Source organism: Loxodonta africana, chromosome 16, assembly GCF_030014295.1.
Source record: "Loxodonta africana isolate mLoxAfr1 chromosome 16, mLoxAfr1.hap2, whole genome shotgun sequence".
Lineage (NCBI taxonomy): Eukaryota > Metazoa > Chordata > Mammalia > Proboscidea > Elephantidae > Loxodonta > Loxodonta africana.
The window spans coordinates 45,207,712-45,496,069 of NC_087357.1; the positions used below are offsets into that span (position 1 = coordinate 45,207,712).

The window sequence follows — 288,358 nt, forward strand, 5'->3', positions numbered from 1 at the left end:
AGACACACACACACACACACACAAATGCCTGTTACACCATTTTCTGCTGTGTGAACTTGGACAAGTTCATGATCTACTTTAAGCTTTAGTTCCCTGTTATGGAATATGAGGTTAATAATAGTATTCAACTCACAGGGCTGCTGTGGTGATCAAAAATGATGACATTCATAGTGTGCTTCGTATGGTGTAGGGCACATGAGGACTAAGTAAATATTAGATAATGTGACTATTATCATTTTGCTGAACACAGCTCCATTCATGAAATTATGCCCAGTACTTGGGGTCACTGTAAATATAGCCTATCAAATTTTTAGGCAGTCACACCCTATACCCCTTCACCAAAGCAGAATTAGTAGGTGTTCAAAAAATATTAGTGATAGACAGGAAGTTTGTTCATGTGGGATGTGTTTCACTCCTGAACACAGTTATTACTGGTAGTGGCAGCTGCTGATGCTTTTTTTTTTTTTTCCATTTATGCTGACAAAAAAACTTAAATAGGCAACATGAGTATCTTGGGTAATAGTGTCTGAAGAAACTACTCCATTACCAGGGAGAAAAGCAACCAAAACAGAAGCATTAAAGAGAATGAGGTTATTGTCTTCTGATCAATTATTGTGAAAGACTCATTACCAGAGGAACTGGACTCTAACCCTCTCTAATAGTTCATTCTGGAGCCCTGGTGATGCAGTTATTAAGAGCTCGGCTGCTAACCAAAAGGTTGGCATTCAAATCCACCAGCCACTCCTTGGAAACCCTATAGGGCAGTTCTACTCTGTCCTATAGGGTCACCATGAATTGGGATCGACTTGTGGGGAATGGATTTTGTTTTCGCAGTTCGTTCCAGTGAACAATTTTTCTCTCATTTGATTTGCGCTATGAAGAGGGACAGTTTCAACTCATTCAACACTTAATTTAGCAAGTATTTATTGAGAGTCTACCATATTTATGAAATGGGGTAGCCAAAGGATACTCCCTCCACATTCACGCCAACAGTAGTTGACTTCCATTCAATTTTCAGAATTCAGTTGAAATAATCACTTCTCTACTCAAGTCTAAGACTAGGCCTGGCCACCTTGGTATGGACCCCCTACAGCCCTTAGAGTCTTGCCTTTTTTTTTTTTAGAGTAGTTTTAGGTTTACAGAAAAGTTGTGCAGAAAGTACAGAGTTCTTATATACCCCCTCCTACCCACAGTTGCTCGTATTATTAAAATCGTGTGTTTGTGTGGTACATTTATTACAACTGATGAACCAATGTTGACACATTATTGTTAACTAAAGTAAAAAAAACAAAAACTGTTAATATTAGGGTTCGCTCTTTGTGTTGAACAGTCCTACGCATTTTCACAAACGTTATGTGTCCACCACCATTACAGTATCACACAGAATAATTTCACTGCCCTAAAAATGCCCTGTGCTCTACCTATTCATCCCTCCCTCTTCCCCCTGGCTCCTGGCTACCGATGATCTTTTCACTATTTGTATGGTTTTGCCTAGGAGCCGTCATGGCACAATGGTTAAGCCTTCAGCTGCTAACGGAAATGTTGGCAGATTGAATCCACACAGCTGCTCCAAGGGAGAAAGACCTGGAGATCTGCTCCCATAAGATTAAAAGAAAACAAATCAAACTCGTTGCCGCCAAGTCAATTCTGACTCATAGCAACCCTATAAGACAGGGTGGAACTGTTCCATAGGATTTCCAAGGGGCAGCTAGTGGATTTGAACTGCCAACCTTTAGGTCAGCAGCCGAACTCTTAACCACTATGCCACCAGGGCTCCCCGGTAAGATTAAAAAAAAAAAAACACAGCCTAGAAAATCCTATGGGGAAGTTCTTCTCTGTCACATGTAGTCACTATCAGTTGAAAATCGACTCAATTGCATCCAACAACATGGTTTTGCCTTTTCCTCAATGTCCTATAGTTTGAATCATAGAGTATGTAGCTTTGTCAGACTGGCTTCTTCCACTTAGCAGTATGCCTATGAGGTTCCTCCATGTCTTTGTGTAGCTTGATAGCTCATTTGTTTATCACTGAATAATTTGTTTTTATTACTGAAGAATACTCCATTGTATAGATGTACCACAGTTTGTTTATCTATTCATCTACTGAAGGACATCTTGGTTGTTTCCAATTTTTGGCAATTATGAATAAAGCTGCTATAAGCATTTCTGTGCAGATTTTTATGTGGACATACATTTTCATCTCACTTGGGTAAGTATCTAGGAGCATGCCTTCTGGATCGAACGGTCAGTCTATGTTTAGCTTTGTAAGAGACTGTCTTCCAAAGCGACTGTACCATTTTGTATTCCCACCAGCAATGAATGAGAGTTCCTGTTGCTCTGTATCCTTGCCAGGGTTCAGTAGTGTTAGTATTTTGGATTTGAGCCATTCTAATTTTTTTTTTTAATAGGTATGTAGTGTTATGTTATCATTGTTTTGATTTGCAATTCCCTAAAGGCATTTTTTTTTAATATGCAAGCATTTTTTCATATGCTTATTTGCAATGCATATACCTTCTTTTGTGAGGTTTCTGTTTAGATCTTTTGCCCATTTTGAAATTGGGGTGTAGTTGCTATAGTTGTAATTGTTGAGTTCTAAGAGTTCTTTGTATATCATGGTGTCTTAGGCTGGGTTCTCTAGAGAAGCAAAACCAGAAAAGGGTATAAATATGTATACATTGAGATTTATATCAAGGAAATGGCTCATGCAGTTGTAGAGGCTGGAATGTCCCAGGTCCGTGGGTCGGGACGTAGGGATCTCCTGATTCATGTAGCCAAGGACTGGAGAATCCAAGATTGGCAGGTCAGAGAGAAGCGCTCTTGCTCACTGGCTACAAAAATTGACAAATCCCAAGATTGGCAGGCAAGAGTGAAGGTAAGCTACTAGCTCGAGTCCTGGAAACTGGAGGTCAGATGAGTAGGAGCTAGCCGGAGGATCCAGAGTGAACAAAAACCCATGAGCCTTGCCAGAATGTCCACTTACATTTGATGCAGGCCACACACCTAAGGAAATTCCCTTTCAACTCATTGGCTACTCACAGCAGATCCCATCATGAACTTGATCACATTATATCAAATCTCATCATGGAAATGATCACAGCATCATATGACTGCCAAACCACTGAGAATCATGGCCTACCCAAGTTGACACACAACCTTTACCATTACACATGCATTCAAGTCTTTTATCAGATATGTGTTTTGCATGTATTTTCTCACAGTCCATGGCTTGTCTTTTCATTCTCTTCACAGTGTCTTTTGCAAAGCAGAAGTTTTTAATTTTAATGAAATCCAACTCGTCAATTTCTTCTTTTATGGATCATGCTTTTGGTGCTATAATTAAAAAGTCACCAAACCCAAGGTCACTTAGATTCCCCCTATTTTATATTCTGGAAGTTCTATAGTTCTGTGTCTTATGTTTAGGTCTGTGATCCATTTTGAGTTGATTTTTTAAAAGGTGTAAAGTCTGTATGTAGATTCTTCTCATTATTTTTGCACATGGGTGTCCAGTTGTTCCAGTAGAAAGACTACACTTTTTCCATTGAATTGCCTTTGCTCCTTTGTCAAAGGATAGTAGTGTGATCCTCTAACTCTGTTCTCCTTTAGTACTGGGTTGGGTATTCTGGGTCTTTTGCTTTTTCATATAATCTTCAGAATTAGTTTGCTGATATCCACAAAATAACCTGCTGGAATTTTTATTTGGATTGTGTTGAATCTATAGATTAAGTTGAAGAACTGACATCATAATAATATTAAGCACTCCTATCTATGGATACGGAGCCCTGGTAGCACAGTGGTTAAGAGCTTCGTTGCTAACCAAAAGTTTAGCAGTTTGAATCCATCAGCTGCTCCTTGGAAACCCTATGGGGCAGTTCTACTCTGTCCTACAAGGTTGCTATCAGTCGAATCGACGACAACAGGTTTGATTTGGTTTATCTGTGAATATGGAATGTCTCTCCATTTATTTAAATCTTCCCTGATTTATTCATGGGCTTTATTGTTTTCATCATATAGATAGTGTACGTATTTTTTTAGATTTATACCTAAGTATTTTATTTTTTTGTACTAATATAATTGTGTGTTTTTTTTTTTTTATTTCAAATTCCAGTTGTTCATTGCTTCTATACAGGAAAGCAGTTGACTTTTGTATATTATCCTTGCATCCTGCTACCTTGCTATAACTGCTTATTAGTTCCAAGAATTTTTTAAACTTTTTATTCTCTGGGATTTTCTGCATAGACAATCATATCATCTGTGAACAAAGACAGTTTTACTCCTTCCTTCTCAACCTATATACCCTCTATTTCTTTTACTTGTCTAATTGCATTAGCTAGAACTTCCAGGAGGAGTGGTGAGAGGGGACATCCTTATCTTATTCCTGATCTTAGAAAACAGCTAGTTTCTCGCCACTGAGATGCATTCAGATGCAGGTGGCCAAAAAGAACACATCTTGACAGGGAGGGGAGATTTGGTATCCTGTTTGATGGTCTTTGAAGAGACAAAAAAAAAAAAATTACAATAAAATGTGATAAATGTTTAATTAAACCAAGATAGACATAGAGTGATATGGCATACACCAGCGAAGAGTGGCGATCTGCTCAGAGGTTTTGCACCGAGTACTTAAGTTGAGCCTTGAACAATAAGCAGGTGATAATCAGGCTGGGGACATGGAAGTTCCTAGAAGCAAAATAGCACAGTACGTTTGAGGAACTGCATAGAGTATAGCTTCACGGGAGCATCGGGTATGAATTGGGAGAGGTAGGACATAAAGGCTGAGGCAGATAAGGCCAAGGACATGAAGGACCTGCTAAAGGGTTTAGATTTGCTGTGAATTATGGCACAAGCAGTTTGCGATCAGTTACTAACCTGAAAAAGGTTGGCAGTTTGAACCCACCCAGTGGCTCTGCAGAAGAAAGGCCTGACAAACCGCTTTCCTAAAGATTACAGCTAAGAAAACTCTAGGGAGCAGTTCTACTTTGTAATACATAGTCTCCACGACTCAATAGCAATGGGTTTTTGGTTCTGGTGGAACATCAATAAAGGAATTTAGGTACAGAATGTCATGATAAGATCTGCATTTTTAATGGATTATTCTTTTTAAAATGTGAGTCGCAGGGAGAATATAGTTAGAAGGTTTGACTTTTTCTGTATTCTTTGTGTTGCATATGGATACCACTGCATCCCCAGTTGCCCAAATTGGAAACAAATCATTCTAGTCTTAGCTTTTTCTCACCCTCCAGTTGGCCACCAAGTCATATAGATTCTACCTTTAAATAACTCTTGAATCTACCCAAAGTTCTTATTCTGACTGTTATGTCCTTTACTCAATCTGTTATTACCTTTTATCTGGTTTCATCCAATACTCTACTATCTGGTCTTCGACTCTGGGCTTCCTCCTCCAATCTATTCTCCACACCGCTCCTGGGAATCCTCTCAGAATGCAAATCCAGTCCTTTTTTCACTGCTTAAACCTCTTCTCTTCTGGGGGCAGTGTTGGTTCAGTGGTAGAATTCTTGCTTCTAATGGAGACCTGGGTTTGATTCCCAGCCAATATACCTTAAGCACAGCCACCCCCCGTCTGGCAGTGGGGGACTGTGTGTTGCTATGATGCTGAACAGCTTTCAGCAGAGCTTCCAGACTAAGGAGAAAGGCCTCTAATCTACTTCTGAAAATCAGCCAATGAAAACCCCATGGACCACATGACGTTGTGCGTGGGGTTGCCACGAGTCAGGAGCAACTCACAGCAACTAACAACAACAACAAAGCTCTTCTAAGGTTTCCCTTGGCTCTCAGTATAAAGTCCAAACTCTCTCCCGTGGCATAGAAAGTTATCTGGGGATTCGGGCCCCACATAACCTTTTCAGCTTTATCTCCTCCCTTCCTAGGTAGTCGATCAGCCTTGATGAACTGGCAATTTCTCAAACATGCCAGGCCGTTTGAATTCCCTCCAGCTTTCCCTCACTATTCACCTGGAGAAAACCCATTTTTATTCAAAGATCAGTTTAAGGGTCACTTCCTTACTGAAACTCTTCTCAACAACCAGCTCCACACAGTCTCCTCTGGTCTCCCCTCCCTTACTCCATCATCGCTCATTCTGGAGTCTATTGGGGTTACTTCCCACCACACAGGTGATATACTTCGCACATTTGCTTCTCCAAGCAAAGAACATATGCATCACAACCTTTTTAAAAAAACTCATTTTGTTTTTGAATTTATTTATATACTTATTATCACTATGCAGATTCCTGTGCTCCAAATCTACTGAATCAATCGCTGGACCGAGGCCTGGAATCTGCCTTTAAAAAATTTCCTAGGTTACTGATAATGCTCTGTTTCCTGACCAGGTGCTGGTTACATGAGTTGTTCATTTGCACAAAATGCACTGAAATGTGCCTTTAGGATATGTGTGCTTTCCTTCATGTATGTTATTTTTCGGTAAAAAGTTAAGATGTAAAGACTCCCTAGGTTATTCTTAACCTGAGAATGGTACCTGAGAACCACTGACTTATCTCTCTACTGGCTTGTAAACCACTTGGAGGCAGTTAAGCCATCTACAACATAGCACATACTTAATAAGGAATTGTTAAATAAGTGAATGAACGGAAGGAGGGAGAGGAGTGCCTTGTGGATACCTTTCGCCCTCACTCCCTTCCAAACATTTGTTTCACGTTCCCACTGGAGCACATGATATCTCATGCTTCAAAGTTATACCCCCAACACTCCCCCTGAATAAACCTGCGCAATGGCACCTGGCTTCTTCCCCACCATGCCCAGGGCGTAACTGATCCAGCGTGCCAGTCTGACAAGAGGGGAAAAAGGCAGCAGGTGGAGGACGTTCTGTCCCCAGAACCAGCTACTTCTGCCCTGCCTGGGTCTGAGCCACCTGGCTCAGGACTCCTCACCACACGTGGGAATCAAGCTGGACAGAATATGTCCCTGGAGATACTGCAATGCCAAGCTTCTATTTGCATCTCTAGTGTGATTTTTAGCAAATTTTGTGAGTTCTGGTGAAATATCACCTAAATTGTTCATTTAGTCATAAGTACCAAGAACTTCCTAGGCTCACAGTGATGAACCAAAGACAGACATACCCTGCCTTAGTGGAGCTGGCAGTCTAGCGGGGGAGACAGCCAATCAAATAACATCTAATCTTTTTTTTTTTTTTTTTTAAATAGTACTTAGGATATGCTGGGCACTGGTTTTTTACATTTATTCATTCATTTATTCTTTACATCCATTAATCCATTACATCATTGTAACAACTCAGTCATGTCCTATTATTATTATTCCCATTTTACAAATGAGAGGACTGATGCGTTGTATAGTTACATCATGATAAGAGTCATGAAGGTAAAGCATAGGGAGGTGGAATAGGGTTTACCAGGAAGACCTAATCTAGTCCTAAGGATCAGGGAAGTTCCTTAGATATGTGAGGCTGAAGAGAAGATCTGAAGGGTAAGGTGGAATCTAGTAGGCAAAGAGTCCTGGGTGAAGGATTTCAGGCAACAGAAACAGCTGATAGAAAAGGCTAATCATTTGTCTCAGGAACTGGAAGGCGGCAGCCAGTGTAGTGGCAGCACAGGGAGCCTGAGATGGGGCAGAAGAGGTGGGCACGGTCCAGATCACTCAGGGTTTTTTCCTCTACGTCTTCAAATAGCATGATAAGGTCAAAGAGGCAGAGAGGAAGTTAGGAGATTCAGGATTTAGTTCTAGCTTTCCTCCAAACAACCCCAACCACCTCTCCATGTCTCATTTTCCTCATCTGAAAAATAAGCGGCTCCTGTCATTCTAAAGCTCTAAGCTCTGTTGTAAGGAATTGACAAGCAATCAAATCCTGGATGCTGCCAGATGCATCAAGGCCCAACTCCTTTGAAGATGCAGTAAATACAAATTACAGAAAACAATAAATATGGCTCTAAAAAAAAAAAATATGGCTCTGAGCATGGTTTATTCCCTTTTCTTGAAGTCTGAACCGCTAATAGTGTTGTAAGAGTAGCGATCTCTTTTGAGCATGTACTGTGTGCCAGGATTATGCTGGGTACTTTTAGATAAATTTCCTCACAACACCCCTGTTAACAGGTAAGAAAGCTGAAGCCTCAAGGATTACACAACTTCGGGAAGGTCTTCACCACCCAAATTTACCCTGCGACTGAGCATGCCCAGTCCTGTTTCGTAGGGCCAGGTGTGTTAACTTGAGCAAGGGCATTCTCTTGTTTTGCTCACTGGCTGAGTTGAACTTTGAACCTAGCTCTGACTTCAAAGCTCATCCTCTTGACCAGGCCATGCCGCCTTCCCTTATAAAACATAGGCAACTCTTTATAAATAACGTGACATTGTCTCTTGAAGTCCTTTCTGGGTGAGGAAAGTGCTTTTTATAGCTAGGGGTTGCTTTCTGTTTACTTGGTCTCTTCCAGCACTGCTTAATCCTGCCTACAGCTGTGTCCTTCACTGTCCTTACACTGTACTCCTAGGTTTCCTCCCTGCAAGACAACTCCACCAGACCACATGGTGTGTGTGTGCCAGCAAATTTCACTCCACTTCCTAGGCCTCTGAGCGATTTGGTCACCTAACACAGACACACACAGACACACACGGGGGGAGAGGGAGCAACGTGAGTGACCTTGGTCACCTCACGCACACACACACGCAGCGGGGGCGGGGGGAGAAGAAGCAAGGAGAGTGACCTTGCAAAGGTATCTAGCCACAGAGGACAGGATTAGCAAACCTGAAACTTCTGTAAATATTTATTCGGTTTTCCTCCCGCATTTCTACCGAAGCTGCACGCTCCTCGCGCCTGCCTTGCCCAGTCCCCTCTCGGCTTTCTCCGCCACACAAAGTCCAACCCGTCCATCTCCTCTTTGCAAACCTAGAGAACTTCAGTCCCCATGTTGAAACTCGTCGGTGGAGGTGGCGGGCAGGACTGGGCATGCTCAGTAGCAGGGACAGGTCTGGAAGGCGAGGAAGCCGCGTTTGAAGTCGCGCGGCCGTGAATCGGGGGGACACAGGCCGTGGGGACCCCGGCCGGGGGTGCGCGGGGACCGGGTTCCACGCCAGGGGTGGGCAGGCTGAAGGCGGGAGCCGCGGGGCCGACGGGTGGGGGGCAGGGCGTGAAGGAGGGGAGGGAGCCGGTGGGAGAAGGGGAGGAGCGCCCGGCTCGCCATCCCCGGCGTCGGCTCTGCGGCTGCTGAATCGGAAGCCGCAGGGAGGATCCGGGGAAATAAGGACGCCCGAGAATGACCTCCAGCGAGGCTGCCTGAGCCGGTGCCCGCGCGCTGCCCCGCCAGCCCCCAGCATGGACGACGGCGGCGGGCAGCCGGAGCGCTCGGCCCCGCACGCCCCCGGGGCCCCCGCCGGCACCGCTGCCGTGAACGGGCTGCTGCACAACGGCTTCCACCCGCCGCCAGTCCAGCCGCCGCGCCTCTGCAGCCGGGGCCCCGCCGGCGGCGGCGACGCGGCGCCCCCGCGCCTCCCGCTTCTGCCCGAGCTCCAGCCGCAGCCACCGCCCCCTCAGCACGACTCCCCGGCCAAGAAATGCCGGCTGCGGAGGAGGATGGACTCGGGGAGGAAGAACAGGCCGCGTAAGTCCGGCCGAGAGGGGAGCGCGGGCGCGAGGCGGGCTCCGCGCGCTGGGTCCGGGGAGCCGCGGGGGCGGGGTTCGCAGCGCGCCCCGTGCGCCTTAGCGGCCGCCGTCTGGGGCTGCATGGAGGGGGTGCCTGGGACCGAGTCTTTCTCCGGGGCGCCAAACAGGATCGCAGCCTGACCCCGACCATGCTCGCTTCCATCCGTAGAATAGACCGATTGGAGATGCAGCCGCAGCTGGTTCTGGGTCACGGCTCTATAAAAGGAGAACGCACTGCCGGCCCTTATTTGTAGCTGGGAAAATAAATGCGAGTGTGTGAACATATGATGGGGTCCGGGAGTGGGGGTAAAGCGGGTGCGCACAGTCGGAGCTGCTCTCTGCATTCTCCTCGCCCTTCTCCCGTCTCAGAGCTCGCCTTTCTAGGGTTGGCGCTCAGGCGACTAGCTTGTCCGTTGAATCGCAGAGTAGCGGTCAGCACCTCGGGTCTATTGGCGAGCGCAAAGTCCGGAGGCGTGGAGTTTGACAACCCCCCAAATCACAGCCTATTAAAAGCTGTTTCTTAGCAGCCAATGAGAGGGCTTGTTGGGCGGGACACACCCACTGATACCATGTGGGCTGGAACTGTGTGGACCAATGAGGATTGGAGGTGTATCTTTGGAGGAGGGGGATGTAAAGTTGTAGGTTTGTAATTGTAATGTTCAGCGCAGAAAACTGAAATGAGTTATTTCACAATCTAAAGCGCGTATATATAATGTTAGTTTATAAAGAGTACCTTCCCGGCAGAACGTTCTGGAATGTAAATTTGTAGATCGTGTTTCAAACAGTTGTTTTGTTTTATCTGAGCCGAACCTCATTCAACTGGTTACCTCTTTCTGGGTTTCTTTAATGAAGCTCATAAATGGAAAAAAGCAAAGTAAGTAGAATGCATGTTATAAGCGATTGCGTTCAAACATGCACCTTTTGTATATAGATGATTCTGATAGGAAAATTGCTAGGTAGAGTTTTGATTTGTAAAAGCTTCATCTTGTTTCTGTTTTGACTTTTAGTTTTTCTGCACGGAATCAAACGTTTTAAAGACTTTGGAAAGCACTTTAACTTGACAGTAGGTTCATGGTGGCTCTGAACTTGTGTTTTGTAGGTTTAAAATGTTAAGTTTGAAAGGAAAGGTTTTGTGTGGCCCTTTGAAGCCACACTACAGTTTTGGCTATGGCTCTAAATAAGGCATCTAGCGCCCGAATTTTTATTTTACTTTTATTTTCCATACATGTCAGAGAATGACTTTCTTTATGAACGCGATATTGGTTATTTAAAATATACCAATCCGTTTTGCTTCTTTTGAAACCACCTTTTAGGTACTTCTCTGCTCTGCAGTAACAGGTAGCACGAGAGTTTGCAGTGTAAATAGCCTGTGCTGAAATACAATGAAAGAAAATTGTATGAATTTTTTGTTTAGAATTGCCACTTTGAATAGTCTATGCTCAATTCAGGGCATAAGACCTCTCAAAATAATTTTCGAGGAATTGAAAATACACTAACAGTGTCTTCCAGGCAGAGAAAAACTAACTTGGAGCCTTAACGTGTGCTTACAAATTCATAGGAATTACTGTTTTAAAGTACAAGAAAATATCACCTTCTGTCTGTCTGCTGCGTGTTAGAAATTAAAGTGGTATTTCTTTCAAAAGTTAATATCTTAAGTGCTTTGTAAATTAAAAAAAAAATTAATCAAAATTGGCGTTTCCTTATCCTGCTGTGTTTTCTCAGATTTGAACGTTTCTAAAATAAATTTTACATGTTCCCAGTCACATCTGTTGTGTTCGCCATCAAAATTTCTTAGTTAGAATTTAATATCTTTATGCCTTGCCTATTAACATTCATGATTTTTTAAGAAAAAGAAATATTGTTCAATCATTTGATATTTAGTTTCTGTAAGAGAAATCTACTCACAGTTAAACATCTCCCTATTTTCTGATGACTGATAGATGTGACATGAGCAGTTATTACAGTGAATATTGGGGTGTTTAAAATGTGAAATTTAAGAGTATGTTGGTGGTGGAGACAAGTAATTCCTGCTTACCAGCTTACAGCGTCAGGCTCCTGCCTCTGACTAAACCAGAGGCGGGTTAGGACAGGCAGTGTATCACTTCCATCAGATAAGCACCTGGAACGCATATGTAGGCAGGCGTGTTTGCTATTTGGTGATATTTTGGAAAGAGTGCAATACATACTAAAATACTTTATGTATGAAAATGATGAACGGAATGAAAGAAAGTTCATTCCATTTTTAGACTATTTGAAAATTGTAAATCTGACCCCTCAGTGTGGGGACCATTCACGATTTTATCTATAAATCAGATCAGTGGCAGGTTGATTTCCCTAAGCAGGAGAAGGGAAAATTGCCCACTGTTTTTATTCAACGTGCCATCACCTCACTCTGTTCATCCTTGGAGGGCTTTTCCAAGTCTGACTGCTTCACCAAGCTTCCTTGCTTACTTCACATGCCTCTGCTACTTAACAGCTGTGTGACCTCAACCAAGTTACTCTCCTTGACAGGATGGAGTTGGACTAGGTGATTTCTACGCGCTGTTTCTCGTACCTTTGAAATTCTATGTTTGAGAGCTCACAGATACTGTTCCTACGTGACTTCTATGCTGGTTATCCACTTTGTCACGTAACTTAGCATCTAATGATGTGCAGTTTTTTTTTTTTTTTCTTGTGCTGATTCTTTTATGTGTGTCATCTCCTCAGTAAATTGAAAATCTTTGATGAGACAAAATTTTTCCTGTATGCCTTGCACCTTGGTTGGGTTCATGGATGTGTGATTGATGTCACAGAATAAAGCTGATGTCATCACCGTTTCGTTGTTTGAGGTAGACATTTCCACCCCTACAAGGGACTTTGGCAAAAGTTCTTCAAAGGTATTTGTGGATTCCATAAGGTATCAGTAGGGAGATTCGTGTAGTCTGCTCCTTGGTGCTCTGCATTCTTTGAAGGATATACAAATAGCAGCACCTCATGGGGTCAGCTCAGTTCCCAAATATTTTGAAACGAATGATAATCCTGACTTAGATTCTGTGAATGCGTAACGTGTTGTAAGTGGTTTAGTCAGTCATTCAAACCTTAGAGCTTGGGTTTGAACCTTAACTGGGTGAACTGGGGCCAGTTACTTACTCTGTATGGTTCAGTTTCAGTGGAAGTCAAATAGATACAATCATACTAACACATCAAGGGGCCCTTGTGACACAGCACCTAAAATGCTTGGCTGCTAACAGAAAGGTCGGCAGTTCAAACCCACCAGCCTCTCTGCAGGAGAAAGATGTGGCAGTTTGCTTCCATAAAAGATTTACATCCTTGGAAACCCTATGAGGCAGTTCTTCTCTGCCCTAAAAGGTCACTGTGTCAAAATTGACTCAACGGCAGTGGGTTTGGTTTATACTAACTTATCAGGCTGATGTGAAGATTAAATGAGATAGCATATTTAGAGCACTTGAATTCCTCTTGGATATATAGCAGTTATTCAGTAAATGCCAGCTGTCATCGTCACCACTGTGTGGAATGCCCTTAATCCACAGGACAAAACAGGTTAGCTGGCAGAATCAACCTTAGACTGATTTTCATAATTTAAAAAAATATTCACGCCTAGAATAAGAAAAACTGGTTTTTAAAAAGGTTTTATTTGATTAGCTAAATACTCCTAGCCCTACATTTACTTTTTTTTTTTTTTCCTTTTCCTCCTGGGTATTGGTAAAAATATTTGATGGTACAAAAATGTAGAAAAAAAGGCTTATGGTATATCACTCCGAGACAACCCTCGTGCCATATTTTAAAGTTAATTTTGGATCATACTAAGATAAGGTTTTGATAACTTTTTTATTGAAAAATTTTAGTATAAGTATTTTTTATGGTATTAAAACAAACATCATTTTTAATGGTTGTATAATATTCCCAATATTCCATTATAGGGATATACTATAATTTAACCACTCTCTCAGAGGTTTAGGCTATGGTCAGACTTTCTATACCATAAACAGTGTTGCAGCAACTTTGCGCATAACTTTTTCTACCCAATTAGTTATTCTCGATGAAATTGGTGAATGTACACTTTTAGGGGAAGGAACAGAAATGACACGACATAGCGTGTGGGTGTTGCCTTGAGATTCTGTACATTTTAGACATCAAGAACGCTGGTTTAGATGAGCCACAACATTAGCAGAGACAGGAGAAAAATGAAAAAATCATCGACTCACAAATCATTACACTGCAGAAAGGCAAACATTTGAGCATCATCTGAAAGGCTCACGGCGGTCTGCTACCCTCTTCTTACAGGTGTGTGGCCACATTCGGGAATAATGGCTGGATGGTACTGGCAGCCTTCTAGGGGCAAAGTTCTGACTTCTCAGATTATCTTGATAGAACACTAGCAGAAAATGGTGAGAGTTCATTGTGTCCATGACATACTCTTGGTAGAAACTGAAGAATCCCAAATCTTTTACCACCATTATGAAAGTACGAGGCTCCGGTTTTCTAAATAGTAGAATATTTAGGTTTGACACTTGGACTTTCCATTACCCCTGAATCAGGCTAATTAGAAAAACCAGGATAAATAGATATTTTAAGATAGTTGGAATTTTCTGGTTGTATCTGCATAAAAACATAGAGAGTGGATATATATGCTTTCTTTTTTTTTTTTTTGGTGTAATTAATACTGTTAGAGGGGAAGCACTTCAAATTTGAGAACAGAAGACTAAAGTGGAAAGCAGGGGCATATTCTAGTATGGCTACTTCCTGGGACATGGTCAAATTCTCAAGTTTTCAAGCCTTTATTTTTTATTTCTAATCTAAAAAGCCATAAATTGTCATCCACTACTTATTTTACTAAGATACCAGATGTAATGATACTTTGTCTTTGATAGATTTGAATGACCCAGTCTCTGTGTTGTCTGTTAAGACTTGTACCATACACATTGAAGCTGAGGATTAAGAATTTATAGCCCAAGTGTTCAGCATCTAAGTGGTTAAATCAGGTATCAGGATTCTGTTAGACATATGAACGCCGCTTTTCCCCCTTTTCAATGTTAGTCTGAAGCACGTATATATATATATATATATATATATATATATATATATATTCTTTTTTTGGCCTAGTAACCAAAGATGGAAACAGTGCTATTAATTCTTAACGTGGGATATTTAACAAGTGAATAAAAGAAAACTCAACTTGGTTTTAGAGAAAGAATTAGTAGGGAAACAAAGGAGTGCTGTTTTTTTTTTTTTTAATTTTTATTGTGCTTTAAGTGAAATTTTACAAATCAAGTCAGTCTCTCACACAAAAACTTACATACACCTTGCTACATACTCCCAATTACTCTCCCCCTAATGAGACAGCCCGCTCCCTCCCTCCACTCTTTCTTTTCAGGTCCATTTCGTCAGCTTCTAACCCCCTCTACCCTCTGATCTCCCCTCCAGGGAGGAGATGCCAACATAGTCTCAAGTGTCCACCTGATCCAAGAAGCTCAAGGAGTGCTGGTTTTAAATGGCAGGCTTGTTTGTTTTAAGATAGCCTTTCTTTTTCTTTTTTTTTTTTTTGGCTTTTGTGCGTTGTTATTAATTTTTTAAATATAAGCCGTATTAAAGCCTTAGCTGTCAGCTCGTATTCACCTTGGGATGACAATATTTAGAATCAGATATGGAAAGTATTCAGTGCGTACCCAGCACAGTGAACAGAATTTCTAAGTAGACCTTTCCTCTAGATAGTGCAGCTGTCAAGCTTGGTATCTCATTACTTAATTTAAGACATCTCTTAGATGCTTAGAGTTGGCTAAATCGTGCTTGTGTATGTGCGTGTGTGTTTTCTCCGTGGGAATGTATTTGAAAGCAGCAGATGATTTGAAGGGACTAGGGAATGCTATTTTTAGAGGCAGTTACATCAAAATAATGTTCTGGGCCTCTAACAGATTTCTCTGTAGTTTAGAGAGAGGGTGGAAAAACTCACGATGGTAGTTGGTACCTACAGTAATTACTTTGATATACTGAGTAATTAGAGTAGCTGTTATTGAACAAGGAGTCCCTGGGTGGTGCAGTTAATTACTTGATTACTAGCCAGAAGGTTGGCAGTTCATATCCATTCAGAGGCATCTCGGAAGACAGGCCTGGCAATCTGCTTCTGAAAGGTCACAGCCTTGAAAACCCTAGGGAGCAGTTCTACTCTGCACACATGGGACCACCTAGAGTCGGAATTGACTTAACTGCAACTAACAACAACAACATTATTGAGCATCAGCTATACACCTGTTGTGCTGTATGTGTTTTTACTGGTCTTTTCAAAATCGTATGATTATGCTCCCACTCTCTGTTTTACAGACAAGGAGAAAGAGGCTCAGAGAAGTCAAGCAACCTACCTAAAGACCTATAGTCAGTGAATGGCAGGACCAATATTCAAGCCCAAGCCTAACTCCGTTACCAGCAGGCTTTCTTATCTACCACATATACTTATTACTTAAATTGAGAAAAGGAAGTGTGTTCTATAAAACTTCCAGAAAAGATGGATGTGTGTAGTCTGTACCTTTGGCAAAAAGTTCATCTGTGCAAATGTTTGTGTGTGTGTAAGTAGCGGTAACCAAATTTTAATGAGTGCTTACTATGTGCCAGGCACTAAGCTAAACACTTTACGTGGCTTATATCATCAAACACTTCCCCCACCCCCTGAGACTGGTGCTATTGCTATCCTCCTTCTATAGATGAAGCAACGGAAGTTTCATGACTCAGAGAATAAAATTATCTGAGTTCAGATTTTGAATCTACTGGGCCAGGGTACCAGACGCAGGACGCTAGGGGTTCCCCAAGGAAATGTGGGTACTGCTACCTTGCAGAGCAGGGTTCTGTTTTGGAAAGAGCTTTGCAACTCCCAGACCTCCATTTAGGTAGATGCTCATTCTGCTACTTATTAGCAGTGTAGCATTAGGTCAGATTCTTAACTCTTTGAGGCTCACTTTGTCTCATGGAGATAATGATGCCCATCTTACCCATTTTGGGGAGGACCAAATGTGAAAAGTATATGTAAAGTTTATACTAGAATGCCTGGAGCCTGGTAGGTGCATAGTTCAAGCTAGTTTAATATTAATATTATTGCTATTATTTAGTCACAGAGGCTTTAAAACTTTCCGAAGTCTCAGGATTTCCTTGAGCTCATCTTGCTGTTTTGGGGACTGAGTGTCAGAGTATCCTCCAGTCTGATCTGACATCATCATCTGGAAACCTCCCTAATTCCCTCTGACATTTCTAGAAGCAGGGCCTGCGTCACAAGTCTTGACCTCTTTGTCACTTTCATAGATTGCCCCACTGGAACTCCTGAGACCAAGTATAGTGTGACCTGCCTGAAAGTAATGTTGGTAACTTGGTAAGAAGACAGTAATTTATTATACTGCTAATATAGTGTCAGGACAAAGTTATTTTTTTAAAAAGGAAGTCTCCTCCTTTGATCTTTAGTGTTTGATATCTCAGCCCTTGAGTGAAGCAGATATGCCCAAAAGAGATGAGAAGGATCAAAAGTGAGCACTTTTCCTTTATAAAAGCCACATGAACTGAACAAGCCTTCAGAATTTAAAACAGCTGTATTCAGTCCATGGTTCATTCCCCCTCCCCGTGCCGTGGTTCATTTTTCAATCCATTCTCTCGCAAACAGCCTAACAAACTTTATTCTGGCAGATGATGAGATGGATATTTCTGGGTGCTTGGTGCTTTCAGGACCAGCACGTGGCCTTTCTGGTGTGCCTGGCCTTGACCCTACACTGAGAGTGAGATCACAAGGATTTTAGATAGAGGCGTGGGACAGACTGGACCTGCATGAACCTCTGTGAACTCTGGCCAGCCTGGGCAGTGCCAGTTACTTGGAGCCTTCTGGGGCTTCTGGACAAACAACTGCTTTGCAGCCTGAGGTGGTTGGTCCTGGGGTGAAAGAAGCAAGGGTCGACTTAGTTGACTGTAAGCTTGATATGAGCCAGCAGTGTAGTGAGGCTTCTAGTAAAACTTCAAAAAACCACCAAACCCAGTGCTGTCGAGTCAATTCCGACTCATAGTGACCCTATACTTAAGTACCCAGTAAATGTTAGCTATTATTATTGGTGGTGGTGTTACATGTTCTTTATCCTAAGTCAAAATCTGCCTCTCAATAACTTCTACCAGTAAAGCATGTCTAATCCAGCTTCTGTGTGACAGCTCATTAGATATTTAAAGACAGCTATTGTATCCCAAAGGAGTCCCAGTGGCACTGGTTAGGCACTTGGCTGCTAACCAGAAGGTCTGCATTTGAACCCACCAGCTGCTCCTAGGGAGAAAGATTTGGCAGTCTGCTTCCATAAAGATTTACATCCATGGAAACCCTATGGGGCAATCAGAATCAAGTCCTTGGCAATGGGTTTTAGTGTTTTCTTTTCTTTTTAATTGTATCCCAAATATCCCTTTGGTTGTAGACTCGGAAGAACCAAGACCCACATTCTGGACTGCCAGACTCTATCACCCATGTGATCCAGTATGTGGAATGGCTGGAAAGTATTAAAGCTTAGACTGAAAGATGGCCTCTTGAGGTTGTCATAGAGGGGTTCATGTAACTATTGACCTAGGTGGTCTCGAATGCCACCAGTATTTATTCCTTTGGCCCAGGCATTGTGCTAGACTCTAGAGGTGATATTTGATTTCGTGTGGCTCCAAGCTGGAGTGTAGCCTGAGGCCAGTCACTTGGCTTGATCTTACCTAGTTGCTGTGGTAGTTCCGGTCCAGACCAGTCCAGTTACCATTGAGTCAGTTCTGACTCCCAGCAACCCCATGTGTATTCAGTGTAGAATTGTGCTCCACAGTGTTTTCAGTGGCTGATTTTTTGGAAGTAGATGGTCAGGACTTTCTTCCAAAGTATCTCTGGGTGGACTCGAACCCCAGTCTTTCAGTTAGCAACTAAGCACGTTAACCATTTGCACCACCCAGGGATGTTGTGGCAGTTTCAGAAGTCACTGAACTTTGTGTGAGTTAGGAAGTTCTGAACGTTAGTTGAGGCTCTTAATTATTCATATGTCCCCAACTAGCAATGTTTGATGAAAAAAAATTCAAAGGATAGTCTGTATGTTGGGGTGGGGGTAATATAAATTTGGACAAGGGGATATCATATCTTCTTACTTTTTATAGAAGGACTAAGATTAAATGTCCTTACTGTGAGAAAGTGGCCCAGATATGATTACTCTTTGGGGTGATGACATAACATTTCAACATGTTTGAAAGGTGGTAGGGGGTACCGTTAATAATTATACCAGGACCTGGTATTGGTACAACAACAGACACATAGACCAATGGAACAGAATTGAGAACCCAGACATAGATCCATCCACGTATGAGCAGCTGATATTTGACAAAGGACCAGTGTCAATTAACTGGGGAAAAGATAGCCTTTTTAACAAATGGTGCTGGCATAACTGGATATCCATTTGCAAAAAAATGAAACAGGACCCATACCTCACACCATGCACAAAAACTAACTCCAAGTGGATCAAAGACCTAAACATAAAGACTAAAACGATAAAGATCATGGAAGAAAAAATTGGGACAACCCTAGGAGCCCTAATACAAGGTATAAACAGAATACAAAACATTACCAAAAATGATGAAGAGAAACCCGATAACTGGGAGCTCCTAAAAATCAAACACCTATGCTCATCTAAAGACTTCACCAAAAGAGTAAAAAGACCACCTACAGATTGGGAAAGAATTTTCAGCTATGACATCTCCGACCAGCACCTGATCTCGAAAATCTACATGATTCTGTCAAAACTCAACCACAAAAAGACAAACAACCCAATCAAGAAGTGGGCAAAGGATATGAACACACATTTCTCTAAAGAAGATATTCAGGCAGCCAACAGATACATGAGAAAATGCTCTCGATCATTAGCCATTAGAGAAATGCAAATTAAAACTACGATGAGATTCCATCTCACACCAGCAAGGCTGGCATTAATCCAAAAAACACAAAATAATAAATGTTGGAGAGGCTGCGGAGAGATTGGAACTCTCATACACTGCTGGTGGGAATGTAAAATGGTACAACCACTTTGGAAATCTATCTGGCGTTATCTTAAACAGTTAGAAATAGAACTACCATACAACCCAGAAATCCCACTCCTAGGAATATACCCTAGAGATACACGAGCCTTCATACAAACAGATATATGCACACCCATGTTTATTGCAGCTCTGTTTACAATAGCAAAAAGTTGGAAGCAACCAAGGTGTCCATCAACGGATGAATGGGTAAATAAATTGTGGTATATTCACACAATGGAATACTACGCATCGATAAAGAACAGTGACGAATCTCTGAAACATTTCATAACATGGAGGAACCTGGAAGGCATTATGCTGAGCGAAATGAGTCAGAGGCAAAAGGACAAATATTGTATAAGACCACTATTATAAGATCTTGAGAAATAGTAAACCTGAGAAGAACACATACTTTTGTGGTTACGAGGGGGGGAGGGAGGGAGGATGGGAGAGGGTTTTTTATTGATTAATCAGTAGATAAGAACTGCTTTAGGTGAAGGGAAAGACAACACTCAATACATGGAAGGTCAGCTCAATTGGACTGGACCAAAAGCAAAGAAGTTTCCGGGATAAAATGAATGCTTCAAAGGTCAGCGGAGCAAGCGCGGGGGTCTGGGGAACATGGTTTGCGGGGACTTCTAAGTCAATTGGCAAAATAATTCTATTATGAAATCATTCTGCATCCCACTTTGAAATGTGGCGTCTGGGGTCTTAAATGCTAACAAGCAGCCATCTAAGATGCAGCAATTGGTCTCAACCCACCTGGAGCAAAGGAAAATGAAGAACACCAAGCCCACATGACAACTAAGAGCCCAAGAGACAGAAAGGGCCACATGAACCAGAGACCTACATCATCCTGAGACCAGAAGAACTAGTTGGTGCCCGGCCACAATCGATGACTGCCCTGACAGGGAGCTCAGCAGAGGACCCCTGAGGGAGCAGGAGATCAGTGGGATGCAGACCCCAAATTCTCATAAGAAGACCAAACTTAATGGTCTGACTGAGACTGGAGGAATCCCGGCGGCCATGCTCCCCAGACCTTCAGTTGACACAGGACAGGAACCATCCCAGAAGACAACTCATCAGAAATGAAAGGGACTGGTCAGCGGGTGGGAGAGAGATGCTGATGAAGAGTGAGCTAATTATATCAGGTGGACACTTGAGATTGTGTTGGCAACTCTAGCCTGGAGGGGGGATGGGAGGATAGAGAGAGAGGGAAGCCGGCAAAATTGTCAAGAAAGGAGAGACTGAAAGGGCTGACTCAAGACGGAGAGAGTAAGTGGGAGTAGGGAGTGAGATGTATGTAAACTTATATGTGACAGACTGATTGGATTTGTAAACATTCACTTGAAGCTTAATAAAAGTTATTATAAAAAAAAAAAAATTATACCAGGACCACAGGCATAAACGGATTATTTTAGGCAAACTCAGAGTCCCAGTGGTGTGCTGAAGGCAGCTCATACAGGCTCTAGGAGCTAATTATACATGTCATTCCCAGTTCTGTAATCATTGTCCTTGTGTTGGTAGCTTGAAATTGGCCGTGGTGGGTATGTTTATACTACGGAAATTGGCAAACATTGCAAATCCAGGGCTTTATTTTCAGAGAGCCAGTGTTGAGCATTTGACAGGGATACAGGTCACAGAAGAGGCTAAAAGTCCCAGAAGACATCAGTAATCTCAATTGAATTATTGAATTATTTGAGGCATATAACGAGTGACGTAGTAGTTAAGAGCTATGGCTGCTAACCAAAAGGTCGGTGCTCTTTGGAAACCCAATGGGGCAGTTCTACTCTGTCCTATAGAGTCGCTATGAGTTGGAATTGCTTGATGGCAACAAGTAATGGGTAGAAAAGACAAGTCCTTCACTAAGGAGAACAATGTCAGAAGATGAGAAGTTAGATGAGGGAGCCTTATCCTTGGGAAAGAAAGTATTCTACAGATATTAATCAGTGGTCCACTTTGGTACAAGGATAGAATTTCTTAGCATCATGTTGTTATCTGCCTCTCTTTCTCCTTCTTCGATTCCTGCCATTAATATATTGGGCCCCATGCTGGATTACCTAATAGATAGACCGAACAGATATACCAGCAAAGCAGCAAGGGGACCCAGGAAAGAAGATGAAAATTACACACGTATATGTCTTTAGGAAACCCTGGTGGCCTAGTGGTTAAGTGCTACGGTTGCTAACCAAAAGGTCCGCAGTTCAAATCCGCCAGGCGCTCCTTGGAAACTCTGTGGGGCAGTTCTACTCTGTCCTATAGGGTCACTATGAGTTGGAATAGACTTGACGGCAGTGGGTATATGTCTTTATGTATACAGTATGGATATATACCCCTGCACACACCAAAGTATTAATCACAGGAAAGTCATAACTCTGGATTCATTTACATTTATTTCTTGATTTAGTATTTTTATTTTGAATGACTTGAAGTATTTTAAATTATTTACCCATTACTTATGTGCTGGAGAGCACTGTAATCTTTTCAGTACTTTAAAGCCTTTTTAATAGGTGTAAATCTGGCCCCGGTTTGGGTCTCACACCTTTTTAGTGTGATTTATAGTTTATTTATCGCTGCTTGAATGGCAGGGTGGACTTGCCAAAAAAATCTTCATTTCATGTTTCTGCTTGGACGGGCAGGTTGAAATTGGTCACAGGCAAGAGAGACAGAAGCTTGGTATGTTTGTCTCCCCAAGCAGGATCTGCGAGATAAAACAGGGACTTCCTCAGTTCCTACGGATTTGAATTATTCAGAGATAACTCACTGTTTTCCACTTATCCTCTTCTTGTTGTGTGCCGTGGAGTCAATTGTCACTCACAGCGACCCCATGTGACAGAGTGGAACTGCCCCATAGGGTTTTCTAGGTTGTAATGTTTACGGGGGAGCAGGTCTTTTTCCCACAGAGCCGCTAGTGGGTTGGAACCACCAGCCTTTCACTTGGCAGCTGAGTGCTTAACCATTGTACCACCAGGGCTCCTTATCTTCTAGCTGACCTGAATGAGAACTGGAAGAGTATGAGGATTTAAAAAATCTTTTTATTTAGGAAAATTTCAAACATTATACTAGATAGTGTAGTATAATGACCTGCCAGGTAACTGGTATTCATCACTCAGCTTCTGTAATTATCGACCCATGTCCAATCTTATTTTATTTATTATATGCCTCCCCCCAAAATAGATGGATTGTATTGAAGCAAATCTCAGATACATATCATTTCAACTGAAAATGTTTTCATGTTTTTCTGAAAAATAAGAACTCTTTAAAAAACATAAACACAATTCTATTACACTGAAAAAAAAAAAACCCACTGTGTTGATGTAATCAGATATCCAGTAGAGATTATAGTGTTTTATGATATCATATTAGATCAATACTTTCAGTTATCTAACCACAGTCAAAATTGTTACATCCTGTTTGTAGGTAGATAGATGAAAATCTGATATTGTGTTGTATCTGGACATTTATTTGCCATTATCTGTTATTTCTTTGTTTATGATTTAATTTTATGTGGACAGATATGCAGATAAATTTTTTAAAAGACTTCAGGGTTACAAAGTTGCCAATTACTGGTCTATTTATAAGAATTCCGAAGAAGCTTATTCCAAGGTCTTTAAAAAAGTTAGTTACCTCAGCATCAGCATTGTTCCAGCTAACATTAAGGGTTTATTACATGCCAGTCACTGTGATAAGATCTCTACATACACACTGAAGTAGGCACTGTTAGTATGCCCATTTTACAGATGATGAAACTGAGACTTGGAGAGGTTAAGGAACTTGCCCAAATGTTAGTTAGGCAGTCTCCAGTATGCTGGAATATGGTATAAAACACATACATGCTTTTTAATTACAGCTTTTAAATGGACAGAAATATTTTTAAAGAAGAATTTGGAATGAAACACTTGGACCCCCTGAAAGTTATGCCCAGCATATAGCAGCTACGTAACAAATATCCACTGAATGGATGAATAAATAAACAAAAAAAACAAACCCAGATAGTTTGCAAAAATTACCTAAGACTTCCCTGTATTACAGCCCAGTATAAAATCTGATATTAACGATGTCCCTAAATTATCGGGAAAATATTAAACGGTACTCAGTATGCTGGCAAGGAAGGCAGGAATATATGAAATGCATTTTCAGGGCAGTATTCATAAAACTGGTAAAAGTAAGATAAATTCTTGCAGTTACACAGGTAAGAATTCACTTAGGTGTAACTGGCTTGATCCAGGACTGTTTGATAAACAGTGACACTAATCAGGTTCAGGATCCTGTTCATTGTCCTTGTGGCTAACTTGAAATATAGGCTTATGGTCTAAAGATTGCCTAGAATCTCTGATTTCCCAAATTTCAGCGGTACCACTCCTGCAAACCCCAGGTTCAGCCCTGAATCCAGCACCTCCAGATTCCCAAGCCTGAGCTCAGCCCTCTATACCTTACGTGTCTTCAGGATGAGTGCTGGCTTGCCTGTCCCCACCAGCCCCACCTTAATGACTTCAGAGAAAAGAAGCATGGAATCCTTTTAATGCTGTTCCTAATCTCCTAATTTGTGTTACAAGACAAAAACTATATAGGAGATACTAGTCAAAAAAAAAAAAAAAAGTTTTTTTTTTTTCAAGTCACTTCTAGTCCAGTGATTTTGGGGGTGATCCCAAAGTACCATTTTTTGCACAGGACTGTTTTCCAAGAATAAGGTTTCACATCTCAGACCATGAAGAAATGGTTTGTAGCTCTGATGTCTTTTATCTACCTATATATACAAGGCAAGACACCAGTACAGCACACATGTACCACATTTGGTTAAAACTTAGGCAAGGTTTCTGCATACCTGCTTGGCGTGTGCTCTTTCTCTAGGTTATGTAACAACGAGTAAATTGGTAACCTGTCAAGTCCTGATTAATACTGTCTTAGAGTTTTAGCATGTATTATAAGGTTTGGATGCTTTTTGTTTGACTTATATCTATTGTAAGAAAAAAGCAAAAACCAAACCCAGTGTCATCGAGTTGATTCCGGTAAGAAAAATGAGTTTTTTTTTCGTATTCAGCTTTTCTTGTGAAACATTTTCAGTGAATCTTTCAAGCTTCTGAATCAGTTTTGATTTAAGAAATCGATGAGACTGCAGGAAAAGCTGTTAAAAAAAAGGGGGGGTTATGATTACCTCAGGGCAATAGTTTCAGGGGTTCATCCAATCTTCATGGCTCTAAGAAGCCTGGAGTCCACGAGACTTTGAAATTCTGTTCTGCATTATTCCCCTTTTGATCAGGATTCTTCTATGGACTCTTTGACCAAAATGTTCAGTAGTGGTAGCCGGGCACCATCCAGTTCTTCTGGTTTCATGGCACAGGAGGCAGTTGTTCATTGAGGCAATTAGCCATACATTCCATATCCTGAAACTATTGCCCTGAGATAATCTTTAAACCTTAAACCAAAAATATCCCCTGAAGTCTTCTTTAAAACCAAAGGATAGTTTAGCTTAACTAGTAAAACATAAAATAATATATTATTTTTTTAGTAAAAAATGTCTGCCTTGAGCACTATGTTCTTTTAGCAGCTATCTGGATGGGATCAAATTGACAACAGCAACTCGAAAGATTAGATAGGAACCTTAGGGTGCAATGAATTTATATTAATGGAGGAGGAACAACTCAGAAAAGCAGGGTGAGAATGGTTATACAAATTGGAGAATGAAATCAGTGTCACTAAATGGTACACGTAGAAACTGTTGAATTGATGAAATCATATATTTTTATAAAAAGAGCTATGATTTGCAGCTGCTCTCCTTGAATAAAACTTTATCTAGAAAAATTAGAGAAACAAATTGTATGCCGAAGCTCCTGAGAGTCTCTAGCTATCCTCCATAAATGACATTTCCAGCTTTTATGTTCATCAAAACAGCATCATTAACTTTAAGTGTGTGATATATATATATATATTTTTTTATCACTTTCATATGTTGGGCCCAGAATTAAGATTAAAAAAAAAAGGAGTCCAAGGCTAGAAAGTTTGAAAATCTATCCCTAATGGTATAGAAGGACATAGAAAAAACAAACCCATTGCAATTGAGCTGATTCAGACTGATAGCGACCCTGTAGAACAGGGTAGAACTGCCCCATACAGTTTCCAAGGAGCGCCTGGTTGATTCAAACTGCCGACGTTTTGGTTAGCAGCCATAGCTCTTAACCACTATGCCACCGGGGTTTCCACAGTGCCCTAAAACTCAGTAGCCCCAGACCAAAATATTATTTTTTTACTAATAAAATATTTTTGACTGCTCATATTTACTCTTTAAGAGTGTTAATCTTTTTTCCCAATCATGTATTACTTCTAGGTATGCCTTTCTTAAAAATTGTTATAGTAGAAAACACTACTCATTACAATGACTATTACGTCTCTGGCAACTAGCCATCGATAACCTAGAAGGCAGCTGAGAGCCTGGAAATAAGCAAGCACTAACGAGCAACCAAGATCCACGTTGGAAAGAAGGTAAAGACCCTCCTGTGCCTTACGCTTAAGAGAATTCTCTGGTGGTGTAGTGGTTAAGTGTTAAGGCTGCTAACCTAAAGGGTCGGTAGTTCGAATCCGTCAGGCGCTTTTTGGAAACTATGGGGCAGTTCTACTGTGCCCTATAGGGTTTCTATGAGTAGGAATCAACTTGACGGCGCTGGGTTTGGTTTTTTTTTTTTTTACACCAAAGCCACAGTTTTAACAGACTTGATCTTCTGGTTTCTCTGCATTCATGCATAGCAGGCGGAGTAGATACACTGTAGTAACACTGACAGCATCAGCCAAAACACAAAACACAGAAAGTTATAATAAGACAAAAGGATACTTAAACCATAGTCTGGGAGGCAGAGGCTTCGGTAGTTCCTGAGAGCGCTCCTGGGCACAATAATTGATTCTCATATGATGACCCTCAGTCATCAGAAAAGAGCTAAAATTCTCTTTAGTCTATTTTGTTTAAGAATATGCAAAAGGGGGTCATGCATTTTTAGCAAGATTTCCTTTATGAAGTATTATACTTTATCGTTTGTATTTTAAAGTGTGAGTTACCTATAAAATGAGGGGCTTTGAAAATACCATTATGGAGATGTAATTCACATATTATACAATTCACCCATTTAAAGTGTACAATTCAATAGTTTTTGGTGTATTCACGGAAGTGTGCAAGCAACGCCACAATCAATTTTAGAACATTTCTATCATTCCTCCCCCCCCCCAAAAAAACCGCTTTAGTAGACGCTGCCCTTTTCCTCGCACACCCACCAGCCCTAGGCAGCCATTTTCTGTCTCTATAGATTTGCCTGTTCTGGACATTTCATATAAATGGAGTTATACAATATGTGATCTTTTGTGATTGGCTTCCTTTACTTAGCGTGATTTCAAGGTTCATCCTCGTGATAGCATATATCAAAACTTCTTTCTTTTATGGCTAAATAATATCGCATTGTATGTATATACTACGTTTTGTCTCCTCGTTCATCTGTTGATGGACACTGGCACTGTTTCTATGTTTTGGCTATTGTGGATAATGCCACTGTGAACGTTGGTGTACAGATATCTCTTTGAGTCCCCCTTCTCAAGTCTTTGGGATATGTAACTAGGAGTGGAATTGCTGGGTTGTATGGTAATTCTATGTTTAACATTTCGAGGAACTTCCAGACCCTTTTCAAAAGTGACTACACTATTTTACATTCCCACCAGCAATATGTGAGGGTTCCAATTTCTCCACATCCTGGCCAACACTTGTTATTATCTGTCTCTTTGATGGTAGCCATTCTAGTGAGAGTAAAGTGGTATCTCATTGTGGTTTTGAGTCACGTTTCCCTAATGGCTAATTGGAACCCTGGTGGAGCGGTGGTTAAAAGCTGTGGTGAGCTACGGCTGCTAACCAAAATGTTGGCGGTGTGAATCCACCAGCTGCTGTTTGGAAACCCTATGGGGCAGTTCTACTCTAGGGTCACTATGAGTCAGAATCTATGCGGTGGGAACGGGTTTGGTTGGTTGGTCGCTCAATGGTTAAGGTCACGGCCGCTAACCAAAAGATTGGCCATTCAAACCCACAGTCACTCCTCAGGAGAAAAGACCTGGCGATCTGCTCCTGTAAGGATTACAGCCTAGGGAACCCTATGGGGCAATTCTACTCTGTCCTGTAGCTTTGCTATGAGTCAGAATCGACTCCATGGCACACAGCAACAATGGCTAATCGGTGGCACAAACTGTTAACTTGCTCAGCTGCTGACCAAAAGTCGGAGGTTCAAGGCCACCCAGAGGCACTTCGGAGGAAAGGCCTGGTGATCTACTTCTGAAAAATCAGTTATTGAAAACCCTATGGAGCACAGTTCAACTCTGAGGTACATGAGGTCACCATGAGTCGATGGCAACTAGTTAATGGCTAATTATGTTGAGCATCTTTTCATGTGTGAATTGTAGGCCAGAGCTCTTAAATCCTTCCAAGACTAACATGCTATGATTTTAAGCTTTTTATAAATTTGAGTCTTGTTTCCACCTTAATTACAATTTTCTTCAATGGCTAGAAAAAAGTGTCAGGCTTTCCATTGGGACAATTACTTTGCTAAAGAGAGTGCTCTATTACTTTGCAGAAGAGAGCTGCCATTAGTAAACATTAAAGGATTGTTTGTTAAGTAGTTCCTGGTTTTAGGACAATGTGGATTTCACTCAGAGCAGTGTTTTCATGCCTTCTTTCCAGACTATTCTTCTTGACTAATGATCAGTCTGTGAGGACTAGAATGTAAGTGCCAACAGGGCAGGTTCACCAACGCATCCTAATACTGTCTGTCACAGTACCTCACACTGTCTAGAAACAAAATAAATAACTAATGAATTCGTGAATAAGCATGCAGTCGGTCTCAAATTATTTGAGGAAATCACTTGGAATCTTGTTTGTATTTCAAGTGTGCCATGCAAGCGGCTGGCACATCTTTTCTTCAGTCCCCACCCATCCTGACTTTAAAGATTTGCCAGACTTTCATAACCCAGGCTAAAATAAATGAACAAAGGTGGTTTCTGGTAGACGTGTTCTTCTTCCTGGCAGTACAGCCTAGCAATGCTGTTCTCCCTGAAGCCTCTTTAATTAACCACTCACTGGAGTGTCAGCAGCATCCCTGGAGTTAAGTAAGCATGCTCTGGTGGCTAGTCAAGACAGATAGCTAAACCTCTTGATGGTTTAAACCGGGATTTGTTTAAGCAGGTAATGAGATTACCATCTTGAGCCTTCGCACTGGGCATTAGGTAGTGCTGGAAGAACCGTTCCCAGGTAGATGCTGTGATCAGCTTGGGTTGTTTAAAGGATCACATTGGAGGTATTCAGACAAATAAAATGTAGTTATGTAGTCAGGCCCATCTATTTAGTCAAAAGTATGAAATTACTTTTTAGTTCAGACCCTATTTTTCTGATGAAGAAGGTGGTGTAATTAAAACTGAAGGCCATGTGGAAGGTTGGTGTTCCATCTTCCATCTCTTCTGGATTGAGCAGAGCAGATAGCTTCTTGTGAGGGTAGGGGTGACATAGCTTTCTGTAATTGTATTTTCCTCCTATCTTCTCCCAGACAACTTGAGAACGTTACTGTGGAAAGGGAATCAAATTTCAGTTGCCCACCATTTCACATCCTTTAGACCCTGAAGTACAGGGCTTGACTGTGGGGATAATGGAAGGAAGGCCATCATGGTAGTCACTGGAGTCACACTCCTCTTTCTACTCTGATTTCTCATGTAAGGGTGGCATGGAGAGGCTCCAGTGACATTGGAAAAGAAACTGTACCTCACTGAGCTACTCAGAGACTTTAGGAAGAGACTGAAGGATAAATGTTTTTTAACCTCGTGGGTTTGACATTTTTGGGTCCCCTCATCTCTAGCTCCATCTCGCCTCTACTTCTGCCTGGCCCAGATCCAAGCTAAAAATACATGTACTTGTGTCACCAGAATGGTGCCTCAGTACGTGACTTCCTGTGCTTCTGAGTTTTTTTTTCCAAATCTCAACCTTAAAAAAAAAAAGCTGCATAGCTTTTACATTGGTGTGTCTGTTCTGATTTTATGTGGTTGTCTTGTATCAAGGTCAGCCACATGGATTGCAAACCGAAGAACGTCTGCCTGCATGGCCTAAATACATGAGTACTGTTGTCAGCTTCTTTATGGAGGATTGCTTGCTTACCTTTACAGTTTGGTCGTCGGGAGAGAGGATCCCATTTATGAAATTTAATTGTATGTTTTCTAAACCAATAACCGTAGGGTTAGTCCTGGCTGGCTAACACCTGGAACTTCAAAACCTGTATTTAAAATTTGAACATCACCTGTGGTACTCATCTTATAAATTGCCATAAACAATTTCATTAAGAAGCAATTAGATGTGTTCAAGCTCCTCCTGGGAGTGGGAACAGTGTACAGTGTCATTACAGTGTATTGCCATCAGCTGTCAGCCTCACAATTACAGGCAAGGGCAGCCCATTCAAACTCGGATTTCTCAGACAGCTTTCTAGCACTTTTAATATGCGGTCCAGCTACTAAAAGCATTTATTTTGATTCCACTAGAATAGTAGTTCTGAACTTGACTAATGAGAATTTCAGGGGCTCCTTTTTGGAAACGCTTTCTGGGGCACCACTCCAGTGCCATAGAACCAGAAACTCCAGGTGAGTTCTTGGCCTGGCAATCTGTGTCTTTAACAAGTGTCTTAGGTGATTTTTATGATTAGGCAAATTTGGGAAAAATATAGTTGCATATGTACAGTATTTTAAAAAATAAATATAATTAAACCTTTGACTTCAAAATTTAGTTGCACCAAACACTAAAATTGAAGTTGCTTTAAGGAAATGCAGTTATAAATGATACAGATTCAGTAAAAATTGCAAATGCAAAGCAGACTCTGATATGGTAGAGCCTCAATTCTAACCTGAGGTTGGATGTGGAGCAAAATGTCAACAAAGACTCCAAAGAAAACATGTCAGAAGGACTGCATTATGATTTTCATGGGTCCTGGACACACTTGAGGAGCCCTGGTGGCACAGTGGTTAAGAGCTTGGCTGCTAACCAGAAGGTCAGCAGCTCGAATCCACCAGCTGCTCCTTGGAAGCTCTATGGGGGCAGTTCTGCTTTATTGTATAGGGTTGCTATAAGTTGAAATTGACTCAGCAGCATCAGGCTTTGGGTTTTTTTGTTTGTTTTTGGGCACTTCTGCCTTCATGGACAGTGCCGGGGTGGATTACCCAGTAAACAAAGCATGCACTGGGCTTAATTGTATTTACTTATTTACTTAGTGCTCAGTATTATACCCCCCACATGTCTGTCAGTTTGTCATACTGTGGGGGCTTGTGTGTTGCTGTGATGCTGAAAGCTATGCCACCAGTATTCAGATACCAGCAGGGTCACCCAGGGAGGACAGGTTTCAGCTGAGTTTCCAGATTAAGACAGACTAGGAAGAAGGACCCGGCAGTCTACTTCTGAAAAGCATTAGCCAGTGAAATCCTTAAGAATAGCAGCGGAACATTGTCTGATATAGTGCTGGAAGATGAGCACCCCAGGTTGGAAGGCACTCAAAAGACGACTGGGGAAGAGCTGCCTCCTCAAAGTAGAGTCAACCTTAATGATGTGGATGGAGTTAAGCTTTCGGGACCTTCATTTGCTGATGTGGCATGACTCAAAATGAGAAGAAACAGCTGCAAGCATCCATTAATAATTAGAACCTGGAATGTACAAAGTATGAATCTAGGAAAATTGGAAATGGTCAAAAATGAAATGGAATGCATAAACACCGATATCCTAGGCATTAGTGAGCTGAAACAGACTGGTATCGGCCATTTTGAATCAGACAATCATATAGTCTACTATGCTGGGAATGACAACTTAAAGAGGAATGGTGTTGAATTCATCATCAAAAAGAAAGTTTTAAGGTCTATCCTGAAGTACAACGCTGTCAGTGATAGGATAATATCCATACGCCTGCAAGGAAGACCAGTTAATATGACTATTATTCAAATTTACACACCAACCACTAGGGCCAAAGATGAAGAAACAGAAGATTTTTATCAGCTGCTGCAGTCTGAAATTGATCGAACGTGCAATCAAGATGCATTGATAATTACTGGCAATTGGAATGCAAAAGTTGGAAACAAAGAAGAATCAGTAGTTGGAATATATGGCCTTGGTGATAGAAACAATGCTGGAGATCGGATGATAGAATTTTGCAAGACCAATGACTTCTTCATTGCAAATACCTTCTTTCACCAAAATAAACGCTGACCATAATTTTTTTTTATACACATGGACCTTACCAGATGGAACATACGGAGATCAAACTGACTACATCCGTGGAAAGAAACAATGGAAAAGCTCGATATCATCAGTCAGAACAAGGACAGGGGCCGATTATGGAACAGACCATCAATTGCTCATATGCAAGTTCAAGCTGAAACTGAAGAAAATCAGAGCAAGTCCACGAGAGCCAAAATATGACCTTGAGTATATCCCACCTGAATTTAGAGACCATCTCAAGAATAGATTTGACGCATCGAACACTAGTGACCGAAGACCAGACTAGTTGTGGAATGACATCAAGGACATCATCCATGAAGAAAGCAAGAGGTCACTGAAAAGACAGGAAAGAAAGAAAAGACCAACCTGGATGTCAGAGGAGACCCTGAAACTTGCTCTTGAGCATCAAGCAGCTAAAGCAAAAAGAAGAATTGATGAAGTAAAAGAACTGAACAGAAGATTTCAAAGGGCCTCTAGACATATGCAAAGAGCTGGAGATGGAAAACCAAAAAGGAAGAACACACTCAGCGTTTCTCAAGCTGAAAGAACTGAAGAAAAAATTCAAGCCTCGAGTTGCAATAGTGAAGGATTCCATGGGGAAAATATTAAACGACGCAGGAAGCATCAAAAGAAGATGGAAGGAATACACAGAGTCATTATACCAAAAAGAATTAGTCAATATTCAACCATTTCAAGAGGTGGCATATGATCAGGAACCGATGGTGCTGAAGGAAGAAGTCCAAGCTGGTCTGAAGGCACTGGCAAAAAACAAGGCTCCAGGAATTGATGGAATATTAATTGAGATGTTTCAACAAACAGATGCAGCGCTGGAGGTGCTCTCACTCATCTATGCCAAAAAATATAGAAGACAACTTCCTGGCCAACTGACTGCAAGAGATCCATATTTATGCCTATTCCCAAGAAAGGTGATCGAAATGAATGTGGAAATTGTAGAACAATATCATTAATATCACACACAAGCAAAATTTTGGTGAAGATCATTCAAAAACGGCTGCAGCAGTGTATCGACAGGGAACTGCCAGAAATTCAGGCTGGTTTCAGGAGAGGACATGGAACCAGGGATATCATTGCTGATGTCAGATGGATCCTGGCTGAAAGCAGAGACTACCAGAAGGATGTTTACCCGTTTTATTGACCATGCAAAAGCATTCAACTGTGTGGATCATAACAAACTATTGATAACACTGCGAAGAATGGGAATTCCAGAACGCTTAATTGTGCTCACGAGGAGCCTTTACATAGATCAAAAGGCAGTTGTTTGGACAGAACAAGGGGATACTGATTGGTTTAAAGTCAGGAAAGGTGTGTGTCAGGGCTGTATTCTTTGACCACACCTATTTAATCTGTATACTGAACAAATAATACAAGAAGCTGGACTATATGAAGAGCAGGGCATCAGGATTGGAGGAAGACTCATTAACAACCTGCACTATGCAGACGGCACAACCTTGCTTGCTGAAAGTGAAGAGGACTTGAAGCACTTACTAATGAAGATCAAAGACCACAGCCTTCAGTATGGATTACACCTCAACATAAAGAAAACAAAAATCCTCACAACTGGACTGATGAGCAACATCATGATAAGCGGAGAAAAGATTGAAGTTGTCAAGGATTTCATTTTACTTGGATCCACAGTCAACAGCCATGGAAGCAGCAGACAAGAAATCAAAAGACGCATAGCATTGGGCAAATCTGCTGCAAAGGACCTCTTCAAAGTGTTGAAGAGCAAAGATGTCACCCTGAAGACCAAGGTGCGCCTGACCCAAGCCATGGTATTTTCAATCACATGATATGCATGTGAAAGCTGGACAATGAATAAGGAAGACCGAAGAAGAGTTGACACCGTTGAATTGTGGTGTTGGCGAAGAATATTGAATATACCATGGACTGCCAAAAGAACGAACAAATCTCTTGGAAGAAGTGCGGCCAGAATGCTCCTTAGAGGCAAGAATGGTGAGACTGTGTCTTACATACCTTGGACATGTTGTCAGGAGGTATCGGTCCCTGGAGAAGGCCATCATGCTTGTCAGAGTACAGGGTCAGAGGAAAAGAGGAAGACCCTCAACAAGGTGGATTGACACAGTGGCTGCAACAATGAGCTCAAGCATAACAACGATTGTAAGGATGGCGCAGGATCAGGCAGTGTTTCATTCTGTCGTGCATAGGGTTGCTATGAGTAGGAATCAACTCAACGGCAACTAACAACAACAATAACAACAACAACAGTAGTATACAGTTTCACCTGGGTTTCACTATATATTTGTTCACACAGGCTTAATTGTGAAATCCAGGTGAAATTGTATACTACAGATTAGTAAGTAAACACACTTAAGCCCTGGCATAACTTGCTTACTGTAAGCCGGTACATACCATGCTTACTGGTTAATCTGTCTGTGCAGTGAACCCTCTTCTCCATAAAAACATTAAAAATTACGCTTTATGACTGTGTTTGGTATAAAGATGAATATATTAATATACATTAAAACATTTTCTTTGGCCTAGAAGTTCATGTTTTTTGTCTCCTGATTTTCGAAAGAAATCAAAATATTTTCTTGAATGCCTAAGAATATTACAGGCTCTAGGCATTATGCCTAATGGATGTCAGGCCTGCATGGCTGAAGCGGTGAGATGCAGACTGTCGCTGGCTGTGTGTCTAAGCTGATAATAATTCTCCCTGCCTTAGAAGTTCCAGAAAGAATTCTCGCTGTTCTCTTTTATGTCTCACGTATGGGAATATGATCAGCCCTTTTGTTCTCACCCTTGTCCAGGTGAGAGGGAGAAAACCAGTCGGAACCTGGGGCTGTGCCAGTGGGGAAGGATTATTCTCACAGGAACGTGGCCTTTCCCACAGTGATCCTTTCCTGCAAACCTGTCTGTGCCCCCTTAGGTGTGTTTTGAATTGCCAAGTTTTTGCCCTGACAAAATAGTAGGTGGGTGAATTAACCTTAGGCCTCTTCTCACCCCAGGAGCCCTTGTGGTATCGAGAATGTAACTGGCTGAACAACTCTGCTCTTGGATGTCAGGCTTTCCCTGTGGTTCTTCATGGCTTGTGTCTGACAGGCTTTGATAATAGGCTTGGTATGGGTAAGGGTATTGCATAAGAAGGGGAGAAAGTGTTGAGTTGGGGAATGAAGTCATACTGTTGCCTTGGGCAGGACCACAGATCTTCTCTCTGCTTGTTGAAGCGAAGTTAAAACAACTTCTTGTTCTTCGCATCGTTACAAAGAAGTAACTTTTTTTTTTCCTGATTATAAGGATAAAACGTGTTGATTACAATCAAAAACCTTCATCAGAAAAGCCAGAAGAAAAAAATCATCCTAATCCACGATCCAGAGATAATTGCGGTTAATATTTTGGCTTGAAGTTTCTGGTCTTGATTTTTGTGTCCAAATTGCCATTTCATTTTTAGACAAAATTGTAGTCATATGAAACGTACCATTTAATCTCCTGCCCTTTTCACCTGGTGATATATAATAAACATACTCCTCACATCAGCTAACTGCTGTCCTACAAAATTATTTTGATAGCGATGTATTTTTCCTTGTGTCACTGGTCCGTGAGCAATCATTTCAGACCACTCTTGTTGGGCAATGTGTTTTTTTTTTTTCATTATTATAAATAAAACTTCAATGATTTAAAAAAATTTTAGTTAAAATTTTGGATGCATGCCTAATTATTTCTTTAGGGTAATCTGGAACTAATATATCGAAGAGCATAGAAATGTGGAGCTTTTTAGTATATATTTCCAAATAACCCTATGGAAAGATTGTACCGGTTTACATTCCAATCAGTAGTGTGAGTGCTTGTGTACTTGTGCTCTTGCCAACACTGGGTATTATCATGTGACTAAAACTCAAACTAAAGAAATCTGGTATGCGTTAATTTGAAAGAAACCCTAACTCAAATTTCTTTTCATACTTAATGGTTAGCAGATTGCTCTGTGTGTAATAATTATGGGTTACTTTACAGTGTGTGTAATAATTATGGGTTACTTTTTTTTTTTTGGTTTTACAGTGTAACAGAAAGCCTTTTACTAAATTTTTACATTTACCACTTTCTTCAAGGCTTTCAATGCTTACGTTTTATGCTGCTAAAATTATGGCTTTAGGAGGCTGTGTAGGTACGGGTGTGTATATGTGTTTAGGATCATAGACTATCAGAACTAGGCAGAATTTCAGTGATCAGTTAGTCTTCCTTCATGTTAAAAATTAGTAAATGGTTCAAGTAAGAAACATGCCCATAATCACTCTATCTGTTGGGACTTTTTTGGTTGCAAGTGACAGAAAACTCAATGTAGACTGGCCCAACAAAAATGGGGAATTTATTGGTTTATGAAACTTAAAGGACGTGATTAGACTGACTTCAGGCAAGGCTTAAATTAAGGGGCATAAACAAAGTTCCTTCTCCATCTGGTGATATTGCTTTCCTCCACATTAGCTTTATTCTTAGGTGGCACATGTTGGCAAAATGGCTGCCAGCAGCGCCACTTTTGCATCTTGCCAGGTTCAAATCCTGTAGGAAAGAGTGTGCTTTTCTTCCCACAGTCCCACATTCTAGGTAGTTCCTATATCCACCTCTGAACCATTCACTGTGGCTGAAAAGAATGCAGTCCTCTTCTGATTGGCCAGGTCTAGAAGTAGCACCAGCTCCACTCAAAGTACATGGGGTGAGAGTAGATGGGATGCTTTCCAGAGGGGGACTGTATTTTTATAAATGAAGAGAATTGATTTTTGGTAGTCAAAGAACATGAAATATCTCTATATTCATAAATCTAGTGACCTTGAAAAGACTAAAAAGCCTGGGTATCCCATCGCTCACCCAGGCCTGTGCTGTTTCTACCATAGCATTGTTCCTGCATATGAAACAGTAAAGCAAACATTATGTGTGTAATAATAGGGAATTCGTTTGCTTGTAAATGTACTGTGTAGTTATGTAGTTTAGTGGCAACAGAAGAGCCATGATAATGGTATCTTGTAACTCTCCCATCTCTGGACCCATGTCCACCTGAGTTCTCTGTATTGCCTGCAGATAGAGGAGAAGCCACAGTAAAATACATTTAAGCACTCAGTCTTCCTTCACCCCCACCCCCTATACACATGCACACTCCTATACCTGCATGGTGGTTATAAACATTTTACCTAATGAGACAAAAATGTAAAAAATTACAACTTGGTAGAACCTTGAGAGTCGTTACTGACTGTGGCTGAGACAGATTCATGCCCACAGGAGCTAAGAACACTCGATGCCCAATTTACATTCAGGAGGAAATATTCGCCTGAGGGAAACTTGCCTCACCTGGCACACATCTTAGAACTCTGGCTGGTTGTTGTAAAACTCAGATTTTACATTTAGTTCCCTACACTGTCAAATCAGCAGTAGGTGGATTATCTCATGTCAGTATCCCTTAACTCTTTAAAATAGTTTCTTCAGCTGGTAGGACACATTTTCTATTTTGTTTTTTCATTTTTGTGTTTGTTCATTATGGTATTTGAAGTTCACTGTGTACCCCTGAAATTTACTGAAGGAAATATGAGTTCCCTCAGATTATTCTAGTGCTAAAAAGGTCTTTAAGAAACAGTCGGTGTTTCAAAGTCATTGAGTACTAATACAAATTTTAAATATTTTCTCAATATATTCAGAATACAGATTTACTGCATGGTTACTACCAGATTGACAATCTTGATTTGTATTGAGAGTAATTTTTAGACAGAAATAAATATAACAGGACCTACATATCTTTTTATTAAGACTCAGCTACCACATGTTTGGACTCCCAGCATGTAACAGGTGGTTAAGGGCCCAACTACTAACTGAAAATTCAGTGGTTTGAATTCACCCAGAGAGACCTTGCAAGAAAGACTTGCTGATCTGCTTCCGAAAGGTCACAGCCATGAAAACCATATGGAGCACAGTTCTACTCTGCAACACATAGGGCCGCCATGAGTTGATCAGCCATGGTGGCCGGTTTATGACATGTTTATCAGTAATAATGGTAGTCCCCAACAGAGGGGGCCAAGATGGCTGACTAGGTAGATGCTACCTCTGATCCCTCTTGCAACAAAGACTCGGAAAAACAAGTGAATTGATCATATACATGACAATCTACGAACCCTGATCAACAAACACAGATTTAAAGAGTTGACCTGAGTGACAGAGACCGAGAACAAACAACTATGGGGAAGCAGCGACTGTTTTCGGAGCCTGGAGCCAGCGTCCCAGTCAGGAAACCTTGGCGACGGGCTTTGGACTGAGTGCAGGGGAGCTGAGCATGGCATACTGTGACGGCACAAACACGGGGCGCAGCCCTACCCCTCTGAACTGACCTTGGGAGGGGGCCCAGCCGGTCCGCACGGGCGGCGCGGCGACGCGGCTGGCAGGAGGAGAAGTTGCCGGGAGGCAGCGACTGTTTTTGGAGCCGGGAGTGCAGCGTCCCAGCCGGGAAACCTTGACGCTGGGCTTTGGGCTGGCAGCGGAGGAACTGACCGCGGCTTCTGAGACACCTCAAGCATGGGACGTGGGCCTGACCCTCGGGGGCAATCTCTACCCAGCCAGCGCACACAGGCAATGCCCCCTCGGGAATCTCAGGTAAAACAGTCATCCCAAGCAAGATAAGTAACTTTATCTATATTCCGGGGTGCTACTCTCTCCTGTTTTTCTGAACCCTCCCCTCCCCTTCCCAGTCGGCTTCATTAACATTGGAATTTCCTGAGCCAGAGGGAGAATTGCTCCGCGGTTTTTCTTTTCCTTTTTTTTTTGGTCTTTTCCTAACCCATTCTCCTGGCCTGAGAGAAACAACCACAAAAAACCCAGGGACCAAAAATCCTTCCCTAATTGAACTAAAAACACAGAACCAGCTCCAGCCAAGCATATGTGATCCACAGTCTCCGGCTTTCATCCCTACAGGGAACAAGGTGGCTATCATAATGCAAAGGCATTTCTGATAGGGATCTGACTGCAATTGTTTTAGCGGATTTACTGCAAAGACAAGTTTCCCAGGTCTGATATCTCTGCGTATTCAACAGAGTCCTCACTGACCCACAACAGGGAACTGAGGGCTGAAGCTCCCCCCAGACCACCTAGCCTCCTGCCTTAAGGGTCTAAGGAGGGTGACATCTACCAATCTGTAGAGGTGCTTGCATTGGGGGCCTAAGGTACAGCTGCAGAGCCCTCCCACCAAGGTGCTTTAGGAATAGAGACACACCTACCTCACTGACACTTGGGGGAAGCCTGTCAGCATCCTGCCCCCCCTGAAGTGTGAACCCCAGCTGCTACTAGAATCTGGTGCACACAACTATCACCACTACTTCTCAAGGCGGATAGGTGACAGTCTGCATGACAGACTTGATGACCCAAAATCAGATTCTACTCAAGAAGCGAATGGACTCTTAGGCTTATATATCTGGTAACAGCCCAAACCAGCTGGTAATAGGTAGTAAGTGAGTCAAGGGCTAAAACACTCAAGACAACGCAATCTAGTAGCCCATCTATGTATATTGAAAGAAAACAAAACAAGATAAGACTCAGTGAGCAAATATAGAATAAATCACTACAATATCTTAGTGATGGCTCGGAGACAGCAGTCGACATCAAACCACATAAAGAAGCAGACCATGACTGCTTCTACAACCCCCCAAACTAAAGAATCAAAATCTTTCCCAAATGAAGATACAATCCTGGAATTACCAGATACAGAATATAAAAAACTAATTTACAGAATGCTTCAAGACATCAGGGATGACCTCAGAAATGAAATAAGGCAAGCTACAGAAAAAGCCAAGGAACACACTGATAAAGCAGTTGAAGAACTAAAAAAGATTATTCAAGAACATAGTGGAAAAATTAATAAGTTACAAGAATCCATAGAGAGACAGCATTCAGAAATCCAGAAGATTAACAATAAAATTACAGAATTAGACAACGCAATAGGGAGTCAGAGGAGCATACTCGAGCAATTAGAATGCAGACTGGGAAATCTGGAGGACCAGGGAATTAACACCAATATAGCTGAAAAAACAATCAGATAAAAGAATTAAAAAAAATGAAGAAACCCTAAGAATCATGTGGCACTCTATCAAGAAGGATAACTTGTGTGTGATTGAAGTCCCAGAACAGGGAGGGATAACAGAAAACACAGTTGAAGATCTGCTGGCAGAAAACTTCCCTGACATGAAAGACGAAGGGATATCTATCCAAGATGCTCATCAAACCCCACTTAAGATTGATCCAAAACGAAAAACACCAAGACATATTATCATCAAACTTGCCAAAACCAAAGATAAAGAGAAAATTTTAAAAGCAGCCAGGGATAAAAGAAAGGTCTCCTACAAGGGAAAATCAGTAAGTCCAGACTACTCAGCAGAAACCATGCAGGCAAGAAGGGAATGGGATGACATATACAGAGCACTGAAGGAGAAAAACTGCCAGCCAAGGATCATTTATCCAGCAAAACTCTCTCTAAAATATGAAGGCAAAATTAAGATGTTTACAGATAAACACAAGCTTAGAGAATTTGCAAAAACCAAACCAAAGCTACAAGAAATACTAAAGGAAATTGTTTGGTCAGAAAACCAATAATATCAGATACCAACACAACACAAAGTCACAGAACAGAGCATCCTGATATCAACTCAAATAGGGAAATCACAAAAACAAATTAAGATTAATTAAAAAAATAAACAAAACACTCAAAACAGGGAATCATTGAAGTCAATATGTAAAAGATCCCAATAATCAAAAAGAGGGACTAAATACAGATGGCATAGAACTGCCATATGGAGAGGGATACAAGGCGATATAGGACAATACAAGTTAGGTTTTTACTTAGAAAAATAGGGGTAAATATTAAGGTAACCACAAAGAGGTATAACAACTCCATAACTCAAAATAAAAACCAAGAAAAACATAACGACTCAGCAAACATAAAGTCAAATACTATGAAAATGAGGAACACACAATTTACAAATAATGGTAGTCCCTGTACCTGGCTCTCTAGGGTCGCTGTAAATAAGAATCCACAAGATGGCAGCGGGTTTGGGGTTTTTTTTTTGATACCTGGCCCTATAGGAGAAGGAGGGCTCCATGGAAAAAAAAAAAAGCAGCCAAGGAATTTGATGGAGGGTTATTAGCTTAGGCAAGGTTATCCTGCAATAATAGATAACACTCAAATCTCAGTGGCTTAAAACAGCAAAGGTTTATTTCTCATTCCTTCTACATGCCATTGAGGGCTGGCTGGGAGCTCTGTTTTGCCGCATCTTCACTCGAAGATCCAGTTGATAGGGCAATCATTATCTTGAATTTTACTGGTCAGGGTAATGGAGGGAAAAAGAGGTATGGAGGGTGTCACACCAGCCATAAGTGCTTTTACCTAGAAGTGACATATACCGTTTCCATTCACAACTCACTGGCCCTATTAGTCACCTGGTCCAGCCCAATTATAAAATGGCCAGTAGTTACAGTCCAACCCCACAGGCCTGGAAGGAAGAGAACCAGAAATATTTGGCCAGCAGCATTAATGAGTATTACAGCCTGCCCTCCTGATGACCAGATATTTGGCTCACTCCCCAACTCCATTCCTCATAGGCAAATACACTCATCCCTTCCCCAAGGGAGACAACCCCCAAAGGAGACCACCCAAAAGTTCTATCCAGTCACAGCATCTGGGCGGTGCACAGCAGTCTCTAAATTAGGGGGTGATACAAAGCAGATTCTATGTCAACTCTAAGTGATTCCTCTTGACCTACTTCTGGGTTAAAGAAGACAAGTTATCTGTTGTTCAGTGCCCCCCACCCCCACAGTCACATAGTATATTAATATACAATGGTAAAACAAAGATTGGAAAACTGTACATACATTTCCATTTGGAAAGAGAGTGAATGAGACACACCCAGCAGTCTCTGGTCAGAAGCCATTTTAAATTGCTAAAGCAATTCTGAAATCCTTCTGGGCTCCTTGCCTGTAGGTGGAAAATGTTCCTTTGGGCCCTTGGTTCTTCCCCCTGGGAGGGGCTCCCCAACCTGGGAGGCCTCCTTTTCTAATAGCCTCCTTGATCACCTCTGAAGTAATCACTGAAGAATATGCCCTCCTTAGGGACTGACCGAAGCCCTGGGTGGCGCAGACAGCTAACATGCTCAGCTACTACCTGAAAGGTTGGAAGTTTAAGTCCACCTGGAGGCACCTTGGAAAAAGGAACTGTCAACATCTGAAAAATCAGCTATAGAAAACCCTGTGGAGCACGGGTCTACTCAGACACACATGGGGTAGCACAACTGGTTTTTTTTTGGCTTAGGAGCTGACAAGCTTTCTCAGTGGCTTCCTGTCTGTAGAAGGTTGCGGGCTCAAGAGTTCTTTTAGGTCTTGAACAGTTTTCCCAGACTTTTTGGATTCATGTTCATGGTTTCCTTGATAGTACAATTCTCTTAAAAACTCAACAGATTTCTTATCTATTTGATCTCAGTTTATTTTCATATGTCAGTAGTCAAGCCCTCAGTTCTTTTCTAGACCTTGTTCTTTATTTGCTGGATGTCTTTGTATTTTTGCTTCCATGCTTTTCTTTATTGACTTAATTGATGATACTTTGAGCTTGTCAGGCTTTGGTAGGGGAGCTACACCTTAGTCTCATTTTCCATGAGCCATTCTAATTGAAAGAATTAACTGAGAGGCCACAATTTTAACTGTAGCTGTGTTTGAAGACATCTGAAACTTTCATTGTTAACAGTGGGTGCAATAGTCATTCTCTTGGTTTGAACCTCACCACAAAGCTGAGTGCTAATTGACCTTTTTTCACTGAAGGGGTTTCTCAGTTTTATTGTTTATCTCTTGGGGAAGAGAAGCAGCTGCTTCTTCCAGCCCTGCAAGTCCATTACCTTGTGGACTCTAGTTTTTTTTCCTGTTTGTAAACCAGTCAATATTTTCTGGGCTCATCTCTCTCTCTCTTTTTTTCTTCCTTTTTTTTTTTTTTATTGTATTTTAGATGAAGGTTTACAGAGCAAATTAGTTTCTCATTAAACAATTAATACACATATTGTTTTTGACGTTGGTTGCCAACCCCACGACATGTCAACACTCTCCCTTTCTTGACCTTGGGTTCCCTGTTACCAGCTTCCTGTCCTCTCCTGCCTTCTTGTCCTTGCCCCTGGGCTGGTGTGTGTGCCCATTTAGTCTCGTTTTGTTTTATAGGCCTGTTCTCTCTCTCTTTTTGATTGTACTTTTTAATTGTAGGCAGTAGTAACCAACACGTTACTAACCTTTGGCTTTCAGTCTCTTCCACTAGATCTACTAATTCTTTAGGTATATTATCTGTCTTCCCAGTTATACATAATACCCAAAACACCAAACAAACTTGTTCCTGTCAAGTCGATTCCAACTCATGGCGACCCCATATGTTACAGAGTAGAACTGAGCTCCGTAGGGTTTCATTGACTGTAATATTTATGAAAGCAGATCACCAAGCATTTCTGCTGTAGTGCCTCTGGGTGGGTTCAAACAGCCAACCTTTAAGTTAGTAGTGGAGTGCTTAACTGTTTTGGAACTTATGTTTGATATCCGTTGCTGTGGAGTCAATTCCCACTCATAGCGACCCTATAGGACAGGGTAGAACTGCCCCTTGGGGTTTCCAAGGAGCAATTGGTGGATTCGAACCGCCGACCTTTTGGTTAGCAGCCGGGCTCTTAACTGCTGCACCATGTTCATGCATGATAGTTTTACCAAATGCTTTACCAGTCTCCAAAATCCTATTTGCCTGCCGCCTGGCCTGTAAGCCACATTTTTTTGTTGTCAAAGCAGCGTTCCACTTTTGGTGTTGGTCAGAATAGTCCATGCTCCATTGCAGTAACAGTTAACACCCAAATCTCAGTGACTTAAAAGAACAAAGGCATATTTTGTGCTCATGCTGTATGTCCATCTGTTGAGGATTGGCTACATCCTCATCTGTCATCCTGTAGGCTGACAGATCAGTCACTGGCTGAATGTTTCTTGTGTCTGTGTCAGAGGGAAAGCTCTGGAGGGTCTCTTGCCTGGATGTGACCCACACATTATTTCTGCTCATGCTTAAAAATTATTTCCTTCAGCATTGTTTTTGAGCTATACATGTGTTGAGACACAGATCTAGTTGATTCTCTTGACTGTATATAGTACTCCCTCATATTGATACATCACATTTGACTTACATATTTCCATGTTGATAGACTCTAGGTGGTTACCATTTTTCCATTGTCACAAATTGCTGCAGTGAACATCTTTGTATGTGTTTCCTAATGCATATGTGCAAGTGTTTCTCTAGGAAATCGTTCCTTTTATTTTTTACAATATGCTAAGAGAAAAAATGGACCTAAAGTCAGCCATTTATCTGTAGCACCTAGTTTTCTAAAATGTTAGCGTCTAATTTATGTACACCTCACCGTGATAGAAACCATTTTGAAGGAGTAGATCTGTCTCCTTGTTTGTGGAAGTCTTCTTGGGTGGTTTGGACCTGGACTCTTACTGAGCATCTTTGATGAATATCCTAGAAGCTTTTAAAGAATGACATCTGGTTTAAGAAGGAATAAGGAGTACATGTAAACATTCAGTATCTAGAACTGCTTCTCCTGAAAACACAGGACAGGCTCTTCTTATCAGTGATTCAGCTGAATTTATCAAAACATCTGGATTTCTTGGATTAAAAAAATGAGTCATGGTTGACAGCTGCATTAAGATACTCTTCTTTCCCCTTCTCTTTTAACTTTACCCACAGCTTGTGTAGGAGAAGTTTAGGTTAGATAGACATTGAGAATCCCACCCATCCACTGCTGTCGAGTCGAGTCTGACTCATAGCGACCCTATAGGACAGAGGAGAACTGCCCCATAGAGTTTCCAAGGAGCACCTGGCGGATTCAAACTGCTGACCTTTTGGTTAGCAGCCATAGCACTTAACCACTATGCCACCAGGGTTCCCAGACATTGAGATCAAGAAGATGAATAAAGCCTTACATTTAGAATACAACAGTGTCCTGGGAAAGCATTCAAATGTAAATATAGGAGCATTACATTTTCCGTGAACGTAAGAAATGAACATAGATAAGTGAAAGCAATTTCTATTGTCATTTAAACTAATACAGTATTTTCAATTTTGATTCCCTGTTTACTTTAATCAAAGCTGCTGAGAAAATATTTAACTGGTTAAATTTTCTAAATGCTACACTTTTTTCCACGGTTTTGAGTTGCCAGCTAAAGCTTTGAAATGGCTCAAAAATGAGTAGAAGAAACAGGAAGAAACCAGGTTTTAAAATAACTTATGAAATGTTTCAGCATTCCCTGCAGTGTTTTTAAAGTGAGACCTCTTTTCAGTTTTCTGTGTTTACCAATATCCAACCAAATAAAAACAATGTGTGGGGGTTGTTCCTCTCAGAGGTAGCAGCTGTGGCTCGGGGAAATGCTAGATTTCTGGTACAGAACTAGGTTATTTTTTGTGTTTCACACAGTTTGTTCCTTCCGTTCTCTGCTGAGATGTTGCCTATCTTAGGACACATTACTGCTGAATTCTTATCTTTTCACTTTTGCATGTATAGAAAAAATATAGAAAGCTCTGTCTAAATATAGTATTTTCTCCATCCCCTCTGCCTGGTTCTCCAGCTTCTACAACTGCTCATCCTACCACCCTCTATAAATATTAACAACCTGGGGGCTGTCCTTGCATACTTTTCTGTAGAACATATAATCATAAGCATATATGGGCCTGCCTGTCTTCCTTTCTTTGTCACTTTCTTCTCTCCTTCCCTCCCTCACCTCTTTTTTTTTTTTTCTTTTTCTCAAACTAAATAGGGTTTAGGCATTTCTGTCTTACTTTTCTCATTAACAGAAGATTGCAGGAATCTCTCCAGTCAACTGGTATAGATCTCACTCGTTCTTTGTCATGGCTACATAATATTCCATGGGGTCGCCATGAGTCAGAATCGACTTCATGGCAACTGGTAGTGGTGGTAGAATATTCCATGGTTTGGAAGTCACACACCTTATTTCACTTTCCCTATTGAAGGGCATGTACTTTGTTTCCAGTTATTTTTGTTTTTAATTTAGACTCCAGAGGGTACTGCAGTGAACTCCAAAGGGTATTGCAATGAACCTACCCTTAAATACTGGTACTTTTATTTATATGGTCCAGGAGAGGGCTTAGCTGTGTTAAAAATGTATGTGTACTTTTAATTTTAATAGATGTTGCCAGAATCTTTCCAAAATATTTATACCAGCAGTATCCTTAATACCGGTCTCCCATTCTGTCCAGGGTAGGTATCTTTTCTATTTTGATAAGAATGGAGTATGTGTAACATTGGTTACCTAGCACAGGTGACCACTAACATGCCACAGAGCGTTTCCAGGGAGTTTAATACTAGGGATCTGGTTAGCCTATGTGATTGAGGGTCATTGTGATTTTTCTTTTGTATTTCTTGAAGAATTCAGAGGAAGCTTATAACTGGGAGGAAACTGGAGACCATTCTAATGCCCTCTGCTCTTTTCACAGGTGAGGAAATTGAGATAGAGAGGTGGTGGGACTCAGAGTGAGCTAGTTACTGGCCACTGCTACAGGAAAGGAGTTGTTCTGAATCCTAATTTGGGGCTTTACCTATTACGTGGTGCTGATCCTACACTGTGGGCCATGCTGACAGTGAGCGTTAAAGAATGGGCCAAGAAATATTATCTGTGAGCTGAATTGACTTTTAGGGATGAACTGTTTGCAGTTTTCTATTATCTTCTGCCAGGACAAGCAAACTTCCCAGCCTGTACTGGGCTGTGTGGGATTTGCCTTGCAAACTTCTGCAAAGATAACGGGACATTCATTATCTTAGTTTTGTCAGTGGAATTTATTGGTCTTAATCTTTTGGGAGCTTGGGATTTTATTTTTCTATAATGTTATAGTTTACTGTTTACCAAGTGTGGGACAGCTGATTTGGATCACAACTAAAATGATAACAGCGAGGCACAGGGGAGAAATTTTTGTTTCAGGGATGATTCTCTGCCATATATCCCTCCCTCCACTCTCCCCAACTTACTGATAAAGTGAGCTAAGTAGTAAAATCAAACCAAACCAAACCAAGCCAGTTGCCATCGAATCAATTTTGACTCGTAGTGACCCTGTAGGACAGACTGGAACTGCCCCATAAGTTTTCTTAAAAAAAAAAACAAACCCCAAACCCATTGCTGTCCAGTCGAATCTGACTCATAGCAACCTGTTATCTTTACGAGAGCAGATGGCCAGATCTTTTCTCCTGAGGGCTTGTTGGGTAACAACCCAGCGGCACCTGAACCCAAGGTCAGCTGCATATCCAAGAGACCGAAGACAGACTCCGGAGCCAGAGATCATGACATATGGTTTATTTGGGAAGCTTACTTAAAGGTCCATGGCCCAAGGCGGTGGCTGGACCAGTTTAGCACTCCGCAACCATCTAGCAAGGGACACAAGCGTATATACCATTCCAGCTGGGACCAAGCCTTGTTGTTTTTCTCCCACATCCATGGGCAGTCAGTGTTCCCAGGGACTTCACATCCAGGCCGAGATGTTTTCCTTCCTGTCACTAAGGCATTCCTCGGCCTTGGCCGCTCGCCCAATCCTGCTACTCCCAGCATTGTACCTTAGCCTGAGTCCATCCCGAATTCATTCCCAGCATACTTCAGGGAAGAGCACAGCTGATTCCATTAGGAGGGTATGCGTATAGCTGAATGGCGTCACACAATAGTAGAGGTACCTAAAAAAAAAAAAATTTCTGTAGGGTCTAGTAGTGTTCTGGTAATATAATCTCTAGGTGTAATATGCACAGTTTGACAAGGGCTCATTTGTTTTCTGTGCTTTAGATAAAGGTTTACAGAGCAAATTACCTTCTCATTAAACAGTTAATACACATATTATTTTGTGACGTTGATTGCCAACCCCATGACGACATGTCAACACTTCTCCCCTTCTTGACTTTGGGTTCCCTGTTACCAGCTTTCCTGTCCTCTCCTGCCTTCTCGTCCTTGCCCCTGGGCTGGTGTGCTCATTTAGTGTCATTTTGTTTTATGGGCCTGTCTAATCTTTGGCTGAAAGCTGAACCTCAGGAGTGACTTCTGTACTAAGTTAAAAGGGTGTCCGGGGATCATACTCTGGGTTTCTCCAGTCAAGACCAGTAAGTCTGGTCTTTTTTTGTGAGTTAGAATTTTGTTCTACATTTATCTCCAGCTCTGTCTGGGGCTCTCTATTGTGATTCCCGTCAGAGTGGTCGGAGGTGGTAGCTGGGCAGCATCTAGTTGTGCTGGACTCAGTCTGGTGGAGGCTGTGATAGCTGTGGTCCATTAGGCCTTTGAACTAATCTTTCCCTTGTGTCTTTGGTTTTCTTCATTCTCCCTTGCTCCAGATGGGATGGGGCCAGTGGAGTATCTTAGATGGCTACTCACAAGCTTTTAGACCCCAGACACTATTCAGCAAAGTAGGATATAGAACATTTTCTTTATGAACTATGTCATGCCAATTGAGCTATATGTCCCCAAGACTATGGTTCTCAGCCTTCAGCCCAGTAATTTGGTCCCTCAGCAAGTTCGGATATATCTGTGGAACTTCCATGACCTTGACAAGGACTCATTTGGATGGTCTTTCTCCAAAACAGAAACCAAACCAGTTGTCGTTAAGTCGATTCCAACTTGTGGTGACTTCATATGTGTCAGAGTAGAACTGAACTCCATAGAGTTTTCAGTGGCTGATTTTTTTGGAAGTAGATCACCAGGTCTTTCTTCTAAGGCACTTCTGGGAGGGCTAGAACTGCCAACCTTTCAGTTAGCAGCTGAGTATGTTAACCATTTGCACCACCCAGAGATGGATAGTTTTTAGGGTTAAATTAAACAGAAACTTTTTTTTTAAATAATTTTTATTGTGCTTTAAGTGAAAGTTTGCAAATCAAGTCAGCCTCTCACACAAAAACCCATATACACCTAGCTACACACTCCCAATTACTCTCCCCTTAATGAAACAGCCCGCTCTCTCCCTCCACTTTCTCTTTTCGTGTCCATTTCACCAGCTTCTAACCCCCTCTACCCTCTCATCCCCCCTCCAGGCAGGTGATGCCAACATAGTCTCAAGTGTCCACCTGATCCAAGAAGCTCACTCTTCACCAGCATCCCTCTCCAACACGTTGTCCAGTCCAATCCATGTCTGAAGAGTTGACTTCGGGAATGGTTCCTGACCTGGGCCAACAGAAGGTCTAGGGGCCATGACCACCAGGGTCCTTCTAGTCTCAGTCAGACCATTAAGCCTGGTCTTATGAGAATTTGGGGTCTGCATCCCACTGTTCTCCTGCTCCCTCAGGGGTTCTCTGTTGTGTTCCCTGTCAGGGCAGTCATCAGTTGTAGCCAGGCACCATCTAGTTCTTCTGGTCTCAGGATGATGTAGTCTCTGGTTCATGTGGCCTTTTCTGTCTCTTGGGCTCGTAATTGTCTTGTGTCCTTGGTGTTCTTCATTCTCCTTTGATCCAGGTGGATTGAGACTAATTGATGCATCTTAGATGGCCATTTGCTAGTGTTTAAGACCCCAGACGCCACTCTTCAAAGTGGGATGCAGAACGTTTTCTTAATAGATTTTATTATGCCAATTGACTTAGATGTCCCCTGAAACCATGGTCCCCAGACCCCTGCCCCTGCTACGCTGGCCTTCAAAGCATTCCGTTTATTCAGGAAACTTCTTTGCTTTTGGTTTAGTCCAGTTGTGCTGACCTCCCCTGTATTGTGTGCTGTCTTTCCCTTCACCTAAAGTAGGTCTTATCTACTATCTAATTAGTGAATGCCCCTCTTTCACCCTCCCTCCCTCCCCACTGTCGTAACCACAAAAAAATGTTTTCTTCTCAGTTTAAACTATTTCTCAGGTTCTTCTAATAGTGGTCTTATACAATATTTGTCCTTTTGCCTCTGACTAATTTCACTCAGCATAATGCCTTCCAGGTTCCTCCATGTTATGAAATGTTTCACAGATTCCTCACTGTTCTTTATTGATGCGTAGTATTCCATTGTGTGAATATACCATAATTTATTTATCCATTCATCCGTTGATGGACACCTTGGTGGGTTCCATCTTTTTGCTATTGTAAACAGTGAACACATGGGTGTGCATGTATCGGTTTGTGTAAAGGCTCTTATTTCTCTAGGATATATTCCAAGGCCTGGGATTGCTGGATCGTATGGTAGTTCTATTTCTAGCTTTTTAAGGAAGCACCAAATTGATTTCCAAAGTGGTTGTACCATTTTACATTTCCACCAGCAGTGTATAAGTGTTCGAATCTCTCCACAGCCTCTCCAACATTTATTATTTTGTGTTTTTTGGATTAATGCCAGCCTTGTTGGAGTGAGATGAAATCTCATTGTAGTTTTGATCTGCATTTCTCTAATGGCTAATGATCGTGAACATTTCTTCATATATCTGTTAGCTACCTGAATGTCTTCTTTAGTGAAGTGTCTATTCATATCTTTTCCCATTTTGTAATTGGGTTATTTGTCTTTTTGCGGTTGAGTTTTTGCAGTATCATGTAGATTTTAGAGATCAGGCGCTGATCAGAAATGTCATAGCTAAAAACTTTTTCCCAGTCTGTAGGTAATCTTTTTACTCTTTTGGTGAAGTCTTTGGATGAGCATAGGTGTTTGATTTTTAGGAGCTCCCAGTTATCTAGTTTTTCTTCTACATTCGTTATGTTTTGTATACTGTTTATGCCATGTATTAGGGCTCCTAACATTGTCACTATTTTTTCTTCCATGATCTTTACCGTTTTAGATTTTATATTTAGGTCTTTCATCCATTTTGAGTTAGTTTTTGTGCATGGAGTGAGGTATGGGTCTTGTTTCATTTTTTTGCAGATGGATATCCAGTTATGCCAGCACCATTTGTTAAAAAGACTGTCTTGAATAAAGCCTAGAGAAATAAGAGCCTTCACATTAACAGATATATGCACACCCATGTTTATTGCAACTCTGTTTACAATAGCAAAAAGCTGGAAGCAACCAAGGTGTCCATCAATGGATGAATGGTTAAATAAATTGTGGTATATTCACACAATGGAATACTACGCATTGATAAAGAACAGTGAGGAATCTGTGAAACATTTCATAACATGGAGGAACCTGGAAGGCATTATGCTGAGCGAAATTAGTCAGAGGCAAAAGAACAAATATTGTATAACACCACTATGATAAGATCTTGAGACATAGTATAAACTGAGAACACATACTTTTGTGGTTACGAGCGGGGGAGGGAGGGAGGGTGGAAGAGGGCTATTTACTGATTAGTTAGTAGATAAGAACCACTTTAGGTGAAGGGAAGAACAATACTCAATACACGGAAGGTCATCTCAACTGGACTGGCCCAAAAGCAAAGAAGTTTCTGGGATAAACTGAATGCTTCAAGGGTCAGCGGAGCCAGGGCAGGGGTTTGGGGACTATGGCTTAAGGGGACTTCTAAGTCAATTGGCAAAATAATTCTGTTATGAAAACATTCTGCATCCCACTTTGAAATGTGGCGTCTGGGGTCTTAAATGCTAACAAGCGGCCATCTAAGATGCATCAATCGGTCTCAACCCACCTGGATCAAAGGAGAATGAAGAACACCAAGGTCACATGATAACTATGAGCCCAAGAGACAGAAAGGGCCACAGGAACCAGAGACTTACATCATCCTAAGACCAGAAGAGCTAGATGGTGCCCGGCCACAACCGATGACTGCCCTGACAGGGAGCACAACAGAGAACCCCTGAGGGAGCAGGAGAACAGTGGGATGCAGACCCCAAATTCTCATAGAAAGACCAGACTTAATGGTCTGACTGAGACTAGAGGAATCCCGGCGGCCATGGTCCCCAAAACCTTCTGTTGGCTCAGGACAGGAACCATTCCCGAAGACAACTCATCAGACATGGAAGGGACTGGACAATGGGTAGGAGAGAGATGCTGATGAAGAGTGAGCTACTTGTATCAGGTGGATCCTTGAGACTGTGTTGTTATCTCCTGTCTGGAGGGGAGATAGGAGGGTAGAGAGGGTTAGAAACTGGCAAAATTGTCACGAAAGGAGAGACTGGAAGGAGGGAGCGGGCAGACTCATTAGAGGGAGAGTAAGTGGGAGTATGGAGTAAGGTGTATATAAGCTTATATGTAACAGACTGACTTGATTCGTAAACGTTCACTTAAAGCTCAATAAAAATTATTAAAAAAAAAAAAAAAAAGAGTTGCCATTGAGTCGATTCCAACTCATAGTGATCCTATGGGACAAAGTAGAACTGTCTACTCTGGTGGATTTAAACTGCTGAACCTTTGGTTAGCAGCCAAGCTCTTATTAAAATTAAAAAAAAAAATTTTTTAAACACAAAAAAGTATTAACCCACCGCCAAACCAAAAAAGTATTAAGGTAAGAAAATTGCAAACAATGAGGATAACGTGGGAAAACATAAACGTTTTAAATAGACTTGTATCATGGTAAAGAAAGGAGAGGAGGGGGCTAAAAAAGTAGATTATAGCCAGGTTCTAGAAGCCTTTATATTTCAGACTCACAGATTTGGATATTATACTGAAATCATAAATAAAATGTTTTTGTCTAGGAAATAGAAACAAATAATCAGTTATAACCCTGTCTGAAAAGTACTCTACTAGCGATATCAGAATCTCTGTTTCTTTTTCCCAAGGAGGCAGCTCTCAGGACATTTGACATGGACTTTACAGAACTATTTTTGCTTACAAGTGGATCAATATAATCTAGTTAATTCAATGATGACAATAAATATTTTAATGAATGATTAAAAAAAAAAAAGACTGTCTTTTCCCCATTTAACTGTTTTGGGGCCTTTAAACAGAAACTTTTTAAAGAAGGGACTTGAGCTCTGAGTTTTAAACTCTAGTTTTAATATTATGGTTTCAGACTTAGCAAATGGATTCTACTGTGGGAAACAAAAAAGGGAGACTCCACCATTTGGGTTCACTCTGTTCATTGCAGAGGATTTGACAGCTCAGCCTGTTGCTATAATAATAAAAGTAATTACTATGGAGATTCATTATATCATAGAAAATCATCTCAAGCTGATTAAATGTATGTTTTTCACCTAACTAGAGGCTTACCATCCAGTTTCAGACTTGATCAGGAACTGGTGGTTATTTGTCGGCTTGCCGGTCAGTGGCCATGGTTCTTCTGGTTTATGGTTCCCAGGCCTGCAGATTGGAATCACTAGGGAACTTTAAAAAAAAATACTAATGCCTGGCTCCTATCCCTGACGAAGTCAGAAACTCTGAGAAAGGGAACCAGAAATTGGAATGTCAGCTTCCCAGCTAAAGCACAGCTAGGGTGAAACTCCTGGATGGCCGTTTGAGATGGAGAGAGAGTCTCTGCTTAGTGTTGAAAGAAATAAGAGGTAACATGAGCTGTTCTTTTTACAGTTCCTGCCACCCTGGGGATCATCGTCTGCCCATTGTCTCTGGAATTGTACTTTCTCTCCTTCACCTTCCTATTTAGTCTGTGGATTAAAACAGTGGTGGTACATCTTCGATAGCACTATTTTTTTGTGTGTGTACCTTATAAAGTCCGTTCATGAAGCAAAAACTGAATGCTGTAAAAATGATCATTGAGAGTCTCCTAGAAAGGCACTGTGTGTTTTGGAAGCCAACATGCCATCTCTCAGTACACACACAGCATAGCCAATTTTTCCTCTGGCATTTGGAACGGATCACTGTTTCTTTGGCTGATACCCTGATAAAATAGTTAGCATTTGAGAGGCATTTTGAATGCAAAATATCTTTAGATATTGGAATTGTACTCAGCTTGGGGAGCTACTCAGCTGTGCGAAGCACATGGGAGTTGAGAGTGGCTTAGGGAACTGCAGAATCATTTTTTATCTCACTCAATTCTGGGGCAGACTTGTATTGAGTAGAGTGTGGGCAGAGTCATGGGCACCATTTAAATCATGACTTGCTTTCTGCCTGTGTCTTCTTTTAGGAGCGTATAGTTTAATTCAAGCAAATTGAATGTTAAATGTGCGTATAGATATGACACTGCATTATTTAATGTTCAAGAATTGAACATTTTGGGGGGGTCAAATTGCCCCTTTTTGGGAATGTGTAGAATTGAATAGCACTTTCTTTCTGCCCTCTAGCATTCCCATGGTTTGGCATGGATATCGGTGGAACACTCGTTAAGTTGGTCTACTTTGAACCGAAGGATATTACAGCCGAAGAGGAACAAGAGGAAGTAGAGAACCTGAAGAGCATCAGGAAGTATTTGACTTCTAATACGGCTTATGGGAAAACTGGGATCCGAGATGTCCACCTGGAACTGAAAAACCTGACCATGTGTGGGCGCAAAGGGAACCTGCACTTCATCCGCTTTCCCAGCTGTGCTATGCATAGGTTCATTCAGATGGGCAGTGAGAAGAACTTTTCCAGCCTTCACACCACTCTCTGTGCCACTGGAGGTGGGGCTTTCAAGTTCGAAGAGGACTTCAGAATGGTATGTCGGCTTTGTCCTTATTAAAACAACAAAACCACCTCTGAGGGAAAAAAAGAAAACCTCTCACCTGTCCATAATCTCCACAACTCATGCCTAAAAACTAGGCTACTGTCCTTGGGACTTTGGACAAGTTTACTTCACCTTCAGCTTCCTCAACTGTGTGAAAATAAAAGTAGCTCCTACCTCATAGGGTTTTTGCAGTAAAGGCTAAATGAGATAATATGTGCCAGGCACTTAGTAAGTGCTCAATAAATATTAGCTAACATCATCATCATTTTTGTCCCAGTTACTACTGTGTAATATACTAAAGACTACCCTGTTGCTGCTGAGTTGACTCTGACTAATAACGACTCTATAGGACAGAGTAGAACTGCCCCACAGGGTTTCCAAGGTTGTAAATCTTTATGGAAGCAGACTGTCACATCTTTCTTCCATAGAGAGTGGCTGGTAGATTCGAACTGCCCATTTTTGGGTTAGCAGCCAAGTGCTTAATCACTGTGCTACCAGGGCTCCTTCACTAGAGACTAGATGGTATAAACCCCCTTCTGAGGTAGTTTAGTTAGAATTTTTCAGACTCTTACTACCCATAAACCCATTGCCATCACTCACAGCGACCCTACAGGACAGGGTAGAACTGTCCAAGGAGCAGCTGGTGGATTTGGACTGCCAACCTTTTGATTAGCAGCCAAACTCTTAACCACTGTGCCACCAGGTCTCCAACTCTTACTACAGTTTCGTGGAAAGCATAACCATTACACCAGTATTATGTATATATACAGACTGAGGCCCACGGGAAGGTTTTCCACGACTTCTAAAAATCACTACTTCTGTCTACCCATTTGCTCTCATAAAAATCCTTTTTGATTATGTCATTTAGAAGTTTCACTCAGAAAAAATGAAGTCTTTGCTGCCATTTGTAGGTGAATTCCTTTATTAATGAATACCATTTAGGAAGTATGGTTCTATAGCATGAGAATAATGCTGTATCGAGACTGGCAGTACATACGTCTACGTTGCTCATTTAGATTCCACAAATTTGGCTAAACAGAGGTTATGGATGAGTGATATACAGTCCAGAGCTTCTCTTTATATAGCAATCCCTTAGCATCTGTGTGTTCCAATTTCACCATCTTTTCCAGTTAAGATAACAACCTTTGTAATGTCATACCTCATTTCATAGGACCTTGTAAGAATACAGTAAAATAATACATGTAGATGTAGTTTGGAAAATAAAGAGAGCTAGATAAACGTAAAAGGTGGCTGGGTGGCGCAAACGGTTAAGAGCTGAACTACTAGGTGAAAGGTTGGTGGTTTGAATACACACAGAGGCAACCTTGAAAGACAGGCCTGGTGATCTGCTTCTGAAAGGTCTCAGCCTTGAAAACCCCATGGAGCAGTTCTACTCTGCATACATGTGTTGCCATGAGTCAGAATCTTCTCAGTGGCAACTAACGATAACAACACATAAACAGAAGTGATGGAACATAGGAGAAGGATGGATTAGAAGTTTTAGAATTAGTCTTGCCCACTCCCAGTGCTGTAAGAGTTACCTGGGTCTTTCAAAGACTCACCCATGGGGTTCTGTTTTGTCATGGGACTAATGTAATACAGTCTTGTTATAAAGCCTATCATTAATTTTATTTCTGGAATGTATTATTCCTGGTATTTAATAAATCTGTAAATGCATGGAAACCCTGGTGGCGTAATGGTTAAGTGCTACAGCTGCTAACCAAAGGGTTGGCAGTTCAAATCCACCAAGTTCTTCTTGGAAACTCTATCGGGCAGTTCTACTCTGTCCTATAGGGTCGCTATGAGTCGGAATTGACTCAACGGCACTGGATTTTTTTGTAAATGCATACCATTTTATTTGTATCATCTAAAGTGGCACCATTTATCTCATTGATTGTAGTGAGTAGTTTCTTCAAAGCTGGCAACAGAGTACTAGAGCAGTGTCCTAGGTGGGGCCGCTCATGTTCAGGTTTTGTCTTTTTTCTTCTGTGGCCCCTTTCCATACCCAGCAGTAGAGTTTTATGCTGTTGCTTACTCCAGTGACCAGTGGGGACTTTTGTCCCACCAAAGAGGTCTAAGGGTCAAAGAGTTTTGAAGCTGAGAAAGTTGAGATCCATAGGAATTAAAATCAAATACATCATGGAAAATCATTGAACCTGAATTCTAGTCCTGCCTCTGTGTTTAACCAGCTGGGCGACTTTGGGTAAGACATGTCCCTCCTGTGGGCCTCAGTTTCATCATCTGCAAAACAATGGCGGTGGGTGGGAAGAGGACAGAGGATTTTTAGATGTCAGAATGTCAGAACTAGATGTCATCTTTGGAGATCAGAAAGTATGGCATTTATATGCCACAGGGATGAGGAAACTAAAGTTTAAAGAGATTAAGAGATTCCCAGAGTACTTCTTGGGTAGGAGCTGGGACATCGGCTCAATTCTGAGTCAGAAGAAAATGCTGACCCCCCAGTGCTTGTGAGCCCCCTCAGTCCCTCAAGGACACCTCACCTGGTCCATCTCCGCAAGGGAGCCTGAACTGAACCCAGGTGAACAGGAGGATTTATGCAACCTCTCTGGTGCCCTATAGGGCAGTTCTACTCTGTCCTATAGGGTTGCTATGAGTTGGAATTGACTCAATAGCAGGAGGTTTGGTTTGGTGGTGCCCATCCCTCCCCTGAGGTAATGTATATTCTGGGAGAAAGTTACTAAATATATGTTGGCCATAAGCAAGCAGTGTTACTCAATACTCAAGGTTCTGAACTGAGAAGGATCATATCCTATTACAACTAAAATAAGGAAGTCTATGCTTCTTCAGGCAGGCTAAGCTGTTGGAACCTAGTGAATAGACTGGAGCCAAGAGCCAGTGCAGAGTGTTTGCCAAACGGCCTAGCCAGGCCAGCATACATCTGCAAAAGAAAAGTACATGAGATGCCGTCTGTTTCCACGCTCAGTCTTGGCCAAAGTAGAGACAGAATTGAAGACAAACCTTTTCCTGCAGCCTGTTTGTCGGTGATGTGCCCTTATCCTTCCAGAGTTTGTGAGGCTTTTAGAATTTGGATAGGTTTTATTGTCCTCTTTCCTAAGCATTCATTTACTCACACAACAAATATTTATTGAGCTTCTACTGTGTGCCAAGTCCTGTTATGAACAAAACAAACCCCTGTCCACCTTGAGCTTAGATTCTAGTGGAGGAAAGGCAGTCAATAATTGAAAAAGCAAGTGAATATAGAATATATCAAATGATAAGAAATGTTATAGAGGGAAAAAGAGCAGGGCAAGGGGGGTAGGGAGTGTGGGGATGGACTAAGTGTGATGAATTAACATTGAAGCAGAGACAGAAGTAACAGAGCAAACCATGAAGGTGTCTGAGGAAGAGTATTTTAGGCAGAGGGAACAGTGCTGAGGCCCATAGGTGTCCTATAACCAAGCTCTCTCTTCCCAGAATAGAAAATTGGAGGTGCTTACTTAGTAGTAAAGGATCAATATATTCTACTATATGTATTGAACAAGTAGACAAATAATAAAGCAGTGCATATGCATGCCTGTAAATTCCTGCTGTTATTGTATAAAATCACTGTTTTTGCTCTAGTGCCACTTTGCACTATATGAGTTTTAACAATCTGTCTGCATGAGTAGGGCTAAATAAAAGCTGTTCGGCAGACCCTGAATAATTAGCAACTGTTATGTTTGATAACTATATCCTTTCATATATGAAAAAATATACTTAAATCCTTAGATAATGATAACTAGTCTTCATACAATTTAGAATGTACATAAAAGAACTATAAATCATGAGATAAGCGTTAAATTAAACCCCTGTTAGAATACTTTCAGTTGAACAAAAGCTTCATTCCTTTCTCCCTTACACCCTCCCTCCATCCATCCATTTTATGCTTTTAAATATTTTAGGATCACTATCACAATCAGATTTCTGACTGGTTAAAATTAGCCTTCAAAATCAATGATTTACCAAAATGGAACAAAGAAGAAAAATGTAATCTAAGTACAAAAGATCTAAGAAATTGATAAGGCAATGAAGAATCCCATCATTTTTTTAAAAAGTGGTACTCCTAGCTATAGTATTCTTCTCTTCGAGAGGGTACTGGCGTTTGGCTGTGCACCAAGCACCTAGCACTATAGGTTTCAGTTAACTTTATGTTTATCCCCACTGTCTGTATTCTGTGGGTTTTGTTTAAAGAATTTATCAGAATATTTAGTTTACCAAATGTATATTTCTCTACAACCACACTTCTTAACTTCAACAAGAGTATTCTTAACAGTGGAAATTTTGTAGAAAAAGTCATTCTTTCTGTCCATTTAGCTCTTCATTACAACAGATAATTTCTCCATGTGAGTTTTATTCAGCCCAAGGCTAAAACTAATTAGAAATTAAAAATGATTCTTTCAATTACTTAAAAAAAGACCCACTGAGCAAACAGGGTATAATGGCAATCTTTTTTGGTTGGTTTGAGATTTAGGGCAGAGGAAAGAATTTTCTGATTGTTATCATCATGTTTTTCAGGGTATGAGGACCTAGGGACTGGCTGTCCTTATGCCAGAAATCTCCAAGGGAACAGCCTCAAAAGTTAATAATGGTAGAAAAAATCATCAGGAGGGATAGGGTAATCGTGGATATGTGAAATCTCTGAATCTAAGTGGACCATTCAAGAAGATTCATTAGTTTGGTTATTTTTGTTAATGTAGGGACTGATTTGTACAGAGACATAAGTGTGGTAGACACTGACATTCTCCACTTTGTTCTGGCGTGACACTTTTGATCTGTGTCCCTCATGTATGGCCCCTTTCTTCAATGGTTAGGGAAGGAAGAAGCCATCTCTGAGGTTTTGATGTATTTCTCAGTCACCAAACATGTTTGAAATTCATTTTTCTCTCAGGTCTCTGTAAGGTCTCTTTCGTGAAAAGAGTCCTGAGTATAATTTGTAATTCAGAAGCAAACATTTTATCTATGCAAGTTGTTCTTGGTTTAGTAGGATAACATTTTTTGCCACTTAAAGTTTGGTTTATGGAGCTAGTGTCTGGCAAAAGCATCCTGGCAAGGGTAAGGCAGTGTACAAATGTGTGTTTTATTCATGTCTGAAATGACTCTTTTCTGAGCTCCAGTTGAGTGATATAACTGGTTTGGGGTAGGTCCACTGAATCCTCTCAGGTAGGAGGTACGGAACCTCTTGGAATCATTTCTAACAGATTTGTTTAGTTATTTAACTATTTTGTTATTTTTGATAGAATGAGCTGAAGTACGTAATAATTTTACAATGTTTCCAGAGCATGCCTTGTGCTTAAGACTCATATTTTTTCTAAATTAACATATAGGGAATCATTGAATTTCCTCTAAAAATTAGAGTCTTCAGTTTGGAAATGGAGTTTCCAAATGCATTTCAACATAAGATAAGAAGACCTGAATTATTTTACTTCTCTCATAATTATAACTCAGGAGTATAGCACTTTATACTTTTTAAAAGCATTTTAATCTCATTTGAGTCTTGAAAACAGCCCTTTGAGTTATTTAGGGCAGATATTATTAGGGAGATTATAACTTTATCAAACCCTGGTTATTGCTTCACTGGGGATATGGTAGTGGACTCCATCTCAGCTCCTCAGCTCCAGGCACTGTACAGCTCTTGGTACATCAGTTCGCAAAGTGTGGTCCCAGGACCAGCAGAACCAGCATTAGCATCACCTGGGATATTGTTAGACACACAATCAGAAACTCTGGGAGTGGGACCCAGCAGCCTGTGCCTCAACAAGCCCTCCAGGTGATTCTGATGCACCTACAGTTTGAGAACCTCATGTACCCATACTTGCTTCGGTGACTTTAGTACAAGGCAAAATAATGTTATCATAATTGTAGTTTGAAAGTTTTTCTAATTTTACCACTTCCTCCACTTGCTAACCTTGGGATCCTGAGTAGGTCACTTAACCTGCTGACCCTCTGTGACGTATTTCATCTGCAAAATGGGGAAAATAATAGCTTCCTTATCTAAAGACCTGCAGATGGAATCCATACACCTACTCTCTACTTACCAGCTATCTTGCTGTCTGATATTTCACATTTACGACAATAGTAAAAAAATCTACTATCCGACTGTTTTGTACGTTGACGTACATCTGGCAATAACGAAAGCCGATGTGTCAGGCGAGAGTAACGCTGGTTGTGATGGTTAAGGCTATATGTTAACTTGGCTGGGCCATGATTCTCAGTAGTTTGGCAGTTATGTAATGATATAATTTGGCAGTTATATAATGATGTAATTTGGTCATTATGTAATGATGTAGTCATCCTCCATTTTGTGATCTGATGTGGTCATCCTCTATTTTTGCATAATACCAACCTGCTCTTTGGAACCTAACCATGTCGATAAGTGAGGAGTGGGTGTGCAATTTTTTATTTGAGAACTTCCACTATTTACAGAGGGTTTGATTCTTAAGGCAATCACAGGCTTGTTTTTAAGTTTTATGAGTAGTTGATTTAGGAATTGGAAGAACTTATACTCTCCAAAAGTTTGCTAGGGAGAGTTCCAAGCACTGGTGTGCATGAGCCAGTTCCTATTAACTTAAAAGGGCCCATTATGTGCATCTCTTCCCAAATCTGTGTTTAGTGACATCGTTTTGATAGCTTGAAATTGGCCATGGTGGGAGAGATTCCTGCCTGCCCCCACTCATTGCCCTCAGGTTGACTCTGATTCATGGCAACTCCATGTATTATAGAGTAGAGCTGAGCTACACTGAGTTTTGTTGGCTGTAATCTTTACAGAAGCAGATGGCCAGGCCTTCCTTCCACAGAGCTGCTGGATGGGTTCAAGTCTTCAACCTTTTGTTAGCAGCTGAGGTAAACAGTTTGCAGCAGGGGTAATTACACCATGGAGGCTGGCAAATGCTACAAGCCAAGGCTGTTGCTCCCAAAGAGCTGGTTGTTTACCAGCAAACCTTGGTTACAAGGTTAGGTTCAAATTAACTGAAGCTTCATCTGCACATTGACTGGATCTGATATTTCAAATTTGTCATCACTTACACCCCATTATAAACATCAACACTAGAACATACATACAGTTGACAGCCCGACAGCTAGGTTCAGTCTACAGATGTGATTTGTGTGGCCTGTAATATTTATTTAAAAAAAAATTTTTTTTCTATTAGCTTAAAATGGGAAGATTTCACGTAAAAATCTGGATTTCTTGAAAAATTGGCTCATTTGGCAACACTGGGCTCCGTTACCACATGGCAACAGTAGGCTGGAGGTGAATCATAACCGTCTTTCTAAATAGGAGTGGGTTGTCTTGTTACTTTACATCTAGTCAGGGGCTTCACTGATTTATGTTTTCTTACTGTCTCCCCTAGAGATTTGAGTTTGTTGCCCCTGACAGAAAACTAAGCCCAGAGAGAGAGAGAGTTTCTCAACAGCTGACATCTTAACATGCTGTTTTAATAAGCTTTCTACAAGTTAACCCAATTGTACTCATGAACTACAAAGTCTGTTGAGTGGATTAATTTCCAACTTGTTCTGAACTTCAGCTAGCCTTGTTTCAAAACCCAAGTAGCTACCTGGAACATTGCTTACATTTGGGGGCCTGTCTTTTTCCTGGATGGTGAAGACTTTTGAGGAAGTCTTCTGGAGGTCTCTGTGAAAGTGACTAATATCTTTGACTCTCGGTCTGTAGATTTGTAACCTCAGGCTTCAGAAATAAACATCCCTCAGGAAAATGTGCAGAGATGTTTGTTCCTAGCGCTCTATTTGAAGATGATTTTGAGGGGAAAGTTGAGCTAACAGTGTTTCCTTTCAGATCTGTGTTGTACGTGCTTAGTTTATTTGCCTCGACAGATTTTTCTTCATCCCTAGTGTAGTTTCAGGATGTCCAGCTGGACAAACTGTCTTTGTCCATGTTTATAGTGTTGGTTCTGGACATGACTGTCAATATTGTTGATTGACCTGTGATTAATTTTTAAGCAGACTAACCTATGGTCCCAAGACTCACTGATGAAATTGCTACCTTTCAGTTCAGAATGATTGGGGGGAGGCAATAACTCTTTCACTGTCCCATTTAACAACTGTTTATTAAGCAAGTATTACTGAGAGGCCTTTGAGCATGGTGCTGAAGGGCACCCAATGAACCAGAAAACAAACAAGCCAGAATGTGGTGAATGCTGTAAGTGCCATGGAAGAGGTTAATAGGGCTGAGAATCAGGAGGGACAGAGGATATAGCATTTATACTGCTACAACCCACTGTAGTCTCTTTTAGGTTTCCAGATAGCTTTGTACCTATAATATTGGGGGGAAAAAAAAAAAAACGAACAGTAGCTGTTGAGTTGATTCTGACTCATGGTGACCCCATGGGTGTCAGAGTAGAACTGTGATCCATAGGGTTTTCAATGACTGATTTTTCAGAAGTAGATCACCAGGCCTTTCTTATGAAGCTCCACTGGGTGGACTCGAACCTCCAACATTTTGGTAACAGCTAAGTGCATTAATTGTTCACACCACCCAGGGACTCCTACTATACAGTATTAACAGCCCTTAAAATATTTATAATTACATACATTTCATCCAAAGTGAAATGGAACCTTTTATGGGATAGGTTTACTTATCGTCAAGTCTCATTTAGAATGTTTGTTTCTGTGTATCAAGAATAATTCCACCTCCTGGCTGGTAATTTATTCTAACTAACTCTGCTCTATGGGGGTAAATTCCTTGGATTTTGTTGACTAGGAAATTCAAGCAAGTGATACAAAGTCAGAAGTTTCTCCTACAATCAACTTTTGTAGTAAAGATGATGTCTTTTTGGCAGAACATCTAAGCATAGTACTTGTATAGGTTGTTTCCAGACCCCAGAAGCAGGACCCATTATGACAACAAACTATAGAACAGTGGATACTTGCTAGTTATATGACTTAGGGAAAGTTCTTTAATCTCTGTGAGCCTTAGCCATAAAATAAGGATAACAGTGCCTACTTAGAAGATTTTTTCTGTGATAATTAAATGAGCTGATACAAGTAAAATGCCTATGTAGTAAAAAGAAAAAAAAAGTAAGCACTCAATAAGTATTAGCTATTGTTTTCTAAAGAGATTTTTTTAAATCTAGGTTTTGAACTGCTGATCTTTTGGTTAGCAGCTGAGCACTTTAACCACTGTGCCACCAGGGCTTCTAAAATCTAAAAAAAAAAAACCCATTACTCTCCAGTCGATTCTGACTCATAGTGACCCTATAGGGACAGAGCAGAACTGCCCCACAGGTTTTCCAAGGAGTGCCTGGTGGATTCAAACTGCCGACCTTTTAGTTAGCAGCCGTAGCGCTTAACCAGTACACCACCAGCATTTCCAAAATCTAGGTTAGACCTTATAAATTAATTTTGGATCGTTGGCTTAATTTCATTGGCTTAGTTTCTTGTTGATAATTGTTAGGTTTTTTTTTTTTTTTTTTAATTCATGGAAAATAATCATCAACCTGTGAAAGCCAGGACTACCTTGTTTTTCTGGGTCTTGCAAGTTTTCTGCCTTTAACTTAAAGGGGCAATCTTCCCACTTCTCAGTTGTTCTCTATTAGTGGAAAATATTTGAGTTTTCCTTCTCTGACAGATTTTCACCTTATACAGGTTCTGGCTTTTGCAGGTTTTACTGTACCGTTTGTGAAGATTACAGAGTAAATTCTTGTGGGTACAAAGTGGCCACTAGCTCCTAAGGGTAGCCTACAGCCAATTCATTCCCCGTTTTTGTCCTGTCCCTAGGAGGGTGGCACTTCTTGTCTCATAGAAATGGGGGACTGTGGGGCCGCTCAGCTAGTAACAAAAAAGCCATCATTTTTGAGCCCTTCGTATGTGCCAAGCCCTGTTTTAAGCATTTTACATATATTATTATCATGTGATCTTCACAACACTGTACAGCGGGCATTGTTATTATCCCTATTTTATAAATGAGTAAGCTGAGGTTTGGGAAGTTAAATAACTCGCCCCACAATCTTCAGTTAGGTAAGTGTTGGAGTTAGAATTCAAAGCCAGGTCTGACTACTTCAGAGCCTGTACCTGGGAAGGGTAGTTGAGCTTTGTGACCTCAAAGGAGATTCTTCCCAGCTCCCAGGTTCCTTTGGGACCTCATGAACCCCTGTGGGAGGAAAGTGTAGGATTCTTGCTGCTTTCCAAACAGTCTCACCCTCCTGGGGAGCCCCCTTTGCATGGCACGTTTTAGTCATTTCCTGTGGCTGCTGTAACAAATTACTGCAAACTTGATTGCTTAAAACAACAGAGAGATTTTGCCCAGAAGTCCAAAATCAAGGTGTCAGCTGGGCTGTACTCCCTCTGGAGGCTCTAGGGGGATTCCTTTCCTTGCCTCTTCCAGCTTCTGGTGACTGTCCTGATTTCTTGACTTGTGACTGCATCACTGCAGTCTCTGCCTCTGTCATCACATGGCTTTTTCCTCTGTGTCAATCTGATCCCCCTTGTGTGTCTCTGATAAGGGCGCTTGTCAGTGGATGTGGGGTCCACCTGGATAATTCAGGATGATCTCTTCATCTCAAGAGCCTTAACTTAATTACACCTGCAAAACCTTTGTTCCAAATAAGGTTACCGTCACAGGTTCTGGGAATTAAGACCTGTGGGAAGCCACCTTTAACTACGACAGACACATGCCACGAGTGCCTTTCCAGTAAGCTCCCCTCCTTTAGCTCGCTGGTGGGCGGTGTGGTGTCTGGTGAACGCTACTTTTCCTGTGGGGTGACTAATTATCACCACGATTTCACCACTTGGTATTTCAAGGGTGTTTCCATGCTTTCAGTGTTAATGACCCAGTCTTAAATCCTGCTACAACCTCTCAGGCTTTCCCTGCGGTGCTGGTAGCCTCTCTCACAAAGTCTTGTTCTCTTTCAGATTGCCGATCTGCAGCTCCATAAACTGGATGAACTGGACTGTCTGGTTCAGGGCCTGCTTTACGTCGATTCTGTGGGCTTCAATGGCAAGCCGGAGTGTTACTATTTTGAAAATCCCACAAATCCAGAATTGTGTCAAAAAAAGCCGTATTGCCTTGACAATCCATACCCTATGTTGCTGGTTAACATGGGCTCAGGTGTCAGCATTCTCGCAGTGTACTCCAAGGACAACTATAAAAGAGTGACAGGGACCAGGTAAACATGTTTTACACTAGGAGAACCTTTTTGTGCTTACACCCAGGCCTTTTCCTTGATAACCAGTTTATAGTGGAAGGCTATTTGCATTAAATACATCTTTTTCAAAGGTCTTTTCCTCCTCCGAAAACCTGGTGGCATAGTGGTTAAGTGCTATGGCTGCTAACCAAAATGTCAGCAGTTCGAATCCAGCAGGCACTCCTTGGAAACCCTATGGCGTGGTTCTACTCTGTCCTATAGGGTCGCAATGAGTCAGAATCAACTCGAAGGCAATGGGTTTGGTTTTTGGTTTGGTCCTCCTCAGCCAGCCAAAAAGGACTAATTGAGTGATATGTTAAAGGAGTAAGAGGGTAATTTATCTAAAGATGTGTAAAACATAGTTCTTGCCCTGGTGGCAAGGTGGTTAAGCGCTTGGCTGCTAACCAAAAGGTCAGCAGTTCGAATCCACCAGCCACCCCGTGGGAGAAAGATGTGGCAGTCTGCTCCTGTAAAGATTTCAGCTTTGTAAACCTTATGAGGCAGTTCTAATCTGTCCTATAGGGTCATTCGTTATGAGTCAAAATCAAGTCGACAGCAACAGATTTGGTTTGGTTTTTTGGTTTTGCCCCACTGGAGAAAGGAGATTGTGGTCAGGTTGAGGAAAGAAGGGTCACTCACATCAAAAGAAGCCACACACACCAATAAGGCAGTACATATTAAGTGCCAAATGAATGGCAAGGACAACTAGTACAGTAGAATCCAGATGGAAGAATCACTGGGATGGTCAGAGAGGACTTCAGAAGAAGCCTTCTTTTGGAACCACCTTGGCGCCTGGCACAATGCTGGTACATACAAGGTACTCACTAAGGATAAACTGATGGACATAACATGCCATTCCAACAGCAAACCAAATGGTTTACAGAGAATATTTCTTCCCCTCAGGCCAATGCTCCAGCTGAAAACTGGAATGGCACACCTCAGGGAATTTCGGAATGCAGTGGACAGGAAAACAGCCTTGTGACTGTAGTTGAGCAGAGCTGTCTTGTTTCTCACCCACACTTACCAGGGCAAATGGGCTCAGCTTTCTGTTTTTGGGGATTCAACATAGAAAAAGGGTCTGGGGTGAGAAATTTTTGAGAAATTCTAGTGTAAACAAAATTAAACAGGTTTTCCTTACTGTAGAACTTTTTAAAGCCTTTACAATGTGCACATGATTTGTCAATTTCTAAGAGGAAGATTTGGTAGGAAGCATTTCTCTAACTTTTTGGACCACAGAACCCATTTTTTGAGGAACAACTTAAGGAACTAGTGCCTTGGGACATGTTGAAGCCCTTGTCTTTTATAGATGAAGATATCATGTAACTTCTCTGGGTGTCAGTGTCCTCTTTTGTGCCACGAGGGAGCTGTTTCTTAGGCTGTTTTTATGGGCTTTTCCAGCACTGAAATTCTGCTGTACTGCTCACCCATTAGGAGGCGAGCACTGCTTTTCCAGTGTATTTCCATGACTGGTGATGGATCTGCACAAATCAGTGGTCTCCACTGGGAAGGGGGAAGCCTTAGCTCCTCAAGAGATGTTTGGCAATGTCTGGAGATTGTCACAACTGGGGCTGAGATGCTCCTGGCATCTAGTGAGCAGAAGCCAGGGATACTGTTAAGCATCCACAATACACAGCCCAGCCCCTCACAGCAAAAAGTTATTGAGCCTCAAATGTCGATGGTGCCATTGCTGAGAAACTGGCCTAGATGCTCATGCAAGTGTGCATGTATGCGTACACACCTGTGTACTTGTGCACACACACACATTCTGATTGAATCCTGCTTGTGTCCAGAGTACAGGCTTTGGTAAGTTAATTGCCACTAGGTGTACATTTTCTTACTGGGAATACAGAACTAAAGCTTGCTTGCTCACATGGGAATCAAAACTGTGACTCCATGGTCTCATTTGGACTGTGAGGAGTATCAGAGATAAATAAGCATTTCAGCTGAGCTAGTTTTACTTTAGAGAATAATCTGATACAGGAACAATTTTTTAGATACTGTAGACTTCTTCCCAGGAATCACTTGAATTGGGGCTAATTCCAAGGTAACAACAAGCTAAACATTTTTCCACAATTAGAAATATTTATGATTGTGTCGATTAACATTTAACGTATTCATGAATTGCATTAAAGGTACACTTTCTCAGACTTGGAAATTCCTAGAATCTGGGTCGTCTTCACGAATAATGGCTAATGAACTAATTGCAGTTTTTGGCTTCGGTTACGTATGGGATACAAAAAAACAAACCAAACTCGTTGCTGTCAAGTCAGTTCTGACTCATAGCAACCCTATAGGACAGAGTAGAACTGCCCAATAGAGTTTCCAAGGAGCGCCTGGTGAGTTTGAACTGCCGACCTTTTGGTTAGTGGCCATAGCACTTAACTACTACACCACCAGGGTTTCCAACACATGTAATAATGCCTATAAATTCCAGCTATTGGTAATTGCTCATTAATGACCAATGCTTTGCCATCATCAACAAATCCTGTCTGGATATCCAAGCTTCCCTATAAGCTCTGTCTTTAATCAGTAGTTCTGGAAATGTACTATAGTATTCTGAAGGTTAATAAAGAGCTCTTTCAGGGACTGCCACATGCCAGGGGCAGGGGAAGTGAGACATCAAACCTGTGGGGCTCTAGGTCCTCCATGTCCAACTAGAACACTTATTCCAAAGATACCTTTAGATCCAAGTTAAAAAAAAAAAAAAAAAAAACACTGACATATACTGTTAGGGTCAGCAGTGAATAGCGTATGGAACATACTTTCGGAATCACTGATTTAAGCAAATTGCTTAATCTTTAAGCTTTGCTACTCCTATTATGAGACTGATAAGGAGCCCTGGTAGCACAGTGGTTACAGCACTTGGCTACTAACCAAAATTTACTAGCCGCTCCATGGGAGAAAGATGTAGCACTCTGCTTCCATAAAGATGACAGCCTTGGAAACCATATGGGGTCAACTTGACGGCAGTGAGTTTGGCTTGGTTTAGTTTTATTACGAGACTGATAGCTGTCACTCCATTAAGCATTTTTAGTTTTAGGAAACCACATCATTACATGATATCAATTTTGTTTTATAAATGTATGTTTTTTAAATGGTTTGTTTTAGTCTTATGTGTAATTTTATTGCATCCCAGATTGGTAGGAACATTTTTTTCCTAGTAACATAACTCTGATTTTATAATAGAAGTCAGTGAAAAAATAGGACTTTGCAGCTGACATTGTTAGAATGTATAGCCTAGTAAAAGAAACGTAGAGAATTTGTCATCTCATCATTTTGGAATCTATTTTAAAGGCACCAGCACTCAGTAATTGAAGGTTTCTTCTGTTCCCTAAAATCCCTTACTACAAGATTATTGGTTTTTTTTGAATAATGATAATATTCAGCAGCTGTTTCCAGCTATATGTTTTTCTCTCTGATTTAGCGAGGATCTTATTGTTTATCTGCCGAAGTGAACAGTTGTATCTGATTTTGAGTGAGGGAATCAGTTAATTAAATAATGGTTAGCAGGTTGAGGATATTAATAAAGTGCTGGGAGACGTTTTGACTTTCCTCCTATCTGTGGTGTACCAGTTGTGCAGACGCATGCTCGCTTCCCCCATTCAGCACAGATTGCTTTGTCTGGAATCACCTGTCATTTTCCAGTCATACAAAACACTTGTCCTTTTTCACCCATACCAACGCATCAGCTGATGAGGTGCCTTCTTTCTAAGTCAGCCAGTGTTCCTGTTGCCTGTGCTTGGAGTAGGTTGCCCCACGCTTTAATTAATATGAATACCTGACATTCAAAGAGAGGTTATTAGTCGAGGGAGGAGGGTAAAAGCCATTTAGAAGCTAGAACATGAAGAAAGCCTTCCTGTTTAAAAAATACACACACAGAAAACAAAACATTCAGATGACACACAAACTAAAAAGCGTTCCCATTAAAACACACTAGCTTTGTAGTTTCATTTGAAACTGACAAGCAGTATGAAATGTCCTGTTAAATGTAAATAAAAAGCTTCTTAGAGGAAAGCCAAACTTTCTACTCTGCCTGATTTGACAAGGTGATGAAGTACGTGGAGTTCTTATTTTCCTCATGGGGAAAACAGTGGAAAGCTTTTACAAACATGGTTCCAAGCATTGGAACCATTTTATGACCTTTGTTACTATTTTATGACTATTGTGTGGCAAATAAAATATTAACAACTTTTCCCAAAGTCTACTAGAAAAAAATTTTTATATCACATGGATGAATAGGTTTCCTCCCCTACCAAAAAAAAAAAAAAAAAAATCTCCAAGGAGGGTAAATGGGGTTACCTCTGCTAGAGAAGAGGTCAAGTGAAAGATACAGCTTTCGTTCAGGTTGACTAGACCTGGTAGAGTCCTGGGTCAGTTTTGTCGTCTGAGGGTTTGGCTCCATAGTTGTGAACATATTTCATGTACACACAGTTTCTTTTTCTGGGTGCTTATATTCAGCTGCAGGTGTGTTTTGTTTTATAGTAATCATTTCTCTGGTTAATTGCTGCTTATAAGGCACCCAAATAGGAGAGATTACATTGGTCCATCTTATAGGTGGGAAGACTGAAGCATTTAGGGTAGTGGCTAGTTGAAGGTCTCACAACGGAAATCAGTGAGAGTCTTTCTCTGGTTTTGGGTTTAAATTTAGGGGCAGGTTTTTCCTGATGTTTCTTTTTAATCTCTGCCCTCTTTCTTAGGTAATCTACCCTAAAGCTCTTTGGCACTCTAGCACTTCAATTCAAGTGCCCTTTGTTTTTCTTCACCTGTTTTTATTAACCCATATTAATGGCGTTGATGTAGTTGGGGACTCGGATGGGCATATCTTAAAGTAAAATTTAAAAATAAACCTTATTGTTCCTTCAGTCTTGGAGGTGGAACATTCCTAGGCCTATGTTGCTTGCTGACTGGTTGTGAGACCTTCGAAGAAGCTCTGGAAATGGCAGCTAAAGGCGACAGCACCAATGTTGATAAGCTGGTGAAGGACATTTACGGAGGAGACTATGAACGATTTGGCCTTCAAGGATCTGCTGTAGCATCAAGGTAGAGGCTAAGTAGCTAGGGGCAGTAGTGATTAAACACAAGGCAACCTCTCCACCCTGGCCATTCATTCAATTGTTTTTTTAAATGTCAACTTACCAGCCTGGTGCAAATATCTATCAGAATGGAACTCAGACTTCATCCTCTGCCCTTAATGAAGCACTAAGATGTATAGCTCCTGATGCTTATGCTTAAAATAGAGCAACTTTGAAAGAAGGTTCTGGAAAACTGCAACAGTTTCCTCTGTTCAGTTCTTATCCAGATATCTAGAGGCATTAAAAATTCTATGTCCCCATCAATAGCCATGCTATGTTGTCCCTATTAAGAAAAGGGCAGCCAACCATTCATATCATAATTCTGCTTATGAATCATGGTAGCCAAATCTGGTCATTTGAGTTTGAACAGGGTTATTCATAGAGCTTTCCACATTTCTTTAGTGGAAGCATAGACCTGTCTGAAGATCATTTGAACATTCTCACTAATATTTCCAACATAGCTTTGGCAACATGATGAGTAAAGAAAAGCGAGAGTCCATCAGCAAGGAAGACCTCGCCCGGGCCACATTGGTCACCATCACCAACAACATTGGCTCCATTGCTCGGATGTGTGCCTTGAATGAGGTAAGGCTCCAAGCCAAGGAAAGCCATGTGTCATCTGCACGCATCACCTTTGGCAGTGCAGTAACTGTTGACCCTTAAAAAACTATAGATTTTGGGAAACCTGCCTTTTTGTTTCAGACACACAGTGTAGAATGTGAGGGAGATGGCAGAGAAGTGGGAAGGAATAAGTGTTTTAAGCAGGTACTGGATGATAACAGATGATAAAACATCCAACCATGAAATGTGGTAAAATTATAACTCATGTCACATCCTCTCTAACCATCATTATTGCCATGTGCCTACCAAAAAGTGTGAGGGAAGTCTCCTGCACATAGTTGGCCCCTTTGTATCCTTGCAAATAATTTCACATAACGTGCAGTTCCTACAGATGGACCCATTTTATTATCAGAAACACTGTGGGAAAATCCACTTGCTCAACTTGAGACAGTCGATATTCTCTCTGCTTTCAGCTTCTTTACAGTGTTGCCTTGTGGCATGGAGTTCAAGCAGCATTGTACAGGGCTATCAAAGCATAGAGAGCTTGCTGCAGCCGAGGTCATCCAGAGCCCCAGGCACCAGAAGGGGTGGAGCTGGTGATAGACAAAGTGGGTTTTGAAACATGGCAAAATTCCTCTGAAAAAAAATGGAACCCTTTTCTGAAATATAAATTAGATAGAACAGCTCTCTTCTTGCTGAGAAGTGTTAGGAAGATAGGAGAGAGGAGTTAGGGCATGGAACAGGTAATAGGAGAAGTGTTAAAGAACCACAGTGGCATCAGTAACGGTTTTTTTTTCTTTAATATAATTTTTAATAGAAATATACATACAGATGCGGGCTTAAATCCTAGGTGTATGACTCAATGAACTTTCACATTCCTGTATGGCCACCACTTAGATCAAGACATGCAGCACTGCAGGAGCACCTTTGTGTCCCCTCCCAGTTGAGCAGTGGAGTGTTAAACAGTATGAGACAGTCCTTATGATAGGTATGTGCTAGCCTTGCCTCTGAGCTCTGGGGTTACAAAAGGGACACCCTATTTTTATGGCATTTGATAGAGTGTATTACTGGCCAGTAAATCAGGGTCCTAACTTTTTAAAGTTTAGAAGTCCCCATTTCAGATAGAATTTAAATGCAAAATGGAAGAATGTATTCTAGAGATGTGCCTTTTCAAAGTCCACTTCTGTCATGGGACTCACTGCAACAGAGGGTTTATTTCTTGACATTGACTTTTAATGTCCAAGTGGCCAAACAAGCCCTCAGACTAATATGTGTGTACTTGGCTGTACCCATGGGCTCTCAAAGGTGAATTAGATGGGAACATCCTTACCCGAGAGAGCAATAGGTGCCCTTTTCCTGGCTTTCCACAGAGCTGGCTTCTGGCTTGTACATTTGGCTTCAATGAGCCAGCAGGTCTTTTTACAGGTATTGTAATCACTTTAAGGGCAGGGCAGATGACTTTCTTTTCACTTTTGACCTCAATTTCAATACCACTTACTGTTGGAGTCTAGCAAAAGTGGCTATTTAAAAGCGTTGCCACGTTGTACACTACACTGGTTTGAGTAGTTATTTTAGATGGTTTTGTGGAGTTGAATAAATGAGGGGAATCACTGGATTGCCTTGGGGCAGAGGCTCTTTTAAATAAGGGTTGGAGTCCCCATAGTCCCATGTCAGTGCAGACTGCCTATGGGCACACCAGTGAGAGCGGTGACTCAAGTTCGTTGGTCATTGTTTTGCCCTCTGGAGTCACTGATTTGAAAATCTTTGATTTCAGCCATATGATAGATGGACACCACATTTACTGCCTCTAACATAGTGGAATGCTGTGAAATGTTCTTTATCAACTTTAAATTTTTTTTTTTTTAAATAGATAATACAATCACAGTACAGAGTTCAAAAGATATCAGAAGCATATACAGGAAGGTGAATCATCATTTCCACCTCTAGCCCTTGATATTAACCTCACTAGAGGTGGCCATTGTTTTTAGTTTTTATCCTATATTGTATGCAGTTTAAGATACACACATACATATACAGGGGTGTGTGTGTGTGTGTGTGTGTATATACACACACATATATATAATATATTCTTTCAAAGGTAGCAAACTCTACAAACTATTATTTAATAATAGCTTTGTTAAGATGTAATTCATATACCATACAGTTCACCCTCTACATACTATTCTACATCTTGGTGTGTTTATTTGACTGTTTGTTTATAAACTTTTAATTATAAGAATTGACAAACATACGTGAGAGAGAGAATAGTATAGAGAACCTCCATACATTCATCAACCCTGATTCAGCAGTTTTCCAGACTTTGCCACTCATGTTTATCTGTTTTCTTCTTCCTCCTCCCTCTGCTCTTTTCTCTTCCTCATCTCTATTTCACTAAAGTATTAGAAAGCAAATCCCAGATATTGTATCAGTCTACCCTACATGTTTCAGTATGTACCTCTGAAAATATCACCTCTTGCTTTTCTACATAATAATACATCTTGAGATTGTTCATAGCAGTACATTTAGAACTCCTTCATTTTTTAATGGCCATAGAGTATCCTATCATATAAGTAAGCTATTCTTGATTTGATCAATTTCCTAATCATGTTTCAGTTTTTCTAGTCTTTTGCTATTATTAAAAAATAGCAAAATGTTTTATATATAATACAGGCAGTCCTCAGGTTATGAACAAGGTCAGTTCCCACCTGTGTCTTTAAGTCTTGAGGTTGAGTTTGTAGGAAAATCAGAACAGGTGCCTACGGTTCTTATTTGGCCGTACTTCAGTGCAAGAAAAGGCTCAAAGGCTTTTCTATGATTTAAAAACTGCACATGCAGCAAGTAAAGGTGACTGTGATCAAGAATTTGTTGGGAGCAGGGGGTGGTTCAGTCATTCCAAAGTGAGGGCAAATTTATGTAACGTTAAAGGGCAAGTGTGAGTTTTCCGTAAGTCAGATGTTCATGGCCCAGGGACTGCCTATATATATATATATACATATGCGCATACCATTTTGCACACACACATCGTTATGCATTATGCGAGTATATCTGCAGTATAAATTCCTAGGAGGGAAATTGCTGAGTCAAAAGATATGTCAATTGACAGATATTACAAAATTCCCTGGTGGTGCTAATTTATATTCCCACTAGCAGAGTACAGGCTAAGAGTCCAAGTTTCTCCACAGAGGGTTAGCAGACATTTTGTTCTTTTCTAATCTAAGAGATAAGAAATGGTGTCTTGTTTTGTTTTCATTTGCATTTTTCTTATTATAAATGAAGTTAAACCTTTTTCATGTACTTAACAGCCTTCAGTGTTCCCCCTCTTGTGTGTGTGAACTGTTAATACTGTTTACCTATTTTTCAGTTGGATTGTTGTCTTTTTTTTTTCTTATCGATCTGTAGGAACTCATTAACTAGGTAATTAACTCATTTTGTATGATATATACTGAAAGTACTTTCTCTTTATTGCTTTCCATTTAGATTTGTTTATGGTGACGTTTTCCTGTGAATAAATGTTTGAATTTTAAGTAAATATATCAATCCTTTTTTAAATCTACATATTATTCCTTTTCTATTTTAATATTTTTTAAAAGAATTCTCCCATGTTTTCCTCTAATATCTTTTTCATTTCTTTTTTTAACATTTACGTCTTTGACCCACCTGGAGTTCGTTTGAAGTAAGAAATACACATCAGCTTTTAAACAAATGTAATGTGTTTGATGATTATTGTTGTTGTGTGCCGTCCGAGTCAACTCATAGCAGCCTCCCATCAGCTTTTAAGGCCACTTCTATTCTTCTGTCTTTCTACCAGGGTAATGCAGGACTGGGGTTTTGAGCAAATCCTACCTTAGGTTCCTTCGTTTTGGGAGAAAGGTTCAGAGCTCCTACATTTAATTAAATTCCTCTTTAATCTGAGTTTCTTACTTTGAGTGTTTCTTACCACCTCTCAGCCTGGGTCATTTGGGCTGTGTCTGTTTTTGTTGTGTAGAAACTTGCTAAACTAAAATCACTCCCACCCCTTTACCCATGGAAAATTTTCAGAGTGGCTAATGGGCTGATGAATGTGTATTGTTAAAACTTGAGACAGTTAAAAGGTGATGTTCTCAGACCCTGATTACTTTTGATAGACTGAGCAGAAAATAATGCCAGCTTCAAAGATTCTCCTTCCTTTTGATATGAGTGACCATAGCAACTGGCCTTTTCAGTGGTGAGCAGCCTCTGCGTGGTAGACAGGCCGAGCTCAGTTTTAAGCTTCTGAAACATCTGAGGGAGTAGGGAGTGCCATGAGCACACTGGAGCTTGAAGCTTATGGGATTTTAAATTATGTCTGCAGGGACAGGATAGGAGAGAAAAGTGTGCGATCAGAATGCAAAGCTATATCCATGCCTTGACAGAAATATAAATATATATCTTAAGCCTTATGTTGACCAAACAGGATATTCCACCGTATTTTCTGAGGGCAGAGACTGGGTATTGTTTCTTTTTGTATTCCCGGTGTTTGGCACAGAGTAACCCCTGAGCAAACTGATTAGATGAATAAACCACACCATGATTAGCCTTATTAGCGTGAATATTTATGAGTTGGGTATAGTAATATTCTATAGTTGGAAGTTTGGAGGATTTGTGAAATGAACAAGCACATTTAGCTAAACTCCAGTTACAATTTTATGTATGTGTGTTGGGAAGTGAATTTTTCATATCAGGCCTTAAGGCTACCAAACATAATACCTGCAAACAGGCTCAATATCAGTCTCTGCCTCACCTATCAAAAATCTCACCCTCCTAGAGAATGAGATCTCTTGTGGAATGTACTACAAAGTTTGCTTGACTTCATCTTGGAAATGCTGAAATAGTTCCATTAAAAACAAGAAAATTCACTCTGCAAGGCCCTAGGTGGAGGACAATGGCCTACGGAACATTGGGTCCTTGCTAAATGCTATTTTGATGCCATGCTTCAATTGTTTTCCTTTAATCTTCTTTTTCAGAATATTGACAGAGTTGTGTTTGTTGGGAATTTTCTCAGAATCAATATGGTGTCCATGAAGCTGCTAGCATATGCCATGGATTTTTGGTCCAAAGGACAGCTAAAAGCTCTCTTCTTGGAACATGAGGTAGGTTGAGGTTACATGGATTGAATTGCCCTATATGGAGTATATTTTGGGTTGTCTCATTTTTGGAGCCCTGGTGGCACCGTGATTAAGAGCTTAGCTACCAACCCAAAGATCAGTAGTTCGAATTCACCAGCCACACCTTGAAAACCCTATGGAGCAGTTCTAATCTGTTCTGTTGGGTTGCTGTGATTTGGAATTGACTTGACAGCAACAGGGTTTTTTCGTTAATTTTTGAGTGGATGTTCTTAGTTTGAAAATTAGTCAAATAGGAAAAGTTGTCATTTATACTGCATTTCTGCAAAGGATAAGGAGAAACTGTATGTAAAATGAAGCCCTTTTATCCAACAATCAGGACTGGTTGTCAGCTAATCAAAAAAAGCCAGTTAAAATATCTCCCTACTTCAACCATTTTATTTTAATTTTAAATGTATAAATATATATTCATTCAGCAATCTTTTGATGTAGGGCCAAGGCCTATTTTTGAGCATGGATTCTGCTGATTAGAATTCTGTAGGTGTCTAAAGCACAAGTATTATACACTCTCCTTGATTTCGACTGTTTCTTTACGTTGAATCTAGAAACTAAAGACACTTGTGAAGCAATCTGGGTGTAGAATCCTTCTAGATTTTTCTCTCAATTTTTTATGCTGTGTCATTCACACCTAAGCAGAGAGCAGGGTTTTGTGACTACCTTTTTTGAATCTTTCTCAAGCATTTAATTGAGTTTTCATAGCTGTAACCATTCTTTTTGCATCGAGTTTTCATTGGCTTATGCAATATGTAATTAAATTGCATTATTACATTGACAATAAAACTGTCATAAATGAATTCAAGGGTAAACACAGCTGATTGTTAGTAAGTACACAACTCAGCTGGGCAGAGCAGAGAGGTTCCTGGGCTACTGAGAATAGCCTACCACTGTGAGAGACGAGTGTACCTGGGCATCACTCAGTCTGTTTACAGAGTAAAATGGAGAGCATTTGCCAACCGAGAGAGCCCTTTATATAGAGTTCCTACAGTAATATAAATAACAGGTTCCCAAAAGTCTCCCTACCCTTTCTGCCACCCCTTCAGAATCAGCTCTACAGAAAGCCACTATTTATCATGGACAGTATCTAACTCCTTGGGTATAAATTCCCTGGGTGGTGCAAATGGTTAACATGCTCAGCTGCTAACTGAAAGGTTGGAGGTTCATGTTCACCCAGAGGTGCCTTGGAAGAAAGACCTGGTGATCCACTTTTGAAAAATCCGTCATCGAAAACCCTATAGAGCACAGTTCTACTCTGACACACATGATGTCACCATGAATGACAGTTGACTCAATGGCGAGTGATTGGTTGGTTAGGTAGTTAGGTATGTTGCAGCAAAAAAAAAAAAAAATTGAGAGAACTATTACTGTAAAATTGCACTTCAATTTTCTCATCTCCAATGGAATTATTTATTTGAAAAGTCACTGATGCATTTATAAGTTAATTAGAACTGACTATGCCTATATTTTGTTTTATGCACATATTTTGTTTTAGTATAAAACCCACTACCATTGATGTTTTAGTATAAAAGCATATAAAACAAGGACTTACTAAACTATCAAGGCCCTATGATAGAAATTAATACTTTAAAAAGTCTGTTTGATTTTTTAAAAAATTTTTTAATGCAGGCTTAAGGAAGCAATAGCTTTTTTTTTTTTTTTTTCCTTACATTTGGGGATAGAGTCCCAGAACTTCATTCCATCTCCCCAAGCTAGAGAAGCTCTTTTTTTTATCTTCTTCACTGAGTTTCCATGTAAGAGTTTGCTTGTTTAAAAAACAAAACACTTCAGCCTTAAGAAAAGTAAATAGAAAAAAGAAAGAAAATCACTGGTCTAACCCACATAGAGTTGCCACATTTAGCAATAACAGTATAGGACATCCAGTTATTGTATTTGTGTTGTATCTGGCAACCCTAAATCCGGATCCTCTTGGACTAATGCAGACAACAAAGCCTGGAAACAGCCAGGGATTAAAAACCATCTACAGGATCACAAAGGTAGTTAGTTGGTGGAAAAGTAGGGAATAAGATTCAACATTTTGGGAAAATTCACCTCTTTAGGTAAAAATGTAGTCATCTGTGTCACTTTGTACAGTCCTAGGCTACTGTGGAATATAGGTTTGATTTATTACTAAGTATCATAACTCAGCCTCTATGGCCAGTAAAAGAGGAACATTCTTATAATCCCTTGAAGGTGGCCCTCAGAAAATTCTCTACAGTCCTAATTTCATTCTGGCTTAGATAGACTTTACCAGATGACACCATGGAGAGAGAACTTTTGGAAGGAGTTGGTGTGGTGGCTTTCTAGTGCACTGACCTGGCCTTAGGAGTCCTCACTCAGTCTCTCATTCATTCAGCTAGAACAGTTGAGCATCTATGAGCAGTAGGTTAGCAAAGCAGTTAAGAGCACAGCCTCTTACTGACTCTGAGAACCTACAGACAACAATTGTACCTCTCTGTCTCCATTTTAGCATCTGTAAAATGGGATAATAGTATTTGTCTCACAGAGTTATCATGAAATTAAATGGATAAATCCATGTAAAGCACTTAGAACAATTCCTGGCATATAGCGAGGCCTCAGGTGGCACAGTGGTTAAGCGTTCAGCTGCTAACCAAAAGGTCAGCAGTTTGAACCCACTAGCCACTCCACGGGAGAAAGATGTGGCAGTCTGCTTCGTAAAGATTACAGCCTTGGAAATCCTATGGGGCATCTCCTCTGTCCTGTAGGGTCACTATGAGTCAGAACTGACCTGACAGCAACGGTTTTGGTTTGTTTTTGGTAGTGAGGCCTAAAATTTTAGCTGTTGTCATCAGCAATGGCAGCAAAGATCCTGCCGTCTAGTGTCCTGACACATTCCCACCTGTTCCCATTGTGACTGTTGAGTCAGGCACATACCAGCATAGCAGAGCCTCCTGCCTTTTGGAAACCAAAACCAAACCAGACACACTGCTGTTAAGTCAATTCCGACTCATAGCGACCCCACAGGGTTTCCAAGGCTATAAATCTCTACAGAAACAGACTGCCACGTCATTCTCCTGGGGAACCACTGGTAGATTGGAAACCAGGTTCTCTAAAAATTTCTATCTTTCGTTTTCCCAGAAACGTGGGCTTTTATTTTACAGATGAGCAAAGGGAGTCTCTGCTGATTTAGGTGCCTTCCAAGGTCTATGGAGGGAATGTTAGACTTCTTTTCAGTGAGATACAGCTTGGAAGTCAGACAGATTTAGGGCTGAGTTCTGGCACAAGCCGTGTGATCTTGAAAAGGTAATTTATTAGTTTCCATTTCTCATCTGGAAAATCAGATTTTACCATTGAATTTTGAAATGGTATTTTACCATTGCAAAGATTAAGATGAAATAATGCCGATTTCACCATGGCAAAGATTAAGATGAAATAATAATAAACAATACCCACCACTTGTAGAGCACACACCATGTGCTGGACGTTGTTCTAAGCACTTTACATATACTGACTCATTTAATCTGTATAAATTAGTAGGTGTTCAATAAACTGTATTGTTATTAATACTGCTACTACTCCTTCACCCTCCTTCATGGTGAAGAAGTCAGGTTTTAAATTTTTCTTATCTATAACATTAGCCAGCATCATTCTTAGCATGGAAACCAAAAGTATCTGGCTAATGGTCAAAGATAATCATACAGAAGTTTTCCCATTGTTTTTGTAGGGTTATTTTGGAGCTGTTGGGGCACTGCTGGAACTGTTCAAAATGTCTGCTGACCAGTAAAGATGAGCAGCAGAGGAATAGGCTCCTGTGAGAACTGCTGCTCGAGAAGGTGAAAGCCACTGTGGGGATGGAAGCCAAGCCATTATGGCAGTTAAACCTGCTGGATTTGTAAATAATTTAAAATCCTTCTAGCTGATCTTTCACTCTTGGGTTTTGAGCTTAGGATTCAAAATGGGGAATACAAGAGTTTTTCTGTATACTGTATTGAAAAAACAAACAAACAAACAAAAATTGTGCAGCGTGGCCAAACCTACCAATTTTGTGCATTAACTTTGTAAAGTTGAATGATGTTTCAGGAGGACCTGAAATTTAAGAGCTGTTTATTTTTCTTCTGGGGTTTGTGGTAATTTTAACTTCATTTAGTAATGACTCTAGGAGATTTTACCTTTACTTATATTTTTCATGACGTTTCATGATTTGCTGTTGGTTTCAAATGAAACTACAAATCTGGCATGTTTTACTGTGAACATTGTTTGTTTGTTTACCTTTTTTTTGGTCTTGTTTTTCTGTTTGAATGTCTTATGAAAAAAGAGAGTCCTTCACCCCCACTTCTGTTCTTGGGCGATCTCCCTCACCCCACTGGCCCAAATGATAACCTTCCTTTAACATAATCGTTCGTATTAATCAAGGTGCTGACCAACTCAATACAAGATCTAAAGCTCTCAGAAGTGCCCAGGAAGAGAAGACTCTGAATATGTTATTAAATTTAATGAGTCTGGCAGACATTGAAAATCATATGCAATTCTGTCTTATCCTTTATAAATATAACAGAGTTTTGTTGGATTTATGTTAGGTTATATTAAATTGAAATGCTCTGTGATGAAATGTCCTTATCCACGCATAGCATAGAATGGCAGCAGGAAATAATTTTTCACATCGGGAGACTTAGGGGAAATCATGGATACAGCTGTCAGGTTAGCAATAGCTATTTTTTGTGTACATGTATGTACCTGGGAGCTTTGTGAAAAGGCATCTTATAAATAATAATGTTAAAGTTTTTCATTTTTTAATAATTTAAATTTAAAACTGTATTTCAATCCCAGTTTCTAAAATTAAAAAAAAAAAGTTACAATACTGATCTTTTTTTTTTCCCTTCCTTGAAGACTCCATGGGGACTGATGGGTAACATTCAGATGAGGGTCTTGTACAAATACTGGAGCACATAAGAGCTAGTGACTTAAAACAAACTGATCTTTTGGGATTGAACGTATTGTCGAGAGGGATTTTTGAAAGGCAGTACAGTTGTTCAATGATGAATCTTTTCTTTCTGCCTTCTGAGCACCATCTTTAACTTCCGTGTCTTTAAGTCTTGAAGAAGTTGATGCTAATTGAAGTATTCACTTGTCTGGTTGAAATAAAGCCCGTTTTTGTTGTGATGTGTTTAGTGCGTATGTTATTTCTATTTCTTAACCCTTTTTTCATATGATCTGCTTTGTACCACAGAATTCATGTATGTTGTGTTTTTGCTACTCTGCATCTCCTAGTGTGAGGCTTTCATACAGGTGGGGTTAAGGTCCAAAACACTGTGCCTTCAGTGGAAGCTGTAGCCCTATGTAGGGATTTTTTAATAGCTTTATTGTTCTTATATAACTAACTCCTTCATGCCAAAATGTCAATGCTCTATTCAGTAATTCTGAAGGGGAGTGTATTATGTTTCATGTGGTCATCACAAATAAATTTTATCAACTATTGCCTGGCTTAAAAAAATCCAAGCAACCAAGGTATCCTTGAAAATGATATGTGTAAAAACCTACATGTTATCTTTAATGAGTGCCTTTTTGATTGGTGTCCTCTGCCATCTCTAAGCCTGTCTGTCAGAGAAGTGCAGACCTTGAATCATGTTCTGCAGAAAAAATCAGGGCAAGTTAATGTGACTATGTATGTTTTTAATTATCTGAAATCACTTGATCTCTTGTTATAAATATTTAAAACACTGGTTGAGCTAAGAAAATAAATTATTCCGTTATACAAATATGAGTTAAATTTTGGCTGTGTATAGTAGCCAGCCCCGCCTCCCCGGCCTTTTTTTTCTGAAAAGGAACTTGTAGCATAAGGATTTTTATATTCAGTTGAATTACAGAAACTTTCTTTAGACTCAGCATCAGAAAGAAACTCAGAAACACTAAAAAAATTTATCTTGTATTACATGAAGTCAGAATGGTCAGGTAGTTCAGAGCATGGCTTTTTTTCCTGTGAGATAACTTGGGTTTGGATCCCAGCTCAGCCATTTACTAACTGTGTGGGCAAATTGCTAGCCCTTTCTTTAAACCCTAGTTTCTTCATATGTAAAATGGGGCAAATAATTTTTAATGCCATATTTAAAGGGCTTAGCACAGGGGCTGACACATTGTAAATGGCTCATTTATGTTAGCTGTAATGGAAAAAAGAAATGTTTTTAACTTATGTCTTAGGTCAGTGCTTCCCAACCTGCTGGAGTGTGGGAAACCCTTTTTAGCATGGAAATATTTCACAGATTGCCACATAGCTAGTACATGTCCACAGTCCTTCATCCACAATTCCAAAATCCCAAACCTTTAACATTTGTCTTGATAACATGCATGGCTGCAAAACCTGACTTGAACTTTATTTATTATACTTAACAGAACTCTTCACATATTCTGTTGCAAAGCTATTTATATATTTGGTTACAGGATACTTTCACAGACCCTGCTAGGGGTATAAGTAGTGAACAATTTTGGATTCTGAAACATCTGGCCCTAAGAGTTTCAGATAAAGGGATTGTGGAAGTATGTTTTCTTCAGCTTATACAGTATACATGGATTCCCTTTGTTGGGAACCATTGTTGTATGTAATTTATACTCAATGCCATTCAGTCTACAAAGAATTTTAAAATGCTATCTTATGCCAGGAGGGAGCTGAGGAGACTAAGAGGAATAGAATACAACCCGAACAGTCCAGTGGGGGAAGACAGACACATTTCAAACCAACACATATGATAAAGCATCACAGGTATCCTTCATTTCATTCATTTGTTTATTGACAAATATTTTCATCAGTGAACAAACCAGGACCTCACCCTATTAGCATTTACATTATAGAAGGGAAGACAGATACATTTCTAAATATATAATGTTAAATCCTTATCAGCACTACAAAGAAAAATTAAGGCAGGGTTAGAAGTTAGAGAAGGGATAGTTGCATTTATAAAAAATGAGAAGGGTAGAACCTTCTTACTTTAGCATAGTCAAATATAACCCCTCATAAGAGATGACCTTTGAGCAGAGAGTCAAATGAGGTTCAGACCACACCATGCAAATGCCTGGGAGGAAATTCTTCATTCCTAGAGAATGGTGGTTTTGAGGAACTGCAAAGAGGCCAGTGTATCTGGAGTGAATGAAGGGAAGAGTGGTGGGAAGTGCAGTTTCAGGAGTAGCTGTGGGCCAGGTCCTTTAGGAAATCTGTAAGTAGGGGATAAAGGCTGCACTTGAAGGAGGGATTGGTCAGTCTTGCCAGGGAGGGGTGCTAGAAAAGGCTTCATAGAGTCTTAATCAATAAGTAGTGACCCACCAAATGGACCAGGAGGGAAGAGCCTCTCAAGCAGAGGGAGCAGGGTGAGCAGAAGCACCCAGGGAAGAAACAACCTGGCTTCTTCAGGGAGCTGGTTGTTTGCTTCAATTGGTACATGGTTAGTGAGAGAGAAACTAGATACTGTGAGAGAAGAAACCAGGCAGATTATCAAAGGATTGATATTCCATGCTAAATATTTTCTGTGATCAGTATAGAGCCATTAAAGAGTTTCAAGTAAAGTAAAAGTAGAGTTAATCTGGCTTCAAAGTGATAGAGTGAAATGTCCTGTTGAAGTAAGAAATGAACAAACCAGTTATCGTGCTTTTGAATACTTAATACCATTCCATTATCATGTTTATTTTATTTCCTCTATTGTGCCAGAACTCATGAAGTAGCTGCTTAGTGGACCGTGTTTCTCTGTAAAACTAAGATGGTTATATAAACTCTTGAGAATTTTCCCAGAGGACAAAGGCTACTAATAGCTACAACCAGTTCTGTTCATTGAGCAGGAAGGTTTCAACACCCGTGATCACCATAAACTCCATTTACTCCGGAGAATTGTTTGTAGAGAAGGTGTTTTTCCTCCCAGTGAACAGATGCCCCCACATTTGTGAGAAAGATTTAATTAGTCAGCATTGTCTACTGGTCTATCAGATGCTCATTCATTTACTCTTCATTTATTTACTTTTTGCTATAAATGCCTATGATCTGAGAGGGATTGAGCAGCATTCAGAATACATCTGTGAATACGACAGCAAGGCCCCTGCTGTCATTGGGCTTATATTCTAGTGAGGGAGCTAGACTTCAAGCATATAAACCAACAAATAAACAAGGAAATATCAGTTTGCGGTTAAGTTCTATGAAGGAAAGGACCAGGTGATATGAAGAGAGAAAGGAGGTGGTAATGAGATGCAAGTATGAATAAGTCATGGCTTTAACTTTTAAGTAATGACAGTCATGTTCACCATCTTTTCATTCCTATTGCCTCTTTAATGAAAAGGAAAGACTTTTTTGAGAAACTGATAGGTAAATCATTTTCTTTTTATTTGACTTATAATATTTAATTTACTGTTCATGTGTATTTCAAATTAAATATTACATAAAATAATATATTAATTTAGACATATGGCTTTTTTTCCTACTCATTCATTTCATGAAACAATATTATTTGCTGTTCACTTGGATTTTCAATGTCAATGGCTTTGTCATCACCGGAGTAATTTAATCATTTCCAGAGTACATAAAATTTGAGACATAGCACTTTATGAATCTGTATATGGTGTTGACACTGGATTTTTTTTTTTTTTTTTTAATCCAAGCCACAATCACCTATTTCTATAATAAGGTTGGTTGTTTATTTCATTTTCCAGATGGTATATACTAGTGATTGCCACAATGTGACCATTTATATAGAGACTTTTAAAGTCAACTTAAAAGGCTAGTTTATAAGTATTCATCAATATTACAATATAAAAATAAAAAGAAAATTTGTGTTAAAAGTTCTTTGCCTCCTTTTTTTCTTTTTATTTGTTTTATCAGATGAACACTGAGCATTCTAAACTAGAATTAATTGATGTGCTTTCAGTTAATGTCTTCATATAATTCTCAGCCAGTAGCAGTTTTATCTTCTTTTTGTATTTAAGTATTTTTTTTTTAATTTTCAACAAGTATTATAAGTAGACAGAGTCCTGGTGGTGCAGTGGTTAAAAGCTCGGCTGCTAACCAAAAGGTCGGTAGTTCAAATCCACCAGCTGCTCCTTGGAAACACTATGGGGCAGTTCTACTCTGTCCTATAAGGGTTGCTATGGGTTGGAACTGACTTGACAGCAGCAACAGCAACAATTATATGCACATAATTGAAAGAGTCAAATAGTTCTACAAGACTAACTCTGAAAAGTAGCAGTACCCAAGTTTTATTTTTCTTGTTTAACTGTTTCGTCGTTTTGAACACAGTAGCTCCCCAAGAAAAGGGTGGGGTGATAGGAAAAAAATTTTCGAGTACTTGGATTATAAAAATAATTTTATTTGACTCTTATATCTGACTCATAGTATGGCAGGGTATAGGATTTTAGGTTAGAATGTCATTTTCTCTCAGAATTCTCAAAGCATAGCCCTATTAGGGCCAAGCTTCCAGAGTCACTATGAAAAAGCCTGACACTGTTGTGGCTCCTGATCTCTGACGTGACTGTTTTTCTCCTTTTTGGAAGATTTTAGAAACTTCTCAACTTCCGGTTTCAGTTGTGACATATAAAGAACTTAAAAGCCATTACATCCTTACAACAAGAAAAAAAGCTGTGCAAACTGATAATCCACAACTTGCTCAGACTCATGAGAGAATTGAGGTTGCAGGGCAAACTGTCACCCTGAAATTTGGAGGTCAGGCAAATGCAGAGAATCACAGATAAGATCAGCTTACCTGGAGCAGTAGCCATTGGGAGCCATAAACGGGTAGGAACAAATGATAATTCTGACAAATTGCTAGAGGAAGAGTATGTTGTAGCATAAGAGTGAGAAAATTCTGAGGGCTACAGACTTGGGGGGGTCCCCACAATTTTGTGGGTTTCACTTCCAGAAACCCCACCAGGTTCTCATGGTAAAGAGCCTAGAAAAATCCATTTGTGTTTCTGCCAGGGATAGGGAAAAACTAACCCTTATGAAATACATCCAGATAGAAGTTATCCTAACAGCTCTCAATTCTTTCTGAGCCCTCATAAGAATCACCCTCATAGTTCATAATTCTGCCAATGGTCTCTTCAAGACAATCCAAGCTCAAGCACATCAAAATTTCTTCAGTCTATCTATACCCATTACCCAACTCCAAAACCACTTCCACGTTTTAGGTATGTTAGAGTAGCACGCAACTTCCCAGTACCAAGTTCTGTCCTAGGGTTTTCTAGAGAAATAGAGCCAGTGATATATATATATACATATATATGTATAAAAAATACACGTATATATATATATATATATACGTATATTACTGAGTTTATATGTATGTGTATATATATACACACAGATATATATATCACTGATTTATATATAGAGAGAGAAGAGAGATATTTACTTGAGAGATTTACTTCAGAGTATTGGCTCATATAATTGTGTGGAGGCTGGCAAGTCCAAAATCCATAGGTCAGGCAACAGGCTAGAGACTCCTCAGGCCTGCATTCCAAAATCCATATGTCAGGCAACGGGAATAGTGAAGAGAGAGTTTTGCCAAAACATCTATTTATAGTTTGGAGGCAGTACACACCTTAGGGAAACTCCTGTTTTGCTCTTAAAGCCTTCAACTGATTGATTGAGGCCTACCCACATTATGGAAGCTAACCTGCTTTACTTAAGGCCAACTGGTTCAATCAGTGCAACAACTCCATAACAGCAACTAGCCTAGTGTTTGGCCAAACAACTGGGCACCATAACCTAGCCAAGTTGACACAAAATTAACCATCACACCACTTCTATTCAACATTGCACTAGAGATTCTAGTCTGGACAATTAGGCAAGAAAATGAAATAAAAGACCTCTAGGTTACAAAGGAAGGAGTAAAAGTATCTGTATTTGCAGATGACATGATCTTGTATATAGAAGTCTAAGGAATTCTCTAAAAAACAACTAGAATTAATAAGGTTGCAGGGTACAAGAATCAAGTGTATTTCTATACGCTAGCAATGAACAATCCCAAAAGGAAAATAAGTGGACAATTCCTTTTACAATAGCATCAAAAAGAATAAAATTCTTAGGAATAAATGTAATAAAAGAAATGTAAAGTTTTACACTGAAAACTAAAAAACATTGTTGAAACAAATTAAAGACCTAAATAAATGGAAAGATTCCATGTTCCTGGATCAGAAGACTAAATACTGTTAAGATGGCAATACTTTCAAAATTAATTTACAAATTCAATGTAATTCCTATAAAAATCTCAGCTGGCTTTTTTTCTTTTTTGCTGACATTGAGAGACTGATCTTAAAATTAATATGGAAATGAAAGGGATTCAGACTAGCCAAAATAATCTTGGAAAAGGAGAATAAAGTTGAAGGACTCACACTTCATTATTTCAAAACTTATTACAAAGTTACAGTAATCAAAGAAGTGTGGCCTGGTATAAGGATAGAGATATAGATCAGGGAGAGTCCAGAAATAAACCCTTACAATTACGATCAGTAATTACATAATTATAATTACAATTATAATCAATAATGGGTGCCAAAACATTCAATGGAGGAAAGAATAGTCTTCAACAAATTGTGCAAGCACACCTGCATATCCATACAAAAAATAAGGAAGTTGGACCCCTTCCTCACACTATACAAAAAAATTAACTGAAAATGGATCATAGACATAAATGTAAGAAGTAAAACTAAAAAACTCTCGGAAAGAAATATGCTCAAATCTTCATGATCTTGTGTTAAACAAAGCCTTCTCAGATATGACACTAAAAGCACAAACAACAAAAGAAAAAATAAATTGGACTTCCTCAGAGTTATGAACTTTTATGCTTCAAAGGATACCATCAAGAAAATAAAAAGACAACCCACAGAATGGGAGAACATACCGTATTTTCAGGAAAATAACTTACCCCTGTGTTTGCTGGCTGTGCGCTCCCCTCATGTATTTTCGTAAGTATGCTATATTAATTTTTTTTTACAGCAACATGTGAAAGAGGATTGGCACGGCAGTGCTTGCGAGGGTGCCTAGCAGGAGGAGGGCGCGGACAGCAAACAAACGCAGAAGGCGTGTGTTTGCGTAAAAATACAGTATTTGCACATCATATATCTGATGTTGTTGTTAGGTTCTGACTCATAGTGACCCTATATACAAAAGAACGAAGCACTGCTTGGTCCTGCACTATCCTCACAATCATTGTGATGCTTGAGCCCATTGGTGCAGCCACCGTGTCAATCCATCCCATTGAGGGTGTTCCTCTTTTTCGATGACTTTCTACTTTACAGAGCATGATGTGATTCTCCAGGGACTGATCCCTCCTGATAGTATGTCCAAAGTATGTGAGAAGTAGTATCGCCACCCTTGCTTCTAAGGAACATTCTGATCACACTTCTTCCAAGACAGATTTGTTCGTTCTTTTGGCAGTCCATGGTACATTCAACATTCTTTGACAATATCGCAATTCAAATGTGTCAGTTCTTCTTTCGTCTTCTTTATCACCCAGCTTTCACATGCATATGAGGCAATTTAAAACACCATGGCTTGGCTCAGACTTGCCTTAGTCTTCAAGATGACTTCTTTACTTTTCAACACCTTAAAGAGGTCTTTTGCAGCAGATTTGCCCAATGCAATGCATCTTTTGATTTCTTGGCTGCTGTTCCATGGGTGTTGATTGTGGATTCAAGTAAAATGAAATCCTTGACAACTTCAATCTTTTCTCCGTTTATCATGATGTTGCTTATTGGTTCGGTTGTGAGGATTTCTGTTTTCTTTATCTTGAGATGTAATCCACACTGAAGGCTGTGGCCTTTGATCCTCATCAGTAAGTGCTTCAAGTCCTCTTCACTTTCAGCAAGCAAGGTTGCGTCGTCTGCATAATGCAAGTTGTTAATGAGTCTCCCTCTAATCTTGATGCCCCGTTCTTCTTCATATAGTCTAGCTTTTTGGGTTATTTGCTCAGCATATAGATTGAATAGGTATGGTAAAAGGATACAACTCTGACGCATACCTTTCCTGACTTTAAACCACGAAGTCAGTATCCCCTTGTTCTGTTTGAACAACTGCCTCTTGATCTATGTACAGGTTCCGCATGAGCACAATTAAGTGTTCTTGAATTCCCGTTCTTCACAATGTTATCCCTAATTTGTTATGATTCACACAGTGGAATGCCTTTGCATAGTCAATAAAACACAGGTAAACATCTTTCTGGCATTCTCTGATTTTAGCCAGGATCCATGTGACATCAGCAATGGTATCCTTGGTTCCACATCTTCTTCTGAATCCAGCTTGAATTTCTGCCAGAAATTCATATATCTGATAAGGGACTTGAATCTAGAATCTATAAAAACACTTAAAACTCATAATAAAAAGACAATCCAATTAAAAGGATTTGAATTGACATTAATCCAAAGAAGGCTGACAAAGGGCCAATAAGCACATGAAAGGAAAAGAAGATCAACATCATAGTCATTAGGGAAATACAAATTAAAACCACAATGAGGTATCATTTCACATTTACTAGGATGGGTAAGGAGCCCTGGTGGCACTGTGATTAGGCATTTGGCATTGACTCAATGGCAATGTTTTGTTTTCAGGATGGGTAAAATAAAAAAGATAGGTAATGGCAAGCATTGACAAGGATATGGAGGATTTGTGACCTTCATCCGTTGCTGGTGGAAATGTAAAATGGTGCAACCATTTTGGAAAACAGTCTGGCATTTCCAAAAAGGTTAAACACAGAATTACATATGAACCAGCAATTCTACTCCTAGGTGTATGCTCAGGGAAATGGATACATATGTCCACACAAAAACTCGTACACAAATATTCTTGGCAACATTATTCATAATAACCAAAAAGTGAAAACAACCCAAATGCCCACCAACTGATGAATGGATAAATAAAATATGCATATCCATACAAAGAAATGTTATTTGGCCATAAATAGGATGAAGTACTAGTACATGTTACAACATGGATAAATCTTGAAAATAGTATGTCAAGTGAAAGAATTCAGTCACAAAAGACCACACATAGTATGGTTCCATTTATATGAACTGTCTAAAATAGGTAAATATATTTAAAAAATATATTTACAAAAAACAGTTACCATTCAGTTACCACTCACAGCAACCCCATGCGTGGTGGTGCAAATGGTTAAGTGCGGATCTACTAACTGAAAACTTGGTGGTTCAAATCCACCCAAGAGGTGTTTCAGAAGAAAAGTCCTGGTGATGTACATCTAGAAGATCTCATAGCCACTGAAAACCCTACACAGTGCAGTTCTACTCTGAAACACAAGTAGTCAACATGAGGTAAATCCATAGAGACAGAAAATAGATTAGGGGTTTTCTAGAGCTGGGAGTGTGAGGGAAATGGGGATTGACTGCTAATGGGTACAAGGTTTCTTTTGAGGGTGATGAAAATGCTCTGAAATTGTGGTGATGGCTGCACAACTCAACATTGAATTTTATACTTTGAATGGATTAATTAGATAGTATGTGAATTAAATATGCATAAAGTTGTCTTGTAATAGCAATCTAAATTTGAAGACGGAAAAAAATTAGTTGAACATAGCACAAAGTGAAATGACATATAACTGGATGTTCATTTTTTAAAAAAGTGACTGGTAACATTTTCAATTTTGTAAGATATTCTACTTATTGCTCTTGCTTTTCTGCCTTCTTTTCCTCATCCGTTCCCTAAATTATTGCAACGTTTTTAGCCACAACCAAGTGCATTTAGTCAAATGTGTGTGTTCCAAAGTTGATGTCAGGCTGCATTAGGAGCATTGTGACATAAAGGCAAACAGCCTCAGCCTCGGTTGCCTAAGTGTTTTCTTTTTTTTTTAATTGAATTGATTTCCTTTTTAATTTTGAAGTTATAGCTTAAGGAGAGTTTTAAATTTACTTTTAGGTTGTAAGGCAACTAAAAAAAATTAAACCCTATTTCTATTAGACTTTCTCTTCATTCTCCTTGTCTCTTTCACTCAGTTCATGAAATTTGCTATTGCTATTTTAACTGGATTTGGTATCTGAAGAATTTATGCCATTTGGCTGCCATGACATGCCTATGAATTATGTCTATTTTACCATGGTCTATAAATGAGGCAGGTGGCGTATGTAACATTCTTGTGTTAAGAGGCATTAAATTTTAAAATAGTTTTCCATTAACTACTCAAGCTTATATACCTTAACATATTAAATATTTCTTTCACAGTATGCTTTCAAACTATATTTCTAGCATTTGTGTTGTGTGTGTGTGTGTACAGGTGTATGTGATGTATTGGGGAAGGGGTAGACTGCTACAAGTAATGGATCTAGAGTGTATATTAAAACTTTATACTTCTGGTACAGTACATTTTGAAATTCAACACTTGCATAATTTGTCAAATGTCACATTATTTTAAATGTAGGTCAAGAGTGTTTTTGTATTAAGTCCTGTAAGTATGTGGGTTGGAACTAGGTAAATGCCATCATGAATTTTAAACAGAAGAATTTTTCAACATTCTCCTTTGGTGTTTGATTGTTATCTATATTAAATTTATAAATTTTAAAATGAGTAGTCAATCTTCTGTCTGTCTGTTCAGCACCAACATCAATATTCAGTTTATCAAGTAGTAACTTATGCAATGTTTAGACAGGAGAAATGAAATGGAGAGGTGAGGCAATTATCTGTAAATCCTACCCTCACAAATTTTGCAACTGTGGAGGAAATGGTTTGGTTGTCCAGAACAATTGAGTTTTTGTTGGCTCTACTCTAGAAATTCAGTTAATTGTAAAATTCTTCAAGGCCTTTAGCTTGCATAGCTACGGTCTATGTCTGACCTTAGCCGGCTGTGGCAGTAACTCTGGAGTCATTAATTGACCTTGAGGACTGCCTTGGTACAATCAAGTTGTAGTGATCCCTGTTGATTATAAAGCTTGGTCTCAGAGAACCTGAAGGACCATGTTATCTCTAGCACCATCTGCTTTAAAGGCCATAGAGATATTACCAAGCTATAAACTCATTTGGATATAAGAAATTAGCCCATTTAAAAGGGTGCATGGTGTTAAGATTTGAGTTTTAAAAGGAAAACCCCATACCGTGCATATATTTTAGATGTCAAACAAATTCTCAATACACTGGTATGCAAACTGTAAGATGCAAAGATTCATTAATTCATGACATAATCTTAAATATTAATTACTACTCATGTTTTTGTGCTGGCTTTTACTCATTGGTTCAGTGCTGCAAAAGAGACTTCAGAAACAATAACTTTAAGCTTATTTTTTAACTCAGGAGAAGGTAATTTTGATCACTCAAGTGGTAAATTGCACAACTTTGCTAAAGGGAAGGCCCAAAGTAAGGCCACCCTGTGAGTGGCCATCTAAGATACTCCATTGGTCTCACCCCTTGAGAGCAAGGAATAATGAAAAAAACTAAACATATAAGAGAAAGATTAGTCAAAGGGCTAATGTACCACATCTACGATGCACTCTACCTGAATGAGTCCAGTACAGCTAGATGGTACCCAGCTACCAACACTGACTGCTCTGAGAGGGACCACAATAGATGGTTCCAGACAGAGATGGAGAAAAATGTAGAACAAAATTCTCACTCACAAAGAAAGACCAGACTTACTGGCCTGACAGAGACTGGAGAAACACCTTAAGTATGGCCCCCGGATACACTTTTAGCTCAGTAATGAAGTCACTCCCGAGGTTCACCCTTCATCCAAAGATTAGACAGGCCCATAAAGCAAAACGAGACTGAAGGGCACACCAGCCCAGGGGCAAGTTCTAGAAGACAGGTGGGGACAGGAAAGCTGGTAACAGGGAACCCAAGGTCAAGAAAAGAGAGCATTGCCATGTGGGGTTGTTAACCAATGTCAGGAAACAATACGTGTACTAACTGTTTAATGAGAAACTAGTTTGTTCTGTAAACCTTCATCTAAAGTACAATTAAAACAAAACAAAACAAAAAAGTAGGGCTACCAGTGTGGGAAATAGAAATCACATTCACAGGTTTCAACTTGCTATTATTGTGATTTTTTAATTCCTAAATAAATGTTGAACAAATATTTAGGGAATGTCAGATAGGCATGTGTGCAATTGTCAGTCTGTTTTGAACTCTCACAAGACCAGAGGTGACCTTTAACTTCCCTCCAAACTCCGAGAGTATAAGAATCGGGCATTCAGCCTCCCCTTACGAAGCTACCACAGGAGACTAGGAGTCCATGAGTGTTGCAAATGGTTAAGTGCTTGACTACTAACTGAAAGGTTGGTGGTTCAAACCCACCCAGAGTCATCTTGGAAGAAAGGCCTGGTAATCTGCTTCCAAAATGTCACATCCTTGAAAATTCTATGGAGGGCAATTCTACTCTGCAAAACATGAGGTCTCCATGAGTTGGAACTGACTCCGTGGCAACTGATTACACAAATGAGTTCACAAAACTAGTACTGACAGCTTGGATAGATTAAGCCTCCTATGCAATTGGCGCCCTATATGCACGGTTTCGTTTGACCCACCTACACAATGAATGAGGTGGGGATTCTTTTTTTTTTTTTTAATTTTTGTCAGGCCTTTCTTTCTCAGTGCCTCTGAGTGGACTCAAACCTCCGACCTTTTGGCTAGCAGTCAAGTGTGTTAACTACTTGCACCACCCAGGGCCTCCCTTAGCTATATAGCCATTATTAAGGATGGTTACAAAAGGAACTATTATTATTTTTTTAGTTTGGAATCTTTTTTTTGTGCTTTAAGTATAAGTTTACAAATCGAGTCAGCCTCTCATATAAAAATTTATATACACCTTGCTATATACTCCTAGTTGCTCCCTCCCTAATGAGACAGCACACTCCTTCTCTCCACTCTCTATTTCCATGTCCATTCAGCCAGCTGTCCCCCTCTGCCTTCTCATCTCCCCTCCAGACAGGAGCTTCCCACATAGTCTTGTGTGTCTACTTGAGCCAAGAAGCCCACTCCTAACCAGTATCATTTTCTATCTTATAGTCCAGTCCAATCCCTGTCTGAGAGTTGGTTTGGGGAATGGTTCCAGTCTTGGGCTAACAGAAGGTCTGGGGACCAAGACCTCTGGCGTCCTTCTAGTCTCAGTCAGACCATTAAGTCTGATCTTTTTACAAGAATTTGAGGTCTGCATCCCACTGCTCTCCTGCTCCCTCAGGGGTTCTCTGTTGTGTTCCCTGTCAGGGCAGTCATCGGTTGTAGCCAGGCACCATCTAGTTCTGGTCTCAGGCTGATGTAGTCTCTGATTTACGTGGTGCTTTCTGTCTCTTGGGCTCACAATTACCTTGTGTCTTTGGTGTTCTTCATTCTCTTTTGATGCATCTTAGATGGCCGCTTGCTAGCGTTTAAGACCCCAGACACCACTCTCCAAAGTGGGATGCAGAATGTTTTCTTATTAGGTTTTATTACACCAGTTGACCTATATGTCCTCTGAAACCATGGTTCCCAAACCCCCGCCCCTGCTACGCTGGCCTTTGAAGCGTTCAGTTTATTCAGGAAACTTCTTTGGTTTTGGTTTAGTCCAGTTGTGCTGACCTCTTCTGTATTGTGTGTTGTCTTCCTTTCACCTAAAATAGTTCTTGTCTACTATCTAATTAGTGAATACGCTTCTCCTTCTCTCCCTTCCCACTCTCAGAACCATCAAGGAATATTTTCTTCTCTGTTTAAACTATTATTTGAGTTCTTATAATAGTGATCTCATACAACATTTGTCCTTTTGCAACTGATTAATTTCACTCAGCATAATGCCTTTCAGATTCCTCCATATTATGAAATGTTTCACGGATTCATCATTGTTCTTTATCGATGTGTACTATTCCATTGTGTGAATATACCACAATTTATCCATTCATCCATTGATGGGCACCTTGGCTGCCCATCTTTTTGCTATTATAAACAGTGAACACATGGGTGTACATATATCTGTTCGTGTAAAGGCTCTTATTTCTCTAGGGTATATTCCAAGAAGTGGGATTACTGGATTGTATGGTAGTTCTATTTCTAGCTTTTTAAGGAAGCGCCAAATCGATTTCCAAAGTCATTGTACCATTTTACAACCTGAGGTGGGGATTCTTAACTTCATTTTGCAGGAGAAAAGATTCAGACTTGGTGAGGTAGAGGACCATGTCCGATATCATGTGCCAATAATCAAGAATCCTGAAATGGACTTCCAGCAAAAATCAAGACTTTTTTGGAATCAAATGAGCCAGAGATTTGCTTGTTCTCCAAAAGGGATTGTGTACTGAGGCAATGTCTGAATGTATCATTATTACTCCTATCATTCATCTTCTTGAATTTTCCATGTAGCCAGGCTCAAAATTTCACATTGGCTTAAGTGCCTTCTGCCTATTGTTAGTTAATGTTAACATTCCTACATTTGGCCTTCTCTCTTATTTCCTTCATCATGCTAAGTCATAGCTCCATCACACTGTACACAACCATTGATATTAGACTTGTACACACAGGGGTGCTTATAAAACAAACAAGCAAACAAAAAAACTAACTTTTGGACAAAACTTCTATGTGGTTACAATAATATATGTTCCTTCTTGTCCAGAAAGAAATACCTGACTCCACAAAATATTGGTGTTGTGAAGATCCATTCAAAATTATTTTTGAAAAGTGGAATGATCGCTGATTACTATATCAGTTTTCACTGTTTGAAACTTGAAATAAATGGTACCTTCTATTTTATTCAATAACTTGCTTTTTCCTTAACTCTGATATTCCTTTTGAAAATTTATCTCTCTAATGAAAACAGTTCATCTTGATGTGATTTTTCCCCCTTATTTTTCAATTGTTAAATTTTGGGAGAGGATATATATAGAAATAATGCTTTTTGGCTTTAGTAAGCATTTGTCATTAGATTAAAATTTTTTAAGAGTGATGAAATTTTTAGTTTCAGTGAGTAAGCCTCCTTTCAAGACTGATTAATTTTCAGTGATCTATGACTTCGATCTAATTATAATTTATATTTTGAAGAGCCCTTCTCCTTAGCTCTATACCAGTTGCCATCGAGTCAATTCCAACTCATGGGAATCCCATGTGTGTCAGAGTAGAACTGTGCTCCACGGGGTTTTCAACGGCTGATTTTTTGGAAGTAGATTGTCAGGCCTTTCTTTCTTGGTGCCTCTGAGTGGACTCAAACCTCCGACCTTTTGGCTAGCAGTCAATTGTGTTAACTACTTGCACCACCGAGGGGCTCCCTTAGCTATATAGCCATTATTAAGGATGGTTACAAAAGGAACTATTATTTTTTAGTTTGGAATCTTTTTTTTTTTAATTGTGCTTTAAGTGAAAGTTTACAAATTGAGCAAGCCTCTCATACAAAAATTTATATACGCCTTGCTATTGTACTCCTAGTTGCTCTCTCCCTAATGAGACAGCACACTTCTCTCCACCCTCTATTTCCATGTCCATTCAGCCAGCTTCTGTCCCCCTCTGCCTTCTCATCTCCCGTCCAGACATGAGCGGCCCACATAGTCTCATGTGTCTACTTAAGCCAAGAAGCTCACTCCTCGCCAGTATCATTTTCTATCTTAGAGTCCAGTTTAATCCCTATCTTTGGGAATGGTTCCAGTCTTGGGCTAACAGAAGGTCTGGTGACCATGACCTCTGGGTCTTTCTAGTTTCAGTCAACAAAAGGAATTATTTATTAAGAACTATTTTTATTCTTGTTGAGTTTTGTTTTGTTTTGTTCCTAGAATTGATGTAGATCAAAGACAGTTTTCTTCTTTTAAATAGAATCCTATGTTCTCAGTGATTTAGCTCAACATAATTACTTAGGTAATCTTAGCATCTCAGGCTTTTCTTTAAGGAGATGCTCATAAGACAGGGTCTCTTAAAGTGTGGTTGAAGCTGACTGGCCTCAGAATAACCTGGAGAGTTTGTTTAAAGTGACTGTTTGGGGAGCTTCTTCTCAGACCTACTGAGGAGACCCAGGATTCATTTTTTAAACCCCCCCCAGGTGATTCTTTAACACTTAAACTGTAAGAATCACTGCCGTAAAGGTTTCCTTACTACCAGTGCTAAAAAGCATAGCCAAGCCCATCAACAAATGAATGGGTGAACAAAATGTGGTATATACATACAATTAAATATAGTTTAGCCATAAACAGAAATGAAATTCTGATACAAGGATAAACTTTGAAAATCAACTATAGTCACTGTGTGATGACTGTCACCCCTTAAAACAATGGAGACAAATGTGACACTCACATTATGCCAAAACTGATTTTGCCAGCACACTTTTATAGTCTAATTTTCAATTTCTGTTCAACTCCCATATTTTTCTAATACTTCTCTCAGCATGAGGAAGAGAATGTTCTGATTTTGCTTTGCAGATGAGAAGGAATCTCTTAGCCGAGCTGTTGCTCTGCTTGAGATTGTCTGGAGTTCATCTGGGGTGGGTTACCTTCCCCGTTCCAAGTATGGAAGTGACAAAAGACACCTTCATGTGGTCAGCTTGCACTTACTACTGCTGCCATCTCTGGTTACATGAGTGGACACTTTGCATTGTTGAAATGCTCTGCAACTACACTTGAAAGTTTTTAAGAATAATGGCAAGGAAACGTAAAGATTCCATTTATTCTAAAATCTCCATTAACTGAATAGCAGTGTTGTAGTATAATTATTTTTGCTGTTATTGCTAGCTGCCATAAAGTCAAAAAAAAAGCTATGGGAAAATAGCAATCATACTTCATAATTTTGTAGCCCTTCTTCACCTAGGTGTATCTTCCCAATGTTCTCCAACAACAACAACAACAATCTATGACAAAGAGCTCAGTTTTCTAGCTGTTCAAGAGCACTTTTACAAAAGTCTCTACGACAGAGGTTAAGCCAACTCTAGCTTGTCAATCTCCATTTCATGAAATGCCTACTAAATTCAACAAATAGTTATTGACCGTGTCTTATGAGCCCAGCATGGTGTTTAGGCCCCCTTTCATTGCTGGGTTGTCAGAATCCAGGGCTCTCTCGATGTCTTAAGAGATGTCTCTACATTTCCCAAATTTCAACATAAAAGTCACTGAAGGTATTTATTTATTATTTTTAATATGTAATGCTCCCCATAGATTGGGAAGAGGAGAGGGGTTGTTTTAAATTCTTCAGGCTCTGGAATGTCAAAATTCCCAAATGACTGCAAATCACTTATTCATCTAGGTATTTAGACATCTTTAAAAACTCTATGAATGCACAGTATATCCTGAAACCATTTTACTTTGAAAAATCTGTACCATATTAAATTAAAGATCATTAGAATAAAGGTAGTTAATTGTCTTTGATTTTTACTATGTAATTGCCAAAATTTTCTCCCCAGGGTCATCTTATTTATCCAGAACCAGAGACATGGTATTTCCCCATGTAATGAGGTGATAATGAAGCAAAAACATGAAGAAAAAAAATCCAACTTTTTTTACTCTGTACACACTATATTGTTCTTGAAGTATAAGGTCCATTATTTCGAAAGCTAAAACTACATGAACCACTTCACTGTGAAGACACAATCTACATCTATACCTACATCTGTACATACCACCACCCATCTGTCAGTTTGTTGTACTGTGGTGCCTTGTATGTTGCTGTGATGCTAGAAACTATGCTACTGGTATTTTGAATACCAGCAGGGTCACCCATGGTCGACAGTTTTCAGCAGAGCTTCCAGATAAAGACAGATTAGGAAGAAAGGCCTGCTGATTTACTTCCAAAAAGTAGCCATTGAAAATCCTGTGGCTCACAACAGAATATTGTCCAATACAGTGCTGTAAGCTAAGCTTCCTAGGTTGGAAGGCACTACACAACAGCCACAACAACGGACTCAAACACATTAAGGATCATGAAGATAGCACAGGACCAGGCACCATCTTCTCATGTTGTATATAGGGTTGCCATGAGTTGGAGACAAATGGGCAGCAACTAACAACAACATAACTATGTAGCTATTTCATGGATTCACTTGCAATGTGTGTTCATAGATTGTTATTTATGTTATCTTTTAATAAACATTTATATTAAAAACTCTATTCTAATAATCTTTTATTAATTGTAGTATTTCATGCAACTATGGCCTCTTAAAGCTTCCTTTCTGCACTTAAATACAGTCAAGAGGAGGTATACAAAATCCTCAGATGATTTTGGCATTTGAACCAATCACATTACTTGAGCCCAGGCTAGTTGCTCTTTAAAGTTGACAGCTGGCCTTTCTAATGCCTGGTTACCCACACCACCCATTGATCGGAGGTGTTTGTTCAGGCAGCTGGGACACATTTTTGCCTTCCAGAATCAACTGCGTAAGGATTATTTCTCTTCTTGTTTCTTCCCCCCTGTTATTTTATTTTCAATAATCAGGCTTCCCTGAAGTTTCTGATTTGAAGATGGAGTAGGAGATACGGAATGATTTTTTTTTTCAAAAAAAGTTGAAGTTGGTATTTTAATCAACAAAAGGCAGGAACTATAAAGAACATTCTCATCCTATGACCACATCACATTTTTATGTTTAAATTAAGTCAGGGTTATGGCGGTGGTTAGTAACACACACTGACTGAAAAAGTCAAATGGCCTGATTATGAAGGGCAAACTTTTCCGGTTTTAGTGGGGAAACAAAATAATTGAACTTTACATTCCATTTTAGTTTTAAAAGGCTTTCCGGCTTAAAAAAACAAACGAACAAACTTCATACTTCTGTTACATATCAAACTAGGAATTATATTCTTTAAAAATGTGCTACTAACAAAATTTCATCTTGGCAGCTGGTTCAAATATTTATTTAAGAATATGTAGCAGTTGTGGCACTCATAATTTAAAACAGATGGGAGGATTTCACTGGCACTATAGCAAAAGTAGTCTATTTGAATTTTCTGAAAATGTTGTTGCTTTGAAGTTTGAGGGGACACAACTTTCCCTCTGTCCTGGGGTAAGCACATATTAGGTATGGAACGCTAACGTGTAAATAACGATTCTGCAGGCGTGGGCATCTGTTCAGGAGAGTGAATGAATGTAAGCTGTTAGGTATCCAACCCGGGCCAGAGGCTAGAGACCAGGATTTGCTCCCCTCACCTCCTTCCAGGTCATCTACTCTGTCCTCTTGTTAGGACATTTAGTTCATTTTCTGGCTCTTTGAGGACCCAGTGCTGGCACACACTCCCAAACTTAAGACAATTCATTTTCCTCATCAGAGAGAAGACAAGGAAAAGAATCAAGACGTATGTGGAGGTCAAGTGCATGTTGCCAGTATTTCTCTCTTCACCTCCAGCTATTAAAGACTGAAAGGTCCATAGATGGATGGACATGTAATGATTCTAGGCTCGAGCACAGGGCCTGGCACATAGTAGGTACTTAGTAAATATTGAACAAACAAATGTTGCCTTCAATTAGATTTTCTTCAGTTTATTTGGGTTTGCTGGTAATTATTCACTCACTTATTTAAGAAATATTTTTATCGCTGTTAAAAATATACACAGCAAAGCATACACCAATGCAACAATTTCTACATGTACAATTCAGCGACATTAATTACATTCTTCAAGTTATGCAACCATTCTCACCCTCCTTTTCCTAATTTTTCCTCCCCTACTAACATAAACTCACAATCCTCTAACCTTTCTAACTTTTTGAGTTGCTGCTGTCAATTTGACCCCATATAGATAATTTTTTAAAAGAGCACAATGCTCAGGCCAGACTGTTTATTTATTTATTCATTCGTTCAACCAATAGATATTTCTTGAAAGCCTTAATAGGCTCCACATTCATCCCAATATAAGGGCTTGGCAAATGGTTTACCTATACTCTTAAACTTTAAACTGCAAAAAATTTTTTTTATAAAAATAAACATCATTTTATTTTTCAAGCATTTTGTTTCTATTTGGCAATCAGTGGTGTTCTCACAACACAGGATATTTATTTTTCTGGTAAAGCCAAGAACCATCCAGATGTCCTCAACTAAGTGGTTAAGTAGGTTTAAACTTTTGGTCTGTGACAGTAGCCATTAAGCCTTCATGAGCAATCACTTGAGAGGCTTGTTTCACATGCAGATTCCCAGGACCCATCTCCAGAGATTCTGAGTTAATTTGCTGGGAGAGAGGTCAGGTTTTCAGTAATTTTTTAACCTCCCCAAGTGATTCTAGTGCATAATTGGGGCTGAGAACCACTGAACTAATGGGCAGGGAAAAGGCAGGCCGAAGGTAACACTCAATATTTCAACATCAATAAACATTCAGTGAGAGCTTCTGGCTGCAAAACACTGTGCCAGGTAAAGGGAACTAGCAAAAGTTTTTTAGGATGATGTGATCAAAGCCATGTTTAAAAAAAATTTTTTGCCAATAACACAGACTCCTTGCAAACATTGAGTAATAACACATCAGAGAGTCTCAATTTACTCATCCTATTCTACTCATCTAGTTATCTTTCTTGGAATGGGAATTTGTGTCTTCCCTCTTTTTAATTGATCAGTATGGCAGAAATTTTATCAAATTCTTTTTAATTTGATAAAAAGAACCAGATTTTGGTTTCCTTCTTTTTCTCTATTATTTTTCTGATTTCAGCTTCATTTGTTTTTGTCCTTATCTTTATTCTTTCCTTCTATTTGTTTGTGTTAGGCTTAATTTATTTATTTTTCTAAGTTTTTAAGGAGGAAGCTTGGATTATTGGTTTAGTACTTTTCTTATTTTCTAATCTAAGCATTTAATGCTATAAATTTCCCTCCAAGTACTACATTATCTGCATCCCCAAATTTTGATATGTTGTGTTTTATTTTCATTCAATTAAAAATATTTGCTAATTTCCCTTGCAACTTCCCCTTTGACCAGTGGGTTATTTAGTGTTGCTTAATTTCCAAATATTTGGAGATTTCCCGAATATCTTCATAGTGTAATTTCATTGTGGTCAGAGAACTTGTTTTGTATGATTTTGATTCTTTTAAATTTGTTAGATTTTGTCTTGTGGGCCAGAATATGGTCCATTGTGATGAATGTTTTGTGTGCACTCGAAAAGAATGTTCATTCCACTGTTGTTGCATAAATCTGCATAAATGTCAATTAGGTCCAGCTGATTTCTACTTGTTCTATCAATTACTGAGGGAGAAGTGAAATTTTTATCTATAAATTTGATTTTGTCTATTTCCCCTCTCAGTTCAATTTTTGCCCCATGTATTTTGTAATTCCGTTGTTAAGTATATATACATTTAAGATTGTTATGTCCTCCTCAATAATTGACCCCTTTATGTAACATCTCTTTTATCCCTGGTAATATTCCTTATTCTTAATTTTACTTTGTTTGATATTAATATAACATACTCTAACTTTTGTTAGTGTTTGTATATCTTTTTCTACTTTTATATGTAAAAAAATCTTGATATTTAAAGTGGATCTTGCTCTTCTTAAAAAAAAATCTAATCTTATAATCTTTGTGTTTTAATTGGGTGCTTAGACTACTTATATTAGAAACTATGCTTATAATTCTTTGAGCTGAATTTAAATTCCCTTTCCATGCAAATTCAAAGCAATTCTTGCATGGCTTTTAATATAAACTAACTTTTCTAGGTTTGCAATTACAGAGTAAATTGCATCATTGTTTTTTAAAGCAATTTTATCACGTTATTTACCATTTCAAAAACGTTGCCAACAATGGCAATACTGCCTGTGCATTTAAGTTGCCACCACTATATACCTATATTAGTATTATTTTACTAGCTGTCACATTCATAGTAATTAGGTGCAAGCCATCTCATTTTACTATTTAATACGGCTAGCCCTGGTGATGCAACCATTAAGTGCTTGGCTACTAACCAAAAGGTTGGTGGTTCAAACCAACCCAGCTGCTCTGCAGGAGAAAAGACCTAGCAATCTTCTCCAGTAAAGATTACAGCCTAGAAAACTCTATGGGGCATTTCTGTTCAGTCACATGGTATATCAGAATCAACTTGACAGCACTTATCAACAGCAGCATGACTATTTACTTATGGAAACATTTTCTGCTATTAATCCATGCCTCTTTTTGCTCCTTTGCATTAATTTTAGTGTATATAGTGGTTCTTTTAAACTTCCGTGAGTAGGTAAGTTATATCTAGGAATTTCATTTCAGGATAGCCAAAAGGGCATTACAGTGTATTTCTTATTAAAAAAAAGGTTGTTGGATTTGATAGCATTGAGGAACACTGGTTCCTTCTCTCTCCCAAGCTGACTTAGAGGCTCTTTCTTCTTGACACCCCCATACTTTGTACATATCATCACTAAAGCAATTGTGTGAATGTACGATAATTATTAACAAATCTCTTCTCCCTCCTAGACTATAAGCGCGTTGTAGGCAAGAACAATGTCTTTCACTTTTATATTTTCAAGGGCAAGTACAGTTTCTGGCACTCCATAAGTAATTGCTGAAGGATGACTAATGATGAATAAATGAAATGGTCACCAAAGGCAGCAGGCAGAGAGAAATACCTAGAGGGAAGGAGGGATGGGCATGGTTTCCAGACATCTGAATCGTGAACTACAAACACATCCTGTTCAGGCTCTGCTCGCTCACTTCTGATCTGATTCTCCAAGTCAGTCTGCCAGGTCACGGGCTCTGATTCCATTAGGTGCGACTCCTCTAAACCACCTCTCTTCGTCATCATCTGCCCCAGCTCTTAGTGGCCAGAACTCCACAGGCTGCTCTAGTGGCTGGTGGGACTTTACTTCCAGCTATTTGCCTATTTCTGGAGCCCTGGTGGCACAGTAGTTAAGAGCTTGGCTGCTAACCAAAAGGCCTGCAGTCAATCCACCAGCCACTCCTTGGAATCTGTATGGGGCAGTTCTAATCTGTCCTATAGGGTTGCTATGAGTCCGAAGTTACTCAACAGCAATGAAGGAGGATGGAGGAGAGGTGTGAGCAGTCTTTTAGAATGTTGTTAGCTAGGTCTCACTGCCAGAGAGATGCACACTGTTGGGCTTGATGGCAAGGAACTCAAATTTAAGCTGCGGTCCTCTACACAGTATGTTCATTTCCATCAAGCCCAGCTTGGAAACCACCTTCTCTGTGAGCCGTTCCTGCACTGCCACCCTCCCTGGACCTCCACTGTGACATGTTGCTTCTCTTCTCCAGTTGAACAGAGTAGTTTTCTTTTATCTCCCTTGTGCCACTTAGCATGTCCTACCCTCTAGTGTTATTTGAATGTACAACTCTTCCCCACCACTAAACTGTACCTTTTAAGGAGAGAAACTGGTGTACACATCTCTGTATCTTTGTTAACTCCTAGAACATGGTACAGTTAACAAATGACAGAATATGGTTTATTATGTATTTTGTTTAAATCTAGATATTACCAGTGAATATATTTATGTATCTTATTTGTAATTTACTGCAGGTATATGACATCTGCCCTGATTTTACCACCAGATGGCATTACTTTCCTGAGAATTTCTTGGTTGTTGCCCATAATATTTAGTGCAACTTAAACTGTGACATTACATCAATTCAAGGGTTGTTTTCACTGCAAAGCTGATTGATGCTTAATAAAACAGTCATTATGGGTGTTTTGACACTAGAGCAAACAATATGACATGGATCTAGCAATTGCATGTGGGTTATAGGCAACAGTGACTTAAGGGAAAGTAGATATTACTCTTAGATGTGTTTCAAAATCTTTCTTTCTTTCATGTTCAAAGAATTATCCTAACATGAACTTTTTATTAGGCTGCCAATGAATAATATCCCTGTCAAGTCTGTAATGACAAAGTATTACAGAGGATTTTATAATGTCATTGTGAGATCTACACAAGATTTGGGTTAGAAACCTGGCTTCATCTGTTAGCTAATAGGACCGCTGGCAAGTTGCTTAGCCTCACTGGCCTTGCTTAATCCTCTGGGAAAGAATGAACATAAATAACACCCTTTCCTTGGGGCTTTGTAAGTATCAAATGAAATTATGTTTGTGAACTTGGGAAGCCCTATGCTCATTGTTACTAATTTTGAAGATTTAAAAATTCAAATTCTTATCGGTATTTATATTATGCGTAAGATGTTACTCTTTCTTTAAGGCAGGCAGTATCTTTAAGCGCAGGGCTTATCAAAAATTTTAACAATTTAAAAAACAATTCCATTTTGAGCATCTCTCTGAGCCTACCATTAGAGGGGGCAGTTTGAGAAGATTCTGTGAGGAAATTATGCAATTTTAAGTCAAGTGACCTCTCTACTGGATAGTCTTTGTTTAGTAGGATAAGGTAACTTTGACTTGGTTGAAAATATATTTTAGAGTAAGAAGCATTTGTCATGTCCAGTGATTATAGTTTACGACATCTTTAACCTTTAGTGCTCAGCACAGAGTCTGGCACAGAATAAGTCTTAAATAAGTATACAAAGATGAATGAATGGTGCATTCTGTTTCTTATATTTCTCCCATATTTGACTAGAAGTTTCTTTAGGGTAAAAATGGTTTTGTCATTCATTGAATTCTCCTTGCATAATAGTGTTTGACACTCAAAAAAATCCAATAAGTGTTTATTGAGAGTATAAATGAAATAACAAATGAACAAATGACTAGATAAATATATCACTACAAAAATACAGAATACTTAGAAATAAAAATGTTTAACTTATGCCTTGAAATTATTAGCAGCTTATATCATAGTTATGCATTCTTATAATTTGACTTTGTTGCTTAGTTAAAGCTGCCCAAACAGCAACGGTAAGCAACTCTTGACAAATAAAACCCAGGCAAGGAAGTGAAATTCATTAACTAGGTTTATGAAGGATTCAAATGACCTAAATTTCTCAAAATGTAAGCAATACAGAGGTCTTTGCATATTTAGGCAGCGCTGGGATCTTGAAAACAGATTGGGTGAGGTACAGTTGGCACACATGGATTAAATGAGATAATCCCACGCCAAGTATTCAACTCAGTGTCTGGCTCAAAGCACCTGTGTGTTAATTAGGTAAAGATTACCTTGATGGATGGATGCAGCCCTGCTGGCCCACAGCTTGGCCCACAACTTTGCACAATGAAAAACTTGCAGAATGATATTTGGAGGCCCTGCCATGAGTTATTGTCGTTAATAGATAGCTTGACAGAGTGATCCAACTGCTTCTCCATCTTACTAGCTGATGCCTAGTAAAAGATTCACCCACTGCTATATAGTATCTTGGGTTGTTACTTACTTTTTTTTAGTCTAGTAAAGTGGTTAAAAATATGGGAGTTAAACAAACATTGGTTTGCAGTTTAGTCCCATCACTTGTTAGCTGTGTGGCCTTGTGCAAATTATTGCCTGCCTATAGTTTTTGAAGGAGCCCTGGTGGTGAAGTGGTTAAGAGTTCAGACGGCTAACCAGAAGGTGGGCAGTTTGAATCCACCAGCTGCTCTTTGGAAACCCTATCGGGCAGTTCTACGGTGTCCTATAGGGTAGCTATGAGTCGAAATCCACTGGAGGGGCCCATGATAACAACAACGACATAGTTTTTGAGATAATTAAATGAGATATTGCATCAAGAGTGCTTAGCACAGCGCGTGCACATACAAGGCTCTCAATAAATTGATCTGTTATGCTGTCTTGGGAGACAAAGGATAAAACGAAACCATTCTCTGAGCACCATATCCTTTCCTCCAAAGCAGTTGCTGCAGTTTGAAACTCTATGTATTTGAATGATTAGTTAATCGATGTCTGTTTCTCTCACGAGATCGTCGTGGGAGCTATGTTCTTACTGGTGGATCCCTAGCACTTAGCGTGGTGCCCAGAGCAGGGTGAACATTGAGTACAACGACAACCCTGCCTCACTGGCCATTAGCGTGCAGCTCCTATAATAAACACAAGGAGGCAGTGTTCTACCACCTGTCTCCACCAGGCTCAATTCAGAACTGAATTTTCTGTAAGTCTTTTTTTTTTTAAAGCCTAGCCTGAGCCAAGAAAGCAAGTTCTTTATTCTTTAAAGGCTTCAGGCTTACCGTTTTTTATTTACTACTGTCTGGAATATATCTCTATCCCTTCTATAGAAATAAAAATGAAATCTGAAAGCCTGGCTGGTATTTGTACCCTGGACTTAATAGGGATCTTAAACAACAAAACATTTAAACCAAAGAAGTTTAACTATCCCTCTCTCAGGTAACAGAAATTATGATGATATTGCAGTTAAAGTGGTTATCTGCCCTCTCTAAAACACTAATTTGCTCTATTATTGTGGACCCTTTCCTAAGGTAATTGTTAACCCTGAATGCTTTATTTCGCAAATGTTTACTGAGTGCCTCCTGTGTGCTAGGGATTTTTCTGGGTGCTGGGGATTTACCTGGGAAAAGATACCAGGGGTCGTGCCTTATGGAGTTTAGCCTGGTGAGTATCCTGCCAGGAGAGGGAGGGAGAGAACTCAACACCCCTGAAAATATCTTAGAAATGTTTAGATTTATTAAACTGAGTGAGGATTTCCAGATTATTTAGTGAAAACTTGGATGCCTAGAAGAGTCGGATAGATAATATACATTTTAAAAAAGGGCCAGGTGTGGACTACTATTAAGAGATGAGCCAATATCAAATTTAAGGCCCCTCCCAATAAGCATAGGCTCAAATTTTTTCTCTTTTTTATAAACAAAAACAAGACCAATCCCCCATACCTCCCCACACATTCTCCTAAAATCACTAAACGGAATGAACTGCTCTGGGAAAGGTAGATTCAGAGAACCAGGAGGGTGAGATGGCAAGGTAACATCCCCCTCCAACCAAAAAAAAAAAAAACCCTTGCCATGGAGTAGATTCTGGCTCAAAGCTACTCAACAGGACACAGAGGAACTGCCCCATAGGGTTTCCAAGGCTGTAATCTTTACAGAAGCAGACTGCCACATCTTTCTCCCATGGAGTGACTGGCTGGTGATTCGAACCACTAACATTGTGGTTAGCAACCAACACTTAACCACTCTGCCACCAGAGCTTCTCCCCCACTCCCATCCTTCTCGCCACAAAAAATTTAAAACAAAACTGTGCAGCTCAAACTGTGATAAATACTAAACAGTGCAAGACCACGGAATGAGCAGTGGCCAGAACTTCACCGTCTCTGACAGAGATAGATCTAAGGTATTGCAGCTACAGCACCAGCTGTGGGCGCCACTGGGCGGGGGGTGCGAGGGGTGGGGGGGTGGGGGGCAGGGGGGTGGGGATCACTGCTCAGTTCCTATTGGCCATTGCATTTTCCACTGCCAGCTGTGAGAGATCATTCAGCCATTTAAAACTAATTGCCACAGGGGCTATTTTCCAGAGATCCACCTCAGAGGTGTGGTATAAAGGAGGCCTCCTGCTTGCTTGCTTCTTTTTTCCTCAGGGTTTTCTAGGCCATTAAATGAGCTTCACCTTCTGGAACTGATTCTTCTAAGTCTCCCACTATTCACCAGGGACAGAGATGAGGCAGAACCATCTTCAGGTGCTCTCAGAAGAGATGCGCGGTGGGTTTGTTGTGCCTTCCACCCTTGTTATTTGTGAAAATGGGAGGATGATGAGCTGAGACAGGGCATCTCTGAGGTCAGATTTATCAAAGGAAGTTAGATTTTGATTTTTTAAGAGAAGCTAGAAATTTGGAGTTTCAAGTGAAATGTCTCACTTTTAGGAGGTTGCCAACTAATGAGAATTTTTAAAATGTTGTAGGCCAGTCTAAGCTCATCTCAGGGCCAAATTTGCCCCTCTGTCCAGCAGTTTAACCTCTAACCTAATTCGATCCCGTAATTTTACAGATGAGATAACAGACGCAGAGAAGTTACTGACTTGCCCAACATGTAATTTGTTTTCTTTCCATCTTAGCCATAAAATAGCTGCAAAAAGTGGAGAAAATAACTAAATATGGGATACTTCCTGTCAATTTTAAGTAATTTAGGATTGAAATGAACAACGTTTATGCTGAGATCATTCAAAAGAGGGTGATTCATGCTAATAATTACTGTAGTATCTACTGTGGAAAATGATTATTGCAGAGTGGCTAAAGTGGAAACAGAAGATTCATTTCTCTGGCTGCCATGGGTTACAAACAGGCACCATGATAGTCTATGAGCACTTACTCAATGTAACTAACTACAAAAACAGCAGTGTATTGGAAAACAGCTGCAGGATAACATATTAAGAAGTCCTGGGCAAATCAAACATTCTATTATTTCATAAATCCAATAAAAGAAATGCATTTGGATATTACAATTAAATTAAGAAAAAAATGTTTCAACAACACACGGGAAGCAAACGTGGGTATGGTGAAGAAACTCCAATGAATCAGGGGATGAAGGAATAGCCAAGTGAATTCAGCTGGGCTTCAAAATCTGGGGCCATTTCAAATGTATTCAGTGGTCATTTTACGGGAGTGGAGACTAAAAATATTTTAGTAACGCTTAAGAAAGTGCTATTTCTTTGTGTACTTAAAAAAAAAAAAAAACTGCCCTCGAGTTGATTCCAACTCATAGCAACCCTATGGGACAAAGTAGAACTGCCACAGGGTTTCCAAGGAGCAGCCAGTGGATTCAAACTGCCAATCTTTTGGTTAGCAACTGAGTTCTCAACCACTTTGCCACCAGGGCTTCTGTTTGTTTACTGAAAAAACAAAAACTGTTGTGGTTTAGTCAATTCTGACTTACAGCGACCCTATGGGACAGAGTAGAGCTGCCCCAGAGAATTTCCAAGGAGCAGCTGGTGGATTTGAATTGCTGACCTTTTGGTTAGCAGCCAAGCTTCTTAACTAAAAAAAAAAAAAAAGCTACATATGGCTAATTCTTGTGTCAAACTGACATTTTGAGAGAAAAGCAAAGTGCTGATGTCACCGTCTGGTTTTGCTAAGTCCTGATTTCTCCTGCACTTACCATCTCCTGATTCTGTTAGTGTAGGGTCGGTGTCTAACTCATTCAGTGTCATAGTTCCAGTGCAGTTCCTGACACTCAGAAGGCCCTCAACAACTGTTTGTTTAGTTGGGCTGAACTGATTTAGTTGGAACTGAAAAATCAGAAGCAATTGAAGGGGGCCTTAGAGCTAGATCTCATCATCCCTACCCACTCCCACACCTCCTCAGATACCGCTCCTTCCTCTTACACATCCAGTTTAATTAGTGATAGGAAATACGATGTACTGGTGTGCCACAGTTCACAAGTTGTCAGCTCTAATTTAATAATACTGCCCTAGACTCTTGCCAGATAGAGCTGAACTCCAAAATAGATTGTCATAATGTTCTTGGCCAAAATAAGCCTATACAGGCATACCTTGGAGATATTGTGGGTTTGGTTCCAGACCACTGCAATAAAGCAAGTCACATGAATTTTTTTGTTTCCCAGTGCATATAAAAGTTATGTTTACACTGTACTGTAGTCTACTAAGTGTGCAATAGCATTATGTCTAAAAAGACAACGTACAGACCTTAATTAAAAAATACTTTATTGCTAAAAAAATGCTAGCCATCATTTGAGCTGTCAGTGAGTCATAATCTTTTTGCTGGTAGAGGGTCTTGCTTTGGTGTTGATGCCTGCTGACTGATCGAAGTGGTAGTTGCTGAAGTTGGGGTAGCTGTGGCAATTTCTTAAAAGAAAACAACAATGAACTTTGCTGCATCTGTTGATTCTTCCTTTCACGGAAGGTTTCTCTGGAGCATGCGATGCTGTTTGACATCATTTTACCCACAGATAACTTCTTTCAAAATTGGAGTCAATCCTCTCAAACCCTGCTGTTGCTTTATCAACTAAGTTTATGTATTATTTTAAACCCTTTGTTGTCATCTCAACAACGTTGGAATCAGCTTCTTCCAAACTCCTGTTAATGTTGATATTTTCACCTCCTACCATGAGTCACAAATGTTCTTAATGGCATCTAGCATGATGAATCATTTCCAGAAGGTTTTCAATTTACTTTGCCAGATCTATCAGAGGAGTCATTATCTACGGCAGCTACGGCCTTACAAATGTATTTCTTAAATAATAAGACTTGAAAGTCAAAATCCCTCCTTGTCTATGGGCTGCAGAATCGATGTTGTGTTAGCATGCAAACAACATTAATTTCCTTGTACATCACCATCAGCACTCTTGGGTGACCAGATGCATTGTCAATGAGCAATAATAACTTGAAAGGAATCTTTTTTTCTGAACAGTAGATCTCAATAATAAGCTTAAAATATTAATTAAACCATGTTATAAACAGATGTGCTGTCATCCAGACTTTGTTGTTGTTCCATTTATGGAGCACAGAGTTGTTGTTGTGAAGTGCTGTTGAGTCAGTTATGACTCATAGTAACCCTATGCACAACAGAACGAAACACAGCCTGGGCCTGCACCATCCTCACAATCATTGTTGTGCTTAAGCCCATTGTTGCAGCCACTGTGTCAATCCATCTCATTGAGGGTCTTCCTCTTTTTCACTACCCTCTGCTTTACCAAGCATGATGTCCTTCTCCAGGGACTGATCCCTCTTGACAACATGTCCAAAGTATGTGAAACGCAGTCTCACCATCCTTGTTTCCAAGAAGCATTCTGGTTGTATTTCTTCCAAGACAGATTTTTTGGCAGTCCATAGTATATTCAATATTCTTCTCCAACACTATATTTCAAAGGCGTCAATTCCTTTTCAGTCTTCCTTATTCATTGTCCAGTTTTTGCATGCATATGAGGTAACTGAAAACACCATGGCGTGGATCAGGTGCACCTTAGTCTTCAAGGTGACACCTCTGCTTTTCAACACTTTAAAGAGGTCTTTTGCAGCTGATTTGCCCAGTGCAACGTGCCTTTTGATTTCTTAACTGCTTCTTCCCTGGGTGTTGATTGTGGATTCAAATAAAATGAAATCCTTGACAACTTCAATATTTTCTCCATGTATCATGATGTTGCTTATTGGTCCAGTCGTAAGGATTTTTGTTTTCCTTATGTTGAGGCGTAATCCATACCGAAGGCTGTGGTCTTTGATCTACATCAGTAAGTGCTTCAAGTCCTCTTCACTTTCAGCAAGCAAGGTTGTGTCATTTGCATAATGCAGATTCTTAACGAGTCTTCCTCCAATCCTGATGCCCCGTTGTTCTTCTTCATATACTCCAGCTTCTCAGATTATATCTTGGATGTATCAGCATACAGATTGAATAAAGGTATGGTGAAAGGATATAACCCTGATGCATACCTTTCCTGACTTTAAACCATGCAGTATCCCCTTGTTCTGTTTGAACGACTGCCTCTTGATCTATGTACAGGTTCCTCATGAGCACAATTAAGGGTGTTGGAATTCCCATTCTTCACAGTGTTATCTATAATTTGTTATGATCCACACAATGGAATGCCTTTGCATAGTCAATAAAACACAGATAAACATCTTTCTGGTATTCTCTGCTTTCAGCCAAGATTCATCTGACATCAGCAATGATATCCCTGGCTTGAATTTCTGACAGTTCCCTGTTGATATACTGCTGCAGCCACTTTTGAATGATCTTTGGCAAAATTTTGCTGGTGTGTGATATTAATGATAGTGTTTGATAATTCCCACATTCTGTTGGATCACCTTTCTTGGGAATAGGCATAAATATGGATCTTTCCCAATTGGTCAGCCAGGTAGCTGTCTTCCAAATTTCTTGGCATATATGAGTGAGCACTTTCACCGCTGCATCCGTTTGTTGAAATATCTCAATTGCTTCATTTTTTTGCCAATGCTTTCAGTGCAGCTTGGACTTTTTCCTTCGGTACCATCAGTTCCTGATCGTATGTTACCTCCTGAAATGGCTGAACATTGACCAATTCTTTCTGGTATAGTGACTCTGTGTTTTCCTTCCATCTTCTTTTGATGCTTCCTGCATCATTTAATATTTTCCCCATAGAATCCTTCAATATTGCAACTTAAGGCTTGAATTTTTTCTTCAGTTCTTTCAACTTGAGAAATGCCGAGCATGTCCTTCGCTTTTGGTTTTCTATCTCCAGCTCTTTGCACGTGTCATTATAATACTTTACTTTCTCTTCTCCAGCCACCCTTTGAAATCTTCTGTTTAGCTCTTTTCCTTCATTTCTTTCTTTTACTTTAGCTACTCGACATTCTAAAGCAAGTTTCAGAGTCTCTTTTGACATCCATTTTGGTGTTTCTTTCCTGTCGTTTTAGTGACTTTTTGCTTTCTTCACATATGATGTCTTTGATGTCATTCCACAACTCATCTGGTCTTTGGTCATTAGTGTTCAACATGTCAAATCTATTCTTGAGATGGTCTCTAAATTCAGGTGGGCTATACTCAAGGTCATATTTTGGCTCTCGTGGACTTGTTCTCATTTTCTTTAGTTTCAACTTGAACTTGCGTATGAGTAATTGATGATCTGATCAGCCATCGGCCCCTCGCCTTGTTCTGACTAATGTTGAGCTTTTCCATCATCTCTTTCCACAGATGTAGTAGACAGGCATACTAGATTTACCGTAATTCTTAAGGGCCCTAGGATTTTCAGAATAGTAAATTAGTATTGGCTTCAACTTAAATCACCAGCTGCATTAGCCCCTAGCAAGAAAGTCAGCCTGTCCTTTGAAGCTTTGAAGCCAGGCATTGATTTCTCCTCTCTAGCTGTGAAAGACCTAGACGGCATCTTCTTCCAATATAAGGCTGTTTCGTTTACATTGAAAATCTGCTGTTTAGTGTAGGCACCTTCAACAGTTATCTTTGCTAGATATTCTGGATAACTTGCTGCTTCACCTTGTACTTTTACGTTATGGAGATGGCTTTTTTCCTTAAACTTCAGGAACCAACCTTTGCTAGCTTCAAACTTCTTTTGCAACATCCTCACTTCTGTCAGCCTTCATAGAATTAAAGAGAGTTAGAGCCCTGCTCTGGATTAGGCTTTGGCTTAAGGGAATGTTGTGGCTGGTTTGATCCTCTATCCAGACCACTAAAAGTTTCTCCATATCACCAATTAGGCTGTTTCATTTTCTTAATGATCATGTGTTCACTGGAGTAACACTTTTAATTTCCTTCAAGAACTTTTCCTTTGCATTCACAACTTGGCTAACTGTCTGGTGCAAGAGGCCTAGTATTTGGCCTGTCTCAGCTTTTGACATGCCTTCCTCAACTAAGCTTAATCATTTCTAGTTTTTGATTTAAAGTGAGAGAAGTGCAACTCTTTGTTTCACTTGAACACTCAGAGGCCATTGTAGGGTTATTAACTGGCCTAATTTCAATATCGTTGTGTCTCAGAGAATAGGGAGGCCCGAGGAAAGGGAGAGAGATGGGCAAATGGCCAGTCAGTGGAGCAGTCAGAACACACACAACATTCTATCAATTAAGTTTGCCCTCTTATATGGGTGTGGTTCATGGCACCCCAAAACAATTACAATAGTAACATCAAAGATCACTGATCACAGATCACCATAACAGATATAATAATAATGAAAAAGTTTGAAATATTACAAAAATTACCAAAATGTGACACAGAGAGACAAAGTGAGCACTTGCTGTTGGAAAAACGGTACCAATAGACTTGCTCAATGCAGGATTTTTTTTTTACAAACCTTTAATTTATACAAAATGGAGTACCTGCAAAGTGAAACAAAGCAAAAAGCGAAGTGCAATAAAATGAGATATGCCTGTATTTCTAAGATGAAACTACATGGAATTCATTTGAGTTTTAATATAACCATAATTAGTATTAACAACACATGCTTAACAATCAATTGGCATTCTTCCTCAAGGAGCTCATCCCTTTTCTTCTTTCTTGCTGTGGTATTTTTGTACTTTTTGTACTTTAGGTGAACATTTATAAATCCCACTTCAAAAGGGGTGAAATACCTTTTAGTTCATAGAATTTTTCCAACAACAATGTGATTCAGCTCCACTGGATAAGAAGAGCAGTGGACTGGGGCTATTAGATCACCAGTCACCAATATAAGTCTGGGCCAAGTTTAATTTCAGATGCACACTTTCACTGAATCAAAAACAGAGGTATTTAATTAGTCTACATCAGGGCTTTCACACTGAAAACTCTGGATCCTTTCATTCATTCATCCAATAATTTTTGAGTTTGAAAACCAATGATGCGAACTCTATCAGTATATATATAATGTTCCTGGAGCACAGCACTTGAGGCAGATAAAGATCAGAACAGTTAAAATGGATGACTAAAGAACCATAGACCCACTGCTTTCAGCTAACCTTGACTTTGGGTAGAAACACTCCAGAGCAACTGGCAAACAGTTTGCTGGCAGACTATGTATGGCTTCTTCTTATCATAAACTGGTTATTTTCTTGTTTGCTTTTTTAAAACAAAGAACCAGGGATAAGGTAGTCTTTTTTACTTTATGCTTCTTTATTCTTTATGCTCCACTGAAATAAAATATATCTGATGACTATTTATAGTGCTAGGAACTCTTTGAGGTTCTTTCAGTCATAGAGATGCATTGAACATTTCTAACTTGATGTTATGCCATCATCTTTAACCGCTGAACTAATCAACATGAGTGTATAAATATGTGTCTCTGCTGAAAGAAGCAGACACAGTAATACACTGTATGTGTAATTTGTATAACCCTTTAAGTGTAGTTTCAACACAGAAACTAAGAGGGGGAATGGAGCCATTGTTCATTTACCTTGATACTTTATTTGGGTTGACTTTATCTTGATGAAATATTATCTTCAATTTGCACTTTCTGAATTTATCAAAATGAAAAGCCATGAAGCAGAAACTTGTTAATTCATGAAGAGAATCAACATGGAGAGTTAAAAAAGGGAAATCAGCCCAAACAAAGTTGTTTATATTTGTTGTTGTTGCTAGGTGCCATGGAGTCGGTTCTGACTCATAGCAACCCTATGTACAACAGAACGGAACACTGGGTGGTCCCGTGCCATCCTCACAATGGCTGCTATGTTTCAGCACCTTATTGCAGCCACTATGTCAATCCATCTCATTTTCTCCGACCCTTTACCTTACTAAGCATGATGTCCTTCTCCAGGCACTGGTCCCTCCTGATAACATGTCCAAAGTACTTGAGACAAAGTCTTGCCATTCTCACTTCCAAGGAGTACTCTGGCTCTACTTCTTCCAAAGACAGATTTGTTTGCTCTTTTGGAAGTCCATGGTATATTCAATATTCTTCACCAATGCCATAATTCAAAGGCATCACTTCTTCTTTGGTCTTCCTTACTCATTGTCCAGTTTTTACATGCATATGAGGTGACGGAAAATACCATGGCTTGGGTCAGGCGCACCTTAGACCTCAAAGTGACATCTTTGCTTTTCAACACTTTAAAGAGATCTTCCGCAGCAGATTTACCCAGTGCAATGTGTCATTTGATTTCTTGACTGCTGCTTCCATGGGCATTGATTGTGGATCCAAGTAAAATGAAATCCTTTTCAACTTCAATATTTTCTCCATTTATCATGATGTTGCTTATTGGTCCATTTGTAAGGATTTTTGTTTTCTTTATGTTGAGATGGAATCCACACTAAAGGCTGTAGTCTTTGATCTTCATCAGTAAGTACTTCAAGTCCTCTTTGGTTTCAGGAAGCAAGTTTGTGTCATCAGCATATTGCAGGTCGTTAATGGGTCTTCATCCAATTCTGATGCCATGTTCTTCTTCCTATAGTCCAGCTTCTCAGATTTTTTGCCCAGTGTATAGATTGAATAAGTTTGGTGAAATGATACAACCCTGACACACTCCTTTCCTGATTTTAACCCCTTGTTCTGTTTGGATGACTGTCTCTTGGTCTATGTACAGGCTCTGCAAGAGCAGAATTAAGTGTTCTGGAATTTCTATTCTTGGCAATGTTATCCATAATTTGTTATGATCCACACAGTTGAATGCCTTTGTATAGTCAATAAAACACAGGTAAACATCTTTCTGTTATTCTCTGCTTTCAGCCAGGATCCATCTGACATCAGCAATGATATCCCTGCTTCCCCGTCCTCTTCTGAATCCGGCTTGAATTTCTGCAAGATCCCTGTCGATGTACTGCTGCAATCGTTTTTGAATTATCTTCAGCAAAATTTTACTTGTGTGTGATATTAATGATATTGTTTGATAATTTTCGCATTCTATTGGATCACCTTTCTTTGAAATGGGCACAAATATGGATCTCTTTCAGTTGGTTGGCCAGGTAGCTAGCTATCTTCTAAATATCTTGGCAGAGATGAGTGAGAACCTCCAATGATGCATCCGTTTGTTGAAACATCTCCATTGGTATTCTGTCAATTCCTGGAGCCTTGTTTTTCACCAATGCTTTCAGTGCAACTTGGACTTCTTAATACCATCAGTTCTTGATCATATGCTACCTCCCAAGATAGCTGAACGTCAAGCAATTATTTTTGGTACAGTGACTGTGTATTCTGTCCATCTTCTTTTGATGCTTACTGCATAGTTCAATATTTTGTCCACAGAATCCTTCAAAATTGCAACTCAAGGCTTGAATTTTTTCTTCAGTTCTTTCAGGTTGAGAAATGCCAACCATTTCTTCCCTTTTGGTTACCTAACTGCAGTTCTTTGCACATGTCATTATAATACTTTACTTAGTCTTCTCAAGCTGCCCTTTAAAATCTTCTGTTCAGCTCTTTTACGTCATCATCTCTTCCATTTGTTTTAGGAACTTGGCATTCAAGAGCGAGTTTCAGATTCTCTTCTGACATCCATTTTGGTCTTTTTTTTCTTTCTTGTCTCTGTAATGATCTCTTGCTTTCTTCATATATGATGTCCTTGATGTCATCCCACAACACATCTGGTCTTTGGTCATTGGGGTTCAATGGATCAAATCTATTTTTGAGATGGTCTGTAAATTCAGGTGTGATAGTCTCATGTTTATATTTTGGCTCTTGTGGACTTGTTCTAAGTTTCTGCAACTTGAACTTGAACTTATGACCAATCTATGGTCTGTTCTGTAGTCAGCCCCTGGCCTTGTTCTGACTGACGATATTGAACTTTTCCGTTGTCTATTTCCGTAGACGTACCCAATTTGATTCCTGTGTTTTCCATTCAGTGAGGTACACGTGTATAGTCACCGTTTACGTTGTTGAAAAAGAGTATTTGCAATGAATAAGCCACCAGGCATCTGTCAGTTTGTCATATTGTGGTGGCTTGCATATTGCTGTTATGCTGGAAACTATGCCACCGGTATTTCAAATACTGGCATGGTTACTCATGGTGGATGGTTTTGGTGAAGCTTCCAGACTAAGACTAGGAAGAAGGACCTGGTAGTCTAATTCTGAAAAATTGGCCAGTGAAAATGTTATGAATAGCAGTGGGACATTGTCTGATACAGTGCTAGAAGATGAGCCCCTCAGGTTGGAAGGCACTCAAAATATGACTGGGGAAGAGCTGCCTCCTCAAAGTGGAGTCGAACCTTAATGATGTGGTTGGAGTAAAGCTTTCATAACCCTCATTTGCTGTGGTGGCATGACTCAAAATGAGAAGAAACAGCTGCAAACATCCATTAATAATCAGAAAGTAGAATGTACAAAGTATGAATTTAGGAAAGTGGGAAGTCAAAAATGAAATGGAATGTGTAAATATCAATATCCTAGGCATTAATGAGCTGAAATGGACTGGTACTGGCCATTTTGAATCAGACAATCATGTATGGAGTATCATGGATTGAATTGTGTCCCCCCAAAATATCTATCAAGTTGGCCAGTCCATGATTCTCAGTATTGTATGATTGTCCACCATTTTGTCAACTGATAAGATTTTCCTGTGTGTTATAAATCCTGCCTCTATGATGTTAATGAGGCAGGATTAGAGGCAGTTATGTTAATGAGGCAGGACTCAATCTATAAGATTAGGTTTTGTCTTAGTCACCCTCTTTTGAGATTTAAAACAGAGAAGGGAACAGAAAGACAGAGGAACTTCATACCATCAAACCAGAGCTAGGAGAATAGTGTGCCCTCTAGACCCAGGGTCCTGCACTGAGAAGCTCCTCCACCAGGGAAGACTGATGACAAGGACCTCCTCCCAGAGCTGACACAGAAAGAAAGCTATCCCCTGGAGCTGGCACCCTGAATTTGGAGTTCTAGCCTCCTAGGCTGTGAGTCAAGAAATCAAAAGATGCATTGGATTGGGCAAATCTGCTGCAAAGAACCTCTTTAAAGTGTTGAAAACCAAAGATGTCACCTTGAAGACTGAGGTGTGCTTGACCCAAGCCATGGTATTTTCAATCACATCATATGCATGTAAAAGTTAGACAATGAATAAGAAAGACCAAAGAAGAATTGATATCTTCGAATTATGGTGTTGGTGAAGAATATTGAATATACTATGGACTGCCAAAAGAATGAACAAATCCGTCTTAGAAGAAGTACAACCAGAATGCTCCTTAAAAGCAGGGATGGTGAGACTGCATTTTACATACTTTGGACATGTTGTCAGGAGGGATCAGTCCCTGGAGAAGAACATCATGCTTGGTAAAGTACAGGGTCAGCTGAAAAGAGGAAGAGCCTGGATGAGATGGATTGATACAGTGGCTGCAACAATGGGCTGAAGCATAACAACGATTGTGAGGAAGGTGCACAACCAGGCAGTGTTTTGTTCTGTGGTACGTAGGGTCGCTACAAGTCATAACCGACCTGATGGTACCTACCATCATCACCAACAGACTGTAAGAGAATAAATTTCTCTTTGTTAAAGCCATCCACTAGTGGTATTTCTGTTACAGCAGCTCTGGATAACTAAGACACTGGGAATGACAAATTGAAGAGGAATGGTGTCACATTCATTGTCAAAAGAACATTTCAAGATCTATCCTGAAGGTACAACTCTGCTATAAGGAAGGCCAGTTGATATGACTATTATTCAAATTTACACACCAATCAGTAATGGCAAAGATGAGGAAATTGAAGATTTTTACCAACTTCTGCAGCCTGAAATCGACCAAACATGCAATCAGGATCACCACTGGTGATTGCAATGCAAAAGCTGGAAACAAAGAAGGATCCACAGTAGGAAAATATGGCCTTGGTGATAGAAACGGTGCTGAAGATCATATGATAGAATTTTGTAAGACCACTGATTTATTCATTGTTTATATTTAAGAAGCAGAATTAATTAGTTAATCTGAGAAAAAAAAAATCTAAGAGGCCTAGGAAATATGATTATTTATATAAACATTCTAAAATATGTTTAAAATCATATAAATAATTACCTTACTAAGTTTCAGGGAAAAAATTGACATCTGGCTGTATATCTTTTACATGTGTGTAACAGACCCTTTTGTAAATCAGTTTAATAAGTCTCCACTTGTGTTTATGTTGTTAGCAGTGAACAATCCAGCTGGAACCATTCATTTCCTTCAAATGACTTATAGAAGCACTCTGGTCCTGCTGTGAGCAGGTCCTGCTTCATCAGTCATTTTTCTCTTGAAAGCAAATGCTTCCCCTCTGCTGGTATACACCCCTCTCCCTTCTTTGGATGGTCATCACATTTATGTGACTCTTATAGCACTTGCCACATTCTTCTTAGCATTCAGCTGTGCACGGTTCTTATCTCTCCTACTACATAGTATAGAAATTCTCCCAAGGTCTAGGCCTTGCCCTTCGGCTCTTGTGTCCTCTCTGGAAATCTAACCCTCTCTTTTGCACTGAAGATTTTCAAACCATACCTCTAGCCTTGACCTTTCCCCTTGATCTCTCACCAGAATTTTCAACAGCCTACTGGGTATTTCCCTCCCACCTCAAGCGTCATGTGTCTAATATTGAATAGTTCACAAGCTGCTACCCTTTACTTTCTCTCTCTGTTAATGATCACCATCCTCCTGGCTAGAAACATGCAGGTCATCTTTGCTTTTCATATCCCTTCTACTTCCTATCTAATCAGTCACTTTGTCCTATTGATTTCCTCTGTTCTCTTCAAAATTGCTTATTTACTCACTGCCAAAGACACCTTGCACTTTCCCGCTAGTCGTATTACTAACTGCAGTTTCACCTACCAGGAATGCCATCCTTCCTGCTTACTGAAATTCTCCAAGGAGTTCCAATCTCACCTCCTCTATAAAGTCTGCTATCACCTCACCAGCTTCTCTCCCAAGCGTTCTGCTTCTCTCCAGCTTCCAACCAAGTGTTGACTTCCTTTATCAAAATGATCACGCACCTTTCCTTTTTGAAATGTACTGTGAGATCACAATAAAGGTGTTCTTGAAATCTTGTGTTTTTCAACTTCTCTCATCTATATGCCTTCTTATATCTCTAATTAGATTGTAAATTCCTTGAACACAGGAACCATGTCTTAAAACACCATTGCACTATGCACAGTGTCTGTACAGAATAAATATTAAAAACTGTGGATTGATTTGTTTGCTTGAATTTGTCTGATAAAAGATAGAAGGAGAGCCACACACCATAGTTCAGTTTGCAGCTTAGGTATTCATTAAATTGGTTCATTAAACAGAAATAATTTCTTTTTAATGTACTGTTCATAAAATATTATTTTAAAATATTAAAAATAATTGAGAAGAATATAATAGCATCATAAAAACTGGGAAAAAAGACTTCCGATAGATGTATTGCAAAAACTTTCCTCCCTGTACTGTTTATTAAAAGGTATAGTTAAGCCTCAGGAGAAAGATGTGGCAGTCTGCTTCCGTAAATATTTACAGCTCTGAAACCTTATGAAGTGGTTCTACTCTGTCCTATAGGGTCACTATGAGCAAAATCGACTCATCGGCAATGGGTTTGATTTTTTTATTTAATAGTTAAATCTACAGAGAGTATAAATTTGCATTAGTTATCTCTTGATGAAATACTGCTGCATGACAAGCAACCACAACACCTCTGTGGCTACATAGTAAATATTTATTTCTGTGCACGAACCTGTTGGTTGGCTGGACAGTTCTGCTAGTCTGAGCTGGTCTCAGTGGGCTCACTCGTGCACCTACAGTCTATTGTGGGGCTGGTAGACAGCTTTGCTGATCTTGGCTAGGTTTTTGCTTGTGTCTGAGGCTTTGGCTAGAATGACTGGGGTGACTCAGCTCAGCCCCACATGTTTTCTCATCTTCCAGCAGGTTAGCCCAGACTTGTTCTCATGGAGATGGCAGGGTTTCTGAGAGAGAGCCACGGGTGCGTGGCCCCTTAAGGTCTAGACTCAGAACTGACCCACCATCATTTTCCTTGCATTCTACCATCTAAAGCAAGGCAAGCGCTGATTCAAAGGATGGGGACTAGGCCCCACCTCTTGCTAAGAGGAGCTACAAAGTCACATTGCAAAAGAATTGGAACCAGAGGTGGACAGAATCAGAGGTATTTTTGCAATTAATCTACTCCAGAGTTAGACAGGTCTAGTTTCATAATACATAAATCAAGAGGCAGTCTTTTAAACCCAACAAGGGGATACTGTGTGATTTAAAACCAGAAAAGATGGGCATCAGGATCATATCCTTCTACCATACTTATTTAATCTGTATGCTGAGAAAATAATCCCAGAAGCTGGAATATATGAAGTACACAGCATCAGTACTAGAGAAGAACTCATTTACAACCTGAAATATGCAGATGACACAACCTTGCTTCCCGAAAGTGAAGAGAACTTGAATTACTTACTGATGAAGATCAATAACTACTGCCTTCAGTATGGATTTCACCTCAACATAACAAAAGTCAAAACTCCTCATAACTGGACCGATAAGCAACATCATGATAAACAGAGAAAATCTTGAAGTTGTCAAGGATTTCATTTAACTTGTATCCACAATCAACGTCCATAGAAGCAGCAGCCAAGAAATCAAACATTTTGCATTGGGCAAGTCTGCTGCAAAAGACCTCTTTAAAATGTTAAGAAGCAAAGACGTCACTTTAAGGACTAAGGTGTACCTGACCCAAGCCATGGTATTTTCAATCACCCCCTATACATGCAATTGTAAGCAAGCTGGACAATGAAAAAAGAAGACTGAAGAATTGCTTTTGAATTATGATTTTGGCAAAGCATATTGAATATACCTGTAAAAATGGTGTGTGAGCAATGTCTGACCTCCTCTAACTTCACAAATGGGAAGGAGAATCAAGATCAACAGTCCAAGGCTGATTCCTATGAGGAGAAGTTCAGATATGCTGCTGGTCTCTGCCATCATTACCAACTCTGACACCAATTGTTCCTCCCACAGCACTCTCTACTTCTCTGTTGGGATCCCTAATTCATTGCAATGGCCACAAAGAACTCAAAGACAATACTCACGTTTATGGGGTTTATTAGGGAAGTAACAGGTTACAATTCAGGCTCAGGAACACTCAAAGATACAGTTCTTCCAACAGGAGAGCCTCTCCCCAGCCGTGCTCACAGGTATGCCTCTCTCTGGCCCTAGGCCTCTGCCCAAAGGCAGTCAGCTTTCTCTATCTGTGGGCTGGGAATCTCACCACACTGTCTCTTGTTACCAGGTCTCTGCTGTCACTTCTCACTGCCTTTACTATTACAGTTCTCTCTCTCTCTGTCTCTCGGTTCCAGGAGCTCCTCAGCACAGGGATCCTGGGTCCAAAGGACACGCTGGGTTTTCTTCCTTGGTGGTAGTGTGATTCTTCTCTTTCTTGCCTCTGGAGTGGCTCATTTCAAGCCCAGCAGGATGGCAAAACTGACCAATCCCTTTGGTGGGTCACAATTACCATATCTGCACAGTACTGTTTGATCACTTGGGTGGAAGTTATAAGACCATGGCTAGAAAAGCCACACAAAATCAACCCATGGCACCATAATACCATGGACTCTGCCAGAAGAATGAACAAATCTGTCTTGGAGGAAGTACAGCCAGAATGCTCCTTAGAAGTGAGGATGGCGAGACTTCATCTCACTTACTTTGGACGTGTTATTAAGAGGGATCAATCCCTGGAGAAGGATATCATGCTTGGTAAGATAGAGGGTCAGCAAAAAAGAGGAAGACCCTCAATAAGATGGACTGACACATGGCTACAACAATGATCTCAAACATATCTACTACTGTGAGGATGGTGCAGGATGAGGCAGCAATTTGTTCTGTTATATATAAGGTCGCTATGAGTCGAAGCCAACTTGACAGCACCTGACAACAACAACAACGGTTTTATATATCAGCATAATTTACTAGTTGCACATTATTGGGCAATTCATTTAACCACTCTGAACTACTTTTCCTCAAGGGAAAATAGCTATTGTGAGGACTGAACGAAATAACACATACACAGAGCACGGGTTATCAGAGGACCTCAGTACACATCGATAAATTTCCTATAAACTCCCCTGCCAATAGATTGCTCTTAAAATTATGGAATTAAATAACTTTATTAAAATTTAATTTGGAGAAATAAAATTTTAAAACCAAACATAAAAAAAAATGACATAAAAGTTTGAGCAATAAGTTGAAAGATTTTAAGTAAGTTAACTGGGAAGCTAAGCCCAATGGTATTAAAATTAGTAGGAGCTGTGTGCTGATGCGATGGGATCGAGAAAGGTAGGTCAGGAGTCTGTGGGTCAGAACATGGAGAATTTCTCACCTTATTTTTTTCATATTCCCCATCTGATTGGGTAATAACACCAGTTACTCTTCTCCATGTAAAAACCCGTTTCTTTCCCAGGCATGTTCTCAGATGGGGTCTTGGCTAGGTCAGAGAACTCTGACTGCATGGCAGCACTGAGGGAAGGAGATCATTGATTTCAGGGATAAAATATTGGGCTAGGTGCAGGCTATTATGGTTCTCTCCGTGGTTGTTAAATTTGTTCAAAGTAGATGCTACGTAGCAAAAGCTAATTGAATGAATCTTACTCAAGGAAGAAAAATAGAGGTGAATAACAGAGCTGATACATAACTAACATTCATTCATTCCACAAAGATTTACTAAGTTCTCTATTAATAAAGGTTCTGGGTGTTTCACAGCCTAGTCAATATTTGCTATTGTCAGCCATTTTAATTTTAGCCATTCTGACCAGAATGTAGTGATACAGCCCTTTGTGGTTTTAACTTGTTTCATAAATAAATGAATTAATGACAAAAAAAAAAAAGATTTGCTAAGTTCTTACTCTTTAGGCATTGGGGGAATAGTAAATGAGACAGATTGTCCCTGCTCATATAGCTTCCATTCCACTTTATGTGGTCAAGGGAGGGATGTTTGTTTTGCTTTCAGTTAAAATTTACTGAGTACTTAATATGCTCTGGAAACCCTGGTGGTGAAGTGGTTAAGAGCTATGGCTGCTAACCAAAAGGTAGGCAGTTCAAATCCACCAGGCAGTCCTTGGAAACTCTATGGGGCAGTTCTTCTCTGTTCTATAGGGTCGCTATGAGTCAGAATCAACCAGACGGCAGTGGTTTGTTGGTTGGTTTTGCTTGGTAAATATGCTAAGCACTTTACAAGTATAAATCTCATTTAGCCTTCACAACAGTTGTATGAGGACACTGTCATTATTATGTGCATTTCATAAAGGAGGAAATTAAAGTTCTGAGTTGTTATGTAACTTGTCCAAAGTCACCCAGCTAGCAAGAGGTGGAACCAGCCTTGAACTCAGACCCACTTGATGTCCAATCCTAGATTCTTAACCACTATGGGCTAGAGTTGGGTGGGAAGGCTTTGTAGAGAAATTGTGGGGGGGGGGGGGTGGTATTTTATTTATTTTAATTTTATTCTGACACTTTTCAAACACAGAAAAAGTTTAAAGAATTATACTTTAATACCCATAAAACTAGTTTTTTTTTTTTTACCCATATATGTCAACTAGACTCCATGTTAAAATTTTACTAATTTTCTTTTATCACATAAAAGACAATCTATTCATTGTCTCTTTCCACAGATGTAGCTGATTTGATTCCTGTGTATTCCATCTGGTGAAGTCCATATATATAGTTGCTGTTTATGTTGGTGAAAAAAGGTATTTGCAATGATGAAGTCATTGGTCTTGCAAAATTCTGTCATGTAATCTCTGGCATTATTTCTATTACCACAGCCATGCTTTTTTCCAACTACCGATCCTTCTCTGTTTCCAACTTTCCCATTGTAATCACTGGTACCTATCAATGCATCTTGATTGCATGTTTGATCAATTTCAGACTGCAGAAGTTGGTATGAATCTTCAATTTCTTCCTCTTTGGCCTTAGTGGTTGGTGCGTAAATTTGAATGATAGTCATATTAACTGGCTTTCCTTGTAGGCTTACGCATATTACCTTATCATTGACAGAGTTGTACTTCAGGATAGATCTTGAAATGTTTTTCTTTTTTTGATGATGAATGCAACGCCATTTCTCTTCAATTTGTCATTCCCAGAATAGTAGACCGTATGATTGTCTGATTCAAAATGGCCAATGCCAGTTCATTTCAGCTCACTAATGGCTAGGGTATCAATGTTTGTGCATTCCATTTCATTTTGACAATTTCCGATTTTCCTAGATACATACTTTGTACATTCCATGTTCCGATTATCAATGGATGTTTGCAGCTGTTTCTACCCATTTTGAATCTTGCCACATCAGCAAACGAAGGTCCCAAAAAGCTTGATTCCATCCACATCATTAAGGTCAACTGTATCTTGAGGAAGTAGCTCTTCCGCAGTCGTCTTTTGAGTGCCTTCCAACCTGAGGGGTTCATCTTCTGGCACAATATCAGACAATGTTCTGCTGGTATTCATAAGGTACTCACTGGCTAATTTTTTCAGAAGTAGACCTCCAGGTGCTTCTTCCTAGTCTGTCTTAGTCTGGAAGCTCAGCTGAAACCTGTCCACCATGGGTGACCCTGCTGGTATTTGAATACTGGTGGAGTAGCTTTCAGTATCACCGAAAAATGCAAGCCACCACAGCATGACAAACTGACAGACGATGGAAAAGCTCAATATCATCAGTCAGAATAAGGCCAGGGGCTGACTGAGAACAGACCATCAGTTGCTCATATGCAAGTTCAAGGTCAAGCTGAAGGAAATTAGAACAAGTCCATGAGAGCCAAAGTAGGATTTTGAGTATATCCCACCTGAATTTAGAGACCATCTCAAGAATAGATTTGATCCATTTAACAGTAATGACCAAAACCAGATGAGTTGTGGGAAGACATCAAGAACACCATACACGAAGAAAGCAACAGGTCACTAAAAAGAAAGAAAAGACCAAAATGGATGTCAAAAGAGACTCTGAAACTTGCTCTTGAATGCCGAGTATCTAAAGTGAATGGAAGAAATTATGACATAAAAGAGAGAACAGAAGATTTCAAAGGGTAGCTCAAGAAGACAAAGTAAAGTATTATAATGACAGGTGCAAAGACCTGGAGTTAGGTAACCAAAAGGGAAGAAAATGCTTGGCATTTCTCAAGCTGAAAGAACTGAAGAAAAAATTCAAGGCTGGAGTTGCAACATTGAAGGATTCTATGGGCAAAATACTGAATAACACAGGTAGCATCAAAAGAAGATGGAAGGAATATACAGAGTCATTGTACCAAAAAGAACTGGCTAACGTTCAGTCATTTCAGGAAGTAGCATATGATCGACAACCAATGGTACCGAAGGAGGAAGTCCAAGCTGCACTGAAAGCATTAGCAAAAAACAAGCCTCCAGAAATTGACGGAACATCAATGGAGAAGTTTCAATGAACAGATGCAGCACTGGAAGTGCTGACTCATCTGTGCCAAGAAATTTGGAAGACAGCTAGCTACCTAGCCAACCAACTGGAAGAGATCCATGTTTATGCCTATTCCAAAGAACGGTGATCCAACAGAATGCAAAAATTATTGAACAATATCATTAATATGACAAGCAAGTAAAATTTTGCTGAAGATCATTCAAAAGCAGTTGCAGCAGTACATCAACAGGGAACTGCCACAAATTCAAGCAGGATTCAGAAGAGGACGTGGAATGGAAGATATCATTGCTGATTTCAGATGGATCCTGGCTGAAAGCAGAGAATACCAGAAAGATGTTTATCTGTGTTTTATTGACTATGCAAAGGCATCTGACTGCATGGATCATAACAAATTATGGATAACATTGTGAAGAATGGGAATTCCAGAACACTTAATTGTGCTCATGAGGAACCTGTACATGGACCAAGAGGCAGTCGTTCGAACAGAACAAGGGGATGTGCCTGGTTTACAGTCAGGAAAGGTGTGCATTAGGTGTGCATACTTACTCAATCTGTATGCTGAGCAAATAATCCCAGAACCTGGGCTATATGAAGAAGAACACAGGATCAGAAGTGGAGGAAGACTCATTAACATTCTGCAATATACATATAACATAGCCTTGCTTGCTGAAAGTGAAGAGGACTTGAACCACTTCTTGATAAAGATCAAAGATTACAGCCTTCAGTATAGATTGCACCCCAACATAAAGAAAACAAAAATCCTTACAATTGGACCAGTAAGCAACATCATGAGAAACAGAGAAACAACTGAAGTTGTTAAAGATTTCATTTTACTTGATTCCACAATCAATGCCCATGGAAGCAGCAGTCAAGAAGTCAAATGACACATTGCATTGGGCAAATCTGCTGCAAAAGATCACTTAAAGTATTAAAAAGCAAAGGTATCACTTTAAGGATTAAGGTGAGCTTGACCCAAGCCATAGTGTTTTCAGTTGCCTCATATGCATCTGAAACCTGGACAATGAGTAAGAAAGACAGAAGAAGAACTGATGGCTTTGAATTATGGTGTTGGCAAAGAATATAGAATATACCACATACTACCAAAAGAGGGAACAAATCTATCTTGGAAGAAGTACAGCAAGAATGCTCCTTAGAAGCAAGGATGGACAGACTTTGTCTCACATCCTTTAGACATGTTATCAGGAGGGACCATTCCCTGGAGAAGGACATCATGCTTGGTAAAGTAGAGGGTCAGAGAAAAAGAGGAAGACCATCAATGAGATGAATTGACACAGCGGCTGCAACAATGGGCTTCAGCATAGCAATGATTGTGAGGATGGTACAGGAATGGGCAGTGTTTTGCTCTGTTGTACATAGGGTCAGAACCAACTCAACAGCACCTTACAACAACAAAAACCCATCTATCCAGTCCTCTATTCAACCATTAATCCATCTTTTTTTTGTTGTTATTGCCGTTTTTATGTCTTTCAAAGGAAGTTACAATCATCAGAAATTGGAATTTGAATTGGGCCTTGGAGGAGTTGTCAGATTTACATAGGCAAAAGAGACAGAGGAGGGGGCAGTCCAGACATGGGATAGAGTATGGGTGAAGGAACGGGGGCAGGAATGTACATGGTAACTTCAAAGAACAATAAGAAGGAGGCTGTGACAGAAGGTGACAGTGTTGGGGAACATAATAATGAAAGGTGGATAGGAAGGCCGGATGGAAGAAGGGTGTGGCTGAGTGGCAGGGGAGTACTGTTTCAGTGAAGTAAATACCAGAAGCAGGAACTGAGTTTCCGATAGAATTTAAAAATATATATAAGGCAATGACAACATCAGGAAAGGAAGCTGTACAGATGGACAGGGAGAGAGACTAATGTGATAGAAGTATAGTAGTTCCGGTGAACCATGCATGAAGAATTATGGATGTAGAGAGCAGTGAGAATAAACCAGGAGGGAGAGAGAACAAAATTATTAAGAAAATGTAATACAAGATCTTTGCTTTATCGTTGCTTAAATTAAAAAAATTACATTTGTTAGAATATGATAAGAATTCAGAACAATATAGTCTAAATTGTACGTTTTTCTAAAAAATGTTTTCAATTGTGACCTCCAGGGAGCATCCCAACAAGACAGAGCCCAGAGAATGAACGTACGCCCACATTCTACACATGTTGACCTTATACCAACAATATGTCAGACACTGTGCCAGCTGCTTTCATATTCGTCATCTCATGTAATCCTCATAGCACCCAGTGATGAAGGCACTATTACCCCTCCTAGTATTCCTCTAACCCAGTGGTTCTCAACAGGAGGCAATTTCGCTCCAGCCTAGGGGACATTTGGCAATATCTAAAGACAATGGGTAGAGACTAGGAATGTTGCTAACATCCTACAATGCACAGACAGCCCCATAGTAAAGAATTATCTAGTCTAAAATGTCATTCCTGCAGAAGTTGAGAGTCTAACGTCATTAGCACAAAGGGCTGGGATAAGTAGCAACCGAATGCACGGTTTTGAATTGTACTATTGATCTCATTTTATAGATGAGAAATACAAGGCTTTTAGAGGTTGAAAATTTCCTAACTTCATACTACTAAGAAACAGCAGAAATGAGACTGATATTGATGTCTTCTGATTCCAAATTCAATATCTTTCAGAAACAGAAACAGAAAAATGGGTTAAAAATGATTCCATGGCTTCCATAGTAAATGAGACAGAATTTTAGTGCCAGAGACCAATGCACTATGTTGGAAAGGAGAAAGTAGAGGGTTTGGGTGGATCAAAGGCAGACTGTAATAACTTCAGTTTCTGGTGTTTTAACGTTTGTAGTGCCGGGGTAGGAAAATTCCAGTGGAAATATCCACTGGACATTTAGTGAAAAGAACTGGAGTTCAGGGAGAGGTCAGAACTGGAAATGCAGACTTCAGAGCTACTGACATGCAGGAGGAGGAATACATTTTCCAAGGGAGATCGAGATAAGGGTTAAGAAAGGAGAGCAGAGAAATAGGGGGTAAATTCTAGAAAATGCTCACGAGAAAAAGAATGATGTGGTGAAAGAGGAACCAGGGAAGAAAATAGAGAAAATAGAATCTGAAAGGTGCCCTTAGGACATGATCTTATTAAAGAAGTCAGAAGAAAACAGGGGTCTGAGAAGGTTATTCAGAAATCTATGTTTCTTTGTGTGCAAGGTAGAATCTCACTCACTGTTTCCTTTCCACATATTGTGTTAATCTGTATAACTGACAATGTAAAATATTTTCATTTTGTTTTTGCTGCATTTGTAGTTATCTTGAAGATTCCATCCCAACCATCAGCCTTCTGCTAGCTTCCACTCTGATGTGCATACCCCAGATATTATTTATCTGGAGCCAATGTTCTCCTTTCTGTCTGCTGAGTCCACACATCTTTGTTTGACCAGATAACAGGAACAAACAATTCTTTCCATGATGGATATACCCTAAGGTGTCAAGTTGCTGAGAATCTCATCTGAAAGTTAATTCCGCTGAACCATGGAGGAATATGATTTTAGTTAATACAATTGTCATTTATTGGATACAAATGGTAGGGATTTGACCAAGTATATTGTGCCTCCAGGCCAGAATAGTACTGACAGTACACAGATTGGGGAGGAAGAAAGGAGAAGGAGCTGGTACAAAGCTATAAATGGTAGCTTTAGAAATAGTAGGTGAGTTATCAGATCAGCTGACCAAATCAGCAGAACGCTATTTAACTAATAATGATGTGAGTATAGCACCATGTCCCACTAGCTATATTTTTTAGTGTAATATAACTATTAATGGAAACCCTGGTGGTGTAGTGGTTAAGTGCTACGGCTGCTAACCAAGAGGCTGGCAGTTTGAATCTGCCAGGTGCTCCTTGGAAACTCTATCAGGCAGCTCTACTCTGTCCTATAGGGTCACTATGAGTCAGAATCGACTCGACAGCAGTGGGTTTGTTTTTTTTTTTTTTTTTTTTGGCATAACTGTTAATACTAATAGTGGCTAAAATTTTTTTGAACATTTACAAGGCACTTCATTAAGTACATTCTATGGATTATCTCATTTTGATTCTCCAACAACTCGACGATGTAGGTTTAATGATTATTCCACCATTGGCCTTTTGACAGATGAGGTTCTGACTAGGTCATGCAAAAACAGAAATAATCTGGGCTCATCTCCTCACCAAAATTTCATCTGTGTCTTCTTTTTTTTTTTTTTTTTTTTGCACTTTAGATGGAGGTTTACAGAACAAACTAGTTTCTCATTGAACAGTTAGTACACATATGACATTGGTTGACAACTCCACAATATGTCAGCACTCTCCCTTCTCCACCTCGGGTTCTCTATTACCAGCTTTCCTAACCCCTCCTGCCTTCTAGTCCTTGCCCCTTGGCTGGTGTGCCCCTTTAGTCTCATTTTGTTTTATGGGCCTATCTAATCTTCAGCTGAAGGGCAAACCTCAGGAGCGACTTCATTACTGACCTGAAAGGGTGTCCAGAGGCCAAACTCTCAGGGTTTGTCCAGACTCTGTCAAACCAGCAAGTCTGGTCTTTTTGAGTTAGAATTTTGTTCTACATTTTTTTCCAGCTCTGTCTGGGACCCTCTATTGTGATCCCTGTCAGAGCAGTCAGTGGTGGTAGCTGGGCACCATCTAGTTGTACTGGTCTCAATCTGGTGGAGCCTGTGGTAGATGTGGTCTATTAGACCTTTGGACTAATCTTTCCCTTGTATCTTTAGTTTTCTTCATTCTCCCTTGTTCCTGAAGAGGTGAGATCAGTGGAGAATCTTAGATGGCTGCTCACAGGCTTTTAAGACCCCAGATGCTACTTACCAAAGCAGCATGTAGAATGTTTTCTTTATAAACTATGTTATGCCAATTAAGCTAGATATTCTCCGAGACCATGATCCCCACAGCCCCCATCTCAGTAATTGGGGCCCTCGGGCAGTTTGGATGTGTCTGTGGAGCTACAATGACCTTGCCTTGAACAAGTTGTGTTGGCTTCCCCAGTATTGTGTACTGTCTTACCCTTCACCAGCCACTTACCTATTGTCTGTTTAGTGTTTTTCCATCCCCATCCCTCCCCTCTCTTGTAACCATCAAAGATTGTTTCTTTTTGTGTGTAAACATTTTCAACAGTTTTTACAGTAGTGGTCTTATACAATATTTGTCCTTTTGAGATTGATTTATTTCATTCAGCACAATGCCCTCCAGATTCACCCATGTTATAAGATGCTTCAGAGATTCATCATTGTTCTTTATCGTTGTGTAATACTCCATTGTGTGTATGTACCATAGTTTGTTTATGGGCATCTAGGTTGTTTCCATCTTTTTGCTTTTGTGAACAATACTGCAATGAACATAGGCATACATATGTCTATTGTGTGACAACTCTTATTTCTCTAGGATGTATTCCTAGGAGTGTACATCCCAGGAATACACAAGAAAGTGCCATATTGTTTTCCAAAATGGTTATATCATTTTGCATTTCCACCAGCAGTGCATAAAAGTTCTGATCTCCCTGCAGCCTCTCCAATATTTGTTATTTCCTTTTTTTTGATTTGTGCCTGTAATGCCAAGTTAGATAGTATCCTATTGTGGTTTTGATTTGCATTTTTCTAATAGTGATCGCAAGCATTTCCTCATGTGTCTGTGTGCCGTTTGAATGTCTTCTTTGGTGAAGTGTCTGTTCATTTCCTTTGCCCATTTTTTAATGGGATTATTTGTCTTTTTGTTGTAGAGGTGTTAGATTTTCTTGTAGATTTTATAGAGATTAGATCTTTGTCTTATTTGTAATAGCCAATTTTTTTTTTCCTAACTCTGTAGGTTCTCTTTTTACTCTTTTGGTGGAGTCTTTTGATGAACATAGTGTTTAATTTTTAGAAGATCCTAGTTATCTAGCTTATCTTCTGGAGTTTGTGTGTTGTTGATTATGGTTTGTATCCTATTAATGCCACGTATTAGGGCCTATAGCATTGGTCCTGTTTTTGTCTTCTATGAACTTTATAGTTTTCGCTTTTATATTTTGGTCTGTGATCCATTTTGATTTAGTTTTTGTACATGGTGTAAGGTATGGGTCCTATTTTATTTTTTTGCAGATGAACATCCAGTTTTGCCAGCATTGTTTGTTAAAAAGACTATCTTTTCCCCATTCATTGGACTTTGGGCCCTCGTTGAAGATTGGGTGATCGTAGGTGGATGGATTTACATCTGGGTTCTCAATTCTGTTCCATGGGTCAATGTATCTGTTGTGGTACCAGTACCAGGCTGTTTTGGCTACTATAGCTGTATAGTAGTTTCTAAGGCCAGGTAGTACAAATCCTCCTACTTTATTTTTCTTCTTCACTAGTGCTTGACTTATCCAGGGCTTCTTCCCCTTCCATATAAAGTTAATGATTAGTTTTTTCACCTCTTTAACAAATGTTGTTGGTACCTGGATTGGGATTGCATTCTATTTGTAAATAGCTTTGGGTAGAATTGTCACGTTCACAATGTTGAGTCTACCTATCCGTGAGCTTGGTATGTTTTTCCATTTATTTAGATCTCTTTGTTTTGTAGTTTTCTTTGTGTAGGTCTTTTACAAACTGGTTAGATTTATTCCTAAGTAAAAAAATTCATCTTCTAAGTACTACTATAAAATACTACCAATAGAATGTCCTGTGACGATGGAAATGTTCTATTTTCTGCACTGTCCAATATGGTAGCCACTAGCCATATATTGCTATGGAACATTTGAAATTTGATTAATGTAACACACTAATACTAACAAAAAATAGGACCTGAATTTTGATTGTAATTAATTAAAATTTAAATGTAAATAGTCACATTTCATAGCTGTATTGAACCACACAAATATAGAACAGTTTCATCATTGCAGAAAGTTGTATTAGATAATACTGCTTAGAAGAATAGCTACATTTTTCCTTTCCTCCCTGGTTGGATTCTAGGGTTCACCTTTGCCTTTCTCCCACAGGAGTAAACAGAAGGGCTTTATCCCCCCACACCCACCTCTTCCAAACCTCCAACCTCAGAGAAAGATTTCTTTCCTCTTTCCATCTCCGTCAATTCTACCTCCATATTGCCTACTCCCAAGGCAGCAGTTTTTTGGCAGCCTTGAGGAGGAAGCCTTGAGGGGACAGGCAGATAGAACTGACCTTTGTATACTGGCATTGCTTCTGCCCACAATCAGCATTAGCCTCAACATCGTCATCTCACAATTACTGAACTCTCACAGGATGCAAATCGCGTGCCAGAGATAGAATCAGGCAAACTAAATCCAAACATTCTCAGAATTAAAAAAAAAACAGCATTTAATGAAAGAAACAAAATATTTGCTTTGGGCTTTGCTGGAGCCTCTGTGAGTGGAAATTTAAAGGGAAGAAAGCCTGAGAAGTGTCTTTCTACTCTCCAAAACTTTTAAAGGGCTGATTGTCCTCCATTATTTAAACAGAAAATAGGGCTTATTTGGCACCTCAAATAATGTTTAACTAAGAAAGGTATGTTCCTGAAATGCAGAAATAGTCAAGGTTTTAACCTAAAGACCTTCACAGGTGAGAGCTCAGAGTTTACAGTTTGACTACATTTATAGGTTCATTTTCAATGCTAATGAATTCTTTTACAGGCTATATTTATTAATTCTTATATGTGTTTTAGACACATATTCACTAATCATCTCTTAGATCTAGTACAGAGTTTACTGCAAACAAAAATAAGATTTAAATTCAGGTTTATAGTTAAAGGGCAGGAAACTGAGGGGAAGGGAGAAAACAAAATAGCCAGAGGGTAAAATGAGGAACAGTTTTACCAGTCTGTTTTAAAAACACCCTAAGGTCCCATCCAGCAAATACTGCCTATAACTAACTGCTTAGTAACTTCTTAGTCCCTGTGTCAATTTTTCCAAAATATTTCACTCATTTTGGTTAGGTACTTCTAAAACGTGGGTGATATCCAAATTGCCTGGGGATCGTGGTAAAATGCGGATTCTGTTTTAGCAGATCTGGGGTGGGTCCTGAAATTCCACATTTCCAAAAAGCTCCAGGTAATTCTGATGCTACTGGTCTTCCAACCACATGTTGCGTATCAAGGATGTAGACCCTAAGAAGTCAGACTCAGACCTTCTCAGTTCAGAGGTCTTGCTCTGGCAGGGAGAGTAATTTATAGAAAAGCTAGCCTTATGTGGGGTGTCTTCTTGCAGACTCAGGCAGCTCTTTTTTTCAGTCCTCGAGGCAGCCGATTTTAAGTCAACTTTTGGGAGTTGGGGAAACCCTAGCATAATAAACAGTAGCTCTAATCTTTAAAATTTATAGAAAATGTCAACATCTCAACAACAAAAAAGCAATCCAATTAAAAAACAGGCAAAGAACATGAACAGACACTTCACCAAAGACATTCAGGCTAAAAACTACATGACGAGATGGTTGTTCTCATTACAGAGAGAGGCGAATCAAAACTACAGTGAGATATCATCTCACCCCTGGCAATAATGGCACTGATCAAAACAAAACAAACAAACAAACAAAAAACTAAATGCTGGCAAGGTTGTGGAGAGACTGGCTCTTATACACTGGTGGTGGGAGTGTAAAATGGTACAACCACTACGGAAAATGGTATGATGATTATTAAAAAGAAATAGAAATACTGTATGATCCAGCAATCCCATTCCTAGGTATATATCCTAGAGAAATAAGAGGCGTAACAGGAATAGACATATGCACAACTATGTTCATTGAAGCAATATTCCCAATAGGAAAAAGGTGGAAACAACCTAAGTGCCCATCAACAGATGGTTGGATAAACTATGGTATGTACACACAATAGAATACTATGCAAAGATAAAGAATAATGATGAATCCATGAAATATCTCACAACATGGTTGAATGTGGAGGTCATTATGCTGAGTGAAGTAAGTCCATCACAAAAGGATACATATTGTATGAGACCACCATCATAAAAACTCAAGGAGAGGTTTACACACAGAAAGGAGAATTCTCTGATGATTACCTGAAAGGGAAGGGGGAGGGAGGGAAATTCACTAACTTGGTAGTAGATACTGTTAACTTTGGTGAATGGAAAGACAATATATAATATGGGGGAAGTCAGCACAACATGATCAAGGCAAGGGAAGACACTGAGAGGTAGGATGAAGGGAAATGGGGAACCAGCATGGTAATGGGGAGAGTGCCGACACATTGCAACATAACAATTTGTGTACAAATTATTGAATGGAAAACTAATTTGTTCTGTAAACCAAACCAAACCCATTGTGTGGAGTAGATTTCAACTCATAGACCCTATAGGACAGAGTAGAACGGCCTCACAGAGTTTCCAAAGAGGGGCTGGTGGATTCCAACTGCCAACCTTTTGGTTAGCAGCAGAGCACTTAACCAATGTAAACCTTCACCTAATGCACAATTAAAAAAAAAAAAAAAAAGCAGCAGCAGTAGTAATGTTTACAGAGGGTGTGCTATGCGCACCGGGCGCCTGCACCTCATTTCATCCTCTGATCATTAGCCATGTGAGGTGGGCACCAATGTTACCTTCATTTTACAGGTGAAGAAATTAAGGCTCAATTAAGTGGCTGCTCAAGGTCGCGAGCTTCTAAAGAGATTTGAACTCAGGTCCATCTCACCTAGAAGTCAACGCTTTTAACTAACACTCTGGTTCTAAAACACTGGTGTTTCCTATGCGGTGAAATGGAAAGGACTGGATGGCAGGATCCAGATCCTGCCAAATACACCTAAGGAAGCGCTCATATTCCTTCTCGAGATCTTGCTCTTTGACCTTGCAGGGAAAAGTTCTTTTTGAGAACACCGGGCGCTCTCGGCTTGCCTGGGTGAGGGACATGCGTGGTTGTTCCTGGGGAGGGTCGGGCAGTCTGGGAGCGAGATGGCTCGGGGCAGAACTGGCCGATGCATTACATAACCGCGAGGCGTCCCTCCTGCCTGGAGCCCCTTACTCCTCACCGAGCCGCAGCACGTAGAGCGGATCCCAGTGTTAAATTCCCCTCGCTTGCCTGAAAGCGAGTCCACCGCGGAGCCAGCGGGGCTGAACGAGCACTGGGATTTTCCCCGCGACGCTCCATTCCCCGGCGCTGCCGGCGGGGCCCCAGGCCACAGTCCCAAAGGCGCCTCAGCCTCGTCGCACCCCGCCCCTTGCAGCAGCGGACCACGGCGTCTGGGGCCCAGGAAGGGGCCACCGCGCAAGGACGCGGCACGGCGGGTGCGCACAGGGGGCATGTCTGCGCGCCACTGCCAAGCCTGCAGCGGTCCCTGCGAGGTGAGGACGCGGCGGAGCCGGGCTGGGGGCGGGCGTGGCAGGCGGTCCAGCGCGGAAAGGGTGGCGATTTGCGCTGTGGAGCACAACGCCGGCACCCAAATCCCTAGCGCTGGCCCAGGAAGCCCCCGGCGTTCGTTCACCCTCTTCCCACTCCCCATCTCGGCTTTGCCGAGAGTGCGGTGGCTCAGGTGACCTGGGCATCCTTCGCTGCGGGGTGGCAGGGTGGCCGGGCTGGGCATCATGGTGCTGGACAGAAAGGGATTCGCTTCCCACTGCTCCAGCGCCCAGCCCGCGCCGTGAGCCCGCCACCCTGAGCCGGTCCCTAGGCTGGCCTGATGGATTAGGACAGAGACACGTGCCTGGCTGCCCTTGCGTTGGACCCCCAGCTCCAGGCAGAGTTTCTGGGCAGGTGGCTAGAGAGAAATCGGTTTTGATCTTCGTCTCCTGTGGTTTCCCAGTGCAGACTTCCCGGTGCTTTTCTTCTGGATCTCTGTGTTTTTAGTGTCTCTTTTTCTTTCTCTGTTTTTTTTTTTTTTTTTTTTCGTTTTCTTTCACTCTACCCTCTCTGCTTCAGACGATAATATTTATTTCGCGTGTGTGGTATAGCAAACAAAACAAAGCAAAAAGAAAACCAAACCCGTAGCGGTCGAGTCCAACTCATAGAGACCCTATAGGACAGGGTAGGACTGCCCCATAGGTTTTCCAAGGAGCTTCTGGTGGATCCGAACTGCTGACCTGTTTGTTAGCAGCCAAATTTTTAATCACAATGCCACCAGGGTTTCCGTGTGGTAGGGAACGATGTATTAAAGCCACATCAGCCTTCAAAAACTTCAGTTGATTGAACTTAATTTCTCCGAATTGCTTATTGTTCACAAACAAAAGCGGAGATACCTGGTATGGCAGACTCACAGAAGTGTTCCAGTAAAAATTTACAGCCTGATTCCGGTAAGTCCTGGAGCTATTGGGTTAGCGTTCTAAACCTCTTCTACCTTTTGTTTTTGTTTTACTGTCTATTCAGATGGGCCCTACCAAACACTTTGATTTAACTTTTCCATTTCCAAGGCACTGAACTATTTCTTTGCTGAGAGCTGGGTTCTCCAGTGGCACAGCCAGTTTAATGGGAGAGGAGAGTCTTGTCCGCCCAGTACAGAAACACACTATCTCCCCAGATATCCAAGCTCACTAGCCTTTAAAAATCATCAATTGCCTACTGCATGGTCTGTTTTCTTTTTTGTTCCCATAAAAATAAATGTCATGTCAAACTAGGGCTAATGGATCCGAGATGGCGGTGAGCTGGTGGCTCTGTAGCCCTGGTGGCACAGTGGGGGTTTGGTGGGAAGGCGGGGAGGTGGAATACAGGGGTAGGTGGAATGAAGAAAGAAAGGAGAGAAAGGGAAAAAAAGGAAAAACAAACAAAATGGCAGCAAGGCTGGAGCCAGTGGATGCGGCAGGGCAGATGCAGGGCCAGTGAGAAGGGAGGGGAGGTGATGTATGGGGCTAGGTGAGAGATAAGAAAAGGCAGAAGAGGAAGGGGAAAAAATGGCAGTATAGTAGGCGCTGGCAGGTGGGGGTGGGAAGGACCCAGGGTGTTGGTGGACTGTTGGCTCTCTAGCTGCTGCAACATGGTGGGGGTTCAGTGGCATGTGGGGGGAGGTAGCATTTGGGGCTAAGTGGGAGGGAGAAAGAAAAGGGAGCAAGAAAGGAAACAAAAATGGTGGTGTAGCAGGAACCTGTTGCTCTCTTGCCCTGGTGGTGTGGTGGGGGCCTGTGGGAAGTCGGGGTTGGTGTACAGGACTAGGTGTGAAGGGAAAAGCAAAGGAAGGAAGAGGGGGAACAAAAGCCATATGACAGGAGGGAGCAGGGTAGACTGGGGATGGTGGGGCTCATATTATAGACCTTGGTGATGAGGGCTGCCGGGCCGGAGGGGTTCTTGGTGCTACTCACCAGAGGGGTGAGGGGTAGGAAAGTGTGTTTCTCTGGTTACAGGGTGCTCTGTCTCCTGTTGGGAGCTCTGTGAAGTTGCCTTCCTGTATACCCTGTCCAGGGTAGCTGCTGACTGTGTTCCAAGATGGTGACGCTATGCCGTGTTAGTTGGCAGGGGACCTCCACTCCATCTCTCTCCTCATTCTCTGTTTTCTGTCAGTTTCTTCTTCCATTAGGTGTTTGATCTAGTTATTTATCCCTTCATTTGATGCTTAGGGTTCCAGGATTGATATTTGTGTCTGTGTAACTTAGTTTTTCAGGTCTTTGCTGCAGAGGGACAGCATGGTGTATCTATCTAGGGTGCCATGTTGGCTCTGCTCTCAGATTTGGTCTCTTTTAAACATAAGATCTTAGCAGTTGGAGAGGGCTTTTAGCAATAATCTACTAAATTCAAACCCCTCACCTTACAGTCCAGGAACCTTAGATCCAGTCAGGCCATGATTGGCTAAGCTCATACAGCTAGTTGGTGATATAGCTAGCAGTAGAATCCAGGCTGTCTCATTCCCACCTAGTTCAGTTTTCAAAGTATATTTCTTCCAGGCATTTTGCACAAAAATAGTATAGTTAGGTATAGAGTCGCTATGAGTCATAATCGACTCAATGGCAACAGGTTCGATTTGGTTTTTAAGCATATCATTTTCCTATTCTTATTTTTATTTATTACTTTTTTTTAAACTAGTGGAATTCTAAATTTTTTTTTTTTTATTTATTACTTTTTTTTAAACTAGTGGAATTCTAAAATAGATTCGAGAGGTCAATTTAGTCATACTGTCTTTGAAACATAATTAAAAAAAAAAAAGTTATTTCCTAAATAATATTATAAATTATTCTTATATGAAGATAAATATGCCCATACATTCCAGATGAACCCTCAGAAGAAGAAAAATAGTCAAAACAGATGGGATTAAGTCTACCACTGGTATCAGGGCTGCATCCCTTCTTCTTGGGAGTCTCTTCTAACTCTCTGCTACCTGTGGTGATAATTGGTTAGAGCTAAAAGGTGTGATTTATGGTCTTAGAGCAGACTTGAGAAAAGGCCTTATATGTGGACCATGTTGTGATTAACACCATGACCTATAAGACAGCTATGAAAGAACTTTAAACTCACTTCTGTAGCATTTTAGTATCATATTGCAATACATTTTAATGTTTTCCAATTTAGTTCAATTTAACAGATATTTATTGAGTGCCCACTATGTGTCCAGCACTGTTCTGGGCACTGGGATACGTCAATGAACAAAACAAAGAACTTTTGCTTTGTGGAGCTCAAGGTACAATTTATTCATTAGAATTTTTCTAGGGTTCTGTTAGGCAGATAGAAGGGAATTTTAGTTTTGCCTAAAACAAGGGAAGGAGCCCTGGTGGTGCAATCATTAAGAGCTCAGCTGCTAACCAAAAGGTCAGTGGTTTGAATCCCCCAGCCGCTCCTTGGAAACCCGATGGGGCAGTTCTACTATGTCCTACAGGGTCGCTATGAGTCAAAATCGACTTGATAGTAACAGGTTTGGTTTTGGTTTTTTTAAAGCAGGGAAATAAACATAGACATGTCAAACTATCTTCTAGTCCTGTGATCCTGCTGATCTTAGAAACACATAAAACAAAGAAATAACGTTAGATTAAGTTATTTTGACTTTTATGAACTGACATTCTATTGTGCACAAATAGCAGTTCTCACATTTGGCTGTTTTATGTATGTTCATATGGAGTCAATGAAATATCATTTTCTTTGGTTTGGGGACATTATTACGGTGACATTAAAGCTAATGAAACGTGGGAAGATTAGTTTCCTCAATAGTGTTGGTGCCACAAAGTTGGTGTTACAGCCAATTTGCAATGCAGACTGTAATTGCATTAGTTCGTAAGATGTAGCTCTTTATTTATTTTTGAAGATAGTGTTCTCTTTTTATTTTTTCTCATTTTATATTTTGTCCCCTTACCCAATATTCATAGGCTGTACAGTGTTGTGACTTATTGGTAAATCCGTTACCACGGTAGTTTTTCTTTTCAATCAAACCTTCCAGTTTTAAGCATTTTCGAATTCTCTCAATTGCTTTTTATTCAAAACGGCATGCTTTGCAAGCTCAGGCTTGTTTATTGTTTTTAACAAAGGCTTATCAAAATGAACTTGGCAGTATTTCAGTCTTAAACAGCCAAAAAAAAGTATTCAGTGTAGCTTTTGGGGTTGTTTATGCATTCTTTGCCTAACCATTTGCTTTGCTTTTTAACAATTGCCCATTCGAAAGCTGTTTTCTTGAGTATCTTTCTAGTATATCTAAAAACTCACTCATTAAAGTGGTGTAATAATTTAACTGAGAAAAACCAAATCACACTTGAGGACTTTGGATGATTTTGAGTACAAAGATTTTCTCCCTGTTTCTGTTTTTAATTTGCTGTACATCAAAGGACAACAGGAAGTGTTATTATCTGACAGTGTCTGATCTGAAGGTGGTCTCTGTTAAACACTGGAGGAGAGTCACGATTTCTGATGCCTACTAGGCACCCAGAGTAATGGACTTTTTTCTTTGTTCCATCAGATACTCATCCCTCCTTCTAGTATTGCACGTTGACAAATGGGGCGAGTTGCTGTAGCCAGGTAGGATGTTACAGGCCACTATTTAATTAATTTGCTCATGTATTTATTTAATATTTATTGAACTTTTACTCTTTATTAAAGACATATTTTAAGCCTCTCTTTTATATAAGCACTGTGCTGGTGGCAGTAGGGGATATAAAGACACACAACCTGTCTCTGAAGCAGCTTATAGTTTGGTATGGAAGAAAACACATTGTATGACTAGCTACCATACCAACCATAACCACTACCAGAGATACATAAGTACTTTGGGAAATAAAAGGAAGGAGAAGTTGCTTATGCAGACACTGAGAGAAGCAGAGGTTAGGGAAGACCTTATGGAGGAAGAGATGTTTGAGCTGCTCCTTGAAGGACGGATAGGATGGTAATGCGTCTATAGAGGCAGAAGAATGTACCTATCTCTTTGCGAGCACATCCTTGCTCCTTTTTGATGACATATAGAAGACTTCCTTTTGTGGCCCAGTTGGTGCTGTGTCAGGCTGCATAATAGACACTTAACACCTCTGCCACCCTCTGCATGCATCCTTCTCTGTCCTTGGTAATGGAGTACTGCCCAACTCTTAACTCACTGGCCTAGCCAGTACGCTCCTTTGGCTTTGAAACACAGAGTTGCTCAGAGCACAGAGACCACTGTGGCAAAAACCTATCATCATAATAAACTGGAGTACTTTGCTCTTACCAGCTCAGGTACACACTTACAGTGATGTTTAGTCATAGTCCTATTTATGCCAGTTGAACTTGTTATTGTAATTTTGCAACTTAAATATTGTATAAACTGATATAATGTGAGTGCCAAACAATGAATATTATTTCTATGAAAACTAAGTTGATTGCCATACGTGCTCATAAAAGTAAGCCAACATTAAAAGACAACATCAACACATGCTACAACATGGGTGAGCCTTGGAAACATTATGCTAATTGAAGAAGTCAGACACAGAAGGCCATATACTGTATGATTTCTTTTACATGATATGGCCAGAACAGGCAAATTCCTAGAGACAAAAAGTAGATTAGTGGTTGTTGCCAGGGGATGGGGACGGGCGGGTGAAATTTGAGCGACTGCTAATGGGTACAGGGTTTCGTTTTGGGGTGATGGAAATGCTCTGGAATTAGATAATGGTCATGGTTGCAAAGAACTGTGAATATACTAAAAATGACTGAATTTTATACTTTAAAATGGTTCATTAAGGTTCAATTTTATGTTATGAGAATTTTATCTAAAAAAAAAAAAAAAAGCCTATAAGACAACATCAACAAACTACTAGTACTTAGATGTGACTAAGACAACTATAAAAGATTGGGAAACTATACTAAAAAAAAATCTAGGAAGAGTCTGTACTCGGTTTTTTCACAAGTGTCTTTAAGGACCTGCCCCACTTTTAAGAAATGCAAGTAAGGAATTGTAGATGATAATTCTGAGCATGGTTCAAATAAGAAAGGCAACATGGAACTCCAAAATCATGGCCCAAAATACAAAGATTAGTGAATGAGTTTACATTTATTTATGTGACTGAAATTAAAATAAAATGTTCAAAATACATCACTTTTTTGACTCTCTGCTTTTACTCACTTCTGATAGCTTGAGTTAAGTGAACTCCTACTGTTTTATTTTCTGAGGATATCCAGTGTATCTGGAAAATAGCTCATTTCCTGCCTCTGCAGAGAAAATGGGATTCCATGTTTATGAGCCTCTCTTATGGATGTAACCTCTCTTATGGATGTTGGAAACCCTGGTGGTGTAGTGGTTAAGTGTTACGGCTGCTAACCAAAGGGTCGGCAGTTCGAATCCGCCAGGCGCTCCTTGGAAACTCTATGGGGCAGTTCTACTCTGTCCTATGGGGTCACTATGAGTTGGAATTGACTTGAAGGCAGTGGTTTCTTATGGATGTAGTATTACTTAAGATTATAGAGGAGAACTGGACATAGTTTCTAAGCTTCCAGATCACTATAAAAACCAGTAACTTGTTTTTTTTTCCAGCCTGTCTTATGGACTCCCTGGTTCATACTATGTGAACTAAGTAGTAACATAAACTGTTAACTACACCAACACTTAAAGTTTATCACTTAAAACACTCTTAGATTTTATAATGTTTTCAAAATATCCCTGAGCATAGTTCACCATTCTGTGGTTTACTTAACATATCACTATAATGATGAAATTAAGGTTGTAATGATGTATTTTGGGGGCTATCCCATATTGTTTTTGTCAATCTACTTTGCTTGATGAAATTCTTCCCATAAGAGTGAGCTCATATTTATTCACTGAAACCAGTTGCATTTCTTGAAATAGCCATTTCAGTTCCCTGAACCTGTGATTTCAGTAGAACCGCCACATGCTCAGCCTATAAAGGAACCACCAAAAACAAAGCCAAAAACAAAAACCCACACTCACAGCAAAGTTAAATCTGCTTTAAGGGAGAATTAAAGTGCTGTTTCTTTAGTCAGATGTGGGTTGGCCAGACAACTAGGAAAAGTTAGCCTTCCCATTGCCGTTGAGTTAATTCCAACTGATAGCGACCCTATAGGGCAGAGTAGAATTGCCTTATAGAATTTACAAGGCTGTAATCCTTATGGAAACCAACTGCCACACCTTTCTCCCATGAGGCAGCTGGTGGGTTTGAACCACCAACCTTTTGGTTAGCAGCCAAGGGCTTAACCAATGCACCACCAGAGCTCCTAAGTCAGTCTTAACCATCATTATTAAATAGTCACAAATGGAGGAAACCCAAACTCATGATCATCACTGATAGCGACAAGAGGTGGTTCAGGCTGATGCCAAACGATCAACAGACGAATGGAAATTGATTCGTCGATCAGTTGATTCATGACTTTATATGAATGATTCTCAATCCTACCTTCTAATTCTAACTTAGTACGTCTGGGATGGGGCCAGGTTATCAGTAGTTTTTCAAGCTCCCTGGTGAATTTCATGTGCAGCCAGGGTTGAGAATCACTGATTTATATGATACTTAATAATTTTACAGCTCCTCCCCACCCCCGTGAAACTCAGTGAGCTTATATCTACATGATGTCAAAACAATCAAATCATTACAGTCAACTAATCAATTGATTGACCAAATTGTATCATTTTTGGTAATTGTGATGTCATATTTGTTGTGGATAATAACTTGGCCTTTTCCTCTGTAACAGTAATCTGTCTCCTCTATTAAAAATTTATAGATGTGCCCTTGTTTATCATGTTATTTCCTTAAGTTGATTGAGTTGTCAACGCTTAAACGTGTCTCTGGATTTTTTTCCCTTTTATTTAATTGTATCAACATATATTTTCAAAATAATAAAATATTATATAGAATTTTATGTAAGAAAGTTTTAAACCTCGTCTTATGTGACTTAACTAGAAAATGATTAATTTCATTTTATTTTTTCTTGTCATTAGGATTTATTGCTTTGAGAAAATGTAGGGAGTGATGGTTTCATATAGTTCTGAAAAAGCATGATCTACTAGACTACTTAGCACCAACCTTACTTTTAATGACATTTCTTCTTTTAATACTCATGGAAATTGTCACCCACTGTTCCTGGTTAGTTTTCACAAACTGTGCTTTAACTGTTGATTCTTCTGTTAAAAGAAAAAAAGTATCTTCTTGGATCTTTTACTGTGATCTGCAAATTTCTGGGAGTTTCAAACAGCTCATCAGGGGCTGTAATACAGATGAGAATAGTTGGGGGGAAAGATGTCCAGTTTTCAGCTTGGCGTTTCCTTTCTGGTGGCCCCTTCTGTAACCTGAGCAGGTGTATTTTTCCTGATTTCACATACTGGGTTTCCAAGTAAAATTTTATTTGAACAAAGGATTTTTTGCTAAAACAAGTTTTCAAAAGACTGGACCAGACATTTCTAAGTTTTTACTTTCCCTCTTGTGCTGAACTGGGTTTTTGTAGCTTTGGTAGCTACTACTACCAGGCTATTGTTCCTAGCTACTACTGTACATCTGTTTTGAAAAGCATAGGGAAACTTGCATCTTATTGACTTTATATCTGTGGTGCCTCTGGGTAGGGGTATTCAAGTGGGCTGTTGGATATTCTGGGCAAGAAATATAGATTGGGAATTATCAGCACAGACTCAGTTTAAGTCGTGTGTGGAAGTAATCATCGAGAGAGTGTTTATAGAAAGAAATAAGAAGTGAAATGGGTCAAAGATAAAATTCTGGGGAATAGCTAGGCTGGGTTAGGTACTTCTTCTGTGCTTACGTTGTTGTTGCTGTTAGGTACCTGTCATGGATTGAAGTGTGTCTCCGAAAAATACATGTCAACTTAGTTTAGGCCATGATTCCCAGTCTTATGTGGTTGTCTTCCATTTTGTGATTTTCCTATGTGTTATAAATCATAATCCCTGCCTGTGGTTAAAGAGGATTAGGGTGGCATGTAACACTCTTGCTCAGGTCACATCCGTGATCCAAGGTAAAAGGAGTTTCCCTGGGGTGTAGCCCGTACCACTTTTTATCTTACAAGAGTTAAAAGGAAAGGGAGGCAAGCAGAGAGTTGGGGACCTCATACCACGAAGAAAGCAGTGCTGGGAGCAGAGCACGTCCTTTGGATGCTGAGCAGAGAAGCTCCTAGTCCAGGGGAAGACTGACGACAAGGACATTCTCCAGAGCTGACAGAGAAAGCCATCCCCTGGAGTTGATGCCCTGAATCTGGACTTCTAGACTGTGAGAAAATAAATTTCTCTTTGTTAAAACCATCCACTTGTGGTATTTCTGTTATAGCAGCACTAGATGACCAAGACAGAATTTGGTACTGGGAACGGGGTGCTGCTCTAACAGATATCTAAAATGTGGAAGTAATTTTGAAACTGTGAATGCATAGAGGACCGGCAGCAGTAGAGGACCTGCAGCAGTAGAGGACCAGCAGCAGCAGAAAAGATGCAGTGGCAGAGAAGTGGCAGCGGTAGAGAAGTGGCAGTGGCAGAGAAGCGACAGCAGCAGAGAACCAGCAGCAGCAGAAACAGGAGTTGGCACTGGAGCTGACCCACACAGTGAGAGAGCTGAGTGCCTTCTGGCCAAAGTTTACTGGTGGAGTGGGGTGGTTCCAGTCATTTATCAGTGGAGCTACAGAGCTTTGGAACACTTGCCCCAGCAGGGCAGATGCAGGTGTGAGGCCTGAGGAACCAGAGGCCAAGAAACCAGGAAGCACAAACTGAAGTGATAAAGAACACAGGAAGCTAAGCTGCCTCAGTCTCAAAAGGTATGGCCAGGACCTCTGGAGTTTCAAAGGGTAGAGCCATGGCTTCTGGTGTTTCTAAGGGTGGAGTGGTCACTCAGATGGACTAGAAGAATGGCGCCCTTAAAGCCAAGGGAGCAGAGGTGCCATCCCAGTGGGCCTGGAAGGTGGAACTGAAGTCCAGGACTGAAGGGCCTCCATTTAGAATCTGGAGAGTGTGGCCAATACCTACAGTATGGAGGGCAGGGCCATTGTGTAAATTGTCTCAGAGAACAGAGGATTATCTGCAAAGCCTTGAGGGCTAATGTAATGTGTTCTACTGACTTGCTCGGTGCCTGCTATGCCTTCTTTCCTCCAATTTCTCCTCTTTGTAATGGAAATGTCTAGCTTGTGCCTGTTCTGCTATTGTACTTTGGAAGCAGATAACATGAAGAGGAATTTTTGGATTTTGGACTTAGAGCTGATTTAAGACTTTTGCTATGATATGACGGGGTGAATATGTTTTACATGTGGCAAGGATATGAATTTTGGGGGGCCAAAGGATGAAATGTCATGGATTGAATTGTGTCCCCCCAAAGTATGTGTCGACTTGGTTAGGCCGTGATTCCCAGTATTGTGTAGTTGTCCTCCATTTTGTTATTTTACCACCAAGAAAAAGGTGCTGTGAGCAGAGCACATCCTTTGGGCCCAGGGTTCCCATGCAGAGACGCTCTTAGTACAGGAGAAGATTGACAACAAGGACCTTCCTCCAGAGCCAACAGAGAAAGCTTTCCCTGAAGTCGGTGCCCTAAATTTGGACTTCTAGCCTACTAGACTGTGAGAAAATAAATTTCTCTTTGTTAAAGCCATCCACTTGTGGTATTTCTACTATACCAGCTGTAGATGACTAAGACAGTACCCTTGAGTTGGTTCCGATTCATAACGACCCTATGTACAACAGAACAAAACACTGCCTGGTCCTGCACCATTCTCATGATCTTTGTTATGCTTGAGCCCATTTTTGCAGCTACTGTGTCAGTCCATTTTATCAAGGGCCTTCCTTTTTTTCACTGACCCTCTACTCCCTGCTGATAACATGTCCAAAGTAAGTGTCTTCTTCCAAAACAGATTTGTTTTTTGTTCTGGCAGTCCATGGTATATTCGGTATTCTTTACCAACACCATAATTCAAAGGCATTGATTCTTCTTTTATCTTCTTGTTCATTGTCCAGCTTTCACATGCATATGTGGTGATTAAAAATACCATGGCTTGGGTCAGGTGTACCTTAGTCACCAAAGTGATATCTTTGCTTTTTAACACTTTAAAGAGGTCTTTTGCAGCAGATTTGCCCAATGCAATGCATAGTTTGATTTCTTCACTGCAGCTTGCATGGGCATTGATTGAGGTCCAAGTAAAATGAAATCCTTGACAACTTCAATCTTTTCTCCCTTTATCATGATGTTGCTTGTTGGTCCAGTTATGAGGATTTTTTTCTTTATGTTGAGGTGCAATCCATACTAAAGGCTCTAGTCTTTGATCATCAGTAAGTGCTTCAAGTCCTCTTCACTTTCAGCAAGCAAGGTTGTACAATATGCATATTGCAAATTGTTAAAGACTCTTCCTCCAATCTCGATGCTGTGTTTTTCATATAGCCCATCTTCTCAGGTTATTGGCTCAGTATACAGACTGAATGAGTATGATCAAAGGATACAACCCTGACACATACCTTCCCTGATTTTAAACCACACGGTATCCCCTTGTTCTGTTTGAAAGACTGTGTCTTGGTCTATGTACAGGTTCCTCATGAGCACAATTACGTGTTCTGGAATTCTCATTCTTCAAAATGTTATCCATAATTTGTTATGATCCACACAGACGCCTTTGTGTAGTCAATAAAACACAGGTAAACATCTTTCTGGTATTCTCTGCTTTCAGCCAAGATCCATCAGACATCAGCAATGATATCTCTTGTCCCATAACTTCTTTTGAATCTGGTTTTAATTTCTGGCAGTTCTCTGTTGATGTACTGCTGCAACCACTTTTGAGTGATTTTCATTCATCCAGTGCATATTTTGGTCAATGAAGTTTCCTTTTTATATTTTAATTTTACATTTTCAATGTATATGCTGTGCCTAAGTGTCAAAGAGTGGGAGCATGAGTGTATGTGTGTGGGGCAGCTTGAACCCATGCTGAGAATTTGCATTTCTAACAAATTCCCAGGCAATGCTGATGCTAGCTGGTTAGGGACCAATTCTGCGAACTATTAGTAGAGCCAAAACCAAAACCAAACCCGTTGCAGTCAAGTCTATTCTGACTTGTAGTGACCCTATAGGACAGAGTAGAATTACCCCATAGGGTTTCTAAGAGCAGCTGGTGGATTTTAACCGCTGACCTTTTGGTTAAAAGCCAAGCACTTAACCACTGTGCTACTAGGGCTCATTAGTAGAGCAGTGGTTCTCAGAATTTATTATACATAAGAATCACCTGGGGAATCTTGTTAAAATGTAGACTCTGATTCAGTGTATCTGGGGTGGAAATACACATTCTTAGCAGGGGTTCAAACTGGAATGAACTGGTTTGAAGCCCTAGTGTGAGGTAGCCTCACCAGAGGGTCAGGATACAAGGCATGGAAACCAGTCCAGGAAGGTTTTTCTCTCTTCGAAAACCCTACTTCTCCAACTAAACTCTAGGGCTCCTTCTGTGTACATGTTGAGGTGCGGTATGAGAGGATGGATTTGAGTGGTTACTTAGTAGATCTGGTGATGCAGACAGCCATTGTAGCATTTTGGACATAAAGGGTGGTTTCTTGACTTTTAAAACCCAGATATTTCCCCCATATTTTAGTTCTAGGAAGATGACTTCTAGGTTCTGGGTGTGGTCCCAATGAGGCACGGGGTGGGTCCTCATTCCACATGGGTCTTCAGCTGCTTTGTGTTTCATTGACAGAGACCCCAGCCCCAGTGCTTGCCTGCTGTTTGGCAAATTTAGCCACAAGGCTTGACAAACATCAGCATACAACTTAATTTAAAAATTCATCAACAATGTTAGGAGAAGCTAAAGTACCCGGGTAAAAGAATAAATAAATGCTCATAAATAAACTTGTCAAAGGCGTTTACTTAATAGAGTGTTCCAGTGAAAAGGGAGTGGTCATTGCATAAAAATTTAAGCTTTACACATTTTTCCTCTCCTTTTTACTTCTTTTGGTTGCCTTTAATTATACTCCACATTCAAAAAAGATAAAAAAATAGACCACCACCATATTCTAATTTTATTAGAAATGAAGGTCTAACTAAAACTTCAAATGACATAGATCGGCGAATGCACCCAAATTGGCATCTCTGTATCTTCCTGGCACTTTCTGCTTGGTTTACCCATTCTTGGAAGCCCCGGTGGCATAGTGGTTAAGAGCTATGGCTGTTCACCAGAAGGTCAGTAGTTTGAATTCACCAGGTGCTCCTTGGAAACTGTATGGGGCAGTTCTACTCTGTCCTGTAGGGTTGCTATGAGTCAGAATCGACTCAACCGCAAAAGGTTTTTTAAATCAATTCTTGCATAATTGTTTACCCAATTGGCTGCAGATACAGGCTGTGTCAAGGTGAAGTTTTAGTTTAGTTTTTAATAGTTTTAAGCAGAGGCTGAGGAAGAAACATTTGAATTAGATGAAATAGAATGAATTACTTTTAAAATCCCTTGCTAATAAAAAGTATTGTGATTAAACAATGCTAAGATAACTCATTGTGTTTGCCCTTTCAGGGCTTCGAACTGGTTCATTCAGGTATACATAAGAATCACCTGGCTATCCTGTTAAACTGTAGATGTATACATAAGAATCACCTGGGGATCTTGTTAAAATGTAGATTCTGCTTCTGTATATCTGGCATGGAAATGCACATTCTCAGCAGGGGTTCAAACTGGAACAAACTGGTTTGAAGCCCTGCCACTATGTGCCAGACACTGTGCTCAGTGCTGAAGACTCACAGAGAACAGACAGGGCCTTTACCCAAAGACTTAGATTCTCCCAGGAAAGACAGGTGTGTGTATAAATAATTACAGCATTGTGATGAGTCCCCCAAATTCACCTGTGACTGCCCATTATGGGAGCTCATAGCAGGCGGCTGCTTAATTCTGCCTAGAGTGGTCAAAAGGAGCCCTGCTGGGCAACAGTTAAATGTTTGGCTACTAACCAAACTATTGGTGGTTGAAACTCACCCTTGGCAAAAAGACCAGGTGATCTGAAAACCCTGTGGGGCAGTTCCATTATGTCACATGGAGTCACTATGAGTCAAAATCTATTTGAGGGCACACAACAGCAGAGTGGTCAAACCATTAAAGAAAGTAGTAATTCATAAGATGAACAACCCAGGGAAGGGCATTTTAGGCAGTAGGAGCAGTATGTACAAAGGCACTGGGGTGGACAGTGCTTTGTGGGTGGAAAGAACTGCATGGTTTGGTGTGGCTGAAGTGTAGGGTGCCTATAGGGTTGGAGGGAAGATAAGAGTGGAAGAGCAAGCCAGATCATGTAGGGTCTTGTATGTCGCAGTAAAGAATTTTAACATAGCTCTGACAGCTATGAGTAGCCCTTGAAAGCTTTTAAATAGAGTAGGATGGGGTGAAGCTTCAGAGATAGAATTAGTCTGGGTTTCAAACATAACTCTGAATGGAGTTTGAAGAAAAGATGACAAACTAGGGGTCTGTTGAAATGATCCAGATATGAAATAAGGTTAATGCCTTATGGTAAGACTTTTGCTATATTTATATTTATATTTATATTTATATTTATATTTATATTTATATTTATATTTATATTTATATTTATATTTATATCTTCAGTGCTTGATGTAGTGCCTATAGGGAACGTGGTAGAGATGATTGGAAGACAGTTTGGTATTCTGGGCAAGAAATACAAAATTTGGGCTTCATCAGCTAATGGATTCAGTTGAAGTCTCGTGTTTAGATGTAATTACCTGGAGACTATGAAAAGACTGAGAAGCAAAACGAGTCAAAGAATTATGGAGAATAACTAGACTGAGCTCGCATTATCCTCAGGGCATATCTTGGTTACTGTAACTTTCTTTTTATATTCTAATTGTCTCTTTACTTGTTGGTCTTTTCACCAGGCCAACTGTGAGGTCAGGGACTGTGTCTTGTTTACAGTGCTACTGCACTACATCATTTCAGAAGGCACCATTCACATTATAGTCACTGTAGTTGTGTTCCAAGGGCTCCCTTTACATGTGAATAGTACCCTCTGAAATTGTGTTTCAGCTATCCCTGCTTAACCAGTCCCAGCAGCTGTCATGGTAGCTGACATATGGTGAGTGTTCAATACACATTTGTTGAATGAATGAAGGAATGATGTGACATAAAATGAGAAAAAGAATCTAGCAAAAGAAACTGAGAAGCAGAGGTCTGTGGGTAAGAAGGATAAGCAGGAGAGTCTTCTATCATGGAAATTTAGGGAAAGAAGAGTTTTAATAATGATAGGTCAAAGTGACAAATGCTACAGAAGGGTCAATTAGAGGTGGCGAAGTAACCATTGGCAATTAGGAGTCACTGGTGATTATGTAAAAAACAGCTTGAGTGGCATGTAAGGGAAGCAGGAGGCAAATTTCATGTCACTGAGGTGGGAATGAGAGAAGGGGCGAGGAGACAGTGTAGACAGTTCTTTAAGAGGCTGGATTTGTGAAGGGAAGGAAATAATTGATAACCAAAAAGAGTGTTAGACCGAAGGGGTGTTTTCTTCCCTTCTCTTTTCTTCTGTCCTCTTCTTTTCCCTCATGTTCTTCCTTCCTGCTTTAAAGAAAGGAGACACTTGAGTAATTTTATAGCCTAAGTAGGACCCAGTGAAAAGGTGTAGGTTCAAAATATAGGAAAGAGAGGGGATACTAATTGGAGTTACTGAACATAAAAGGACATGTTTTTCTTTGACATGGAAAGAAAAGAAACAAGAATGCATGTGAATATGAAGAAACTGAATATGGATAAGCTGGAAGAATAAACTGGAGAGTAGGAGGTTGTGATGGTTAAGATTGCGTGTCATCTTGGCTGGGCCATGATTCTCAGTGTTTCTATGTGATCACCCCCATGATGTGATCTGCCGTGAGTAGCCAATCAGTTGAAAGGGAGTTTCCTTGGATGTGTGGTCTGCATCCGAATATAAGTGGATATTCTGGCTTTTGCCTTTCCTGGGTCCTGCAGCTGCCTCTTGTTTATCTGGCCTCCAGTTCTTGGGACTTGAGCTAGCAGCTTACCTGCTGATCTTGGGATTTGTCGATCTTCACGGCCTATCAGCAAGAGTCCTCCTCTCCAACCTACCATCTTGGGTTCACCAGCCCCTGCACCTGCATAAATCAGGAGAAGCCTTGTGGTCTTGCCTGCTGATCTTGAGATTCGTTGACCTTCACAGCCTGTGAGCAATAGGCCTGCTATCTGACCTGCCAATCTTGGGTTTGCCAACCCCTGCAGCTGTTTGAGAAGCCTCTATACTGATCCATGGGCTTGGGGCGTTCCAGCCTCTACAATTGCATGAGCTGTTTCCTTGATATAAATCTCTCTCTCTCTCTCTCTATATATATATATATTTATATGCTTTACTGGTTTTGCCTCTCAAGGGAGCCCAGCCTAAGACAGAGATCAAGGAAATTTCCACCCAAAGGCTGCAATTCTCTCTATAAAATAATAACCAACATGTTTTGGACACTTTCCAAAGCCTTGTTAGGAGTACTTTATATGTGTTACCTCACCTAATCCTTACGACAACTCTATAAGGATGAAATTATTATTATCTTAACTTTACAAATGAGGCAGTTGAAGCACAGAGAGATTAAGAAACTAGTCTGAGGTTGTATGGGTAACTGGTGGCAGAACTGGAAGCAAAGCTGTTTACTAACATGCTATACTGCCAAGAATGAGGGGACTTGGAATATTTAAGATTTGGAATAACCAGTGTGTGTAAGTAACCTGTACCAAAAACCAAACCCATTGCCATCGAGTCAATTCCAACTCCTAGTGACCCTGTATGACAGAGTAGACTGCCCCCTAGGGTTTCCAAGGAGTGGCTGGTGCGTTCAAACTGCAGACCTTTTGGTTAGCAGCCGATCTCTTAACCACTGCACCACCAGGGCTCAAACAGGTATAGCATATTATTGCTGACTCATACCAAGCACTTAATTTATGTTGGAAACCATAATTGTGTTGTGCCATTAATCCACAAGGTTGAGAGATTTACTCTAGCAAAACTTGCTTTACCAGTTACAGGAGTGGAAAAAGGAGATGTTTGAATTGAAAAAGAATTGGAGGTTGGTGGCTTGAAAAGAGTGGGGTACCAGCAAGAGAGAAATTGAAGTCATAGCTCCTGGGCTCTAAACTGTAAGTAGAAGGAAATGAGAATAGGACAAGCTGATGGAATGGGAGAAAATGGAGAAGCAAAGTGTCTAAGGACTCAAAGAGGTTAAACCAGGTGCAGTAAAATATGAGAAGTTAGAGACTTGTGGAGGATAGAAAGTTAGGATTAGAGTGGGATAATTAATCCTTACAACAGCCCTAGATTTCAGAGTAGTTGTCAGCATAGGGGAGTACGTGGCAGAAATGGATTGGAAGTGAAGCTCATGGGACATGGTCATGGTTGAGGTTGTGATTGACAGAGATGATGGGCATATGCTTACTAGGCCCTGACTCTTATTGGAAAATGGTGTCCAGTAGCCTAAAGATTGGTATGGACTTTTGAAAACTTCAGCCCAAGTATTTTATGGTTATAGGGAAAGATATAAAAGGCTAGCTGTATCTGGCATACAATAAAAATCACTTGATACTGTCAATAAACATTGTCAAAGAACAACAGTTAAACAGCTTACATTTTGCATTGTAGTTTTTGAAAAACAGTATGAATTGGCAAAATAATACATTTCACAAATAACTTTGGATGCTTTAGCCAAATTGTCATTAATACTCTGGGACGAAAAGACTACATGCTCTGATAAAAACTTCTCCTCTTCCTTCTTTCTCTCTTTTTTTTTTTTCCTAGTAGTATACAGTACAACACTCTAGGCAGAGAGAGGAAGCTGAATGTCATCAGACTTCCAGATGTGAAACTTTATTGTGACTTGTGGGGGTGAAGGTCATGGGAGAGGGGCTGGAAACTTAGTGGGACTCAGTGTGGTGTCCTCTGCCTCTAAAGTTAGCCATGTGATGGGAAACCAGCAGTATGTGTTCCCTTTGTACAGCTGTACATACCATTATCTCCTTTTCTCCTTTGCCCATTTAGGATCTCAGAAAATCAAAAGTAGATCTGATGTAAGCTTAGGAAGCCCCACATGAGAAGATATTGAACTACTGCATACGGATAGAATATGTGAACCAGGCTTATACATCAGCTGCATAAGTAGGTTACATATCAGGGAGAATGCTTTGCACTGCAAGCAATAGAAACCTCGACTTGGACCAGCTTCAATACAGGCAGTCCCCAGATTACAAACAAATTCTGTCCCTAAATCTGTCTTTAAGTTGAATTTGTACATAAGTCACAACAGTTAGGTATGGCTTATATCTAACATCAGTTAGTCAAATGTTTGTCTTAGTATATAGTGTACCTTTCTATGCATAAAAAACATTAAAGAAACACTTCCAGATACACTGTCTTAGGCTGGGTTGTCTAGAGAAGCAAAACCACTAAAGCATATAAATATATATATATATAGAGAGAGAGAGATTTATACTACAGAAATGGCTCATGCCATTGTAGAGGCTGGACAGAGGCATCTCCTGATTCACATAGGCACAAGGGCTGTTGAACCCAAGATTGGCAGGTCAGAAAGCAGGGCTCTTGTTCACAGGCTGTGAAGATCGATGAATCCCAAGATGGACGGGCAAGACCTCAAGGCTTTTCCTGATTCATATAGCCATAGGGGCTGGCAAACCCAAGTTCGGCGGATCAGTGAGCAGGGCTGTTGCTCACAGGCTGTGAAGATTGATGAATCTCAAGATTGGCAGATAAGCTGCTAGCTCAAGTCCCAAGAACCAGAGGTCTCATGAACAGGAGGCAGCTGCTGGATCCAGAGCAGGCAAAAGCCAAAACATCCACTTGTATTTGGATTTAGGCCACATGCCCAAGGAAATTCCCTTTCAACTGATTGGCTATTCACAGTAGATCCCTTTATGGGGGTGATTACATATAAACACTGAGAATCATGGCCCAGCCAAGTTGAAACACAATCTTAACTACCACATACACTAAAATATCTTTAACATAATAATAATAATAAAACCTCGAGTTGATTCTGACTCATAGCGACCCTATAGGACAGAGTAGAACTGCCCTATAGGGTTTCCAAGGAGCACCTGGTGGATTCGACCTGCCGACCTTTTGGTTAGCAGCCATAGCTCTTAACCACTACACCACCAGGGTTTCTTTAACATAATAATACAGTAGTAATAATAATAATAGTGTTTGATGCACAAAGTAACACTCATTTGTTATTATGAACCATTGTATGTACCTAGAATTTTTAATATGATAGGCTTTACAGGGCTTGCTTCGTAACTATGAGTTGTATATAAGTTGGACGTTGGTAACCTGGGGACTGCCTGTAGTAAGGAAAATAATTCCCTTATGTAGTCAGAAGTCCAGGAGAGAATGCCTAGGCTCTGGCTTTGCTTCTGTAATTCTCTTGGTTCTGTCTCTACCATGTGGTGGCTTCATGTTCAGCGCGGCTCCCCTCATGGTCCCAACATAACTACCACAGTTTGAAGGGTCACTTCCAGACAGGAGACATCCAGTGGAAGGAAACCATGTGTTGTCTTCTTATCAGTGAGAAAGCCTTTTCCAGAAGCTCCTGAAAGACTTTTCCTCAAGTCATTGCCGAGGATTGGGTCGCTACCCTTTTCTTAAACTGATCCTTTTCTTAAACATTAGCCTGATGAAAGAGTAAACTTGTTGAGTTATTTTAGCATTGTTTAATCATAATTTTTTTCCATTAGGAAGGGATTTTAAAGATAACTAATTTTATTTTATTTTGTCTAATTCAAGAATCCCTTCCTCAGCTTCTCCTTAAAACTGTTGAAAGCTAATCATCGCTGTGAAATAACCTGTATCTGCAGCCAATTAGGTATTACTATCATGTAAGAATTTACAAAGAAAGCAGGGAGAACACAATTATCATCATTCTTGATTAACCATTTGGGGTGGAGTGAATATTGGGAATCAACTACAGTATTTATAATAGAAAGAAGGCTAGATAGGACTTAGTTATGAGATTCAAAGAGTGTTGTCAAGGCAAAAGAGCCTTGGATAGAGTTCAAGACCCCAATTTCAGCATTTACTAGCAGTATGAACAGAGAAATTACTAACTTCTGTGAGCCTCAATTTCCTCTTACAAGGTCATTGTGGAAATTGAAAGCACTTTGTATAAATTTTAGGAGCTACACAAATGCTAATTATTTAATGATGATGATAACAACAACGTCTACTTTCATTTTCTGAGCAAATGTGTATATAGGCAAGCGTTGCCTAACGTCCAGGATACGGTCTGTGAAATAGGACATTATGTAATTTGGACGTTGTATGATAGGTATTATATACCTAGCAAAGCTATATGGGATACCTTTTGTTTCACTTCCTCATGGATATTTCTCCTTTGCCTCTTCCTGCTGCTATCACTAGCACTGGTCTTGCTGCATTTGGCAGCTATGATGTACTTCACAGTTAATATTTTTGAAAGAAAATTAAACAGAGAGATAACGCTACAACACTCAAGAGACGCAGAAAACACGAGATTAGATGCTGCTGCCTACGAGTTGAAACACACAATGTTGTAGGGTAAACTTTTTATTTGTAAGTAGGGAAAGTTCACATTAAAATAATGATACAAAGTGCAGTACATAATAAGCCAGTAACATAGGCATTTATTATGACTACCAAGACGTGATTTAGGTTGTATATGTACTGTACCACTATACACCTGGTAGCACAATTGCTTTGTATACAAGAGACACGAGATACATGTGTTGTGTGCCAGAAGCTGTTGCGTCCGCTACATCGCATTCTTTGATTGGGATTTCTCAACTCTTATTATAACCTTATGGGACCATAGGTGTTATGCACCATATGACCGTACCAGGCACATGCTACAGGCTTAAACACATTGTCTATATCTTACTCACTGAATGCATATGGAGCAATCACAATCCTACTCAAGGCCTTCTGCTAAATGCTTTATTTCCATCCTCATTTAAGCTAAGGTCTGAAACATTAAGGCTCCAGAGTAAGGGCAGAGGACTCGTGCAAGCTCACTTTCACCCAGTGGTTCCATTTTTTGGCCTGGGTGAGGGAGAAGTGGCAGCTGGCTGTGGGGCCTCCAACAGTTGCTCTGTTACCTGCCACTGATTATCTTCAGCAGCAAACTAGCTCAGGGCTTACTGCACAGGGAATTTGCAAAACACAGGTGTGTATGTGCTTTTAAAACACGTGATTTTTTTTCTTTCCATTATTCCTTTATTTTCCCAAACGTGAGTCTGATTATCATCTTCCTAGCCTTTATCAGCATTTTGCATATATATGCCTTTCAAATGTAGAAGGATTTACAATTGTTTATTCAGTTCTTGCTATCTATTATCTCAGGCCTGAATTTGTATTGTATGAAAGTTTGGAGGTTAAGGGACCTGTTAAACTAAAAAACCCATTAAACCAAAAAACCCGTGTGGAGCCGATTCCGACTCACAGTGACCCTAGAGGACAGAGTAGAACTGCCCCATAGAGGTTTCAAGGAGCGACTGGTGGATTTGAACTACCAGCATTTTGGTTAGCAGCTGAATTCTTAACCACTACGCCACCAGGACTCCAAGGTGCCTGTTAGTGAGGTATGAAGTTAGTATATTTTTGGTGTTACAAATTACATTGCTTTGAATGTTGTGAGATGAGCCTTTTCTATATTTTGGTTTATATTCTTAGGACTGTTTCCCTGAGGTGGAAAGAGAATAACTGTGTCAAAGGGTTTGAACACCCCAAGGCTCTTTATACAGACTGCCTGATTGGTCCATGGAAGCTTTTTGAGTGCTGAAAATGACACAGCTATAGTGTTATTTTGGGAATATGCATGTTCTCATTACATGGTACTTTATAGGCTTGGAATCATAAAATAGTTCCAGGAAATTTGAATTGTTCCAATACCGTGTAATTTGTTTTCCCAGGCTCCCATTAGAATAGCAATAAAATGGGGTCTCTGTGACTCAGCCTATACTAGATTTTGAGGAAATCCAGCCCACTTCAATTCTCTACCAGGGCACATTAACCAATACGCAAGGTACACGGGTTTAATTATAATTACTAACTAATCTGTAAATGCACAATCAGTGCTATACAATTTCATGTGGGTTTCACCACATCGAAGGTATGAAAAACAGGTGAAACTGTGTGCTACCAGTAAGTGAGTAAGCACAAGTAAGCCCATATGTACCTTGCCTATTGGGTTATCCATCCCTGGCTCTCCTGCATTAGTTCATAAAGTCCTGCGGGCGGTGGGGCACTAAGCCTGTGTATCTTGTTTCATCTTTTTACTGCTAGTTACTACCCGTGAGGCTTCTTGATTGTATATGCAAATAGACTCTCTGGAGGCTGACCTTTCAGATATATAAGGACACATCTGTTTTTTTATCCATAGTTCTGCTCTCACAGCTGGGACCCCTGCTCTATACTTACAATGTGTGAGCAAATCGGCAGTAAACATGGTGTGAGAGATACCTGTGTTTTGCTGACATAGCACGAATATGGTGTGTTTGTTCTGAAGTTATAGTGGAGAAATAAACACTTTCATTCATATGACCCAACTTCCCCTATAATTCTCAGGACTCACCAGTTCCTAAAATATTCCCCCTAACTCTTCCCACCTCTACAAGATATACTGATGAATGCTGCTGTGTATCAGTGGAAAATTAGAGGGAGAAACTGCCGCTATTCTGAAACAGATTTAAAAAAAAATCATAGTGTGATCGTAGTGTATATAATATAAATTGTGTTTATATTTTGTTCTCTGCCTGCACACTTCCTCAGGTAATTTCAAACACCTAATATGTCAGGTGGAAACCCTGGTGGTGTAGTGGTTAAGAGCTGTGGCTGCTAACCAAGAGGTCGGCAGTTCAAATCTACCAGGTGCTCCTTGGAAACCCCATGGGGTAGTTCTACTCTGTCCTATAGGGTCGCTATGAGTTGGAATCAGCTTGACGGCAATGGCTTTGTTTTTTTTTAATGGGTTAGGTATGATAATAAGAAAAAGCAAGAGTGGGACCACTCTTGTCCTAGAGGGCCCATCGCCAGGTAGTGACCATACAGTATGACCAGGACTGAAGTAACGGTGGAAAGAGAGTACTGTGGCAACAACTAAATTCTGTGAGGAGGGCCCCAGAACAACCCTATGAAATAAGTAGTCTATGAAGGCCCGAGAGGCCACTTGTACTAGGTAACGCAGCAAATCGATGGGAAATAGACTGGATTTGAACCCAAATCTTTCTAAATCCATATTGCACATTCTTTATTTTTCTTGGTTGCTTTTTCCAGATTTGAATTTTAAAAGTTACCCCCCGAAATAATTCTGACTTTGCAGAAGGGAATAAAGTGCGTACTTCCCACATCCCATGCTTTTATTTTTAACAGTTTGGTATGGTCCCAGGCCACCTTCTCTGCATGCACAAGTCTAAGGAAACCAGGTATGCCTGTCTCCAGCCCCAAAGAGCAACTGCTGGAGTCAAGGCCGAGAGTCAGGAGTGCCTTGTCCCCTCCAGAACCTACCTGGGTGAAGCTTGCGGCATTCTGGGGCCTGGGGACCAGAACACTCCCAAGTTTAGCTGTAACAGAGGAAAGCCAGAGTGCCCTGGCAGCCTACCCTTTTGAGAAAGGGGGGCTATTTGTGCTGTTTTGGCTTTCTGTGTCGCACTGCCCTGCCTTGCCCAAGGAGATAACAGAGCTCCTTACCAGTAGAGAGATTGGGAGAGGGCCAGGGGCTGCCTCAGACGCATTTCCATTTTTCTAGTGTCTGCTTTTGGCACATATTGGTGCCTAGTTACTGTCAAATGGAAAGGAATGAAAATGCCCTAGCACCAGTTCCTCAGCTTGGAGGAAGATGTCATGTGGCACCAGAATTGGATGAAGAAGACTCATTAACAACCTGCAGTATACAAATGACACAGCCTTGCTTGCTGAAAGTGAAGGGAACTTAAAGCACTTACTGACGAAGATTAAAGACTACAGCCTTTAATACTTTACTCCTGCACAGGAAGAAGATGAAAATCCTCAAAACTGGACCATTAGAGAAAAAAATCGAAGTTGCCAACAATTTTATTCTACTTGGATCAATAATCAATGACCAATAAGCAACATCATGATAAATGCAGAAAAGATTGACGTTCTCAAGGATTTCATTTTACTTGGATCCACAGTGGAAGCCCGTGGAACCAGCAGTCAAGAAATCAAACGATGTATTACATTGGGCAAATCTGCTGCAGAAGATTTCTTTAAAGTGTTGAAAAGTAAAGACGTCTCTTTGAGGACTAAGGTGTGCCTAACCCAAACCATGGTATTTTCAATTGCCTCATATGCATGAGAAACCTGAACGATGAATAAGTAAGACCAGAGAAGAATTGACGCCTTTGGATTATGGTGTTGGCAAAGAATGTTGAATATACCATGACTGCCAGAAGAATGAACAAATCTGTCTTGGAAGAAGTACAGCCAGAATGCTCCTTAGAAGTGAGGATGGTGAGACTTCGTCTCACTTACTTTGGACATGTTATCAGGAGAGACTAGTCCCTGGAGAAGGACATCATGCTTGGTAAAGTAGAGGGTCAGCAAAAAAAGAGGAAGACCCTTGATGAGATGGATTGACACGTGGCTGCAACAAAGGGTTCAAACAGCAATGATTGTGAGGATGGTGCAGGACTTGGCAGTGTTTCGTTCTTTTGCACATAGGGTCTCTATGAGATGGAACCAACAACAACAGCAACAAATTTTTAAAAAGCAAAAATGTCAGTTTGATGACTGAAGTGCACCTGACCCAAGCCATGGTCTTGTTAATCACCTCGTATGCATGAGAAAGTAGGAATTCAGTGAAAAAGGAAGACAGAAGAATTGATGCATTCAGGTTGTGCCGTTGGCAAAGAATATTGAATATACTGTGGACTGCCAGCAGAAAGAACAAATCAGTCTTAAAAGGAATATAACCAGAATGCTCTTTTTAGAAGAGAGGATGGTGAGACTTAGACTAGCTTACTTTGGATATGTCATCAGGAAAGACCAATTGCTAGAAAAGGACATCAGTTTGGTAGAGGGTCAGTGAGAATGAGGGAAACCCTCAATGAGATGTATTGATGCAATAGCCACAACAATGGAAACAAACGTACCAACAATTATGAAGCCGGAACCAGACAGGGCAACATGTCGTTCTATTACACGTAAGGCTCCATGAGCGGGAACTGACTCAATGGCAACTTAATAACAACCCAGGAACCAGGGACAAAGATCAAATTCTTTGCGTAAAGTAATTCGTCACCCCAAATAGAGTGAACAAATCTGACAAAAATTCCCGCCCTCCTAGAGTTTACATTCTAATCTGCTGCTGTCTGTAAAACAAGTTAGAATTGTCTCGAGTCAGAGTAAATGAATAAGACACATAGGTGTGTTCCTGTGAATAAATTGCATGGATTTCGATTTTCTTCGTTTTTAAGCCTTTTTTATGTATCTAAGATTTCTGAATAAGGGATAAGCAAGGTTACTATTATTGTAATATAAGTAGAAGTAGTCTATTTTAGACGTTCTACTTGGTTTCTTGCCTTGATTCGAAGAATGATCACAATTGTAAAATATTATTGCCTTTACAAAGCCTCTACTTTGGAAACCCTGGTGGCGTAGTGGTTAAGTGCTACGGCTGCTAACCAAAAGGTTGGCAGTTGGTATCTGCCAGGCGCTCCTTGGAAACTATGGGGGCAGTTCTACTCTGCCCTATAGGGTCGCTATGAGTCGGAATCGACTGGATGGCACTGGGTTTGGGTCTACAAAGCAACATATGGTTTATTCAAGTCTAATTTTGCTTTTGAATTGAAAAAAAAAATTATTGTGAAAAATCTCATTTCTTCTGTCATTGTATTGATTGTGATGACTTTCTGCTTAATTAGTCCAAATTAATGATGGCTTGTATGGTTAACAGCCGCCATAGTAATTGATTTGGGGGCTGGAGAGCTCTGAAAGGAACCCCTGGTTCCTAGGAAACAGCCCCTCAGGAGCAAATTCTTGCAGGCCTGGGTTTCTTCCAAGTGGCTTAAGCAGAGCTTTCTACAGTGTGACTCTGATGAGGTCACTACAATAGCAAGGCTGGAAGCTTGGGCCTCGGGAACCATATGCCTTGTCTTTGAGCTTCTTGAGGAAACGTGGGGATGAGAAGCATTTATGACCACGTCTTAAATTTCAACAAACAGAACTTCTGCCAAGCCTGCAAAGTGAAGCCGAACTGAAAGCTGCAGAGAAGGAAAAAGGATTAGAGCTCTGACACTACTCAGTTCAGTCTTCAATGCCGTGGGTATCTGATTTTTAGCAGATTAACAGGCATTAAAACCATGAATGTTTGTGGCCTGGATTTTTGTTTCAGAAGTTTCTCCTGCCAGTGGACTCACTAGGGTTGGTGTCACCTAATGCAGCAACTCGTGGTGTCTCCCCCCGCCACCACCACCCCGTGGACCTCCTCCTGTACCAGACCATACAGAATCCTTAGTCATGTTTTTTGTTGTAACATTACTCATGAATCATAATTCTCATATATTGCTCCTTCTTTTCCTTTACTACTTCATTCTCAAAAAATTTATAGCTATAGGTTCACAAATACTAATTACCACAATACTGTAGCTAACACACCAGAAAATTTGACAAAATCAGCGACTATAAAAACAGTGGCAGCAATGAAAACAACAGCGTGTGCTTATAGCAGATATAGATGAAACCACGTGATTTGAAGCCTCATTGTAATTGGGTAATGACAGCTCTGACCGGAGGGCATTAGAAGGTTCAAAAAGTAAATTAGCATAGAGTTTTAGCTTTGTACGTATATTAATACATGTAAGCTGGGCTTACAAAAAATGTTTTTGTTATAACTACAAGGATGTTTTTATAAAATAAATTTCTACTGAAATGCTGCATAAAAATTTTATAGACAGTCATTTTGGTGTCACTTCCTCTGACAGTGTCACCCAGTGTGATCCACACCTGTGTAGTGACACCACTGTCTCCTGCTATCTCCTGCCTGTCAAGGGCACTACACTGAGTAGGGGGTAATGACTCTGCCAAGCCACCATCTCCACATTCCCCATCTGGGGGATTTTCTATTGGAAGGACTTGAGAGACTTGATGGGCCATAAATATTACAGAAGTGGTCTTGGGTTGTGATAATGAATTTGTGTGCCCCTCAGGTAATCACATCATCCACTGAAATCGCACCAAAGACCTAATGGGCACCTTTACATCTGTACAAAGTCCAGTGGGCACTGAACCTCTTCCTACAGTCTCACCTGACCTATCAGTAGTATTGGTAATGTCATCCCTTTCTTTGACTTTTGTAACACCATGCTCTCCTGGAAGTCTTTTTCTCTCTCCAGCTACGTTTTCTCAGTTCCCTTGCAGCCTACTTTTTCCCTAACCTTCCCTTAAAGATTGGGGTTCCTCAAAGACCTAATCTCTCTTCTCTTCCACACAGTTATAGGATACCCGTTTGGGTGGCAGGATGTAGATGATTTTTATTTTTGTCTTTTTACTCTATTTATTTCCTGTTTCTGTATTAAGCATGTATTGTTGTTTTTGCTGTTGTTAGGTGCCATCTCATAGTACCTAACAACAGCAGTGAAGCAACCCTATGTAACAGAGTAGGACTGCCCCCATAGGACTTTCTAGACTGTAATCCTTATGGGAGCAGATTACCAGGTCTTTCTCCCTCAGAGCCGCTGGGTGGGTTTGAACTGCCAGCCTTTTGGTTAGCAGCCAAGCACTTAACTGATGTGCCACTAGGGCTCCAGAAGCATGTATAATTAAAAATGTTTGAAACTCAGAATCCAGCTATATCCATACAGAGGCTGACGGCAACTTCCTGTTCCTCTGGCTCTGCAGCATTCCCAGGGGACCTCATAGTTCGGGATTCTGGACTCAACACTCTGTGCTGAGGCATCCATGGCTGCTCCGGCACTTGAGGCCCAGGTGCCACACATTCCTCTGCCCGGTGAAGCAAAGCCAGAGTTCCATGCTTCTTGGCAGTGGACTAAAGAAACTATTATAATCAGGTCTCAGCATGTGGCTTTCTGCTGCCCAAACTCACCCTCCTCCCCATCTCAATTTTTAACACAAAGCAATCTCCTTTTTCCCGTTTGTTCACTCACCAAGGTTTTAGCTGTTCATCTTAGTTGATTACAAATGGAAGAAAAGATTATTCTTATTCTGTGAAACTATAAATTCTGTAATTTCCCAAAGAGTTTTGAGACTCACAGCAAGTGTTTATGTCAGTATTAAAAAGCAGTAAAGTTTCCATATGTACCAATTTGGAAAAAGCTCAAAGAAATCCTTTCATGAAACAAATTACCATTTGTGAAAATAACTCTTGTCCATTTTACAATATTATGATTTATTCTTTTCTTTTATAATTATTATTTATGATCATGTGCAGGCAAAACAGGCTAGAATGTCTTTGCTTTTTAGGGATGAACTGGGGCAAAGACATTGATGGATGTTATGGATTGAATTTGTTTTCCCCTCAAATTTGTTGTAAATCCCCAGCCTTTATACCTGTGGATGTAATCCCATTAGGGAATAGGGATTTCCTTGTTATATTAATGAGGCCGTCTCAGTGTAGGGTATATCTTTAGCCAATCACTTTTTAGGATAAAAGAGCAGATCAGGCACAGAAGAAAGGAAGCCCAGGTAGGGGAAGGTAGATGTCAGTCTACTTGAGGAAGGCCAATGAACCTAGGAAGAGAAGCTGAAGAGACAAAGACCTTTTCCTAGAATCGACAGAGAAAGAAAGCCTTCCCCTAGAGTCAGTGCCCTGAATTTGGACTTCTAGCCTCCTAAACTGTGAGAAAATAAATTGCTCTTTGTTATAGCCACCCACTCGTGGTATTTCTGTTATAGCAGCACTAAGAAGCTAAGACAATGGGGATAGAAGATTAGGAAATCATAACTAGTTAAGTACCTCTTTACATGTAACTGACTGTTTTAATCAATTATCAGTAACATTTTATGTGAACTTTTTTCTTTTTTTTGGCATGATGATTCTGGATGCCTAGTTTGAAGGCCAAGAATTTGAAGCAAAGTAAAAGAGACTGCTGGAATTGGAATTATCTATACTTGAGCTGTTATGACTTGTGCTGGTTTTGTAGCTCTGGGTCAGATCTAGGGAAGAGTGGTAAAATTTGATGACTAATTTGGAGGCCTCATAGAAAAGAAGGGAGTTGAAGCTGAGGACAAATTGTATATTGGTGAGGCATAAGAGTGATTCCAGCTCTTATCAAATTACACCTGGATATCTTCTTATGCTTAGTTTTCTCACAAACTTCTCAAATGAGAAGCAGTCCATAACTTTGGATTTTGGCTTCCCTCACCTTCCTCGCTCATATCCAGGCACAAATGCTTCTCTTCCTACACAATCTCTTCTCAAGCCTTCCATTCATTTTCATCCTATTAGTCCCAGCCTAACACAGGTCTTGTCAGGTGTCGTTGAGTCGATTTAGACTCATACTGACCCTCGTGTGACAGTAGAACTGCCCCATAGGGTTTTCTAGGCTCTAATCTTTACAGGAATAGATAGTCAAGTCTTTCTCCCATGGAGCCACTGGGTGGGTTTGAACTGCCAACCTTTCAGTTAGCAGCCTAACACTTAACCATCGCACCGCCAGAGCACAAATCATGTGGGAGCAATTGCAAACTCCACCGCAAGCAACTTTTTTCTCCATCTCTTCTCAGTCTGTTTTTGGACTTGTCTTCCCAGTACACATGGGACCCACCTGGCCCCATGGTCTTTTTCAGGTCACGGCCTATGACTCACCTCTTCGTTTCTCTTTTTTATTTAGGCACATTTTGAAATCCACGTGCTCCACGCACTTACCGGATTTTCTCTTCACTGTCTACCCCCACAGTGTGAAATCACTTCACGTTTCATCTACTTCACCACACTATGCATCTGCACGTAGAAGGGAAAGAAAGAGCCATTAAGAGAGAGGTCCCTTGCAGGTTAATGAGATTTTTACAGGGATGTTTTATAATTCTAAGTGGAACTGGAGTAGCAACTCTGAATTAAATGGCCTTACATTCATTTTTTTGAGTTTTCTTTTTTGCCAAATTGAGTCACTACCTTATAATCTTTTTCAAATACAACAAGGCCAAAATTACATAATGAGACTAAACACAGGCCCACTGCTTCAATAAGGCGTGTTTAATGTAAAAGGAAAGAAATGTTAAAAAAAAAAATCCAAGTCAGTTACGTGAGGAATAATTTGCTTTGATAGATTTATAAGTTAATAAGATTTGTTTTCCAAAGAGAGTGTTGCCTTATCCTCTTTATAATGCCTGTTGGTTTTAATGACAGGGGGCTGTTTAAAGAACATTCATCAGAGAGAAATGAACAAAGTGCTTGTCTGTTTTGACAAGGTACTTATTACCAAATAGGAACTTCCTGAACCTGACCTGAGATTATAGTTTTGATTGAGAATATAGTACATGTTTCCATAAGCTTTGTCAGTCATTTTTGCTCCTTATCTTTTCAGTCTTTAATCAAGAGATAGGAGAAACCAGGCGGCTGGCTTCTTTGGCCATATAGAGGCCTAGTTGATATGAAGTGGGGGAATTCATGCTCCTCTTCTAAATTAATATTTGTAAGAGTCATTAGCCTCTGCCTGGGGGCAGTAATGTGGTTTGGCACATCGTTAAATACACACTCCTTCCGGAAGGGGTATTGGCTTTAGTGATGTCTGGTACGTGTGCATCCAAGATGACTGATATTTATTTGCTTCCATGATCCCATGCATGGACTCAAGGCACTTGACACATTTTTGGTAGCTCTCCAATTGGCGGCTCTGAAATTCTGCAAACTCCTGGGCAAGCTGCTTAGTTCTGCTCGGGATAATTGCCCATCAGCTAGTGAATGTGTGTGGGTAGTTCTCAGATGTACCAGGAATAATTTTATGGGTCACTTCTATCTGAATTCCAGCATCAAGTGGTCGTTGTACAGGCTCTATACTAGCATACATTCCTCTAACTGAGGCAGGTTTTTTTTTTAAAGCAGTTACACTGTAAGGTGTTTCAAATTGTCTTCCATTCATGAGGTAATTCATTTTCCAATTTCAGTAAATATGTATTGGGGGCCTCCTATGTGTTGGGCACTGTTCTAGGGGCTGGGAATCCAGCGGTGGAAAAGACAGACATAATTTCTGCCCTCATGGAGCTTACACTTTCATAATGAAAACAAATAATAAGTAAACAAAATAACAAATGAGACAACTTTAAATAGTGAAAAATATGTTACAAAGAAAATAAAACAGCTTAATTTAACAGACAGTTACTAGTGGCTGGAAGTTAAAAAACAAAAAAACAAACCTGTTGCTGTCCAGTCGATTCTGACTCATACTGACCTTATAGGACAGAGTAGAACTGTCCCATAGAGTTTCTAAGGAGTGCCTGTTGGATTCAAACTGCTGACCTTTATGGTTAGCAGATGTAGCTCTTAACCACTACACTACCAGGGTTTCCACTAGAGGTAAGGGGCCTGATAAAATGATTATAGTAGGGAGAGTATGTCTTAGAAAGTGACATTTGAGTTGAGACCTGAATGAGAAGGAGCCAGCTGTGTGAAGACTGAGGAGAGCATTCCAGACAGGGAAGAACAAGTGCTAAGACCCTGAGGCAGAAACAAATTTGGCATGTGTTGGGGAAAAGTTAGTAAAAATGAAATCCATTCCCAATCCAGAAAACCTCTCCACAAAAATGGAAGAGAAAGATAAGTTTTACTGTTGACTAAGCATGAAACCAGAATGTGATGCATTTTGGGTAATCTGCTAAAGAGATTGCAAAGACAGAAGTCTTATCCTTTATGTAGCTGAGTGGATACAACTCATTACATTCATGTTTAAGATAAAACTGCGAACTTTCCCGTATCTTTATGGCAAGATACCTAAAGTACTGTATGCTAATTTCCTTCCAGGAAACAGGAAGGTAGGGAAGGCTCACCTGAAATTACATTTCAAAGAGGTAGCTGCCAGATCTTTGAGACTTCTTAGATTTACATAGTTTTCAAAGAGACAAAGAAAGAATTTACAATGACAAGTTATTTAAAGTCAATTCTGAAAGAACAGAGGAGGGGGGGAGTCTCTTCCCTTATTCTTAACAAGAAGAATCAAAATCTCTTATTTTCAAATTGTACTTTTCCTTACACATGTTTAGAGAATGGAAAGGCTCAAGTGAGACCACCATGACCCAGAGGAAGAGTGGTAGGAGGTAAGGTTTGAAGGTTAGAAGGGGTCAGATCATTCAAGGCCTTGTGCCATGAAGTGGTTAGATGGTATTCTCTGGGCAACGGGGAAACCATTGGAGAATTTTAACCAGGAGAGTGATAAATGGTATTGACTTCTACCCAGGTTTACGTCTATAAAACCAAACCAAACCCGTTGCTGTCAAGTTAATTCTGACCACAGCAATCCTATAAAGCCCCAAACCTGTTGCCGTCCACTCTGACCCTATAGTATGATCTAAAAGGCTCTCCAAAATGTGTCAGTGTGCCTGCTGTAAGAATGTTACTGAGGATGCTTTGTTGGTATTGCACAGCGTTTTTCCCATGAGGAACTGAGGAGGTAGTGTATTCGTTAAGAGCAGGTAGGGACTGTGATGTCAGCTCTCCAAGAAGGGTTTAAACACCTGCTCTAACCTGTGTGACCTGGAGTGAGTCATTAACCTCTATGTGCCTCGGTTTCCTCATTTATAAATGTGGCCAATAGTTTTATCACTCCCTCAGATGGTTGTTGGGTTGTTGAGCGGATTAAATAAATGGTGCCCAGGCACACAGTAAGCACTATCGGTGTTTACTATAATTATTTAGAAAAAGCTGGCTGCCTCTAGTCCAATTGGTTTGTCTTTACCTATGGACATTATGAATTATGCAACTGACTTCATTTTCCAGTATAGTCTATGTGCTAGAAATCTTAAGGCTAATTTTTATGGCCTCCTTATAGGAAGTAGATTGATTTTATCTCAGCTAACATCCTCCCTAGTTCCATTTTGTGTCTTGTCAAAAATCTAAATGTGCAGAGAAACACCAAAAATTAGTGTAACAGAATATGTTTATTGTAGTTAAGATTCTAATCAGGCAGCATCAACTTGAACATATTAAATATATCGGGAAGGGGTGATCCAAAAAGGGGATAGTGAAACAGGTTATCCAGGTCATTGTCATGTTAATTTCTCAGGAGGTGGCATCAGAACACATAGTGTTTCAGGGTCATTCCGCTGGAGAAACAGTCACTAAGGACAAGCCATACATTTCCCAATCGACCCATGGGTTCCTGCTTCTCAAAACTGGCTGCACATAGATAATTCTCTAAAAGAGCCCAATGCCTAAGGTAGAACATTCTCCTCTAAGCTGCTTACTAGGCTATTGTTTGACTTGAAGGTCCCTTTAGGAAAATACTTTCTTAAAGGCTCAAGGTTCTAAAGGACATCTAAGGGCAGATGGCCTGGGTAAGTCACCCCAACCCCATGATCCCAGAAATCTGGATTCCAGCAGAATCAAAATGGATTTGTCAGTCTTTGCTCTAGTTTTTCTTTCTGTGTCATAACTTTTTAAAATATAATGTTTCATACATATTTTATACATTATATATTTGATAAAAATGAAATAGACCATGCATAGTTTTGTAACTTAATTTGTTCAGGCAACTGTATATCTGGAACAACTTTCTTTGCCAGTAATTATACTTTAGCCAATTGTATATAAATGAGATGTTTTAGGAGGGGAAGAGAGAAACATGTGCATTTAGTCTGCTATAATAAATTGGAAGCTAAACATACCACATATTAGCCAACCAATTCCCTGCTAAAGGAAACTGATTCCAGTGATTTTGCAAATACAAAGAATGCAAATGCACTATTACACAAATGTATCTGAGCATTTGGGTGAGTATTACTATATGACAAATTCCTAATTATAGAAACATTGAGTCCAAGTGTATAAATATATATAGAGAGAGAGATTTATATCAAGAAAACGGCTCACATGATTGCAGAGGATGGAGCATCCCAAGTGTGTGGATCTTGACAGAGGCCTCTCTCAATTCACATAGCCACAGGGGCTGGTGAATCTAAGATCAACAGGCGGAGAGCAGGGCTCACACTCTCAGGCCTGAAGATTGATGAATCTCAAGATCTGCAGAACAGCTGATAGCTCAAGTCACAAGAGCCGGAGGTCAGACGAACAGGAGGCAGCTGCAAGATCCAGAGTGAGCAAAAAAGCCAGAAAGTCTGCTTATTTGGATACAGGCCATACCCCCAAGGGAACTCCCTTTCAACTGCTTGGCTACTCACAGCAGATTCAATCATGGGAGTGATCCCATATAAACACTAAGAATCATGGCCCAACCAAGTTGACAGACAGTCTTAACCAACACAGTCCACTCCTTGTCAACTTGTCACATGTACACAACTCCTTAAACCATACATAATCTCTGAATAAAGACAATTGTAAAGTCGTACTTGCACCTAACATGATATGACTAATTTACATACAACCAAAAACGCACTAGCCCTGTTTACATCTTATATTTTATAAGTGAAGAAAACAAAAGTATCTGATGTACACATACAAAGCAGAAATACTCATAACAACTATAGTCCAGGGCCATAACTACCTTCTTCCACCACCCATTCTGTATTCCCTTTGCCCTCTGCAAGCAACTCAGCTGGTTGTGGTTCTTTGCCTGGTGGGGTGACCCAAACCTTCATTCCCGAAGGGTCTGGGTCATTAGTAATCATGTCGGAATTGGGTTGCTGTAGTTTTCCACTGACTTTAATCACAGGGTGTGGTAGTACTAAGAGACACCCTAAGGGATCTCCTGCATTCCAGACATACTCTTCTTTACCTCCATTATGTAATATCAATCTGATTTTCCCCTGGTAATCAGGATCAGTCACTCAGCCAGTATGGTAACTCCCTTCTTTGCCTGTTGATCTAGTGGCATAAAGAGCCCAAAGTGGCCAGGTGGCATTCTTAACTTCCAGTTCAATGGAATCAGTGATGTATCTCCAGGTGGGAACATTCCTCCCTTTGGAACTAAGACCTCTAGACCTATAGAACATAAGGTCGTAGGGACAGGAAGCAAAAATCTTGTGTGGGTCACCAGGGGTAGTAGTGAATGGTGCCACTCCCATTTCCACCTCTTGATTTCTGGACCCATGAATCCTGGTTATGGGAGAAACAGCACCGTATACTGGATGCTGGTTTGGAGTATATAGAGCCTCCTGGAGAACACTGCCCCAACCCTGCAAGGTATTGCCACCTAGCTAGTGCCATAATTGTGTCTTTAGAAGCCCATTCCATCATTCTATCAAGCCAGCTGATTCAGGATGTTGGGGAACATGGTAAGACCAGTGAATTCCATGAGCATGGGCCCACTGCTGCATTTCATTTGCTGTGAAGTGAGTCCTTTGATCTGAGGCAATACTGTGTGGGATACCATGACAGTGGATAAGGCATTATTTAAGTCCACAGATGGTAGTTTTGGCAGAAGCATTGCGTTCAGGGAAGACAAATCCATATCCAGAGTGTCTATTCCAGTAAGGACAAAACGCTGCCCTTTCCATGATGAAAGTGGTCCAATGCAATCGACTTGCCACCAGGTGGCTGGCTGATCACCTCGAGGGATGGTGCCATATCAGGAACTCCATCCATGTAGGTCTCTGCTGCTGGCATAATGGGTACTCAGCAGTGGCTGTAGACAAGTCAGCCTTGGTGAGTGGAAGTCCATGTTGCTGGGCCCATGTGTGACCTCCATCCCTGCCACAATCACCACTTTGTGCATGAGCCCATTGAGCAATGACGGGAGTAGCTGGGGAAAGAGGACGACTGGTTTCCACAGAACACGTCATTCTATGCACTTGATTGTTAAAATCATCCTCTGCTGATGTCACCCTTTGGTGAGCATTCACAGTAGACATGAATATCTTCACTTCTTTTTTACCCATTCTGAGAGATCTATCCACATACCTCTTCCTTATAAATCCTTGTCTCCAATTTTCCAATCATGTTCCTTTCATGTCCCTGACTGTCCAGCCAAACCATTGGCCACAGCCCATGAATCAGTATGTAATTGCACATCTGGCCATTTCTCCTTCCAAGTAGAGTGATCAGTAAGGTGCACTGCTCGAAGTTCTGCCCATTGAGAGGATTTCCCTTCACCACTGTCCTTCAGGGAGGTCCTAGAAAGGGGCTGTAGTGCTCCTGCTGTCCACTTTCAAGCGGTGCCTGAATATCATGCAGAACCATCTGTAAACCAGGCATGAGTTTTCTCTTCTTCAGTCAGCTGATCATAAGGAACTCCCCATGAGACCATAGGTGCAGACTGGGAGATGGAAGGTAATGTGACAGGAATGGAGACCATGGGCATTTCGGCCACTTCCCGATGCAACTTACTTGTACCTTCAGGTACTGCTCGGGCCCGATCTCATATATACCACTTCCATTTAATGATGGAGTGCTGTTGTGCACGTCCAACTTTATGACCGAGTTCATGATGGGCAGCTCAGACCACATGATGACTTTGGTGTCCCATGGTTAATTGTTCAGTCTCTACTAAGGCCCAGTAACAAGCCAAAAGCTGTTTCTCAAAAGGCGAGTAGTTATCTGTGGAGGATGGCAGGGCTTTGCTCCAAAGTCCTAAGGGTCTGCACTGTGATTCACCAATAGGGGCCTGCCAAAGATTCCAAAAAGCCTCTCTATCTGCCACTGACTTTTCAAGCACCAACAGATCAGCTAGATCATATGGCCCAAGTGGCAGAGTGGCTTGCACAGCAGCCTGAACCTGTTGCAGAGTCTTCTCTTGTTCTGGGCCCCACTCAAAACTAGCAGCTTTTCGAGTCACTTAATAGGCCAGAGGAGCACACCCAAATGAGGAATGTGTTGCCTCCAAAATCCAAAGAGGCCCGTTAGACATTATGCCTCCTTTTTAGTGTGGGAGCAGCCAGATACAATAACTTATCCTTCACTTTAGAAGAAATATCTTGACACGCCCCACACCACTGGGCCCTTAGAAATTTCACTGAGGTGGAAGGTGCCTGAATTTTTATGGGATTAATTTTCCACCCTCTAGCATGCAAATGTTTTACCAATAAGTCCAGCGTCCTTGACACTTCTTCCTTACTAGGTCTAATCAGCATAATGTCATCAATGTAATGGATCAGCGTGACAACTGTTGAAAGGGAAAAGTGATCAAGGTCCCCTCAGACTAAATTATGACATAGAGCTGGAGAGTAAATGTAGCTCTGAGGTAGGCAAGTGAAGGTGTATTACTGGCCTTGCCAGCTGAAGGCGAACAGTGTCTGATGGTCCTTTGAAACAGGTATGGAGAAAAAGGCATTAGCCAGCTTGATAGCTGCATACCAGGTACCAGGAGATGTATGAATTTGTTCAAGCAATGAAACCACATCTGAAACAGCAGCTGCAAATGTAGTCACCACCTGGTTAAATTTTTGATAATCTACCGTTATTCTCCAAGACACATCTCTTTTTTGCACAGGCCAAATAGGCGAGTTGAATGGGGATGTGGTGGGAGTTACCACCATCCTTCAAGTCCTATGTGGTGGCAGTAATCTCTGCAATCTCTCCAGGAATGTGGTATTGCTTTTGGTTTGCTATTTTCCTAGGTAGGGGCAATTCTAAAGGCTTTCACTTGGCTTTTCCTACCATAGTAGCCCTTACTGTATTTGTCAGGGATCCAATGTGGGGGTTCTGCCAGTTGCTAAGCATATCTATTCCAATTATGCATTCTGAAACTGGGGAAATCACTACAGGATAGGTTCGGGGACCCAGTGGACCTACTGTGAGACAGACATGTGCCAAGACTCCATTAATAACCTGACCTCCATATGCTCCCACTCTGGCTGATGGGCCACAGTGATGTTTTGGGTCTCCTGGAATTAGTGTCAGTTCAGAACGAGTATCCAGCAATCCCCGAAAAGCCTGATTATTTCCTTTTCCCCAATGAACAGTCACTCTCGTAAAAGGCCATAGATCCCTTTGGGGAAGGCTGGGAGGAAGAGTAATAGTAAAATTTTTGGCAGTATATTGGAGTCCTTCCTCGAGGGGATCCAGCCTCCCCTTCATCAAGGGGTTGTGGGTCTTTAAACTCACTCAAATCTGGGAATTGATTGAGGGATCCTGACTCTCTATTCTGGCAATTTAAATTAGACTGCTGTTCGCCTGACCTAGAATTCATCCGTTTGTACAGATCAAGTAAATATTTGGTATATTTCCTATCTATTTCACTCCTAAGGACACCATAACTAAGTAACCAACACCATGAGTCCATATGAGTCAGACTATTCTAGTTACTGCTTTGACTTTGCTGTCCACTACTGTAACTTTGCTCACCTTGTCTTTGTCGATTGAGTGCAGCCACTTGGCCCCTACTACCATGGGGGGGGGTCCAATTTTAATTTAGTTAGGGCAGTTCCCACTGTCAAATCTGATTTACATAAAATAACAATCACAGCAGTTTTCAAGGTTGCTGGAGCTCCTTTCTCAAATTTGTTCATCACAGTTGTGGTAAAAGGTGTGTCCTCTGGGCACACCAGGTGCGGGTCTGACCTGACAAATCCACTGTAGCATGCCAATTTCTCTGAGTCTTTAGATACCTTCTACAACATACCAAGGCAGGTCTGGTACCTCAACTTGATTTAGCGTAGGCCACCTTGTAATCTATGCTTCAGCAACTGAACCAAATAATCTATTAGATCCTTTCCTAACTTCTCAAGCTGAAACATTGAATGAAGAATCTGTGCTTAGTGGATCCATAGCAATAAACTTAGACTGATCCATCTTCATGTTCCTTGTACCATCATCCCACACGCTTATTAGCCATTCCCACACATATTCCCCAGGTTTCTGTTTGTACATATTAGAAAATTCAAGCAGTTCTTTTGGAGTGTAGCGTACCTTCTCCTGGGTCACACTTTGTACTTCACCTTTTGGAATTTAAGTCTAGTTATAGGTGTAGAAGCCAGAATCGGTAGTTTGGAATTGTTTTGAGAATATTCAGCATTGTCTTGTAAAGCATCTGCCTCAGGTGATTCTCCAGGCAATGATTTAGACAAGGGCTCTTTAGAGGCAGCTGGGGTAGGGCTAATCTCATTAGATGGGAGTGGAGGGGCTAATGGTTTTTCTGAGTGGTGTGGTTTAGCAGGCAAACATGATGTAATCTCTTCAGATGGGAGTGGTTCTGCTGGCAGGAGTGATTCAATGGAATTTAGGGGTTCAGTGTCTCCAACTTCCTGATTATCTGCCCATATGTCCCCATCCCAAGTTTCAGGATCCCATTTCTTCCCAATCAATGCCCTTACTTTAACTTCAGACACATCTCTCGATGTTGGCAATTGAGCTGGTGGTGTAATTCAGCCACTCTTACAATAAGGCTCTGGGTTTGGTTTTCAGCAATTTCAGCTCTGTTACTATAAGAAATAAAGCTTTCTTTCAAAGCACAAGTGAAAGCATTAAGGTCATTTGTGTGGCACTTGAGCTTTGACTAGTGAAAGTAAGACCAACTAACCAGCTTCCTTATACTTCTTATTCTGAAAAACTGTAGAAAGATATCACAAATGTGTTCACCTGGAGACTCGCCTTTCACCAATACCTGATCTACTGGTGGTTATATTTTGCGTAATGGTATTGCCACCTCATGCCATAGATTAGCAGTGCCCTCTTTACTACTGGAAGCAGAGTCGTCAACATCTTTAAGACTAACTAGACTTGAGAACTAATTTAGAAAACTCATCTTTACAGTTTTGTTTCTCAAACCCCACTCTTGGTACCAAACGTCTTAGGCTGGGTTCTCTAGAGAAGCAAAACCAGTCAAGCATATAAATATATATAGGAAGAGATTTATATCAAGGAAACAGCTCACATGATTGCAGAGGCTGAAGCATCCCAAGTCCATGGATCAGAACAAAGGCCTCTCTCTATCACACAGCTGCAGGGGCTGGAGAACCAAGATCAGCAGGTCGGAGAGCAGGGCTCCTGCCCTTAGGCTGTGAAGATTGATGAATCCTAAGATCTGCAGATAAGCTGATAGCTAAAGTCTCAAGAGCCGGAGGTCAGATGAACAGGAGGCAACCGCAGGATCTAGTATGAGCAAAAAAGGCAGAGCGTCTGCTTATATTCCGATGCAGGCCATACCCACAATGACACTGCCTTTCAACTGATTGGCTAGTCACAGCAGATTCAGCCATGGGAGTAATCACACATAAACACTGAAATCATGGCCCACCCAAGTTTATACACAATCCTAACCATCACACCATGTTTTTATTAATGAACTAGCAACATGTCCTTTTTGATTCTTCTCTGATAGATTTCTTTGTTAGATTTGAAACATATTCTCTAATAATCTTGGCTGACTTCATATTAGATAACTGAAAAACTCAATAGTAAACATTACTGTATTACTTTTCTTCAAGAAAAATTATATAGTAAGTGGGTGATTAAATCAGAATTAGCATTGCCTATGGTGATGAGTTCCACACATTTTTTATAGTTCCTATCTTTATGTTATGGACTCACTGCGTAGTGTAAACAGTTGGTGTGCTTGTCTGGTAACTGAAAGGTTGGAGGTTCAAATCTACCCAGAAATGCCTCTGAAAAAAGACCTAGTGATCTACTTCCAAAACATCAGTCATTGAAAACCTGTGAAGCATGGCTCTACTCTGACACACATGAGGTCACCAAGAATTGGAACTGACTCAATGGAAACTTTTTTTTTTTAATTATTATTATTATTTTACTGGCTATCTGTACGTTAAGGAGCCCTGGTGTTGCAGTGGTTAAGTGCTCGGCAAAGTTGCCACTGAGATAACAGATAATGGAGGCAGGGAGACTAAAACCAGCTGCCATTAAGTCGATTCCAACTCATGGCTACCCCATGTGTGTCAGAGTAGAACTGTGCTCTATAAAGTTTTCAATGATTTTCAGAAGTAGATCACCAGGCCTTTCTTCCAAGGTACCTGTAGGTAGACTCAAATTGCCAGCCTTTTGGTTAGCAGCCAGATGCTTAACCGTTGTGCCACCAGAGCTTCTCTCCTAGAGGCTACCCCTGAATTATTTTGTGGCTGAATTTTCCTTATAGCTGAGCTTTTATTCCAGTAAGCACTTAATATTTTTACTTTTAAGTGGAAAATTTCCTAAAAACATGGCCTTCTTAAACAGATTATATTGAACATAAATAAGTATATGTAACTTATGGAGATGGGACAGTGCAGTGATTAAGAGCATGGGCTTTGGAACTAGAATGCCTGGGTTCACTTCCCTGCTGTGTACTTTCTAGCTGTGGCTTGGGCAAACTATTTGATCTCTCTTTGCCTCAATTTCCTCATCTATACCAAACCAAACCCGTTGCCGTGGAGTCAGTTTTGACTCATAGCAATCCCATAGGACAGGGCAGAACTGCCCCATAGGGTTTCCAAAGAGTAGTTGGTAGATTCGAACCGCTGACCTTTTTGTTAATAAAATTCTTGTTCTCAAAAATTCTAAAACTACTCAGCACAGCTCAAGCCTTTACTTATTTTTGTTCTGAAAACATTAAGCAACTCATTCTTGTCCTGGCCCCCAGCGAAGACAATTTTGTCATTGTCAGCATTCTCTCAAGAACTTTGTCAAAGTAAAGAGAATGATTTCCACATGTGAGCCTAAAATGCCACAAGAAAGAACATCACATTCTCATTCTGTCTAGGGCAGTTGTCCCAAAGTGGACTTGTTCATTCCATGTTGTTTACCCCTCAAATATTGCATCACTTTGTAAGAGGAAAAAATTTTGAAAATTATAGTGGAAGACCATGCTAGAATAAGTTTTTTATTTTACACATATGCACATACATATACAGTCACACATATGAAAAAACAAAGAACAAAAAGAACTACACTCTGTCAGTTAGATTGTTTCCTAAGTCAACCTTAAAATGTGATTGTAAAGTTTCTCTTTTTGCAAATTGGATTTCTCCTGTTCAGCCTGCTGGGAAGAAAAGAGGAAGTGAGAGGGAAGCCCTCGAAAATATTAGTGGGAGGATAAAAATCTTGGCAAGTTTGAAAAAGAGGCCAAATATAAATATGATAAATTTACAAAATGGTAAATATGAACTCTGTCAAGTATATAAAAAACACACATGAATCAGTGTTAAATGGAAAAAATAAAACACCGTGAATACACTTAGTCATTTTATTACTTTTTATAAAAACAGTAACAGTATTTACAAAGTTCAGGAAATACAGGAAAAAGACCATCCATAATGTCATTTTCCTCATACAATTTTTTTTTTTCCATTTTTTTGTGTTCACTTTTTTGGTCTTTGTATGTATTTTCTATAGTTGTACCCGTGTCCCTAAACAGGACATGCCATCAGTGTACACCACAGAAAAAGTCATTAAGACAGGAAGAGAAGAACATAGACACAGATACTTGGTACATATAGAGTTCTTTTTGCCTGTAAATAATTTCAGCGTACAATTCAAAAGAAAGAATCAACTAAATACTGCAAAGAAGTGAAAATTACTTTAAGTGTTCAAGGGGCGTGGCGTTTCTTGGATTTATTGTTTTCCCTCTCATTTTCCCTCTGACAATGCCTTTACTCAGTTATGTAACTCCTTGGTATTGATAATAAGGGAAAATTGCGATAGAAAGATGAAGTTGCTGGGTCTCTCCTTGGCATTTTTTTTTTCTCTTAATACTGTAAGAAAATAAATACTTGTGCTTTCATCTATGATTAAGATACTTATTTACCAATAATTTGCTGATGATGTTACTATTTGAGCTACTGACTGGTATAAGTTTAATTTAGTTAAGTATGTTCTGCCTGCTGTGGTGCAGCGGTTAAGAGCTACAGCTGCTAATCAAAAGGTTGGCAGTTCGAATCCACCAGCCACTCCATGGATAACCCTACGGGGCAGCTCTACTCTGTCTTATAGGGTCACTGTAAGTCAGAATCCACTCAGTGGCAATGGGTTTTTTTTTACTCTGTGTTACTGTATAGATATCAAAGTGTGCAGTCTCTTATTTTTTAATTTAGAAAATGAAAGGAACAGATAGAGATGAAAAATTGTATATGTTGGTATTATTCTAGGGAAGGAATGAATATTGTTATTATGTGAATATTTTAATAGGTGTCAGGTGCTTTTACATGCATTTTGCCATTTAATACTCATTACAGTCCTATTAAAGCGGGATGATTAACCCCAATGTACGTGATACAACAACGAGATTCAGAAAGCTTAAGTTGCATGTCAAGGTCACGTACTTGTCTGAGCTGGGTTTCAGAGCCAGATACGTCTGACTGACCCCATGCCTAGTCCACAAATCCATGTGCTTAAAAATATACATAGCACTCAGATTTGTAGCACAGTTTTAAAGGCCTCAAAGAGGAGAAGAATAAATTCCAGGGGAAAAAACCCTGGAATTATTTATAGATGGGTGTCCCATTAGAGGAATGTAGGTTTCTGTTTTTCTTTTTTTATATCTTCTCCTAAGCCATGTTAGGCTACTATTTACAACTTCATGGTGGCCTAAGGGCCTCCTGTAAAGAGTCAGCTTCTTTCTCAGAACATTTCAGAACATTTTTCAAGCCCAGCCTCAGAACACATGTAAATGTTTCTACTGAATTCTTTGGATAGTAAATGGAAATGGGTCATCCTTTGCAGTTCATGAAGCTGTAGTTGATGTAACTGTTATTCTCCCACACTGTCTTGATATAAAAAATTGTGGTAATCGTAGAATATTGAAATTTTATAGAAATCATTACCTTATCCTTTACCTAAGGCTCATGGAGGCAGTCTATCTCTAATAACAACAATAATAGTAGTAATAGCTAACATTTACTTGAATGTTTACTGTGGATGGGTCCCACGCTTTTCCTATAATATGGATTACTGCATTTCATTTTCACAACTTCATGAGAAAGGAATTGGGATTTGAAAGGATCAATTAAAAAAAAAAAATCCCTCTTTTCCCTGTGTTCAAAACCAATTTAGGGGTAGAAACAGATGTCAGAGGTAGAAACAGGTGTCAAACAGATGAAGATCAAAATGTCACCTTAGGTGCTACTACTGATAATTGGGGAATGAGCCTTAAGCCTAACAAATGAGCAGGGTTGCAATACTTTACCCATGGAAAAGAGATTTACAGTCACAGTCCTTGGCAGCCCCCAACAGCCACAGGCTCCATATCAGAGCACTTGTCCCTGTTTCGTTTATAGCATGGAAGAGTTGAGAAGGGAGAGTGCTCTTTACCAGGAGGAAGAACTGAGAGAAGAAAAGAAAGGGAAGGGAACGGCTGAGCCAAGCATGCACAACTGCTTTTCCCAAACTCATGAATCAGACAACTAACTCTTCTTCCTATAGAGAAAAAGTGGGGAGGTGGAGAAAGGCTGCAAGTGTTAACTCTACTGGAGTTCCTTCCACACAGAATCATGAGAAAGGAGGTCCTCATCCCCAATTCAGTCCTTGTCCCTAATTGTAGAGGAGCCTGGTGGTGTAGTGGTTAAGAGTTCAGTTGCTAATCAAAAGGTCAGCAGTTTGATAATAACAGCCACTCTCTGGAAACCCAATGGGCCAGTTCTACTCTGTCCTATAGGGTCACTATAAGTTGGATTGGTCTCGATGGCAATGGGTTTGGTTTTTTGGTTTTATACATGGACCATGGAGCCCTGGTGGCACAATGGTTAAGTCCTCAACTGTAAACTGAAAGGTCAGTGGTTTGAACCCACCAGCTGCTCTGTGGGAGAAAGGATCTGGCTATCTGCTCCTGTGAAGATTTCAGCCTAGGAAACCCTATGGGGCAGTTACACTCTGTCCTGTAGGGTCGCTGTGAGTTGGAATCAACTTGGTGGCACACAACAACAACATACATGGACCTATCCTACAGATAAGGCAACTGAGGCACTGAGACACTAAGTAAGCACTCATAGTAAGTGACAGAGCAGTTTAACTAAGGTCACTCCATAGGTAAGTGGGAGAGATTGAATCAGGACTGTTAGGACAGGCTCTGGTATAGTTAGGTGAAAGGCAATGGGAAATAAAAAATTGAGGGCATATATGAGAAGGATAAAACAAGAAGTGATTAGAATTGGAGACTTATTCATTATGAAAGCTTGGGAGGAGTGAAAATGATTCAAAGTTTTCTTGTATGCCTAGTTATGAGAACAGTGATAGCATTAACCGCCCCCACCCCCAACCCAGGAGAGAAAGGTAGGTGCTTTTTTGGACATGTGAGGTGGCTCCAGGATACCTAGTAAAAACCTGTACCAAACGCTTTGCCATTGAGTCCATTCTGACTCATAGTAATCCTGTAGGACAGGGTAGAACTGCCCCATAGAGTTTCCAAGGAGCACCTGGTGAATTCAAACTGCTGACCATTTGGTTAGCAGCCATAGCGCTAAACCACTATGCCACCAGGGTTTCCAAGGTACCTGGTAGGCTGTTGGATATCTGAGTCTGCAATTTGGGAGACAGATTAAGAGCAGAGATGCAGATTTTGGAGTCATTCATATAAAGGTGATAACTGGAAAAAAGAGAATGCTTAGGATAGATTTTAGCAGTAAAAGAGGAGATCAGTTTCTCAATTCAATTTTTGTATTAGAAATAAGTCCACACGATTTGAATTGGTAATCTTCAGTGATCTAATAGAAAAGCAAGGACCAACATTGGTTTTGGGCTTGATCTCAGTTTTTAACCACAGCCCTAGTGCACCACAGGGCGACGCTGGTGTACATGACAGTTTCCATTCGCCTCTCCAGGTTCACTGTCCACCCTGTTTCCACCGTGTTCTCTGTCCTGGGAGGCTGACATTTATGAACTACATCAATAGTGTTCCTAATGAATTCAGCCACTGGGAAGCCCTAATGGAAATTGGATGGCATAAGGAGTGGGTGATTGGTGTATTTATTTCCTTGGTTCCTCTCACATCAGGTCCTTGTGGATTGACTGTGTCCCTTTACCTGAGACTTTCTCCTATTGTGACTTTCTCAAAGTTCCAGTAACTGCTCTCTTCCTTTGCCCCTTCAGGCTCAGAAGTTATAATGGCTTCCAACTGTTGCTAGCCCCGGGAAACTTCACTGACCTTTGTTAGGTTTTATTAACACTGCCCTCACCTTCATAAATAATGTCTTTGTTAAACGCTCCCCAATTTCCCAGTTCCTGCTGGAACCTTGAATAATATACCCACTATACCAGAAGGAACTCTTGCTCTCCAAGACACTAGCCCTACCCTTAGTAAACAGAGGGAAACTTCTAATCTGAGGGTCTTCGACCTGTGAGGAAACAACAAAGTTAGAACAGGGTCTGTGAGTCTACATGTACAGGCAGCATTGTCCGTGGACAGGATAATCCTCATAGTTACCATAATTTTTCAAATGTATGTAAGTGCTACAGTGATTCATAAAATAAAACAGAATGTATTTGAAAATTATTATGAAATTTATTTTAACTGTTGTCTTTATGTATTTCTTAATCATAGATAACGTAAAAATAAAATTTCTCATTTTGGGTGATTGAAATAATTTTAAATTTATAAAAAGTATTCACCCTCAAAAAAGTTGGAAATTGTTAATACTACCCAATGTTAAGGAATAATGATGAGTCTGTGAAACATCTTACAACATGGATGAACCTGGAGGACATTCTACTGAGTGAAATAAGTCAATCACAAAAGGATAAATGTTGTATGAGACCACTATTATAAAAAGTGAAGAAAAGTTTACACACATAAAGAAACATTCTTTGATGGTTACCAGGGATGGGTGAAGGGGAGGGAAAATCACTAGCTAGATAGTAGACATGTGTTAACTTTGGTGAAGGGAAAGGCAATATACAATAAGGAGAAAGTCAGCACAACATGACCAAGGCAAGGGAAGACACTGAGAGGTATGAAGAATAAAAGGCAACAACAGTAATCCTATAGCGTATACAATCCTGCAACATGTGGGAGGACGTATGGGAGTACATTCACATGCATATATGGGTTTGGCTGTGGATATTTCTACATAGACGTTTGTATGTGATAAATGTATATTCATATATAAAATAGAGCACACAGGGGGCACAGTCATAGAAACTTCCTAGACATAATCAAACACCTTTTTTTCGTAGGACTGAGTTACGGGGCTTGAGGGCTAAAGACTGTAGTCTAGGGGGACATCTAAGTCAATTGGCATAACACAATTCATAAAGACAGTGTTCTACATCCTACTTTGGTGAGTAGCATCTTGGGTCTTAAAAGCTTGAGAGTAGCCATCTAAGATGTATGTATTGGTCTCTTTCTGTGTGGAGCAAAGGAGAGTGAAGGAAACCAAATACTCAAGGAAGCAATTAGTCCAAAGAACTAATGGACCACAGGAACCACAGCCTCCACTAGCCTGAGACCAGAAGAACTAAATGGTCCCTGGCTGCCACTATTGACCTCTCTGACCAAGATCACCATAGAAGGTCCCGGTTAGAGTGGGAAAAAAGTATAGAACAAAATTCAAATTCATAAAAAAGACTGGACTTACTAGTCCGATCAAGACTATGGCCCTTAGACACACTTCTAACTTGGAACTGAAGCCACCCCTGAAGACAACCTTTCACCTAAATAATAGACAGTCCTATAAAATAAACAATAATACCTGTGAGGAAAGTGCTCCTTAGAACAATCATCTGTATGAGACCAAAAGGGCAACATCTGCCCAAAAGCAAAAATGAGAAGGCAGGAAAACTGGATGAATGGAAATGGGAACTCGGTGGAAATGGGGAGAGTGCTGACACATTGCAAGGATTGCAACCAATGTCACGGAACAAACTGTATGTAAATTATTGAATGGGAAACTAATTTGCTCTGTAAACGTTCATCTAAAGCACAATAAAATGTTTAAAAATAAAGAATTCGGAATTATTTCTAAGGCCTTTGTTGTTAAAAAATTCGCCAGAGTTTTCCATGGGTCAAAAACTAGAATGAGGTAGTATGAATTGGTTCAATCATAGCTTTTTCTAGCAGGATAAAGACAAAGACAAATATCCACATCTTAGAAGAATTTTAGTAAAGTCATTTCTGATTCTTAATTCAAGGAAGAAATTCAGGTCCTCAGACTTGCAATAAAGAGTACACCACATTTGGCAACCCCTTGTCCTTTGTGTGACCTGCTGTGGCTCAAGCCGTGTGACCTGCTGTGGCTCAAGCCGTGAGCAGAGTCTACAGAGCGCAAAAATAAACATCTCTAAGGGCCTGTGGAATTTGATGGCCTGTGAAGTGTGGGGCAGACAGTGGGCTAACTGCCAGGCTCCGTAGGTAAGCCCTCCAGCAGCCACATTTGTTTTTAGCCACCCTGCAAAAGCCAGAAGAGAGGGTAAACCTGGTGGGGAAGTTCTGTTTCCTGGATTGGCCTGGTCTGGGGTCAGAGCCTGGACATGCCCCTGGGTACTCAATGAGATGTATTCATTTAGGGATCTATTAACCAGATGCTGGGAAAGCCTGTTAATCTGGTTTGATAGCAGATAAAAAGAACAGAAAGGATAAGTAATTTCTTGCCCCATTCCTCAGCCCTTCCTTTATCTGCCCCCCATGTGATTTGAGAAAATGTCCAGACTAGAGAATTGGGGGTGCTCAACTCAGCTGCTACGCAAAAGGTTGGCAGTTCAAACCTACCCAGTGGCTCCATGGGAGAAAGACCTCGTGATCTCTTTCCATAAAGATTACAGCCTAGAAAACCCTATGGGGCAGTTCTACTTTGTCAAATGGGGTCACTATAAGTTGAAAATTGACTCGATGGCACCTAACAATGACAACACAATTCACTAAATATTTATTGACTACCTGTCCTTTTCCAGGCACCCTTCTAAGCACTGGGGACAGAAAGGTGATGGGGAGCATCAAGGGTCCCTGCTCTCAGGGAGACCACACTCTGAGTGTACACTTGTGCTCTTCTGCCTGCACACTCTTTCAAACCACCAGTTCTGCACAACACCCTGTGATGTGAGGTTAACTCCTATCCAACTGAAATATTTGACTTGTTGGTCTTCCCACTTCAACAACATGGTGGATAACACAGTGATTCCAGAGTGAGGAAAATGCTGTGGTATAGTGAGGCAGCACTGTTCTTCAATAAAAGACTCTCTGTCAACTTAACAAAAAGAGTCTGCAAATGCATCTGAAACCCCAGGATTCTCCTCAGCAACAAAGAAGTCTCCAACATAACATAGTCTGACTTAATAATTTCATACTCTAGTGTAAAATTAGAATCAAAGGGTTCTGCAAGGCTAGTGAGTTTGACGCAAACATTTATTCTTTTACCACACAAATATTTGAGCACCACCTTTGTATCAGACATTGTGCAAGGCACTGAGATACTTGACTGTATGTTACATTTTTATTAAAGAGAACTTCAGCTGAGGCCTATCACTTATTTAACATGTCCTCTTTTCCCAGGCAGGAGGGAAATGAACTCTATTTCTGCAGAAAATGCTAACTGGGGGCAAGCTCCTGGTTATAAATTACATTGTCAACAAACCACTAGACTCAGAAGTAAGCATTTTTCTAATGTTGCCTAGAATCAGTGGCTCTGTGGATTAGGGACTAGAAGGGTGGGAAAGAATTTTACTTTTTCCTCTCTGCCTTGTGAATCACAAGTCATATCTTTTTCTTCTGCTGTATAGACCAAATACCATATAAATTGCTCTGTTGTTTGTTCTAGGTCTTACGTAAAGTATTCCTATCCCCAAAATATCGTCACACAGAATTTAGAAACTTTGGAAGCTTCTTCAGTAAAGGTCAATGTTTCACCTTTGTGTTCAAAGGTCCCTATTAGACACCCAAAAAATTTCTGGTTGAAGTCAGTAATTATTTACTCCTCTATTGCTAGTATCTGCTTGAGGAATAAGCAGAGAGAACCAAGCGGCGGGGGGGATGAGTGAGCAAGAGAGCTAATCACTAGTCTTTCTTCACCTAAGAACAATATTTGTTTTCATATCACATGTATAATGTTATTGAGCAAGAAAAATAAGTCTGTACAGAGTAGAAGGCAGCCCTAAGACCTGGAGATTCCAAGTGGACAAAAATAGCCAGGTCTTTGGACAAGCAAATATGCAGACCTGAGCAGGGAGGGAAGGAATTTCTTTAACTTCCCTCCCTTGGTCAGTCCTTTTTGAAACTTGAGCTATTCCCAGGATAGAAGTCTATAAGGCTACCACCTGGGACCCTTTACTACACTGCTATAAAGGCTGTGCAGAAAAGATTGGCCTTTATTACACATGGTCTCCCATGTGTTTTCCAGACAGGCTATTAAATGGGGCCTTGATTCCTGGGCTGGAGTAGAACCAGCCATTTAACTCTTGGCAAGAGAAAGTGAATGATTAGAAAGCAAGGTATCTTTCTCTGTGAGTATTTACAAGACACTTACATTTAACAATGACATTTAACAGCTATGTGCCAGACACTTCTAGGTGCTGGGAACACAATATGAAGCATAACAGTTATAGCTTCCACCATGACAGAACTTAGAGGCCAGTGGAGAAGCAATAGTGTATAATAAAGAGCATCAGCTTTGAAGTCAGACTTGAGGTTGAATCTTGAGTAATGTTATGGATAGAATTGTGCTTCCCAAAAATATGTGTTGGAATCCTTAACCCCTATACTTGTAGGGGAGCCCTGGTGGCACAGGGGTTAAGGGCTCAGCTGCTAACCAAAAGGTTGGCAGTTCAAATTTAACAGCCACTCCTTGGAAGCCCTATGGGGCATTTCTACTCTGTCCTATGGTCACTCTGAGTTGGAATTGACCCGCTGGCAACAGGTTTCAACGGGTTATACGTGTGGGGCAATCTTATTTGGAATAGAGTTTTCTTTATTATGTTAATGATACCACATCAGTGTAGGGTATGTTTTAAGCAAATCATTTTAGAGATATAAAAGAGCAGATTAGGCACAGAAGAAAGCCAGCTCAAATGGGGGAAAGATAGATGCCACGTGGAGATCTCCAAGGAACAATGAGAAGAAAGAGAAGCTGAGACAAGCATTTTCCCCCAGAATTGACAAAGAGAGCCTTCCCCTAGAGCTGGAGCCCTGAAGTTGGACTTCTAGCCTCCTAAACTGTTATGGCAGCACTAGCTAACTGTGACAGTTAGTGGTATGTGTCAACTTGGCTAGGGCATGATTCTCAGTATTATGCAATTATCCTCCATTTTGTGATATAATGTAATCACCTACATGATGTGACCTAATGTGATCAACCAATCAGTTGTAAGGGGAGTTTCCCCGGGGGTGTGGCCTGTACCCAATATATATATATGGACATTTTGGCAAAGCTTGCTTGCTTGCTCTGGATCCTGTTTCCAGCTTGTCATCATCTGATATCCAGTTCTAAAAACTTAAGCCAGTAGCTTTTTGTCTGACCTGCCAACTTTGGAATTCACCAGGTCTGCAGCTTTGTGAGCCAGCAACCTGCCATCTGACCTGCCAATTCTGGGTTCATCAGTCTCTGCAACAACATGAGTCAGGAGAAGCCCCTAGCCAACACCTGACTCATAGACTTTAGTACTTGCTAGCCTCCACAACCATGTGAGCCATTTCCTTGAGATAAACCTCTCTCTATATATGCTTCACTAATTTTGCTTCTCTGTAGAACACAGCCTAAGACACTAAGACAGGTAGTCAAAGCATTCCTTACTTTATCTGTAAAATGGAGAAGATAATACTTAACTCACAGGGCTGTGATGAAGATAAAATAACATGTGTAAAGAAGTGAATTCAGATCCTAGCAGGTTGTTGCTGTTGTTAGATGTCATTGAGTCAATTTTGACCCATACCAACCTCATATGACAGAGTAGAACTGCCTGATATGATTTTCTAGGGTATAATCTTATGGGAATGGGCACAAATTTCCAAAGAAAGGTGATCCAACAGAATGCAGAAATTATTGAACAATATCATTAATATCACACCCAGGTAGAATTTCACTGAAGACAATTCAAAAACGGTTGCAGCAGTCCATTGACAGGGACTGCCAGAAATTCAAGCCGGGTTCAGAATAGGATGTGGAATGAAGGATATTATTGAATGTCAGGTGGACCTTGGTTGAAAGCAGAGACTACCAGAAAGATGTTTACCTGTGTTTTATTGACTATGAAAAGGCATTTTTATGATGTGCATAATGACATATTATGGATAACATGGTGAAGATTAAGAATTCCAGAACACTTCATTGTGCTCACGCGGAACCTGTACATAGACCAAGAGACAGTTGTTCGAACAGAACAAGGGGATAGTGCAAGGTTTAAAATCAGAAAAGGTGTGTGTCAGGATGGTATCCTTTCACCGTACTTAATCTGTATGCTGAGCAGATAATCCGAGAAACTGGACTGTAACGAAGAAGAACGGGGCATCAGGATCGGAGGAAGACTCATTAACTACCCGCGATATGCAGATGACACAACCTTGCTTGCTGAAAGCAAAGGGAATTTGAAGCACTTACTGATGAAGAACAAAAAGATTGCAGGCTTTAGTATGGATTATACCTCAACATAAAGACAACAAAAATCCTCACAACTGGACCGATAAGCAACATCATGATAAACAAAGAAAATATTGAAGTTGTCAAAGATTTCATTTTACTTGTTTCCACAATCAATACCTTTGGAAGCAGCAGTCAAGAAATCAAATGACATATTGCATTGGGCAAATCTGCTGCAAAATACATCTTTAAAGTGTTGAAAAGCAAAGATGTCCTTCTGAGGACTAAGGTGCCCCTGACTCAAGCCATGGTATTTTCAGTTGCCTCATATGCATATGAAGCCTGTACAATGAATAAGAAAAACAGAAGAAGAATTGATGCCTTTGAATTATGGTGTTGGCGAAGAATCTTGAATGGACTGCCAGAAGAACGTATAAATATATCTTGGAAAAAGTACAACCAGAATGCTCCTTAGAACCAAGGATGGCAAGACTTTGTCTCATGTACTTTGGACATGTTATCAGGAGGGACCAATACCTGGAAAGGACATCATCCTTGATAAAGTAGAGGGTCAGTGAAAAGGAGGAAGACCTTCAATGAGATGTATTGACACAGTGGCTGCAACAGTGGGCTCAAACATAGCAACCATTGTGAGAATGGCACAGGACCGGGCAGTGTTTCCTTCTGTTGTACATAGGGTCGCTATGAGTCAGAACCAACTCAGTGGCACCTAACAACAGCAAAAAGAAGATACATGGATTGAACATGCCTTCTGCCCCCAAGGCTGAGGACACTGAGTTTCCATTATCAGAAATAGCATCTCTATGTTTCCCTTTTATTTCTACAGAGATGGGAGTGTCTAGATAAAAGAACTTCAGATGGGACACCCTGAGGGCTACAGATGGTGTGCCTTGAAAAAGTACTTCCCCCCTGCAGAGGCAGAAATAAAGTCATTTGGAAAGTTTCTCCAGTGAGCTGTAGTAGGGTTGAAACTTGTTAATGTAACAACTCAGATGTGAAAAAAAAAAAAAAAAAATTGACGGCTTCTTCACTGCTGGAACAAATTTAGAATATACCACTAAGGTAGTAGAGTTTCCCACCTCTCCTATTGCAGTTCTTGAGCTCAACCATGATTTTCATTTGGCTCAGCATGTTTGCCATGGAATCATTTTACCCTTTGCCATAGCCCCGGCTCTCACCTCTTAGCTATCTTTCATGTTTCCATTGAGAGTATGGGAGAATATCTGGGTCACTTGTGTGCCACATGGGAGGTGAAGGACAGTCAGTGGGCATTATCTCTGGTCTTTTATCTGCCTGAACACATTACAGGTCAAGGGCACACAGTAAAGCTGTATCTTCCTGTAGTCCTACAAGGGACACATAGCACGTGCCTTCTTGTTGTAGTTTCCCTCTCAACTACCCAGGCTTCAGTCTCATTGCTGTACCACATGCCTGCCCTTGGTCATGACTCAAGGGAATGAGAGGTGGTCCCTGAGAAGCCTGGGCAGGGCATCACCTGTCCTTTAAATAACTTTTCCCCTCTCCTTCTGGGTAAGTTTCTACTTTCCCTTCCTGTCTGGTAGGAACTTCCTCTACAACATAATCCCCTGATTCCTCACCTATGGGCATATTTATCCTGGATGGAGCCCATTCTTTCATTTCCTATAGCAATAAGCTTGCTGCCTTAGCCTTAATAATGATAGACGGGACCATTGAGAGAAACTGGCTTACCAACAAAGGGTAATACATCAGGAGATATTTTGAAAATATTATCTGTAGTACAGAAGTATTTTAGAAATCCCTGAGAGAGAGAAAAAGAGAAAGACTGATAAATGCCATAATTCTTAATAACAAAGAGTTACCTCCTCCTTCAAAGGGTTATTGAGTTATAACAAAGAGTGAATTCAGAGTTTACTGAGAGTGCCTGCTCTACCAGGTAACTTACATATAGGGAGAGAGATAGTTAATAATTAGTCACCTGGATTAAGAGAATAGACATTAATCATTCAGCCCCTTTATAGATTAGGAAATAGTGGCAGAGAGGAAGTGATTCAAACTAAGTAGTGTCACTTGTACTCACAGGATCTGATTACAACTTGTGGTATCATCCCACCACATGCCTTTGCTTCTTTGGTGGCTGCAAAATAATTTACAAAGTAAGGGTACTGCTGAAGGTTAAAACCAGTTGCCATTGAGTCAGTCCTGACTCATGGTGACCCCATGTATGCCAGAATAGAACTGTGCTCCCTGGGGTTTTCAGTGGCTGATTTTTCAGCAGTAGATCACCAGGGCTCTCTTCAGAGGTGCCTCTGGGCAGACGTAAACCTACAGCCTTTCCATTAGCAGCTGAGCGTTTTGACTGCACCAACCAGGGAACTCATTGCTAAAGGTGGTTGTTGTTAGGTGTGGTCAAGTATTTTGACTCATAGTGACCCCATGTGACAGACTAGAACTGTTCCATAGGGTTTTCTAGGCTGTGATCTTTACAGGAGCAGATTGCCAGGTCTTTCTTTCATGGAGCTGCTGGGATTGCTCAAACTGCCAACCTTTCAGTTAGCAGCCAAGTGCTTAACTGTGCCTCCAGGGCTCTTGATAAAGGTTACCCATTGCCATTTAATTGATTCCTACTCATAGTGACCATATAGAACAGAGTAAAACTGCCCTGTAGTGTTTCTAAGGCTGTAATCTTTACAGAAGCAGACTGCCACATCTATCTCCCACTGTGATGGTTAAGGTTGTGTGTCAACTTGTCTGGGCCATGATTCTCAGTGGTTTGGCAGCTATGTAATAATGTAATCTAGCCGTTATGTAATGATGTAGTAATCCTCCATTTTATGGTATAATGTGATCACCTCCATGATGTGATCTGATGTGATCAGCCAATCAGTTGTGAGGGGAGTTTCCTTGGGGCATGGCCTGCATCAAATATATATTGACATTTTGGTAGAACACGTTGGATTTTGCTCGCTCTGTATCCTGCTCCCAGCTGGTCATTAATTCTCTGACCTCTAGTTCTTGGAACTTGAGCCAGTGGCCTGCCATATTGTCTGCTGATCTTGGGATTAGTTGGCCTCTGCAGCCTGTCAGCCAGCAGCCTGCCATCTTACCTGCTGATCTTGGGTTTGTCAGCCCCTGCAGCTATGTGAGTCAGGAGAAGACAGCGTAAGACATTTGGTACTGAAAGTGGGATCCAGAGAGACAAAATTGTAAGGAGGAGCTTTCTAAATTGGCTCTCAAGTCTGGTTAGTCTTAAAGATGTTGATGACTCTTCTTCCAGAAGTAAAGAGGGCACTTCTAATCCATGGTATGAAGTGGCAACAGAAATACACAAAATATCACCAGCAATAGACCAAGTATTTGTGAGAGACAAGGCTCTGGGTGATCACATGTTGGGTACTTTTCTGAGATTTTTTCAGAATGAGAATCATAAGGAAGCTGGTTTGCTGATCTTAATTTCAGTAGACCAAGTGGTGAAAGAAAGAGGTGAGCTCAGGGCTTCAGAGTCAAATCCTCATAAATGACCTCAAAGGTGCTACTTGTGATCTAAAAGAAAGCCTTATTTCTCATAGTAACAGAGCTGATACTGCCAAAAACCAAACCTGGAATCTTACGGTAAGAGAGGCTGAATTACCACACCAATTGAATTCCCAACCTCGAATCGTGTCTGAAGAAATATTGCCTGAGGTATCGTCTGAGTCATCCATTGGGGAGGCATCTGAGTCATTGCCTGAGGCATCACCTGAGGCAGATGCCTTACAAGACATTGCTGAATATTCTCAGAACACACCCCCCCCCCAACTATTTTTGCTTCTAGACCTATAACTAGATTTAAGTCCCAACGAGCCCCAAAGGGTGAAGTACAAAGTGTGACCCAGGAGGAGGTACAGTACACCCCAAAGGAACTTTCTGACTTTTCTAATATGTACAAACAGAAACCTGGGGAATATGTGTGGGAATGGCTATTAAAGGTGTGGGATAATTATGCAAGGAACCTAAAGTTGGATCAGTCTGAGTTTTTTGATATGGGCCCACTAAGCACAGATTCATCATTCAGTGTTTCAGCTTGAGAGGCTAGGGAAGGAGCTAATAGTTTATTTGCTTGTTGCTGAAACATGGATTATGCGGTGGCCTACGTAAATCAAGTTGAAGTACCAAATCTGCCTTGGTATACTGTAGAAGAAGGTACCCAAAGACATAGGGAAATTGGCATGTTAGAGTGGATTTATCAGGTTAAACCCACACACCCACACATGGAGTGCCCAGAGGACACACCTTTTACTACGGTGGTGAGAAATAAATTTGTGAAGGGAGCCTGAGTATCCTTGAAGACTGCCGTGATTGCTATTTTATGTAAGTCAGATTTAATAGTGTGAAGTGCCCTAATTGAATTAAGACACCTAACTACAGTGGGGCTTATTGGACCCTGCGGTGGTAAGGGCCAGGTGGTGGAACTCAGTCAACAAAGACAAGGTGGCACGGTTACCGTAATGGACAGTGGAGTCAAACAGTAATCAGAATAGTCTGACTCATATGAATTTATGGCATTGGCTAATTAGTCATGGTGTCTCTAGGAGTGAAATAGATGGGAAATCTACTAAATATTTACTTTATCTGTACAAGCAAAAGAATTCTAGGTCAAGTGAAAGGCAGCTGAAGTCAAATTACCAGAATAGAGAGTCACAGCCTGTCATGGATGGAATTATGTCCCCCCAAAAATGTGTGTGTCAGTTTGGCTGGGCCATGATTCCTGGTATTGTGTGATTTTTCTATATGTTGTAAATCCTGCCTCTATGATGTTAATGAGGGAGGATGGACGGCAGTAAATTAGTGAACCAGGACTCAAGCTACAAGACTGGATTGTGTCTTGAGGCAATCTCTTGAGATATAAAAGAAAGACGTGAGCAGAAAGACAGGGGGATCTCATACTGCCAAGAAAGCAGTGCTGGGAGCAGAGCACATCCTTTGGACCCGGGGTCCCTGTGCCTGAGAAACTCCTCGACCAAGGGAAGATTGAGGACAAAAACCTTCCTCAAGAGCCAACAGAGAAAGAAAGCCTTCCCCTGGAGCTGATGCCCTGAATTTGGACTTTTAACCTACCTTACTCTGAGGAAATAAATTTCTCTTTGTTAAAGCCATCCACTTGTGGTATTTCTGTTATAGCAGCACTAGATGACTAAGACACAGCCCCTGAATCAATTCCCAGACTTGAGACAGTTTACAGACCCTCAATCCCTTAAATGAAAGGGTGACCATGTCTCCTAGAGGAAGGACCCCACTACACTACCTGAAATTTATACTGTTAATCTTTCTCCCAACCTTCCCCAAAGGGAGCTAAGGCCTTTTAGAGTGACTGTTCACTGGGGAAAGGAAATAATTAGACTTTTCAGGGATTACTGGATAATGGCCCTGAACTGACACTAATTGCAGGAGACCCAAAACATCACTGTGGCCCACCAGTCAGAGTGGGGGCATATGCAGGTCAAGTTATTAAATGGAGTCTTAGCTCAGGTTCATCTCACAGTAGGTCCAGGGAGTCCCCGAAACCATCCTGTAGTGATCTCCCCTGTTCCAGGATACATAATTGGAACAGATATACTCAGCAACTGCAGAACCCCTACTTTGATCCCTGACAAGTGCAATAAGGGCTATTATGGTAGGAAGAGTGAAGTGAAAGTTATTAGAACCATACCTACCTAGGAAAATTGAAAAGCAAAAGCAATACTGCATTCCTGGAGGAATTGCAGATATTACTGCCACCATTAAGGACTTGAAAGAGGCAGAGGTCATGATTCCCATCAACTCACCTATTTGGCCTGTTGGAAAAAACAGATGGAACTTGGAGAGTGACAGTGGATTATCGTAAAGTTAACGAGGTAGTGGCTGCAATTGCAGCTGCTGTTCCAGATATGGTTTGATTCCTTGAGCAAATTAATACATCTCCTGGTACTTGGTATGCAGCTATTGATCTGGCCAGTGCCTTTTTCTAGATTCCTGTTTCAAAGGAACACCAGAAGCAGTTTGCCTTCAGCTGGCAAGGCCAGGAACATACCTTCACAGTCTTATCTCAAAGGTATATCAACTCTCCAGCCCTATGTCATAATTTAGTCTGTAGGGACCTTGATCACCTTTCCCTTCCATAAGATGTCAAACTTGTCCGTTTCATAGGTAACTTTATGCTGATTGGACCTAGTAAAGAAGAAGTGTCACTGACTCTGAACTTACTGGTAAAACATTTGCATGTTAAAAGTTAGAGAGTGGGAAATTAATCCTGCAAAAATTCAAGAGCCTTCCACTTCAGTGAAATTTCTAGGGGTCTAAAATAATAATAATAATAATTTTTTTATTTTTTTTTTTAGTGGTATGGGGCATGTTGAGATATTCCTTCTAAAGTGAAGGATAAGCTATGGCATCTGGGTCCCCCACAACTAAAAAGGAGGCACAGCACCTGGTGGACCTCTTTGGACTTTGGAGGCAACATATCCCTCATTTGGGTGTGCTGTTCTGGCCTAGTTATCAAGTGACTGGAAAAGCTGCTAGTTTTGAGTGGGGCCTAGAATGAGAGAAGGATCTGCAACAGGTTCATGCTGCCGAGCAAGCTGCTTTGCCACTTGGGTCATATGATCTGGCTGTCCAATGGTGCTTGAAGTGTCAGTGGCAGATGGAGATGCTGTTTGGAGTCTTTGACAGACTCCTGTTGGTGAATCATAACACAGAACCTTAGGATTTGGGAGCGAGCTCTGCCATCCTCTGCAGATAACTACTCTCCTTTTGTGAAACATCTTTTGGCTTGTTACTGGGCTTTAGTAGTGTCATGGATTGAGCTGTATCCTCCAAAAATATCTGTCAACTTAGCTAGGTTATGATTCTCAGTATTGTATGATTGTCCCCCATTTTATCATCTGATGAGATTACCCTATGTGTTGTAAATCCTATCTCTATGATGTTGATGAGATGGGATTAGCAGCACTTATGTAAACTCAATCTATAAGATTAGATTGTCTTAAGCAAATCTCTTTTGACATATAAAAGAAAGAAGTGAGCAGAGAGACAGCGGGACCTCATACCACCAAGAAAGCAGCACCGGGAGTAGAACATGTCCTTTAGACCCAAGGTTCCTATGCTGAGAAGCTCCTAGTCCAGGGGAAGATTGATGACAAGGACCTTCCTCCAGAGCTGACAGAAAGAAAGCCTTCTGGACCTGACGCCCTGAATTTGGACTTCTAGTCTATCAGACTGTGAGAGAATAAACTTCTGTTTGTTGAAGCCATCCACTTATGATATTTCTGTGATAGCAGCACTAGATGGCTAAGACAAGTAGAGACTGAACACTTAACAATGGGCCACCAAGTCACCATGTGCCCTGAGCTGCCCATCATGTACTGAGAATTGCCTCACCCACAGAGCCCTGAAGTCAGACGTACACAGCAGCATTCCATCATTAAACGTAAGTGGTATATATGAGACCAGGCCCAGCCAGGACCTGAAGGCACAAGTAAGTTCTATGAAGTGACCCAAATGCCCATGGTCTCCACTCCTGTCACATTACCTGGCCTCTCCCAGTCTGCACATATGGCCTCACTGGTATTCCTTATGATTAGTTGACTGAGAAAGAGAAAAGCTGTGCCTGGTTTACAGATGGTTCTGTGTGATAGCAGGCACCACTGGAAAAGTGGACAGTGGCAGCACTGCAGCCCCTTTCTGGGATCTCCCTGAAAGACAGCGGTAAAGGCAAATCCTCCCAACGGCAGAACTTCAAGCAGTGCACCTGGTTGTTCAATTTGCTTGGAAGGAGAAATGGCCAGATGTGTGATTGTATACTGATTCATGGGCTGTGACCAGTGGTTTGGCTAGATGGTCATGAACTTAGAAGAAAAATTGGAGACAAGGAGGTATGGGGAAGAGGTCTGTGGATTGACCTTTCTGAATGGGCCAAAGAAGTGAAGATATTTGTGTCCCATGTAAATGCTCACCAAAGGGTGACCTTGACAGAGGAGGATTTTAACAATGAAATGGATAGGATGATGAATTCTTTGGAAAGCAGTCATCCTCTTTCCCCACCACTCCTTTCAGTATCCAATGGGCTTATGAACAAAGTGGCCATGGTGGGAGGATGGAGGTTATGCGGGGGCTCAGCAACATGGATTTCCACTCACCAAGGCCGACTTTGCTACAGTCACAGCTGAGTACCCAGTCGGCTAGCAGCAGAGAACAACACTGAGTCCCCAGTATGGCACCATTGCTCGAGGTAATCAACCAGCAACCTGGTGGCAAGTTGATTACACTGAACTGGTTCCATCATAGAAAGGGCAGTGTTTTGTTCTTTACTGGAGTAGATGCTTACTCTGGATATGGATTTGCCTTCCCTGCACACAATGCTTCTGCCATACGGACTTACAGAATGCCTTATCCACTGTTATAGTATCCCACACAGCATTGCCTTGGACCAAGGGACTTACTTCACAGCAAATGAAATGCAGCAATTGGCCCATGCTGAAGAAATATACTGGTCTTACCATGTTCCTCATCATCCTGAAGCAGCTGGCTTGATAGAATGATGGAATAGCCTTCTAAAGACACAATTATGGCACCAACTAGGTGGCAATATCTTGCAGGATTGGGACAGCATTCTCCTGGAGGCAGTATATGTTCTAAACCAGCATCCAATATGTGGTGGTATTTCTCCCATAGCCAGGATTCATAGGCCTAGGAATCAAGGGGTGGAAATGGGAGTGGCACCACTCACTATTACCCCCAGTGACTCACTTGCAAAATTTTTGCTTCCTGTCCCCGTGATCCTATGTTCTGCGTGTCTAGAGGTCTTAGTTCCACAGGGAGGAATGTTCCTACCAGGAGACACATCACTGATTCCACTGAAATGGAACTTAAGAATGCCACCTGGCCACTTTGGGCTCCTCATGCCTCTGGATCAACAGACAAAGAAGGGAGTTACTGTATTGGTTGGTGTGATTGATCCTGATTATCAAAGGGAAATTGAATTGATATTGTATAATGGCAGTAAAAAAGAGTATGTCTGGAATACAGGAGATCCTTTAGGAGGTCTCTTAGTACTACTATTGCCTATGATTCAAGTCAATGGAAAACTACAGCAACCCAATTCCAACACAACTACTAATGATCCAGACCCTTCAGGATGAAGGTTTGGGTTACCCCACCAGGAAAAGAACCACAACCAGGTGAGGCGCTTGCTGAGGGCAAAGGGAACAGAGTGGGTGGTGAAAGAAGGGAGTTCTAAATACCAGTTATAACCACGTGACCAGTTGCAGAAACAAGGACTGTGATTGTTATCAGTATTCCTTCCTTGAATGTGTGCATCAGATATTTTTGTTTTTGTCACTTGTAAAATATAAGATGTAAATGGGACTAGTGCATTTTCAAGTGTACACATGTTGGTTGTTTCATGTTAGGCTCAAGTATAACTTTGTAATTGTCTTTATTTAGAGATTGTGTACAGGTGCCAAGTTGACGAGGGGTGGACTATGTTGGTTGAAGTTGTGGGCCAACTTGGCTGGGCCATGATTCCCAATGGTTTGGCAGTTATGTAATGTAGTTATCCTCCTTTTTGTGATATAATGTAATCACCTCCATGATGTCCTTTAATGTGATCAGCCAATCAGTTGTAAGGAGTTTCCTAAGGGGTGTGGTCTGCATTCAATATATATGGACATTCTGGCAAAGCCCACTGGCATTTGCTCACTCTGGATCCTGTATTTGGCTTGTCATCATCTGACATTCAGGTCCTGGGACTTGAGCCAGTGGCCTGCCGTATTGCTTGTTGGTCTTGGGATTCATCAAACTTCACGGCCTGTGAGCCAGTAGCCTACCATCTTACCTGCAGATCTTGGATTCATCAGCCCATGCAGCTACATGGGTCAGGAGAAGCCTCCAGCCTGCTGCCTGGCCCATGGACTTGGGATTTGCCGGCCTATATAACCGTGTAAGCCATTTTCTTGAGCTAAATCTCTCTCTCTCTCTCTCTCTCTCTCTGTGTATACAGACATACACGCTTAAATGGTTTTGTTTCTCTAGAGAACTCACCCGGAGACACCTGTGGAGTGGCTGGTAGCTTTGAACTGCGAACTTTTTTGGTTAACAGCCTGGTGCTTACTCACTGGGACTACTTTGCTAAATATTCTTTGTTGTTATTGTTAGGTGCCATCACGTCAGCCCTCACTTATAGCAACCTTATGTACAACAGAACAAAACACTCTCTGGGTCCTGCGCCATCCTCACAATCATTGTTATGTTTGAGCCCACTGTTGTAGCTACTCTGTTAATCCATCTTGTTGAGGGTCTTTCCCCTTTTTGCTGACCCTCCTCTTTACCAAGCATGATGTCCTTCTCCAGGGACTGGCCCCTCCTGATAACATATCCAAATTAAGTGAGATGAACTCTTGCCATCCTTGCTTCTAAGGAGCATTCTGGCTGTATTCTTCCAGGACGGATGTGTTCATTCTTCTGGTAGTCCCTGGTATGCTAAAGGCTAAGGCACTGCAAATAGAAGGAATCCAGGAAGGAAAGAACAATGGAGAGACGATGCTGGGAGCCTGCCTAGACAAGTGATTCCAGGACCACTTTTCCTTTCCTCTAAGTGCTTACTGACTGTAAGAAATGTGTAAGTTTTCTACTGATGGGAGGGATCACTTCAGAAAACTACTAAAGGCAGCATGAAAAATTAACCACACAAATGAAAATGGTTTACTAGAATGTTATTGAACATTAGCAAGAATTCTTTGCAAACAGTTAGATTTCTGAAAGCAAGAAGGGTAAAGTGAAATTGAGAATGTATCTCAACTTGCACTGAGTGTAAGGAGTAATCTTAGAGGAACCTCATAATATAGAGTCTCTTTTATTTCAGAATTTTTTTCTGAAGCCAGAATGAGGTGCAGAATTGATGTGAAAATAAAATAAATTGGAGGCTGGTTAGTAAAATGAAGAATTTCACGACAGTAAAATGTTTCCTTTGCTTATAGTTTTAGTTATACTATTAACTCAGTAAAAGACTTTTCCATTATGTTTGTCAAAAACCAGGTGGGTTAATTATTTACAAGAATGCCTAGGCTAATATTGTAGGGGAACTGCAGGCTGCTCCAAAGTCCCTAGGAAACTAGGTTAGCTTTGTCTAACCTGTGCCTTTTCTCTGATTACATATAAATTTATTAAATGACCTGTTTTTGAAAAACTCACATGAGTTGTTTTGTGAGACGCAATATACCCTGTGCTAACCCTGTGGGCTTTTCCCCCTTGCCTTTTGTTGCAGTCTTTCACATGAATGCGTGCTTAAGCTTTAACATTGCGTGGACGTCTTGTTGACAGAAAGGCCCAACTGCAATTGTGAAATCTGGAGGGCAGATGGACAGTCATACTGTCCAAAATCTGCCAAAACCACTTGCCTCCATTTGCATCCAATTCAATGTTGTCAGGCGAGTCCTTCCCTTCTCTGAGCTTCACTTTTATCATTGCTAAAGGAAGAAAAATAGTGCATATCTTGGAGGGTCTTGAGAACCAAGTGCAATTATTCACAAGCAATTGTTAATTATAATATCACATACAAATACTGGCAGAGAAGTCATTTCTCGCCAGCCTAGAACTCTTCGAGGATGTTTCTTGATCTGTGGTTTTACCCAGGCTGACTCTCTGACTTACAACAGGCCTTTGTGCATCATGCTAGAACCACAGCAATACTGGGATTATTTCTTAAAATTTTTAAAAAATTTATGTAACTGTAATTTTTGAGAGATCCTCACAAGTCAGTTTTTAATTTAAAAAAATGTAGGAATGTCAAAGAGAGGATGCTCAACTAAAACAAATGAAAAAGGAAACATCTGAGTACAGAAGAAGTGAAGTAAAAATAAATGATGCTTAATATTTTTGTAAAGAAACAGAACATTTTTTCTTTTTTTGGCCAGGAGATTGTTGCCTGCAGTGTGTCCTCTACTGAATAATCACCTAAAACAGTATTTAAGACCCTCCCCCACCCCCACAGCTGCCAGGGATTGCTCACAGCAATCTAATTAACTGTGTTGGAACTTGAGAGAATTTGATGACTGAAAAAAATTCAATTGTTCATGTCCCTGTCTAAAGTAAATGCTGCAAAGGAATTTTTTTTTTTTTTTTTTTTAACCTGCCAGGGGCATGAACAATTAAAGCAGTTGCTTCTAAATGTTAGTGTATATGGAGATCTGCCATAAGATATTTTTACTCAATATGTCAGAGATGGTACCTAGAAATAAGCATTTTTTCCCCAAACACTTCGGGTGATTTTTTGAGAGTATTGACCAAAATTAAAGACCCCTACCCTCAAGAGTGGAAACCCTGATGGCATAGTGGTTAGGTGCTATGGCTGTTAAAGAAAAGTTAGGCAGCTCAGATCTACCAGGCACTTCTTAGAAACTCTAGGGGGCAGTTCTACTCTGTCTTATAGGTTGCTATGAGTCAGAATCGTCTCGACAGCAATGGGTATGGTTTGGGTACACTGAAGAGTATTCACAAGCAGAGATCTTAACGTGCCTACATATATAGTTATATAAGACATAAACTATTCCAATTGCCACAGTAGCTATATTGAACAATCCTTGAACACTGCAGCCAGGCTTATTATACTATATTTATAAGCCTTAGTACAGTGAATAAATGGATGAATGAATGAATGAATAAAAAATTGAACTGTTTATACCTATCCTGAGACACATACTCAAGTTTCCACTACTTGAGACCATGGAGTAAATTCACCTGGGCAGTGGATGGACTGATAAGGAAGGGACAAGCTACAGGCCATGTCCCCATGTCCCAAACTCTTGGGATCCTTAAAAACCTCAAGTCTAGGGGTTATTACTCATTCCCCCACAATCCAAGGTAAGGTAAAATTGAGGTAGCAAAAAGACCAGGGATACACAAATTTATTCAGCTCTAAAGAACTAAATAATAATACACAAGTCAGAAAGTGTAATCCCCATATTCTTTAATTCTACCTTGGCTAAGCCATATCACTCAAGCCAGAGTCAATATTAGCCTGAATTAGAAGTTTAATACTGTAAACATAGGGGCTGATAAGGCCCTCTGTCCTAAAATTTTCATATTTTGTGCACCAAAAAAAAAAATGTGTTTTAATAAAGTTTTTTGTATTTGTGAAAAAAAATAATAACACTATTGAATATAATTTTGAAAAGGAATCATAATTCAATCATATCAGCTCAATATATTCCTTTTTGCACAGCCTTTTTACTCTTTTCAAGTATACATTTCTTACATGTTGTTGTTAGGTGCTGTCGAGTCGGTTCCAACTCATAACGACTGTGTGTACCACAGAACGAAACACTGCCTGGTCCTGTGCCATCCTTACGGTCGCAGTTATGCTTGAGCCCATTGTGGCAGCCACTGTTTCAGTCCATCTCATTGAGGGTCTTCCTCTTTTCCGCTGACCCTGGACTTTACCAAGCACGATGTCCTTCTCCAGGGACTGGCCCCTCCTGATAACATACCCAAATTAAGTGAGATGAAGTCTCACCATCCTTGCTTCTAAGAAGCACTCTGGCTGTAAAACTTCTTCCAAGACAGATGTGTTCATTCTTCTGGTAGTCCCTGGTATGCTAAAGGTTAAGGCACTGGAAATAGAAGGAATCCCTTCTGACAACACATCCAAAATATGTAAGACGCAGTCTCACCATCCTTGCTTCTAAGGAGCATTCTGGTTGTACTTCTTTCAAGACAATTCCTTACATAGCTTCTCTCAAGCTGTACATATAATTTGAGTCTGCTTTTTGCTTAACATTGCAGCATAAATGTAGGGTTGCTATGAGTCGGAATTGACTCAATGGCAACATGTTTGGTTTTGGTTTTGTATTACTATATTGTCTTCCTGTTTATAATTTTAAAGGATTGTATATTCTTCCATTTGTTTAATGTATCATAATTTTCTAAAGACTCCCCAGTTGTTGAGCAGTTAGGTTGTTTATGTTTTGTGTGTTATTCATAAGGCAGCTATTATTTTTTGCCTATATTCTTTGGCTTCTCTTAAATTGTTTTCTCAGAGTAACTTCCAGAAATTAGATTACTATTCAAAGAATATGAATAACTTTCTAATTCTTGATCTCTCTTACTATATTGCTTTCCAAAAGGGCTGGGCCACAGCACTACCTGTTTGAGCATTTTTTAACAGCACCAAAAAAACCAAAAACCAAAACCAGTGCCAACGAGTTGATTCCGACTCATAGCGACTCTATAGGACAGAGTAGAGCTGCACTATAGAGTTTCCAAGGAGCGCCTGGGAGATTTGAACTGCCGACCCTTTGGTTAGCAGCCGTAGCATTTAACCACTACGCCACCAGGGTTTCCTTAACAGCACCAGGCAGCACTAACTCAGGATGGTCCTTATATGGGCCTTTATGGGTAGGTGGATTTAGAGTCTTAAGCTGGAAAACGGTTTAACCTTGGAGGTTAGTCAATGGAAAAACATAAGAGGAGGCTAGGACTATACATGCCAGAGCAGAGGTTTCTAAGCTTTGGCATTTTTTAGTGGTACAATTCAGTTTATTATTTCTGACACTAGGCAGCTAATTGTGTCCAATGAGTGAATTATTCCATTGTGTGTGTTTGTATGCAAGTATAGATAGAATCTTTAATGTCAGCCCTATTAGAATTGAGAGAGTACTAGATATAAAATGAGCCACTATAAGTGTGACTCACAAGAAGCTTTGATATCCTGGCACCATAGTGTAGGCAGAAGTTGATGGAACAGAGGAAGGGGTAAACGATGGATTTCGGTTGGGTAGCTAGCTCTGTGTATAGTGGGCTGTGTGTAGAAAACAAAAATATAAGTATGGTAAATTTTTAAAGTAAGAATTTTTTGTTAATGTTTGATTCTAGGAAAGAAAGTAGTTGACTATTAAAAATACTTAGTTATGACACAAAGTTATGGTTTGGAGGGACTATTCCTGAAACACCAGAGAGTTGGAGACTCCTTGGAAAGGTTGGTTTTGTTCTGAAATCATAGACATTCCCTTTGCCGATCAAGTCAGTGACCTACAGGCATGTTTCAAGGAAATATCAATGGCGCCACTTAAAGAGCTTCATTTATAGCGGCATCAAGCTTCAATTCGTGTCATCCTACTTATGTGTCGTCAGCAAGAATTATGTAGTATATGGATTAGAACAAAATGTATATGAATTTTTACCTGTGTGTACCCAGTGCCGTCAAGCTGATTCTGACTCATAGAGACCCTATAGGACAGAGTGGAACTGCCCCATAGAGGTTCCAAGGAGCACTTGACGGATTCAAACTGCCAACTCCTTGGTTAGCAGTCGTAGCACTTAACCACTACGCCACCAGGGTACCTAGGAATAAGGAAATGTAGAAGTAGTGTAGGGTAGTGGTTAAGACAAACAGTCTTACAATCAGGCCCTTGTTTATGTCCCATTTCTGCCACTCAGTAGCTGTTAATAATAATTGGGCAAATTACTTAAGCTCTCTGGCCTAAGTTTTTCTATCTGTCAAAGAGACATAATACCTACTTTCTGTGGTGGTTGTAAGGATTAGCTGTTGTAAGGGCTTTACTGTCTATAAAGATGCTTAATAGCAACTTGGTCTATGGTAAGAACTCTGTAAATGGTAGTTGTATATTGTTTTCACTTAGCCATGATACCAGTCTAGTGGTTGTTACTCAGTCCCTAGCCCAGTGAAGGAGTCCTTGGGTAGTGCAAATGGTTATGCACTCTCAAACCCACGCAGAGGTGCCCCGGAAATAAGGTCTGGCAGTCTGTTTCCAAAAGATTCTAGCCATGGAAACCCTATGGAGCACAGTTCTACTTTGCAACACACGGTGTTGCCATTGAGTTGAAATCGACTCAATGGCAACTGGTTTGGTTTTAGGCCAATGACTAAGAATACTATCTTTCAAATAATAATTTTGATTTTCTCTACAACAGTGGGGTTTAGTATCTATACCAATACTGCTCTTTTAATACTTTTGATAGATTTATACTCTTCCATTGTCCACTTGACCTCCTTTGTGATCGGTCTCCCCACTACTCATGGGGTGACTACTATGAATTTGAAGAGGGAGGCCAAGGCTTAAAAGTGAGCAAACCAAAGTGGCCTATGTGGGAATCACTCCTATTGCCTTGGCCTCACTATCTTTGCTCTTTTATTTCCTCTCTGAACGTGAAGGCCACCGATTCATTTCAGTGGAGTCCAAAATGCATGCTTGCAAAATTCTGTTGTGAGTCATTTTATTGAGAAAGTTGTAGTTTTAAATTTTTTTTTTTTACTAGACATTTTGGGTTACCCATAATTTCCCAGGTGGTACAAAGCCCACATTCACCAAATTATGCACAACCTAAATGACACTGTCATATTTGAAATGATGTTTCGTTCTATTAGTATTAAAAAAAAAAAAAAAAGATTTATTCTCGTGATCATAATAGATTTGTATCAACAACTGGGTGGTTGCTCAATCCAGTAGAATAAAGTTACTGTCAAAATTCTTATTTTGCCTTTAAAAAAATTCCTCCCTAACTGTAACAAAGAAGTCTTTTTGATGTGCTGAAGAATACCTGAGAAAATGCCTTATCTCACAGTTCCTGTGGAACCTGAATTCAGGCATGGCTCATCTGGGTCCTCTGCTCAGAGTCTAACAAGGCTGCAATCAAGGTTTTAGCCAAGCTGTGTTCTCAGCTGCAGGCTCAACTAGGGAATAATCCCAGGCTCACTTGAGATGTTGTCCACATTCATTGTCTTGCACTTGTAGGACTGAGAGCTTCAGTTTTTTGCTGTCAGCTGGAGACCGCTCTCAGATCATACAGGCTGCTGCAGTTCCTTGCCACGTGGCCCCCTCCAGAAGCAGTTTCCAACATGGCAGCTTGCTTCTTCAAGGGTATCAGGAGAGTAGGAGCGAGTCTGCTAGCCAAGAGTGAGTTTTATGTAATGTAATTATAGGAGTGATGTCCTATCACTTGTGCCATTCTCTGTCAGAAGCAAGCCACAGGTCCTATCCACACTCAAGGAGAGGGGATTGTGATTATACAAGGTATTAACAAAGGAGGCAAGGCCACAGGGACACCTTAGAATCTGTCTACCACAAGGACCTATGTGTGCTTGGCTCACCACTGAATCCCCAGTACCCTAAAATAGTGCCTAGCACATAGGAGGCACTCAATAAGTATTTATAGCTGAATGAATTAATGTTGCAGGTATTACTTCTTTGAACCATGCAGGGACTACTAATGTTTTTTCTCCAAGTCTGTGATTTACTTTTTGATTTTATTACTTGTCTTGATGTATAGAAATGTTAAATTTTAATTTAGACTAATCAACAAAAAATTTTCCCTTCTTTTGCTCTATTACTTTACATCTTAGGGGATCCTCCTATCAACATATCAGATAAATATTTGCCTATATTTTTACCTAGGTTTTTTTTGTGACTTTTATTTTTTTAACATTTATGTCTGATCTGTTAAGAAGATCAAGGACTAAATGAACAGCTGTAACATGATGTATGGAATAATCCTTTTTTTTCTCCACTGATATTTGCTACTTTATCTAGATCGTATTGAATTATTATGTACTAGCTTCAGAGCTCCCTCTTCTGTTTCATTTATTTGTCATGTCATTCTAGTCTTACTTCAGCTACATACTTTTAAAATTATAGTATTCTTTGTCAGAAATGCCAAAGAAGGTATTTTTAGACTCATTCAGTATAATGATTAGGATGTAGCCTAAGCAGCTGTAACAAAGAGATTCCAAAATACAGAGGTTCAGAAAAAAAAATAGAAGTTTATCTATGTTTCATGTAACAGTGTAGAGGTGTGTGAAGTCCAGAGCCTTAGGGGTAGCTCTTCTCTACAAAGTCATTTGGAGCTCTTGAAGCTCTGCCAGCCCCAATGGTGATGTCCTATTGTGTATGATTGAAGCTGTGTCATCTCATATCCATGTTGCAGACTGTGGGAAATGGATGGCTGAAGTCCTGGGAAAGTGCCTTTCTTTTTAAGCTGATGAACTAGAAGTGGCACATGTTACTTCTGCTCACATCCCTTGGTGTAGACTAAACCATGTTGCCACACCTGTCTTCAAGGGAAGCTATGAGTGTGGTATCTAGCTAGGTGAACACAGATGGCTAAAACTTGAGAGGTTATATTATTAAAAGAGGGATGGGTACCAAGGGCAATAAATAGTCTTTGTTTCAGTCTGATATTCATAGTTATCAATAATCTTATTATACAGGAAAATCATAATCATTTTTACCAAGTGAAAATCAACTTTTTGGATATGGCAATAAAATACAAACATGTCCTGATTTTTGGTTTTAGATGGCCAGTAACCTGTGTGCCAGGTAGCATTCTATGCCAAACTTGAATGCCAACGGGAAGTCACTGGGCAGCAAACTCTTCCAAGGTCATAACTTGGCTGTTGGAGTAACTTGGAAAAGAAGAAAAAAGATAGATTGAAGCCATGGCAAAAGTAAATAGAGCTCAGTATACGTCCCCTCCAGATGGAGGCTGGGGCTGGATGATTGTGGTTGGCTGTTTCCTTGTTACCATCTGCACCCGGGCAGTCACAAGGTAGGTGGGATTTTCTACTTCATTTATTGATATGACCTGGCTTGTGAAAATATAAGTATATATGTATGGGGTGTGTGTGTGTGCGCATGTGCGTTTGTATTTTCTTTGACTGCTCAGATATAATTTTCTTTGCAAAGAATGTGATTTTCTGACACTTAGAAGTCCAGGTTTAAAATGGGAAGGAAATTTTATATTACTATATTTTAAGATAATAATAATAATAATAAAAACTCTTGGGTAAAAAAAAGTGTTAGATCATATTTAGACTGAATGATATGGATATTCTACCACTGGTTTTCATAAACAGCTCCAGAAGATGTGGAAGTATGTTCTTCTATCTATATTTCTTCTATCTATTATTAATATAAAATATTAAAAACCCTTTACTAAATAATATGGGAAGTAGGCTGACTTTTTTGTTAAAGGAGGCAATGTTTCCATGGTATTTTCATGATATAGGAAACTTTTCAGGGGTTTTTAAGAAATTACCAGATACCCACCTGAGAAAATAAGTTAGCATAAGCTGACATGGCTCCAAGGATAAGTAAGATAATTTCCGCAAGCATATTTCTCCAGAATTTTCTTATCTATCTATAAACCTAGCATAGTAGTTAAGTGCTATGGCTACTAACCAGGAGGTTGGCAGTTCAAATCCGCCGGGCGCTCCTTGGAAACTATGGGGCAGTTCTACTCTGTCCTATAGAGTCGCTATGAGTCGGAATCGACTCAACGGCAGTGGGTTTGGTTTTTTGGTTTTTATTATCTTCTCATTAAGAAAAAAAGGGGAGCTAATTGAATGTGTAATTCATAACTCATAAATTAAAAAGTACTGTGGACAAACTGACAGCAAGAGATCATAAAGGTGTAACATGTGGCTTTGAGTCTAGGGATTAGGAAAAAGAGTGCCAGGTAAAAAAAGTGTGATCATAAAGTTTACAGTGAATTTCTGAACATGTCACATGGAGATAATCTTACACAGGTTTAGGATCTCTATTCATCCCAGAAGGGAAAAACATGGAAGGTCATCATAACCCTTGAAAACCCATTGGCTCACCAGGAACTGAGAGCCCTTGTAAACTTAAAAACCTACAGGTTAAATGCTTTTGTTTCCTTTTGCATTTTGGCTGTGATAGTAGAAGCTGAGTTCAAGGTTGAAGGAAAACACTTGGATGGCAATAGCATAAATAAAAGCATTCTCTCATTCTTTCTTGCTCTCCTTGCTCTCTCTCTCTCTCTCTCTGTATCTCTTTTTCTTTTCTCCAAGACATAGAATTGAATATGCTTAAGTTGAATAAAAGTATACAATGGAACTCATTCTTCATATCATTGAAATAAATATAATTTTGAAATCTGCATGTGCTAGCTCTTTTCTCTACTGGTGTGTTTATTCAAATAGAACTCTCTATTGCTTTTCTCTGGCAACACAGCCTTGGCAGTACATAAAAGTAATTTGCACTATTAACTTTATTTGATGGCATCATGGAAAAAGGCATTGATATTTTCCCAATAACAAAGCTATAATATAGGAAAGAAGCAGAATGTCTGTGTGTTACCATAAGGTTTGGTTGATTATGCTTTATGATAAACTGTAGCTCTGTTTAAAATTTATATTCACATATAAATGCATACTGTTTTTATTTACACCAGTGAGATTATACTATACACACTGCTTTGAACTTTTTTCTTCCCACTTAGTAATGTCTCTTGGAAGTCTTTCCATATCATCGTATGTGGCTTTCTCATTGAAAAATAGCTGCTTAGAATTGCAACATATGGATAGGTCCATAATTTATTTAACACATTTTTATTGATGTGTTATTATTTTCTGGTTTTTGGTATTACAAACAATGCTACTGCTATGACCCAAAATATAGAGGTTCAGAAAAAAAAATGGAAATTTATTTATGTTTCATGTACAGGTGTGTGAAGTCCAGAGCTGTAGAGGTAGTTCTTCTTTTAAAATCGTGTTTTAGCTTTTACCTTGTGCCTGACCGTGCTGCCTCCCATACAAAATTTACATAAAGTTTAAAGTTGTGCAGGCTATTTTTTTTTTTTATCAAAAAGTAGTCATTTATTTACACCCTCAGTCTCTTAATGTGTATTGATTACTTTTTTCTAGATATTACCAAATACATTATCTATGTAAGAATCATATTTCATTGTGTAATTGCATGATACTCTATTCATAAATTGACCACCTGAGTTGGAGTTGATACCTGAAAAGCAACATTTGATTTAAGCATCCAAAGAAAACTCCCAGGACTAAGACCTATTTTTCTCTACGTCTTTTGAGTTCAAGTTCACTTAGTATAAGAGATGTCTAGAGTCCTATAGAATTGTGGAACTCTTTTAACACAGCCAAATTCCTACAAATAATGCTCACTGAGCACTTACTCTGTGCTCATTGGCATCGTTCCGAGCATTTTCATTGATAAAATTATTTAATCCATGTAATAATGGAGACAGGTTGAATAACATGTTCAGGGTCCCATGGTTAGTAAGTGGCAGTGCTTTTAACCACTAGGCTACAGTGCGTCTTGAATCACTTCCTGTGTTGATTTAGAGAATTAATTTCATCGCCCAGAGGAAAGTCTTAATCAAATGTCAGATGTTGTCACACCTAACACAATAGGACCCAGGAACAAAACTTTACAAAAGAAAGTGGCAAGACAGAGACAACAAGAATGTTGGCTCCTTGAGAGAAAATATCTTTGAGAATGTCATTTCATAACAGATGACATTGGAGTGATATTTTGTTTGCACATTCTTATAAACACAGCCTATCAAACCATGAAAGGATGTTAGGAATTGTTTGCTAATACAGCACAATGTAACCTTTTCTGACTAATACAGTTGTATTTACCAAACTGCTTATTTTATAGATTAGTAAACAAACCCTGGAAGATTAAGAAGCTTTATCAAGGACACTCATTTACCCAGTGTGAGAATCAGGGATCAGAACCCAACTCTACTGGTGTCTGTAATTGCACAAGTATTCCAAAGAACAACCAAAATAATTTCCAGAGTGAGAACCACATGTGCACATAGTAAAATTTGTTTTCTTTAAGGCTGTGCCTGTATTTAGAAGGCATAAAGTCATGAAACTTTGAAATTTGGAAAATTCTATGATACTTTTTGCTTTTAAGAACAACTAAGAAGTGTTACAATATTCCTCTCATATTCCATGAAAAAAAAAACAAAAACCAAACCCATTGCCGTCAAGTTTATTCTGACTCATAGTGATCCTATAGGACAGAGTAGGGCTGCCCCATAGGGTTTCCATAGAGTGGGTAGTAGATTCAAACTGCCGATCTTTTGATTAACAGACAAGCTATTAACCACTGCACCACCAGGGCTCCATATTCCATGAAAGTCACAATAATTCAGAAGAACACATATGGTTATTATCTCTGGCAAGCCTGTACACATGTTTAGATAAGAATCTCAGGTATTATTATTAATTTATTTTATTTTTTGCTGTTGTTGAGAATATACACAGTAGAACATACACCAATTCAACAGTTTCTACATGTACGATACAGTGACATTGATTACATTCTTCGAGTTGTGCAACCATTCTCAACCCTCCTTTTCTGAACTGTTCCTCCTCTCTTAACATAAACTCACTGCCCCCTTAAGTTTCCTGTCTACTCCTTCGAGTTGCTGTTGTCAATTTGATCTCATATAGATAGTTCTTAAAAGAACACAATGTTCAAGTCAGACATTCTTTACTAGTTAAACTAAACTATTGTTAGGTTTTAAGAAGACTTCAGGAGTTGTTTTTGGTTTAAGGTTTAAAGACTATCTCAGAGCAATACTTCTGGGGGTTCATCCAGCCTAAATGGCTCCAGAATCAGCTATTATTTCTGATTTTCACATACTAAGTGGAGAGTCAGCAAAAAAGCGAGAAACCCTCAATGAGATGGATTGACATAATAGCCACAGCAGTGGGCTCAAACATAGCAAAGATCATGACGATGGCCCAGGACCGGGCAATGTTTTGTTCTGTTATAAATAAGGTTGCCATGAGTTGTAGCCAGCTCAACAGCAACTGACAACAACAGCAAAGGTGTTTGACTGATATTACTGGTCAGTCAGTTAAGAAAACAGCAAGCAGAAAACAAAACAACAGCAAAGTAAGATTAAGAAAAAAGTCAAAGGAGCCAAACAAAGTCACAAAAATGTTAAGCTCCCCTAAAAAATTCAGTAAGGAAAAAAGAACTTATTATGGTCTATGGTATGAATTAGGGTAGTGGTAAGTGGGGTGTCTTAGTCATCTAGTGTTGCTGTAACAGAAATATGAGTAGATGGCTTTAACAAAGATAAGTTTATTCTCTCACAGTCCAGTAGGCTAGGAGTCTGAATTCATGGCACTGGCTCCAGGGGAAGCCTTTCTCTCTCTGTTGGCTCTGGAGGAAGGTCCTTGTCATCAATATTCCCCTGAACTAGGAGCTTCTCTGCACAGGAACCCCAGGTCCAAAGGATGCACTCTGCTCCCGGCAGTGCTTTCTTAGTAGTATGACCTCCCCATGCTCTCTGTTTGCTTCTCTCTTTTATATCTTAAAACCGATTGGCTTAAGACACTACCTAATCTTGTAGATCTCATCAATATAACTGCCACTAATCCATCATATTACATCATAGGGATAGAATTTACGAACCCATTGCAGTCAAGTTGATTCTGACTCATAGTGACCTGAAAGGACAGAGTAGTATTGTGCCATAGGATTTCCAAGGAGCACCTGGTGGATCTGAACTGCCAACCTTTTGGTTAGCAGACGTAGCTCTTCACCTCTACGCCACCAGAGTTTATAACACATACAGAAATCACATCAGATGACAAAAGGTAGACAGTCATACAATACTGGGAATCATGACCTAGCCAAGTTGACAGATATTTGGGAGGACACAATTCAATCCATGACATGGGGGAATTTGAGAAATATGTAGTAGGTAGAACTTGGCAATTGATTAGTTCAGTGGTTCTCAACCAGGCTGATGTTGATCTCCAGGAGACATTTTGAATAGAGGACAAGAATGCTGCTGAACATCCTACAATGCAGAGGACAGCCCCTAACAACAAAGACTTATCTGGCTCAAAATCCCAATAACACTAAGGGCAGTTTAACTGTTTTGATAATGAGGCTATATCCAAAAAATCATTCATTACTTAAATTGATTGCCTAGTGGTTATAAGAAAATAAAAGACTTTTTAGTGCTAGCCTAGCAATCTTTAGGATGTTAAGAAACACCATAGGGGTTTTTGTACTGAATTAAAGCTAGTTTAAGGCTATTGCAATTAGTTCCATGCTTTAAAAAAAGCTTTGCAATATTTTAATTAGATTTAAATTTGTACAATCAAATCTTATCTCACACTGAATCCCAAGTATACAGTATGCCTAGTACAGTGGCTAGGTAGTTGTGTTACCAATTTCTGTGTTGTTAGATGTGACTATGTTTCAGTACTTCAAACTCTGTTATCATTATGAAGTCAGCATTAGATCTACTGCAACATATCATCTGACTTCTGAAATCACTGGATGGAGAAAGACTGCTTTTTTAATCCTTTGGACTGAGTTGATTGCATACAGTCCTCAGTGTAGAGAACAAGAAAAGACCTATGGTGGACGTGGAGATGTGCACTCATCTCTACACTCAGCTACAGGATATACAGGACAGCCTGCCTCTGTCAGCTCCCTTAGGGAACCCCCTCAGCTTTAGAGGGCTGCCTCTCGCAAGAGCACATTCTTGCTGGGGAGGCCCACATCCAGTGATTGGTGTAGGTAGAAGCATAAAGATCCAACCATTTCATTTGGGGTTGACTGCAGTTTTGTTGGGCTTGCATCGTAGTTTGACCTCTCTGCCCTGTCCCGCTTGCTTTCTCTTCCTTCCACAAAGGTTGGTCCCTACCATAAACCCTGTACACCAAACTCAGTTCCAGCTTCAGCTTTTTTGAGAACCCAACCAAGACACAGAATTTAGCTGTCCATCCTGTTCCCTTTTCCTCCTTCCTAACACCAAGACCATCAACATAATTTGTGGGGCTCAGTGCAAATGAAAGGGCTCCTTCCAGTTAATTGATCTAATAATGTGTTTAGAGCTTCTGTTCTACCTCCTAGTTCATTGCATAGTGCCTGAGTTCTTCAAAGCTTGCAAGCAGCCATCCAAGGCACAACAAATGATGCCTTGAATAATTTGCCTGGAGCAACAGAGGAAGAAGGAGAGTTAGGCTTAGGAGGAGGAAATGGAATGTGTGGCTAATTGCCTCCGTGAATAGCTGACTCCTTTGCCATGAGATCAGAGTAACTGGATGGTGCCTGGCTATTATTACTGAACATTTTGATAAAAGATTCTATAGAAGAATCCTGATCAAAGAGGGGGAAATGTAGAACAGAATTGGAAATTCTCACAGACTTCAGACTTTCTGGAGCCATGAAGGCTGGATGGACCCCCAAAACCATTGTCCTGAGATAAGCTTTAAACCTTAAACCAAAAATATCTCCTGGAGTCCTCTTAAAACCAAACAATAAGTTTAGCTTTACTAAAGAATGTCTGCCTTGAGCATTATGCTCTTGTAAGATCTATCCATATGGGATCAAGTTGACAACAGCAACTCAAAAGATTAGATAGGAAACTAAGAGGGCAGTGAGTTTATGTTAATGGGTGAGAAATAACTTGGAAAAGGAAGGTGAGAGTGCTTTTACAACTCAAAGAATGTAATCAATGTCACTGCATTGTACATGTAGAAACTGTTGAATTGGTATATGCTTTGCTGTATATATTCTCAACAACAACCACAAAAACTAAAATAAATCATAAAAAAAAAGAACATACAGGGCTCTTTGTTCAAAAAGCAGGAAAAAAGTGCCATTAAAGGTATTAAGATATAAAGCTTTTCCTCCCTTCAGTGATCTCTCTTGACTTGCTATAGTTATTTTTAATTTGCTATTAAATATTGTTCTGATAAAAAAAACTAAAATGTTAATTATTAGCATGAATTTACTTTTCATCTTATGTTATGCAATGCTAGTTTTAAATGCAAATATGAGAATATATAACTCATATGTGGGATCACCAAAATTAAAGAGTTATATAATTTGTAGCTTGTACATGTATATGTAGTTCATTCTTACCAGAACACTGGAAATCCTGCCCCAAACTAACTCAACTGTTTTTATTTCACTTCTTGATACACACTGTTCTGCCAACACTCTCTGCCTTCAGCTTACTGATGAGTAAGGAAGAACTGAAAAGGAAAGAGACTATGAGTAGTCCCATCTTTCCCTTTTCTTATACATTATCATTTTCAGCATAAATGGTCAGTTAATACTGGGAAACCTGTATTAAGGAAACCCTGGGTGGTGCAAACAGTTTGTGTTCTACTACTAACTGAAAGGTTGGCGGTTCAAACTCATGCAGTGGAGCCATGAAAGAAAGGCTTGGTGACTGCTTCTGTAAAGATTATAGCCAAGAAAACCTTATGGAGCAGCTCTACTCTGTAACACATGGGGCCGCCATGAGTTACTGACTCAATGGCAATGGGTAGTAATAAAGGGAAGCACGTGAATGGAAAGGCTATGATAGGGTTCCTTGGTCATTCATGTTTCTTAGAACACCATTGCCTTCTTTCTGCATTTGAAGCAAGTTCTGATTTGAAAGAAGAACATGGCCTCTCTGGGGGTTATCAGCCCGCCACTTCCCCTTGTCTCCCCATGCTTACACTATTTAACACACTTACTTACCTTGTACTCACTTTCAGTCTCATGAACTCCTGCATATCGTGGGTCCACAGAAATTCTGTGCTGGGGACATCCCTAAAGCTATATGTGAATAGAGTGCAAAGAACCGCACACACACATACTGCACGTATCTCCTTGGCCCACATGTGTGCTCCATTGTCCTATTGGCTTTCACCTACAAAACACAAGTTCGAACATAAAGTTATTAAGAATTTCAAGATGGTGATTGTGGAGCATTAAACCAAGTTTTATGCTTTTGAGTGTTGGGCTCTGTGCGATACCCATGAAGCTGACCCCTCCTAACACTGTCTTGATTATACCTGATTCTCTTCCTTCCTTTCTAACCTCTCCATCCACCTTCACATCCTGAAGATAAAAAGGAGAATAAAAAAAAATACGTTGCTATGCACTGCCAAAACAGCATGAGTTGGAATCTGGCCCTATCCAAAGAGACTGATAACCTCTTACATCATCCCAAGCCACAAGGCACAATTCCTTCTGCCATCACCAAACTCTATAAGCTTCCTGCCCTGAATTAGGATGCCCTACTAATCTGTATCAGATTCGTTCCAAGCTATACAGTGATAAGAACTATTACTTTTGGTTCTTTTTTACCTTTTTTTCCCAAGTAATTAACTGTTTATTTTTCAACATGAAAACCACTCTCTGTGTGTGAGTTATATAAGAAATACATGTTCGTTGTAAAATAATTTGGAGTACAGAATAAAGACAAAATGATCATTTATCATCTTACCATTCACATATAATGATTGGTTACATTTTGGTGTATAACTTTTAGGCTTTTAAAATTTATACTGCACATTTTTATATGAATTATATTTTTACAAAAATAAGCCCTTACTATATAGAATTATTCTTTAATTATTTTTTTACTAAGAATTTTCAAGTCAATAAATATAGATTGACTTCATCATCATTAATACATAAAAATATTATATGGCATAATTTATTTAACCAGTCGCTGACTAACAATTAGGTTGTTTACACTATTTAAAAACCAAAAAAAAAAAAAAAAAAAACCCAAACCCCTTGCCATCGAGTGGCTTCTGACTCATAGCGACCCTATAGGACAGAGTAGAACTAACCCATAGGGTTTCCAAGGAGTGCCTGGTAGATTCCAACTGCTGACCTTTTGGTTAACAGCCATAGCTCTTAACCACTATGCCACCAGAGTTTTCTTACACTATTTAGTTATTAAAAATAGTTCTCCAGAAAGTATCATTTTATGTATATCCCATATCATCATCATGTATTTATTACTTTGGACAGATCCTAGAGTTGAAATTTCTGGGTCATGCATAGCTCTTCATTGTCAAGTTTTATATAACAACCTGTTAGAAGTTACAAATGTTTGTGAAATATTAGGATAAATAAGAATCCATATTTCTGATCTGCCATCGTTTCCTTAAAACCTTCCCTGTAGCAGTGATCTTCACACCCACTTGGCTTCAGCAGTCCTTCTGGTGGCTGAACACTTGTTCTTCTTATCCTCTGGGATGGCTCAAACGTTCAGCTCCTGATTTCCTACTTATCGTGGTCCAATCATGTACCACTGAAAACCAGTTAAAACCCATAGAGACTGGGACAGCTGATTGAACCAAAGCTTTAAATTCTGGTTCAAATCCATGTTTACCCACTTTCTGTATAAACTGCTTACATTGTGTTTTCAGATGTATCTCAATTTTTTTTGTGGAGTTCCAGACATACTTTGCTCAGGATTATGCACAAACAGCATGGATCCATTCCATTGTAGACTGTGTGACCATGCTCTGTGGTGAGTATCACTTTCCAGAGATATATAATTACTGGCTAGTTTGGAACTGTACGTGACAATGACCTCCCACTACCCTTTATTACCAGTTTTTCTAAATAGAAAGGGTATGTTGAAAATTGCCTAAGACCCAGACTTGCTCTTGGAATTAATGGTCTTGGCTGATGTCAGATGGAATAGGTAGTTAATATACTTCAAAAGGTACAGTGCTTGGCTCTTTCATTCAGAGATGTTGCTGAGCCCATAGGACTCATTCTGATTTTGGACGTTTACCATACAGTATATACTTGGCCTCTCTTCCAAATGCTGTGGCCTCCTCAATATCCAGTCATATAAACATGAGCCACTTCTATATGATTTCCTTAAATGAGTGCCAACAATGTGTGCATCATTTCTCAAGGCTGTTTTCATTGTTTCCTTCCCATAGGGTTCAAAATTTGACTCATGGATTTCATCATTTTTATGCACTTAAATCTTTATGCTTAAAGAAGTATTGGGGAAGGATAAGATGGTACAATCATGCATTAAACACATACACCATAGCTATAATTTCATTCAAGAAACCGCAAAGGCACTATATAAGGTGTATATGATATTCTCAAAATTCATTAAATCTTTTATTCTATGTATATAGTAGAGAAGGCTAGACCTTAAATTTTTCCTTTTTAAAACTTTCAAACCAAGATTATTAAATAAGTGCATTAGAGAGTTTTTGAGATTGGATCAAATTTATATGATGTATTTTCAGCCTACATCCACTTATTCCTTTTCATTTAGATGAAGCCCAAGTATTTTAGAAAATTTTTAGCTCTTCAGGCCATGTCTTGGTGGCAAAGGGAAATACTATACTAATTTAGTAACTCATAAATAACTTCATGTGATTCCATTCTATGTACTGATTCACATTTTTTTTTTTTAAACATACACATATTTAGGAATTAGTTGAATTGCGCTAAAATGTACTTTCTTGGTTGGAAGGAATTTGAAAGCAGTTTTGGACCTAAAAGCAGGTTTCATGAGAATACTAAGTTGACTCTTTCAACTAATAACCCTAGAAGGTTTTAAGGGATCAGCAAATTACATATTTATGTTTCCTAGCCTGCTTTTTTTTAACTAGGAAAACAATCACTTGGATTTCAGGGTCACTTTGTTAGTCATAGTCTTCATATCAGCATGCCGAAAGAGCCATGTTTGTCTTTCTCAGGAGATACAAGTGACTCATTTCCCTCACTGTTATCTTTTGGAGAATATCTGTAATCCCCCAAAGAGGAGTAAATGGCCTTAAGTGACCAGTAGGTCACAATGTCTGTGTGGGGCATTGAGCTAAAGCTGGGTCATATCAGAAGCAGCATATTTAAATTCCATGCAAGAGCTTGAGGCCTGTTGTATCTAATTACTATGCATCTACCTGCTCACCTTGTAACATTAGATGAGGTCAGAGTATGGACCAGAGGTTATAGAATCACATCTGGGACATCTAAATCTGCCCTCTTGGTGAACAGAGAAATAAACATTTTTCATTGAGTTTGATGTAAATTTTGTCACTTTCCAATAATCATCATGGCAGAGGCCTGGAGAATCAGATATATTCAAGAAATTTGCTCATTCCTGTTCTCCAGAAGATGTACATACAGTCAGCCACCCATGAACTGTTTTAACTAGACAAGAAACACCAGGCTGATGGCTGATTCTATCATACACTTTTGACTCAGCCCCCAATTTCAACTTTTTCAGGCAAAAATTATCAGACTCTACAGATACCAAGAATATTGGCTCTTCTGATCTTGGTACTAGGAGTACTGGTACGGCATGAATTCTTCCTCAGAAAGAAATTCATATGCCTTCCCCACTCACACCCTCTGTCATCAGTCTGGGAGACCAAATGAGCAAGAGTAATAGGGAACTTTCTGTGTCAGATGCCCTGAACTATATGTCTTTGTGACCTTGGGCACGTCATATCCTCCTGAACTTCAAATCCTCCTTGGTGTCTTCCAGTCGTAATTGATATTCTGTAAGCCTTGAGGTCAACACAATTCTGATACATTAGTAAGCCACAAATAGAGTGAGGCCAACCAAAATGTCTCTATGAGTGGGAAGCATTTTCCTAGATTTTATCGGCTTTGATTTCTTAACCACAGGGTGCCCTAAAGCCAGAAAGCAGTGCCAGATTGTGGAATTCATCTATGATCTCTCTTCCGGCCTTTTCCTATATAACGTTGCTGGTCTCACCGTGCTGCCCACTTCCTTCTCCACTAGTGAACTGCCATCATTATTGCTAATTGTGTATGATCAACACTGTATGAAGCATACAAGGCACATCTCTATGCAAGTGATACGTAATTTAAATTAAGAGTCAGTCCACTGTTTAAAGACATCCCTTAGGCCTGGGATTATGATTGTAGTAGAATGGAGAAGTGCAATAAGCACTGAAATGCAAGTCAGGACACTTGGGTTTTGATTCCAGCTCTGCTGCTTATTCTCTGTGTGACCATGGACAAGTCATCTCCTCTCTCTTTGGGCCTCTGTTTCCAAATCTGTAGAATGAATGGGGTGGGCTCGGTGCTTTAAAAGTTCATTGTTCTCTGCCCTGCCAATGCAACATCACAGCCTGTTCACTGTGCCCATAAGTCCTTTCTGTTGAACCTGTTTATTATTGTTTTTGAAGCTCCACTTGGGAGTGTTGTCAGTAACCATTTATCCTGTCAAGTGGGAATCATGCTGGGTGGCTTGCTTGCATCTACTGGCCTCATCCTGGGCTCATTTGCTACCAGTCTGAAGCATCTCTACCTCACTCTGGGAGTTCTTACAGGTAAGAGCGTTTTGTACCGCTTGTCTCATCCTGCCTCATTCAGGGGTTGCCAAGCACATCAACAGAATAGAAATTCACAAGATACTCATTTTGTTAGATGCAGTTTAGCTGACCTAGCTTATATCTACCTACTTAACAGTTAAACAAAAGAGCTGGAAATGAAATTGATTGCACTACCCTAATGAAAATGTACCACCACTTTCATTCAGCCACACGATAAAAGGAACCGCTGGCTTTCCCTTTGGCAGCAGTGTGTGGGTGAGACTCTGTACCCAGAAGAAATGAGATTAGTACTCAGGGCAACATAAATTTTTAGCAATAGTCATTCTCCCAACATCTTTGCCAAGACATTATGGTACTATCTGCTGTCAACCTGAGTTGCCCTTGCTTCATAATGAACACCATTGTCCAATGATGTTTCCAATTTAAAAAAGAAAGCCCCTTATTGCAAATATTTTTGTGTTATACATTCTCTTAATGCTCTGGAAGTATTCTTTAGAGAATCATAATGAATCCCACGGAAAGAGAAGCAACATATGTGCATTCCATAAATCACACCTAAGTGCATAGGTTCAAGATGGGGTTGGATGGTAGGCGTTTTGACAGTAGCGCTAACACTTGTCCAGGTACTGTGCAATAGGGATAACATGAATCATGCCAACAAAGAATGCGGTCTCAGAGTAAAGTGATAAATCTACTTCTGTCAACTATATAAGGCAGTAAGCCCAGCTGCTGGGTGACCAGCCATCCCAATTTGCTGAGACTGGGCTCTTTTTAGCAGTGGAAGTCCCATGTTCAAGAAACCTCTTAGTCTAGGCAAATTAGGATGATTGGTCACCCTAAGCTTCAGAAGGGAACATAAGCTGAAGCTGGTGTTTCCTTTTCCTTTCCTGGCATTCTATATGCCATGAAAACCAGGCTTAAAGTCCTTCAGCTTTTCTTGACTTAAGAAGGAATGTTGTTATTCTTGCTAGGTGCCGTTGACTTGGTTCCAACCCATAGCAACCTTATGTACAACAGAGCGAAACAATGCCCTGTCCTGTGCCATCCTCAATGGTTGTTATGTTTGAGCCCATTGTTGCAGCCCTGTGTCAGTCCGTCTCGTTGAGGGTCTTCCTCTTTTTCACTGACCCTGTACCAAACATGATGTCCTTCTCCAGGACTGATTCCTCCTGATAACATGTCTGAAGCATGTGAGCCAAAGTCTGGCTATCCTCGCCTCCAAGGAGCATTCTGGCTGTACCTTTTCCAAGACAGATTTGTTGGTTCTTCTGGCAGGTTATGGTGTATTCAATATCCTTTGCCAAAATAATTCAAAGCATCAGTTGTTCTTTGGTCTTCCTTATTCATTGTTCAGCTTTCGTATGCTTACGAGGTAATTGAAAATATTATGGCTTAGGTCAGGCGTACTTCAGTCTTCAGGATGACATCTTTACTTTTAAACACTTTAAAGAGGTCTTTTGCAGCAGATTGGCCCAATGCAATGAGCCGTTTGATTTTGTGACTGCCGCTTCATTGGGCGTTGATTGTGGTCTAAGTAAAATGAAATCCTTGACATCTTCAATCTTTTCTGTTTATCGTGATGTTAATTTTTGGCCCAGTTGTGAGGATTTTTGTTTTCTTTTTGTTGAGGTGTAATCCATACTGAAAGCTGTAGTCTTTGATCTTCATCAGTAGGTGCTTCAAGTCTTCTTTGCTTTCAGCAAGCAAGGTTTTGTTATCTGCATATCGCAGGTTGTTAATGAGTCTTCCTCCAATCCTGATGCTGTGTTTTTCTTCATGTAGTCTAACTTCTCAGATTATTTGCTCAGCAAACAGATTGAAAAAGTATGGTGAAAGGATACAACCTTGACACACACCTTTCCTGATATTAAACCACGCATACCCCCTTGTTCTGTTCAAACAACTGACTGTTGGTCTATGTACAGGTTCCTCATGAGCATGACCAAGTGTTCTGGAATTCCCATTCTTTGCAATGTTATCCATAATTTGTTATGATCCACACAGTGGAATGCCTTTGCATAGTCAATAAAACACAGGTAAACATCTTTCTGGTATTCTCTGCTTTCAGCCAAGATTCATCTGACGTCAGCAATGATATCCCTCATTCCATGTCCTCTTCTGAATCCAGCCTGAATTTCTGGCAGTTCCTTGTTGATGTACTGCTGCAGCCATTTTGAATTATCTTCAGCAAAATTTTACTTGCTTGTGATATTAATGATATTGTTAGACAATTTCCGCCTTCTGTTGGATTACCTTTCTTTGGAGGATCTCTTCCAGTCGGTTGGCCAGGTAGCTGTCTTCCAAATTTCCTGGCATAGACAAGTGAGCACTGCTAATGCTGCATGCATTTGTCGCAACATCTCAACTGGTATTCCGTCAATTCTTGGGGTCTTGCTTTTCGCCAATATCTTCGGTGCAGCTTGAACTTCTTTCTTCAGTACCATAGGTTCTTGATCATATGATACCTCCTGAAATGGTTGAACCTTGAACAATTCTTTTTGGTACAGTGACTCTGTGTATTCCTTCCATCCTCTTTTGGCTTCCTGAGTCGTTCCGTGTTTTGCCTGTAGAGTCCTTCGATATTGCTGCTCAAGGATTGAATTTTTTCTTCAGTTCTTTCAGCTTGAGAAATGTGGATAGTATTCTTCCCTTTTGGTTTTCTAACTCCTGGTCTTTGCACATTTCATTATAAAACTTTGTCTTCTCAAGCTGCACTTTGGAATTTTCTGTTCAACTCTTTTATTTCATTTCTTCTGTTCATTTTAGCTACTCTACATAAAAGAGCTACTTTCAGAGTCTCTTCTGACATCCATTTCGATCTTTTCTCTCTTTCCTGTCTTTTTTTAATGACCTTTTGCTTTCTTCATTTACAATGTCCTTGATGTCATCCCACAATTTGCCTTGTCTTCAGACATTAGTGTTCAGTACGTCAAATTTATTCTTGGGATGGCCTCTAAATTCAGATGTGATATACTCAAGGTTGTACTTTGACTCTTGTGGACTTGTTTTAATTTTCTTCAGCTTCAGCTTGAACTTGCATATGAGAAATTGATGTCTGTTCTGCACTTGGCTCCTGGCCTTGTTCTGACTGAAGGTATTTAGCTTCTCCATTGTCTCTTTCCACAGATGTAGTTGATTTGATTCTTGTGTGTTCCATCCAGCGAGGTCCATGTGTATAGTCGCCCTTTACGTTGTTAAGAAAAGGTATTTGCAGTGGAGAAGTCGTTGGTCTTGCAAAATTCTGTCATGCAATCTCTGGCGTCGTTTCTATCACCAAGGCCATATCTTGCAACTACCGATCCTTCTTTGTTTCCAACTTTCATGTTCCAATCACCAGTAATTATCAATGCATCTTAATTGCACATTTGATCACTCTTTGACTGCAGAAGTTGGTAAATATCTTCAGTTTCTTCATCTTTGGCCTTAGTGGTTGGTGCATAAATTTGAATAATAGTCATATTAACTGGTCTTCGTTGTAGTTGTATGGATATTATCCTATCACTGACAGCATTGTACTTCAGGATAGATCTTGAAATGTTGTTTTCAATGATTAATGTGATGCTATTCCTCTTCAGGTTGTCGTTCCGGGCAGTGTACACCACATGATTGTTTGATTCAAAATGGCCAACACTAGTCCATTTCAGCTTATTAATGCCTAGGATACCAATCTTTATGCGTTCCATTTCATTTTTGACGAATTCCAATTTTTCTAGATTCATACTTCATATATTCTACATTCTGATTATTAATGGATATTTGCAGTTTCTTCTCATTTTGAGTCATGTCACATCAGCAAATGGAGGTCCCAAAAGCTTTACTCCATCTACATCATTAAGGTTGATTATACTTTGAGGAGGCAACTATTCATATTTTGGGTGTCTTCAGCCTGAGGGGCTCATCTTCTGGAACTATATCAGACAATGTTCCACTGCTATTCATAAGGTTTTCACTGATCACTTTTTTAAGAAATAGATTTCTAGGTCCTTCTACCTAATCTTTCTTTTTCTGGAAGCTTCACTGAAACCTCTCTACCATGGGTGATCCTGCTGGTATTTGAAATACTGGTGGCATAGCTTCTAGCATCACAGCAACACGCAAGCTACCGCAGTACAACAAACTGACAGATGAGTTCTGGAATAGAAACTGAGTATCTTTAAAAGGCTTTTGGACTGTTAACCTTTTTTTGCTGACCTTAGGAGATATATTCAGGTTGCTAATTTCATGTATAAAATTGGCATGATGTTTCCTAACTAAGTGAAATTACTCTGGAACTTTCATGGAATCGTGTATGCTGTTTCAAGCAAATTCCATAGTGGTCCAGATTATCAGGGTTGTGTCTTTACAGACAGTGAAGAGTTGAGGTAATTTCTGGACAATTTAAGATAGGAAAAAAAAAGAAAAAAGAAGTTTCTTTGGTCAGCATTATCCAAATTTTGTAGTTAATTCAAATTTAGTTTATATAATAATTTTTAAATTCTTTATTTCATTTTGTTTAAGACTTCATATTTCTTTAAGGATTTTCTTTCTAAGAAGAAAGTCACATATGCTGTATTTTCCAATTTTTGAATTACTGGTGAGGGGACACTTCTTTCAGTTTGGAGTAGAAAACAGCTTGAAAGGGGTTAACAGAAGGTCAGATTTCCTTTAATTCAAATGATTTTATTCTGAGATTCCCCCTGTTCCCCCACTGGCTGTCCATGGTGTACTCATGGAGTTCTCTTTATTCACAGGTCTTGGATTTGCACTTTGTTACTCTCCAGCTATTGCCATGGTTGGCAAATATTTCAACAGACGGAAAGCCCTTGCTTATGGGATCGCCATGTCAGGAAGTGGCATTGGCACCTTCATCCTGGCCCCTGTGGTTCAGCTCCTTATTGAACAGTTTTCCTGGCGGGGAGCATTACTCATTCTTGGGGGTTTTGTTTTGAATCTCTGTGTTTGCGGAGCCTTGATGCGACCAATTACTCTTAAAGAGGACCGTACAACTCCAGAGCAGAATCATGTCTGTAGAACTCAGAAACAAGACTTTAAATGGGCATCTCCCTGTTCACCTCTGACCAAAGAATGGGTGCAGACCTGCCTATGTTGCTCTTTGCAGCAGGAATACAGTTTTTTATTGATGTCAGACTTTGTCGTGTTAGCCATCTCTGTTCTGTTTATGGCTTATGGCTGCAGCCCTCTCTTTGTGTACTTGGTGCCTTATGCTTTGAGTGTTGGAGTGAGTCACCAGCAAGCTGCTTTTCTCATGTCCATACTGGGGGTGATTGACATTATCGGCAATATCACCTTTGGATGGCTAACGGACAGAAGGTAACCCTCATGAAACCACAACTTGTTCTCCACCAGGGGATTTTAGCCTTGAGTTTCTCTTCATCCCCTACCCAGTAGAATACCTAGGTCCGAATAATGTTAACGAGCCTTGAATATCTGAAGGCAACTCCCTTGCTGGCTCTTCTAGATCAGGTGCTGGTAAATTTTTTTTCTGTAAAGGGACAGATAAGAAATATTTTTGAGTTTGTTGGCCATATTTCTGACCCAACTACCCAGCTCTGCCATTGTAGTATAAAAGCAGCCATAAATAATACGTAAACAAATGAGAGTGGCTATGTTCCAAGACTTTACTTATGGATACTGAAATTTATTTTTTATGTGTCACAAAATATTCTTCTTTTGATTTTTTTTTCAACCATTTAAAATATAGAAACCTTTTTATAATCATAAGTCATACAAAAGCATGTGGTAGGCTATAGTTTGTTGACCCCTGTTCTAGATGGTTTAAGATGTTGGGTCTGCCTAAACTGGAGAAGGGAGGGTATGTTTTTAAGTTGGAGATTCTATGGTCACTATAAAGTTCTAGTAACAGATTTAACTCCATCCCAAGTCAACCCCTAGGTAAGACAATTTATGGCTGGATGTTGTATGTTAGGTTCTTGTGACCCACACAGAAACTAGATGGTCAAGGAGAGAGGGGCAGAATCAGTTTAGACAGGAGGATCAGGTGCAATAATAACACAAGATCCATAGCTACATATTTATGTTTGACAGTGCAAATAGAAAATACTTTCATTATAATTGTAGGCTTAGAAGCAGAAGTTATAAGAAATGTACTGAGTAGTTTTTTTCAGCCAACGTTCATCTATTTGGATCAAAGAGACTAAGCTATTCATATTTTCCTAAATGATGGACTCTTCATCCTTAAACTAGGGTCTTGGAAAGCTATCCTCATTGTGGCTTTTCCACACTTTATGGCTTGGATAATTTGTCAGGAGTCAATTGCCATTCTTCAGTGTTATGAATATAACATTTAGGATTAATTCCACATTTTTAATATATAAGGAAGACAGGGAAGTACGATTATCTACCTTTACAATCAAATAACTCAGCAAGAAGCAGTCTGGTGTAGGTATGATAGAGGGATCTACAGTCTGAGACTTACGTTCTTGTGCTGGCTCTGCCCCTTATTAGCTTTTGACCTAGGGAAAGTTACCTAATCCCTCAGAGCCTCATGGGTGTTCATCCATAAAATGGGCCAATGCAATATTCACCTGTTGATCTCATAGCATTTTGTGAGGCTCAGATGAACCCACGTGTGGAAAACGTTTGTAAAGTGTAAAGTGCTTTCCAAACGTAAACTGTTGGTGGTGACATTATATAGTCTTTGAAATAACTGGTATTACAGGTGGGTTTGGAGCTTCAGAAAGAAAATGTAGACTTAGTTCTAGAACAAGATGTTTTGATATTCCAGCTTGCTTTTTGTAAAACCATTTGGTTTATTGAGCATTTGTGATGTGCCACGTATCAGTGGATCATATATCTGAAAGCATCTAATATGGCAGACTGCTAGAAAATATTAGTCTTCTGACACTGCATTATTTAGAGAAACCCTATGAGATAAGTCATCTCATTTTACAACTAAAGAAATTGAGGATAGAGTTAGGCAGTTAGTAGGTGATAAAATTGGATTCCAACTTATAGCTTTCTACTTTTAGAGATTTCTTTCTACTACACCATGCTTCTTGGGGAAAACAACTCTTGCATTTGCACATACCAAAGGAAAGATAGGTAAACTTATGTAACACAATGGAGAAGCCATCTCTATAAATAACTGCAATGCTTACTGGTGCATGGCCATGATTCTGAAGCTCTTTGATAGAACCTGTGCATGCTGCATTCATTCTTGTTTTTCAAATCCACAGGTGTCTGAAGAACTACCGGTATGTTTGCTACCTCTTTGCCGTGGGACTAGACGGGCTCTGCTATCTCTGCCTCCCAATGCTTCAAAGTCTCCCCTTGCTCGTGCCTTTCTCTTGTACCTTTGGTTACTTTGATGGTGCCTACGTGACCTTGATTCCAGTAGTGACTGCAGAAATAGTGGGGACTGCGTCTTTGTCATCAGGACTTGGTGTGGTATACTTTCTTCATGCAGTGCCATACTTGGTGAGCCCACCCATCGCAGGTCAGTTTCCAGAGAGAACCCCCAACCACCTCTTGCTTTTCTTGTCTTAATGTGAAAAAAGTGACCCTACACATGGACAATGAGAAGGTTTAGGGAACAGTAAAAACAAAAAGGGATGCAAGAGCCACCCAAAACATCATGTTCTCACCTACATCCTTATTTTATAATCTTCTTCCAACTTCAGCCTACAGAGAAAGAATTAGAGTCTTGATTTTGTTCTACACCAGTGATGGGAACGATGAATTGTGACAGCTGTTCATACTTAAAAATAAGTACAGCACATTCACAGGGAGGTCTGGCAGGAGTACAGGCAGGTTTCCAGTAGGAGACAGTGGATGATGGGGCTGAAATGATAAGTGTGAGTGTTAGTGGAGTGTCTTGGATGCCAGGCAGAGGATCTGGAGCTCTTTATTCTTCAGACACTATAATAGTATTAAAGTTTTTGTGCAAAAGGCTAATACGATGTAAAGTATATTTTAGAAAATGTGATCTAGCAATAGAGCTAGTAATTTAGGGGAGAGGCAGTTAGGATTCCATTTGAATCATCCAGGAGCAAACCGATAAAGGCTTGAACTTGGGCTGCTGCCACAGAAATAGAAATGAGCTCTAGAGGCAAGGAGGAAGCTTTAGAAAAAAATATATCAACTGAATATAGCATATGGAGGTGAAGGAGAGAAAGGAGTCAAAGATGACTGAGAGAATAATGGCATGGTTGAAGGAAGCGAAGAAGTTGGCTTTGCAAGAAAAATAATTGATTTAATGTTTTATACATATTAAGATATCTGAAATATGAACATGCCCTACAGGGCAGTTTAAGGATGAAATCTGAGCTTTAGAGGGAAGCCAGATGTGGATATATAGCTGTGGGAATCATCAGATAAAGCATCTAGAGTGTTCTGTAAACGGTAAAATGCTGTAGAAATTTAAGGCACAATGAAACAAATAATTGAACAAATAATGTTGCATGCATTAAATATTAATTCAATAAACATTTATTGCATCATAAAACAAGTAATTCAATAAATATTTATTGCTTATCGAATCGATGGCACTGGGTTTGGGTTATACACCAGGCATTGTGCTTGGCACTGGGATAGAGCAAACATATCAGAACCTGTTTCTGCTTACTTTGTGCATATGGTCTAGACTAATATCTATCAGAGGAAGATCCTGGGAACAACTACATCAGAATCCCCTGGGACACTTGTTAAAATGCAGATTACTTAACCCCTCCACTTATGACCTGAATCTTTGGAGGTGAGTTCCAGGAGTCCACATTCTCAACCAGCTTTCTTATGAGGTTCATGCACACCAAACCCATTGCCATCAAGTCAATTCTGACTCATTGCAACCCTATAGAACAGAGCAGAACTGCCCCGATAGAGTTTCCAAGGCTGTAATATTTACAGAAGCAGGCTGCCACATCTTTCTCCCATGGAGCAGCTAGTGGATTCGAACTGCTCACCTTTTGGTTAACAGCTGAGTGCTTAACCACTGCACCACAAAGTCTCCTCGTACACACTAAAGGTTGGAAATAATTGGTTTAAGGTAATTAATCTGCCTAAATCATAACTAAGAGAGCAAAGTCTCTGAAAACAAAAGAGAAATGAGCCAGATGATCCCAAATTCATGCATTAGAAGACTTACTATTGTTAAGATGTCAATACAACTAAAACAATCTACAGATTCAATGCAATTTCTATTAAAATTTTAATTCCACTCCACAGTCAGTCACTAGGATGGCTATTATTATTTAAAAAAAAGGAAAACAAGTGTTGGCGAGGCTGTGGGGAGATAGGAACCCTCATATGTTGCTGGTGGGAATGTAAAATGGTGCAGTTGCTGTGAAAAACAGTTTGGCAGTTCCTCAAAAAGTTAAACCTAGAATTACCATATGACCCAACAGTTCCTCTCCTAAGTATATACTCAAAATAATTGTAGACTGGGATTCAAACAGATACTTGTACGCCAATGTTCATAGCAGTATTATTCACAATAGCTAAAAGGTGGAAACACCCCAAGTGCCCATCAGCAGATGAATGGATAAACAATATGTGGTATATACTTACAAGGGAATACTATTCAGCCATAAAAAGGAATGAAATTCTGATGCATTCTATAATATGAATGAACCTTGAAAATATTACACTGAGTGAAATAAGCCCGATACAAAAGGACAAACAGCTGTAAACTAGGGGAAGCTGTGGCTGCTTTGTCGCTGCAGATGAAAATGCCTGGTCAGTTTAAACTCTGATATAGGAGTATACGTTTAGTGCTTCATTTTTGAAAACTGCTCCCAAAAAGTTCCCACACCCTCCCTCCGAAGTCAATTTTAGTGTTCACCAATCTTCATGGCCAGTGTAAAAGTCATGAGACTTAAGTGAAATTGGCATCCATAGATCCTCTTTTCAGTCATGGCCTTCACTTGGCAAATCAGACATACTCATTGCTAGGAACTAGGATGTAAGCTCTGAGTGTAATACTTATTTAATTACCTTTAAAATGACAACTGTCTACTCAGTCTCCTCTATTTGGTGCTTCAGAAGTGTACAAGTAAGTGACATGGTAACTAAAATATTCTAGAGTAATTTGAATTGCAAGAAACTTTCTGGGGCTTATAACAGTTTCTACATGGCATTTTTGACTAATGGTGGATTTTCTTGACATATAAGTAAAGTTTGGAGAACCTTTTTTTTTTTTTTTTTAACATTTCGATAATCACAAAATAATTGTCTACCAAAGTCTTATTTTACCCCATTGATTTTCTGACAGTTGAGGCCCATATCTTGCATATCATGTGCCCCGATTTCTCTAAAAGCAGGATTAGATATTGAGATTAATTTGTTATAATAAGAAATAAAGAAATCTTTGGTTATAGGATTATGCCTTCTGAAGTTTACATTTGAAATTTTGTGATGGCTCCAAGTCCTGATGTTCAGTCTGGATGGTGTACAACCCTGGTGACGTAGTGGTTGAGTTATGGCTGCTAACCAAAATGTTAGCAGTTCAAAGCCACCAGGCATGCCTTGGAAACCCTACGGGGCAGTTCTACTCTGTCCTCATAGGGTTGTTATGAGTCGAAATTGACTCGATGGCAGTAGGTTTTTTTGGGGTATACAATGGCTGAATTCAACTGGAAATTTGAATTTTGTGCTTGGAAGCACTCCATGTTAATCCAGGGAGACAGTGTATGGGTGCTGGGAATACTATTACCATTTTCATGATTATCTTCTCTTAACACTCTATAAATCATCCCAGTTTCAGTAATTTTAATGATGCTATTTTTATCTTTTCTACCAGATGTCATGGAACTAATAATAATAACTAATATTTATTGTGCAATTAACAAGTATGTGATACTCTTCCAAGCACTTTACATAATTAGAACAATCAATTTACTTTACAAGGTTCCCTAGAAAATGAATGTATTTTTCTGTTGCTGCACAATATTTTTAGTGATCTGCTTTTTGTATCAAAATTATAATGGTGGTGCTAGTAATCTATTGTTGTCATCCTTACAAATTATTAGATTGGAAATGGATAAAATGATTGAATTGTCAACTGAACAATATAATTTTGAATTTTGCTATTGTTTGTTAACAGGATGGCTGGTGGATACGACTGGAAGCTATACTGCAGCATTTCTTCTCTGTGGATTTTCAATGATATTTAGTTCTGTGTTGCTTGGTTTTGCAAGACTTGTAAAGAAGATGAAAAAAACTGAGCTGCGGTTCCTTGCCAAAGAATCTGATCCCAAGTTGCAGCTAAGGACCAATGGATCAGTGGCTTATTCTGTAGCAAGAGAACTAGATCAGAAGGATGGGGAATCTGTGGCTACAGCAGTGCCTGGTTACAACCCCACATAACCAATGGCCTTGAGCCTGGGAATCTTCAGGGCTGAGTGAGGTGGAGCCATTGGATTGCATTGTACATGTTTCTGAGCATTTTATTTTGGCAGAAGCATTGCCTAACAAGGAAATTAATATTTTTCAGTTAACATGTTTCTAGGGGGAAATAGCAAATAACAAAGAAAGCTGGACTGGTCCAGAGTCTCTTCATATGGGGATATGTACTCATAATTGAATTCATCACATCTTTTGGGCAATGAGCATTGCTCCATGGGGAATATAAGGACACAGCTGATATAGATGTCAAAAACAAAATAACAACCAAACCCATTGCTGTAATTTGATTCCAACTCATAGCAACCCTATAGAGTAGAGCTGCCCCATAGGGTTTCCAAGGAGTAGCTGATGGATTCAAACTGCCAACATTTTGGTTAGCAGCCAAGCTCTTAACCACTGTGCCACCAGATCCATAATTAGGGATAATGTAATTAGGGATAATGTCAATGCATTACCAAAGCAAGTGCCACTGGGCAGCAGCTTTGCTCTAAAGTCTTCACCCCTCAATCTTCCCTCCTCAGTTAGTAGGTAAATGAAAACATTGACATGTAGGTTTGCTTACCTTATGCTCTTGGATGTGGTGGTGGAGGGTGAAGATGCCAAACATTTTTAATGGTAGAGCTTCTCAGTAGGATCCTACGTAGGGTTGTCAAAGAATAGATGCAGAATGAAAGTGACTGTCTTTGTTTTCTCTTACTCTGCTAACCAGCCCTTGCCTCTGCCAATGGGTATATACCACTTTGAGAATCCAAAGAATCATGGAATATCATGGTTGGGATAGATCTTAAAGTAAGTAAGATCTTCTATTTGAAATTCATCACTGGAAAATGAAAAGTCTTTTCCTAGGACTCCGTCCCAGGAGCTCATCTCTATTACTCTCTCATATCTACCCTAAATTTGTTGGAACACACCCAAAAAAGCCCACGGCAAGTTTTCAGTCTTACCTGGAATGTTAACAACACCTAAACTTCCCATTTCTTCTTTTTTTTTTTTAAAAAAAAGATGCTCTTATTTTAATAGCAGGCACATTCCTTTTGACATTCCTATTAGGAACAGAAAAATGTTGGCAGTATTCCAACTGGGCAGGAATTAAATTCTTGTATTGGTAGGTCTCTAGTAAAAAAATTTTTTTTTCTGATCAGACATTTAGGTTTATCATTATCCAAAACAGGACTTGGGGGTTTTACCTGAAAAATATTATCCTAGAGATAGTCTAAAGGTGAGATTCCTTTCATCTTATTGATTCCTGTTCTATGTCCACTGCTCTTCATCTCCTATGGACAATCATTAGAAACTTGATGGACTTTTTCAGTTGAATGAGAAGATTTCAGGGGATAACCTCTGAGAGAGGTTACTGCTCTCATTCATTCTAGCTTTGGTCAAGGGAAAGGGAGGAAAAAGTTAAGAAGGCTAGTGGTGTGATGCTTTTCAGTTTTCAGAACTCTTTCACATACTTTAATTCATTGGATTAGTTTACTCATTCCCAAGTACTCCAATTTCCAATGGTTTGGGATAATTTCTAAGTCTTCATATTGAAGAAATGGGCGTGGAGAGAGAAGAAGAAAGCCAAATCTGAACCTCCAAGAAATATTTCGACCCTGAAAGTTGCTATTCCCACTGTACCCAGAGAGGCATCACAATGTTCTGCCGGGAAAACACAGCAAAGACGAAGATCCTAAGCTGACTGGGCATGCTTGGCAAGAGTGCTTCCCTATAACTCGATTGTTTCATAAAATTATATGTCAATACATTATTTTCAGAATGACATTTTTTTTTAAATGGGAGAAACTATATTTCCTAGTTGTTTTCCAAAGAGAAATTTGAATGTTATCTGCTATCTTTTTATTTAGTTTAAGCCCATTTTACTTTGTCTTTTGCAATTAAAAAAATATTTTGAAAGTATCTGTAAAAGTCAAGGTTAAAATGAAGTTATATATGTTTGGAGTAGCACTTTACACTACATGTCATTTCTTGAATCTTCAAAATCTAAAGACTTGTTGAAATATAAATTGCTATAAATATTTTTTATCCATGTATTTTTCATAGTGGTGATCACAGAAAAGTCTATGTGGTTCTGCAGTATAATTTCTCTAAAGTATTATACATATTCATGAAAAATAAGCATAGAGATCAGAGCTTTTAAAGATTTATGTGAAAACATTTGTAATATTTTGATTTTATACTTATGTAAATTTGCATTTTTAGTTTCTATTTTGAAGCAAAATTTTTAGAACACCAGTAAGAAAAATGTAGATCTTAGAGTCTACCATTTTGTCTCTATACAAAATTTTACTGTTAAGGTTCCATGTGCCTATGCTGTTCATTTTCAAATCTGAGGGATTCAGGGAAATGATGTATTTTGTGGAATCAAGATCAAAACTGGTGGAAGGATTCTACGTCTCCAATATTTACTTATCCCTCTATAAGCTCTACTTTGGAATTGACTGAATAGAAAAGCAGAAAAAACTATCTAACCTTCATAGATATACTGTATCCTCAAGCCTTTTTTCCAGATTGTAATTTCATTACGAGATCAAATATTTATGTTAATATTTTCTTATTTCAAAAGCATAATAAAGACTTTATAGTCATGTGTTTGGACTTTAGACCCTGGGCAATGGGTTTGGACTGGATGACAAGTGGGCCTGTCTAGATCGTACTAAGATATAGTTGGCATATACAGATATGGTAAGCAATCAAATAATTTACAAAAATCAAAGCCATTTATTGAGTACTTCCAATGTGCTAGCTACTGTGCTAAGAAATCTATATGCATTATCTCATTAAATCCTCATAACCTATATTATAAATCATTGTGTAGCTATGGGAACTGAGACATCAGGTCTGGTAGCTGGTGACTCAGTAGCCACTGTACTGCCTCTAGTGTGAAATCCTATAAAGCTAGGATGCTGTATGATGTTGGAGCTCACGCCCTTACCTTTGTGCCTATGTGGATCATCTTCTAACGTGGGTTCAGGAAGTCATTTGGAAAAAGGCCCTCCCTTGGGCACATAAAAATCCTTTGGATAATACTTTAATCTTCCTATACTGGAGGAAGATTCAAGATTGGAAATTTCCAAGAGCCTGGTTCTACCAATACCACTACCGCTAAGTGCTTTAATTTGCTGTTGATTGATACAGACTTCTCTTTGGGAACTTTTTCTTTTGGTTGCAGAGCACACACACAAAAAAACATGTTCCACCTTTCACATTACCAGAGTCAAATTTTCTCAGTCAGATGTTGGGTTCTTTCTGAGGTGCCTGCAGTATTGCCAGTGATGATGAAGATGGTAATGTCTGTCTGGCGTTCACCTTCCTTGTCCCAATAGGTCTAATTCAGAAACTGTTTATGGAAATAAAATGGTATGAATCCAGGATAGATACCTGAGTTTATCTTATTCTCATACTTCAACATTTGAGCTTCTTTCTCTTTTTTAAACTCCACCAAACAATAGATATTTATACATGTTACCAGAGCAGCTACGGATGAGAGAAGACTGGGCTTTTGTTTCATACCACTGAAAAGTATTTGATGAGAGGAGTTGAAAAGCATTAATAATGATAAAAGTCTGACATGTTAAGCATAACTTTTATTATGGAACTTTTTGTACATTTACAAAAGAAGAAAAATAAAGTGAACTTGATATGCCCATCTCCCAGCATCAACAACTGTCTAAGCATTACCCACCCCCTTGATGACTCAAAGCCAAACCATACCCATTTCCATGAGTCGATTCTGACTCATAGTGACCCTATAAACCCCACCGCCGTTGAGTCCATTCCAACTCATAGAGACCCTATAAAAAAAAAAACAGAGTAAAACTGCCCCATAGGGTTTCCAGGGAGCGGCTGGAAGATTTGAACTGGGGACATTTTGGTTAACAACTGAATGCTTAACCACTATGCCACAAGCAGCGCCCCCTCACCCCCACCCCTTGATGAAGCAGTTTGAAATGTATTAATATGTTTCACTGTCTAGGAACAACTGAACTTGGCAAGAATAATTTCATCATGCTAGAGTGTGCCAGTGGTTAAGATCACCTATCAATAAGCCACATCATTAACTACAAAGCTGACTGGGGCCCCTTTCTTGTTAAGCCTGAATTTCTTTGGGTACCTGAATTGCAGGTTAAAGCTTTGCCTTTATCCTTGCTCCTCCCATTCCTGGTGTAGATCTATCTACCGGAAGCCTAGAGCAATGTCAAAGAAGTGAGAAGTGCTTTAGAATTCTGGATGAGAGGGATCATTATTAATCTTAATTGTTTAAGAGTTAGAGGCCTCTTCAAGGGGCCTGGGGCCTAGGATTGGTCTAAAATTAAATTTAAAAAGAATTTTATTTTTGAAGAGTTAATGGTTGGTCTACTTAAGATTTGACTTTACATTAAAATTAGCATTTTAAAATGCAGTCCTTTTACAGTTTTCCAGTACAATTGTTTCTTTTGTGATGGCAAATTGGGTCTTTTACCACTGCCAGATGTAATGATGGATGAAGAAGCTAAAGGTCCCCAGCCCTAGGAAAAGTGAAGACTTATTTTCATTCCTCGAGTTTGCCTTTGTAACAGGCTGGAGCAGGGTCTTGGCGTGGGCCAGGGTGGGCAAGAGGCTGGGAGTAGGAGAAAGGGATGTGGGTAGACACTTTGTGTGGCTACCTGAAGTTCCAGCAGGTCTTTGGAATCTGGGTCTCTACACTTGCCACTTCCTACCCAAGCAAAGGTGGAAGAATTTGGACATCTTCTGACTGTAGTTTCTACAGTTCAAACAGGGAAGGAGAAAACCTCTTTAGGATTATGAAACTTATAGGTCGGGTAGGAGTATTCAGCACCTGCAATGGAATATAGTCTATACTGTCTTGCAGGGTGTAGCTCCTGCCTAACTTCCAAACCTCAATTTGGGCTACACTTTCCCTTTCTCACTATATTCCAGTCGCTACGCTCATCTATCAGTTCCTCTAAGTACAAAACCGCCCCTTCCCACTTCCCATCTGGGGGCATTTTCTATACACTGATCCCTCTTTGCACTCATCTTTGGTTCACAGTTTAAATGTCAACTCTCTGGACAGTCCATCTGTAACCCCTGTCCCTGTTACTGGAATAAGGTTCTTGCCTCTCACTGGTCAAGAGTGAGCAGGTAAGGCACGTAGTTTTCCATAGAAGCAAAGCTTTATTGGAGAGGCTTGCAAGCGGAGACTAGGAGGGCCTAGAACAACACTTACCCTCATCTCACAGGACAAAACACAGGCCTGAGTTTTTAAAAGTTATTGGGTGGGAAAAGATTCATGTTTATTCATAGGCATAGGCGGGGATATGTTAACTAAGGTGAGTGGGCAGCAGCTTTCCAAGATGGCTCCCGTCCCAGAGGCCTCTGGGATTCGTAGCCCCGGGTTTGATTCCCTGGCTGGGGCTGTAACCCCGGTGGAAGGTGACACAGCAGTCACAGGTGGATGTTCTGTGCATGTCCCGGGGCCTGGTCTTCTGCAACTGCTTCTGAAACGCAATTTTAAAGAAGTTTGCGGGCTATTTTTAGATACCCTGCCCCATTGTTCTGGGGAATGGCTTTGTTTCTGTGCCCTGGCCCATTTCTTGTTATTTTGCAGATTTTGAGGCCCCTCTGTTCTCTGTCTTACTAAGTCTCTAGGTTCCACACTCAACCCCCTATTACCTCCCTTATAGTATAGCCTATTTCTCTTTTACTTGCTTCTCCTCTAACCACACCAGTCTCTTTGCTATTTCTCAAACAGGTACCCTTCGATCTCAGGGGTCTTTGCTCCCTGTCTTACCCCCATCTAAATTACATATCCCTACCTCAATGCATAACTCTATGGGGCAGCTCTACTCTGGCCTATAGGGTCGCTATGAGTCGGAATCGACTCGACGGCATTGGGTTTTTTGGGTTTACCTCACTGCATTATTTGTTCTTTTAGCACTCTGTCCTTTTCCTTCAAAGAACATATCTTAATTTTGATTATACATTCATTTGTGTGTTTATTTTCAAATTTCATCTTCCCCACAAAACTACAAGCTTCCTAAGGATAGGGATCATACCTGCCTTATTCACCGTTTAGTCCCAGGTCTGAACACATAATAGGCACTCAATAAACACATGGTGAAAGAATAATTGAATGAAAAGAACAAATGAACAAATTAAAGAATGGATGAAGAAACTGTTAAAGAGAATTGTAACACAAGCATAGGATGCTGCTGATTGAAGAGTCGGGGTGCAAGTACGCATAAAATTGCTCTTGCACCCAGATTGGAAAGGATGCATTGCATGTTCCCAGTTCCTTGGGTCTAAAAGAACAGCTCAGAGAAGTGTAATGTAAACAGCCGGGGCTCCAGAGCACTGAGTATCATGGGGCAAGTTTGGGAAAGGGCATATAGGTGGCAAAGAGAAGAGCTGGTAGGAAGATATTAAATTACTAAAACTTTTGACTGGGGCCTGAATGTAAAATGGGTACCACTGTATTCAACCCAGAGGAGCTTAATTAAATAACTGTGTTGTGCTCAACATGGAAGAAAGATGTGGCAGTCTGCTCCTGTAAAGATGACAGCCTTGGAAATCCTGTGGAGCAGCTCTATTCTGTCCTTTAGGGCTGCTATGAGTTGGAATCGACTTGACAGCGGTGGGTTTGGTTTTGGTTTTGGGGCTGTGCTCAAATGCGTGGTAGGCCTAGGAATGGGGCACTGCTCACACAAGGGAGCCCTGGAACATTGGGAAAACGGGGGGCGGTGCAGTGGTTAAGTGCTATGGCTGCTAAACAAAGGGTCGGCAGTTTGAATTCGCCAGGCGCTCCTTGGAAACTCTATGGGGCAGTTCTACTCTGTCCTATAGGGTCGCTATGAGTCGGAATCGACTCGATGGCACTGGGTTTGGTTTTTGGTTTTTCATATGCCACATGCATGAAAAGATGTGGTTTCACTTATAGGCACCACATGGGCTGCTTTTACGTTAAACCTCTACGGCAGGGTTTGGCCAGGTGCAGAAGTCCCTGACTGGAGTCTTTTTCCCAGTCCTATTGCTGGCTTCGAAATCACAGGGCATCACCGAAAATAAGACAGCATACTGGCAGGACATTTATAAGAGCTGGTGATAGGAGTTAATCAACAACTGTCTACGTGAATACCTCCTGGGAATCTGACATCATGTTAGATATGGCAGGGAGTTCAAAAGATACACAGAACCCCCTCTATGATCTCGTTTACTGCCTAGTTGGTAAACTGAAACAAATGAGAACAACACCAAGAAGTTGTTAATGCAGACTTTGGGGATTAAGAGAGGGAGAATTCACTATAGACTGGAGTAATTTGAAGCTTTTCCAGGGATTCAGGAGATGGAATTGAATCGGTTGGAAATCAGCCCCTACTCTATTCAAGGGAAGAGGTCGGGAGTGGGAGAAAGGAGTGTAGGACAGTTGCTTTGTGTAGCTACCTGAGGTTCCAGCAGACACCTAAGGCCAATGAGGAACCAAGCACAAGTTGATACGGTGTTCTGGTAAGGGGACTCATAAAGGTGTCTGGGACCAATGGTAAAAGAAGCACTGGGGACGCAGTGCTTAGGCTGCTAACCAAAAGGCTGGCAGTTTGAACTCGCCAGCCACTCTGCAGGAGAAAGATGTGGCAGTCTACTTCCGTAATGATTACAATCTCGGAAACCCTCTGGGGTGGTTCTACTCTGTCCTATGGGTCACTGTGAGTTGGAATCAACTACAGGGCAACGAACCGGGCTTTTAGGGGATGCATTTGACTTCCTTAAGCTGAAAGCAGAAATTTTCAGGGGGTGGGGTGGGGCATGAGTTATACTTAAATGTTCACTTCTCAGCTGTAAAAACCCTGGTGGCGTAGTGGTTGAATGTTACGGCTGCTAACCAAAGGGTCAGCAGTTGGAATCCATGAGGCGCTCCTTGGAAACTCCATGGGGCAGCTCTACTCTGTGAGTTGGAATCAACTCAACAGCACTGGGTTTGGTTTTTGTGGTTTTCAACTCTAAAAAGGAATCATTTGTAAGTTTTCTTTAAAAGTCCATCGTTTAAAAGGTTATTTTACCTTTGACTTGTTATGTAGCACTGCCATCTGCTGGAACTAGTAAGAACACCTCCAGGAAGTTCATTGTGGAAGTTCATTGTTAGTCGCCATCTAATTGGCTCTACTCATGGCACCCCCATATACAACAGAATGAAACATTGCCCAGTCCTGTGCCATCTTCACGATTGTTGGTGTGTGCAAGTCCATTGTTGTGGTTATTGTGTAGTGCCTTCCAGCGTAGGGGGCTCATCTTCCAGCACTCTGTCGGACAATGTTCTGTTGGGATCCACAAGGTTTTCATTGGCTAATTTTTGGAAGTAGATTGCCAGTCCTTTTTTCCTAGCCTGTCTTAGTCTGGAAGTTCCTCTGAAACCTGTCTACTATGCGTGACCCTGCTGGTATTTGAAATATCAATGACATAGATTCCAGCATCATAGCAATATGCAAGCCACCACAGTACAACAAACTGACAGATGGGTGGTGGTGGAAGTTTACGGCACCTCCAATTGTAGTCACCTGGACAAGGCTAGCCTTAGAATAAACATTAAAGTTTGCTGTTGTTTCCTCCTTTTCCCCACTCCACCCACTGCTTATTACCCATTCCACATTTACTCTCTTCCTCTAGTAAGTACAATTACACTATGTTGCATTTTTCAACATTTTGATTGCCTAGGGTGGCGCAAATGGTTAGGTGCTCAACTACTAAATGAAAAGTTAGCTGTTGGAACCCACCCGGAGGTGGCTCAGAAGTAAGGCTTGGGGATCTGCTTCCAAAAGGTCATGGCCTTGAAACCCTATGGAGTGCAGTTCTACTCTGCACATATGGGGTCGTCATGAGTCAGAAACTAACAACAGGTCAGTTCTCTATGTGGTGTATCAAAGTTAATATGAACAGTGATTTTGATTGGCCTGACTAGGGACAGCCCTTGGTAAAATTTACATAAAAAATTTCTTTGTATTGAGCCCTCTGCCTTTCTTGGGAACCCAGACGACCATCCTGGGTTCCACTATGGTTCTCCATTTTCAGCCCTACTAATGTTGTTAATTGATTTGGTGTGAATTGATATATGATTAGGTTAAAACGTGAAACACAGAATCTCAAACATATCAGAAGCCAAATTTTGGAAAATGCTGAAACCAAATAATATAGGGGAGTGGGTTCTGTGTCGATTTGAAAACATAAAACATCTGCCTATTATACATCACCAGTTGCCGGCAAGTCATTCCTGACTCATGGCAACCCCATGGGTGTGAGACTAAAACTGTGCTCCATAAAGTTTTCAATGGCTGAGTTTTGGAGAGTAGATCTCCAGGCCTTTCTTCCAAGTGCTTCTGAGTTGGCTGGAACCTTCAACCTTGCCATTAGCAGCTGAGTGATCTAATCATTTGCACCATCCAGGGATTCCATGCTTATTTTGTTGTTGTAAAATGCCGTGGAGTCAGTTCCGACTCATAGCAACCCCATGTACAACAGAATGAAACACTGCCCGGTCCTGTGCCACCTGACAATATCTTCTCCAGTGACATTTTTGCCTCTTATGCCCGTGCAAGCTGGACAATGAATAAAGAAGACTGAAGAAGAATTGACACCTTTGAATTGTGGTGTTGGCAAAGAATATTGAATATACCATAGACTGCCAAAAGGATGAACAAATCTGTCTTCGAAAAGTACAACCAGAATGCTTCTTAGAAGCAAGGTTGGTGAGATTATGTCTCACATACTTTGGACATGTTGTCAGGAGGGATCAGTCCCTAGAGAAGGACATCATGCTTGGTGAAGTCCAGGGTCAGCGGAAAAGAGGAAGACCCTCAATGAGATGGACTGACACAGTGGCTGCAACAATGGGCTCAAGCATAGCAATGTGAGGATGGCGCAGAACTAGGCAGTATTTCGTTCTGTTGTACATAGCGTCCCTGTGAGTTGGAACAAACTTGATGGTACCTAACAACAGCAACACAAATAACGACAAATTTAGTGATTGAATTCACTTTAGTGTAGTTCCTGTGAAATTGTAAGGGGATGCTATTTGTAACTACAATTGCCTTCAAAGGGGAGTGGATCATGTTAAAATGAAAGACCCTTTTGTTGAACTAAGCAATTTGATGAATTTGGTTATGCATAGGTAAGTCTGTGACTAAGGGGATAGGAGTTAAGAGAGAACTGACCTGGATTTGCTTAAGAAAAATGGAGGACTTGGTTTTTGTTTCAAAGTTAGAAGAGTAGAGACAGGGAAAGAGGAAGGCCCAGAAAATGTCAAGAGATAGGAATATGAGGAAATGGTTGAGGGTTTTTCCTCCTTCCCTGGTTTTTCTCTTTCTCTTCTTTCTTTTCTCCTAAAAAAAACAGGGATTATCTAATATTAAGTTTTAAGTTGTTCAAATTTCTGTGGTAGATACTTCTGTCTCCTGAAGCTTTCTCAGTGAAGTGTTTTTATATACAAATGACTTGTAAATAGTTTTTGGTTATTGTTTTTTTCCTTTGAATTGTATCTGCCAGTTAAGGTTTAACATGATACGACAAATGTTATTGGTTATAAGTAGAAACTCCATCAAATGGGGGTAGTGCTCCTGAGCCAGGAGTCAGATAAAGAAATTATAGTCCACAAATCAGCTGTAAAATCTTAATAAGTCACATCACCAATCTGGGCTCCAATTTTCTACTCCATAAAGTTGGTTGGAGCAGGCATTTTCTCGGGTTTTACCTGGTTCCAAAATTCTGTGGGTCTATAAAGTTTTTTTTATATAAAGTTATTCTTGAACTGAGGTAATGTGCAACTTTACTCATTTATAGAAGAATAAAACCAGTTGCCATCTAGTTGACTCCAAGTCATGGTGACCCCATGTGTGTCAGAGTAGAAGTGTGCTCCACAGGGTTTTCAATGATTATTTGTACATAGAACGCCAGGCTTTCTTCTGAGGTCCCTTTGAGTGGACTGAACCACCAACCTTCCCATTAGCACTGGAGCATATTAACTGTATGCACTACCCTGGGACTCCTATGTGGAGGGGAGAAAAGCATTGATTCAAACCTATCAATTCTTGGTGTTTTGGGCTGCCAGTATCCAACACCAATTTTCTGGATTATCCTATCCCAGCACCATGTGCTTCCAGAGAAGTCAACTTTTTCCCCAATCCTAGCTCTCCAGGCCAGCTATGTAGGCCAGAATGAACCAATGAGCATGATACCTTCCTCCCTAGCCATGGTGATCGATTTGAGAATGGGCATGTGACTTAAGATGGTCCAATCAGACTGCAGACCTGGACTTTTCTTAAGATGGTTGGTAGAAGAGATATAAATAGGAATAAGAGAGCATGTGGCAGCCATCATAGGACCACAAAAGCAAGCTTTCTCAGAATGGAGCCAAATTTGATAAATTAAAGCTGGGAAGTAGAGAAAGCGGCTGCTTTCTGGTCACACTCCTGAAAACTACAAGATTTACTTCTTGTTGTTGTTACTGCTTTAAAGCCTTTTTGAGTTGGGTTTTCTGTTATCAGTTCTGTTTTCTGCAGTGAATAGCATTTTATACACAAACTTTTCCTAAACAACTTCTTTAAGAGGTATGGCTAATCTGAATTGAGCCCAGCAACCAAGTGACAAAGACAGAAATTTCAGTGTCAAAAAGACAAGTGCTCGGGTATGCGATGTGAAAGAAGCGCCTTAAAATGACAGGTGTGGAAAAACCTACACATGCCAGTAGGTACAAAATGGACAGCTTGATTTTGGCTACATTAATAAAAGTACAATTCACGAAAAAATCTTTCTCCCACAATCCTAAAACCTCACCTTTTGTATTGAGTTGAGCACAAACCATTAGCAAATAATAAAGACAACCTGGAGAAAATTCAAAATGACCATGAGGGGGAGGAGGCTCAATTATGTCTTGAGGGGACAGGGTGAAAGATATTAGAATGTTTAACTTAAGTCTCAGGGGATCTAGGACAATTGTTCTCAAATACTTTAAGACTCAAATATGTCTTAAGGGGACAGGGTAAAAGATAATAGAATGTTTAACTTAAAAGAAGTCTCAGGGGATCTAGGACAATTGTTTTCAAATACTTTAAGGCATGTGTATTGGACATTTGGCTTTTGGCTGCTCAGCATCACTGGACTCTTAGTAATAGCCTCTGATGGGTGTTTGAGACTCACCTATCCCATCGAATTTATTGGAAACTAGCGCTACTGCTGTACTACTGAATTATATCAGCCATTACATTCCTATTTTTGCTTACCTCAGTTTGAGCTGGGTTTTCTGCCATTTGCAATCAGAAGTTCTGATACAAGCCGTCACTTTTAAAAGGATTAGATTTTGAGGTCCCTAAAGATAAATGTGTACCCACTGCCCTCGAGTTGATTCCAACTCAGCAACTCCACAGGGTTTCCAAGGCTGTAGGACATCTCTTCGGAAGCAGACTGCCACATCTTTCTCCCACAGAACTACTGGTGGTTTCGAACCGCTGACCTTTCAGTTAGCAGTCAAGTGCCTTAAACACTGTGCTAACAGGGCTCCTTAAAAAGATGTGTACAGTTCAGGCCAAAAGTCTTCTGTTAAATTGAAAGAACAAATTTCTAAGGATAAGGGCTATCAGAAGATGAAATTATCTATTTAGGAAGATAATTCAAGCTTTAAGTTCTGATGGTTAACTAAGTTTGGTAAACTATGAGGTCTTTTTCAATCCCCAAAAGCTATGAAGTTATCTCTAAATAGTCCTAAATTTTAGGAGAGCAAGCACAATTATTGACAAAATTTCAAGTTATTATAGACATGTTTATTTTAATATTTGATAAAGTTGTATTCTTCATATGCTAATTCTATACTTTCTTAGTATAACTTCTTACGTAGTTCAATGTTTTACTATCTAGTGAAATTTAAAGTCATTTAATAGGCCTTGACGCCTACTATTATTTTAAATATACAGGATTTATAGTTGTATCTTTGATATGGCTGTTTTGATAACTGTATTTTATTGTGTGTGTAGTCACTAGTTGGGAACATAATATTCTTAATTATAACATTATTCCCAATGAGGGAAAAAAATGACCTGCTTCACTAGGTAATATCCTAAAATATTTACCGCAAAAAGGGGTAAATGCTTCTACTGAGAGGTCAGAACTTCAGTCGTGAATTTTTGAAATTCTTGAATAAAAATCATTTTCTTTCTTGTATCTCCTCCTTAAATCAACAGATGAAACAAGCAAAATAACCAAAAACAGCAGGGACTTAAACAAAACATTTTTAAAAATTTAATTCATGAGATACACTGCAGTATACACACACACACGCATATATATATATATGTTTGAATACACATAGAAAAAAAGATCTGAAAGGATACATATCAAATCGTTAATAGTTTACCTCGGGGGTGTAGGACTAGGGTAGGGTAAGGGGTGTTCTTACTTTTAAATTCACATATTTCTGTATTGTTCAATGTTACAGTAAGAACTCATTACTTTTACAATACTCAAAATCATAATAGAAATTAAAAAAAAAAACAGTAACAAGATGTAAAAACCACACGTATACACACGCACATACACAATAATTTCAAGAGCTACATTTTGGGTATAGAGAATTAAATCACATGGCAAACTTTTCCACTATGTTTTTTTTTTAATACTATGGTGGTGAATGTAATTGTGTAGTCTATAATTGAAGGAACATTAGCAAAGCCACATATAACATCCCAATGTAAAAAGTCCCTTTGGATAAGAACAGTCAAGCAGTGACCCCTCAAGGTGGATATTAAAGCTGAGTTTAATTATTCATGGAGGAGCTGCAGGAACAAATGCCAATGTGAAAACTTCAAAAAGAGAAAAAGCTTCATAAAAGTCACTAAAACAACCAAAGGCCAGAGACGACAACTTTACCCAGTCCAAACCCAAAACAAATACACTGAGATCTTGTCTAGTGGTGTAAGTTAGGAGCATCCACTTTATCCATTTGTTTATCATTCCCCCAAATTCTCATTTGGTCTGCTTTCTATGGCAATGCTTTTAAACCTAAAAATACTGTAATTTTAATTGGAAGGGATATCAGTTTAGGTTTATTTTTCTAGTTAAAAGAGCCAGAGACATTTGGAACCATTTTCTAGTATTCATTTTTTTCTTATAACTATTTCTATCTACTTATGAACATTTTGGGAGACATTTCTGATTTCTCACAGATTTCTGAAATTCTGTGTATATGTAAAGTTTGAAGAAATCTTTTTTTTCTCCTGCTCTAGTTTTTTCTGCTTTTATTGAAGTCATCAGAGATAACAAATATTTCATTATTATAAACTTTTTTTCCCAGCAAAGAAAATCCTTTAGACGATTATCAGATTGATGGTTACAGGTCCTGATCAAAGTTAGAACATCCGTAGGTAAAAGGTTCTATCTTTTGCAAACTACAGTTAATAATTCTAAACGTCTAAAAGAGTGTTACTGACCTAGATGTCAAAGGCTTGTATAGGATTATATTTACTGTATACATATTGTTGGAAATTCGATGAAATTTAATCAGAAAATTATAATTAGCAAAGATAAAGGGTATACAGTCCTAATGGTCACATCATTTTTTTAAAGTTTAAATAGCTGGAATGTTGCTGTTTCTCAATGAACTAAATGTTTTGATAACAAAAGAAAGAAGATAGCCACAGATTTGCCAGAATGTATATAAAACATTTAGCACAATGCCTGGTACACAAGAACCATTCAATAAATATTGGGTTTATGATGAACAATGGAAGCAAAAACATAAAAACCTAAAATGGGGCAGGAAGCTTAGAACTAATTTCCTAGAGAATGTATTTAAATGCAAAGTCGAAGCTCACAGAGAGCAGTAAGGAATTCTGCATTTTCAGGATCTATCTTTTGAGCCCTCTCATAGTACTCAGCAGCTTGCCTCTTTTCTCCCTCCAGCTTGTAAACGAACCCTAGGGCACTTAAACTCTGGACGTCGAAGGCGTCATAACCCAGTCTCTTGGTAGCTAATTTCTTCAGAGCACTTGTTAGTTTGAGGCGTAGAGATGACCTTTCTTTAACCTTTAAGGCTTCTAAATAATGATGAATGGCAGTATTTTCTGATTTTCGGTGAAATTCCTGAAAGCGGCCGTAGTGGTAGTGGATCTGATGTTTGTGATCATCAGTTATGTTCTCCAGACGAAGGGCTTTCTGGAAAATGACTTCGGCATTGCTATACTGGCCTCCCTCGGCATACATGTTGGCTAGGTCCGTGTAGGCAAATGCAAACATTGAGTCTCGTTCCACAGCTGCTTTGAAATGAAATATAGCAAATGTAATCAGCTCATCAACTTTCAATTTATCCTTTCCTTTAGGCCTGTTGCGCGTGGCCTTCTTGATCTGGATCATTTGTGCCCTGTAGCAAAGTCCCATCTGATGATGCAGGAAAGAAGAGGTTGGTGTCACCTCCAAGGCCTTTTTTAAAAGTTCAAGAGCTTTGTCCCAAGAGTTTTTTCTCCGATAAAATTTGGCTGCATAACGAAGGACGTAAGGCTGGGCTGATATTTGGTCCAGGATTTCTTCAATATACTTTTCCCCTTCAGCCTCTGCATGTACATCTTGAAGCTTCAGTGCCAGAAAAACCTTAATGTAGGAGTTATCTGGGTTCAGGGTAACAGCCTTCCTTAAGGGGCCCAGAGAAAAGCTCTTTATAGAGCCTTCTCTGTCAGAATCATCCAGCCGATACACTGTGATGGCATAGCCAATGTTAAATTCTGGATTGTCAGGTTCTGCTTCTAGGGCCTTCTCAAAAGCTCCTTTAGCCTTTTGGTAATACTTACCTCCAAATTTCAAGAGTGCCCACCCTTTCTCACAGTCAATCTCAGGACGCTCCAGCTTGTAGTTAGAAGGACTGGACAATTTCTTGCAGACATTCTCTACCTTGTCTATATACTTCTGAGCTTCTTCAAGTTGGTCCATGTGATAATACACCCAGGCATAATTTCCCCAAGTGACTAGACTTCTTACTTCTTCTTCACCTGAGTGTTCTCGCTGGATTATTTCTTCTGCTTGTTCCAAGCACTCTACAGCATCTTTATTTTGGCCTTTTAAGTGTTTCACATAAGCCAATAGGTTAAAAAGAGCAAGTCTGGATTTTGTGGTAAGAAAGTCAAGCTGTTGTCCAATTGTATCTTCCACATCAAACAAATCGATGTCTTCTTTCAGTAAATTCCATGTAAAATGACATTCTAACTCCAACAGGATGGCCTTCAAGGAGTCCTTAGGAATTTCACTGTCAAAGATAAAATCCTTTTTAATTTTTGAAAAAAATAATAATAATAATTTTAAAACCCTACTCACCATTCTTTGCATAACAACCAATTTAATCTTACAGTTAAAGCACTATGCTCCTCTAACTTTATACCAGAGTTTCGCATATGTACAGTTATATCCTAGGAGTACTTCATTAAATTTCTATTATTTATTGCAAAAGTAGTTCTGGATAGGCGACAGGGCATTCTGGTGGTGCAAACAGTTCACAATCACCTACTAACCTAAAACTTGGTGGTTTAAACCCACCCTGAGGCACCATGAATGAAAAGCCTAGAGATCTGCTTCTGTAAAAATTACACCCAAGAAAACCCTATGGAGCATTTCTACTCTGTTACACATACGGTTACCATGAGTCAGAGACTTCGCAGCAGTGTGTTTGGTTTTGGTTTATTTCCTTTTGGCAGTCACTAACCCACAGGGGAATTTAAAGTCTTCTATTTACCAGCTTTGAAAATGAAGAATAAATATACACCTATTTAATAACTGGAGCCCTGGTGGGCAGTGGTCAAGAGCTTGGCTGCTAACCAAAACTTTGGCAGTCCATATCCACCAGCCGCTCCTTGGAAACTCTATGAGGTAGTTTTACTGTGTCCTACAGGGTCCCTATGAGTCGGAATCGACTCGACAGCAGAGTGTTTGGTTTTGGTTTGGGTACAGGGTCGCTATGAGTCAGATTTGACTCAATGGCAATGAGTTCCTTATTTAATAATTAATTTAAAAAATTCCATTTCTGTACTCCGAGTAGTGAAGGGCAAGAAGAAGAGGAGAAGGTGTGAAATAAGAAAAAGAAGGGCACTGAAGGAGACATCACTTTTGTAGAGGTTGAGAAAATGAGAACAGATCGTTGTTTGGCAAAATGAGAATTGTCCTCACACCTTGATAAGAGCATTTTAATAAAATGAAAGGGGTAAAAGCATAACTGGGGGGGCTAAGGAGAGAATGGGAGGTAAAGACATGGATGTGGGGAATATAGGCCACTCTTTCAAGGAATTTTACTTTGAAGGAAGTAGAGACTCTGAGCGATAGCTGGAGGAAGATCAGAGGTTTGCCAACAAATTTTAATCACAATATTTTTAATGACTTTTGATGATATTTTAAAGCATGCTTATATGCCAGTGGAAACCCTGGTGGCGTAGTGGTTAAGTGCTATGGCTGCTATCTAAGAGGTCGGCAGTTTGAATCCACCAGGCGCTCCTTGGAAACTCTATTGTGCAGTTCTACTCTGCCCTATAGGGTTGCTATGAGTCGGAATCGACTCAATGGCAGTGGGTTTGGTTTTGGTTTTTTATATGCCAATGGGAATGATCCAGTATTAAAGGAGAAACCGATGATGCGGGAAAGAAAGGAGATAATTGCAAGACAGACAGACGAAGGGCAGACATGAAGCTATAGATTGTCAATACTCAGATCTCTATTTCCAGTACCAAACTCCTAACCATGGTTGCTGTGCCCTTCATCTAGCCCTTGCCTATCTCTCTGGCTGCACGTTATATATCTCCTCTTACTTACTGTACTCTAGCCACTGGCTTTTTAAAGAAATTTATAGTTTTTTATGCCAAGTGTGTACCCACCAAAAGTAGTCCAAGGTCTGTAATTCGAATCTACCAGCCATTCTACAGAAGAAAGATGTGTCAGTCTGCTTCTGTAAAGATTACAGCCTTGGAAACCCCATAGAGCAGTTCCACTCTGTCCTAGTGGGTTGCTATGAGTTGGAATCAAATCTAGTTCAGCCTAACTCAAAAGTCTTTCAAGCATAATGCTATACGGTCTCTTTAAATGTAATTCACTAAAATTGCAGGTTATCCTTGGAATGGTTTGCTTTAACATACAGGATATATCTAGTATATGTAAATTCACTTTATAGGGGGAGGGAGAAGGATAACCTAAAAACAACACAGGAAGGCATTTTTAGAGCAGCTTAAAATGAGGCACAAGAGGTTTGTGTAACTAGAAAAGATGTGCCAGATATTTCAATGCCTTGGGTTAAGAAAACCAATAGTGATTTCAAACATGTGCCCTTGATTTAAAGTCACAGCATTCTACATTTCTAGGGTTATTCTGAGATGGAGCTTTCTCACCAAGGCACTGTGCAGAGTGCTTTAGATAGGGAGTGGCAGAGAGGTTTATTTATTTAAGAATGTTAGTGATTCTCTCAAACAAAAGAGAAGCTGGGTACAGATACAGTAAGAGTGATTCTAAGAGCAAGAAGTTACCAAGGATTTAATTAGCATTATTAAAATAAGAAAATGAATTAAAATAGTTCATATTCAACAATCCAATTAAAGACTTTCTGTTGTGTATGGTGATCCTCCAATATATTTTTTCTATGTCTGATCCCTCCCCTGAATTCCAGACTTACCTAATTTTGAGTCAATACCTTCATTTAGAAGTACAACTGGCATCTCAAAAAAAAAAAACATATCCAATACAGAAATCTAGGTTCTTTGATCCTTTCCTCCCTCGGTCTTCCCTACCTTGGTTGACATCTCTTTAGTTCCACAACCAAATAGCCTAGGAGTAATCTTTGATTAGGGTGGTGCAAATGGCTAACCACTGGACTACTAAATGAAAGGTTGGCAGTTCAAACCCACCCAAGAGTGCTTCAGAAGAAGGGCCTGGAACTCTGCTTCCAAAAGGTCATAGCCATGAAAACCCCATGGAGCAAGCACAGTTCTACTCTACAGCACAGGGTCACCATGAGTTGCAATCTACTTGATGGCAACTGGAACTTTGATTCCTCTTCTTGCCTTACCACTCATCCAATCTAACAGTGAGTCTTGTTAATTCTACCAACCAAATATATCTCAAATCCACCCATTTTTTTTCTCATTTCTACTGCTATTTTCCTAAACTACAACTATCTCCTACGAACTGGGGCAAAAAAATCTAGGCTCCTTCAACAGGTTCTCTACAATCCATTCTCCATATAGCACTAGTAAACTTTTTTTTTTAGGTGAAAGTTCACAGCACAAATTAGTTTCTCATTCAAAAATTTATACACAAATTGTTTTGTGACATTAGTTGTAATTCCCAGAACGTGGCCAGTACAACTTTTGAAAACATAAACCAGGTCACTCTCCTAATTAAAATATTCCAATGTCTTCCCAACACCCTTAGGTATTAATCAGTCCTTACCACATCCTACAAATCCCTAAAGGAGCAGGTCTTATCTAGAGCTCAAACTTCTCTCCCACTGCTCTATCCATCACTCACTGTGCTTTAGACACACTGACCTTTCTATCTCTCAAACATACTAAGTTTAAGGGCTTTTACACCTGCTGTTCTTATTCCACCTGGAATGCTCTGCTCTCAAATCTTTGATGACCTAGCTCTTTCCTATAATTCGGTTCAAAATTCCCTACCTAAGAAGCCACCTGTAGAAGTTCCTGGATGGCACAAATGGTTAACCACTCAGGTACTAACCAGGAGATTAGTGGTTTGAACCCACCCAGGGGTGCCTCAGAAGAAAGGCCTGGATATCTGCTTCTAAAAGGTCACAGCCATGAAAGCCATATGGATTGCAGTTCTACTCTGACACATATGTGGTGACTATGAGTTAGAATCAACTTGATGGACAACTGGCTTAGGAGGTGACCTGGACTCTTACATATTCTTCACAGTATAACTTTTTAAGAGGCCACCTGTGACAGGCATATCAAAATAGCCCCTCCATCCTGGGTCCCTCTCTAGCCCATTACACTGTTTTATTATTCTTCTAGCTCTTAACACTAAATTATGTTGTTTATTTATTCACTTATCAATTGTTTGTCTATTTCCCACATTAAAATATAAGTCCCATGAGAACAGAGACTTTGTGTTTTCACCTCTGAATTTCAGGAACATAATAGAAGTTCAATAAATAAATATTTGTTGAATGACTGAATGAATGCAGTTACTTACTAGCAATTCCTGACATGTCCAACCCAGAGTCACAGGCCTAGCATAAAGAGCACCTGAATTCCAATTGAGGGGATTCCTACAAGTCCCTCTTTTCCTGCTAATGGCTCCAAACTTCCTCCCACTTCAGTCCCTGTCCCTTTTGGCTACTGTATCTTGGTATGCTCTTTGCCTGGCTCCACATTTGGATTTCGAAAATAGGTTTTGGACTGTTTCTTGTGGTCCTGACTGGGAAGTCCGGTAGGCCCATCCCTTGGTAATTGTTCCCATCTGTAGTATAACAACCATAAGCATGGGCAAGACTTACCATACCTTCACAGCCTGCCCAGATCCATGACAATGTAGGCTTATTGGCCCCCTGACCATTCATAGAGTAAAATGAACATCTGCCTCAGTTTGGAAAGTCTCTACCAACCCAGCCCAGGGGGGAAGGCTGCCTCAGATGCTATGAATGTAGCTGTGAGATCCCAAAGGGATACCTGAGCCAGCCAGCCACTAAAGTACTTTGCCCAGACTCAGTGGAATTTACAAAGAGATAGACACCATGAGGCAACCCTGGTATGCGTAGTGGTTAAGTACTACGGCTGCTAACCAAGAGGTCGGCAGTTCAGATTCACCAGGCGCTCCTTGGAAACTGTGGGGCAGTTCTACTCTGTCCTACAGGGTCGCTATGAGTCGGAATCAACTCGAAGGCAGTGGGTTTCGTTTTGGTTTGGTAGACGCCATTAGAAGAAGTTTTATTTTTTTATTTTTTAACTTTCTCCTTGGGAAGTTGGCAGAGAGAGGTTATTTTGTCTGAAGAGAAACCATTTATCTGTAGGTGATTTTGGTGTTTTGCTAGGGAGGAGCTGTCTTTCATTGCCCTTGAGAGACAGTGAGTCCCTAGTGGGGCCCACCCCTCTTCCACCCCATCATCCTACATATACACACAACTGAAAAACAAAAACCAAAAAATCAAACCTGTTGCCATCCAGTTGATTCCAACTCATAGTGACCCTACAAAACAGAGTAGAACTGCCCCATAGGGTTTCCAAGGAGTGGCTGGTAGATTTGACTTGCTGACCTTTTGGTTAGCACTCAAGCTCTTAACCATTGTGGCACCAAGGCTCCAACGGACCCCCCTTCTCCCCTTATCCTCACTGTTCCTTCAAGCCCCTTCTTGGTATCTCCCTCCTTTGTTACAAATGTTAGAAGTGAGGCATTTAACATTTTTTACTTAAAATAATGAGTTAATATTTATTAAGTATTATGTGTCTATATGCATTATTTCAATTAACTCATTCCACAGAGACAAGAAATGGATGCCATTCATTTTTACAGATGAGAAACTGAGGCTTAACTGAAGTTAAGAAACTTGGCCTTGGGCTGCCCAGTTAACGCTCAGAGTTAGGATTTGGAACAAAGGACTATCTGTCTCTAAAGCCTAAGATCTTAACTTCTCATTCTTCAACGCATGAAAACTGAATGGTTCACTAACCACCAGCAGGGCTGGGTGCTAGCCCCTGGGGATACAAAATGGGTAAGGTCCTCACCATCATAAATTAGTAAAGGAAATGATAATCTCCTAAAATAGTGAACTGGGTGGAACAATATCAATCTGTACATCGTGCAAAGGTGGCTTAGATGAAGGGAAAAACTCAGACCGCATCTCAGAAATCAGAAAGGCAAAATGGCAGTAGCCGCTGTATCTGATGCCTGGAGGGCTGCGGCGAAGCTGCACTGGCTGATACTGAGGGGATGGCAGCTGCAGACTTGGGAAGGAGTGGAACGCGACAGGCCTGTGGAGACCCGTGCCACGTAGGAGCCGCCAGGAATGCCCCTGAGGGACTCTCCCCATCAGAAGCGGGCTCCTCAGGCGCGGTGCTGCTATCCAAGAGGAGGCAGCCGCCAACGCCCGCGAACCGAGCACGGTCACCATCCCGGCGCTGAGAGAGCCGCAGGGAGGGGACAGGGCTCCCGGGGAGCATCGTCTGGCCACACGACCCGACAAACCCGACCGCAGATTCCGGGGCGGGTGACAGGGATCCCGGGGGAAGCCCCCCAGGGCACACGCCCTGACAGTTCCGCCGTCAGACTCCAGGGAAGGAACAAGGTTCCCTGGAAACATAGCGCTCCCCGTCCCTGACAAGCCCGACTGCAGGCGCCCGGGAGGTTCGCGACTCCTGGGGAGCGTCCGTACGGCCACCCTCCCTGACAGGCCGGACTGCAGACCCCAGAAGAGGGACAGGGCTCCCGGGGGCTTTCCGAACGCAGACGCCCGGCTGCAGTGAGGGGGCGGGCGGGGGGGAGGGGAGAGAAGCTCTGCCCTTTAAAGGGCCGTAGCGCTTGCGTTGGAAACGGAATTAAGGGAAAACGCCAGTTGGAAACAAAGGCCTAAGCAAGGTTTGGGAGGAGAAGCGGGGGAAAGTCCTTACCTCATGGTGGCTGGGCTCTGCTTGCCGTCCTGGGAGGCCGCAGGCCCTCGGGCTTTCTCCTCAGGTCCACAGAGCTCTGGCTGAGGCGGGCGCACGGCGTCTACGGGAACGCGCGGGCAGGCGCGCGGCGCGGGCTTCCCAAGGGGCGTTTGCTGCTCCGGGTTGGTACCCTGGCGGTTGTCTTTGTTAAAGCCGGGGCCCCAGCAGGAAAAGGAAACTAGAAAGTGAATCTGATACACCCACCCGATAGAGTCCAGCTACAGGAAAGAGAAACTTCCGGAAATGCTGAGTGTGGCCCAGGCCAGGCTGAGGAGCGGCGAAGAGATGTTTGCCAAGCGCAGGTTGGTTCGGAGTTGAATTTGCAGGAGGCGCCCCTAGAATTAGGAAACTCGGCGGTGGTGTCAACTCTCGCCTGCCGTACTGAGTCTGAGTGCCTTTCGGGTTTTTGATTGTTTGTTTTTAATATGAAAATAACAGGAGATTGTGCGGCGTTATTTTTTTTCTAATTGTGGAAGCGATGCCCTTTCCAGCTTTCTACATCCTAAGCGGAGACTTAAGTCACTGCTTGTAATTTTTGATTCAACAAACAACACTGCAATGCTGTATTATATTGTTTAGGAGAAACTCAAATATCATCGCCATTATTTCCGTCGAGTAAATTCATAGTGGAGAGATGTTGGGGTCAAAACGTTTTGGTTAGCAGCCAAGCATGTTAACCATTGGCACCACCCAGGGACTCCCCTGTCAGTATGCCCATTTGCCCTGCAGTAGATTCTGTCTTAAAATAATCCCATGTGGAACTGTGCTCCATAGAGTTTCTTCTTTTGTCGTCTTTACAGAAGCAAGTTGCCAGGCCTTTATCTCATAGCAACCCTGAGTGCAACCCATATGTGCCCCCCAAGGACCTTACTGTCAGTATACCAATGAACAAACAGACGAGGGCCCAACCCTCATGGAATTTATATACTAATGTGAGGAGATACAGAAATAAGTAAAACGTATTGTTTGTCAGTTGGTACTATGGAGAAAAATAAAGCAGGAAAGGGGTATAGGGAGGGTTAGGGCGTGGAGTGTTTTACAGTTATAAAATTGGTGATGAGGGAGGGTATCACTGAAAAAGTGGCAATTGAGCAAAGATCTGAAGAGGGTGAAGGGGAGCAAACACTGTGAATATCCTGGGAAGAGCATTCCAAACAGAGAAAATAGTAAATGCCAAGGCCTTCAAATGGGAGCATACTTGGCATGCGTGGATGGTGCAGCTGGAGTGGAGAGAGCAGAGGAAATATCTTAAGATATGAGGTCAGCAAGGCAGTGTGGGTATGGTGGACTTGTAGGGTATTGTAGCATTTATCTGGAATGAAATGGAAAGCCAAATTTTAGAAAAGGTACTGAAAGATTTATTTTGCATAGAAAACTAAACCTAGAATCCTTCTTACCAAAGATATAGAAAAACTTAATAGAGCTGGAGTTATGTAAAAATTTTTCAGCGTCTTGATCTTTTTTTCTTCTGTGTTCCTACTTTTTTCCCCTTCTTCCCTTAGCTGTATTTAGCTCAAGGGATAGTGTTTGTTTATTAAGGTTTAAATTGATGACAATCAGTGGTAAACATCAACGGAAAAAAATTCTTGGTTATCTACTTATATCATTTAGGAGAATACCAAATATAATCTGTAAAAAATTTCAAAAGAAATGTGAGTTTTTAGGATTGAGAAGAAACAAAGACCTGACTGTTGAGTAGATGCTTAACATGCCAAAATTACTAGATGGAATTTGAATATCCATCTTTTTTTTTTAAGGATTGTTGGGTTCAGTGGATTTTTGGGATAATCAGTAGTTTATTATCTTTTGAATTTATTCTTCTCAACATGAAAACATAGCAAGTAGAGAAAAGGGAAACAAAGTGAAACTTGACAAGTGATCTAAAATCTCCTTGGGAAACTGAAACTTGATACTCCTGAAGGTAGCACTTCTGAATAAGTGGTCACTTTCAATATCTAGTTTTTTTTTTTTCAATAACTCTTCCAAGAAATGGTTGTAAGTCAGGGTTTCTCAGCCTCAGCACTATTGACATTTGGGCTGGATAATTGTGGGAAGCTGCCCAGTACATTATAGAACGTTTCTATCTATTAGATACTAGTAGCAACCCACCATCATAAACAACAACCAAAAATGTCTCCAGACATTGCCAAATGTCACCTGCAGAACAAAATCACTCCCACTTCCTATGTTGAGAACAACCGATGTAAATAACATTCCCATTTACATTCCTTTTTTGCGGGGGGGTAGGGGATTAATCCTCGCAATATAGCCTGTAAGAGGTAGAAAGCTGACTTCCCAGAGAGAGGAAGAAAAGATGAATACAGATTAAAAGAAAAGTTGAAGATGGTACTAGGGCTCAGGAGGAGGAGTCCTTGGGTTAAAGGGTAGACATGGAAGAGAATGTCAGAAAAGACCTACTTCCTTCAGCATGGGACTGCAGAGTGGAGATGGCTGTACCACATTTGGTCTGGCCAGGGACAAGACTCAGAGCTGTGGCCACAGGCAGAGGGTGGGCAGTCCTAACTGAGCAGGCTGTAGGGTACAGGCCCTGAATCCAAATGCATTTCCAGCTGTAGCAGCATCATGAGCATGGAGATATTGGTGGCTAGGATGATCTGCAAGGAACTGGGACCTGCAGTGATATGTAAGCAGCAGTTAGCAATGACCTGGGATGGGGCACCTGTAACAGTAGTGAACAGGGGAAGCTATGGCTTGGCCTGATTGAGGTGTACATAGAGACACTCTCTGGGCACTTAAAGAAATTCTTGAAATGGAGTAACTCTAAATAAGGCAACCTATTGAGGTTCTGTCAGTTATTTACATGGCAACAACAAGGTCCTGAAATTTAGCTATCAATTTAAAGAGACCTCTTGGTAATGCCTGGAGATATTCATGTATGGTTTGGCAAGGGCGTTTTCAATGTAAAAGAACATCCATACTCCTGGATTTGCTCTTTGTCATTCTTCTCTGCAAATATCCAGGTTGCCCACACTTGAGTTTTACTGAGTCCTGAGGAGTGTGGAGCTCTCTTCCAGAGTTAAGAAGACCAGGATGGGGTGGTAGTGTTAGGTTATACCAAAAACCAAACCAAACCCATTGCCATCAAGTCGATCCTGACTCATAGCAACCCTGTAGGACAGAGAACTGTCTCATAGCGTTTCCAAGGAGTGCCTGGTGGATTCAAACTGCCAACCTTTTTGTTAGCAGCCGAGCTCCTAATCACTATGCCACTAGGGCTCTGTGTTAGGTTATAAGACACAGTAAATAATCATGATCATGAGCTTGTCAGACACAACTCACACAAATACTTTCCGTAATTCAGAGATTTATTTTGCATTAATAAGCTCCACTTTTTTGGGTGCAAATAATGGGTAGCAATGCCTAGGCAGAGTTGTTGAATGGCCAGAGAATTGACGGATTATCCAACAATTATTTACTATTTCTGACCCTGGGGGAATTGGCAGTGTTTAGACTTGTTTTGGAGCCCAGGTGGCGCTGTGGTACCTATTTCCAACCTGAGGTTCAGGGTGGACGTAAATTTGTATTGGAGGGGGGAAGGGGGAAGCACTCTTCAACCCACTATAGGCAGCATTCGCTCTGAACTAATACGGGACATCCAACAGAAGCCTTGGAGACTAAGGAAGCCACAAGAATACAAGTCCCCAAGGAATTCACAAAAATATTGGGGAGGACTTTGAATTTCTACCAGAATTCTATAGGAATTGGAGGAGTGAGCAAGAATTTATCTGTATCATTGAGGAGCAAACATCAAAGTTACACAGAAGCAATCTTCCCAACTTCCTTATCACTAAAACAAGAGATTCATTAGATTTAACAAAAAGGATAACTTCAAGTGCATATATCAGGGGTTGGGGGAGATATAATGTGATAAATGTTAAAATAAGTCCATCCCATTGCCATTGAGTAGATAAAATATCCTGAATTTAGAGTGGGCCCCAAATTCAATAACTGGTGGCTTTATAAGAGAAAGAAGAAGACTTGGACACAGACACACAGAGAAGAAGGCCATGTGAAGATAAGGGATTAAGATTGGAATGATGCAGCTATAAGCCATGAACACCAAGAATTGCTGGGAGTATCCAGAAGCTAGGAAGAGACAAGGAAGCGTTCTTTCCTAGTACCTTCGAGTGAGCAGGGCCCTGCCGACAGCTTCATTTCAGACTTCCAGGCTCCAGAACTGTGAGAGAAAAAATTTCTGTGTTTTAAGCTTCCAAGTTTGTCGTGATTGGTTACAACAACTGTTAGAAAGTAATGTACTGACCTTGCTTCAGGTTTCACAAAATATGCACTCAACCAAATATTATGAACTTCATATATTTTACTGAATTTGGTGGGGGGTATAGGGGGGTAAAATAAAGAAAGGGTTAAATCAGATCACATAGAAATGAACTTAGAATTTTATGTTAGACATCCTGCTGTAGAAGAAAGACCCTTCTGAGGCTCTGCCCACATCCATACCCTTTGTACCTCCAGGATTTTCTCTTGATCCTTAATTCCTTTATAGGATCCAGGCACACATGTTTTGAGTTCCACTCCTCTTCCCTTCGCTGTTAACAGGAAGAGAACAAACCTAATTCCCTTTTTTCATATAAAGCAGTTTTTTTCTCTGATATATTGACATTTGTCAGAATTCATGCCCTGCACTATCTCCCTGACCACAAGCTGCTTCATCAAAATATTTTCCTAATCAGAAGAAGAGTCAGAAACAGGAGGAGGATATGGAATGTGTGGCTAATTGCCAAACATGAACTCCTTTGCCATGAGACCAGAAAACTGAGTGGTGCCTGGCTGCCATTACTGAACATTTTGATAAAGATTCTTTAGAAGAATCCTGATCAAAAAGGGGAAAATGCAGAACAGAATTTCACATCCTCACGGACTCTAGACTTCCTGGATTCAGGAAGTTTAGGTGAACCCCTGAAACTATTGTCCTGAGATAATCTTTAAACCTTAAACCAAAAATATCCCCTGAGGCCTTCTTAAAACCAAACAACAACAACAAAAAAAAACAATAGTTTAGCTTAATTAAAAAATGTGTGCCTTGAGCATTATGCAGTTTTAAGAACTGTCTATACGGGATCAAATTGACAACAGCAACTCGAAAGATTGGATAGGAGCCTTAAGGGGTAAACAAAAAACCAAACCCACTGCCGTCGAGTCAATTCGACTCATAGCGACCCTATAGGACAGAGTAGAACTGCCCCATAGAGTTTGCAAGGAGTGCCTGGCGGATTTGAACTGCAACCTAGCCACTATGCCACCAGAGTTTCCCCTTAAGGGGTAGTGAATCTATATTTATGGAGGAGGGACAAGTCAGAAAAAGAGGGTGGGAATAGTTGCATAACTCGAAGAATGTAGTCATTGTCACTAAATGGTGCACGTAGAAACTGTTGAATTGGTCTATTCTACTGTGTATATTTTCAACAATAACAAAGTAAATAAAATTAAAAAAAAATTTTTTTTTTCCTACTCAAAGACTGTTTCCCCCTACAAAGAGTATTGGCACCAACTGAAAGGAGAACAAACACTTCTCTGCTTGTTACATTTTATTTAATAGCCATACCCTGGGGGCGTAAGTAAATCCGGATGCCCTGGAATCCAGGCTAAATTTTCTGATAAGAGTCATCTAAGATACAGCAACCCAGAACTTAAAGACAGAATTAGAAAACAGTACAATCTTGAAATGCTCTTATGAAGTTTCACTGTATTACTGTGGGAGTTGAAAAAAAGGGTGTTTGTTTTAAATTATAAAGTATTTTGCTCTGAGTTTTCAAGTTTAACTTACAGTTAATATGCTAGGATAAATGTTGTTTTACTGTCTCTCTAAAAAATAAACCCACATTTTTACTTGTTTTTTTACTTCTTACACAATAATTAACATGCTGAATACTGAGAAGCAAAAGGAACAAAATAAAAATCAACTTTAAAGCCATAAGCAATCATTTTTTAAAACGTTATTAAGGTATTTCAGGATAATTGAAATACAGCAACCTGCATGTATTTAAAGTATGCATTCTGGTCAGTTTTGACATATGCACATGCCCATGAAAGGGGCTGGGACTAGAGTGCAAAATTTTAGGGGGCACCAAAAAACTTAGCAATCAAGACAGATCATACCTCAATGTAATATATATATATATATATATATATATATATATATATATATATATATATATTTATTTATTGTGAAAAATACATACCAAAACACTTGCCAGCACATCAGCTTACACATAATTATTCAATGTCCTTGATTTAATTTTTTATGTTGTACCACCATTATCACTATCCCTTTCCAAAATATTCCACCACCGTTAACATAAACTCAATGGCTCCCCAATAAAAACTCACCCTTTCCCCCCTCCCCCCTCCCCCCAGCTCTAAAAACCCATTGCCATGGAGTCAATTCTGACTCATAGCAACCCTAGAGGACAGAGCAGAACTGCCCCATAGGGTTTCCAAGGAGTGGCTGGTGGATTCAACCTGCCGACCTATTGGTTAGCAGCCGTAGCTCTCACTGCATAACCATTAGTAGTCTTTGATTTCTATATCTTTACTTATTTGACATAAGTGAGATCATACAGTATTTGTCCTTTTGCAACTGACTTATTTCACTCAGTGTAATGTTTTCAAGGATAATCCATGTTGTGGCATGCATCAAAACTTCATTTCTCTTTACAGGTGCATAGTATTCCATTGTATATACATACCACATTTTGTTCATCCATTCATCTGTTGATGGACATTTTGGCTGTTTCCACCTTTTGGCTATTGTGAAAAGTTGTGCAATAAACATTGGTATACAGGTTTCTGTTTGTATTCCTGCTTTCACTTATCTGGGTATATACCTAGGATTGGGAATATTCAGTCATATGGTAATTCTGTGTTCACCTTTTTGAGGCACTGCCAAACTGTTTTCTGCAATGGCTGTACCATTTTACATTTCCACTGCAATGGATGAGGGTTCCAATTTCTCCACAACCTCAGCAACAGTTGTTGTTTTAATTTTTTTAAGTCACTGGCATCCTAATGGGGGTGGGGTGATATCTCATTGTGGTTTTGATTCATATCTTCCTAATAACTATGATGTTGAACATCTTTTTCACGTGCTTGTTGGTCATTTGAATATACTCCTCGTTAAGCTGTTTAAATCTTTTGCCCATTTTTTTGATTGAGTTGTCTTTTTAAATGGTAAAAGTATAATATATAAATAAATAAATAAATATATATACATATATCTTATATATGTATATATAGAGAGAAAGAGAGCCCTGGTGGTACAGTGGTTAAGAGTATGGCTGCTAATCAGAAGGTTAACAGTTGGAATCCACCAGGCACTCCTTGGAAACTCTGTGGAGCAGTTCCACTCTGTCCTCTAGGGTCACTATGAGTTGGAATTGACTCAACAGCAGTGGGCTTTTATATATATATAAATTGGATATTAGGCCCCTGTATGATACAAAACCAAAAAAACCAAACTCAGTGCTGTTGAGTCAATTCTGACTCATAGCAACCCTATACGTGGTTCCTGAAAATATTCCCCCAATCTGTAGGTTGTCTTTTTACTTTGTTCATAAAGCCCTTTGATATTCAGAAGTATTTAATTTTTATGAGTTCCATCTATTTTGTCTTTTGTGGCTTCAGGTTTTGTTACCATATCTGATAATCTATTGTTAAACACTAGGCCCCACAGCCTTACCCCTATACTTTCTTCTAAAAATTTCATGGATTTAGTTTTCACATTTAGATCCTTGATCCATTTTGAATTGGTTTTTGTGTATGGTGTGAGACATAAAACCTGAGTCAAGCTGTATGTGGAAATCCAATTTTCCCACTGCCATTTATTGAAGAGACTCTTCCTTCCCCATTAAATGGACTTGTTATGCTTGCCAAAAATCAGTTGACCATAGATGTATGTATTTATTTCTGGACTTTCAATTCTATTCCGTTGGTCTATATGTCTATTATTATACCAGTATGACAGAACAAACTCAATGGCACATAACAACAACGACGAGGTTGTTTTGATTATTGTAGCTTTGTAGTATGTTTTGAAATCAGGAAGCGTCAGTTCTCCTATCTTATTCTTCTTCTGCAAGATTGCTTTAGCTATTTGGAGTCCCTTGCCATTCCATATAAATTTGAAGATTAGCCTTTCCATTTCTGCAAAGAAGGTCTGTTGGAATTTTGATGGGAATTGCAGTGAATCTCTAGATTGCTTTAGGTAGTATTGACATCTTAACCATATTAAGCCTCTCAATCCATGAGTATGTAATTTGTCCTTATACTTATTTAGTTCTTTAATTTATTTTAGTAATGTTTTATAATTTTCTGTGTATAAGTCTTTTATCTTCCTGGTTAAATTTAGTCCTAGGTACTTTATTCTTCTACATTCTATTGTAAACAGCAATGTTTCCTTAATTGCCTTTTCCTCTTGCTCATTGCTGACATAAGAAACCCAACTGATTTTTCTATGTTGACCTTGTACCTTGCCGCTTTGCGGAATTCATTTATCAGTTCTACTAGCTTTCTTGTAGAACCCGTGGGGTTTTCTACGTATAGGATCATGTCATCTGCAAAAAGGGATAGCTTCACTTCCTCATTCCAGATTTGGATGCCTTTTGTTTATTTTTAATGTAATTGGTCTGCCAAGGACTTCAGAACAGTGTTGAATAGGAATGGTGAGAGTGGGCATCTTTGTCTTATTCCCGGTCTTAATGAGAAGGTTCTCAGTCTTTTTTTCATTATGATGTTAGCTGTGGGTTTTTCATAAATGCTTTTTATTGAGGAATTTCCCTTCTATCCCTATCTTGTTGAGTGTTTTTATCATGAAAGGGTATTCCCAAAGCAATTAAAAAGAAAAATTAAAGTAAAAGAAAATCCATGATGAGCAAAACATCAAAATTTCAAACAAATTTGAAAGGATCTAACCCTGCACTTACATGACTCAGCTCTCTCCCCACACCCTAATCCCAACCCTGTCAGATCCTATCTCTATTCAAAACCTAAATATTCTGCCCATCATTCATCTCTTACATTGATTTTGACTTTTAAAAACATATTGCATTAAAGTAAAAGAGAAAGAAGGAAACCAAAGACTCAGAGAAGAAAGTAGTCTACGAGACTAACAGTCTACATAACCCACAGCCTTATCTACCCTGAGATCAGAAGAACTAGATGGTGCCCGGCTACCACTACCCACAGTTCTAATCAGGGCCACAATAGATGGATTCTGATAGGATAGGAGCAGAATGTGGAACAGAACTCAAATTCTTAAAAAGTCCAGACTTACTGTACCGATTGAGACTAGAGGACTCCCCGAGACTATCACCCTGAGATACTCTTTAAACTTTAAATCAAAATTATCCCTTGAGGTCACCTTTTAGCTAAATAACAGATTGGCTCATTATCACCCATGAGTAATGTGCTTCTTAAAAAAATGATCTGTGTGAGACCAAGTGGTCAAAAATTATAGCACAGAGGAGAAGGTAAGGGGACAGGGAAGCTAGAGTACGGAAATTATATAGCCAGAATGGAATGAATGAGAATGATGACATTGTAAAAAATGTAACCAATGTCACTGAATAACTTGTGTAGAAATTGTTAAATGGAAACCTAATTTGCTGTGTAAACTTACACCTTAAATGCAATAAAATATTATTAAAAAATATGTCATCTACCTTGATCACTGAGTTCCTGGTACCCTATCCTCCCCCACTCCCAAACTTTGTGCCTGAGGTAACTACCTCACTTAAAGCAATCATTTTTAATATTAAACTTGGTTTATAGCTGTGTTATCTAATATAGAGTCCACTAGGTACGTATGGGAAACCCTGGTGGCATAGTGGTTAAGTGCCACGGCTGTAACTAAAGTGTCAGCAGTTCGAATCCGCCAGGTGCTCCTTGGAAACTCTACAGGGCAGTTCTACTCTGTCCTGTAGGGTCGCTATGAGTCGGAATCGACTCGACGGCACTGGGTTTGGTTTTTGGTTTTAGGTACGTATGATTTATTGAAGAGTTGAATTTTCAATTTACATTTAATTTTAAAAACTGATTATTTATTGGAAAACTTCCTAGAATGTTTGGGAAAACTTAGGTTTATAAATCTACTTTTGTAGTTGCAAATTTTATGAAGTCTAAATAGAGAGCAAGTATTTCCAGTGAAAATTTAGCATCTGATTTGAGATGTGCTGTAACCTCTCTCCTACCTTCTCAAGGACAATGGATAAAATCAATGCCTACTTTACTGGAAGGGTTAAAAATGTTAAATTATGGTTCAGAAATGAATTTGGGACCCCAAATTTGGGATTTTCTTGTGGTGATCTGTGGTAGTCAGTATAATGCCCCCCCAAAGATGTCCATGTCCTGATTCAGCATACCTGTGAATATATCACCTTACATGTAGCAAAAGGACATTGGCAGATGTGAATAAGTTAAGAATTTTGAGATGGGGAGATTATTTTGGATTATCCAGGTGGGTCCAGTGTAATTATGAAAGTCCTTAGTATACTGAGTCAGAGGGAGAGCAGGTGATAAGACAAAGGAAGCAGAGAGATTTAAAGATGCTTCTCTGCTGACTTTGAAGATGGAAGAAGGGGCTATGAGCCAAGGAATGCAGGCAGCTTCTAGAAGCTGGACAAGGAAAGGAAACAGATTGTCCTCTAGAGCCTCTGGAAGGAGTGCAGCCCTGCTGACACCTTGATTTCAGCCTGGTGAAATCCATTTCAGACGTTTGACCTCCAGAACTATAGGATAGTCACTTGTGATGTTTTAACTCACCAAGTTTGTGGTAGTTTGTTATAGCCAAAAACATATATAAGAATGAAAAACAATACTATTGTTTCCTTATTTTTTTCCTTTTAAAATATTTGTTGTGCGTTGCTTTTTAATAAAATGTGATTATTCATAAACATAGGTGATTGCTATGGCTGGTCTCTCAGATCATTTATCGTTCTTTCCATATTTCTTGATCTAACTAGACCAGTAGCAACAAATGACTTAATAAATAGCGCTTCAAATAAAATGGCATGAAACAAGACAAACTGCCTGGGACAGTTTGACAGTGAATTGAATTTCATACATCATGGAGAAAGATCACCTTTGATTGTGTACTTTTTTATTTGTCTATCTCTTTCACTATATTGCATGCTGCATGAGGATTGGAAAAAAAATCCGCCTTGTTCATCGTACATCTTTTGGTATCCAGCACTGAAAACTATTTGTTGATAAAATGAATGAATTAAAAATTTTACTGTGTTTAAGTCCAGTCTTACCTGATACAAATTTTTTTCAACAAACTTTTCTCCTATGTAACATTCACACAGAACTGGTTTCATACACATATATTTATTTCACTATTTTTCTGAAAACAATTAACGTTCAAAAATTTCATCATTACAGTGAATTACATAATATGTTTCTGAATATAGCAAGCAGGAAAGATGATTACTACCTATTAACCTAAAATCAAATGGAATGTGAACATAACTGCTACTTTAGCTTCTAAGGACCGCATCTCTCAGAGTTCTCGAAGTCACCAGTCAGCCTCAGGGCCCTCTCGTAGTACTCCAGGGCTTCATTCATTTCTCCTTTCAATTTGTGGATGAACCCAAGGAGGCTCAAGCTTTCCACATCTGATGGATCTCTTTGAAGTTTCTTTGAAGCCAGTTTCTCCAAAGATTCGATACTTTTATTCCTTGGAAATGACGCCTTTTCTATTTTTATTGCTTTTAAATACTGGGTAATCGCATCGATTTCAGATTTCCTCTGAAATTCCTGAAATCGGCCATAGTGATGATGTATCTCTTGCTCGTGTACTTCTTCCAGTGGTTTGATGGATAATGCTTTTTGATAAGCGTCTTCGGCTTTTCTGTAGTCTCCTGCTTCTATATACATACTCGCCAGGTGTACATAAGCAATAGCAAATGCGGGCTTTTGTTCCACAGCAAATTCCAAATGAGATATGGCTAATGTTATAATTCTGTCGATATTTTCTCTATCCTGCCTTCTAGGCTGCTTGCTTATAGCTGTCTTTATTTGGAACACTTGTGCCCTGTAGCAAAGCCCTATCTGGTGATGCAGGAAGACAGAGGCAGGTGTTGCCTGCAAGGCCTTTTTGAAGAACTGGAGAGCTTTATCCAGAGAGCCTTTTCTTCGGTAAAATCTGCCCACATGTCGAAAGACATAGGTCTGGGAGGATGTGCTGGCCAGTGCTTCTTCAATGTACTTTTCTCCTTCAGCTTCTTGTCCTGCATCCTGAAGCTTCAGGGCAAGAAGGACCTTAATATGTACATCTTCCGGATTTAGCTTGATAGCCTGCCTTAGGGGCTGCAGAGAATACCCCTTTCTCTGTGTTTCTATGGCGAAGTCATCCAGGCGATAGACAGTAATTGCATACCCAGTGCTGAATTCAGGGTTTTCAGGGTCCACTTCCAGAGCCTTTTCAAAGCAGGCCTTGGCCCGTTCATAATTCTGTCCTCCACACTTCAGCAAGGCCCATCCTTCCTCACAGTCCATCTCAGGACACTCCATCCTATAGTGGGAGGGATTTACACCTCTCTTGCAAGTATTCTCCACCTTGTCCAGGTAAATCTGGGCTTCTGCCAGTCTTCCCATGTGGTAATACACCCAGGCATAGTTGCCCCAGGTAACCAGACTTCTCAAATCAGATTGGTCGGCATGATCTTGCTGGATTAATTCTTCAGCCTTTTTCAAGCTCTCCAGGGCGGCTTCATTGTGGCCTTGCAGGTGTTTCACATAGGCCAATAGGTTGTTAATGCCCACATTGTATTTGGTGTCTAGGAACTCAATCTCCTCCAAGATCCTGTTTTCTAAATCAGGCATGTCGGTGTCTTTAATTAGCAACGCCCATGTAAAGTGGCATCTCAACTGCTCCAGCCTCTCCTTGATCCAGTGCTCATCATCAGCATTCTTACTGTGAAAACAAGAGCAGTTTTATTTTTTTGTTAGGTGAGGCACAGCTAATAGAAGTCAGATAAAATGCTTCATATTCTAGTCCTTACAAGGCACACATCTGCTTCAATATTCATTAGAGTCCCTGTTTTTCTAAAATCTGAATGAACATTGAATGCAGTCTGCTTGACTTCATAGACTGGCTCTTGCACTTTCTAGCCAAGTAGGCTGTCTCTGATTCAGAGACAAATCTGTGAAATGGGGGTAATAGTACTTACTGCCTTAGATTTGGTAATGATCAATAAGGCTATATATATAAAGCACTTAGAGTATATTATGTGCTATGTAAGTGTTTAACTTTTATTATTAATGTAATTGGGACAGAGACCAGTTAGAAATGTAGAACCTGGGAAACATTATTGACCTCAGGGCCTTAGCCTGTTGATTATGCAACACATTATAACCACTGATAGAAGCAAAGTGAAGCGTACAGTGGACGACTGTATTTCTGCAATGTCCTATAAATTTATAATAATTTCAAAATAAAAAAGTTTAAAAAATGTGATGGAACATTATCTTTTTTTGAAAAAAATTAGGCGGCCTTAATTAGTTACTAAAAACCAAGCAGTTTGCACTGGACTAGTAACCAAAAGATTTGGCTCTTTGCACCCACCCAGCGGTGCCATGGAAAAAAGGCCTAGTGACCTGCTTTTGTAAAGTTTACAGTGGAGAAAACTCTGGAGCTCAGTTTTACTCCGGAACACATGGAATCGCCATGAGTCAGAATTGATTTGATGGCAACAGGTTTGTTTTCTGTTGTTAAGTATATATTTTTTAAAGACACTGCCAAACTATGTTCTAGGATGGCTGCATCATTTCACGTTCCCACCAGCAGTGTATGGGTGATCCAGATTTTCTCCATCCTTACCCACCAGGGGAAGGTGGAATGCTACCTCATTATTTTCAGGTGGGAGTGAAAGTTCAGGTTACCCACTTGGCTGTCACTGACATTCGGGAGGGGGAGTGGGAGTTCATTCTCCTAAATACACTGTGGCTGATACCATCCTGGCTAGGAGGGGGTGGGGTGCTTTGTTACCTTCCCCATGGAACCTCCACTGATTAGGGGTGGTGGTGGTCACGTGGGGAGGGTAACAAGGAACCCCCCCTCACCGCATGTGAGTGAGGTGAGGTGGCCTCATTATCACTGGGCAGTGATGGAAGTCCTGATTCTCCACTAGGCCTCTGTGACACCACTTGGATGGAGAGGAGAGGGCGTACCTCATTACCCCCACGTGGGGGTTGATGTCCAGTGCCCTGGGTGGTCTCCACTGACCTGGCAGTAAGGGGGAACCTATACTACTTGGCAGGGATGAAAGTGCTGGCTCCCTACATAGTGTTCTCTGACACCAACCTGTGTGGCAGGAGGGAGGAGTTGGGATGCCTCCTTACAGACTGGCAACGGTGGAAGTCTAGGCTCTCCACTCAACCATTGCTGGTGGGGTTCAGGATGCGGCCACAATTCTGTTTCTTTGGTGTTTGGCTCGATCAGAGTGGTTATTGATTTAAAGTTTTCCATCTTGAAAGACTGCCCCTTTTCTTGTCCTTTGGAAAGAACAGGCTTTTTTTTTTTTTTTTTTTTTTTGGACTTTTCTGCCAATTCATCTTTAATTTATCTGGCTCATCTTTGGGAAAAAAACCATTGCCGCCAAGTCGATTCTGACACATAGCGACCCTATAGGACAGAGTAGAAGTGCCCCATAAGAGTTTCCAAGGAGCACCTGGCAGATTTGAACTGCCAAACCTTTGGTTAGCAGCTGTAGCACTCAACCACTGCGCCACCAGGGTTTCCTCTTTGGGGAGATACTGAAGGATAGTGGATTTCCCTCAGGAAGGGGAGGCCCTGCCCCAACAGGGATTCTACATTGGGGAAAGAAACTCAAAAAGAAGCCAACACTGTGCATGTTTAAGAGAACCAGTTACCTTTTTAATGAGTAAAAATGTGGCCCATAGATGGCAGTCTCCTGCTACCATCTCAATTACAGTAGTCACTTTTATGGAAAAGAGGGGTAAGAGGAAGAAATACAGTCTAAGTGAATAACTATCCCTACTTTGACCCAAAATAAATGGTAAATGCAAAATAATAAAAAGAAGATGATCTAGGAGAAATAGGTGTATGATCACATAAAATTTTAAAAACTTATTTATGGAGGGGGTGCTCTAATCCCATGTTCACTGCAGTACTAGTCACAATAGCAAAAAGATGGAAACAACCTAGATGCCCATCAATGGATGAACAGGTAAACAAATTATGGTATATTCATACAATGGAATACCACGCAACCATAAAGAACAATGACGAATCCGCGAAACATAACATGGACGAATCTGGAAGGCATTATGCTGAGTGAAATTAGTTGCAAAATGACAAATATTGTATGAGACCACTATTATAAGAACTCAAGAAAAGGTTTAGACACAGAAGAAAACATTATTTGATGGTTACGATGTTCCCGGAAAACATCTAGGTCAATTGGCATAACAAAGTTTATTAAGAAAATGTTCTGTAACACCTGGAGCAAAGGATAATGAAGAACACCAAAGACACGAGGAAAATACGAGCCCAAGAGACAAAAAGGGCCACATAAACCAGACACTCCATCAGCCTGATACTGGAAGAACTAGATGCTGCCCGGCTACCACCAATGACTGCCCTGACAGGGAACACATCAGAAGTTCCTGATGGAGCAGTAGAAAAGTGGGCTGCAGAACTCAAATTCTAGTAAAAAGACCAGACTTGATGGTCTGACTGAGACTGGAGGGACCCCAGAAGACATGGCCCCTGGACTGTCTATTAGCCCAGAACTAAAATCATTCCTGAAGCCAACTATTCAGACAAAGATCAGACTGGACTTTAAGACATAAAACGGTACTGGTGAAGAGTGTGCTACTTGGCTGAAGTATATGGTGGTGGTACATGAGATTAAATGGGTGGCTCCTGCCCAGAGGTGAGATGAGAAGGCAGAAGGGAACAGAAGCTGGTACAGTGGACATGGGAAACACAAGGTGGAGAGGAGAAGTTTGCTGTCACATTGTCGGGAGAGCAACTAGGGTCACATAACAACATGTGTATAAGTTTTTGTGTGAGAAACTGGCTTGAATTGTAAACTTTCACTTAAAACACAATTAAAAAAAAGAAAATGTGCTCTAAGCAAGTTAAATAGAAGGATAGTAAGACTATGGGAAATGTTTATAATATAGATGATGAAGGTTCCCATTCTGTAATATATTAAGTGTTTCTGCAAATTGACAATAAAAACTCAACAGACCAAGAGAAATTTATATATATAGTTAATTTATGGAAGAGCAAATATAATAGCTGATAACACCAGAAATGAAACCTGAAAAAAACTGGTTGTTGTTAAGTCGAGTTTGACACCTAGTGACCCCATAGGACAGGCTGGAATTGCCCCGTTGAGTTTCCAAGGCTGCAATCCTTACGGGAAGGAGCCCTGGTGGTACAGTGGTTAAACTCTCAGCTGCTAACTAAAAGGTCGGCGGATCAAACCCACCAGCCGCTCACCTGTAGAAAGATGTGGCAATCTGCTTCTGTAAAGATTACAGCCTTGGAAACCCTATGGGCCGATTGGACTCTATCCTGTAGGGTCACTATGAATCAGAATCAGCTCAGCGGCAACTGGTATGACAACTGGTATTGGTGGTAATCCTTATGGAAGCAGAATACCATACCATTCTCCCTCAGAGCAGCTGGTGGATTCCAACTGCCGACCTTTCAGTTAGCAGCCCAGTGCTTAACTGCTGAGCCACCAGGGCTAATTAGTCAATAGCCATGAAAAAAGATGCTGTAAGCCGCCTAACCACGAGGGAAATCCAAATTAAAGTAGCAGCAATTTATAACTTTATTCTAGTCAGCTTACCAAAGGTTTAATGAGAGGGGATACGAATTACTGCAATCATGAGTTGTTGTGGCCTTTTTGAAGAGTAATATAATAATAGTCATTAAAATAAAAAATACACATTTCCATGGATAAAGTAATTCCATCCTTAGGAATCTTCCAGATAAAAACACAAGTACATAGGGATGTATGTTCAAGAATATTTATTGCAGCATTTTATATAATATCAAGACATTGGAAATACCAGTGGGGAATGATTAAATAAATTACAGGACATCCATACCATGGAATATTACACAGCCATTAGATTATATGAGTTAGGTCAAAACCAGTTGAATTTCAAGGACTTTCATAATACACAATTAAGTACAGCTACAGAGAAGTGTTAAAACATGACCCCATCTTTATTACATAAAGATGCAAACCCTTACATATATGTATTGGTTGTTAGCATTGGTTATTGTGTTAGGCAGAATAATGGCCCCTCAGAGAGGTTCTTCTCCTAATCTTCAGAACATGTACATACTCCGTCATGTGGCAAAACAGATTTTAAGATGTGATTAAGGTTATGAACCTTAAAATGAGATTATTCAGGCAGGCCCAATCTAATCACATGAATCTTTAAAAGCAGAGAGCCTTTCCAAGCGGTGGTTGTGGAGATGCAATAACAGAAGAAGAGGCAGGAGAGATTCAAAGTGTGGGAGGAACTTGACTTCGTTGCTGGAGTTGAAAGAGGAACCAGGACATAGGCCAAGGGATGTTGGGGGCTTAGAGAAGTTGAGAATGGCCCTCAGCTGACAGCTAGCAAGGAAATGGGGACGTTAGTCCTAAAACTACAAGGAACTGAATAAGGCCAGCAACCGCATAAGCAAGCAAATGGATTCTCCCCTAGAGCCTCCACTAAGGAATGCAGCCACACTGACACTTTGATTTTAGCCCAGTGAGATTTGTGTCAGACGTGTGACACGTACAACTGTAAGACGATGCAACTGTATTGTTTTAAGCCTCTAAGTTTGTAATAATTTCTTACGGTGACAGAAAACTAATACAGTTACCTCAGCCAGGGGAGGGGACAGGACAGAGGGGGAAGTGGGGAGCAGTGGGGAGAAAAGGTGAGGGACAAGAAAAACAGAATTTGATACTTCAAGATGAAAACTAAGAATTTAGCAATCAAGGTTGTGAAGCAAACTGGGAGTGATAAACTGCATGGGACACTGAGAGAATATATGTCTCACCAAGTGGAGAGTATCTAAAAGGGACAAAATTATAAAAAGGATTAAAATAGAAATTCTGGAGCTGAAAAGTACAATAAGTAACCCTCATGCATTGCTGGTGAGAGTGTAAAATGGTGCAGCTGCTGTGGAAAACAGTTTGGCTGTTCCTCTATTAAGTTAAACCTAGAATTTGCGTATGACCCAGCAATTTCCAGTCTAGTTAAACCTAGAATTTGTATATGATCGAGTAATTTCCAGTCTGGGCTTATATTTGAATTGAAAACAGGTGTTCAAACAAAAGCATACATGAATGCTTATAGCAGCACTATTCACGATGGCAAAAAGGTGAAAACAATCCAAATGTCCATCAGCTAATGACTTGGTAAACAGAGTGTGGTAGGTGCATTCATGTAATGCAATATATTGTTCCGCCATAGAAAGAAGCAAAGTACTAATATGTGCTACAGACGTGTATTAGAAGTATTAGCAGAAGAAGCCAGAAATGAAGTGCCCCCTATTGTATGTTTCCTTTTACAAGAAATATCCAGAATAGGCAAATCCTTAGAGACAGAAAACAGGTCAGTGGTTGCCAAGGAGTGGAAAATAGTGAGTGACTGTTTAATGGGTACAGAATTTCCTTCTGGGATGATGAAAATGTTCTGGAACTAGACAGTGGTGATGGTTACCTAACATTGTGAATGTACTAAATGCCACTGAATCATGCACCTTAGTTAAAATGGTAAATTTTATCTTATATGTACTTTATGACAATAAAAAATTTACTACATCCCTGAATAGAAATTCTACAAATTTTATGTACGTTTTTTGAATACATTTTAAAGTAAATACAAAAGCATTCAAACATAAAAGCTAATTAATGTGCCGTTTGGAATTATGTCATGTGCATCCACTTGTATCTTTGGAGAAACACTGGTTTACAGATGAAACATATGTCATTGAAATTTGTTCATGTCTCAGTTCTACCACTTTATTATCTGTGTGATGTTAACTTTTCTAAATCTAAGATTCCTTGTTGCAAAATCAGGATAATATGAGTAGCTGCCTCATAGGTTTGTTGTAAGCATTAAATATAATAATCTGTATAATATTTTTTAGAAGATAGGCTGGCACCTAATAGGGATTTGGGAAGTGATAATTGCTATTATTATTATTTTAATGATCTTTGACAACCTGCTTCATCAGTTTATGGCCAAAGAGAGGAGGGAGTTCATCATAGGCCTGAACTTTTGCCCACTTCAGAATTTTTCCCACTGGAGCGCTGAGGGCAAATTTGTAGGCCGTTACTAATCAATGGATTCTTATCTGCTGATATCAGTGGTTATTTGCATCAAGATTCAATTTGGACAATCTAGAAATTCCCACAGGAGGCTGTTCAGTAAGGAAGATGCTGATGTCCCGAGCACTGAATCCCGCCAAGCTCCCTGGACAGGAGGATATCAGGCTCTGAAGACAGCCCGGCTTCTCTGGGGGAAGAGGTGTGTGCAGATGCAACTAATCTTAAATCCAGCTGACTGAGGAGGGACATAGACTAAGGAGGGACATAGGAGGCCTGCAGTGCAGAGAGTGAGACCAGAGGCCTACAGAGGAAGGCCCTGTTCTCTAGGCTAGAGCCCTTCCCACCACATCCCCACAATATTTTCCTGCAAGACTTCTGGGAGACCCGAGGACTGCAGCTTACAGAGCCTGGCGGGTCCTACTTTTTCAACATGGTGAGGAACCAGCATAAAGCAATGTCTCTGCCCAGACCAGCTGCCCACTCCCTCCCTCAGTTAGACAGACATCAGGTGTGATGGAAAAAGATTTTGGAGGTTGGGATCATTTCTCACTTTCTGCCAAACTCTTTTCCTACTTCTCTTCTTTGAGCTCTAGCTTGAAGTAAGCTTCTTCAGGGTGATGCTAACAAAAGTTAAAATCCCTGAATTAATAAACTAGTTTAACACACACACATTCCATCCAAAAGCAAATGCTGAAATAGAAGTTAGGAAACTTGACCCCACTGAGACCAAGTCTGTTGAGATAGTATTGATTAACATCCCCCCCCCACCCCCCAAATCTCTAGATACGATGACAGAGATGCAGAGAAACACTTACCTCATGGTTGCTGTGAATAAGACAGCAGTTCAGCAATATTTAGTTCAGCCTGCAGGACTCCTCTGAGACCTGGTCTCTCTTGTAGATTTTCAGACAAATTTAAACTCCAGTACAGGAATATATAAGGGACATAAATAGCAGCTAATGATATAACCTGTGGGTGTGTTCTTGCAAACATGAGAGGGAAACTGAAAGTGGAAAGTGAAACTAACTCCAGAAATAAAACACTGGTTAAGTTTCATTTCCAGATTTAGTTTCCCTTTCCACTCTGACGGGAATGCAACCAATCCCAATCACAAAACAGTATGTATTAATTGTTTAATGAAAAATTAATTTGCCTGTAAACCTTCATCTAAAGTACAAAAAAAAGAAAATGTTTACTGGCATCTTACTGTCAGTGCCCATTCTCCAGAGAGGATGCAAAAGCACGGAATAATTAGTGAGACACGGCCTCTCACAGAGGAGGAACAAATTCGGGTTGAGTCTCCAGCTTAGAGATTTACAGAATTTTATACTATAAAAGGAACAATTCCTGTTTCCAGGTGAGGAAACACAGGCCCAAATGCTGGTCATGACTTTCTCACGTTTACACAGCCAATTCTCACAGGTCTCCCTGGCTCTAGGTATACCTAGGAGATGTGCCAAAAGGCATCTCCAAGCTTCCAAGTCTCTGCAAGGCCAGAAGGACCCCATCAGGGGAATTAGTACATCCATAAAACTGCTTTTCACCAGCTTCCTCCCAATCACTTTTGAAAAGCTTGGAATATATCCCAAAGAAGAACAAAGAAAGTCATAGCTGTTTAAGTTTCATTTTGGACTTCAGTTTCACTTTTTATTCTCAGTATACCTCTTACCTTTGCAACACACCCACAGTCTTGGTTTTTTTTGTGTGAGTTAGAATTTTGCTCTATATTTATCTCCAACTCTGTCTGGGACCCTCTAGCGTGCCCCTTGTCAGAGCAGTCAGTGGTGGTAGCCAGGCACCATCTAGTTGTGCTGGACTCTGTCTGGTGGAGGCAGTGGTAGTTGTGGTCTGTTAGTCCTTTGGACTAATCTTTCCCTTGTGTCTTTGATTTTCTTCATTCACTCTTGCTCCAGATGAGGTGGGATCAGTGGAATATCTTAGATGGCTGCTCACTAGCTTTTACAGCCCCAGATGCTACTCAGCCAAGTAGGATGTAGAACATTTTCTTTATAAACCATGTTATGCCAGTTGAGCTAGATGTCTCTGAGAATATGGTCCCTAGCCCTCAGTTCAGTAATTCAGTCCCTCAGGGAGGTCGAATGTGTCTATGAAGCTTCTATGAACTTGCCTTAGTCAAGTTGTACTGACTTCCCCAGTATTGTGTACTGTCCTACCTTTCACCAAAGTTAGTATTTATATATTGTCTAGTCAATGTTTTTCCCTCCTCATGTGGTCTCATACAGTATTTGTCCTTTTGTGATTGACTTATTTTACTCAGCATAAAGCCCTGCAGATTCATCCATGTTGTGAGATGTTGCGCGATTCATCATTGTTCTTTCTTGTTGCATAGTATTCCATTGTGTGTATGTACCATTGTTTATCCATTCATCTGTTGATGGGCACTTAGGTTGTTTCCATCTTTTTGCTATTGGGAATTATGCTGCAATGAACATGGGCGTGCATATGTCCATTCGTGCGACGGCTCTTATTTCTCTAGGGTGTATTCCTAGGAATAGTATTGCTGGATCATATGGTATTTCTATTGCTAGCTTTTTAAAGAAGTGCCGTATTGTTTTTGATAGTGATTAGGCATTTTACATTCCCACCAGCAATACATAAGAGTTACAAGCTCTACGCACCTCTTCAACATTTCTTATTTTCTGTTTTTTTTTTTTTTTTTTTTTGCACCAGTAATGTTGGGGTGAGATGGTATCTCTTTGTAGTTTCGATTTGCATTTCTCTAATGGCTAGTGATCACGAGCATTTCCTCATGTGTCTGTTAGCCACCTGAATGTCTTTTTTGGTGAAGTGTTTGTTCATATCCTTTAATTGGATTATTTGTCTTTTTGTTGTAGAGATGTTAGGTTTTCCTATTGATTTTAGAAATTAGAACTTTGTTCCATTTGTAATAGCCAAAAAAATTTTTTTCTAGTTTGTAGGTTCTCTTTTTACTCCTTTGGTGAAGTCTTGATAAAAATAAGTGTTTAATTTTTGGAAGATCCCACTTACCTAGTTTATCTTCTGTTGTTTGTGTGGTGTAAATTAGGGTTTGTATGCCATTTATGCCATGTATTAGGGCCTCTAGCATTGACCCTGTTTTTTCTTCTATGATTTTTATAGTTTTTGGTTTTTTATGTAGGACTTTAATCCATTTTGTGTGAGGTATGGGTCCTGTTTCATTTTTTTACAGATGAACATCTATTTTTGCCAGCACCATTTAATGGGTTTTGGGGCCTTGTCAAAGATCAGGTGTCTGTAGGAGGCTGGATTTACATCTTGGTTCTCGATTCTGTTCCATTGGTCGATGTGTTTGTCGTCGTTCCAGTACCAGGCTGTTTTGACTAGCATAGCTGTATAGTAGGTTCTGAGGTTAGATAGTGGGAGTCCTCCTACTTTATTCTTTTTCTTTAATAGTGCTTTGCATATCCAGGGCTTCTTCCCTTTCCATATAAGGTTAATGATTAGTTTTTCCATCTCATTAAAGAATGCTTTTGGTATTTGGATCAGGATTGCCTTGTATTTGTAGATTGCTTTGGGTAGAATTAACGTTTTCACAATGTTGAGACTACCTATCCATGGGCATATCTTTTTCCATTTATATAGGTTTCTTGCAGTAGTGTTTTGTAGTTTTCTTTGTATAGGTCTTTTATGTCCCTGGCTAGATTTATTCCTAAGTATTTTATTTTTTTTTAGGTGGTATCTCCTGATTCCCTTTTCATGTTTTCTTTATTGGTGCATAAGGAATCCAGCTGATTTTTGTATGTTTGTCTTGTATCTCGCTATCCTGCTAAATCTTTCCATTAGTTCCAGTAGTTTCCTTGTGGAGTCCTTTGGGTTCTCTATGTATAGTATCATATCATCTACAAATAGGGATAGTTTTCCTTCTTCCTTACCAACGTGGATGCCCTTTATTGCTCTAGCTAAGACTTCCAGCACAAAAATAGGCATGGTAATAAAGGGCATCCTTGTCTTGTTCCTATTTTCAGGGGGAATGTTTTCAGCCTCTTTTCATTAAGAATGATGTTGGCTGTTGGTTTTGTGTACTCAAAAAAAAAAAAAAAATTGCCATCGAGTCGATTCCGACTCATAGCAACCCTATAGGACAGAGTAGAACTGTCCCATACAGTTCCCAAGGAGCACCTGGTAGATTTGACTGCCGACCTTTTGGTTAGCAGCTGTAGCGCTTAACTACTATGCCACCAGGGTTTCCTGGTTTTGTATAGATGCCCTTTAATATGTTGAGGAAGTTCCCTTCTATACCTATTTTATAGAGAGTTTTTATCAGGAATGGGTTTTGGACTTCATTGAATTGAGATGGTCATGTGAGCCTTTTCTTTTGTTTTATTTATGTGGTAGATTATGTTGATTGACTTTCTGATGTTGAACCATCCTTGTATACATGGTATGAATCCTACTTGATCGTGGTGTATTTTTTTTTTTTTAATAAGGTGCTGAATTCTATTGGCTAGAATTTTCACATCTGTATTCATGAGAGATATTGGTCTGTAATTTTCTTTTTTTGTGTGTGGTATCTTTGCCTAGTTTTCATATCAAGGTTATGCTGGCTTCACAGATTGAATTCAGAAGTATCCCTTACTGTTCTATGTTCTGAAACAGTTTTGAGTAGTACTGGTGCAAGATCTTTTGTGAATGTTTGGTAGAATTCTCCAGTGAAGCCATCTGGGCAAGGACTTTTTTTCTTTTTTTGGTTGTTGTTGAGAAGTTTTTAAATTACCTTTTCAATCTCTTCTCTTATTATGGGTCTGTTCAGATTTTCAACCTCAGGTTGTGTTAGTTTGGGTAGGTAATGTGTTTCTAGATATTTGTCCATTTCTTCTAGGTTTTCGAATTTGTTGGAGTATCGTTTTTCGTAGTAGTCTATTAGGATCCTTTTTATTTCAGTTGGGTCTGTTGTAATGTCCATTTCATTTCTTATTGGGGTTATTTGCATACTATCCTGTTTTTTTTTTTTGTCAGTTTGGTCAGTGGTTTGTCAATTGTGTTGACCCTCTCAAAGAACCAACTTTTGGTTTTGTTGATTCTTTCTATTGCTTTTCTGTTCTCTATTTCATTTATTTCTGCTCTGATCTTTATTATTTCCTTTCTTCTGGTGACTGTGGGCTTCTTTTTCTGTCCTCTTTCTAAATTTGAGTTGTGTAACTAATGTTTTGATTTTGTCTTTCTTTTTTTTGATGTGTGCATCTATTTTTATAAATTGACCTCTGGTCCCTGCCTTTGCTGTGTCCCAAAGGTTTGGTATGATGTGTTTTCATTCTTGTTTGATTCTAGGAATTTTTGGATTCCGTCTTTGATTTCTTCTGTTACCCAGTGGTTTTTAAGCAAGGTGTTATTCATTTTCTAAGTATTTGATTTTTTTTTCCTTGTTCTTCCTGTTATTAATTTCTACTTTTAGGGTGTTCTGGTCAGAGATGATGCTTTGTGTTATCTCAGTGTTTTAAATTTTATGGAGGGCTGCTTTGTTGGCTAGGATGTGATCTATTCTGGAGAATGTTCCATGTTCGTTGGAAAAGAATGTGTACTTTGGTGCTGTTGAGTGGAGTGTTCTATATATGTCTATGAGGTCAGGTCAGGTTCGTTGATTGTGGCCTTTAGATCTTCTGTATCTTTGTTGAGTTTCTTTCTAGATGTCCTGTCCTTTACCAAGAGTGGTGTGTTGAAGTCACCTACTATTGCTCTGAAATTGTCAGTTTCTCTTTTCAGTGCTGTTAGAGTTTATGTATTTTAGAGCTGTGTCATTGGGTGCATAGATATTTATTATAGTTATGTCCTCATGGTGGATCATCATTATTATAGTGTCATTCCTTGTCCTTTATGGCGAATTTTATTTTATTTTAAAGTCTATTTTATCTGAGATTAGTATTGCCACTTCTGCTCTTTTTTTGGTTGCCGTTTGCTTGATTTTTTTTTTCCCATTTTTGGAATGGAAAAATATATTTATGTATTTGTTTCTAATGTGTGTCTCTTGTAGACAGTGTATTGATGGGTCCTGTTTTTTTAACCATTGTCATTCTGTCTCTTTATGGGTGCATTTAAGCCATTTATGTTCAGTGTAATTATTGATACGTGAGAGTTTTTTGCTATCATTTTGTAGTGCTTTTTTTGTGGTGCTGACGTTTTCTTTGTTCCTCTTACTCTTCCTGTGCTGAATTCCTTTTGTTTGTGGATTTTTTTTTTTTTTTTTTTTTTTGTATAGCCTTTTTATAATCATTGAAACAGAGAAAATGTATGTGCTAATGTCTGGTGTCCTTCAAACAAAACATGTTATTCTATTGTTAGCCATGTTTTTCCAGAGACATGAACAAGTCAGAAGATTCTATACAAATGAAATTTTTGAATAAGTACTATAGATTTAGTCATGTTTTCAGATAAATGGAAAATCTGAAATAAATGAATTTAAAAATTTCTCTTTTTAAACAGAGCAAGATGACTTTGGAGTTTTTGGGAAAAAACAAGCGGGTTCATAATTTTCCAATGTACTAAATAGCACACAGAGAAGCAGACAAATGGGGGATCTTGTCATTGCTGTGAGTTTGGCAGCAGTTCTGGTTCCGTGGGGCTCTTGCTCAGGCTGATTAGGTGTTCAGAATCTTGCCCATTGTGTTCTTGGCAGAAACAACCCACAAGTGACACAGGACAGAGCAGCATTAAGGAGACAGAAAACAGCCAACAATGTGTGTGTGTGTGTGTTTACAAATAGGAAGAAAAACGGAAACTGAGAAAACAACTTTGAGAAAATGAAACTTGAGCTCTAGGTATGAGTTCATTTCCAGGAATCTAGGACCAGCTTTTTTTTTTCTTTATTAACTTTTATTGAGCTTCAAGTGAACGCTTACAAATCAAGTCAAACTGTCACATATAAGTTTACATACATCTTACTCCGTACTCCCACTTGCTCTCCCCCTAATGAGTCAGCCCTTCCAGTCTCCCCTTTCGTGACAATTTTGCCAGCTTCCAACTCTCTCTATCCTCCCATCCCCTCTCCAGACATGAGATGCCAACACAATCTCAAGTGTCCACCTGATATAATTAGCTCACTCTTCATCAGCATCTCTCTCCCACCCACTGTCCAGTTCCTTTCACGTCTGATGAGTTGTCTTTGGGGATGGTTCCTGTCCTGTGCCAACAGAAGGTCTGGGGACCATGGCCGTCGGGATTCCTCTAGTCTCAGTCAGACCATTAAGTATGGTCTTTTTGTGAGAATTTGGGGTCTGCATCCCACTGATCTCCTGCTCCCTCAGGGGTTCTCTGTTGTGCTCCCTGTCAGGGCAGTCATCGATTGTGGCCGGGCACCAACTAGTTCTTCTGGTCTCAGGATGATGTAGGTCTCTAGTTCATGTGGCCCTTTCTGTCTCTTGGACTCTTAGTTGTCATGTGACCTTGGTGTTCTTCATTCTCCTTTGCTCCAGGTGGGTTGAGACCAATTGATGCATCTGAGATGGCCGCTTGTTAGCATTTAAGACCCCAGACGCCACATTTCAAAGCGGGATGCAGAATGTTTTCTTAATAGAATTATTTTGCCAATTGACTTAGAAGTCGCCTTAGAGCATGGTTCCCAAACCCCTGCCCTTGCTCCGCTGACCTTTGAAGCATTCATTTTATCCTGGAAACTTCTTTGCTTTTGGTCCAGTCCAATTGAGCTGACCTTCATGTATTGAGTGTTGTCCTTCCCTTCACCTAAAGCAGTTCTTATCTACTAATTAATCAGTAAAAAACTCTCTCCCACCCTCCCTCCCCCCCTCGTAACCACAAAAGTATGTGTTCTTCTCAGTTTTTACTATTTCTCAAGATCTTATAATAGTGGTCTTATACAATATTTGTCCTTTTGCCTCTGACTCATTTCGCTCAGCATAATGCCTTCCAGGTTCCTCCATGTTATGAAATGTTTCAGAGATTCGTCACTGTTCTTTATCGATGTGTAGTATTCCATTGTGTGAATATACCACAATTTATTTACCCATTCCTCCGTTGATGGACACCTTGGTTGCTTCCAGCTTTTTGCTATTGTAAACAGAGCTGCAGTAAACATGGGTGTGCATATATCTGTTTGTGTGAAGGCTCTTATTTCTCTAGGGTATATTCCGAGGAGTGGGATTTCTGGGTTGTATGGTAGTTCTATTTCTAACTGTTTAAGATAACGCCAGATAGATTTCCAAAGTGATTGTACCATTTTACATTCCCACCAGCAGTGTATAAGAGTTCCAATCTCTCCGCAGCCTCTCCAACATTTATTGTTTTGTGTTTTTTGGATTAATGCCAGCCTTGTTGGAGTGAGATGGAATCTCATCGTAGTTTTAATTTGCATTTCTCTAATGGCTAATGATCGAGAGCATTTTCTCATGTATCTCTTAGCTGCCTGAATATCTTCTTTAGTGAAGTGTGTGTTCATATCCTTTGCCCACTTCTTGATTGGGTTATTTGTCTTTTTGTGGTTGAGTTTTGACAGAATCATATAGATTTTAGAGATCAGGTGCTGGTCGGAGATGTCATAGGTGAAAATTCTTTCCCAGTCTGTAGGTGGTCTTTTTACTCTTTTGGTGAAGTCTTTAGATGAGCATAGGTGTTTGATTTTTAGGAGCTCCCAGTTATCGGGTTTCTCTTTGTCATTTTTGGTAATGTTTTGTATTCCGTTTATGCCTTGTGTTAGGGCTCCTAGAGTTGTCCCTATTTTTTCTTCCATGATCTTTATTGTTTTAGTCTTTATGTTTAGGTCTTTGATCCACTTGGAGTTAGTTTTTGTGCATGGTGTGAGGTATGGGTCCTGTTTCATTTTTTTGCAAATGGATATCCAGTTATGCCAGGACCATTTGTTAAAAAGACTATCTTTTCCCCAATTAACTGACACTGGGCCTTTGTCAAATATCAGCTGCTCATATGTGGATGGATTTATATCTAGGTTCTCAATTCTGTTCCATTGGTCTATGTGCCTGTTGTTGTACCAGTACCAGGCTGTTTTGACTACTGTGGCTGTATAATAGCTTCTGAAATCAGGTAGAGTGAGGCCTCCCACTTTCTTCTTCTTTTTCAGTAATGCTTTGCTTATCCGAGGCTTCTTTCCCTTCCATATGAAATTGGTGATTTGTTTCTTTATCACCTTAAAAAATGACATTGGAATTTGGATCGGAAGTGCGTTGTATGTATAGATGGCTTTTGGTAGAATAGACATTTTTACTATGTTAAGTCTTCCTATCCATGAGCAAGGTATGTTTTTCCACTTAAGTATGTCCTTTTGAATTTCTTGTAGTAGAGCTTTGTAGTTTTCTTTGTATAGGTCTTTTACATCCTTGGTAAGATTTATTCCTAAGTATTTTTTCTTCTTGGTGGCTACTGTGAATGGTATTGATTTGGTTATTTCCTCTTCGATGTTCTTTTTGTTGATGTAGAGGAATCCAAGTGATTTTTGTATGTTTATTTGATAACCTGAGACTCTACCAAACTCTTCTATTAGTTTCAGTAGTTTTCTGGAGGATTCCTTAGGGTTTTCTGTGTATAAGATCATGTCATCTGCAAATAGAGATAATTTTACTTCCTCCTTGCCAATCCGGGTGCCTTTTATTTCTTTGTCTAGGCTAATTGCCCTGGCTAGGACTTCTAGCACGATGCTGAATAAGAGCGGTGACAAAGAGCATCCTTGTCTGGTTCCCGTTCTCAAGGGAAATGCTTTCAGGTTCTCTCCATTTAGAGTGATATTGGCTGTTGGCTTTGCATAGATGCCCTTTATTATGTTGAGGAATTTTCCTTCAGTTCCTACTTTGGTGAGAGTTTTTATCATAAATGGGTGTTGGACTTTGTCAAATGCCTTTTCTGCATCAATTGATAAGATCATGTGGTTTTTGTCTTTTGTTTTATTTATGTGATGGATTACATTAATGGTTTTTCTGATATTAAACCAGCCTTGCATACCTGGTATAAATCCCACTTGATCGTGGTGAATTATTTTTTTGATATGTTGTTGTATTCTATTGGCTAGAATTTTGTTGAGGATTTTTGCATCTATGTTAATGAGGGATCTAGGTCTGTAATTTTCTTTTTTTGTAATGTCTTTACCTGGTTTGGTGTCAGGGAGATGGTGGCTTCATAGAATGAGTTGGGTAGTATTCCATCATTTTCTATGCTTTGAAATACCTTTAGTAGTAGTGGTGTTAACTCTTCTCTGAAAATTTGGTAGAACTCTGCAGTGAAGCCGTCCGGGCCAGGGCTTTTTTTTTGTTGGGAGTTTTTTGATTACCGTTTCAATCTCTTTTTTTGTTATGGGTCTATTTAGTTGTTCTACTTCTGAATGTGTTAGTTTAGGTAGGTAGTGTTTTTCCAGGAATTCATCCATTTCGTCTAGGTTTGCAAACTTGTTAGAGTACAATTTCTCGTAATAATCTGGTATGATTCTTTTAATTTCAGTTGGGTCTGTTGTGATGTGGTCCTTTTCGTTTCTTATTCAGGTTATTTGTTTCCTTTCCTGTATTTCTTTAGTCAGTCTAGCCAGTGGTTTATCAATTTTGTTAATTTTTTCCAAGAACCAGCTTTTGGCTTTGTTAATTCTTTCAATTGTTTTTCTGTTCTCTAATTCATTTAGTTCAGCTCTAATTTTTATTATTTGTTTTCTTCTGGTGACTGATGGATTCTTTTGTTGCTCACTTCCTCTTTGTTCAAGTTGTAGGGACAGTTCTCTGATTTTGGCTCTTTCTTCTTTTTGTATGTGTGCATTTATCGATATAAATTGGCCTCTGAGCACTGCTTTTGCTGTGTCCCAGAGGTTTTGATAGGAAGTATTTTCCTTCTCGTTGCATTCTATGAATTTTCCTTATTCCCTCCTTGATGTCTTCTATAACCCAGTCTTTTTTCAGGAGGGTATTGTTCAGTTTCCAAGTATTTGATTTCTTTTCCCTAGTTTTTCTGTTATTGATTTCTAGTTTTATTGCCTTGTGGTCTGAGAAGATGCTTTGTAATATTTCGATGTTTTTGACTCTGCAAAGGTTTGTTTTATGACCAAATATGTGGTCTATTCTAGAGAATGTTCCATGTGCGCTAGAAAAAAAAGTATACTTTATAGCAGTTCGGTGGAGAGTTCTGTATAAGTCAATGAGGTCAAGTTGGTTGATTGTTGTAATTCGGTCTTCCGTGTCTCTGTTGAGCTTCTTACTGGTTGTCCTGTCCTTCTCCGAAAGTGGTGTGTTGAAGTCTCCTACTATAATTGTGGAGGTGTCTATCTCACTTTTCAATTCTGTTAATATTTGATTTATGTATCTTGCAGCCCTGTCATTGGGTGCATAAATATTTAATATGGTTATGTCTTCCTGATCAATTGTCCCTTTTATCATTATGTAGTGTCCTTCTTTATCGTTTGTGGTGGATATAAGTCTAAAGTCTATTTTGTCAGAAATTAATATTGCTACTTTTTTGCTTATTGTTTGCTTGATATATTTTTTTCCATCCTTTGAGTTTTAGTTTGTTTGTGTCTCTAAGTCTAAGGTGTGTCTCTTGTAGGCAGCATATAGACGGATTGTGTTTCTTTATCCAGTCTGAGACTCTCTGTCTCTTAATTGGTGCATTTAGTACATTTACATTCAGCATAATTATAGATAAATAAGTGTTTAGTGTTGTCATTTTGATGCCTTTTTATGTGTGTTGTTGACAATTTCATTTTTCCACATACTTTTTTGTGCTGAGACGTTTTTCTTATTAAATTGTGAGATCCTCATTTTCGTAGTGTTTGGCTTTATGTTTGTTGAGTCGTTACGTTTTTCTTGGCTTTTATCTTGAGTTATGGAGTTGTTATACCTCTTTGTGGTTACCTTATTATTTACCCCTATTTTTCTAAGTAAAAACCTAACTTGTATTGTTCTGTATCACCTTGTATCACTCTCCATATGGCAGTTCTATGCCTCCTGTATTTAGTCCCTCTTTTTGATTATTGTGATTTTTTACATATTGACTTCCATGATTCCCTGTTATGAGTATTTTTTTTTTTAATTAATCATAATTTGTTTTTGTGATTTCCCTATTTGAGTTGATACCAGGATGTTCTGTTTTGTGACCTTGTGTTGTGCTGGTATCTGATGTTATTGGTTTTCTGACCAAACAATATCCTTTAGTATTTCTTGTAGCTTTGGTTTGGTTTTTGCAAATTCTCTAAACTTGTGTTTATCTGTAAATATCTTAATTTCGCCTTCATATTTCAGAGAGAGTTTTGCTGGATATATGATCCTTGGCTGGCAGTTTTTCTCCTTCAGTGCTCTGTATATGTCGTCCCATTCCCTTCTTGCCTGCATGGTTTCTGCTGAGTAGTCTGAACTTATTCTTATTGATTCTCCCTTGAAGGAAACCTTTCTTTTCCCCCTGGCTGCTTTTAAAATTTTCTGTTTATCTTTGGTTTTGGCGAGTTTGATGATAATATGTCTTGGTGTTTTTCTTTTTGGATCAATCTTATGTGGGGTTCGATGAGCATCTTGGATAGATATCCTTTCGTCTTTCATGATGTCAGGGAAGTTTTGTGTCAGGAGTTCTTCAACTATTTTCTCTGTGTTTTCTGTCCCCCCTCCCTGTTCTGGGACTCCAATCACCCGCAAGTTATCCTTCTTGATAGAGTCCCACATGATTCTTAGGGTTTCTTCATTTTTTTTAATTCTTTTATCTGATTTTTTTTCAGCTATGTTGGTGTTGATTCCCTGGTCCTCCAGATGTCCCAATCTGCATTCTAATTGCTCGAGTCTGCTCCTCTGACTTCCTATTGCGTTGTCTAATTCTGTAATTTTATTGTTAATCATTTGGATTTCTACATGCTGTCTCTCTATGGATTCCTGCAACTTATTAATTTTTCCACTATGTTCTTGAATAATCTTTTTGAGTTCCTCAACAGTTTTATCGGTATGTTCCTTGGTTTTTTCTGTAGTTTGCCTTATTTCGTTTCTGATGTCTTGAAGCATTCTGTAAATTAGTTTTTTATATTCTGTATCTGATAATTCCAGTATTGTATCTTCATTTGGGAAGGATTTTGATTCTTTTGTTTGGGGGGTTGTAGAAGCTGTCATGGTCTGCTTCTTTATGTGGTTTGATATGGACTGCTCTCTCCGATCCCATCACTGGGAAACTAGTTTTTCCAGAAAATCCGCTAAAGAAAAATGCAGTCAGATCCCTATCAGAATTGCCTTTGGGTTACAACCGCTACCTTGTTCCCTGTAAGGATGAAAGTCTGAGATTTGGATTATATATGCTTGGCTGTAGCTGGTTCTGTGTTTTTAGTGCAATTAGGGGTGGATTTTTGGTCCCTGGGGTTTTTTGTTGTTGTTGTTGTTGTTTTCTCAGGCTGAAAGAGTGGGTTAGGAAAAGACCAAAAAAAAAAAGGGGAAAGAGCAAAGCCGCCGCGGAGCCGGAGCCATTGTCCCTCTGGCTCAGGCAATTCCAATGTTAATGAAGCTGCCTGGGAAGGGTGGGGGAGGGATCAGAGAGATAGGAGAGTAGCACCTCAGAATATAGCCAGAGTTGCTTGTCTTGCTTGGAATGACTATTATATCTGAGATTCCCGCGGGGCGTGTCACCTATGTGTGCTGGCTGTGTGGAGATTGCCCCCGGGGGTCTGGCCCTCTGAAGCCCCCCGCTGCCAGTCTAAATCCTAGTGTGAAGGTTCCCTTGCTGGGATGCTTTACTCCCGGCTCCAAAATCAGTCGCTGCCTCCCGGGGACTTCTCG

At 40.1% G+C, this 288,358-nt stretch overlaps 4 protein-coding genes and 1 long non-coding RNA gene across 5 annotated transcripts; 2 read left to right on the forward strand and 3 right to left on the reverse strand.

Moving 5' to 3' along the window:
- Positions 1-8,550: 8,550 nt before the first annotated feature.
- Positions 8,551-85,182, forward strand: PANK1 (pantothenate kinase 1). The gene is given in 8 exon segments (XM_003409243.4): positions 8,551-9,159; positions 9,162-9,575; positions 54,044-54,396; positions 65,272-65,525; positions 70,407-70,583; positions 71,077-71,200; positions 76,159-76,284; positions 79,997-85,182. Coding segments are annotated over 8 exon segments (1,785 nt in total). The 5' UTR covers positions 8,551-8,882; the 3' UTR covers positions 80,057-85,182.
- Positions 47,300-173,237, reverse strand: LOC135227920 (uncharacterized). Its single transcript, XR_010318098.1, has 3 exons — positions 171,938-173,237; positions 167,783-167,857; positions 47,300-47,650 (listed from the first exon to the last, which is right to left on the reverse strand). It is a non-coding gene; the product is annotated as an uncharacterized LOC135227920 (long non-coding RNA).
- A 35,008-nt stretch (positions 173,238-208,245) lies between these two features.
- SLC16A12 (solute carrier family 16 member 12) lies at positions 208,246-232,621 on the forward strand. The gene is given in 6 exon segments (XM_010589326.3): positions 208,246-208,956; positions 218,387-218,490; positions 221,153-221,296; positions 226,030-226,609; positions 228,496-228,755; positions 232,359-232,621. Coding segments are annotated over 6 exon segments (1,557 nt in total). The 5' UTR covers positions 208,246-208,750.
- Positions 232,622-245,907: 13,286 nt separating this feature from the next.
- Positions 245,908-255,462, reverse strand: IFIT5 (interferon induced protein with tetratricopeptide repeats 5). The gene is made up of 2 exons (XM_010589121.3): positions 255,265-255,462; positions 245,908-248,912 (listed from the first exon to the last, which is right to left on the reverse strand). The coding sequence occupies exons 1-2, from the start codon at positions 255,267-255,269 to the stop codon at positions 247,469-247,471; spliced, it is 1,449 nt and encodes a 482-aa protein (XP_010587423.1). The 5' UTR covers positions 255,270-255,462; the 3' UTR covers positions 245,908-247,468.
- An 11,186-nt stretch (positions 255,463-266,648) lies between these two features.
- Positions 266,649-275,607, reverse strand: LOC100655438 (interferon-induced protein with tetratricopeptide repeats 1-like). The gene is made up of 2 exons (XM_010589123.3): positions 275,474-275,607; positions 266,649-268,255 (listed from the first exon to the last, which is right to left on the reverse strand). The coding sequence occupies exons 1-2, from the start codon at positions 275,476-275,478 to the stop codon at positions 266,824-266,826; spliced, it is 1,437 nt and encodes a 478-aa protein (XP_010587425.2). The 5' UTR covers positions 275,479-275,607; the 3' UTR covers positions 266,649-266,823.
- Positions 275,608-288,358: the final 12,751 nt, after the last annotated feature.